Genomic DNA, 288358 nt, shown 5'->3' with positions numbered 1-288358 from the left:
GAACACCATTCAGAGCAGCGGCATTTTAGGCTGCTGTTAAGGAATACAGACTATATCCCCCCCTACGCAGATGCTACATAAGCTGAGATGTTGTAATGAAGTCAGGAAGATCAGGGATCAAGTCTTAACATGTACTGTCTGTGGGTCACTAGAAAGGCTGCTTAGCATCTCAGTGCCTCAAGTGACTAAGACTAAGCTGCAAGGAGGTTCCTAAAGATTCTCTTGTTTTTGTTCAATCATCTTTTAGTCAAGTCGAACTCTTCGTGATTCCATTTGGGGTTTTCTTGGCAAAGACACTGGAGTGGTTTGCCATTTCCTTCTCCACATCATTGTATAGATGAGGAAATGGAGGCAAAGAGAATCAAGTGACTTAACCAGGGCCACCCAGCTAGACAGTGTCTGAGGTCATGTTAGAACTCAGGTTTTCCTGACTTCTGGCCTGATGCCCTATCCAGTGCACCACGTAACTGTTCAACCAATATTCTTGGACAAAATTTACTCATAAGTAGTTCCCAATGATACACAGAAGTTTCACTTGACTAGCCAACTTTCTCTCTCTCTCTCTCTCTCTCTCTCTCTCTCTCTCTCTCTCTCTCTCTCTCTCTCTCTCTCTCTCTCTCTCTCTCTCTTTCTCCCTCACACACACAAACACACACACACATTTAAAAAAAAGAAAATATGAGGTGGCTGATCTTGTTTGAGATGAGGAGTAGGGAGGAATAGTCTCTCCCCAATGAGAAAAGGAAGCAACAAATGGGAAGAAAACTCACTGGCAATGCTTGTGAAATCCAAAACCGGATTGGTAAGAAAAACATCATAAATTATGGATCCCCTGGAGCCGCCTCCAGCCTGTCATGTGCATGATCTGTCTCCATTGTACTTTTCTGTGTGGGAGAAACTGTTGTAAACTAAGCCAAGGATGAGCTTGTGCCTAGGATCTCTCACTGCCTGCTGCTGCTCCCATAGACCCTTGCCTTCCAGCACAAACCACCCCCTCCATTGGAAACCAAATGTTTCATGTAATTGATAGCGGGCCCAGTGGGCAGGCCCAGGCTCTGCAAGGCAGATGAAGGGAGAGGAGGTCTGAGCTGAGCCTGGGCCACTGGAGCTTAGCACTGGTGGAAGCACCAGCTGCAAGGACAGGGACGCGCAGTCTCCCCCGAGCACAAGGCTCTCTATTGTTCCCGAGTACACTAGTTTAAAAGACAAACAGATTAGCCCAGAGAGGCTGGGAGGAGAAGGGGGAGAGGAACTCGGAGGTTGCCACAGTCCGTGTCAGCAGGAGCGCTGTACTTTGTGACATGAGGAGAATCAGGGCTCAGAAACTGCCTGAAGGATCCTATCCCTGGGTGTGGAGGAGGTGGGAGGGAGGAAGAAAGAATGAGAAATTCAGAAAGAATAAAAGAGAGAAAAAAGGGGAGAGTTGGGAGGGCGTAAAGGGTTGTTTGGATTTGGGTTTGATTGGACCAGCTTCATCTCAGACCGGAACATCCTTGATTTCATCAGTGTGGGTACACACTTTGCCTGACCCAGATGGCAACCCTTCTGCTTCTCAGACATTCTTAATCATTAGTCACCACAGCCAAAACATGCCTCATGCTGGGAGACAGTGTAGAATGGCAAACAGTGTTCTGGATTAGAGTCAGGAGAGCTAGGTTTGAATTCTCCTTGGGGATACAATGGAAAGAATGCCGCCTCTGAAATCATGAATCTATTCTCTGACACTTAAGACCTATGGGACTTTGGACAAGTCACTTAACCTTGAGGTCTCAGTTTCCCCTTCACTGGTAAAAATGAAGGCATTGGACTGGAGGTATCTGTTGGTTCTGTGGTTTATGATAATATTCCTCCTAGTTGTCAGATCTTGGACAGGTCACTAAAGCTCTGACAATTTCAGTTTTCCCAACTAGAAAATCATAATGGTGATATTTGTACTACCTGACTCTCAGAGTTGCCGTGAAGAAAGTACTGTGCGAACCATAATGGGCTAGTTAACCATGTGAGTTATTATTATTAATACTTGATGGCCTTTAATTAGTCATAAGATTATAGATTTCTAGCTGAAAGGGACCATAGAGGTCTAGTCCAGTACTCTAGCTACATTTATCTGGTCTGGTCTTTGTTGTGAGGATCACATGAGATATAATTGTAAAGTGCTTAATCCAGTGCCTGACACATAGTAAGTGCTATACAGATGTTAGTTATGATGAGGAGGAAGAGGAGGAGGAGGATAAATGTTCTGTTGCTGAGTTCTGACTCAACGGAGATTTGTTGATTGATGATATAGTCCTGCGGAACTTGGACTAATCTCTAGAATGTGGTGATGAGGCATCCGGAGGGAGACAACTGGAGGAATCTTATTTCCTATTTCCTTAATGGTACAGAACAAAATCTCTCCTGGGATCAGAGAATTGGAATTAGAAGGGATCCCAGAGCCCATCTGGTCTAATCTCTTCATTCTTCAAGTAAGACCCTGGGAGGATGAGAGATTTGTCTAAAGTCATACAAGCAATTTCAGAGGTTGAATTTGAACTCAGGTCCTCTGACTTAAGTCAGATATCTTTACATTGTACCATGTTGCCTCAGTTGAAAGAGAACTCAAACCATCTAATACAGGCTATACATAAACAGGCATTGCCACTATGGCATTCCCAACCAAATAGTCATCTAGTCTTTGCTTGAAGATTGCTAGTGATAGGGGATCCACTTCCTCCCAAGGCAATGCACTTCATTTTTGGAATGCTCTAATTGTTAGAAAACTTTTCTTTACATGGAGTCTAAAGGTAAAACTTCTATTCATTGTTTCTAGTTCTACCCTTACTGGTCTACAGGCCAGTGAGAATTGGAGGAGCACAGTACTGCAGAAGTTCAGCCCAAATAAAAATAATTACTTCTGTTTATATGGTGCTCTTTCCATTTATAAATCACCTTCCAGAAAGAAGTTATTAATATTTCCATTTTGTAGGTAAGGAAACTGAGTCTGAGAAATAAGTGATTTGCTAGTTGCACAGTTATTAAATATGGATCCTGGACTCAAAGCCAAGAAAAAAACCATACAAATCACATGGGTCTTCTGACCCCAGTGACAGTGCTCTCCCTATGACATCACCTTGCCTTTTTAAAATTGGTTCAACATATTAGTATACACCATCAATGCGTTAGAACGAAGTGCAAGATGGAGGGAGAAAATCTGAGCACTTAGGACTTCCATTTCAGCCTTCTTCAGCAAAGAAGAGTGCGTTTAAATTGAAGTTAGGTCTTCCCTCTATGTCAGCTTTCCTCCCCTAGCATGACAGATGCAGAAAGGGAGAATTCTAGGCTAAATGCTCTAGGGAGAAGTCAGAGGAGGCAGAGCTCTAGGAGATAGGGAATTGACCCAAGGGATTTAAAGAAGATGGAGCTGTTTTCCTTCTGTTAATTCTACAGACTGAGACAACTGGAGCCTTATCAGTCCATGAAAAGTAGGGCTACAGAAAAACCTAGTTTGCCCTTTCCTTTTCCTTTGGAGTGGATAGATATGCTCTGACCTCTATCCTTATTCTTACTGTTGAAATGTCCAATCTGAACTCTTATTTAAAGGACAAAAATAAAAGGCAGAAGAAACACCACTCTTCCTGATGCTTCCTGCCCATGTTCATCCCCTCCCCCTTCCAGTTTCCTTGGCAATAAGTCAACCTCTCCTCCTAAGGTGGACAGACCCCTTGCAGCAGATTCAGATTTGCTTGGTGCCAAATTGACCTGCTGTTGTCTCTCTTTTAGCTACTGTAACCAATACCACATCAACAATGAGTTATGAGATTAAAGTTACAGAAAAAAATGTACTCATTCTGCAGATGTCGTCTGGAACAGGCTGCTTCTGTAAAGCTCGTGTGGGGCAGATCTATTATTTATTTATTTATTTTTGGGCAAGCAGACAGCCTCTCATTTGTTCTTGGTAATCTTCTATTTTTTTCTTCTTTTTAATGAAGGGTCAATTATCAGACTGAAAAAAAAAATGGGGAACTTTATCTGGCAAGAACATGATTACTGAAATGAATGAGAAAGTTGCACTTTCTCACAGGAGCAGGGAAAAGGAAAAAAACCAAATCAAGTTTGACTTGTGAGTTAGACCAAAGCACTAGAGAAAAAATGAGGGGTTGGGGGAGGAGGAATGGGTAATATCTTCATAAATTTCTGTTCCAGGAAGTCACTCCCAGTAGGGGGTGGAGATAGGAAGGGGATGTGAGAGACAGATGAGCAGAAACAGAGAGGCACACAGAGGCAGAGGCATCCCTTAAGGAGGAAAAGGGGAAGGGGGTCACCTTACTTTCATTGCTTTGAGATTTATTTTTGTGTGTTTGGAAGGGGTTATGGGGAGGGGAGAAGGGAGTAGGGAGTGAATGTGTGCATGTGTGGGTACCGTACTGTCAGCTGTTCAATGCTGTAACAGCTGGTACCTGTAGACCAAAGTACAGTGTACATTAGCAACATCATTATTTAGCATTACAACATTAAAAAGATAATTACTAGTTAGTGAAACAGAGGATAGATAGAACCGATGCTGCAGATCCCTTGGCTTCTACTCTTTGGCTACCAGGGTAATTTAAAAGTGTTTATAGAGCTGCCACACCTGTTAGAGAACTCCTTAGTTTAGAACTTTCTAGGTAGTTCATTCTCTACAGGACTCACAAGAGAAGCCAAGAAGTCAGTGTACAAGGGATCTATGCACAGATGACCCTGGTTGAAGAAAATATAGTTACAAGTAAAGCCTCTAGGGCCAACATGTTCTCTCTTATTCTGTCATGCTGGGGAGGCAGGGTGGAGCAATGGATTTGGTGTCACAGAATTTGGCTCACATACTTACTACCTATGTGACCTTGGGCAAATCACAACCTCCCTGGACCTCAGTTTCCTTATCTAGGGTATGGGACTAGATGACCTCAAAGGCCTCCTCTAAATCCATTATCTTTTTTTTTCCTATTAGTATCCTTTCTCTTGTCCCTCTAGGGTCTTGGAAGCTATTAAACTAATTCTTAGCTTCTTTCAAGGTTCATCTGGGTAATACCTCCTAGGGAAAGATTTTCCTTATCTCCCTACTTAAGAGTGGATGTTCTTTTAGAATAGCATTGTACTTACTTATCTGCTTATGTGTTGTATTTTTCCACCCCACCACAAATTAGAATGTAAGTTCCTTGAGGGCAAGAAATATTTTTGTACTGTTTTTGTATCTCTAGAGCCTGGCACATATCTCTCATAGAACCAGTGTTTAATAAATACTTGATAAATTGGGCTGAATAGCATGATGCTTTCTCTTTCATCCCTACTAGCTAGAGCAAATATACAAGGGATATCATTCACATCATGTGTTTTAAATAAAATTAGTGGGGCTCAGTGGGGCTCTGCCTCTTGAACTTCATGACCTCTTATTTGGTTCTGAGTACCAGTAAGGCCAGAATCATCTTCAGCCTCTGATGTCTCACCTGTGAGTCTGATAATTATACACTGACCTACCTCATATCAAGAAAAATATATTGTTATCAGTTACATTTGTGTTAAGGGGTTTGATGCACAAAGAGAGAAGGCAAGAGAGCTAGTGCTAATTTTTTATAATCAAGTAAATGCTACAATAAATGTATTTTCTGAATAATAATAAATTGTATTTCATAGACATACAAATTTAAGGATAGGAGGAAGCTTAGAGATCATCTAACTCAACAGTTTCATTTTACAGGTTAGTGGGGATCAAAACCCAGAAAAGCTATGACTTGCTCAAGGTCACATAGCTAGTAAGAGGTAGGATTGGGAGTAGAAACTTTATTTCCTAATTCCCTAATCTAGGGCTTTTCCCACTGAACCTTGACTAGTATGCAGATGGGCAACTGTGTTTCGCAACTGTGTCCATGTTAAACAGACCATACTCTCACATATGGTTATCTAAAGATGCTATCTAGATAAAGCAGGAGATTTAGGACTCTAAAGCAGTTTTAAGATCAACAATTCAATTCAATAACCCATTTAATAATGCAAGGCACTAAGGATACAAAGACAAATTGTAAAACAGTCCAAGCCTTAAAGGAGATTATGGGTCTTGAAGTTACTTGTTTTGTTCTATAACCTAGAAAGTGAAAGAGTCTTCCCATCAATCAGTATAAATATCTCCAACGAGTATCATCAGATTGTATTAGTCAGTTTTGCCAAAATGAATTCTTTAATAACATTTGAGAAGGAAGGAAACAATTATTAAGTGCCTACTATGGGCCAATTCTATGAAGACCTACAATATCTTCTAGAAATAGCACCAAAAAGGATGTCCCATTCATCATATGGGGCTGGAATGCTAAAGTGGGAAATAAATCAAAAGATAATTGGAATAACAGGCAAGTTTGACCTTGGAGGACAAAACGAAGCAGGGCAGAGACTAATAGAGTTTTATCAAGATAACTCCCTGGTCATAACAAACACTCTTTTTCAACAACTCCAAAAAAGACTCAACACATAGACAGCACCAGATGGTTAATACTGAAATCAGATCAATCATATACTTCTAGCCAAAGGTGGAGAAACTCTATACAGTCAGTTAGAATGAGATCTGGAGCTGACTGTGGCTCAGATTATGAGCTTCTTGTGGCAAAATTCGGGCTTAAACTGAAGAAAATAGAGGAAACCATCAGACCATATAGGTATGACTTCAATAATAAGCTTTATGGATATGAAGTAGGAGTAAAGAATAGATTTAAAGGATTAGATCTGATAGATGAAGTACCTAAAGTACAATGGACAGAGGTTGGAAATATTGTACAGAAGGCAACAACAAGAGAGAAGAGTAAGAAAGCAAAATGGTGGTCTGATGAGGTTTTACAAATAGCTGAGGAAAGAAGCAAAGCAAAAAGGAAAGGGAAAGACATATCCAACTGAATAAAAAGTTCCAGAGAAGAGCAAGGAGAGACAGGAAGGTTTTCTTAAATGAGCAATGCAAAGAAATGGAAAAAAATAATAAAATGGGAAAGATTAGAAGTTCCTTTAAGAAAATTAGAGATATTAAGGGAAAGTTTCATGCAAAAATGGGCATAATTAAAGACAAAAATGATAGTGATTTAACTATTTAACTTGAAGCAGAAGAGATTAAGAAAAGGTGGCAAAAATACACAAAAGAACTGTACCAGAAAGATTTTAACATCATTGATAACCAGACAGCGGTAGGGTTACTATTCTAGAGCCATACAACCAGCAGAGTGATGTTAAATGGGCCTTAGAAAACATTGCTAATGATAAGGCTAGTGGAGATGATAGAATTCTAGCTGAGCTATTAAAGCCCTAACAGATGATTCTGTTAAAGTGGTGCAATCAATATGCTGGCAAATTTGGAAAACACAACCATGGCCACTAGAATGAAAAAGATCAGTCTACATCTCAATTTAAAGAAGGGCAATGCCAAGGAACATTCCAATTACTGACCAATTGTACTCACTTCAGATGCCAGCAATGTTATGTTTAAGATTGGGCAAGCTAGGCTTCAGCAACATGTGAACTGAGAATTAGCAGAAGAGCAGGCTAGTTTTCAATGAGGCAGAGGAACTGGAGACCAAATTGCCAACATTCACTGGATTATGGAGAAAGCAAGAGAGTTACAAAAAAAATTTTGCTTCTGCTTCATTGACTACACTAAAGCCTTTGACTGTGTGGATCACAACAAAATGTGGCAAGTCCTCAAAGAGATGGGAGTACCAGATCATCTTATTTGTTTCCTGAGTAACCTGTATATGGACCAAGAAATAACAGAACTGAACATGGAATTGATTGGTTTAAGATCAGAAAAGAAGTACAACAAAGCTGTACATTGTCACCTTATTGATTTAACTTATATACAAAGAATATCGTGAGAAATACTAGGCTAAATGAATCAAAAGCTGAAATTAAGGTCACCAGGAGAAATGTCAACAATCTCAGATGTACAGATGATACAGCTTTGATGGCAGAAAGCAAAAAGGAATTAAGAAGCCTCTTGATGAGGGTGAAAGAAGAAAGTGTAAAAGCTAAGTTGAAAGCTTAACATAAAAATAAATATGATCTTGGCAACTGGTCCTGTCACTTCCTGGTGAATAGAGAGAGAAGAAATGGAAGCAGTGTCAGATTTTACATTCTTGGGCTCAAAGATCATTTCAGACAATGAGGGCAACCATGAAATTCAACCACTGAAATTGCTCCTTGGAAGGAAAGCTATGGGAAATCTGGACAACATACTAAAAAGCAGCAATAACACCTTGTCAACAAAGACTGAAACAGTCAAAGCTATGGTTTTTCAAGAAAAGCTGCATGCTACAGAATCAACACTTTCAAATTGTGGTTCTGGAGAAGACTTTTGAGAGTCCTTCGGACATCAAGGAGATCAAATCAGTCAATACTTACAGAAATAAATTCAGACTATTCACTGGAAGGTTAAATACTGAAGCTGAAGTTTAAATATGTTGGCCACATAATGAGGTGGGACTCATGGGAAAAGATCCTGAGGTTGGGAAAGACTGAAGGCAAAAGGACAAGGAAAATGGGCAGAGGATGAGATGGACAGACAGACAGACAGACAGATAGACAGACAGACAGATAGATAGATAGGTAGATAGATACATAGATACATAGATACATAGATAGATAGATAGATAGAGTCATGGAAATAAATGGAAATAATGAACATACATTTGGACAGACTGAGAGATAGTGGAGGACAGAAGGAGCTGGGGTGCTATGGTCCATAGGGTCACAAAGAGTCAGACATGATTGAACAACAAACAACAACAAGTACTAGGCATTGTGATAAGTGTTTTATAAATATTATCTCATTTGATCAGCAATTTCACAGATGAAGAAACTGAGGCAGATAAAAGTTAAGTGCCTTGCCCAGGATCAATTAGATCTGCTTGACTCTAGTCTCAGTGCTCTATCTACTGTGCTAGTTATCAGCCACCTAGGGAAAAAAGAAAAAAGAGAAAAAAACCTTCCCTTCCCCTAACTCCCCTCCCCCCCAAAAAAACCCCAGAATAAGCCCACTGAAGAGTTGTTAAGCTTCTCTGAGTTGTTTGAGGAGTGTGACAAATGACTTCTGAGAAGTTTGAATTTATACAAAGGATTCACCCAAAATACATTCTTGGGTCTTAAGAGAATACATTTTCTACCTATCTGGCTAATATAACCTGATCAGGAATTTGACAATGTGCTTAAATACCACGTTTTCCTTCCCTTTCCTTCCCAAAGTCATTTGAATATTTAATTTGCCTTCTTTAAACATAAAGAATGGAACATTCTACCCAAACATTTTTATTCTTTTCTAAAAACTATTTTTCTTAAGGGAGACCTCAAAAAGAAATAGCAAAACATTGCTTCTTTGCACATCAGTAGGGGCCAAATGTAGCTACAAATCCAGTGACCCGTTCTTCCTTCTGTTTTCTAAATCCTGGATCAATCCAGAACTAGCAACCACCCAAGGGAAATGAGAATTTCAAAGGATGGAGCAGTAACCATTTTCTTCTTTATATTACTTAGTCTCTTGGAAGAAAAAAAAGTGGGAACAGGGAGGAGAGAGAAAACATGAGTCCAAGATCTCTCCAGACAATAAGTAGACTGCTTTTTGTTAAAAGGAAAATGTCGTTCTTATCCTTTCTGCCCTCAGACAAAGCTGGATGTATTAAAAAGGAAATGCAACAAGGTTTCCATGAGAGCTAACTTTCTATTCAGGAGTAGGAGGCTTCCCTTCAGTCTTTAAGTTTCTCCTGGTTTCCTTCCACCAGAGACCATGGATGGTCTGTAGGAAAATTCAGGAATGTTATTCATATAGAACAAAAACAAGAACCTTGACAAAATTGTCCTGAATTGTATGAGTTTCACATGATGTTATAATTCACGCCCTAAAGGAGGGTGAAAATTGTCATTTCCTGGCCCTTGTGACTGTGGTTTTTCCAGTGAGGAGAGAGTGTTCTGACTAATCAATTTTGCTTTTTCTACTTTGAGTCTCCTGTGCTGCTAAAGAAGGGAGAACTGAGTCTGGAGGGGGAGGGGAAGGGGAAGAAGGTGGTTCGGAGAGGAAACAACAGCCTTGCAGGGATCACAGAGTCACTCTTGGTATCAATCATGTCTCCTTATTGTGAGATTTAAAAACAACAACCAGAACCACCTACATAAACCGGCACTGATACACATGGCTGCTTGGGACTTAAAGCATCAATAAGGCATAGGCTGCCTTGCCATCTGATAGACGTTTCGTATTAAAGAGCAAACCGTGATTCCAGACAGAGGCCTTTAGAAGCCCACAATTCTACTCTGAAAATATTCATCTGACAATGATGACGAATATTCTTGGATTTTTCTCCTGCGTAAACTGATTCCATTTGGTGCCTCCCTGTCCCTCACATTCAGAGGCCATAGCCAAATCTCGCTTGATATTTGGGGGATCCATAACATAGCTTATGGATGCCAGTCTGGAGACAGAATGCACCTCCCAATGTTGTTCACTTTGCATTTACTTTATATGCCTGGAAGTCTTCTCATTTCTACCTCCTAGCTTTCCTGGTCTCCTTAAAGTCTCAGCTAAAGTCTTCCCCTCTGCAAGAAGCCTTTCCTAATGTCCCAAATGCTAAAGCCTTCCCTCTGTTGATTATTTCCAGTTATTCCTGGATGTATCTTGTTTGTACCTGGTTGTTTACATGTTGGCTCCAAGATTAAATTGTGAAGTCTTAGAGAGTGGAGACTGTTGTTTTTTTTGCTTTGGGGGATTTTGGCCTTTTGTTGTATCCCTAATACTTAGCGCAGTGCTTGGCACATAGTAGGTACTTAATAAATTCTGGCTGAGTGACTTTTTCCTGTACATTTACATGTGTACATGTTGTTTCCCCTGATAGAATGCAAGGACTGTTTGATTTTTGTCTTTGTACCCCCATCGTTCAACACAGTGCATGGCACAAAAGAGCTTAATAAATGCTTACTGATAAATTGCTAAAAAAATAATGATCACTTTTTATTTATTTATTTATTTTTGGTCAATGATGAAGTTACTTCTAGGGCTAGCCTTGAAATAAGATTGCTCAAAACATGGAGGAGTTGTTGATGAAGAACAATATGGAGGGTTGGTCTAGTAAGGCGGACTGACCTCTGGAGTAGAATCAGAAGACCAACGTTTGAATCTGGGTATCTCCTCTTACTCGATGTGAAGGCTTGGACAAGTCAAGTAACTTCTCATAGCCAGTTTTCCTATCTGTAAAATGGGGATACTGATATGCCAACAACTTCATAAGATTGATATGAGATAATGTATCTAAACTAACTGCAAAGCTTTGTAGAAGTGTAAGTTGTTTAAACAATATTTTCCTTTCTTTCAGACTCACATCCCCAAATTGCAGCATCAACCTTCCATTGTCTTTAAACCAGAAGGAGAATCATATAACAGGTACTAACAAGCATCAGGTTATAACAGTAAACAAAAAGGAGGAAAAATCCATTTCACCATGGGATCTTGAACTGATACCCCCAGAGCCAAGGTTCTAAGACTCTTTCTCCAGGGAATGATTCTTTTGGGAATTAATTTGAGGAACAAACTTCCTGAATGGGCATCACTAATTCCAGCAGGAAATGAACTCCAGAGATTTTAGGAAGAATTTTAAGGAGGTTCATGATTTCTCTCCTTCCTCTATGACTATTGTAGTTATACATGCCTAGTTTGTGGACCTATGGCACCTACAACGGCACTTAGACAAAATGAAAAAAGATAAATGGAATCAAGTTCCACTGTTTTCTAGGGAAGATACTTACAAGTAAAACTTTTACCCACCCTGAGTGAAAGGCAATGCCTGACACAAATGTGTCAAGTAGCAGGACAATTAATGGGACATTTTCAAATCCTAACCAAGACTAACTGGGTTGTTTGCTTCAGAGCCTTCCTCATCAATTTTGAGTTATTCAGGTGATCCTTTAATTTACCTGAAAGCATTAGAGGAATCGTGTCACAAATTTTGTAGAAGAATTAAGCTCACAAAGTGATAAGTTACAAAGCTCAGCAAGCTTATTAGAGGGGAAAATTGAAAAGGTTGCTGCCAATTATTAATAAGGCAGATGAGCTTGAGATGAGGATAGATGCAGGTAGAGTAAAAGAAACAGATCCAAAAAATTCCAAATGTAAGATGCTAGAGCAGATGGACCATGCATACGTTACTTTTAAGAGTTCTTGAGTACCAAAAGCTCCTAACAGGTTGGAGTAATGAAGAAGAACTCCACTTAGGAGTCAGAGAATATGGCATCTTAGATTTGGAAGGGATCTTAGAGGTTAGCTAATCGAATCCCTATCTGAACGATGAGCCCCTCCATCTACAGTATCCCCACAACGTCCCTGACCTGGGCCCTTACAATCTTTCGTTTGTTGCTGTGGTAGGAGAAGCATCTGTTTTACGTAGGTGGGCTGGTTTCCCTTTCTGGGGACTGAGAGGCCATTCTCAGGATTGTCATTAGTTTGACTTCCTTGTCACCTAAAGCCTAAAAAAGGCAGCTGGTATTAGAGGTTTTAGTGGAATTCCCCCTGCCCTGTGCAAAATGGTTGAGCATGTGTCTCGGAATGCCCTGTGGGTTGGAAATGCCTTTCTGATCTAAATCTGCCTCTTGCTGTGCTGAAAGTAACCCCGAATTTTTGCTTCATAATTCCCACTCCAACCTGTTCTTCATCCTCATCATGACCTCTATTTATTTCACCATTCAGTTCTTTTCCCAGGCCATCAGACATATATTGGCTATACTTTCTTCCCTTTTCTATCTCAAGCCTTGGTGAAACAATTTGGTTGTTGTTCAGTCATACCTGACTCTTTGTCAGCCCATTTAGGGTTTTCTTGGCAAAGGAATGGAGTTTTGCCACTTCCTTCTACAGCTCACTTTATAGAAGAGGAAACTGGGGCAAAAGGGTTAAGCAACTTGCCCAGAGTCACACAAGTAGTACATGTCTGAGGCTAGATTTGAACTCAGGTCTTACTGACTCTAGGCCCAAAGTTCTATCCACTGCACCACCTAGCTGCCCTATAGAGGCACTGTACACTATCCTTTACCTTTACCTTCAATTCCACGGTACCCTTGGTCTAATCATGTCTTGCCAAGCCCTTATCCTGGATTTTTTTCCACCATCCATCTCCTTTGCTCCTGTCCACATGTTCCTAAATGAAGTTGGAGGGATTTTTTTTAAACTGTGGTGACTAAGACCACTACAAATTTATATTCTAATTCCAACTGTTCCCTCATCAAAGCTAGACAAATATTTTTTCCTTCCTAATTGGTTTGTTATCCCACTTTCCATAGTGACCATTAGCAAACTTCTCATCTTTCCTCAAGCTTTTCATGATAACCCTCACCAAACTTTCAACCTCTTTAATAAGGATACTTCACCAAAAAAAGTGAGATTATCCATGTGAAATCTCCATTGTCATTTCACAATATTCAGACAGCTTCTTCCTCTTCCCTCCTTCACTCTAGTCTCAGATGAAACACAGTCCTTCTCCTTGTCAAGGCACACCCTTCTCCACTCATCCTGAGCCCATCTCCTCCTAACTTCTCCAGCAAATTATCCTTAGTAACATCTCCACCCTCTTTTTTATCATCAACCTCTTCCAATCCACTAGCTCCTTCTCTACCTCCTACAGATATATTCTTCTCCATCATCCTTAAAAACTTCACTTGATGTAACTATCCCTGCTAATTATCATCCTATATCTCTTCTGCCCTTTATGGCTAAACCCCTTGAGAAAGCCTTTTACAATAAGTTCATCTACTTCCTCCTCTCACTCTCTCCCAAACCCTTTTCAGTCTGGCTTCTGACCTCACTATTCAACTGAAATTGCCCTCTCCAAAGTTACCAGTGATCTATTGGTTGTCGAATTTAATGGCTTATTCTCAACCCCTCTCCTTCTTGACCTCTCTGAAGCATTTGACCTTGTCAATCACATCCTCTGCGCACTCTCTTCTCTAGGCTTTGATGGCATTTCTCTCCTCTGTTTCTCCTATCTGCCCAACTGTTCCCTCTTCTCAATCTCTTTTGCTGGTTTTCCATCCAAGTCATACCCCATTAACTGTGGGTGTCCCCCAGGACGGTGTCACAAGTCCTCTTCTCTCGTTGCACTCTACTATCTTAATGGGGAACTCATGAGCATTCATGGCAGTGATTGCCAGACCTATGTATCAGTCCTGGTCTCTCTACTGAGCTACAGTCATGCATCTCCAACTACCTTCTGGACTTCACAAACTGGTGGTTCTGTAGGCATCTCAAACTCAACGTGTCCATAAGACAATTCATCATCTTTCCTTCTTCAGAGCTTGTCCTCTTCCTACTTTTCTAGACATTTTCTACTTTAATCCATTCCATGAACTCTATAATTCAGCTCCTCAAGCACTGTCTATATCTCCCATCTCCATACTTTTGCACTGTGTCCTCTATGCCTGGGACATACCTCCATCTCTCGTTTTCTCTGATTTCCTTCAAGACTCAGTTCAAATCTTGCCTTCAATAAGAGACTTTTTATAGCCCTTTATTAACACCTTTCTCTTTCGTATTGCTTTCATTCTCTCAATAAATATCTTCTATATACTTAGTTATTATATGGTATCTTGCCTTTTAGTACATGTGCTCCTTGAGACAAGAACTATTGTGGTTCTTTTGTTTTTGCTTTGTTTGCCTTTCTTTGTATTATTAAGGCTTAGCAATTAATAAATATTTGTTGACTGACTAACAATTCTTCCTCAATTCCTTCTGGTGATACCATTTGTTCTTGCATGAATCACTAGAAATGAGTATTGGGCATCAGGCTGAACAAGTCCCAAAGTTTTTGATGCATCCCAGATACTTGCTCCAAGATGTCACTGGATCTCTCTGTTTTTCAAATGAGGCCAACCAATAGTTGCCTCTTTAATTGGAAATTAGAGATGTTTCTTCCATTTCTTTCACTCTTGCCTATAATAAGGAGACCAACCCTAATTTTGTGCATGCATAGTTTTTACTTGACCCTGGCAGAAACATAATCATAAGACAATATTTGCAACACCCTTCATACTTGAAATTGAAAGCCTCTATTCTCAGTCACTTTTGCTGCTGCTTTTTGCTTTAAACTTTCATAAATAACTACTATGGCGTACTGCTGTTTGACTTGCCCGTTTGCTGCGCTGGCCTCTGTGCAGACTACTGAGTGAACCTCTATTTATAGCTGGCTTTACTAACTTTTCCTAGGACTTAAAAAAACTTATCTGGTATTTTCCCTGAATTCCGCTTCCCCCCCCTAAAGTTTGATCTACTTTCTCAAAGTTTTTGGTCTGAAATTTGCAAATTTCTGCCATTACGCTCATGAAAATAATAGCACTCCTCAGTCCATTGTCTGTAAAAATATTTCATATGGGCGCATACTTTCCAGCTATTCACTTTCTCTTTTCTCCCTCTCTAGGTCAGACACTATATACTCACATCTTGTTCTGCTTTTGGTACCTTCTGCCAGGAAACTTGATTTATGGTTCTGATTCTGTGTACTCACTCGATCCAAAGAGAAAGTACATTGGAAAGTTAGAGCCTTGTACAATGATGCTTTTTGGTTATCATCAAGGTTACTTTTTGATGATCATTAACAAAGTCATACTCCTGATGATGCCTGATGATGGTGATGATGATATAATAGCTTCTGGAAGACTATGGCAACAGACATAATATAAACTCCAGCAAGATATACTATGCTGGAAAAGTTCAAAGTAGCCTACTTTCTGACAACTTAGCTCAGAACCTCACTATGAACTCCAATGATGACAAGAAGAAAAAGACAACAGTAGGCCAGCCAAGAAGACCAAAGACCCTGTGACCGCATCTAGGGGTAATGGGCCAAGGGAAGTGTTCAAGACAAAGTCAACAATTTGGTTTTGTTCCACAAAACAACCTATCACAGATTCTACAAGGAGATTCCCAAATGCAAATTCATCACCTCTGTAGTTACCTCCGAGAGAATTTCCTCCAGAAATTGCTTGCTAAAGGTCTAATTAAGCGTAGTTGCTGGCCATAGAGCACAAGGGATCTATACCAGAAATGCTTAGGATGGAGATGCTCCAGCTGATGGTAAATATGCATAAAATGGTTCAGCAAATTTTGTGCACATAAAATTATTGAATCAAAAATAAATTTTAGAGTACTAGCCAGCTGGCTAATCTATCATCAAGGGATGAGCCAATGAGGCTCAGCATTAGGATGACCACCAGATGAGGAATATTTTTAGCCATGGCAACTCATTCCGTCTCATACTAAGGCTATGACTGGTGCCAGTAAAAGATTATTCATGCTGATGTAATAATGTATCTGTTGAACTACTGGAAAGGTATAAGCATGGTGACTAAAATAGACATGTCCTGTGCTGTAAAATAGGTGACTCTCAAATCATTCTCCTTGCATATCTTATAATATATAGCACAGAAGGGCAAGAGATCGGGCTTTATACTGCTCCAGCTGAGAGGGAGATAAAATCTCAAGAGCAGTGAAAAGCCAGGGAATGTGCTAATAATTGGTTGTAAAGGGATGTGCCATGAAAGAGTGAAGAGGCCTTTTGACTGCAAATGTATATCTGAGTATCTTAGCCTGGGATGGGCCAATTCTAGGCTACTTTGAGTATCTTCAAGGTTTCCTCAAACCTAAACTTTTCTCAAAATGTGGTTCACTACTTGTAGATACTCATGGACCCTGGATTGACTGGCTCTCACCTCAGGATAGGAGTCTAGAGAGCTGAGGAATATCAAAATAGCTACAACTTCTTCCCAAAACTAGAAGCTTAGGGGGCAGTACATCTACTCCTAAATTTTGGTACCATCAGATATTATTTTGTCATTGCTCCCCTAGCCTGTAGTACTATGCCAGGCATTTAATAAATGAATTGCTGAATTCATTTGCATGCTGTATGTACATGGCCTGACCTAACCACCAGGACAAACGTTTTATGGTAACATAATTTGGACATCTCTTTCTTCTCTACCCCACACTAAACAATTATGGGACCTGGATGACAAGGGTTTCTAAAATTACAACAATCACAAAGGCTACTTTAAAAACCAGAAATAAAGTGCTCTCTTTCTCTCTCCCCCCCTCTCTCTCTCTCTCCCCTCTCTCTCTTTTTCTCTCTTTTCTCTCCCTTTCTCTCTCTCTTCTCTCTGTCTCTTTCTCTATCTCTTCTCTCTCTTCTTTCTCTGTTTTTCTCTCTCTTCTCTCTCTTTTTCTCTCTTTTTTCTCTCTCTTTCTTCTCTCTCTCTCTCTCTCTCTCTCTATCCCTGTCCCTCTGTCTCTGTCTCTCCGTGTCTCTCCCCCCTCCCACCTGGCTCCCTCCCTCCTCTCCCAAAGCAATGGTGACAAGAGGGGTGGAGGAGGAAGATAAGCTAGAAGGAAGTGAAACATGTCTGGGATTGGAGGTATCTTAATCCACCCAGCTTTGGAGCCATCACCTTGGTGCCCTATAGTGGTTGTGAGTCAGCCAGTACAAACACATAATCCACTGTGCCTAGCCAGTCCCAGGCCCCAGACCATGTTTCACACTCCATCTGCCAATTTAACTTGATCATTCAGTGAGAGAGTATTTGTAAAGTGCTAAGCACAGCACACACTAGGCTTCATCTACCCTGCCTCCTCTCCCCCCCTCCTCCCCTGTCCATCAGCCAGAACTGTAACCAAGTCAATACTGCTATTGCTTCTGGACAGGAAGCTTTGTGCTTCCTTAGTGCAGAAGCTTCCCTGACTTTCTCTGTGATTTTCTAAACCAAAAAACTGGCCAGTGCTTTCTTGGAAGCTTCATCTCCTCCTGTTACAATGTCAGCTTCTTGAAGGCAGGAACTGTCTTGGTTTTGTATCTGTAACCCCAGAATTTAGCACAGACACTGGAATATAGTAAATACTTTCATTGGTTCATTATTCATTCATTCGTTCATGCTCATATATTCATTCACATGTATTCACACATGCATAAAATATTCTTTATTTCTGATGTTAATCTACCATGCTAGGTCAGAGTGGGTAAAGGAATGACTGACTCTTAATCAAAACCACAAAATGGATGAGAGAGATGAAACTACTAAACTTCCAGTTAGGAGGATGATGCAAAATGATGATTCTGAAAGTCAGAGACTAATTCTGAAAGTCAGGGCAATTGGTGCAGAGGAAAGTACATTGGATCTGGAGTTCAGAGAGCCAGGTTTGAGCCTCAACTCTGACATTTACTAGATATAATACTGAGGGAGTCACTTATTAACATATTATATATATCACTCTTAAATGCTATATAAATATAATTGAGATTACCATTACCTGGAGCAGGTAAGTGCTCCAGACATTTTTATTATCTCCATTTTACAGATGAGGAAACTGAGGCTTAGAATGGTTAAGAGACTTGCCCGGTATCACACAGCTATTGCGTCAGAAACAGGATTTGAACTCAGTTTTTTCTCACTTCAAGTTCAGCACTCTATACGAGTTACTAACTTGATTAATCCTTATCCTGAAATGTAGATAATAACATGGAGACAACCTATCTTGCAGGGTTGTTGTGAGGAAAGCACAAAGCAGAAAATACTAGGTATAAATGTGAGTTGTTATCAAGAGTCATTCCCATGGGATGGGAAGATGGAATGTCCAGTGTAAGAAAAAGCTTCTAGCTAAAATGGAATTAAAGTCATAGTGAGAGAGACAGAATGGCCTTCAAGTCAGGATAACCTAGGTTTAAGTCTCCTCCAGCACATTCTGGCTGTGTGACCCTAGGCCAGTCAGGTAACTTCTCTGTGCCTCAGACATCTCTCTAAGACTAAAAGAAAAGCAGGATAGTTGTTGATCTGCACAGGGAGTAAGCCTTTCCTCACCAGGGAGTTTCTTATACAGATATGGTCTCCATATATGATCCATGAGATCTGAACCATATGTGAGAGATATGTGGGACTGGACTTGTGGTATGAGGGGGCTTCCCATGAGGAAACTCCCTTTTCCACCACAGATCAGAAACTCCTCTTCAATTTGCAGTCCTAGGGCTGCCTGAGAGTACTGAGAGATGAAGAGCGCTCCTCAGGGTCACGTAGCATGTGTCCGAGGCAGGTCCTTCTGACTCCGGGACTGGCTCTCTATTCACTACCCATGATACTTCTCATCGACAGATAATGAGGGCACATGGACACATACATATAAAAATATTGGATTCTGTATTTTCCCTGTATTTATATAACTGCACAGTACAGGTTACAATGTAGAACTGGAGGAATACTGAACTGAAGCCTGATAGATCTCTTACCTGCACAAGGCAGGTGGGAAGATCTCTTATTTCTCAGGAAGATGGCTGTCCATGATGCTTCTGAAAATCTCTAAGAGCTTCTACCCCATGGTTTCTTTTAGCAACCTGTTCCAAGGTTTGACTAAGTTTCACCTTACTTCTGTTTAACTCATACTACAAAATGCAGCTCATTTCTTCTTGTTCTATGGTCTGTGAAGACAGAACAGCTGAGCAACGTTCTCCTTAACCTCTCGTATGAGTAGAACTGTCGTCATCCTTTTCTCACTGAAACCACTTTTCCACTCCCTTAGTCATTTAGGTTGTTAGTTTCTAGCGTTTCCAGGCAGATGTTCGCCCACTCAGATGGCCTCCTCTACTGACCAGAATGAGCCTCTTTCTTACCCCACCAAAGAGCTTTATTTCAGGACTTGTTGCTTTAGGGATATTATTAACGTCATCTTTTAGTAATGAGTAAAGAGTAATCCATGGGGATGAATATAAGGTTAAAGCTTTCCCCTCCAGATTTCTGGGACTGGCTATCTTCTCTGAAGCTAAATTCTCCTAATTAGAATTCAATCTTCTTGAGAGTAGGGACTGTCTTGCCTTTCTATTTGTAGCTTCAGTGCTTAGCACAGTACTAGGCATACAATAAGTAATATGAGTGTCTTTTCATTTCTTTTTATTCCCATTAAAAATACTTATCTGTATATGTTAATATATAAGAGCCAGATTTTTAGATTGGTCATTCCTACACTAGAAATGTGAAGCAGCTAGATGGTCCAGTGGATAGAGCACCAGGCCAGGAGGAAGATTCATCCTAATCTGACTTTAGATATCAGTTGTGTGACCTTGGGCAAGTCACTTAACCCTGGTTGCCTCAGTTTCTTCATCTGTAAATGAGACAGAGAAGGAAATGGCAAATCATTCTCTGCCAAGAAAATCTCAAATAGAGTCACAAAGAGTCAGACCTGAGTGAAATGACCAAAAAACAATGAACACTAGAAATTTTACACTTTCTACCTGGTAGAAATTACTGAGAGTAAATTGGTATCTTTCCTCATCAGTTGATTTATTTAGAGTTTGAGGAAAGGCAGCCTGCCACAGTGCTAGCTTTAGGTTTAGTTTCTGATCTCACTTCTGGCAGGTACCGCTTGGTGTGAAGTTGGACAAGTGACTTAAACTCCCTGCACCTCAGTTTTCTTATCTCTAAAATTAGGGGATTGGACTAAGTGACCTCAAAGACTCTTGCAGTTTCAGACCGATGATTTCCAAAGCTATCCCCTCATCTACTTCTTTTTGTGTGTTGTCTTCCTCCATTAGAATCTAAGATCCTTGAGGGTAGGGACTGCCTTTCTGCTTATATTTGCATTCCCAGTATTTATCTCAGAGCCTGGTACACAGTAAGTACTTAACAAATGCTTATTGACTGAATGTCAACTTTTTACTTCTGACAATCACTGAATTTGTTAGCTTTAAGCCCTATGAGGCCCTAGTGAATTTTGCTTTCTTTACTGTACTGACTTCAAATTTGACTAAATTATCACTATTTACTCAACACTACTATATTAATCAAAGGCAGCTAGTTAGTTGAGTGGAAGTCAGGAAGTGAGGTAGATCTGAGTTCAAATCCAACCTCATACACTTTCTGGGAGTGTGACCCTGGGCAGGTCATGTAACCTCTGTTTGCCTTAAGCCACTGGAGAAGAAAATGGCAAACCACTCCAGTATCTTTGCCAAGAAAACATCCATGGATGTTGGTGTGCTATAGTCCACAAGTTCATGAAGACTTGGACACAACTTAACAACTATATGAAAACTAGAAAAGCTAACCAGAAAAATTGTTTGGTCTTTTGATTCACTTTTTCCTTCTCTTGCCATTAGGAGAATTAAAGGAAAGTATAAAGTGCTTCTGAAATTTAGGCACTTCAGCCCAACTTCAAGATTTTCCCAGGCCAACCAGACTGATCAGTAACCACCTCTTGGCCACATGCACAGAGGGTAGACTTCAGGGCATTAAATTATGGGCATCAGATCTTCCTGTCCCACAAAGATCTCTTTTGATAGTTTGTCATAGTGCTTCCAATTCCCAACTTGTGATCAATTCCTTTGATTTAAGGTCTTGTAACTAAAGAAGGTCCAGGTAAACTACAAATATGTTACCTGGAAGAATTCCACCTTAACCTTTTGACACTTATTTTCACATTCAGCACAGATGAGTTTTACTTCTTCACTACTTCAAAAGATCTATTATTTCATCACTGTCAGTACTCTTTCCACCCAGATAGACCCTTTCCTAACTTAATAGACAACTTCATGGGTTACTATACCTGGGAACAAAAGCCCTCTTTTCTTTATACTCTTCTTTGATGATTTCATCAGCTTCCATAGGTTCAATGATCATATTATGCAAATAACTTTAAAATCTTTATATCCCTCTCCCAAACTCCAGTCTTACCTTACAAAATGCATGTTGGACATCTTTATCTACGTACCCTTTAATCACATCATCTCAGTATGTCCAAAATGGAGTTCATTAAATTGTTCCTCAAACCCATTTCTCCTCCAAGTTTCTCGACTTCTGTTTGTGGTACCACTAATCCTTCCAGGCACTCAGGTTGGACTCATCCTTGACTCTTTCCTTTTTCCTTACGCAATCAGATTCCAAGTGCTATTGCTCCGACAGCCTCTCCTACTGTATACTCCCACAGCATCTATCCCAGTTCAGGCCCTTGAACTAGTACAATAGCCCTCCTAACATGGAATTCATGAACTTGTTTGTTTTTTTTTAAGTTATTTTGATAAACGCATTTCAATATAAACAGTTTCCTTTCAAATCCTATATATTTTATGTCATGTATTCAGAAACTTTATTCTTAAAAAAGCGTTCATGGGTTTTTATCAGACTACCAACAGGATCCATGATGCAAAAAAAACTTAAGAATGCCCACTCTGCTGTATCCCAAAGAGACTGAACAAAAGGGAAAAGGACTTATCTGTACAAAAATATTTCGAGCATCTCTTTTTGGGGTGGCAAAGACCTGGAAACTGAAGAGCTGCTCATCAGTTGGAGAATGATTAAACCAGTTGTGGCATATGAATGGAATTTAAAACTATCATGCTGTAAGAAATTTCAGAAAAACCTGGACTTACTTGAACTGATACAAAGTGAAGTGAGCAGAACCAGAGCACTGTAGACAGTAACAGCAGTATTGTACAATGATCAACTATGAATGGCTTCGTTCTGCTCAACAATTCAATGATCCAATGCAATTACAAATTGATAGAAAATGCTGCGCTCCTTCAGAGAAAGAACGGATGGAATCTGAATGCAGAGGGAAGCACACAATTTTTTTCACTTTATTTTTTTCATTTTTTCCCTTTTGGTCTGTGTCTTCTTTCAAAATATGACTAATATGGAAATATGTTTTATGTGATTGCTTACACATAACCTATGTCAAATTACTTAGCATCTCAGGGAGGGGGACAGTGAAGGAGGGATGAAGAACATTTGCAACTCAAAGTTTTAAAAAAATGAACATTAAAATTGTCTTTACATGTAATTGGGGAAAAAAATAAAACATATATAAAAAGAATCTTCACTCTGGTCTCTCTCCTTGGCAGTTCATCCTCCACACAACAAATTAACATTCCTCAACAGATCTGACAAGGTCACCCTCTTTTCCTAAAGTCTTAAGTGGTTTCCCCTATTGTATCTAAGATGAAACGCAAACTCCCCAGGTTGGCATTTAATGCCTTCTAGAATGTGGTGTTGCCTCGCTTTCTAGGCCCCTTAATTCTTCCTCTTTGTGTTCCCTCCAGTTCAGTCAGACCGGCCAGCTAACTCTTCCCTTAAGTATCATTCCAATACCTGTCTTCGCACACGTGATCATCCATGTCTGGCATGTGCTTCTTTCTTCAAAGCATAGTCCAAGGATCACCTCCTTTTTCTGATTTTCTCAGTTATTATCACTTTGGTTCTCTTGAAATTACTTTGTGTTTCTTTGAATGTTCTTTGAAAGTACTCTAATGGACCAATAATCATCTGATCAATAGAGGAATTCCTCTAACAATGCACACTGCAACAATCTATGCCTGCCCATCCAGTGGGAATCTTGCCCATGTTCCTACTTGAGGTCACCCTAGGGGATTCTCACAATGTTGTTGGAGAGTTCTCCTTGGTTTCTCTTAACATCATGATGATGCCAGTGAGTCTCATTTCCGTCAATATCCCTTGCTTTTGTAACGTGACTAGCTCACCTTCTTTCTCTCTCGTTGTTGCTCAGTTATTCAGTTGTGTCCGACTTTTTGTGGCCTGTTTTGGGGTTTCCTTGGCAAAGAACTTGGAGAGGTTTTCCACTTCCTTCTTTGGTGGATTAAGGCAATTGGAGGACTCTGGAGGAGAAGTGAGGCTGGTGACCTTGCACAGCCCTCCGTCACTCAAAACAAAGTCACGTGCAAATCATGTCATCATTTCTCTGATGGCATGGTCTTCTTTGGCAACGAAGGATGAACACAAGGCAATCAGAGGTTATTACTTGCTCAGGGTCACATAGCTAGTGAATATCTGAGGCCATATTTGAACTCAGGTCCTCCTGATTTCAGGCCCAGTGGTCTATCCACTGAACCACCTAGCTGCCTCCATTTCTCTTGTACATATTTTTAATTATGTTCTTTAGTCTATTTCTCTTTCACAAGTTTTTGTCAAGTTTTGTAACCTGCTTTCATCCATCATGCACCTCTCCATTACCCTTTAGGTGATTGTCAAGGTGATTCCTTAGAAGTTGCAGTATTCTATGATTTTGTAATTATATGATGATTCCAGAACAATTCCAGAAAAAGAATGATATTTAAAAGATGGGCTTTTGTTTCAGGAAGAAGTCATCAAAAGAACTTTGTAATTTTTAAAGATAAATCACCAGTTCCTTCTGTTAGGTTTCTGGCCCAGTTGACTTTCCATGAACAGTATCTCTCCAAAATACGTACGCTATATATATGTATGCAGTTGAATGGCTATCTGGTCAGATGCACAATCCATGGAATTTAGAATTTGTCTTCTCAATTTACTAATGAGGAAACTGAGACCCAGAGAAATTAAGTGACTCAAATAAGCTCAGCTAGTTAGTGGCAGTCAGAAGTAGAACTTGGGTCTCCTGCTTCATAATTCAGTGCCCACATTGAAGACAATCTACTAAGATCCCCATCCCTACCCTCATTCCTGAATGAAAAGACTTAAGAAAGTAGGGTACGATGATGTTCAGTACTGGTTTAAGCAGCTTTCTTTTCATCTGTCACATCCATAATTAATTTATCAGCAGAGGCACTGAACAAGATGAGATTTAAAGTGATGTTTATAAAATGAATTAGCTTCTTCCCTATCTTCTTTAGAATTCTCTGTTGTGAATGTACTCCAATTGTAAGAGAGAGGCAATTTATGCAAAAGAAAGCTCTAGTGGCCTAGATTCTGTGGTAAATTTTATCATTCTATGTCTTCTCTTCCCTCGGGCTAGAAGACCATTGGCTAAAGGACTGAATCTTGTTATTTTACGTATATTTGATACATTACATGGTAGGCTTTGTTGTTCACTGGAAAGTGTATCTACTTTTTCCTTTTTAAGGATAATTGTTTATATTTCAGATCTGAGTTATTGAGGCTAGAATCAAAGACAGAGGCCATATGTAGCAAAATGGTACAACTCATACTTTCCATGCAAGACATATATGTGAATTCAATCCCTCAATCTCTTGTTACCTCACTCAAGAGGTGGCATGGTACAGTGGAGAAGAACAGTGGAGTTGAGTTCAAGGAACTGGGTCTTTCATTCAGTTAAACATTTATTACATGCCAGACATTGTGCTAAATGCTGGGATTACCCCTCCCCACTCCCAAAAAAGCAAACAATCCCTTTCCTCAAGAAGCTTACTTTCTATTGGCTAATACAATATACACATGATTAATATAAAAGAGACAGAAGGTAACTGGAAGAGCACTAGAAGTGGCTCTCAAACTGAGCCTAAAGGAGAGAAATCAGGAATTTTGAGTATAAGGTGAAAAAGAAGACATTGGAGCCTCAGAGGACTCCTGGCACAAATGTAAGGATATGGGAGATGAGATATAGGTGAGGAATAGAAATTAGGTCAGTATAACTGGAGAAGAAAATGGAAAACCACTCCAGTATCTTTGCCAAGAAACCTCAAATGGGGTCACAAAACTGACTGTCATGAGAGAATTTATTGAATTGGCCAGGAGTGTGCTGGTAAATGTTTATCAATTGACTCTCTGGGGGGGAAGGCATATATAAGATACTTTAAAATTTATTCCGTATTATTAATACTTTCTCCATCTCTTTCTGAAGCCCAGAGACTATCAAAAAACAACAAATCAATCTCTGGTTTGTAGCATTTGTAAACTTCTGAGGTGTAAAAGTTTATGCTGGAAATTTAACAATCAACTCTCTTGATTCTATTTTGAACTGGCTTCAGCATACCTCTGGGGTGTGACATGGACAGACCTGTTCTTTCAAGTCTTTTTAGCTGCTATGGGGAAGCAGAAAGCCTCAGTAAAAAGTTACTACAATAGGCCAGGAGAGTTGATGAGGACCTAAAATAGGATGGTTGTTTTGAATGGAGAGAGGGTGAATAAGATACAAGAGCTATTGCAGAGAAAGAAATTACCTTAGTAGTTTACTACCTGTGTGGTCTTAGGTTAGTCTTCTGGGCCTCAGTTTCCTGATCTGGAACACGAGGAAGTTGTGCTAGATGACCTCTAAGATGCTATACTTATAGCTTCAAATGTATGATCAATAGCCTGCCTATAATGTGTGCCCAATCACACCCAAATAGGCTCCATTTCTCTGGCAATGGAAAGGTTTCTGGGGAATCCAAGCCCACCAAATGGAGAGGTGGATTTTCCTGGTCTCTGGGGCTCTGCAGTTCCTGCAGCCACCAATCTTGCTTCCTGCCTTTGCTTCCCCTCTCCTGCTTTCTTGCCACTGTGGTGCAGAAGGAAAAGGGAAGTATTATTGGTGACTTGGTCAGCCTATAATCTAGGTTCTTTCTTCCAGCACTTCTCTCAGGTTCTCTCTGCCTTCCACACTCTGGTGGCATGTCTGCTTGGTGGACTTCAGTTCCTGTGGAGTCAGGAAGGCTAATAGCAGTAGTATGTTAACAAGCCGTGGTTAATGTTTAACAACTGGCTCTCTGGAGGGAGGGGGAGGGAAGGGCACATATAAGACACTTTTCAGTTTAATTTTCATTATTAACATTTCCTCCATCACTTTCTTAAATCAAGAAATCAACAAAACAATAAATCAAGCCCTGATTTGTAACATGTGCTGATTTCTGACATGTAAATGCTTTCACTGCAAATTTTAACAGCAAGCTTATGAAAACTGCCTCTTGAAGACCCATAGCTGTTGATCCCCCTTCTTTCGGTTCCCTCTTTCCAGACCTGAAGAGACATAACTAACTGGTTGCCATCTTGTCAGGGATTAAGCAACTAGGCATTTTTTAAACCCTCTTGACACTCTGGCATTCTGTTTGTGTTCACGTCTTGACTTTTGTCTTGCTGCTGGACTTGGCTGGCCCTGGAGGAGAGAGTGAGGCTGACAGCTTTGTCAGCTCTGCCCCACTTAAATCCAACTGACATGCAAGTCAAGACAGCATCCTCAAGATGTCATTGGTTTTGTTGGAGAGTGAAGGAACAATGACAACCTATAGAATGTGACCCTGAGGCTCTGGTTGTTTAGGCAAGAAAGACAAAAAAGTTAAAAGTTTTAAAACCTAAAAAGAGGTAGCCATGGTCATCAGACCTTAAACTGAATTGTTGGCCCTTCATAGCAAAGTGCAGGGCTAGGGGAATAGGATCCAGAGGGAAAGATGTTTTCTTTGCCCTTTGCGAAGTTTATGTTTCTAAAGAAAAGTTCAGTTGTTAATTTTTAAAATCAAGTTTAATTGATTTTAGTTTCTTTGGTATAAAGAATGAAAATGCCCTTTATGATATAATATTCAATAAATACTTTCTTTGTTAAAATAAAGTAAATTCTCTGGGTGTTTGTCCTCATGAAATAAGCTGCATATATCTCTCTCATCCTATGGAAGGTCTTCAAATTGAGAATCAGGAAATCTAAACTCTATTTCTGGCTATGCCACTAATTAATTGTGCGAGCTTCTTGAATTACCCAATTTCTCTGGACCTCAGTTTCTTTATTAGTAAAATGAGAGGACTGAATAAGATCTCTAAAGTCTATTCTAGCCACACAATTCTAGGAATAGTCATAGTAAACCAATTCTTTCTTCCGGGGTGGGGAACCTGAGACCTGGAAGCCATATGTGGCCTTCTAGGTCCTTGAGTGCAGCCTTTTGACTGAGTCTAAATTTTATAGAACAAATCCTTTTATTGAGTGGATTTGTTCTATAAAGTTTGGATTCAGTCAAAAGTGCACCTGAGGACCTAGATGGTCCATGTGGTCTTGAGGCAGCAGGTTTCCCACCTTGTATCCTTTGTGGGGCACCTTTAAATCTGGAGAAACTGGGGAGGGGAGAGTGTGGGGTTGGAGAAGAGATGCTAGAACAAGATCTGGTTTAGTAGCCAAGAGATTGCATTTCACTTAAGTAACTACAGGGTTAACTGAACTCCACCACCACCCCCTGCATCTGGCGGCTACATAGTTTATTAGACCACTGCCCCCAAAGAGGTCAAAAAAAGAAGAAAAAAAGACTTATACATACAAAATTACTTATAGTGATTATTTACAGAGGTAGTGAAGAGCTCAAAATTGTGAGGATGTTCATTAGTTGGGAATGGCTGAACAAACTGTAGAATATAAATAATAGGACAATATTGTACCTTAAGAAACAAGAAAAGGGAGAGTTTCAGAGAAACTCAGGAAGACTTGCATGAACTGAAGCAGCGTGAAGTGAGCAGAACCAGACAAACCATTAATGCTATAACAACACAAAATGTACAACTTTGAAAGGAACTCTGATCAATGCAATAAGGAATCATTTATCTACATAGATATATAATATTTGTATATATAATATGTGCATATATATGTATGTAATTTTGTTAAATATTTCCCAAATACATGTAAACAAATTTTTACCATTCTTTTTTTGACATTTTGAGTTCCAAATTCTCTCCCTCCTGCCTCTCTCCACCCTTTGAGAAGGCAAACAATTTTATATCAATTATCCCTGTGACATCAAGCAAAAATTCCATAATAAATCATGATTGCAGAGGCCCAATAATGAAGAATGCTGTCTGCTTCTCAAAAGAGAGATGATGGGCTAAGTATGTGAAATGAGACATGGTTTTGGACATAGTCAGTATGGGAATTTGTTTTGCTTGACTATGCACATTTGTTACAAAGATTTTTTTTTCTTCTTTTCCCAGTAGTGGGGGAGCAGGGTTGGAAAGGAAAGAAAAATAAATGATTGTTAATTTAAAAAATCAATTAAAATGTATTAAATTCTTTGTGGCAACAACGCCCTAAAGGGCTGACTACATCTTCCCCCTTAGAGATCTAGGGGTAACCCTGAGGAGTTGAGGTAACTCTTTTCTAATGCTTTTGGTTTAAGTCCCTACAGTGGGTATTTGTCCCCTGTTAGCCACAGTGACCGACCCTCAGTTCCATTTAACACCAATTAGCTCTTACAATGGGATATTACTTTTTAGATACAAAAACAACAAAAGTAGAAATATTTCTCACTAACACTTCACCAGGACACCTTGTAAGAGATCAGGCTCTGGAAAGAGTAGGCTCAGGCTTAGCATAGGTCCAAAAAAGCATTGGTCTTAACAAGTTTCTATCCAGATGCAGCATGACTGAAAAATGAGTCCACAATTCAGGTATTGCTGGTTTGGCATGGACTCACTTCCCACACTCTTAGACCTCCTAGATTACTGATGACTCACTCTCTTGACTTTTTGATACTTACAAGGACTTGGCCTCCAACTTCTTTCACCTAAAAATGAAAGAACAAAAATTAAGACAGGAAAAAATAAAGTTTGTATTCACAGGGCCTCATGTTGGTCTTGAAGGAAGAGAGCCCAAGGCTGAAGTTTCTCTCTTTACATCGCTGTCAGTCACCAGATGTTTCCAGTAAACGGGAAGACAGGGAGACAAAGACTGAGACCAAGGTCTACTAACAGCTTTTTAAAGATACCTCCCCATTCTGGCTCCAAACTACAGCCAATCAAAAAGAGAGGAACCAGTTACAGAACATTTATACGTGTTTTAAAACCTCTCTTCTTCCATGAAACCTCATCATGACTCCAGAAAACAAGTTTCTCAGCTTCTTCCACTTGGAAAGAAAGAAAGAAAGGAAGGAAGGAAGGAAGGAAGGAAGGAAGGAAGGAAGAAAGAAAGAGAGAGAGAGACAGAAAGAAAGAAAGAAAGAAAGAAAGAAAGAAAGAAAGAAAGAAAGAAAGAAAGAAAGAAAGAAAGAAAGAAAGAAAGAAAGAAAGAAAGAAAGAAAGAAAGAAAAGAAGGAAGGAAGAAAGAAAGAAAGAAAGAAAGAAAGAAAGAAAGGAAGAAAGGAAGGAAGGAAGGAAGGAAGGAAGGAAGAAAGAAAGAAAGAAAGAAAGAAAGAAAGAAAGAAAGAAAGAAAGAAAGAAAGAAAGAAAGAAAGAAAGAAAAAGAAAGAAAGAAAGAAAGAGAAATGGAGGAAGGAAGGAAGGAAGAAGGGGAAGGAAGGAAGGAAGAAGGGAAGGGAAGGAAAGGAAAGGAGGAAGGAAGGAGCCCTGACTCGGAAGTCAAAATACCTGAGTTCAGCGACTGCCTACGATGTATATTACCACCATGACCTTGGGCAAGGTCTCCCTGGGCCTAGGTTTCCCCATCTGTAAAATAAGATAGTTGAGCTAGAAGGCCTGTCAGCATTATCACACATAAATATAAATGCATGTGTGTATATGTATGTACGTATGTATACGTAGGGATGTATATAACAGTATCATTATTTATATATATACTCATATGTAATATGTGTATATGATGTGATACATGTAATGTCTACATAGACATAAATATATGCACACATACATGTGTACATATGTACGTGTGTGTATATAAATGTTGCAGCATTTCTGTACATCCATCTCCATCTCCCTTTCTATGTGTCCAGAGACAATCTTACAAACGGCCACCTGGGTGGGATGATCTAAGAAGTTCTGAAAGACTGACCTCCAAATCCCTTTCCTGCCACCCTCCCGCAAATGTCTCCGCTGGGGTTTTTTGTTTGTTTTTTAGGTTAAAGGACTCTTTCCAGAAAAGCAGTTAAAATGTTGCCTGGGAGGAATGCCATTTGGGCCCTCTTTATCACCCTTTATCCCAGGGACAGAGATCTGGTTTTTCAGGAATAGGAATTGTCTTCTGTCAATTTTCACAAGGGGCAGGAAGGCCCATTAGGGAAGGCAGAAGAGAAAGGTGTGCAGCCCCAAAGCCCATTGCAGAAGAGCAGGCCTGCTGTGAAGGCCCACAGGGGCGGTCAGGAAGTAGCACCAAAGCGTTAGGGACTACTAAATGACTGTGCTCCCAGATCGAACGTTTAATACGTGTAGAGAGGCTTTGCTCCGCCTCCAGAACCTGATGTGAGACAGGCTTCTGCTAGACTCAGGGGGGAAGGGCGGCAGGGAGAAGAGAGGGAGAGGAAGGAGGGAGGAGGGAGGAGGGAGGAGGGGGGAAGAGGGGCAGAGGGAAACGCGAGGGGGTTGTGGCTCAGCTAGTACTTTTAGCAACCTAAAGTTCTTGAAGAGAGTAGCCAGAGAGCCATCTCAGGTCAAGGAGACTTGACTTCAAGTCCCACCTTCCCACGACTCTGGGCAAATGAGACAATCTCTCAGTGTCCCTGGGCAATAATTTAAGAAAACAAATTATAAAGCAGGTATAGATCGACATTCCCAGAGGGAATTTCCTCCCCAGGAGTTCACCATACCAATAAAATTCCAGGTCCATATGTATTTTTTTTAAAGCCAAAGGACTAATTATGCTTCCTCCTTTCCACACATCGTTTCCAAACTGCCTCCCCTTGATACTCATTTTAGCCTGATTTCATTTCTGTACTTGTGTCCAAATGTTGGTGTGTTTGGGCAGAGAAGGTGTATAAATGAGCCCATAAATGCCTCCTCCCCTCTCGTCCCTAGCTGTGCTAAAGATTGTCCTGTAAAAAAAGAACTTGGGAGAAGTCGTGTTGGAAACAAATTCTTCCTCCTGTCCCAAATTACATTTTTTTGGTAGTGAAAGGTCCTGGGTAGAATGTTCTTTTCGTTAGTAACTTGGGGATTGAAGAAATGGTCTAAGTCTCCATAAAATTACAACGAAAAAGGTTAAATTTGAAGAGAATTAGGTACTAGCTATATTCAATAAGCTAGTGACTATATTGAATTGAGAAAAATGCAGTCAGAGGATTTTCTAAGACTACAGGTGTGGAAAGACATTATTACTTGAAATACAAAGTCATTCCTGTAATTATTATATCTGTTCTCAAACTTTTCTATATCTTGTTCCTGCTATTAAATTTCTTTACTGCATTTCAGCAGTGAAAAAATGCCAAATTTTAAAAGACCCAGTCGGAAAGAAAGTGGATTAAATAATTGTAAATAATGATAATACTGTAGGCAATAATAATCCTTGTTTCAATGTTCAGGTATTTCACATAATTAAAAATGATTGTTAATTGCTTACTATGCCCCCCAAAAATTAGTGTGTGAGGAAGAGAAAGCAAGAGAGACAGGATCTGCCCTTTAGCAGCTTACAGTAGGAATGATGAGATAGATATAGAAGTATGACACAAGATAGAATGTGATAAGTGCAAAGGAGATGTCTACACAAAGGGCTGAAGTGTTATAAGAAATTCAGGAGAGACTACTCTTTGAGAAACAGGACTTTTCATGGAGGAGATGGGAACCAAGCCTTGAGGAGAAAATTATGTCAACAATGAATTCAGGGTAGCAAGAAAGAACAGGGCAAAGTCAGGGAATAGCTAGTTTAATCTGGATTAAATGTGGAGTGAAGCAACAAATATGAAACATGGCCCATTGAAACAAGACTGTGAACAACTTTGAATGCTAGACCAATAAAGATATTGGATATTGATAAAGCACTCTAAGGTTTACAAAGTTATTCCCATACATCATCTCATTTGATCTTCATAACAACTCACTCCATTAGGCTGGTACTATCAGCATCATTATTCCCATTTTACAGATAAAGAAAATGAAGCTCAGGCAGGTGAAATGATTTCCTCATAATTATTTAGATAGTTTAGTGTTGGAAGAAAGAGTTGAACTCAAGTCTCTATAGTTTTTTTCTAATATAAACTGTCACCCAAGGCTATTTATATCTTATCCTATAGGAAATGGTGATTCATTGAAGTTTGGTTTTTGTTTTTTTTTTATTATTAAATTTATTTATTTAACTTTTAACATTCATTTTCACAAAATTTTGGGTTACAAATTTTCTCCCCTTTTATCCCCTCCCCCCCAAACACCAAGCATTCTAATTGCCCCTATGACCAATCTGCTCTCTCTTCTATCTGCCCTTGTCTCCATCTTCTCTTTTGTCCTGTAGGGGCAGATAGCTTTCTATACCCCTTTACCTGTTTTTCTTATTTCCTAGTGGCAAGAACATTACTCGACAGTTGATCCTAACACTTTGAGTTCCAACTTCTCTTCCTCCCTCCCTCCCCACCCCTTCCCTTTGGAAGGCAAGCAATTCAATATAGGCCATATCTGTGTAGTTTTGCAAATGACTTCCATAATAGTTGTGTTGTATAGGACTAACTGTATTTCCCTCCATCCTATCCTGTCCCCCATTACTTCTATTCTCTTTTGATCCTATCCCTCCCCATGAGTGTCGACCTCGAATTGCACTCTCCTCCTCATGCCCTCCCTTCTATCATCCCCCCCACCCTGCTTGTCCCCTTATCCCCCACTTTCCTGTATTGTGAGATAGGTTTTCCTACCAAAATGAGTGTGCACTTTATTCTTTTCTTTAGTGGAATGTGATGAGAGTAGACTTCATGTTTTTCTCTCACCTCCCCTCTTTATCCCTCCACTAATGAGTCTTTTGATTGCCTCTTTTATGAGAGATAATTTGCCCCATTCAATTTCTCCCTTTCTCTTCCCAATATATTTCTCTCTCACTGCTTGATTTCATTTTGTTTTAAAGATATGATCCCATCCTATTCAATTCACTCTGTGCACTCTGTCTCTATGTATGTGAGCGTGTGTGCATGTGTAATCCCACCCAGTACCCAGATACTGAAATGTTTCAAGAGTTACAAATATTGTCTTTCCATGTAGGAATGTAAACAGTTCAGCTTTAGTAAGTCCCTTATGACTTCACTTTGCTGTTCACCTTTTCATGGTTCTCTTCATTCTTGTGTTTGAAAGTCAAATTTTCTTTTCAGCTCTGGTCTTTTCATCAAGAATACTTGAAAATCCTCTATTTCATTGAAAGACCATTTTTTCCCCTGAAGTATTATAGTCAGTTTTGCTGGGTAGGTGATTCTTGGTTTTAGTCCTAGTTCCTTTGACTTCTGGAATATACTGTTCCATGCCCTTCGATCCCTTAATGTAGAGGCTGCTAGATCTTGTGTTATCCTGATTGTATTTCCACAATACTTGAATTGTTTCTTTCTAGCTGCCTGCAGTATTTTCTCCTTGACCTGGGAACTCTGGAATTTGGCCACAATGTTCCTAGGAGTTTCTCTTTTTGGATCTCTTTCAGGCGGTGTTCTGTGGATTCCTTGAATATTTATTTTGCCCTCTGGTTCTAGAATCTCAGGGCAGTTTTCCTTGATAATTTCATGAAAGATGATGTCTAGGCTCTTCTTTTGATCATGGCTTTCAGGTAGTCCCATAATTTTTAAATTGTCTCTCCTGGATCTATTTTCCAGGTCTGTTGTTTTTCCAATGAGATATTTCACATTATCTTCCATTTTTCCATTCTTCTCTCTTTGTTCTGTGATTTCTTGGTTTTGCATAAAGTCATTAGCCTCCATCTGTGCCATTCTAATTTTGAAAGAACTATTTTCTTCAGTGAGCTTTTGAATCTCCTTTTCCATTTGGCTAATTCTGCTTTTGAAAGCATTCTTCTCCTCATTGGCTTTTTGAACCTCTTTTGCCAATTGAGTTAGGCTAGTTTTCAAGGTGTTAATTTCTTCAACATTTTTTTGGGTCTCCCTTAGCAGGGAGCTGATCTGCTGTTCATGCTTTGACTTCATGTCTCTCATTTCTCTTCCCAGCTTTTCCTCCACCTCTCTAACTTGATTTTCAAAATTCTTTTTGAGCTCTTCCATGGCCTGAGCCCATTGGGTGGGCTGGGACACAGAAGCCTTGATTTCTGTGTCTTTGCCTGATGGTAAGCATTGTTCTTCCTCATCAGAAAGGAAGGGAGGAAATGCCTGTTCGCCAAGAAAGTAACCTTCTATAGTCTTATTTCTTTTCCCTTTTCTGGGCATTTTCCCAGCCAGTGACTTGACCTCTGAATATTTTCCTCACACCCACCTCACCTCCTGATCCTCCCAGCCCGTGTTTGTGGTCTGAGATTCAAATGCTGCTTCCAGCCTCAGGGTTTTTGGCGGGGGCAGGGCTGCTATTCAGTATGAGATTATGTTCTGGTGCTGAGGTCGGGGCAGGGCCACCTCTCAGGCTCAGTTCCCTCAGGGGGTCTATGCACAGACCTTCCGCAATGGATTCAGGCTCCCGCCCGCTTGGGGAGCCCCTGTCTGCAGCCGCCTCTCAGCTTCTACCTCCCGGGGGGGCCTGAATTATGGGGGCACCCCACTCCCCTCTCGACCCGCCAAAGAGACTCTCTTACCCACCCCTGTCACCTGTGGGTGGAGGGACTTGTGCGGCCGCTGGAGATCCCGTCCCTGAAGCCTGCTCGGATCTGTTTCTCTCGGTGCCGCAGCCGTGGCCGCAGCAGGTCTGGGCTGGGCTTTGTGTCTGCAGCGCGACGGACCTTTTGCGAGAGGTTTGCAGATCCCTCTGTGGGTGGAGGGACCCGCGTGGCCGCTGGAGATCCTGTCTGTGAAGCCTGCTCGGATCTTTTCCTCTCGGTGCCGCGGCCGCGGCAGGGCTGCACTCAGCTCCCAGTCCCGGCGCCCAGTCCGCGGCGCGAAGGACCCCCCGCGAGAGGTTTGCAGGTCTCTCTGGAACAGAAATCTCCCTCGCTCCAATGTTCCGTGGCCTCTGGGTGCGGAATTCGCCGTGAGTTACTTCCCTGTAGCCATTCTATGGGTTGTGGGTTCAGAGCTATGTGTATGTGCGTCTTTCTACTCTGCCATCTTGGCTCCGCCCCCCCGAAGTTTGGTTTTTTTTTAAGGTAAGTGGCATGGTCAGATCTTTTTCTTAGAATTATCATTTTGAAATTGTGTGGATGACAGACTGGAGAAAGGAGTTGGGAAAAGAGACCAGTTAGAAGGCTATCACAATATTGTTGCCATGTTATTGTGGAACATAACATTTTTCTCTAGGTGAGAATAATAATAGGCTAGCCTTGTCTGATGGGAGCAGGAGAGAACAAGAAAGGATAGATTATGGAAGGAGAATTGGTAGCATTTGATTAAATAGATGTGAGAAATAAAGGATAAGGAAGGGTCAAAGATCATTCAATGGGCTTAAGCTTAGCTGACTAGAATAATGGTGGTTATACCAATAAGGAGATTGGTGGAGGAGCCAGTTTGGGGAGAAAGAAGAATTTGAAGAGGTAACAGTGGGTCACCTAGTATATCTAACTGTATATCCAGTATACAGTTAGAAATACAGGAAACTCAGGAGTGAGAAAGGACTGGTTATGTTTTGGAAATGATCTGCACAGTGGGAATACTTTTAGCCATGGAAATAGGTGAAATTACCCAAAACAAAGCTTTGGGGATGGGAGGAAAAAAGATGAACTGAGACTTCCTTAGGATAACAGTTGTCCCAAAGTGGACTGAGCTACTTAGGGAGGCAGATGGTTCTCTACCCTTGGAGGTTTTCAAACAGTCTGGCTGACCGCTTGACGGATATGATACAGTAGAAAGTCCTCTTTGCGTATGAGTTAGACTGGAATGCAGAGGGACCTTGCAAACTCTGAAGTTGGTAATTCTGTAAAATACGTCACGGTATATGCCACTCCTCTAAAATTCCACTTTGAAAAGTTCTGGTTAGGGGAAGTGTGTACTACAAATTTAAAAAGATAATAATTACTTCAGTGTTTACGCATCTCCATCATACCCCACCCATAGGCCCATTACACAGATGTTTAAGTACCTTCAAGCTGTGTTTTCAGATGTGCAGCTCACACTTTCTAGCTGTAGCTTCCCTTTAAACAAAGCTAAGCATTGCTGATAGCTCTACTTGGCAGAGGCTCCCTATATAAAACATCATTTATTTTTAGTTTATTGCATAGAAATGCAGGGGGAAAAGAAAATAATTAAAATGATGTGCTGCCTTATAACATGGTATCTACGCTACTGAACTTCTAACCTGACATAAATACATTGCATACTGTAACCTGTTCCTCCTGATTATTAACCTTGAGTATGGCAACCTATAAATCATCCCTGAAACAGCTGGCGCTCAGCATTGCCCCAAAGGTATATGATTACGATCGTTTTATATATATCTTGGTATGCAGACATGAAAAATTCATTGAAGAGGTTGGTGTTGTAAGACTTATTATAATGAATTTTCTCAAAAACATAGATCATGCTTAAAATAGGTGTCTGCTTATTATAATGCAGCCACTTATATCTTCTCGAATTACCTTGCCCATAGCTCAGCCATTTTCCTAAAGTCAAACACGATGATACCTAAACAGATTTACTGCGGTCAGTTTGCCTATGGTCTCAAAGTAGAAGCTGGGTTTTTCTGATGTTCTCACTTTCTCTAAAGCTGGCGATTTGGATATTTGGAGAAGTGGGGGAGGGATTATAGCTAACAAGACAAAGAACATCTCTGTACATGTGGGCTAGTGAAGTGACTCCATGTATTTGGGTATCTCTCCAATCTATGGCTATGGTACCATCTATGACACGGAAGCCCCAGGGAGAGATGGCCCTTCTCCCCCAGCTGACAAATTTCCCCCGCCCTTCCCTGTTGCTTAGAAAAGAATCAGAATCTGACAGTTGAAAGGGGGGCCTTAGACATTATATCTTCATCATTTCATAGATGAGGGAATTGGGGTCCAGAGGGGTTGTTCTATACAAGGTTATACATATATGTCTAGTCAGAGCCAGACCCCAAGATGCCTATCCCCCAACCATGTGTGTCCTCTCCCGTCACACTACGCTGCTTCTCCCCATGATCTTGCCTCTCTTCTGGCAGCCTTATGCTTCTTCAACTTAGGAAAACCTACCTGACTCCTAACCACAGTGGAAAGACAATGAACACAATACCAAGACATTCAAAGTAATTTCCTTTTCCAAGGACCGAGCTTAAGAAGCTCACTCTAAATTGAGTTCCCATGGTTTTTTGGTTTGGTTGGTTTCTAGTCATTCTTTATCAAGTGGAAGTGGTTAGCTCCCGGGAATCCTTTTGTCCAGGAGCTCTTTAAAACAAAGCCTTGGTAACAGATGCCAGTTCTGATCAAGGGTATGTTTTTCCACACCTTACTCTCCCTCTTCCTTGTAGACAAAAATTAAATCCAAAATTTCATCCTTATCTTATAGAGTTTGAGTCAAATTGAACCCTAGAAAACACCTCCTTTTCCCTCTTTCCTGGTCTCCCCGCAAGATACCAGTAGCTCTCACGTTGCACAGAAGTAACCCCATTCAGGACTGAATAATGAGTAACAGCACCTTGTTCACCACTCAGGCTTGCTAGCATGGGCTAGAGATGGAGGACAGGTTCTTAGGAGTACTAGGCTTGTGAAAGGAGAGTGTCAAATGTAAAAGTTAATTCAAAATCAAAGCCACAAATAAACCACCTCCTCCTTGGAGGGCATAAGGTATTGATCCCAAGGGGATTTGTTTTTTTTTAAATTACAGGACAAGTAGAGACAAGTGTCCCAGATCCTGAGGGCATTTGGTTTGTGGAAAGAAGGGGGAGGGGAAAAGAGGGACAGTTAAGTGCTGTAGTCTCCAAGGGAGGCATTTGAGAGTCCTTTATCCTCACATCCCTCCTTTGGCAGCACTGCTCAGAGCAAAACAACACAAAGGAACTCCCTCTTGCATATTAGTCTGGTCCAAATGTACTAGGAGAAAAAAATAACAGATTCCTAGGGTTATTCATTAGTGCCATGCACTAGCAATTATTTAATAATATGGTGTGAAAATTCAGTCCAACCTGTCTATACGTTAGCCTTAGAGAGCTCTGAGATGGGAAATGACTTTGGCAGGGTCACACAAGTCAGCATATGGCAGAGGCAGGATGTGAAGCCAGGTTTTTTGCCAAGGCCAGTTCTCTATCCCCTATGTCATGCTGCTGCTTCTACTACAAAATGGAACAGACAGCATGATTATTCTAAGTAATCATAATGAATGTGCTTTATACAAACATGAGAAAAAAGATTTTCTCTCTATTACTGCTGGGATGGCATTGCTTGAGGCCTAGCTGTGGAGATCTACTGTCTGAGAAGGGACATGCTTTATCAAAAGGACAAGTCCCATTCAGCGTGCTCAGTTCAATTGTGAACTCTGACCCGTCTTTCCTATTCATATCTTGGTCTTTGATCAAGTATTAATTCATTCTTAAGTGAAAGTATGCTTTCATGCTTCAAGCAGATGAATCTTCTGAAGCACTAACTCAGTCCTCTACCCCTTCCTCAAAATTCTTCAATGGCTCCCCTTTGCCTACAAGTTCAAACTCCAGTCCTACCTGGCCTGGCAAGTGCTAAATTGGAGAGGGAGGCAATGTTGTGTGCACTGGATTTGGAGCTGAAAATCTAGGTCACAATCTTAGCTCTCTTTCTTAATGTATGTGATCCTGGATGAGTCGCTTTCCCTTTCTAGGCCTCAGTTTCCTTATCTGTAAAATGTGACTAGATGACCATTTAGGTCTCTTCTAGCTCTGTGGTTCAAGCTGAGGAAAGGTTAACATGTACTAGGTTCTTTTCTTGGGGAGAAAAAAGAGGGTAAAAATCTTTGCATTTAAACCCTTCACTCGACCATTCTACTTTTCTTCTACTACTCCCCACATAAGAATCGGGCAAATGGGATCTATTAGAAAGTGCTGGGAAACAAGGCACTTAGTAGTTTGGTTACAATAGGAAAATCAGCTAACTTCTCCATTTCCCCATCTGTAAAACAAAGATAACACTTGCAACATCGTTATGGTTTCGAACTGTATGGGAATAGACTACATGGTCACCTAGTCCAGTCTCCTTATTTTACAAATTAGAAACTAAGACTCTGAGACCATCTTGCCTAGGTTCACACGAATGGATTCAGAGCCACATTCATTACACTTCTTTCTACCACATCGACTCAGCCCCTTGCTGTCTCACAGGGTTGTGAGGAAAATGCTTACTTTTCAAAGCTTAAAGCACTATCAAAAGATAAATTTGATCAGCTCCTAGCCCCTGAACGTGTCATGCCCATTCTCACCACGTCACCTTTGTGCATTCTGTCCTCCCTCCCATCTTTTCCCTCAACCTAAGTAAGCACAAGCATTTCCATGAGTTCTTCCCTTACCACCCCAACACATTATAATTACTCCCTCCTCATAACCAGTATGCCACTCACCACCTGGACCTTCAGCACTTATGTGCTGCTTCAAATTGTTAGTTAGCTTATAGACTAATAACAGACACGTTTGCAAGACAGGCAGCTAGATGACAAGGTAGAGAGAGAATTGGACGTGTGTCAAAGACTTGAGTACAAATTCAGTTTCAGATACTTACTATAAGTGAAACTTTCTGACAGATGCTTACCTTCTCTGCCTCCTATTCCTCATCTCCAAAATGGGGATAACATTAGCACCTACTACTCAGAGTTGTTATGAGGATCAAAGGAGATAGTTGGAAAATGTATTTCCAGATGTTGGAGTGTTATAGAAACATTGGCTATTGTTATTAAAACACATTGGTTCTTTGGATCCTTACAACAGTCCTTGAAGTAAGCATTACAGGTATCATCCCCACTTTCAGAAATAAGAAAACAAGTTCCTAGAGGTGAAGCAACTTGCCCTACCTAGGTCACAAAGTTAATGAGTGTATAGTACTAGGCTGTTTGGGGCAGCCAGGTGGTGCAGTGGATAGAGCACCAGTGCAGGAGTCAGGAGAACCTGAGTTCAAATCTCACCTCAGACACTTGACACTCACTAGCTGTGTGACCTTGGGCAAGTCACTTAACCCCAACTGCCTCATCCTGGGTCATCTCCAGTCATCCTGATGAATATCTGGTCACTGGATTCAGATGGCTCTGGAGGAGAAGTGAGGCTGGTGACCTGCACAGCCCTCCCTCACTCAAAACAAAGTCAAGTGCAAGTCATGTCATTATTTCTCCTTCGGCAACGAAGGACGAACACACACACACACACACACACACACACACACACACGCTAGGCTAAATCAAAGCATCTGAGTTCTAGTTCCACCTTCAACAAATTAGTACAGCTAACCCACATCTTGGGGGATGGGGCGCTGCACAGCCAATCTAGAAAATTCAAGTTCAATTTTTTTACTCTTCCCTTCATAGCAGAGGTCTAATTTTTTTTTCCCTTTTTCTTTTATGGAGTGTTTATCATATCTTATAAAATTTGGGTGAAATACTTGTTCACAGCCTCTGTGTCACCTGCTGGCCTTCTTGTTTCACCTGCAGCTTCAGCAAAATTCCCCCCAAATTCTCATTTCTTTTCTTTCTTTTTTTTGCAAGGCAATCAATCAGTTAAGCGATTTACTCAGGATTACATAGCTAGTGTCAAGTGTCTGAGCGTGAATTTCAGCTCCAGTCCTGACTCCAGGGCTGCTGCCACCTCCATCCTTTGCCCCCTTCCCCCTCCTCCCCGTATTTAATTTCTTATGCCAACCCTCAAAACACCAAAAACTCGATGGGAAAAGTTGACATATGGAAGGGATAACTGTACATGAATCCTTTCGACATTCAAGTTTCCTTACAAAATGAATATCATACTGACTGATCAGCCCACATCACAGATTGTTATAAAGATAAAATAAATGAGAAGATGCTTTGAAGATTATAAATTGTCCTACAAATTAAAAACAGTATCATTATTCTCCATGTTTTTTGCAGACTCCTAACTGGGCTAGAATTCTGTCATAGGCATCTTTGCATTATTCCCCACAACATGGTGCTTGACACATTGCAGGTGCTCAATAAATATTTACTGATTTAGATTTATGGATTTGACGTGCATGTTATTTTTTTTAAAGACTACAAATTTAAACTTCTCCTTTACCCATAGGCACTTGGGATATCAGGATAGGATATAGTCTTATCTAGAAAGTCAGAATTAAGATCTGAGAAGAAGCTGTTGAGTCGTTCTAAGGTGTCCAAACTTAGGTCCAGGGCTGAGAGTCTAAAAGAAATCAGGTTATTAGGCACATAAGAATGTAAATTAAAAATGAGTACAACACTCGTATTTCATAAGCTGGTCATTTTGTATCCACTTTTTTTGTCCAGTACTACAAAGATCATTGTATTCATCCTTGAATTAGAACTCACTCTCTCATTAGTAGAAAACTAGATTCAGCTGGGTTTTTCTTTTTCAATAACAAAAATGAGTCCCAAATGGTTCTGTTTTGAATAGAGTTGTCCAACATTCTGTCTCCCTCCTACTACCATTTCTATAAAGCCTGTCACTGAAGATAAGTCTTTCCCTTAGTCCCTATGCTTAGTACATTTTTTCTTTGATTATCCAATAAATTTTACCACAATTGACAGTTGGTTAGGATAAGCTATACTCAATAACTGCCATCAAACCACATAGACTTCCAAGACCTGGAAGCATTCCAGTAGCTCCTCTAAGGGAAGGAGAAGTTCCCTACTTTCCAGGATCTTCTGAGATTCCAAGGTGCTGAATAAATCTGTTATACTATGCACATTAGCTGTACATGTGGATTTCCTATGTGTATATGAATAGCCTAGCATTACAATTAGCCACATCATTGATCCACACATTTTAACTGTTGCTGCACTGCCCCATCACCTTTTGGGTTACTGGACAAATAGAAATGGCACATTTAAGGGCTAGATTTTGTCAAATTCATGCAAAAGCATACCTTCTTTTGTATGGAAACAAATATAAACCAGTTGGAATTGTGCTAAGATAAATGATCATTTAAGCTCACAAAGCAGAGGAATCTGTCTCTTGCACCCCCCATTTATGGACCCGCTGTTGCTTCTTGACAAAACATGATTCCACCTGGAATCTAGTTTCCTACTGCCATTTCCACGACATCCTTAAAAGTCACATGACAATTATCTCGGTTTATTCATTGGACCTATGCAGAAACCACGCCAAAGGAAGACATAAAAGCAAAAACCTTCAAGGCTATCTTTACCTCAGGTATCAATAGACAGGATTCTGGCTTCTGCCAGGACCACAGTGGGAAGGTTTTAATGATGAGATTACAACCTGGACACACTGATGACACCTGGACATCATTTAGAGGAACTCACAAAAATTAATTTGAACTCCACACCTACCATTTTAGGTTGAGGGAATAATAGAAAAATCTTCCATTTTAATTGCTTTTGATAATTCTGATGGAAATCAGTCCCTTCCAACTAATCTGTCACTAATCTGCTGGTACTTCCATTAAAAGGGAATAAGGGAAAGAGGGGTGGAATTAGGTACTTTAGGTACCTTATGTTGCACACTATTAATTACTGCCTTACTTCATAAAAATCCTATCTAAAATACACATCCTAAATAAAATGCTGAATTATAAAAGAATTGTTTGTTCACATTTTTGGAGTAAGGGAGAGTTTGGGGGTTTAGAGTGGGGTTTTTTTTTTAATTGATTTTAAGAAAGACTTCAGGCTATTCAGGGTCTGCCCAGCTGCTTCTCAGTAGCCAGCTATGGCTGAAGGAGCAGAAACTGTGGATCTGAGAAACATGCCAGCTTTGTCTGGTGAAGAACAATGCCTCTGCAGTCACACACAATGGCCGTCTCTTATTTTCGGCTAACCCTTAGAAATAGAGGGAAAAGGATCATGGAGTTGCCTTGCAGGGCCTCTGAGGCGAGTGAGAGAACATTAGCTCTGCAGCCACAGATATGCAAATCCTTTATGAATCCTACAATAGCCCAGAAAACCCTGTGGGTGGAGACTGATAGCAAAACCATACAGCTAGAGCAAACTCCTCAATGAACTAGGGGTTCCAGACTTACATAGATCTGCTTCTGCTCGCTCATCAGCATCTAGAGGAGTCACTTAAAGTGAAGTCAGTCACTACTTGCTGAGCAGAGTGCCCAATTTCCAGAGTCCTGGGGAACAAATTCTAAAAGATGTGGTGAAATATTTGAAAATGCATTGCTAATTGTTCTGATTCTATCACAGAGTTGTCCCTTTAGAGATTACAGGAATGTTAAAGGTTGGGTTTTTTTCCTCAGATTGCTAAATTTTCTTTTGGTCACCAGTCAGTGATCAGGAACGTAATCAATCGTTCCCTCAGACCATTCAACAATTCACTCATATATTAAGTACTTACTGTGTACAAAGGACATAAGCAATCCTTCTTTGTAAAATGCCTTCTTCTCCCACAGCCCAATTTCTAGAAGCTTCACCCTTATCCTATACTAACACCATCATGCATGCTTGGTTTACATTCAAGAAAGATGGTCAAGTATCCCTTTAAGCCAAGGTTTAAATGGAATAATTCTGGGCCTTAATATCTTCTTTTCTAGCTTATCATGTGGCCCGTGACTTCATCTCAATGGTGAAAGAGGCAGTTGCCATAATATTTCCCTAACTCACAGGGGTGTGGTATGGATGAACTCATCAGTGCAAACTAAAAACCAAAAATGATTAATATTAAAATGTTAACAGCTTCCTGACTCCTACAAAAACAGGGTTGAACATGTCAAGCAGGATGAGTTTTCTATTCTGAAATGTCTTGTGTACTCCTCACACTATTAAATTTACAGCCTCCTTAAGTTTCAGTGAATCAGCCTACTTCTACATTTAAAGGTCCTTGAGTAAAAGAGACTGACAATTACAGGACAGTTTTGGACTGCAAATAATTTTAAGCCAGTGCAGTACTTCTCCCTTAGAAGAAAGAGAAGAATAGTGGGAGAGGGAAGAGAAAGTGTGTGTGTGTGGGGAGGGGGATCAGTGGGGGAGAGAGAAGGAGAGACAGAGACAGACAGACCGAAACAGAGGGGAAAAGGGGAGAGAGAGACAGAGAGAGAAGAAAGCTATCATGTTTCTCCTATTTATAATGTTGAAATCAAGCTTTTAAGATAAAAATACCATGGGATAGGAGAGCAAGGAAGACATCCTACACCACAAAACAAAACGATTTCCTCTTAATGTTTTGACTTACCTGTTTTTATTTACTATATATTAGAATTCTTTTTATTGCTCTACTGACTAGTGTGGAATTCACGGACCATCTATGTACACCTATCCACAAATACCTTACAAAAGGCTAGAACTCCATGACAGCATTAAAGGAAACTCCAGGTTACTTTTATAAGTTCTAAGGTATTAGAATGGGGCTGGTGAGTGTACAGTGTTACTTCAAAGAAGAATCGAGTTATTTTTTGTGTCTAAAGGGAGAAAGAATGTGCAAAAGCAATGGAAGAGGTTAAGCAATGTAAAAGCATTTAAAGAACTTGTAATACTTCAAAAACCAATATACTACCATTAAATTTGGCTAAGAATCTACAAAAAGTTTGGCCATGAAATATTTTTGCCAAAAAATGTTGCATTAAGTGCAATCTCCTAACCTTTAACTTATTCATCTCATGTCAAATGCAAATTTGACCATAAAATGCCTACAAAATGATAATCCAGGTTGAGGAAACATCAAATTGCCCATTATGGAAGAGATCAAGCTAAGGAATTTATAAAGAGGCTACATGTTACTTTTTAGAGTTTATTTAGTACCTTAGTAATTTAAATTGTTTTGCTACAGAATTTATAGTAATTGGCAGTTCATTTCCATCTTCATTCATAAAAAGTAATTTGTAGAGCTTCTTATCTGCAATAAAAAAACCCTTCATCACTTCAAAAAGCTTGCTTATGTAATAGGGACATATAAAAAAAAACATTAGCATCAATGGCAATAGGTTTTTGTTTTGCTTTTAATTACTGAGAGTATCTTTCACTGGCACTACCACAGATATTTGAATAGAAGTATAGTAAAATACTTTTTGAATGTTGGGTGGGGAGGGGAAACTACTAATTCACTTGATGTACCAAATTAAATACCAAGATTTCAATGTTTTCTTTTTCTAGAAGGTGAGGCAGTACAGTGATTAGAGAGCTGTGCTTAGCATGAGGAAGATCTAATTTCAAACCTTGTCTCTGGTCCTTAATGGCTATATGACCCAGGGCAAATCATATAAATTCTTTCATCCTCAGTTTCTTCATCTGTAAAATGAGGGAAGGACTGGAGGATGTTTAAGGTCCCTTCCTCCTCTATGATCTCCTCTCAAATATTCTTTTTCTTACTTGTAAGCTTTTTCTGGTCGTCTCACTCTCACTAAAACAAACCAAAAGATACAAAGGGTCTTTTCTTTTTCTTTACTAAAAACATATTAGTAAGTGCACAATCTTAACATGTCCATGGATAAAATAATACAGATGCTAAAGAAGGATTAAAACATATCTATAGTACATGTAGCATAAAAAAAAAATCTTTAGCATAAATCTATGATCCTATGACTCTGAACTGAAAGGGACCTTAAACAACATCCACACCAACATTCTATTTGATAGATGAGGAAAGAGATCCTAAAGAGTTCAAGCAACTTGCCAAGGGTCAGACAGTAAGATGGCAGAATTTGGATTTGAAACCAGGTATTCTTAACTCCAAATCTAACATACTTTCCACTTCACCAGTGAGTGAAGATACTATGTAGAAATATAAGCATCCATGTCTGTCCTACAGGATCATCTTTCAGTACTTCTTTTCTTGTTGAGAACTGTCTCATTCTTAGTGCAGTGAAAGGGTGCTTAACTTGGAGTCATGAGACCCGAGTTCAAATCTCAGATCTGTCATGTGTCACCTGTGTGACCGTGGGAAATGCACTTGGCCTCCCCAGGCCTGTTTCCTTATCTATAAAATGAGGGGGTTGAATTAAATGTTTCTAAAATCCCTTCTTGTATAGACATGGCTCTAATTGAACTAAAAATCTCCTAAATAGGCAGACACCTAGATCTTTAACCCTGAAGCTCTCTTAGAGAGCAAATATGCAGTTACACTTTTCAATATAGAATTTTAAGTAACTTCAAAGTTTAAACAAATGTGTCCTGTAGGCTATGCTGTGATGGTCAATAGTTGGCCTATCACTTACACTACTCTACCTGGACTGTAGCTAACAATTGATGCTGAAGGTCATAACTATTCATGACATTTATCTTCCAATATGGATGGATACATATACATTGTATATTCTACTTATTAAAAAAAAAAAAAAAACCTTGTCCATAATAAAAAGATAGAAAAAAAATTTCCCTTTCTAGCTTATTTCATTTCAAATTCTCGCTTGACTTACTCAAAACCTGAAAAGTTCTCTAATTATTGTACTATAGACTTAACAATTCATTTTTCTGCTATTCTGCTCCTTACACATTTTATTCACTTCTAATTTTTTATTTTTTATATTTAAAGAATTCCCTTTCAGAAGATATGCCCTTTTCAGGCACTTCTGTTAATACACACTATGTATTATTTAAGTTACTTTCAAGGGGAAAAAGCAACAGCATAGCATCATTTTTATGTGAAGATTCAAAACTGTCCCCCTTTCTGGCACTTTGGGTACAATACGAGTGAGTGAGTGAGTGTGTGTATGTGTATATGTGTGTGTGTGTGTGAGTGTGTTGTGTGTGTGAGATGTTCAACTTGGCGTCACTAAAGTTGCACATCTAGATGTAAATTTAATTCCTCTGGTACCATAAAGAAAACACATAAACAAAAACAACTGCCTAGTCCACTTCTCTCTGCCTGCTCTATTGCCTTTAGTTGGGTTTGTCCAGGTGACACAGAAGATTGAAAACAGTAGTTCTCAGATGATACATTATCTCAAATATCAAAGGTCACCAAAGGGTACAAATCGGTAACTCTCTGGAAAAGGCTTTAGTTTTTTTTAAGTGGGTCAGATTTAGTTTCATGTAGGTTGTTTGACACACTGGTTTCTGGCATCACAAGCACTGGTCTACAGGATACCACAGAGCCTTTGTGTCCCTTGCTGACACTACAGCATTGTGTTTTTCTACCCATTAACCAAGGATAAATGACCTAGATATTGTGCCTATTAAAGCTTCATTTTTCTTTTGCCCTTTTGTTCTTTAGTGTACCATATTATCACATGCTGAACACATTTTTAAGTATTCTCAGTCTCTGATGCCCTTTTGAGGGGGTAATGCAGGGGGTTTTGTGTGCATCTCTGTAGAGTTAGCTAGAGTGAATAATGTGAAGGTAATTCAAGATTTTTCTTCCTGTCTAGTCTCAAAGGCAATCAGTTCAAAGGATTACTAACAGCTAATCTAGTATAAGAGGATATACCAAGAAACCGTACAAAAGCCAGAATGCTGTATTGGCATCTATTGCGAATACAAAAAAGTAGAGTGAACACCAGTTGTGATTTCCCTAAACACTACATTCTGTACTTACATCTCTGCGTATCATGGGTCACTTTTATTAAAAGTATCATTACTACAGTTGGCAGCAATTTACATCTTATCTTACATGATAGCAGTTTTCAAAGAAAAAATAAAAGGACATCACAACAAAGAAAAACAATACATTTACAAAGTCATGTCTGTAAACTTCAAGGCTAGTTTAGAGTTGAGGTAATGCTGTTTAGCTTTGTGGCTAAAGTAACAAAGTCCTTTAATTTAAAAAAAGGTACCTGATTCTCTCTTTTTCTTTTTTTTTTTTTTGTTTATACCAGTGCATTACGAGATCACGAGACAATTGAACTGTAGTTTTTATCCTGTAAGAACCTTCTCAGTGGGTTAATTTCCAAAAGGTACTCTTCACATTCAACAGCTGCCTTTTTATTGCTGTGTCTCAAGACAGAGACATTCACACTATCTTGGAGATTGTCAGAGTGTGTGTGTGTGTGTGTGTGTGTGTGTGTGTGTGTGTGTGTGTGTATTTGTGTGTGTGTGTGTGTGTGTGTGTGAGCAAGTGTGGGAACTCCCATACAGTCAAAAATAATGAGCAAATACGATATGTATGGTAAATTTCATCTTGACCTTCACAGCAAAAAAAAAATTAAAATTAAAAAATTAAATATATAACTTCATACTTCCTTTAAGCAGCACTTCCTTCTATTAGTGCCACTCCATTACAAATTGCTGCTTTTATAATACCAATGGTACCAAAAGAAAAAAAAAAGCAGAGCATTATGTAAGTTTCCTTAAAAAGACATGATCACCTCTCAAATTTCATCTCTCCTAGGGATAATAAATAATGCACTGCACAATACTTAATGACCAAGATACCTTTTGACACATCTGTATAACATGACTTAGACTTCTTTTTTTTTTTGCTACACTATGTTACAGAACAGCTTATAAAAACTAGGTATGAACATTAACTGTGAGTGTAAACAGTAGGACTACCACTTGTCACAAGTTTTAAACACTTTAACTGTAACTGGTACTGGTTATTCATCATTTTCATTGTTTTCTATTTCATCCCCCCCGTCAAGTGAGTCTAGTTCTTCACCCTGTGCTATTTCATCTTCTAAAATGGAGGAATCTGCAGTCTTTTCTAGGCTCTCCTCAGCATCACTGCCTTCCAGGTGTTCTTCATCTTTAAAGGAAACTCCCTCAGCTTTGTCCACAGCCTTGTCATCACTGGAACCCACGGCATTCTGAAGTCCTGCTAATGCTGGGAAACCAGGCAGTGTCAATCCTCCCAGTCCTGGAGGTAGAAACATGGATGGGTAGAAGAGGCCTGGAGCCATGGTGGACAGTAGGAAAGGATTGAAGGCTAGAGGGTTTGAGGGCAGTCCAGCGGTGGCAGTAGCAGCACTGACAGATCCATTTGCAGAGTCAGTAGCAGAAACAGTATCTGTGCTTTTCTCTGAGTCTTTGTTCTCCTCTCCATTCTCATTTCCCTTCTCTTCCACTTTTGAAGTGCCATCTTCAGGCTCTCCTTGACTGGAAGCAGTAGTGGTGTTTCCAGTAGCAGCCGAGAGCGGGTTATTTAAGAGCCCACCAAGTCCAAACATGTTGGGCAATCCTGCCATCCCTGGCAACACCAGAGGGAGCATGGTGGTGGCATTCTTAGAATCGCCTCCAGCAGCAGCAGCAGCAGCAGCAGCTGTTGCAAGTCCTGGAGGGAAGCCCATGAGACCTGCCAGTTGTAGAGACTGTAGATTCTGTAGACTCTGAAGGCTTGTGAGATCCACCCCAGCAAACAGGCTGTTCATCAGCAGCGGGTTGATGCCCGAAGTGGAGGCAGCCGCAGCAGCAGCCGCTGCTGCTTTGGCAATTTCACTTTTTGGCCTTCTCCCTCTTCTACTTGCCCCTTCTTCCCTCACCACAGGCCCTGTGAGGAGACGGTCAAACATTGACTCTGGAACAAAACCCTACAAAGGAGAGACGAAATGTGATCAGAGCTATCAGCAACTTTTATAGATGAGAAAGTCATGGTTTATTTCGTTGTAGCACTTAACATCCTGAATACAAGAATTTAAAGCAGACAAAATATTAAAAATCTTCCTTTATTTTTGTTGGGCTCACCTGTTGAGCTCATTTTCCAAGCAGACACTGGATTTCTAATGCTAAAATTCAATTCCATTCAACCAATATTTATTACACACGCACCACCACAAGATACTGTGTTGGGCTCTAAGAATATGAAGGCAGAACAAAAGAGTCCTTGGTCTCAGGGAGAGGATTCTATTCTACATTTTACAGAGAGGACAACAATGTGAATGGCCTACTGGGAGGGAGGGGATCAGATGGAGACTCACATGGACCCTCATGTATCAAGATCTAGTGTTCTGAATGGGGATGAACCAGCCAACACTACCAGCTAAGTTCAATCTACTCTATGATGGCAACTATTTTATCTTCTGTTCTAGATCCTTTTATTAAACTATACTAACTCGATGCATATGTTATGAAGCAGTGTAGATGAGCCCCCCAATTCAGATTAATGAGCTAAAAAAGAGAACAAAAATGGTTTCCAGTTAAACAGGATAAATACATCCCTGTCCAGCTGGAAGAGGGTTTTTAACAGCCTTCCTCTAAATGACTTCCACATGGAGCTGACTGTGTATTACCTGACTATTTCTTCGTTTTGAAATCCAATGCAAAGATTTTAATGTTCCTTGCAACTAAAGATGAAAAAAATAATCCACTACTGTTGAATCTGTGGTTAAATCTGATTCACTGTGTCAGTTCCTTTAGTTAAAAAAATCCGTTTGAAAAGGCAACATCGTAAAAGATTTCTAAAAACCACATGCACACACACACGCACGCACACACTTTTTGGAGTCAGGTTTTGAGAATATACATATAGAGGCATACATATACACTTGAGTTCATACTTACAGACTGCTTTACTATATCAGTCCAGTCAGGAGCCACAGCAAACTCAGGATTTTCCTCTAACCACCTGGGCAAGTCCTTCATTGGAGGAGCCATAGCCCCACCCATCTGATTAAAGACATTAAAAAAAACTATTTTAAACTATAGACATACTTTTATATATAGTCTTTTTTAAATGGCCCACTTCCTACATAGAAATAAATTACCATTTTTTGAAATAAGAACTGCTAATAGAGATTTTTTTCATAAAAAGTTTTACCTTCTTTCCATTTCGTTTATTTACAACAGGTACCCTTTCTTCTCCTGTCAAGGTGTTGATATCCAATTTGTTAGGGTTTCGACATCTATGTCGTTTCTGTTTCGGTTTTTGAAATGGGGAAAATAGCACATCCGCACTCTTCTTCGAGGAAAAAGGAAACAACAGTTGTTATTTAGCTTTTCTATTGAGTATTCAATAAAATAACCAATTAGCCATTTTCAATTTTCAGTAAAGCATTAGGAACATTTAATATATAGTCTGCCTGGTTGTGTGTGTGAGTGTGGGTGTGAGTATATGCTATTTCTCATGTACATTAATGTAGCAAATTAGGAGTATAAGGTAAGAATCTATAACTATGTAAATATACACAAGTACACACATATGTGTGTATATGAAAACAGTATGGCTAAGTCTCCTGGATTCTTATTATTGCATATCAATGATATGATTTTCAATGAATTAAATCTTGAACCTTTAATCAAGTCTTGCTATTATGGGCTATAGTTGTTAAACAATACCATACTACCTTTTGCTCCTGACTCAGTTATGCAGATTGGCCTTGTGGAAAATAAAAAGTGTGAGAACACCAAATGCTACAGTTAGGCTAAAGGTTCAACACTATCTGGAATGTGGCTGAAATGAAAAAAGAGGATATTTAATTGGAACAAATGGTCAAGTTAAAAAAAGTCGCATGTGTCTAGGATGGGACAGACCTGTTTTAATAGTAACTCATTTAAAAAAAAAAAAAGTTCTAAGATTTTTCAGTCAAGCCCAAGTGTAATTACTCAGACAACCATGCAAAAGAACTGCCAACAAAGCTCACACAATATTGGACTACATTTTTCAGATTGAAGTATTTCAGTCAAAAAGGCTGGATGAACATCTGTTAAGGAGGCTGCAGAAGGAATTCGGCATTGTGGCAGTGGTTGGACTAGCCAGCTTCTGAAGAAGGGGTTCTTAATCTGGGAATCTATTAATGTCTGGAAGTCTGCGAACTTGAATGGGAAAAGAATTACATTTTTGTTTTCACTGATCTCTGACATTTAGCATTTCCTCTGATTGTTTAAAAATATTTTGAGAAGGGAACCAGAGGCTTCACTCAATTGTCAAAGGGGGTCCATGACAAACAAAAAGGGTGAAGAAACCTTTCTCTAAGGTCTCTTCCAACTCAGTGATTCTATGATACTTACTGGTACATAACTTGGCATATCAACAGTGTAGGTAGGATGCAGTTTAAGCCATTCAACTAAATCCTTATTTTTAGGGGCATCTTCCCCAACCAATCTGGTCCCATCTTCTAGGTTTATGACTGGGATGCGAGTATCTGGGTCCAGCTGTCCAGGCGAGGGAATGTTCCTTGTTGGTGGGGTCTCTATGTCTTCTTCAAAAGCTTTGGTCACCTCAGCATCCTCCTGTAGAAAGATAACAATTCTTTTAATTCTTACTTTTAACAAAAATATTCCAATATTGCACTGTATCCCAGGAGAATGTCACCCCTAGCTAGCATCATGAGACTTCACACTTAGATGAGATAAAACATTTTCCAGAAATTTTAACCTTCAAATACGTTGGATAATTGGTTTTTTTTAATTCTACATATGAAACAGCAATTAACAACAGTGCTCCTCATTAATAATTTAGTTAGAATTTTCATATTTTTTCATCTTAGTATCTCCTTGCACTCCAACCTTTGAAACCTTAACCAAGTCACTCATTGTTTAAGAACTATATAAACCAAATGAGGAAATAGTTCCAAACTATGTATCTCCCTTGCGAGAACTGTGGAGATTACCTGGCCCTTTTTGGGGTTATGGACAAAATCATTAAAAGGAATTATGAGGTTTGCTAAAAAAAACTTGAGTTTGTAAGGTTAACTGGTACGCTGCACAAAGTACTACTTTGCTGGCATAATATTCATTGGATACACAGAGCAACACTGTAAAGTGGACAAGCTCTAATACTCTGCAACTTGGTATATCCTTAATTTAAAATGGTTGCTCTTTTAGACACAAGTTCCCTGGCAAAGTATGTAGCATGATTCAAATTTTTAAATGAAAAGTTAATAGTTTCTACAACATAAACTTGTCTTTATGAACTTATCAAAATTTATGAAGGTTGCTTTAAGCAACAAGATATGCCAAAATGGCAGACAGTTTCAAGAAGGAAGATAGAACATTAGTGATACTGTGACATCTGAGGATGACATGTCTAATACAATGACCATTTTATGTCGGACATACCAAACTGTAGTTAAATTGCTATTTTTCAACATTCTGTTAAGTAAACCCTTACTACCGTTTATAGTGTAGTGGGACTATGGAAATGGATGGAATGCTGAGTTTGGAAGCAGAAAGACCTGGGTTGAAATGCCACCTGATATTTACTAGCTGTGTTACCCTAGACAACTCCCTTAATTTCTACGTGCCTCAGACAACTCCTAAGGACTCATTTACTAACAGGCAAGTTGCTCCATCTACTTTGGTGGAGGGCATTCACACATTGGTAGTTACTTCACTATTTTCAGAGCACTATGCATACCTAACAAAACGTTGTTACTGTATGGCTGGAGAGGTAGTGGGATGCATTGGAAAGAGTGCTGGGCTCAGAGGGGGAGACTTTGAAACTTTTGACACCTAGTCAAAACTTTTGACTTTTGACTGTTTAAAGGGACTTTGGCATTCATCTAGGCCAACACCCTCACTCTACAGAAGAAAGCTGATTCAAATTCTACCTCTGATATTTATTACCTAGGCAAGTTACTTCACCCCTCCAGGTCTCGGTTTCCTCATCATTAGAATGAGGGGTCTGTACTTGATGATCTAAGGTTCATTCCAATTCTAAACATATGGTGCTAAGAAATCAGTCTTGTTTTTCTCATCCCATCTGCATAAATTTTTTTTCTAAGTTATAGGATAGGCAAAAAAAAAAAAAAAAGGTGGCATGAAGAAGAATGCAAATGGGGTGGGGTAGAGAATTGTTTTCCATGAGTTTTATCATTTAAAAGGCACTTCAATTCTGGCTGTCTCAAAGACACAGATCCATCAACAGTCTAAGAACTGATTCTAGTACCAGCTTATAGATTTGGGTTTCAATTAGAATATTCTATACTATACAATAAATTCAATCCCCACTTTTGAGGCTAGAAATGGCAGAGTCCTCTGAAGGAGTATATCTGAAATCTTTCAATGATAAGAAATGGCCAATCTTTTTGATGAATTATGGTGGTAAATAAGAGGAAAGGATAAATGTATTGCACTGATGTATTTATAAGTTCTTTTAAAATTATTTCATAAGTGATAAGCAGACTCCACAGGGAAATATGTCATTCTCAACTAAAATAAGTGATTTTCAATCAGTTCAAGTTAAAAATCAATTAGAAGCTGTGAATTCACCACCAAATTCACCTGCCCCCCCAACAAAAAAACAGCACATTTATGTAATAAAAACCTGACCCCAAACCAATTTTTCCATAAATCCAAGCTTACCATAGCTTGACAAATCTGGGGTAACATTGTTTTATTTGGCTAATAAAACCAAGCTTTTTCATCAGTAATCAACAGATCATAACCAAAGGGGGTGTAACATCTAAACCAGGTAGGAGTGATTAAACACATAAAGAAAAGGACACAGATCCTTGTACAAACTGGGAAACCTATAGGTCATCTATGTCAGATAATACCTACTACTCTGTTAACTCCAAATCTCACCTATTTCTCGTATGGGAGAAGCTAGATTTGATATCCTTAACTGAGATGAATTTAACCAGATACAGAAACAGGAGTGCACACTGAATGAAAACTAGCTACTGGACTTACTACACTCAATGATGTCCGTTTGTTGCTCATGAAAAGCAGATCAAGCCCTTCTACATTTTTCCTCCTTCCTCGCCTCCTCTTCATGGGAGGTTCTCCGTCCATTAAGGAGCCATTAAGCAGATGCCTTGTGGGTGTGCGTGAGAGACCTGCCTGGAGCAGTTCCATTTGAGTTTTAAAGGCATCAGACACGGGTGTGGAGACATTAGGCAAGATAAACTTTGAAGTAACAGATGAAAAATTTGAGGTAGAACTTGTTGCCTCTCGTGAGGCCTTTGATAAATCTACAACTTTTTCTTGTCCATTTTCTGGGACCACCTGAGACTCCCGCAGCTGAGCCACCATCTCCATGAGATTCCGCCGCTTGGCAGCTCTTTCAGCCTCAATCTCTATCTTTCTCCTCCTTCTCCTCCTCTGACGAGGGACTGATAGGTTGAGTGCATCTTCCTAGTGAAAAATGAAGAAGTGGAGTTGTAAAGAAGCAAGGCTATATCTGATTTACTGATTGGCTTAAAGAAAATAAAAATAAAACAAAGGAAGTAAATTAACCTATTACGAATAAAAAACCACAGAATCTGGAAGGATGTATGACTTATATGACAGCCCCTTTTATTCTAAAAGGGATTAAATACACATAAACGTTTTCAGCTTTTAAAAAGACAGAGTTAATTTTATAATAAATAAAATCACTCTAACTTGCCTTTGACAATTGGGGAGAAGCAGCGATATCCTCACTACCACTGATGCTAGCTTGACCAATCATTGAAAGCTCTGTAAAGGTCCTTTTCTGTAGGGGGCTGTCCACAGCTGTTGATGCATAACTAGGCATAAGTCCCTGGAAATCAAACATCTGGCGTCTGTTTACTGGCCACTTCCCTTTCAACACTGCTTCACAGATGTTATCTAATCGGTTTATCATTACACGATCCTATACAAAGGAGAAAAGATATAATGAAATGTTAGCACAGAGAAAACTTTGAGTCTTAGGCTAGTTAAGAACAATGACATGGAAGTATTTTGTAATCATTCAAAGAATAAAGAATCATATTTAAAGTAGATTAGTGAATTTAGAAAGACTGCCTTGTTATGGATTAAGTCTTCGGGTAGCCCTTGGACAGAGAATTTTGTTTTTCACATATAAACACTGTACTATTCAAAACAACAGAAGCCACATATAACCACCTCCTCAAAAAAAAAAAATTATTACTAAAATTTTTTTTTTAACTTTTCAGAAATAGATTCCCATTCACATCTGCAACGCTGACAACTTCATATGTAGATAGAAATACAGTTCTTTAAGTGATCAAGACAAACATTGAACATCTGTGTTTAGCATCTTGAAGCTCTGGCACCTTCACATCCAACAGGCTGGATCTAAAAATCCATACCAGGAAGTTGTTCCTCATTAGCGTCACTATTAATAAAGTTCAGTATTATGAAATGGGCATCAACCTAGAGACACCTAATGAATGTCAATTTGCATTCCACACCCATTATCACTTCAAATTTCATTGAAGCGTGTACATTTAAAATTTCTAATTACAGCTTTTAGTCTACTTAGACTGAGTTTTCACAGATTAAAAATGCTTGTTACTATGAACCCTTCAAATCATCTCCAAAGCGCCTTTCTGTATCCAGCAAAGCAGATGAAATTTCTGCAGAAACTAAGGAGATAGGAAAGTAAAAGAACTCCTTTGAGAGCACAATCTGGAAGTAAAAAATTTGTTTTTTTTTAGCATCCCTGTGTTCCCTCAACTCAAGCAATGACTTGATGATGAGGATATAAGGTCATCCTTTAACTTCCTGATTGGCAGGAATAATCTACCAGTGATCTTGGTCGCTGCAACAAATGACCTGCTGTCTCCTTGAAATAAGTCTATTAAAGCAAGTTTTTGTTTTATTTTGCTTTAGACCAGATGGCCCTATTTATGATGATTAGAAATATTCCTACTTTATTTCTTCACTCTTTAAAACAGAACCAAATTGAAAATGGATTTACGACAAAATTACTATATTCATCAAGAAAACTAATTTTCCAAAGTTTTCATAACATCTCCTTTTAAACAGTTCATAGGCATAGAGATCACAGACTCAGAGCCAGAAAGAACCTCAGGTCATCATACATACAGTCCAACCTTCTATACTAGAGATTAAGAAACTGAGGCCCACAGAGATTAGGTGATTTGTCTAAGGTAACACAGATAATAAGAGGTAGAAGGAGGAACTGAACCAGGTTCTCTAACCCCGAATCTGTCATTCCTTCCACTACTGTCATTGCACTGTGATTAGCTTTCTATACAGTAAAATTTTACCTATTTTTTCTTTGAAGAAAATTATATTTTAACATTATATGTTTGAGATTGAAATGATTAATGATACTCTATCCCTCTCCCTACACAGAATTTAATCTTCTAAAATTCTAAAATTTTGTTTTAATACTGAAACTCTTTTGCAGATAAAATCTGTAGTTCAGGTTCATAAATTTCTTCCTGCCAGGAGAGTGTGATTCTGTTGACACAATAATTTATAGACTACAAGGAAATAATGCATGTTAGTAAACCATGCTATCTAATCAAAGAAGAATCTCACTACACTGAAAATCACATTCCATAGCTTATTACTTCCCAACCACCCCTGGGTGTGTCACCATTCCTATTGGGTACCCTCTAAAACTTTTTCCTGTGGGATGTTCAAGAGTCTTTGACAAAAAGGTATCACCTTTTTGTATATGAAAATATAAGTCCTATAATTATTTTGGGGAAAAACAAAAGGGAACAATTTGGGAAGGTGTCCGTCACTCCATACATTTCGATCAGAACGAAAACGATGAAGCACCAACCTTAGGCCAAAAAGAAAAAGTGAAAGTTCTTTCATGAAGGAGCTGGGCTACAGAAGGATCTCCATCCTCCATGTAAAATCCATCCCGAGTCTCATCCCGGGCCGTGCTCATGGACGCATTGCTTTCTTCATCAAAATTCTTCCCTTGAGAAGCAGTTCCTGCTGAGAAGGAACAGTTGATATGCATTAACTACAAACTGGACAGTCCTTGTAACTGAAATTCAGGTAGAAGCAGAATTAGGTTAGAGAAGAAAGGGTAATTTTCTAGCAGTTGTTCACTCGAAGGGATAGTTACAGCTGACACTTAGGATTTTGTACTTTATTTCTACTTTGAGTAATCCACAGAAATCAGACACCAAAAAGTTACTTTCCAGAGGAAAGTCCTCATGTTTCCTGATTCTATCTCTTTACCTATAGAAACAAATAGTGAAGAAATTGAGTAATGATGGTATATTGGGTAAGATGTCTACTACTAATTAAAAATTCTTCCTCAACGACCTCTCTCCATCTTCTAATTCAAGAAGAATAGTTCATTTAGTGGTATGTATTATTCCTGATACACTATAACTATAAATGCAACCTCTTGCCATTAAGTCATAAAATATCACACATTTGTCTAAACCCATTCCTTTAGGGTTGAGAATGTATGAAATGTGTCATGATTATGCACCAGGATAATGTATGAAAACTAATGAATAATTTTTAGTATCCAAGAGAAATCTGGGAATATTATCCCTTCTTAGAAGAAATTCTGCATTGCATGCTGTAGAGAAGTTCATAGGCCAAAGTTTAGCATGACTTTGTTATACAGTACATTTTAGGGAAAACTGATGATAACTGGAACACAGAACTGAGTGTGTAGGCTTTACCTTCAGGTTGGGAGGACTCTTCTGATTTATCATCATCATCTAACTTTTCTTCTTCATCTTCTTCAGAACCTTTTTCTGAAATAGACTTTGGGTCTACATCTGCACTAATTTCGATATCCTTTGTTTCACTTTTAACAGAAGATGTCTCAGCCTCACATTCCGGCTTAATGTCTTTTTCTCCAGCATCAGCTTCCTCTTCTTCAATCCCAGGTTTTTCTTTGGCCACTGAATGCTCGGACTCCTCTACTTTCATTTCAGCTGGTTCTGTAGCCTTTTCATCTTGAATGTGGGTTGATGAGATGACTGGAGGAATCTGACTGAATCCAGGAGCCAGTGGGTTTAAAGAAGATACACTACCTGTCCCTCTATTCTGAGCAAAGTTTTTATGGGCTTCTAAGAAGGACAACTCGGGATCATTCAAGATATGATAATCTGTCCTACTGACTCCATGTTTAGCAGCACCAACCAATAGGTCTTTGTCATGTTTACCACACTCCCACCACTCTGGCAAATCCAAGCTTGGCTGGCAGAGTTTTAGCCTCTCTCCCAGCTGAGGGTGATGGAGAACTTGTTCTCGTATTTTCCTTAACAATTCTATGCGGTATAAAGTTCTAGAGGCACGCTCTTCAGTGATGGGCTCAATCATGGAAGAGAGGTCAGGTGGTTCTACAACACAAAAGCAACTCTATTTATCTTGGTAAAACAAAAGGACTAGCTTCTAAACTGCAACTAATTAACATGTCTGAATTTTTTATTTGTTTGCTTTCAGTTCCTTATTTATCATTGTATAATCACTTTTATTTATCAATATACCTACCATCATCTGGCTTTGCTGGCATTCGGCATACTCGTCTACACATGGCTACAAAACAGTTGAAATATTTCTCCAAACTCTCATCAGACTTTTTGTCAAGTCTGGCAAAGGCTCGGAATTGGTTCCAGTCAAATTGCTGTTTCATAGGATCAAAAATAATTCCAAAAGTAGAAACTACACGGTAAAAATCTGCCTCTTCTCTTCTTGTCCATCTATTGGAAAAGGAAAGAAAATATCTTGAATAGCACCTGAATAAAAGAGATTAAAGTTGACTGTTAGTCTCCCCCGCATCCCCTGCCCTTCATAAACTTAGTAATGAAGTATTCAAAGGAAAAACAAAATCTAAAATGCTTTTGATTTTTTAAAATTTTCCCCAAAATATTATCCTTGATGGTGATTTCTATGGACTACAAGTTGCCAAAAAAGAAATATAGTGTAAGACTATGTGGGGGGAATTGAATAAAACTGAGAAAAAAAACTCACTTTTGACGTTTTTCAGATATAATAGCTTCTCTTTCTGCTTCCAGGGCTCTCACTTCCTCCCTAGGACGACGCCTTCGTCGGTCAGTCTTCATTAGTGCCTCTTGCCTCATTTGTTGCCTTTTATAGCTGCGCTGATAGGCAGTAATGAGGCGGCGCAGACGGGTAGTCAGGGTTGAGGTGTTAGGCCAGTAAAGTTGGCCTAACTCGGCATTACTTTCACTGTGCTTGCCTAGGAGAGTGGAAAAAAATATTTTTGAAATGCCTACTTGCTTCTTTGCAATACCTAACAAAATAAGATGACTTATTAGCATTCAGACCACACTGCAGAAAGGATGGCTCAGTGCCCTAAAAATGTAAAAATATAAATTTGGAATAATTACTAGTGAAGAGTTAATTAGTCAAGTGTAAAAATGAAATTACCACTTCATAAAAATGTATGGTTATTTGTCAAACATGTGTGTGCGTATCTATATACAGATACACACACATATATGTCTATACATAAATTTACTTTATACCCTATATTCTATATCACCAGTGCTTCCTTAAGCAATACTTCTCAAAGGAAGTTTATGGATCAAAAAGACTATAAATTTACACAATAATTTAATGATTTTATACATTGTGCAAAAGGTCATATTTACTACATACAATAGTAAAATTTAATCTCTATATCTGGCAATAGTCCTTGCATTTCTAATGATGCTTGATAATTATTACCAACAGCAGAAAAGTCCAAATGACTCTTTTAATCCAAATTACCCTGAAACATTGTGTTACAGATAAATCCCACTGTGTCATCATAAAACAAACAAAAAGAATTATTTACAGGTAACTGGAAAATGCTAAATTACAGAGGGGAAAAAGATCAAGTACCTTGAGAAAAAAAACTATTTTTAATAACATTTAAAATATAACAAAATATCCCAAAAGGACAAACTGTCTAAAATCTTTGGCATTAACATGAACTGCAAATATGCAGATGAACTTACTCCCCTTCTTCAGCTCTCTTATAGCATTACCTGTAGTGTGTATTTCCATGGATTCTTCCTTCTCCTCTGGAGGTGAGTTTGCAAATTCCTTGAGAAGAAAGGTAAATTGTTTAGATTTTTATTTTTCCTTAGCTTTCAGGAGAAAGGTCTTACCCCCTCAACGCCCCCCACCCCAAGCTAGTGATTTATGGGTATAAAATAATCTAAATATGTAATAAATACTGAATTAAGCATCAATATACTCGAGTTCTTACATCTATTTCATCTTTGAATGGTGTTCTAGTTGGTTTATATTCAGGGTCTTCATCTTCTCGGTCAAATTCTCCCCTATGCAAAATTTAATTTAAAAATAAAATCAAACTGGTAAACAAGTGAACTTTACTTTCCCACCTAACAATCAATTTATTATATATTACTTTGAACCTGAGGTCTGATATAAAAGGAAAAATAAATAGCACTAAAACATGAAATAGTGAAAAAATAAATATTTGGTAGGGACCAGATTTATTTTCAAAAGATAATAAATATTTAAGTCTGCTTCTCACTAGTATTTTAACATTAAGCACCACGTAGACCAAGTCAATGGCAGTCATTTAAACACCCAAGTCAGATTCTGTGTAGAAAACAAAAAGTATAAAAATTGAACCTTGCCAATATATGTGATACTGACATAAAGTTTATTAAAATATTAAAACATCCTTCTTACCCATCACCACCATCTGCTAGCATGTCTGTTCCTCTTTGCTCAGCAGCTATGGCCTTGGCATCAGGCATGCCAACCCGTTCCAGAAAACACAGTGCTGGGTCAGCTCTCATAGAATTGTACTTCTCATAGCCTGTTTCCAACACCACCACCCCGCAGATGAAGCAAACAAAAACAGAAACAAAAAAAGGCCTTGTCACAGAAAGATTCATGGCACAGATACATGACGCACATTTTGTTTCTGAATCAAGGTTATTATCAATATTGAGTTAAAGGAAACAAAAATCTGTTTTTAAGCAAAGTATCCTAGGGATGAGCATCTGAAATGAGGTTTTTTTGGGTTCAAGTTACTTTCAAGAATATTACAAAAAATATGACCAATGCTAATACGAAAACACTTTTTAAAATATAGAATAATGGAATGTTGCCTAGGAAGATTTTTGTGCCCCCCCAACACTTTTTTTTTTTTTTTTACCAGATCTAATTTTGTCTGACATTTGAAAGGCTTCTTAATGGGTTCTTTATGGCCTCTACAGTGGTAGTCCTTTTTCACTCCTGTCACCCCTTTGTGAACAATTTCAGTACTGCTGGAACCTGTACTGTGGGCCGACCCCCCCCTCCCTCTGCCCCCCACCCCCTGTACATAAGGCCTGAGGACCTGTCTTCTTAGGTTTGGGATGATGCGTGTCAGGGAGATGATGCTGTTCCCTCTATGGTTTACACACTGCAATTTGCTTTTTTACTGCCCAAGTTGACTAGATGGAAAATGGCAGAGCCCAACAGTGCACGGCAGGGAAATGATTTTTAGGCTAGACTTGCCTCAGCTGAGCTCACAAAACGTGGCTGCTGTACATAGGCAGAACAGCACAATTCAATTAGGATTTGTACTACAACACACTGCTCCTAACTGCTGTAGAGCCCCAAGCCAAACTGTAATCATGAAAGGTTTTATAAGCCATCATTCTCCCCTTTAGTCAGTCTGGGCTGCTGAGAATACCTCTGCGACCTCCAGAGAATTGGGATTATAATCAGGAATCGCTCACTGTATATATCCTGCCAGCTCCACATCCCCAGCCTTTCAAAGTTAACAAGGCTGCATCCCACTCAAGGGAGCCGGGAGTTCTCAGCACTGACATTTGTGAAATATTGCTTGGAACAAAGCCCAGGAGGCACTTGTACAGATTAATAGCAGAGGTTAAGCCCACCGTCCACTTTGACACTGGTTGGCAGAATTAGCAAGAGAAGCAGTCCTGGAAGCAAAGTTTATGGAGATCTATAGTGCTACTTGGCTATTATTAAAACAAATATGGTTTTGTTTTATTTACAGCCAAGAAAGAAATATTTTCTTCTCAAATATTCTACAAACATTTAAAAACAGCATCTGATATTTACAGCTCAAATTAGACTTTTAATACAGAAAAATGGTAGAAGCCAAGAGTCCTTTGGAACTATGCTCATTAATATTGTGACGGGAAGAAGGCGTGTGAAGAGTTCTAAAATACAGATAAAGCCATGCAGTCAAGCTGTATTCAAATATACAAAGAGAAACCTCACTTACCATGTTTGTACACTCCAATTAAGAGGGATTTATCTGCTTCTTTATCCCACCAATCTGTAGGAACTTCAGCATGGAAAGGTTCAGGTATCCACACATCTGTTTCACTGCAAAGAAAATAGCTTAAATTACATTTAAATTGAGTACTAGTACTATAATAAAAATGTTATGTATTGTGTACAATATATGCACACCCACACAGCCTTTATTATGGAATCTACATGGAGAGATCTGGGCAGTGTGGTGAAGAGAAAAGGAAGCCAGCAGTGATCAAGGTGAATCATTTTTCTTTCTACCTCTACTAAGAAACAAACTTAATGTGGCAACATGTTTAAAAGGCTACCTTCAAATCATCATCAGCTACTTAAAAGAATGACTAAAAGTAACTCACATAGGAACATTATTCAAACGCACACATAATAAAAAAAGGAGGCTCACCCAGATTCCTGCCATGCCCCTAAGCTCAAAACTAAGACAATCACATTTAAGCTGCACAAAGAGAGGAGTCACTGATAGCAGTTTATGAAGGTTCTTAAACATAATGTTTAAAATGTTTTCAGATTACACCGGTCTCTACAATAATGCATAGAAAAAATGTGCACTTGCACTAACCTTGAGTCAGCACCCTCTAAGATCTTATCTGCCTGGTCCCCTATCACTTCTTGTCTTAGATAGTACAGCATGCGGACACGCAGCAGGACCCTGGAGAGGAAGACAGAGGGGGGGAAAAGTTCTTAACTTCAGGACTGTTTGCCAACAGTGGCTTTTGGCAGCTGCTGCTGTTCATCCATCATCCTGCCAAGGCTGATTAGCCATGCTGTATGGTAGGCTTGAAGCGTGACAGATGGTGGCACATAATCACCTCTGTGTGGTGCTTTCTGCTGGCTTCCAACAGGCCTGCCTGGCAACCGCTTACACTGCACAGAGAGGGACCAAGCTCAGCCCAACCCAGGCGCATTTCATTTAGTTCTACCTCGTGCAGCTTGTGAAGTTTGGACACGTACTCCACCATCGCCTCTGAAGTATTGAAGCAAGTTTGTAAACAACTGAGCAGATGGCTTTCAGTCACTGTTCTGCTTCATTATCTCATAAAATTTCCTCAGCTGCTGCCTTAATACCATTTTTGGAAGCACATCAGAAGTTGTAGGAATAAACGAGATATAAAATCTGGTTTTACTACCTTACAATAAACCTTCAATACGGAATGTCAGGTTTTTCAGATTATACAACTTTTGTTTCCAAGAAAGATGGTAGGTGTGTGTGTGTGTGTGTGTGTGTGTGTGTGTGTGTGTGTGTGTGTGTGTGTGAAATCCCTCTCCCTTTGGGCAAACCACTTTTTTTCTCCCTCTTCTTTGTGCTATTTTTTTTCTTTTTACCTGTATATAAGTTGTAACAAAAAACCAGAAACTTTACTCAGGATTTGAAATGTGTCCTATTTACTGAAGTTCTTGGAGAGATTTCCAAGGGATCAGTCAAAATCATTTGGAATGCCAGGAACCAGATTTTCCAAGGTAATCAAATCCCATTTGGATTTTCACAATGGCTAAGACATTATTCTTTGCAACAAAATCCACCTGGCAAATCCCACAGGCTTATACTGTGTTTACCCAAGTACAGCATCCCCTGCTGGCCAGCTCGTGGTGTTACACTTTATTGAAGCCCACCCTCGTAGACACAAGCAGGTTACTACTGTAAGAAGTAGTCTACACTCCTTCTCAAGGAAGAAGCAAATGGGCATTTCTAAAATTCTAAAATCACAACTACTTTGTACCAGAGTTCCAGTGATGAAAGTCAACCCTTGATTTTATTAAAATGGGCTAGCTAACCAATCCAGAACTACCTTCTCTTACCTCTTCTCATCAGTCAGGACCTAGGCTATTGATACATGGCTGTCAAGTATGACTGCCTATACTCTAAAGCCCCAAATAATTTTTTTTTCGGTTTATCCATTTTGTGTTCTCTATATCGCAATTCTTCCTACAACAGATAGGCTCAACAGTTGACAGTAGATGAAGAACAGTCCAGTTCAAACCAAAGTGAGAATTGAGCATAACTGTGTATCTGATGTTTCCTTTCTTTACCTGGCAGGAACGTAACATCTGAATTCTACTTCTGGTACAAAAGCTATCAGAAAGAGAATCTACAAAGAGCAGTCCAAATTTTTGACATAATTTTTTTAATTAAGCAAAACTCAACACTAGTAGATGTTTTTGATGGTTTTTGCCTCCTGAAGCAGGAGGTCTTCCTGTTTCAAGAGGAAGTAAAGTCTGTATGGAATTCTGGATCCTTTCCCTCTTTTTGGAGGAGACAGAAAGGATGGAGGTTACAGTTAAGGTCTAACCTACCCTCTAACATCCAAAATTTTTGGCAAATTGAATACTTCAATAAATTATGGTAGGACCAATAGAAAGTCCTATTTTCTATCCATGGACATCATCTCTTTTTAATTACGAACAAAGCTTAGAGGAATTACACAGAAAGATGAGGTAGCTTACACTTACATGCTTTCAAACTACTAAAGATTAGAAGCATTAACAATTCCCCCAACAACAATGACTAAGAGGAAAGACAATAAGAACATTAGTTACTGCTTACAAATATGGAATGCAACTGCAGGGAATGTACTAAGGTAGGAAGTCTGTTAGAAGCATTAGAGAGGGAAATGAAACTGCAGTGCCTGCTAACACAAGGCATTGTTCCCACATTAAACTAAGGGAAATGTCTCTACTTTGGATGAGCCTCATTTCCTGGTTTGTTTGCATTCAGAACTCAAAAGGATATGAATAGAGAACAGAAGGTTTACAAAAATCCCAAGCAAATGGAAGTTTACTAACAGTAGTACTTGAAATGCCCTTTTAGAGGGGACGACTACTTTAAAAACATGGCGTGCTAGGAGTAAGAAAATAGCCTAGGATTGTAAATGTAGAAGATTTAAGGAAAATCATTATGTACAAAATAAGGAAAGTACCATCATCCAAAGAAGTCTCTAAAAAGTGCCAGAACTGCAAGCAAACAACTTCTCATGTTTCACATTTTGAAATTTTCCTCTCAATAACAGCACAGAGGAATTAATGTACGTGGTCTGTGGTTATGTTAACATATTTTTAATGGCTGATATTAGAATTCAATTATACAAATATTTGCTGAATGCCCAATAGGCACTACAAAGTACTGAAATAGCATCAGACTCAATATATTCAATTAACTTTGTATTGTCAAATTCCCATATTCTAGTTGGGAAATGTTAAATTTGGGAGTGGAGTGGGAAAATATGAGAGAGAGAGAGAGGGAGGGAGGGAGGAAGGGAGGGAGGGAGGGAGGAGGGAAGGGGAGAGTAAAAATGTCCTCCACCAAATTTTTTTTTCCTGAAGTTAGCTAAATGTTCAATCATATTATATAAACTGGCCATAACTCTTTACCAAATGTTTACTGGAAATTAATCATCTCTAAAGACTTGATAACCACCCAACCAGGCATCACCTGAGTTGTTCTGATGCTTCAAGAGAGACAGCACAGCTGTGCAAAGACAATAATCACACATTCCAGGAGCCTTTAAGAAAACAAAAAACAAAAAACACCACACATTTCAAAAAGAAACAATGCTCACAGATACTTTAAAAGCTTACTTGTTACAGTGATGTTTCAAATGTTTCTTATAACTATCCTCCTGAAACAAGGCATCTGGGTTGCAGCTTGCCAGCCAATCAGCATCTTGTAGCACTGGCTGTGCACTCTGGGCTTTCACTTTCTTTCCCTTCCTTCCCCTTGGCACTGGTGCCGATAAGCCTATAATAATAATAAAAGCTTTTCACCATCCAAATTGCAGTGTCAGAGTCAGATATTTATACTTAAGAGACAGGAAAATGTAAGGTTTATGTTACATCTTTTTAACAGCAGTATGTCACAAAGGTCTCAGCTAGCTCTTTGCCACCAACGAACCCCAAATAGTACAGTGACACCAACATACCAGAATGATTAACCAAGGCTCGAGTCTGGCCATCAGCTGTTGGAGTGATCAGATCCCAAATGAAGCTTTTGATATTTTCATCTCCTTTGTAATGATGGAGACAGTAGACAAGGATGGTCCGGCAGATGGTTTCCACATCTTGTTCAGTTAGCTGACGCTTGTAACGTCCATGAGAAAGGATGTCAGTCCACCGACCCCAACTGTAGGGAAAATATTCAGTGTGTTGGCGTTACACTGGCATTTACCTATGAAGCTTTCATTTTAATCTTCACAGACCAGTTGTGCTGTGAAATTCTTGGTCAGCACTAATGATATCTTATATAAGGTCAAGTCAGGGAAACGCAACACCCAAGAGTTGAGTATTTATTTTACAGAGTAGGCAATAAGTTCACTGCTTGTAAATGCAGCAGCTGAACTACCCTAAAAATAATCAAGCACATATGTCCAACATGGACCTTACAAATCAGCTGCAGAGTGGGCTGTCCTAGAACACTAATGGAATCCAGGGATTTGGGAATATACTGTATACTTTGCTTCCCTCAAATTAATATTTGTATGATTTGAAGCTGGTATAATTCTTTTAAACTAGAAGAATAGTTCAAGGTTAGGAGTGAAAAGAACAGTGCAATAATAATCTCCCCTCAATATATTTCAAAGGGATGTCATGAAAATTAATGAGAAAAACTATAAAGTGCTTTGAGTTTCTTTCTGAAAAAGGAGCAAATCATAAAAACACCCAATAGTGCCATCCATTCAAAAGAAAAACTGAAATCATCAACTCTTGAATATTCATACTAGGTGAAAGGAAAAAGAAACATGGCTATCCCATAGATACTTGTAGAAGTATCTTTTCCAGTACTGGCTGTACCTTCAATCATTCTCCTCAGCTCACTGGTTAAAGCAGGAGTTGGAATACTCCTTGCTTCCAACCAGGTTCTCCTCATACCTCTCTCTGTCACTGAGCAACCTCTCTCTCTCTCTCTCTCTCTCTCTCTCTCTCTCTCTCTCTCTCTCTCTCTTTCTCTCTCTCTCTCTCTATATATATATATACATATATATATATGTATATATATATATATGTATATATATATATATATATATATATATACATATATATACATGTATGTATATGTATATCACCCAATCAAAATCTTGGTAGCTCTGGTCGACAGATCCCCAGGTCATTCCTTCTTTCCACAATGAGTTCAGTACATAGTTCACAATTTTTCTCTCCTCCCCAATTCTTGCCCTCATATTATGAGATGAACACACACGTGTGCATGCACACACACACCCACATATAAATAAAGACACACATATATACATACATACACACAAAGACAGAGACACTTCTTCAAATTTCCTAACCAAGTTCCTCAATCTACTCACTTCCCATGAACTACTCCTCCACCTCATCCTAGCCACACACAAAGATGTCAGACACACCCTTGATCTTGTTGAACTTGCTATTATCCACAAATGTAGCACCTCCATGTTCAAGAATTCTGAAATCTCATCTAATCATAACCATACTAGCTTTGCACTTCTCCTTGTTTTTTCCTTACAAAATCCTGCTCTTCATCCACACTGTGACCTAACCCATTCATTCTCTCCTGGTCATCTCCCTTGCACTAGCCACTCTCTCCTCACTCTTTCATTGTTAAGCCATCTTGACCCTTAGGGGACCAATTCAGCTCTGTGTTTTTCTAGTCTCTTTAATCCCTAGTTCCCTTATATCACTGATTATGCCCTGTCAAGCTTCAGCCTTGAATCATTCCCACTACTTAGCACCTTGGTTCCTATATATATATAATGTAGATTGAAGGTGGAGAAAATCTTGCAACTGTTCTGAGTGGGTGCACTAAAAACGTCAAATAACCTCAAATGGGCCCTCACTGTTGCTAGGCAATCCTACTATACCTCCCTTATCAACTCACTATCCCAGTCTCCACAGTGGAAGTTTTTCATCCCTCATCAAATCTTCTATGGTTCCCCACCCCCTTCTACCACCTTGGTCATTCCCACTTTACCACTTATTTTTAATCTCTCCCCGTTTACTGACTTGTTCTCGCTGACTTCAAATATATGGATATCTACCCCTTCTCATTCTCCTTGACCACCCTGTAGCTTCTGAAACTGTTGATCTCCTTCTCCTTGATACTTTTTTCTCTCTAGGTTTTTGCGATACCACTCTTTCCTGGTTCTTATCCTTCTTATCTGACCATTCTTCTCAGTCTCCTTTGCTGAATCCTCATTCAGATCATGCCCTCTAACCATAGGTATTCCTCAAGGTTCTGTCCTTGGTCCTAATCTCTTCTCCCTCTATTCTACTGCACAAGTCACCTCATAAGTTCTCATGTACTTAATTACCATCTCTGTACTGAGGATTCTCAGATATACCTATTCTGCCTTAGCCTCTCTGCTGACCTCCAATATTGCATCTTCAACCATCTTTCAGATATCTCAATCTGATGATGCTCAATAGGTATCTTAAACTCAATATGCCCAAAACAGGACCCATTATCCCTCCCTACCTCCTATTATTACTGCAGAGGACAACACCATCCTCCCAGTCTCTCAGACTCAGTTAAGATTTCACTATCTCTCACTGCACTGCTTCCCCCCACTCCCATCTTCATATCCAAGCTGTTGCCAAGGCCTATTGATTTCACCTTTGCAACATTTCTCAAAATATGTCCCATTCTCTCTGATACTGCCACCACTCGAGAGTGCAAGCCTTCATCTCCTCACACCTAGACTATTGCAATAGCCTGCTGGTGGGTCTACCTGCCTCAGGTCTCTCCCAAATCCATCCTCCATTCAGCCACCAAAGTGATTTTTCCTAGAACGTAGATCCAACCAAGTCATCCTACTTAAAAAACAAAAACAAAAACACCTCAGTGGCTCCTTATTGCCTCCTGGATCAACTGCAAAATGATTTGTTTGGCATTCAAAGTCCATCCTAACCTAGTCCCCTCCTATCTTTTCAGTCTTCTTATACCTTACTCCCTGCAACACTCCTTGATCTGGTGACACTGACCTCTTGGCTATTCCATGAACAAGATCCTCCATCTCTTGTCTCTGGGAATTTTCTCTGGCTGTCCCTATGCCTTGAATTGCTCCCCTCCTCCATTCCACAGACGAATTTCCCTTAAGTCCCAACTAAATTCCCATCTTTTACAGGAAGTCTTCCCCAACTTCTTTTAATTCTAATGCCTTCCTTCTATTAATTATTCCCTATTTGTACTGTATATAGCTTGTTTTGCACATATTTGTTTACATACTGTCTTCTCCATTACAGTGTAAGCTCCTTGGGAACAAAGACTATCTTTTTGTATCCCCAGCACTTAGCACTTAGGGACTTGACTAGACACAAGTAAGATAGCAAGGGGGTTAAATAAAGGTAGCCCTTCATATGAATAGGAAGCAGGTTTGGTTTGCATAGATCTGCATGGTGGATAATTATAGGTAATTAGAAAATAAAAATGTTTGATATAGCTTCTCTGGGATAAGTCACGACTGCTGTTGAAGAATAGAGAAAAGGTGAAAACAGCAATATAAGGGACTCACTGGAACTTTAGTAGGATAGAATTTCAAATGATCCAAAATCATCATCCCATGATCTTATGTTCCTAGGATCAGAACTGGAAGGTAGGTCATAATAAGTCCAACTACTTATTTTGGGAAACTGAGACCCAGGGACTGAAAGGACTGACTCAAGGTCATATAAAAATAATACCATTTTATATATTTGCAACTTTCCTTTTCAATTGTAATGGATTTTTAACAAATTAATTCATTGCTAGGAATCTCATTGCAAATCGATGTGACAGAGATAAAGCATGGCTGACACCTACCTTTTCTATATTAAGTTAGCAAGTAAAAAGAAATGTTTTGAACAGTATAAGTTAAAAAGGGAAATGTTATACATATATCCTCCCCAATTATCTGAGAGTTTAGGTGGCTGGGTTCTAAAGAGGACAGAATTAATATAATAATGAGGAGAGAATGAAGAGTAACTGTTACTAGGTGGCAGGACAAAAACAAAAAACAAATGCGGAACCTAAAAAAAGCCAAGGTCTTCTAATACAAAACATCTCAGTTTTCCCCTTGTATTCAATGAACACAACCTAGTTCCTGGCTACAGTTGCTATTGTAGAGGAAAAGATAATACACCTGTTACATAAGAGGTCTTGAAAATCATATAAATGAACCTATGGGGACCATCAGTTAGAAAATGGAAAGAGAAGTCATATTGAAAAGCTTTTAAAAAACAAAAGTAGGATTTCCCCTAATATCCACTGATCTTCTAAAGAATTTACCCTATCCTCCATCACATTATCTCTGTGCTTTTGTTTTAGGCAACTTGGAAGACATTTCAAGGGAACTTGTTTTTATTGTCTTTGATATATCTTTTGCAAAGAATAATATGTATTATTACTATGATAATCAACACAATCATACTATTTAACATAATATATTAATGACACAATATAATTAATAACATAACATAGGCATTGTTATTGTTATTAAGACTGTAAAAGGATTTTGTGTTTCTTACAGTTATACACAAATACAAAGTAGTAAAAGATTTAAGAACCAAAGAACACAGAGCAAGAATGTGTTAATTAGCTACCAAGGATCAATGAGACTCCTGCTATACTTCCTCCTGATACCAACCAATATATTTGATTAGAAATGGTCAAGCACACTTTCCCCTCATTATGAACAATTCCATTACTATTAATTAGCGCAACAGATCATACTCAAGACAATCCTTGGAGATAGGCAGGACAACTACTCTCATTTTATATATTTTATATAATAATGACAATCTAAGAGTTACCTAGTGCTTTACAGATGCTGAGCACTTTATGTACATTATCTTATTTGAACCTCAATCAGAGAGACAGATATTATGGGGATCATCCCTTTTATACAAAGCCTGAGCTGTTAAAAGATGTACTTATGGCCACACAATTAACTAGTAAGTTCAAAACGAATTCTAACTTTTAATTTGAGATCTTGTGACTCAATGCTGCCTTTCATGTTTTATGACCTTGATCACCAAAATATATTGTGCATGTGTCAAAATCCAATGACTTAGCCAGTAACTAAAAACTATAATAAAGAAAAACTTAAAACATTTTATACATGAAGTCAGTTTGCTTACCCATAAACTAGAAGATTCTTTTCAACTCTAAAACATTCACTCCTTGCGTAACCCTGTGACTTGTCCTGAGGTCTTCGGGGCTTTGTGCTAGGCTTTTCTTCTGAATCACTTTCCAAATCTGAAAATTCCATCAGCTCATCTTCTTTTACAGCACTATAAAGTCTAGTTTGCTTCCTCACTCTTGGAGTATCAATAACCAGGTTGTTCTGAAACAAAAACAGAAAGAAATGTGAAACTTGTGAAAAACAATTCTACAGATAAGTATTTGAATGGAACTTTTACTCACCCGTCCATTTAAAGCATCAATATCCAACTCAGCTTTCTTAGCCCACTTCTGCCAAAAATTTGGATCATCCAAGGATATGTCTGTCCTATTTCCAGATGCAACAAAACTAGCCTGAAGGTTGAAGATATATGCATCAATATCATAGCTCTGTTTACAAGTCTCTTACTCATACACATACACACACTTCCTGAATTTAATCATTCATTCAACAAATAGGTAACAGGTACTGATCAAGGTCTTGACTTTAACATTACAACAGCAAGTTATCAAGGAAAAGTAGAGATTTTTCCTTTACTCTGCTGCTACCTAATATAATCAGATCTCACTATAATAGATTAATTCACACCTTAGCAAATGTAGAGCCCTTCCCTTCGGACTCAATAGTAATGGTGTGTGTCCGCCTCAGAAGGATCTGATCAATATCTTCTTCACAGAATTTAGACCCTTCATCCTCTTCATCCATAAGTGCACCATAAGCACCTTTGCGTAAAAGATCTTCTATTTCTTTCTTGGAAAGCTGCTGTACCTAAAACCAAGAAACAGAATGCATTAACACTTTATTTCACAAAGAGAGAAGGTAAAGCATAACACATGAAGAATGATACAAATATACGCTTAATATATTCTGAGAGTAAAATTATTTTGCCCCTTCAATTAGTAAAAGCTTAATAATAAGCAAGGAATTAGTACAGAATTTGGAGAAATTTTCTTTCTTTTTTTTTTTACCCCATTTGTAGCATTTTCTCTTCCACTCATGGATTGTAAAACAGCTTTATCCAGGCCAAGCTTCAAGCTCGCCTTGTCAAACATTTCTCTTTCATACGAGTTTCTTGTGATTAACCTGTAGATTTTCACAGATTTGCTTTGTCCTATTCTGTGACATCTAGCCTGGGCCTGGAAGAAAAAGAAATTAGTGAGGGCTGGCAGAGGAGAAGAATATTCAGTTACAAGTTACACAAATATAACTGATCCAACGAGTTTAGATTGGCTTAGAATATTAATAACACACTAAGATATTACTCACAATATTTAATGCACTTAAAGTAATATAAGCTGGCTTTTTTCCATAAAGCATAAGGCATTATCAGAGTTAAATAACAAAATTTTAAGTAACCGATTTTGTATTTATCTGTTTGACATATTATTTTCTTTATATTTATTTGGCATATAAGTGTATGTTATCCGCACACACACACACATACACACCCAACATCTTCCCTGTTAGAACGTAAACTTCTTACAAGTAAGAATTGTTTTATTTGCTACACTAGCATCACCAGATATTAGTACAGTTTCTGGCACACAGAAAGAACAAATGCTTGTTAACATATTTTTTTCTTTTACTAAGGATCTTAATAGTTATATGCTGTTTTGTAAAAGTTAGCAGCAAGAACTGCCTCCTGGGTTTACCTGAAGATCATTTTGGGGATTCCAGTCTGAATCAAAGATGATACAGGTATCAGCAGCAGTCAGATTAATGCCCAAACCTCCTGCTCTTGTACACAGGAGGAAAACGAACCTATCAGAGTCAGGCCTAGAGAACCTGTCAATAGCTGCCTGACGAAGGTTGCCTCTTACTCGGCCATCAATTCTTTCATATGGGTACCTGAAAAAGATTAATATGACAAAAAGCTCTGGCAGGTCATTTTGTGTGTCTCTAAAATCCTCATTCTCCTCAACCCAATACAAATTAGATATTCACACTATTCAGTATGATGGACATGTTTATTTACTAGCGGAATAAGAATATATAAATTCATAATATGTTTGAACTATAAAGATCATTTAGTCAAAATCTTTCATTTTACAGACAATGAAATCGTATGTGTTTCATAGCAAAGAGGGATTATCTTTTTTCTTTGTTTAAAAAAAATATCTCTTCCATTTACTCTCTTCCTGAAAATAATTTTCCCCTTCCAATGTAGTATTTGGGTAATAGAAATCATTCTCATACACAATACTAAAATAATTATCTAAATTAACTCAAATGCAATTTGTATTCTTGGTGAAAAATGCCTCTTACCTTCCCCATCCAAAAAAAAAAAAAAGAGATGGAAATGATGAACTAAAGGATAGCCCAGCAAGATCTACAAAGGTACCATACTGAAGTCATTATGCAAAATACAATTAAAGAGAATGTCATATAATTCTATAGCTACGTGTTTCCCATCCGCCACCCCCACCCTAATTTCAGTCAGATCTCTGATATAAAACAAACTTTAGTGGTTCAATTTTCACTCCATTTATCATAAGCATCACTTACATTGTCAAAAAGTTAATATATTGTAAGTTAATTTTTATTTCATTTTTATTATTATCATACTGTTGCCCTTACCGTCTTTGAATGAGGTAGTCTTCCAGTATGTCCAAGCAGCGCACCATCTGGGAAAAGATAAGCACCCTGTGGCCACCAGCCTTCAGTTTTGGCAGCAGCTTGTCAATCAGCACTAGCTTGCCAGCAGCCTGGATCATTGCCTGGAGCTGAAAATCTGGAGAGTCTGCATTGTGTGTTTCTTTAAACTCTTCCAAAATTTTCTCTTCAGCACCTGCAGAGATTGGACAGCATTACGTGAATATTGTAAAAGGTTTTTATTACTAAAAACAATGAACTTGCTTTTCAAGACCTGATGCAAGCTGTAGGAATGGTGTAAGCTCTATCCTTGTATTTATGAACAAGAATGTACCCACTTATTCCTAGCTAAGCCTATGCAAAAACCCAAATGCACAGAAGGGATCAAAGTTTTAAGTATAACACATTTGAAGGAAAAAGATATTTTCCCAACAAACAAGTGTTTGCTGTCTGTAAAAACTGAATTTCAACAACAGACTGTCAAGCCAGAAGTGGCAGAAACAAGCCAATGGGCCAGATACCTACTGAAATTTTGGAAGCTAAATTGTTAAAGAAATGAAGAAATGTTTACTAGCTGAACACAAAAACAAACAACAAAAATATGTGCTAGGATTAAGAAAATGTCATTTTAAAAACTGGAGTACAAGTGTGGTAATTTTAATCCATCAACACATATTAACATAGACATTGCTCAAAATCAATACAAGCAAGGCTCATATTTCTAGGTTATTCAATCATTTTTTTATTTTAGAAAATTTACCTCAAAGCATTTTCTTTTTTATGCTTTTTCCTGGTAGTTAGCCAAGAAAAAAAATGCTACCTATAATTATCCAAAGCTCTTCCATTTACATTGTGGTAAATATTTCATATTAAAAACCTCTAAGCTTGAAGTCTTCCTCCCCATCTAAATCATACTTGGTACTTGTTCTGAAGTACTACAAATGTATAAAAGAATGAAGTATATTCTTTTTTCCAAAATAGACTTTTCTTCCTGATGGATTATTTAGACAGCAGCAAACAAAACTTTCTAAACTGCTAAGGAATTTCAACTTAAAAGCCTTGCTCTGGTCTCTAATGACGTCTGTGAAATAAATATAGCATGGCTTTTGATTCATGCTAGATTCAATAAAATCTGGCCAGAATGAAAGTTAGGATGAAATAAAATTTTTTATGGGGTAGATTTCGGTCCATTACAAAGTGATTATAAATATAAAAACACCATAAGACTTTTCCTCCCTAGTCCCAGGAACTAACTTGTCAGTCAATAAACACTTATTAAATACCAACTATACACTCAAGGTATGTGCTGAGCACAAACATTCAAAATTTCTTCCTCCCATTACTAATTTTTAACATTTGCACTGATTGTGTGTGTATATACACATCTACACACACATATATATACATATACATACACACATGTGTGTATGTATGATGTGCAAAGCATCTGGCCAGTTTTTAAAAGTTGAAGTATGGAAAGTAGAACATTTAATCAAACAACTGCCTTCACAAGCTGATGGCATAACTAACTACAAATGTATGCCCACTGAAAGGTAACTAGTAAAAATCAACTCATATTATGGTCATATGTATAAATACGATTACATTAATTGTATCTGTGTGTATGTCACACACACACACACACACACACACAGATATTACTGAGAACCAGTTTAAAGGCACTCAATTCCTTCACCAAGCATTAAAACTTCCTAGAAAACACTAACTTTTCTTCTGAATAGCATTTTAAAATGAGCATACAGGATTATTTCAAAAATTTTAGTGTGGTTGTAAGCTTTAATAGTTTAAATAAGAGATGGATAGACAAAAGAAAGGGTCTCTGGCAAGAGAAATATCACTGTTTCCAAATGGGACATGTTCCCCCCTTTTCTGCCCCACTCCAACAACTCATAAATTGGTAGCATTTTGGGGTCTACAAGGTATCTTCTCATAAAACCCTCTCATTAAAGTGGTATCATTATTTTCTTTTTATAGATGACAAAACTGAAATTTTACCAAGTTTACCGTTATCCCATAGCTACGATTATTTGTATGGTCTGAATTCAGGCCCCAACTCTTTGAATAAAACATTTACTTCACATCAACAAGAACAACAATAATACTCTAATAGCTAACATTTATCTAGCACTGATGTTCCAGGAACTGTGGTAAGCACTTTACAATTATTATTTCATTTGATCCTCACAATCCTGGTAGGTGCCATTATTATCCCTATTTTAAAGATGAAGAAACTGAGGCAAACAGAGGTTAAGTGACTTGCCCAGGGTCACACAGTCAGGAAATGTCTGAGTCTGGATTTGAACTCAAGTCTCCCTGACTGCAGACCCACTAGGAAAGGTTTTGGAAAGCAAACTTTTCTGAATACAAAAGACTACCCCTTTGATATCGGAGAGATGCTTTTGTGATATTTTAATTAATAATAAATTATCCTGAGTACAAAATATTTTCTCATTCACAGCATATTATAGTCACAGCTCACTATCGAAGCCCATTCTGAATTCAAGTTTTCTGAACTCCAAGTCCAGGGGTTTCCCCACTCCAAGAAAAAGAAAAGTATTTAAATAAATAAACTAAATATTCTGGCTATTTTTATTCATCAACAATGATATATAGTTATTTTGACAAAACAAGCTTTAATTTAAAAAATTAATTTCGTGATAATGTTGAAAATGCAATTAGACAAAAGTTAGAACTTTTGGATTAAAAAGAAGCAGCTTAGTCTTCATGCCCTTCCTTTTGTTTATTCAGACTAGAGAATAAAAAGGGCATCCCTGCTCTTTAAATTTCCCAAATATTTTTCAAATTAAAATTAAGTGGTAAATGAACTATTTTAAGAGTAAGCTAACATATCTTCTAGTAAGATGTAAGACATCATTTCAGTTAAAAAAATAAATCCAGGTTCTTGAGTTACTTTAACTGGTATAATGAGAGTTCTCTAAAACATCACCAGACAAATCAGTATCTATTAAGTTATCCATCTTGAGCCCTGAAAGTTATAATAGTAGGCAATATTAAGAGAGAGTCGCTAGATGTTACATCATAGTTCACATTTATTAAATTTATAGTACAGTAGGAGAAAAGCTATGGCCACAGATTCAGAAGAACTGGATTTTAATTCTGCTTCCACCTCTTAAGACATCTGACCTTGAGAAAGTTACCTCTCTGAGCCTTAGTTTCCTTATCTATAAAATGAAGATTAAAATACTTATGTAACTGACCAAACAGAGTTATTATAATCAGTGAGATAATGACCACAAAGTATTTTATAAAACTCTAGATAAATATCAGTTATTACTTCCTTGCAATGAAGGACTGGCCTTCATATAGAACATGGAGAATACTACCCAAAAACATGAAATGGATTACAACTGGCCATATAGGTGCAGGTAGGTAGCACAGTGCATAGAGTCCTAGGCCTGGAATCAAGCAGACCCAGGTTCAAATGTGACCTCATACATGTACTGGTTGGGTGACCCTGGGCAAGTCACTTAACCCTGCTTGCCTCCATTTCCTCATCTGTAAAATGAACTGGAGAAAGAAATGGTAAACCATTCCTGTATCTTTGCCAAGAAAACCCCAAATTGGGCTATAACATCAGGCATGACTAAACACATACACGCATATAAAACTTTTTTGAAAAGGTTATACAAATATATTATCTTATATATTGACTTATGAAATAAAACGATCATTAGGCACCAAGCTAGAAGACCGGGAGGTTTTACTTCCTAGTTGGTTTTTTATACTTCCTAGCTGCAAGAATTCAGACCAATCACAAAATTCTCTAAGCATTAATTTCTTTATCTCTAAAAACAGGATAATTATTATAAGATAGCACTTTGTAAACCTTAAAATAAACTATATATGCATGTATATATAGGTAAATATATACACACATATAATGCTATTTAGACACATATGGAATGCTACTTAACATATGGAATACTTACTGGTATTCCTGAATCTCTGAGGTTTAATTTAGCTTTAATTAAAACTCTCTTCATGTACTGGAATTCTGCATGTCAAATTTTATCTGAAGTTAGTAAATCATCATCTGTTGGTTAGAACTGGGTAGTGAGATTGAGTTTTTTTGGTCATGCAGAGAGGGTTTATTATAGATATTTAACCAGCATACAGAAGCCATCAACAGAGATGATTTTTTTAAATGATGTATATATTGGATATATTCAGCCTGTGGTCTATCTCTGCTAGATCCTTTTCTGCTATATTACATTTTTTTTTAAACAAATGTACATCAAATTCATTTCCCCTTATTAAATGAAATATACCACCATCATTTAGAATTTTAATCTTATCTCCCAAGCTTACAGACTTCCTTTCCAGTTCCATATCATGCACTAACTTGGTATGTTTTCTTGTTCATCCTTCAGGTTATTCAACTATTTAAGAATTTATTAAGTGCCTATGTGGAAGACACTATGCTACAGGCTAAGGGTGCAAAGACAGAAACATTACAAGTCCAGAAATCTAAAGGAATTTACATTGATGAAGGATGGGAGAGACAAGCGTATAACTAAGAAAGAAGAGCAACAGAAATGAAAGAGATGGGGGATCTCTTTAAGGAGAGATCAGGGCAACTTTGGAGGAAGAAATGATCCTACGGCAGGGCCCTTGAGGGAAGGGAGGGGGACACAGATAGGAATTGAGCCTAAACAAGATGATGGGCAGCATAAACAAGGCAGAAGAACCTTTGAAAAACAAGGAAAGGAGAGTAGTAGGAGATAAGGTGAGATAGTTAGGGAGCAGCCAGGTTTTGGATGACCTTGAATATGGGAGACAGAGATTTAAGTAATAAAGTTGTGGCTAAAAAGTACTGGAAAAATAAACTTTTAGAAAATACTAGTAATACACTGTCTATAATACCATCTATAAAACAACTCTTCTGGCCAGGTATGTGCCTAACAGCTGCATTCTTCTGACCAGGGTTTTTCCCTTAGAAACTGTTAAGGCTCTTGAATCTCTATCTACAGCAAGTTTTGTCATTCTGAGGCATATTTAGTTTTGACAAAATATGCAATATGGTTCAATATAATAAAGAAGTAAATATTCTATAAACTGAATAAACATATTTAGCATATCACTTCTTTTCAAATATAGATGCATTTGTGACTAATAAAATACAAATTACTTAATTCACAGTATCTGTTGTATATTTTCTTAACAATTTAATAATACTATTATTATCACATAGAAGGCCTAAGACATTTCTTAATGCTAAAAGAGAATCTTTGTGTTAAAAAAAAAAAAAAGAGTTGGGGACCACTGCTTTTGACCACAATTTCCTAGTATACAGATATATTTAAGTACATATTTAATAAGTATTTAACTTGGCTGTAAAGAAAGATAAGCCAACCCCCTCCGTTCTCCCCACTTTGGGCAGCCATTAGCTATTGCAGCTCCTCCATGAGCTACGCACTGACAAAGTAAGGTTATTAAATAACTACCATACGCAGAGAACTCTGCTAAATGCCAGGGACACAAAGAAAGGGGGAGAAAACTTCCCTGAACTCATAGAGTTCGTAGTTTAATAGAAACACCAACATGCCAACAAGATACAATCAGGGTAAATTTGGGATAATCTCAGAAAGAAGGCACAATGAAGGAGGCCTGGGAAAGGCTTCGTGAAAGTGGGACTTCAGCTGAAGATGTGAAAGAAGTTAGGAAAGTTAGAAGAAAAAAAGGAAGAAGAGAACTCCAGATATGGGAAATCATGACAATTTTAGGAATGAGGAGATGGAGTGGTGTGTGTGAAGGAGAACAAGGAGGCTTGTATCACTGAATCAGAGGAAGGAAAGGGACACATTATGCAGGGTTTTAAAAGCCAAATTGAGGACTTATATTTGGTCCTAGAGACAGTAGGTAGTCCTGGGAGTTTACTGTGAATGGGGGATTATATGGTCAGGTCTGAGTTTTAGGAAGATGTCTGACATCTGGGTGGTAGATGGGTTGGAGTATGGAGAGAGTTGAGGCAAGAATACCAACCAGAAGGCTACTGCAGACATAAGATGATGAGGGACTGCACTATGGTATTGGCAGTGCCAAAGGAGAAAAGGAGGAATATACAAGGTAGGCTACGAAGGTAGAAATTTTTCTGGTAAAGGTTGGCAACAGACTGGATACTGGGAAGGAGGGTGGTGAGAGTGTGAAGTTGAGGATGACATATAGGTTGTGATCCTGGATGACTGGGATAATGTGGTGCTAGTCACCATAACAGGGAAGTTTGGAGGGTGGGAGGGAAGTTGGGAGGGTTTGGTAGAGAAAGACAAGTTCAGTTCAGTTTTTGACATGTTGAGTTTAAGATTTCTATTGAACGACCATTTTGAAATGTTCAATAGACAGCTGGGAAAGTGCAAATGGAAATGAAGAGGGAGGTTAGAGCTGGATAAGTAGATCTGGGAATCATCAGCCTAGAGATATCTCAATCCTGGTAAGCTGATGAGAATATCAAGTGAAGTGAGAAGAGGAAAGGATCCATTACAGAACCTTGGGGAGGGGGTGATTTAGATGAAGATCCAGCAAAAGGAGACAAAATGAGTGGTAAGACTTGCAGGAGGAAAACCAGAAGACAGCAGTGTCACAAAAAACTTAGAGAAGAGAGTATCAGGAAGATGGTGTTGAAGGGGTGGGGGGAGAGAAGAGGGTGTTGGAACAGTGTCAAAGGCTGTCAAAAGGACAAGGATGAGGATTGAGATCAATTGCCATAGATGATTAATTACCTTTAGATGTGGCAATTAAGAGATCATTAATGACTTTGGAGAGAGCAGTTCTAATGCAATGACTAAGTCAAAAGAAAAACAACAAAGAGCTAAAAAGACAGGGTGAGAAAAGGAAATGGAGACAGATAGAAGTGGGGGGAGGTGTTGCTACCATCTGTGGCTAACTTAAGTCAACAAGATAGCCAGAAAAGCTCATGCATTAAGAGATGTACAGCATAGAGAGTGGGAAGCTGCAGTTCAGCTGCACTCTAATCTGGTCAGACCACATCTGCAGTGATGTGTACAGTTTGAGGTGCCACATTTTAGGCAGGATATTGACAAGTAGGAGAATAGCCAAAGGAGAGTGACCATAATGGTGAAGTGACTTAATGTCATGAAATAAGAAGATTGGCTGAAGGAAATGGGGATGGAGAAGAAGAAAGAGAAAATGTAGGAGAGACAGAATAACTGTCTTCGGCTTTATGAAGGGTTGTGATATGGAAAAAGAACCAAACACGTTTTATCTGTCTCTAGAAGACAGAGCTAGAAGCAATGGATGGAAGTAACAGAAAAGCTGGTTTTTTGCTCAACCTAAATAAAAACTCAGTTCTCAACTTTTGCAGGGATAACATTCTTACAACCACTAAAAACTGTAATCTTTCTCCAGATACACTTTTATGCATAGGTCTTTATAACAAACCATTAATTCTGATAATATGCATTTTTTTCCTAGAAGTAACCACAAAATAACTCACAAAATTGGAAGAGAGAGGCAACAATGGATGGGAAGGGGAATGGTGATGTCAGAAGAACCCTAAGGTAAAAGAGGGAAAGGGGCAACCTGCCACTTCTAATCTTCCTTTCAGCTCAGTGGCTGAACTGCTCCCTGATGAGAAGCACATGCCCTGGTGGTAGGGGCAGCAGGGAAAGTGGGATGCTGGCTGAAGAGAGAGCAGGGGTGACCACAATCTTACTTACCAATAAACATTGATTTTCTAGTTTTTCAATTCCTTTATTACACACATGACAAGTCATTTTAGTACTTTCTGGAGTGAATTCACAAACCCTTTTATGAATATTCTCCTCCTTTTTGCAGATATAATGAATTGTTGATTTGTTAACACCAAACTCGAAGTCAACAGTTACTGTAGACATTCGAGCATGAAGTTTATCTAACACCTTTTTTCTTACTGAGCTGCATCACTGACTTTGCACACCTGGATTTAGAGCCCAAAGGACTTGAACTATGCTTTGGAGGGATAATTGCAACACAGAACTTGAGTTTTCAGTAGGGCGAACAAGATCAGTAAAGTGCCTAGTAGGATACCAGGTGCTCCACAAACTTGCATGTATCATGCCTCTCATTATTTTCTCTACTGAACATAGTGGTGAATGTGCATGGTTGCCAATGGGAAAGTGAAAATGAGATTACTAATAAAATTATAGGACTGCTTCAAGTCAAGAAAGTTAAAAGTCAAAATGTTGAGGACTGACTATACTTCTTACTCATCAGAGTAGTTCAAAAGTTGAAGAGAGTTTAGACTTGAAGGGATCCCCATTCAAGGACAGGCTGGACCAGAAAACCTCTAAGAGACAATGATTCTATGAGAATACACTTCAGTCTTAATATAATAATGCTATAAGGGCTATCTTATGGGGTTGCTATAAATGTGAATTTCTTGTAGATGGGATGAGGACAGGGACTCACTCAACTGTTTGAATTTCTTGAAATGGCTGACTCAATCCCATTAAACCACTACAGCAGAAGAGCTCCATTTTTGCCTCTTGACTAGAAAGTTCACAGGCATGTATTTATTCATATAAATAAGCATTTATTTCACCCCTAATATGAGCCAGGAAGTTTGATAGCCACAGGAGATCTGAGATAAAGAAAATCCCTGTCCTCAAGCAGCATACATCCTATTTGGAGAAACAGCATGTAAATCTATAAGAAAGTACAAAATAAATAGAAAGTAACTGCGAGGGAGGGTGAGATATGGGCCTCATGTGGGAGAGGACATCTGAAATGAGCTTGGAAGGGAGCTAGGGATCCGAAGTGGCACAGGTAAAAAGGATCGCATTCCAGTAAGAAAGGAAAGCCCTTACAAAAGCAGGGAGATGGAAGGAATGTCACATATGGTGAATAGCAAATAAGGTGTTGTCACTGGAACATAGGGTACATGAGGAGGAATGAAACCTAAAAAGATGAACTGGAGCCACACTGTGAAAGGTTTTAAATACCAAATAGAGGTGACTATATTTAAATTCAAAGCAACAGGGAATCACTAGGGATTTCTGAGTAATGAATGACGTGGTTAGATGTGCTATTTTTGCAGTTGAATGAATGGATGGATGGATCAGAGAGAGAAGACACTGAAAGCAGTAAAGATTAGTTAACATAGTGCTGCAGTAGTCCAAGTAAGAGTACTCAATCCAATGCTTAGCAGAATGCCTGGCACATGAAAGTACTTAATAAATATTTGTTGACTTAACTAAACTTGGATAGTGAACGTGTGAGTGTAGAGAATGGATTGGATACAAGAGATGTGGTAAAGATAGAATGGACAAGATTTAATAATTGACTGGATATGCCTGGAAAAAGAAGGTATGAAGTATTTTAGGAGAATTCCACAGATCTGGATGACCAAAAAGATGGTGATGTCCTTGACCTCCTTGATAGAGAGGTTAGGGAGGATTAAGCATTTTGGTGGAATTATAAAATTTGAATATATTGAGTTTGTGATGTCTACAGGACATCCAGTTCAAAGTATCTCATAGATTACTGGTGCTGTGGAATTGGAGTTCAGGAAAGAGAAACTAATGGTGGATATACATATCTGAGAATCATCTGTGTAATCATATATGAAAGCTGATGAGCACACCAAGAGGGAAGAGTTCCCAGATAAGAGCTTTGGAGAACACCCACAATACAGTGTGCCTTCTATATGAGGCCTTTCCTGTTCACCCCAGATGTTACTTCTCAATGTCTCTCTGTCTCTCTCTCATACTCAGGGACCATTTCACATTTGTCTTGATATCTCCAGAATCTAGCACAATGTCTATCTAGCACATACTAAGTGCTTAATAAATGCTTGTCAATTAAGTGATTAACGAAGATCCAGGAAAGGAGATTGAACAGAAAAGTACCACAAAAGCTCAGAGAGTATCCAGAAAGAAAGGGTAGTCAATCATGTTAAATGTTACAGAAAAATTTAAAAAAAATATGATTATTAGATTCAGCTATTAAGAGATACTGGTAACTCTAGAGAGAGCAGTTTCAGTAGAATGATGTTAAAAGTCAGACTAAAATAGCAGCAATGGATGTAAACAGTTTTCTCTAGGAATTTAAATGTGAAATATGAAGGTCAATTTCAGGGGCATAGAAGGGTCAAATGAAGAAGTTTTGCTGGTTTTTTCTTTTAAGGAAAAAGGAGGGCTGGACTTATTTAAAGGCAACAGGGAAAAAATCAGTGGGAGGATGACTGCAGCAACAAGTCGGCAAAAGAAACAGAAGGGTATGGAATCAAGAGCCTAAGCAGAGAAGAAGGGTTGCATCATCACCAGGGATTGGAATAAAGGGGCAAAAACTGAGGGATCATCTCTAAGAGTTTTGAGATAAAGAATAGGAAAGGAGGACAATGTGTGCTATACACAAAAATTATGCCAAAATATGTTGACAATTTCTCCTAACTGGGTTTTCTCATTCATCCTCCTCTTTCCCAGTCCTACTATGTGAGTTCAAGAGCTCATTTTATCTTTTTTTCAGACTATTGCAGGTAGAGCTGTATCTAGACCTGGTTCCAGATTAATCCAGTTCCTAACTGATTAGCCTATATTTATATTCTTATCCTAATCTACTCTGCACCCTACCATCCAAGATGAATCTGCCTAAAAGATAACTCATTCACAAGTTTAATAAAAACAGCCTTTTAAAAAAATGTTTACAAAACAGTTTCCTCACAAAGATCTGGTATTGTAAATAGTGCAAGTTCTATTATCCCCAATTTACAGCTGAGAAAAATGAAGTTCTGAATGTTCAAGAGACTGATGAAAGCTCACATACTGTTAAAGGCAGAACTCAAATCCAACTTTCTTCATTCCCAAACCAATGGCTGCCCTTTCTTAAAAATTTCAATAACATTCCATTGCCAAATGGATAAGGTCCAAACTCTTGGGCCTGCCATTTGAGGTACTTCATTTTTAAGCCTGAATCAATCTTTTCTAATCTCCTCCCACTATGTTCCTATTATGTTCCTTGTATTTTCTAGCTCCCAAAGAAGTCTCATGCCTTTTCCACTCCACTGTCTGGATCTAGATTGTCTCCCCACCGCCCTCCTTCCAGACTTCCTGGGCTCAGTCTATATAGTGGAATCACTCTTATCATTCAAGAACCAGCTCAAATGCTACCTCCTCAACTCACTTGTGTCTTCATTTGTGGCACTTAGCATATTACCTTTTAATAGAGTTATTTCAATACACTGTTGGTAGAAACAGGATGATACAGGGGAAAGGTGGTAGATATGAAGTCAGATGACCTGAGATTGAGTCCTGGTTCTTCCTTTTACTGCCTGTGTGAAATTGGCAAAGTCCTTTAACCTCTCTAGGCCTCAATTTCTTCAGCTTTAACATAAGAGGGTTGAGTTAGATAACTTCTAAAGTCTTTTCCAGCTCTAAATCCATGGTCCTATAATTCCCTATTTTGTCAACTCCCTGAGGGTGAGGACTACATCCTTTTTGTCTTTTATCTCTCAGTACACAGCACATATCAAGGCAGCTAGGTGGTACAGTGGATAGAGGAATGGGCCTGGTCAAGAACACTCCTCTTTGCAAGCTCAAATCTGGCCTTAGACACTAGCTATGTGACCCTGGGCAAGTCACTTAATCCTGTTTGCCTCAGTTTCATCATCTATAAAATAAGCTGGAGAAGGAAAAGTCAAATCATTTCATTATCTTTGCCAAGAAAATCCCAAATGGGGTCAAGAAGAGTCACCAAGAAGGAAAAATGACTGAACACATTGCACAGAGTAGGTAGTCAATATGGTACATAAAAAAATTTTATATAACAATCACCCATATAGCTAAAAAATCTGGGTGAGGAAAATTACCATTAAGTCATTAATAGGTGATATAAAATAGTTTCATATCAAAGTTACAAGATATTCTTTTCATTCACAGGGCAGATATGTTCTAGAGGTCCTTCTCTTCTCAGCGTCCCCCTCACCAACAGGAAAGCCTCAAGTATGCATTGCAAACACAAAATGCTTGGGGACAGAGAGCTGCCCATTCTCTCCAATGCTTTCTTTGCAATGTTTTTCCAATTCTTTTTACTTAATCAGGACAAATACCTCAATTAAGTGCTGATCTCCCTTTAGCATCTTTGAGTTTCCTATTATACTCAGCCTAGAAGAGTGGCTAATCTCCTTTTGAATAGTCTCAGCTAAGTCTGCAGCAATCATGAGCAGCTAGCCATGGGCAGGGCAAGGTTGGGACTGGTGGTGCCAGTCACCATTCAAAGGTAGTTTAAAATTAGCATGTACTACATAATGCAATGACTATTCAACAGGTATAATATACTTTCGCTAGAAATTAAATAATCTCAAAATAGGTAGGCTTACCATTAATAAGGTATGGATGATTGCAGCATTTTCTCAATTCCATCATAGTGTTTAAAAGATTAGGGACATTAGCCTGACCACCTCCTTTGGAGAGAAATGTGAAATTCTTCTCCAGGATGGCGCGATAATATTTCTTTTGAATGTTGGTTAATTCAACTTCAATAATAGTTTCTTCTTTGGGGGCCAAATTCTTCTCTACATCCTCCTTGAGGCGTCTCAACATCATTGGTTTCAGAATAGCTTGAAGCTTTTGCACCTAAAAGAACCCCCAAAACACAACATACTTTTGGTAAATAAATGCATAATGACTTAACTCACATATTAAAACCACCAATTCCAACAAGAAACACCAAGGAGCACATGATGTGTCTTCCAATAATTAGAAATCAATTTTTCTTTCCCAACCCTTTCTAATTGTTCTGCTGAGGGAACAGTTTCTATTGTCCCTTTCATAATTGAAACCCATAAAAATTGAATGGTTCTATTCACCCCCCCCACACACACATTTCATCTTCCATTTATTCTGTATATATCTTGTATGCACAGTTATTTGCATACTGCCTCCCCCATTAGAATGTAAGTTCTTTGAAGGGAAGGACCATGTTTTAACCTTTTTTTGGGGGGGGGGGTAATTCCCAGCAATTAACACAGTGGCTATATAGTTAGTGCTAACAAAATACTTGTAGACTCTATAAGGCCCCCACACCAGGTACTCTTTGATAGGTACCTCCTCCCTTCTCAGCTTCTTTTTGTGTGTTTGTTGTCTTCTCCCATTACATTGGGAATTCCTCAAGGGCAGAGACTGTTTCTTTTTCTTATTTATATCCCCCGTGTTTAGCACACTGCCTGGCATACAATAAATGATTAATAAGTATTTACTGAATTGAACTGAAACCGAATCCTAAATAATATCAAAAACTTAAGAAAAAGTAACCTAACATCAATCAGAGCCTTCTGTTTGCCTTTAACTACAGTGTCATTAGGAACTAAGGCCAAAGATCACAACTGGGGAACTGAGCACCTACACAGGAAAAAAAATGACACGTCATAACTCTCTTCTGTTTCTGAGTAAATGCTAAAGTACAAGGCACCTAGGAGGGGGATCATGTGATCTCCAAACTCCTACTTTCTTCCTTCCACTTGATTGATGATGAAAAATATTCTATATACTGAGCCACATGAATTTAACTATTATCCAAAAACTTTGGTATCCAGAAAAAGACAAAAAGTTGGAAACGGCACTAGGAAAAAACCTAAAGACCAACACAATATTTCAGCTCAAACAGAACTTGAGCTTGCAGTATAGCTTATACAGTAACTTTGCAAAGAGTGGGTAGTCTAATACATTTTAAAGAATTGACCTGTCAAGCAGTCAGACTTAAAAATCCCTAACTTCTGGAGTAACTGCAAATCTTGAAAGAAGCATAGAAGTCCATGCATTTTATTCAGCCCCCTTCCCTACACATAATTTGTTACATTGTTTCCTTTGCAAAACCTTCAGTTCTACCTTGGACTATATAATGAATAGGCAGCTGAACAGTATAAACTGAAAAGGAGGAGAAAAGAAAGGAGATGGAGTGAAAGGAGACCAAAGAAATGAGAAGATGAGGCAGAGAGAGTTAGAAGAGTTGGCAAAAACCTAGTCCAGGTATAAACATCTCACTTTATAAAGAAACACGTTTTATATGCCATGCATATACAATAAATAGCAAGGAGTAGTCTGGGACTATTTAGCATAGGAGCAAATAGTTCTCAAAAACTTCAGTAACCCTTGAGATCATCACTGAAGAAGAGAGAAAAGAGATCTACGAATTAATGCAAACTCAGGAAGTTCAGGAGCCTTTTTTTCTTTTTTCAAAGTACTCCAGAGGTGTTTAATACAAAAAAATGAAACATCCACTTAGAGCTTTTAAGAGAGGTCAAAGTCACCCTATTAGTGTGTACCCAAATACAGAAAAAGATCCCTATAGTTAGCAGTATTTTTACTAACAAGTGGTAGAAATAAAATTCAGGGCCCTAAGAGCTTTCTGGTAAACTGAGGGGTAAATGCAGATGTGTACTTCCTCACGGTCAGCCAGAAGTAAAATATAAGTAAGTCTTTTATCTTGCAGAAAATTGTTAGTTTGCCTCTTCCTCACCCTGGAACTAGATAAGAAAGAGATGTCATCAATAGACCTTATTCATGATTGGGTGTGGTTTGTAGCACAGAAAAGAGCTAGGAGATAGGCTTTCAAGGAGATAACTTGCCACACCTCAGGATATCACCGTCTAACAGCAAAGTGCACTAAGTAATATTTATGATGATAACCTTTATCAATCAACATAAGAATGAAATACCTGGGAGTGTGAAAGAAAAAATTTTCCATTTTACATGGTAAAAATTATTATTTTCTGGCATTTAAAAAACTTCAATTATTTAAGAAATTTATTGGCATAAGCAGTACCCTTTTCATCCCATATTACTATTCCTGGCATAGACTTTCTAATTATTTTTTAAATTGTTGATATCTTTTATTTTTAAATTATAATTCATGAATATAAACCTACCCAAAAAGCTGTCCATGGAAAAAAAAGATTAAAAAAGAAAAGTAGGGGGGAAAAAGTTCAGGTAAGCTAACCCAATATAAACAATGTACCAAACTCAGAGTGCCTTTTCTCTGCCCCACCCCCAAAAGAAAGTGAGATCCAGCATACACTTTTATTCATCCATTTACTTATGAGATTTCTTTCTTCAATTTCTTATTTTTAGTCCCAAATTCTCTCCCTCCATACACCCCTTCCCACATTCATTGAGAAGAAAGCAATCAATAACCCATTACACAAGTGTAGTCAGAGCACAGCCTTTCTTTCTTTCATTCCCTTTTTAAAAATCATTATCTATTTTTAACATTTATTTCAAAAAAATTTTGAATTCTGAATTCTCTCCTCTCCATCTATTGAGAATGCAAGCAATATGACATTAATTATACATGTGAAATCATGAAAAACATATTTCCACATTAGTATGGCATAATCTTTCAATACATAATATGTACATATATGATAAATACCTGCTCTTCTGTTTTGAGATCACCAAATTCTTGCATGAAAGTGGTTTCTGATGGAAAGCGAGTTGGTTCTAAGAAATGAAGCAAGCTAAAGAGCTCTTCCACTGTATTCTGTAACGGAGTACCAGTCAGCAGCACCTTGTGTTCCTATTAGAAAGCAAAAGAGATAGTTGATCAAAGTGACCATAATCTTATTTCTTAAGATCGGAACCTCTTTAGAGCTAAATTTCTCCACCTTAACTCTTTACAGTCAGTCAGTCAATATCTGAGTACCTACCATTAGTAGAGAAAAATGCTGTGGGAAGCATAAAAAGGAAGAAAAGACACAGGAAAACATAATTCTCACCTTCAATAAAAAAATAGACTGGAAACAAGTACACATAAAGCTTATCCAGAATTTCGTAAATTCCAATATAAATGCCTTAAGGAGAATTATTGGGTCAATATCTTAGTTCCATGACACTTTAGGTCTAATAAGGCTCAGTGATCTCTCTCAAATTCAAATTTCTCACTAACATCCCTAGCTTCAGACAGTGTTTGCCTCTCTGGTCATTTCTCCATCTCTTTCCTACATAACTTGTACAGACAAAAGATGTTCTTCTACATGCTACGGCATGTGAAGGATTGGGCTCAAAAATTTACTTAGCCAGCAAAGAGATCAACCTTGTCCCAAATTCTCTGGCTTCTATTTATTATACAAGCATTAGCTTATAACTTTATGTATGAGGGAAAGTTATATTTTTATTAAAACTGAGTCTCCTTTATTTTTTTTTTAACTCTTTGACAATTGTTCCTTTCACTCAACAATTTCCTAGCTTAATCTAGCATGAGGATCCCTTTTTAATGTCAAAAAATTTATACTTGTAGTAAACATTCATGTATTGAGAAAATACATGAAGAAAAAATGGGAATAAAAAATGCATAAGGATAAAAAGATAGCACAAATTCTGTAAAATGTAAGAGAATTTGTAATTCATCAATTGTTTCTATACATTTGAAAAAAAGCAGTACATGTTTATGGGACATGCTGATTTGGTCTCTGGCAGATATTTTTTCATAAGTTTAGTAAAAAGTCATATTGTATCAAAGCTAAATAAAAATCAAAACAATGTTTGATGTTCATGCAGATCATCAAGTCTGAAGTGTCTATGGCTTACAGCTGGGATGAGCTTCACCGATGGCTTGGTATTCTTTCAACTTTCTTTTTTGTAGGGGTTTCTTAAGCTTACTTCGTAGAAACCCTTTATCTTCCTATTATCAACCATTCACTCCCTGACCCACCCAGGATGAAAAAGTTGTGCTGCAATTATCAGAATTGTAATTACGCTGGTACAATCATACTTAGGAGCCTCATTAGTCTTAACTTTAGTTATTTCACCATTTCATACTAGTGTTGCTCTTAGATAATGCTAATAAAAAAATTGGTGCAGAATATTCACAGTGATCATTTTGCAGCCTAAAACCCAACAATGTTTGGATACTAAGTAACTCTAGCTGCTCAATAAACACAGACTGAATTGGATTGTATACCAAGTGGCATGCTAGCTTACCTAGAATCTAGTTTATTCTTTATCTCTTAATGAATCCATCTGATAATGTGGTACCAGACTTACAGACTGATTATGTGCCTATGATTGTATTCTCCACAGTGTGTAGGGCTCCCATGACTAAAAATATGTTATTTTCTCATCTTCAGACTTACTGAATCAATTGCTTATGGATTGCATCTGCAAACAGATCCAATTTCTTTTTGCAGAACTTTGGATACAGACTTGGTGGGGCAAAATCACTGCTGTACTCAGTTCCTGAATAATTTTTCAAAGGACTGTCAAATTTTAGAGCTGGAAAAGACCTGAGTGGCCATCTAGTCCAATTTCTATTTTCAAAAGAATCCTCAAGACAATGCAGTTGACAAGTGTTCAACTAGCTTTTCCTCAAAGACCATCTATAAGATCCTCAGGATTTTTTGAGTAAGATCACAGACTGCTGAGAGATAAAAACTTTAGGGTTGCTTCTAAGTTCATTACTGTAACTTTTTTAGTGGCATGATATAAAATTTTGAGGTGACAATTCATAATTTCAGAAAAGAACCTAATCTTTTTTTTTTTTTTGCTACAAAATAAATATGTTTAGGGAGAAGAGCTCCTTTTCATCCCTTCCTTTCCTCCCTCCCTCCCCTTACCCTCCCTCTCCACCAGGGTTCTTTGAGCCTAAGAGCTACATATAAGAAAGTGAATAAGCAGGGGCATTAAATTGATGATGGGAAAGATCAAATAACTTACTATTAACACAGAATCATATAAATGTCATGGAATAGATATAGGTTGTATATATGGCTTATCACTTCTAAGCTCCACTATGCCAGCAGGTATGGCAGCAGGCTCATGAACTTTATCATTCTTTACAGGTCTGACTCGAATGATGTCCATATAATTGCATTTCAGCAGTCTTTTATTTGTGTAGGGCCTCCTGACAATGAAAGGTGAGATAATAGGATCAATGAACTACTACCATCTCTGCCACATTCCCTTCTTGTCAGTGACAAGGAGAAATCATTGCTTTTCAAAGTCTATGTGATTTTTTTTCTTCTTTCTAAAAAATAGGACACTAGTGGATAATATTCCTTGGGTGGTGACATGGTGTTTATATCTATGCCAGTGGAGGGGCTTTGGATGGGAGGGGAGAAGAGGTGAAGGATACCAGTGGTCTGTGTTTTGTTTGAGCAACTGCTTCATTTTGTTATCATTCTAGTCAAACCAGTCTTGGTGACAACAGTTCACTATCCCTACTATAAATACAAACAGCAGTCAGGAAGATCTCCTCTCAAAACCACCACACACTGTTTATACTGCGACCTATTGTGGGAAGAATAGTCAGAGAGCATAGATTTAAAGTTGTTTTAAGCTGCTTTTAAGTGAGGGTTTTGTGCCATTTGTCAATGATCACTTCAGAACCTCAGGTGTGTTCTTCTGCAGTCACTGAAATTTTCATAGTCTAGCTTCACACAACGAGATTACTTAAGATGTCATTTCCTCCCTAATCTCAAATACATCTTTCTTAAGGGAAAGACATGATGACTGTTTACCATTACGGGATGATATTCAGTATATTAATTAATATTAAAATCATTTCAGCTACAGTTTCTAACCCAATGACTTCTATGAATTTGAGTCTCACTGCGTGTAAACTTCTTCATGTACCTTGTGGCAATAGATCAGTTTCTAGAAATGAGTAAACACAACCTGTATATAATTAAACAGGGATAAAGGAAAATTTAGCAGCAAAATTAATCATGTTGAACATGAATAAACTAATTTTAGAATGAAACACCTTACTAAACATAGCTGAATGGATATATATATTTGAGAAGTACCAGTCTGACAACAAATTTAACATCAATAGACATACTTATGAAAACCAATACCTTTGAAAAAGATATAGGTATCTATTCTAATATATCGGTCTGTATAGTTTCACCATAATACAAAAGACCATAGGACTCCACAGATAGAGTTGGAAGAGGGCCTCTAGTTTAATCCCCTTATTTTATAGAAGAGTAAAATGTGGCCCAGAGGTTAAATTACTTCCCCAAGGTCACATAAGTAGTAAGTGGTAGAATACAGAGATTTCAAACCAGGGCTTCTGATGCTAAATTCATTCTAAATCTGTTTCCTCATATACCCAATTCATATTTGGCCAGAAATGTTCTTCCTTCAGTAGGTACAACTACTTTCCTTTTTCAAAGCAACAAAAACATTGAATTAGCCACCAACCTAATTTAACAAACAATAGCAACATCCTGCAAAAGATATATTTTTTCATGTTTTTTCAAGACAGAATAAACAGGGTCATATGGAACAGGGCTGCCCAATCTAGCAGGCTATAACTGAGCTGAGCTAACTAAAAGGGATGAAAAATACATACATACTTGAGTTATTAATAACACTAGATACTAAGAAAAGGCTAGCATGTATACACTTATTTGTCTTTTAGGCATAATTGGATTTTCTGTAAAAAGGAATGAGGCTAAGCAACAACCTTGTTTGTGTCTACCTGGGCTTGTGTATACAGTCATGGAAGGTGAGGAAAGAGATGAAGTTGCGAAGGAACAGATGTTATAACAGAAAAAACTGGTTAGTTAAAAGTGAGCAACAGTTTGAGAGTGATATCACTGCACAGAAATCAAGGAATTCAAGTTAGAGCTATTAACTTGGAAAAGGAAAAGACCATCTGAGTTTTAACGGGTGGAAGGATAAAGTAAAGGAAGGGAAATAAAACAGAAAAAAGGGTAAACTTAAACACAAATATTTCCCCCTCCTCTCCTCCCTGTACCTCACTCCAATATGTACAGAAAGTAGGATAGATTTTCTATCCCCCTCCATTTAGGTCTTAAGAGAGTCAGTTTCCAGGAGGGAATTCAGGAGATTTGTAGAATATTCCCCTTTATCAACATTTATCTACAGTGAAGAATGTAAAACTAAGAAAATGCAGACAACTGCTCTTCAAAGTCTTTTAAAAGCATTTTTTAAAAAGTTAATTTAGGGAAATGAATACTAAATATTAGTTTCTGTGCAACATAAGTTCACATAATCATACAGCCAGAGCTGGACAAAACCTCATAAGCAAACTAGTCCAACTGCTTCCTTCTACAGGTTCAGAAACCGAAGCCTTGAGGGATTAAATGTTCACCGAAAGTCTCATGGGCAACAGGTCCTCTAGCTACAGAGCCATCACCCCCCCTTCTATGTTGCCACACCGCCTGGCTTCTTGGGAAATCATAGCTGCCAATGTCAAATCATACAACCAGGGAGAAAAAGGAATCTTGATCGAATTCACTGCAACGGTAAGTGGTTTAATTGCAACCATCAGTGGATTCTGTAAATGGAGTAACCATAAACCAAAGTCACAGCCTTCACCTGAGTCTCTGTCAGTAGTTTTTAGAGTCACACACATGTGCAGTAATCACCAATAAAAGCAGTATTTTTTCATATATAAAAAGATGGTGACACCATAGGAACACTCACCAGGTCCATCATCTTGAGTCCCTCCAACAGTTTACAATTCCTATTCTTCAGCCTATGAGCTTCATCAATGACTACACAGCGCCATGGAATGCTCCGCAGCTCAGGACAATCAGTCAAGATCATCTCAAATGTAGTGATGATGGCATGAAACTTGTATGACCCCTTTATAACTCGACCCTGTTAATAAGAGAGTACTGATTTAATAATTAACATGCAGTTTAATGAAACAGATTAAATACAGTGTTTTAAGAATAAGCAGTCCCCATTTATGAATGGGCTCTGTTCTAAAAATTCATTTTCTGAGACTTGTAACTCATTTCCTTGATGGAACGATGCTATGTGTGGTGATAAGGTTTCCCAAACTCAATCACAGAAGCTTATATGTCTCAATGTATTTGAAACAAAAGACTATATTGACATTGCGCGTAACAATATTTCTAGAAGAAAAATCCATTGAGAGAACATATTTCAGATGCTACTAGTACATCTATGAGTACAGCTATCGTATAGTAAGACTGGAGTCTCTTCTAGTTCCAAGTCATCAGAGATGATTCCCATGGTGAAGGTCAAGAACAAAGGTTCCAAAGGACATAGGCAGGAATCAGGACTTGAGGAGGTTAGGGGCAAGAAACTATATGCTCTGGGTCTTTCTGCTAGAACAAACCCCAGAGATACCTCTTTGTCCCAACAAATTCCCAGTCAATTCTTTTTTTTTTTTACTTCTTCATATCCAGGGATTAGCATATCTGCTTCCCTTTTCACTGTGAACCAGAGATCTTTTCCAATTTCAAGACTCTATATTGGAAGGGAACTAAGATGGCAGAGTACAGGCAGCAACCAAATGAATTCTCTCCCAACATTACCTCCCAAACAATGTTAAAATAATTTCTTTAGTCAAATTTTGGAGTGGCAGAACCAACAAAAAGTCAAGGTAGACTAACACAACTTAGGAGATCAGCAAGACAAACTGGTGGCACTGGGGCTGGTTCAGAGTGCAAACCTGGGAGGTGCTGCCACAGAGGCAAGTAGCAGCAGCAGCAGCTTTGAGAGTTCTTAACCCTGAGACAGTAAGGTGGTTGGCCAACTGGTCAGAAAAAAGATTATTAGGGACCATCTGCTGGCACTGGCAGCAGCTGGTGCTGACTGGCAACTCTATTGCCATACATAGTTCTGAACTGCACTTCCAAGGCAGAGAGCAGGGGCCTCAGTTTCCGTTCCAAGGCAGAGAGGAATACTAGAACTTGTGGCTGCAGAAGAGCAGGGGATTTGGTCCCAGTTCCAAAGCCAAGAGGAGTGCTACTGTTTATGGCTACAGGGGAGCATACTTTCCTGGGAAGACCAGAGTGTAGACCATGAGAAAACTGAATACACCTCTCCCTGGATCATGATTCCTTGGACAAACTAAAAACTTGCATATGCTGAGAACTAAGTCTGAAGACAGTAGCACAAGAAAGCCTGAAGCTTGAGACAATGCCTTCCCCACCTTTAGATGAGCAGTGCCATACTTTAACTTAAAATTTGAAATCATGAAATAGGCTGAAAAATGAGCAAATAACAACAAAGAATTCTACCATAAAAAGCTATTAGGGTGGCAGGAAAACTAAGCACGATCCCAGAAGACAACACCGTGAAAAAAAACTATAATCAAAGCTTCAAAGAAAAATGGTAATTAGACCTAAGCCCAATAACAATTCCTAGAAGAGTTAAAGAAGGTGTGATAGAGTGCTAGAGGGAAAATTGGGAAAAGAAATCAGAGCAATGCAACAAAATAATGAAAAGAGAATTAAGAGGTTGGTAAAAGGGGCACAAAATATACTGATGAAAACAAGGTAAGAAGCAGAATGCACCAAATGGAAAAATTCACTGAAGAAAAGAATTCCTTAAAAATTTGAATTGGGCAAGTGGAAGCTAATGACTCCATGAAAACCAAGAAACAATAAAACAAAAAGAATGAAAAAAAAGAAGAAAATGTGAACAATTTCATCAGAAAAACAATTGACCTGGAAAATAAATTGAAGAAAGAGAATTTAAGAATTATTAGACTACCTGAAAGCCATGATCAAAAGGAGCCTAGATATCATATTTAAAGAAAGTATAAAGGTAAACTGCCCCAATATTTTAGATCAGAAGGTAAAATAGACATTGAAAGAAGCCACTGAATCCATGATCACCTCCTGAAAGAGAACCCCAAATGAAAATCCCCACAAATAGTACAGCCAAATTTCAGAGCTCCCATGTTAAGAGGCAGATATTTCAAGCAGCCAGAAAGAAACAATTTAAATATTGTAGAGTCACAATCATGATCACACAAGATAACAGCTTCCAGCTTCCATGTTAGAGGAGCAGAGGGCTTGGAATATGGTATTCTAGAAGGCAAAGGAGCTGGGATTACAATCAAGAATAATTTACTCAGCAAAGCTGAGTTTAATCCTTCCGAGGAAAAAATGGATATTTAATGAAATAGAGGATTTTCAAACATTCCTGATGAAAAGACCAGAGCTAAATAGAAAATCTGACATTCAAACATAAGACTCAAGAGAAACATAAAAAGAAAAACATGAAAGAGTTATCATGAGAGACATAATAAAGTTAAACTGTTTACATTCCTACATGGAAAGATGATACATATGATTCCTAAGAATGGTGTCATTATTAGGGCAGTTAGAAGTCTACATATACAGTGGGCATGATGGTGAGTTGATTATGTTGGAATGATCTCAAAAAAATGAAGTAATGAGAAAGAGGGATGAACTGAGAAAAAGAGGGAAGAAAGAGGTAGAATGGGAAAACTTCACTGACATAAAAGATGTGCAAGAAAGAGTTATTATAGTGGAGGGCAAAAGGGAGGGTGACAGGCAATGCTTAATATGACTCTCATCAGAATTGGTTGAAAGAGGGAATACACACACACACACACACACACACACACACACACACACACACATTCTTTCTCTCTCTGTCTCTGCCTGTCTCTCTGTCTCTATCTCTGTCTCTGTCTCCCTCTCCCTCTCTCTCAAATGAGTATAAAAATCTACTTCACCCAATAGGGAAGTGGAAGGGGGAGGGTACAGGAGATATGGGGGAAGAAAATGATAAAAATAAGGGTGGATTAAAATGCAGTAGACAAAAACAAAACAGACTATTGAGGAGGAACAAGATAAAAAGAAGAAGAGAAGGATAAACAGAAGAAAATACAATGAAGGGAAATATACAATTAGTTACAATAAATATGAATGGGACAAGCTTACCCATAAAATGGAAGCAGATAGCAAAATGGATTAGAAATGAGAATGGGACAAAATGCTGATTACAAGAGACACACTTGAAACAGAAGACACACACAGAGTTAAAATAAGGGCTGAAGCAGAGTTTCATGCTTCAGCTGAAGTAAGAAAGGCAAGAGTAGCAATAATGATCTCAGACAGAGGAAAAGCAAAAATAGACTTAATTAAAAGATGATATCAGGGAAACTACATTTTGCTAAAAGATACCATCGACAAAATGAAGCAACATTTAAAAATTTCACAGTAATTTTCTCTGGCAAAGGCTCCACTTCTCAAACACATAGGGAATTGCATCAAATTTTTAATAGAGTCATTCCCCAATTGATAAATTGCCAAAGGATATTAATAGGCAATTTTCAAAGGAAGAAACCAAAGTTATCTATAGTCATATAAAAAAAATGCTCTAAGTCACTATTGATAAGAGAAATGCAAATCAAAACAACTCTGAGGTAACAATCCACATCTATCAGAAACAGCAAATGTTGGAGGAGATGAGGGAAAATAGATGCACCAATAAATTGTTGGTGGAGTTGTAAACTGGTTCAGGCATTCTGGAGAACAACTTGGAACTATGCTCAAAGGGCTATGAAAATGTGTAAACCTTTTGATCCAGCAATACTACTACTACATCTGTACTTCAACAGGAAAAAAAGACCTATGTGTCCAAAAGCATTCATAGCAACTTTTTGTGATGGCAAGGAATTGGAAATTGAAGGGATGTTCATCAGTTGGTGAATGGCTGAACAAGACATGGTATATGATTATGATAGAGAACTCTTGTGCTATGAGAAATAATGAGGGGGGTGGTTTCAAGAAAACACAACAAACAAAAACCCATGGCATGACCTGTATGAACTAATGCAAAAGGAAGTGAGAAGAACCAGGAGATCCTTGTGCACAGTGACAGCAATATTGCAATGATGATCAATTGTGAAAGAACTGGCTGCTCCGATCAATACAATGATCCAAGAAAAATGCTATCCAACTGCAGAGAACTGATGAACTCTGACTGCAAACTGAGGCATAATTTTCTCCCTTTCTTTTTTTTGTGATATGACTAATATGGAAATATGTTTTGAATGATTTCACGTGTATAAATGATATTTTGTTTGCCTTTTTGATGGGTGAAAAAGGGAAGAGGAAAGAGAGAATTTGGAATTCAAAATGTATAAAGAAAAGAATGTTTAAAATAAGTGACAATTTTAAAAAGACTATCATTTTACTGCTGAACAGAAAAATCTTGGTCATACACAGACCTTGTTGGCAACTGGGACTCAAAACCATATCCCCTGACTCCAAATTCAGGTCTCTTGCCACTATACCACGTGTTAAATGTTAAGTTTAAGAGAAAAACCAATATTCCATAGAAAAGATAGTAGAATATGGGGTGGTATGAGAATAATAAGGATTTACCTCTCCTCACTCCTCACTCTCAGCAGACAACTATAACATTCCCCAAAAACTTAGGTCAACATACTGAGAAATGGGAGAAGTTGGTAAGATTTAGACAGTAGCTTGTAGAGCAGATAGAAGATGAAAAAGAAAACAGGCACATCCTTCTTTCATTGCTTCTCCATATTCAGGGATTAGCCCAACTGCTTCCTTTTTTGCTGTCTATCCATGAGATCCTTTCTAATTCTAAGTCACTTTATTGTTTTACTGCTGAATAGAAAAGTCTTGGTTTCACACAGACCTTTTCTAAGAATAGAAGGTTCTTGTCTTTGGACTATCCAGCTCCCCCCCCCCCCCCCATATAATTGTTTCCCATTTAGCTCAAGTATAGAAAGACAAAGTCATGTGAAGGTTAATAGGGTCATAGATTTAGTTCTGTAAGGGATACCAGAGATCACCTAGTACAACTCCTGTCTATCACAGAAGAGGAAACTGTGACCCAATGAAGTTATATCACCTGCTCAAGAACACACAGTGCTTATCAAATTCAAGTAGCTATGGTCTTGTCTATGCTGCATTTTTTTATAATTTGCATTGTTATTTCATTAATGTAAAGATCTCCAACTGTGGAAATTTCATAGAGTGAAAGAGATCAGAAATTCATCTTTAACAGTCTTAGAAAGTTGCTCAGGGCATTGAAAGACTAAGTGACTCTCTATGGTCCCAAAACCAGCATACACAGAGGTGCAGTATGAACCCAGACTACTACTTATTCCAATGCTGGCCACCTAGCTACTATACAAACACCCCACCATATCCGTCTAGGAAGATGGTATAAGACACTTCTTGTCACTTATCAGTATATCCTAACGTTTATTTTGAAACACTCTCATGATGATTTGCCTTTTAACAGATTTTAAGCTTTTGTAGAAAACTATAGTTTTTCTATAAGTGCTATAACACTATAGCATTTTCATTTCAAAATAAAGTGGCAGTGTAGTTTTGGGTCCTATTTTCTTACAGGTTACATAAAGTGAGGAAAGCAGCATGTAAGTAGATTCACACCAAACTACAGAGCTGAAAAGAATGCCTATTGAGTCGCCTAACTTTGGGCTGTTTCTGATAAAAACCAAAATCAAACAGTTAAATTTTCCTCTTAAGACTGAATTTTTAAATAAGAAAATTTATACAGTAATAGAAACAAGTTACTTTTTATTTAACTCTTTCATTTCTAGGTTCTTTTAAAACAAATCTGAGATTCTCTGCCTGTTAATATAAAAAACTTACTGGCAAATAACTTCAAATCTAAAACTATTACTATAATACACTATTTTCCTTCCTTTTTACATACAATGCCTTGCCATCAACACCCCACCCATTCATACTGTTATGTACACACCCTTTTGGGAAGAGATTCAATACTACATATAATTTTGTGGAATTTGCACATCTTAATCTTTTTCACTTCGAGTAATAAACTATCATCTTTCTATTCCCAATTAAGTTTTTTTTCATTTAGTGATCCCTTAGGCATACAAAACAAAAGTAATCACTATAATAAAATATATTTACTATTTTAGCAGTCAGACTCACTAAGAACAATTATCTGATAATCAGGGTGACAAATGCACTAAAATGGGGGAAGGGATGGGAAGAAAGAGTACAGAGAGAGACAGAAAAGATGGTGAGAAGAACAGAGGAAGAGAAGAGGGGATAGAGGGAAGAAAAAAGAGAGGGAAGAAAGGAGGTCTCTGAGTTGGAAGGGACTGTCTAATCCAATCTATCCTAAATAGGAATCTCTTCTACAACAAACCAGATGAATGATAAATCATTAAGACTTTAATGAAAAACCTTCAGTGAGAAGAAACTCACTACCTCCTAGGGCAACCCATTTTACTTTGATACAGTTATGATAGTGATAAAGTTTTTCCTAATATTGAGCTTAATTTCCTTTTTAAACCAATACCCATAGTTCCTAATCTTTGCCCTCCAGGGATGAAAACAACAGACTTAATCCCTTTTCTTCCACAAGTGAAGTTTTTCAAATACTTAAAGACAACTAACCATGTTATTTACCTAATCCTAGAAATTCTTCTCTTCTCCAAACTAACTGTTCCCACCTTCCTTCAAGTGGTTCTCATATGACATTTACTTGAGGCTGTTCACCATCCTAGTTATCTCCCTCTGAATGATTTCCAGCTTATGAACTTCTTTCCTAAAATTATCCTATGCTCCACATGTGGTACAAGGTGCAGATAAATTATTCTATTCCTAGTCCGGTACACTATGCCATCTAAGATCATATTAGCTTTTCTGCTTCCCATGCCACACTACTGGACTCACACTGATCTTGCAGTCCGTTAAAATCCCATTTCTTTTTCAGAGGAATTGCATTTTAGCTATACCTCCAACACCTTGTACTTCTGAAGTTGATTTTTTAACCCAAATTCAACTCTGGATGTATTCCTCCCCTTATTTTTCATCTAACATAATCACTGATTAAGAACTGGAAGGGACCTTCTTATTGTTGCTCAGTTGTGTTCAACTCTTTGTGACACTATGGATCATAGCCTACCAGGCCCTTTTATCCTCCACTATCTCTCAAAGTCTGTCCAAGTTCATGTTCATTGTTTTCATGATACTATCTATCCATCCATCTCATACTCTGCCATTACCTTTCCCTTTTACCTTCAATCTTTCCCAATAACAGGGTCTCTTCCAATGTGTCTCATCTTCTCATTATGTGGCCAAAATATTTAAGCTTCAGCTTCAACATTTGACCTTCCAGTGAATAGCTTGAATTAATTTCTTTAAGTATTGACTGATTTGATCTCCTTGCTGTCCAAAAGACTCTCTAAAGTCTTCTCCAGAACCACAATTTGATTCTGTGGAGCTCAGTTTTCCTTATACTCCAACTCTCACAGACATACATTGCTGCCGGAAAAAACATAGCTTTCACTATATGGCAAGGTGATGTCTCTGTTTTTTAGCATAATGTTCAGATTTGCAATTGCTTTCTTTCCAATGAGCAAGCATCTTTTAATTTCATGGCTACAGGTGCCACCTACAATGATCTTTGAACTCAAGGTATAAAAATCTGACACTGCTTCCATTTCTTCTCCCTCTATTTGCCAGGAAATGATAGAACCAGTTGCCAAGATCTTAGTTTTTGGGTTGTTGTTCGTTTTCTTTTTTATGTTAAACTTCAAGCCAGCTTTTTTTAAACTCTCCTCTTTCACCCTCATCAAGAGGCTTCTTTATTCCTTTTCACATTCTGCCATCAGAGCGAAGGCATCTTAGAAGCCATTTAGCCTAATTCCTTCACTTTACAGATGAAGAAAATGAGGACCATTTAGGGTCATGGTCACACATAGGTCCACTTCTAAGTATAAGAAGTGGAATTTGAACTCAGGACCTCTGAATCCAGAGCTATGGCTCTTTCCACTGTACCACACTGTCTCCCCAGTCCAATATTCTAGCTTGTCCATATATGTCTGGATAGCTATTACATTAACAGTGTTTTCCAACTTGATGTTATCTACAAATTTGATAACTGTGCCATGTAGGCTATAATCTAAGTCACAAATAAAAATGTTAAATAGTACAAAGTTGAGAATGAATCCCTCAGCCCCTCCACTAGAGAACTCCTTCCAAACTGACCAGGAAGGAAGAATGGGAAAGGAGTGGAGGAAATATTACAGGATTATAAGTCAAAATCTGGAAAGGGCCTCAGAGGTCATCTAGTTGAACAGATGGGGAAACTGAGGCCCAGAGAGGTGAAGCGATTTTCTCAAGTTTACACAAGTAATAATCATCAGTAGTAGGATCTGGACTCAGACTTCTGAAGCTGAACTTTCTAAAAGAGGTAAAGAGATAGAAGGAAGGGAAGAAGAAAGAGGAAAGGAGAAAGAAAGGCAAAGGCAAGAGGAATAAACAGCAGCATGGAAGAGAAATGGAAACTTTTCTTTTGTCCATAATTTACTGGTTATTAAATTCAATTCTACTCTAAGAAGGAAGGAGAGAAATAGAGCTATGTTTCTATGATAGGGAAATACAATAAAATAACTTAACTGTGGCAAAGAATTTAAAGCAAATTTCTCAGCCCAACAGGATCTACACCAACACAAATGAGTAAGCCCAAAGCTTAATTCTTGAAACTGTATGCATGTGTATGAGGAAAAAAGACATACAACTTTACCTGTGGATCTTTGAAGTACATTTCATACAACTGAATGGTCCGGCGACTAGCTTGACTCCCATGGTACACAACCACATTCAACTCCGTCCAGGTACGGAATTCCCTTTCCCAGTTGGGGATTGTGGACAATGGGGCAATTACTAGAAAAGGGCCATGTATTCCTTTCAAATATATCTCATAGAGAAATGTAATGGACTGGATAGTTTTTCCCAAACCCATCTCATCTGCTAAAATGCAGTTTCGCCTGGGGGAACAACAAAAAAAAAATTAATAGGTATACACTGTTGCCATCCTTTCAAAACACACGAATGACTACAATATTAAATGCATGAGTACATGGACACTGGCTTACATGCCCTCTTTGATTTTTAATAAAATTAAGTTTCACCAGAAAAATCTCCAAGAAATAAGAAAAATTCTAATAAATAAAACATCAGTATATGCATCTCTGAATATCAGGCATTGATTTTCTATTTCACTTCTAACAATAATTTTGTTTTTAAAGATTTTTTAAAAATAGAAATTATTTTAAATAAAATATAAGACTAACTTTAAATTTTAAAAAAAGAGAAAGAAGCCTCTACTTACGTGTTGTACCAATTGAAAAGTAGCCAGTTTACTCCCTCCAACTGGTATTCCCTGAGTTTGTTATTGTTTCTATACTCCCTGGAACTCTCTGATTTCTTCCAATCATCAGCAGGAGGTCGTTCCTATTTTAAACACATCAAATCCCATTAGTGGTTTCTCAAAAGACCACGCTACTTTGCTACAAAATCCTCTGTTTTGAGTCAATTCTTACCACACGTTCCGTTTCTGGCTCCCGGGACATCAGTTTCTCAAATTCTTCAATTTTAGCTTGGTCTATGTCCTGCTTTAGCTCCCAAGTGCTGTCTTCATATGGAAGTGAACACCACTTCACCAGATAATGAGTCACAGGCTTTGTGATTAGTAGTATAAATAAATCAGAATTAGATTATTTTTTTAAAAAATTGGAAGATAATCTGCTGCTTTACAATTTCTATATGCTACTCATTCTAGAAATACTATGATAACCAAGTTTGAAAAAGTAGTTGAAATATTTCACAATGCTCTCTTACATCAAAAAGAACCAAGCATCATCCTCTAAGACAATAATGACTTGAAACCAAATGCCATACTAAGTATTTTTTATGCTGTTCATTTCAGTCCTTATGTAGATCACAGCTATTTTCAGAGGAAATTATGTTATAATATAGCGCTAGAGAAAAAAAAGCATTCCTGCTAACAAGTCTAATAATTATTATGTTCTCTTCCTAAATAGAAAATGTTTGATTGCAGCAAGATTGTAAATTTAGTTTTTATTCTGACACCTTGACAAAATCCTGTCCATCCAGATACTGCACAATTTCACAAATATTCTTTCCCCATTTAGAAAAGTCACAAGTGGAAACTCAAATCTGATCTTAATGCTAAACATATGTATATATTTTATTATGCACCTATGGAAAAGACCTGCAATTTCTTGGTTTGGGAAGGAAGATGTAGAAGTAGTGGGTACTGGTGCTGATGCAGTGGAAACAGTGATAGATCAGAAGTTAGATGACTTGGGTTCAAATCCAGGCTCTGCTACTTAATTACTACTTGTATGATCCTGGGCTTATCTGTAAAGTGAGGAAGCTGGACTAGATGAATTCTAAGGCCCCTGTGAGTTCTAAATCTATGTTTCTATGAGTCTGTGAATCTTCTCCTAAAGAAAACCATTCTTAATTTAGCAGATTAGGCTACAGCTTTACTTGAAGTACATTGAGAGATGAAGTAATTTTCTCAGGGTCACAGACCTAATATCATAGGCAGGGTAGGTCTCCCTAATGCCAACCCCAACACCATCTGCCACATCACACTGTCTGTCCATGTGTTTTATTGATATTTAATCACACTTTAAAAAAAATGAAACAGACGTAGGTCTTAGTTTATCAAGACAGCTGACACTACTCCCCCCATACACACACACAGAGATACATATACAAAGACAGTGAGAGTAGAGGAAGAGAAAAGGAAGGGAAGAAAAGGAGAGTGGGAGTAGGGAGGGAGAGAAGAGGGAAAGAAAGGAGAGGTATGCTAGGGAATGAGAGGAAAAAGAAGGGAAAGGAAAGGATACTAGAGGAAGGAAGAAATACAAGGGGAATGGAGGAGGCAGGAAGGGAAAAAAGGAAAAGATGGAGGAGAAGGAAGGGAAAAGGAAGGATGCTAAGAAGAAATACAAGGGGAGGAGGAAACAGGGAAAAGGGGAATGGAGCAGGTGAGAAGGCAAGGGGAAGGGAGGGAATGAAAAGACAGAGGGGGAAGAGAGGAGAGAAGGTAAGGTTTGAGAAGAAAGGAAGGGGAAGAATGTGAAGAAAGAGGAATAAAGAAGGGAAGGAATGAGAGGGAAGGTAAAAGGGAAAGAGATGGGGGAAAAAGAAGAGAAGAGAAAAGAAGAGTGAGAATTATAGCCTTAGACCTTAGAAGTCATCCTCACTTTACAGACAAAGAAACCGAAGCTTAGTAATGCTAAGTAACTTGGATACAGTCATAGACAGTGACTGCTAAAGCTAAGATTTGAATTTGGCCTCTGACTCCAAGTTCAGGGCACTTTTCAACTGTATCACACTGCCTTTCTAGGAGGAAAGTGTATTTGCATGCTTTCTGTCTGTTTTTGTTTCTTTCTCTGTTTCTCCTTCTTCCTTGTCCCCTGCTTTCAAAAATTATCTATATCTCTATACATCTATAGTGATAATAATAAAATCAAATACCTTGGATTTAAATCCAAGCTCTGCCACTTAATTGCTATTTGTATAATCTTGGGTAAGAGACTGAGTTTTAAAATAATTGCACATTTCTAACTCTGAGCTCTGCAGGAATTGAAGCAAATCATTAAGTGTAAGTCATTCATCTATGGAATTTCCTTCCTCTTTCCCCTCAAGAAAAAACTATGGTTTGTTGACCTTCATGTCCTGCTACAGATTCTCAGACATTCTGGCTATTTGGTAATACAGCCTATGAGACCTCTAAATTGATATCTTGCTAGTTTGCATCTCCATCTTTGCACCAGTGCTCAGAAACCATGTTAGTACACACTTAAGAAAAACTGGAAAAGATATTACCACAATAACTTTCAAACACTGCCTAAGGATCATGATGATAGCTGCCATCTGACCCAAAGCTTTGATGTGAAATCTAAGCAAAATAAAGCAAAAAAGGGATGACTGCTGGCACATTCCAGAGCCCCAAACAGCAAAAGACCAGCTTGCACATAGCAAGGTTGCAGGGCTCTAACTGATGCTTCATGCAAATCAGTATCCCACATTATCCACTGCAGACCAGGCTTGCATTTGGGTGATGAATTAAGGGTCTCTAATACCAAATGTCATTAAACCTGGTGAAGCTAAACAGAAGTACTAGAGCTATTGTTAGAAAAGTACTTTGTAAACCTTAAATCGCTACTGAAATGTGAATTATTATTGTCATTATCATTAAGGACGAACAGATAACCAAAATGAAGTAAATAGGGACCCTACTATGTATTTAAATGAATTTCACCAATTCTTCTTCACGGAACATATTTGACAGTTTGGTTTCATATAGAAGAATTATTTTATAAACAACTTTTAAAACTAAATGGATTATAAAGTAACAAGTTCATCATACCATAAATGACGAAATAAACTTTAAACTTGGGTTAAATGTATTAAACAACAGGGTATATATATATATATGTATATAAAAATATACACATATATATGTATATATCATACTAAGTTTTATAAAGCACTTACCTCACAACAATACTGTGAAGTAGGCAGTACAAATATAATTATCTCCGCTTTAAAGATGAAGAAACTAAAGCTCTGAGATATGAAGTGACTTGCTTGTGATCATATAACTAGTGTTAGAGACAGCATTCAAACCCAAATATACTGAAGTCCAATTCTCTTTCCACTACATTACATTGCTTATTATAGTCTAGATCTCTGCCTTTCCTTCTCTCTTTGTTAACAATTTATTTAATTAGTGTACTGCAAATAGAACAATAATTTATTACTCTCGGGGAAGTGTGAAATTCCTTTTTATGCTTACATACTATATTTTGTATACAAGCATACGTGCTATCAAAATTGTATTTTAAACAATCAACATACAAACTCCACTAAGAATCAGCCCCAGCTACTTTTTCATTTCAGTTCACTCTGTCATCTTTTACCTCTCCACTATCATCTGTGCTTCGTGCAAAATCCAGTATCCGATCAACTTCCACATAATCTGGATTAAAAAGTTCATCTTCAATCTATAAAAACAACAACAAAATTTACTTTATTTTCAATATTATACCCTTCACCTGGCAATAATATTTTGGGTCATGGCAAAACAAAATTTATATTTGGCAAACTTCAATATGTTAATTGAAAAGCTACAATTCAGCAAGATCATTCCCCGTGAGGAAATCAGACTTCTCAGACTTTGTTAACTGGGTCTCTTAATTACTGTGTGAAACCTTTTACTGTGAGAGAATGTTTAAGAATATTTTAAATGAAGTGTGAAATTACAATTCACTAATGAGCAATCCAAAAGGCTTATAGCATGCAATGCATTTAACATTCTTGAAACTACAGCTTGCAATAAAGAAATTAGAGCCATGTACACTAAGTGATATCAGATTATCATAACTACTGCACTTGTCTATCTGCTTTAAAAGTACCATTTACAGAATATTATTTAAAAACTGAAAGCACTAAAATACTATTTGCTGTTTCATAATTTTTCCATACAAAGAGCTCATCATTTGTTGCTTCTCCTTTACTGATCAATATTGATATACCACTTACAAAAAAATTTCTTCTTCATTGCTCTAAATTCTTTTGTGATCTGTCTATGTTGATAGTGTATAGGAGCAAGACATTGAGAAAAAGAACAATGAAATGGATTTTGAACTTTGGCTAACATCGTAAAATTTTCATTTCAAAAAATAACTACTAAGAAGTATAGTTGATTCGCTAAGTTATGAAACAAAGAAAGATTAACTTTAAGAAGAAGAGTACTTATGTTACTCTTTTGAGACAAAACAACTTAGTTACTAAAGTTTTGGCCAGAAAACAAATAATACAGTTTAACTAAAATGGTCATTTTTAGGCATGCTTAGAGATAATCAGGCACATGCTGCCACGATTTATTATGGTTTCTTCAAGAATTTTGAAACATGTTACAAACCATTGATCTCTGATCCTTAGACTTTGGTGTGTCAGCTGAAAAGACAGTGTCATGGTTAACAAAAATGGAATTCTATTACATAAGGCCAAGGTTAAGAGGTCTGAGGAGTGTGTGTGTGTGTGTGTGTGTGTGTGTGTGTGTGTGTGTGTGTGTACGTGCCTGTGTGCATGTGTATGTGCCTGTGTGTGTGTGCATGTGTATGTGTGTGTGTGCCTGTGTGTGTGTATATCCCTGTTTTGGTACTTTTCACTACAAATCAGGTATTAAATAAGCAAAACTGTAAGCTATTTTAAGGTTTTAGAAGGAGAGTTTTACATCAAAGACAAGGCTTTGGTAAAATGTTTAACTTATTTAAAATGCAAATGTTTTATTTGACTTATTAAAAAGGGAGGGGTGATGTGGTGAAGCTGATAGAAACCTGACCTCAGATCCAGAAAGACCTAGATTCAAGTTCCACCTCCAACACAAACCACTTAACTTTTTAGTACCCAAGGATGCTCTCAAAGGGCATAAGTGGCAGAGAAACTGTTGACCATAGTGGAGTGTCCTCACTTTGGAGTGCCCTACAACATTGAAATTACATTTCTTTATTCCAAATGTATGTATTACTATATACCTTCTGGATTTGCATGCAAAATATAAATGCAATATTTATACTCATCACTGAAACTGAAATATTTTAAGAGCAAATACTACAATGAAACACTTTCTTAGACCCAATTTCATCAAGCGGACAAATCTGATAGACAAAAATATCCTATTATAAAAAATTAAAATTAAAAAATAAGAAAGGTCCTCTACTCAGGGGTTCTTAACCTGGGGAGTGCAAATTTGTTTTTTAAAATATTTTGACAACTGTATCTTCATATAAATACATACTTCTTTTTTTTGTAACCCTGTATATTTTATCTCATGCATTTTAGAAGATCTTGAAAAGAGGTGCAGAGGTTTCACCAGATATCCAAAGGGGGTCTATGATGCAAAAAAGTTTAAGAACCTCTGCTCTATGTGGTCTTTACAGTTATAAACTGCAACACCTGCAACTTATTCAGTTTAACAAGATGTAGACTAAAGAAGGACTTTGTATAAACAAAGGGAATCAACTGCTACAAAGTTATAAATGAAAATTAAAGTCTAGTGGTAGTACCATGTAGAATGAAGGATGATGGCCAGTAATCAGGTTCTTTTTTAAAAAATTTAACAAAAATATGACTTTCTCTGACTATTAAATATTTTTCATCAGGACAGAGTTAAAAATTTCCATTTGCTAAGTGAAGGCAATTCATGTGCTACTGATGACATGTAAAAAACATTCCGTGATGTGCCTTCACCCAATTAAACGTTACAAAATTAGAACTTTAGACACTTAAGGGACCCTATAGATCAAATATGACTCCTCGACTTTACAGATCAGGAAAATGAGGCTTAATGAAGGTTTGCTCAGTCAATTGATAGTAAAAATTCCCTAGGATACTATAATTCAATTTCCCTACTGTAAGACTAGATAGACAGAAGAGTGAAGTATAGCTTGGCTGCACTTATAACTATGGTCAGGACCAGATGTAGGACTATGTACGCACCATTATTGCTATTTCCTGTCTTTCTCATCTCTACTGCCAAAGTTGCCATTTTTGCTGTCTGACATTCTGTCTACTATAATTTTTAGCCTCTGATGTAGGCTCTAAAATGAAGCCTAATTTTTCCACTCTCCCGTTGCCATATTTAAATATCATATATTGTTTGGACCCCATGAAAAACAACAGCAAAAATTAAGCTTTATAGGATTCTAGAAATAGCTCTTATTGAGAATGAGATGGCTGGTAAAAGGTAAACCCACTCACTTTAATAAGTCAAAAGCTAATCTATCAACATATTTCTCAGTGAAGATTAAAATATATCAACTTGATCTCCTTTCCAAAATAAGATCTGAAATTTGTCAGACAGGACTTCTAGAAAAATAAAAGGATTCTAGATGAACCTAAAATGTCCTCTAGGATGTTAATCTTTTAAAAAAAATTTCTACATAAAATACTGAGAATGTTTATGAACTGAATTGACTGAGTATTTCTATCTCTCAAAATAAAATTATTTGTTAAAGTAATGATAATTTTACATACAATTTCACAACCCTCTAGATCTTTTTCTAACTTGCTACATAGAGAGAATCTGTGTAAATCAGCAAGTCTAATTTTTCGTAGGATCTCTTCTCTTATGTTATTTGTGGCTCTAAGTGAAATTAAATTGGTGATCAAAAGCCTTGAGTCCCAAGTGGGCACTAAGCCAAATCACAGAAAATGCCAGGCATTTTTCTAGCATAATTGGCTACTGTGGAGGGGGACCCAGTATTGCTTTCAAATGCAGACTCCCTTCTCTGTCCTAGGTACTGCGGTCTTTCTCATGTCATAAGTAACTCAGAATGAGGAGGCATATAACATCTCCATGACAGGACATAATTTCTAAAAATGTCACTACCTTTTTGGAAAAAATATAGCTATTTAAAATACAATGTGGGAAAAACTCAGTTCACATCCTCCAAATCAGAATTTTGGACTATAAAACTCTAAAATTCACATTTTTATCTATGTAGATCCTCTCACTCACTTTATTTTAGTGTTTTGAGTTTTGCCTGATGATGTGATTTTAAATAGAATATCACCATTGTTACCCCAGAAGATGATAAGAAAAGACTGGTATCTTTTGGAACAAGCAATTTTCTGTTTACAAATTTTTTAGGTATAACCAATTAGTGTTATGCAAGAAACAGCAAATGAGGCAAACCAACGTTTCCTGATAATTTAATTGAATCTAAATTCTAAATTCAGCCCATTAACACAATAATAAAGCCTTTGCAAAATTAACCTCATGTTTCCTACCTCTGAAAGGAATTTGTTCTGGCCCTGTTTCGCCTTAAATCGTTTAATCTTTTGTTGAATTCTCTTGTCTTTGTCCAGGTCTTCTATGGATGCCCACTGGCAGTGAAGGTAAGAGCTAAAAAATAAAATAATAATCTTTGAAAAACAAACAGAATCCCTATTCTCCAATTTACCCCCTTGCTCTTTTAACTAAATAAATAATTAACAGACTAAATAAATAATTAACAGTTATAATAATGAACAGTTATAGCACTATTACCCTCCCCCTTACTACTCCAAAAATGGCATGGGTTAATGTTCATGAAATAACAACAAATAAAAGAAAAGCTAAGATGAAAGGTAGTCACTAATGGACAAAACTTGATGAGTAAGGCTAATTTTCACTTCTCTGACACATGGAAGAGAGAAATGGAATCTCTTTTATAGGGGCTAAATTATTCTGAAGTTATATTTTTGGAATATAACTAAGGAATACAACGTTGCCTTGGGAGCTTAAAGGTACATATATAATGATATCTCCCTCCGAAAGACACCCCTTTACATAAATTCAGTTTTGCTTTTAAAAAAACAATAAACTCTATGAAACAGAATTGTCCGGGCTTAGACAAAAATGACTTAGTGCACCACCTTCTCTTTGACCAGCCCAGTTGAAGGCAAGAATGGCTTGCCCTAGGCAAAGCTGGGAAGTCTGAAATTTTATCTTCTGCCTCCTCTTCTCTTTACCCCATCCCCCTCTATCAAAATGGAAAGATCTGATAACCATTCATATCTGTTGACTGAATTACTGATTACATTTGAACTGAAACTCATTTGCACTAAAGTGCTACTTCATCGAGGCGTTTGCTTTTATTTTGAATTGTGGAATGAAAGACTCTTCTCTTTAAAGTACTTTTATGTGTGACAAAAAGATGGGGAGATCAGAAGGGGCCTTATCATCATACTAGGTCTCCTCAATTTTAAGGGTAACCTTTGATCATTTCATGATTATGTGTCCCCCCCACACACACCATTTTAAAGGGTGAGGCAAGATTACAGTGATGATCACAGAAAGCCCTTGATTTTCCTACAAAGATTAAAAATAGCCTCTGGAAACTGCTAGAAGAACCCACAGAGAGGTCTTTGGAGGTAAGGATGGGTGGAAGAAAATGATCCACGTTCCCTTTGTCACCTGCTTTTCCAACCAACCATTCTGTAAGCATAGGTCTGCCTGCTGAAAGGCTCCCTCCTTCAGTCTCAACCCATACTCTACCTAAGCAGAAATGGTTGAGTCCTCTCTTCTCCCTTCCCTAATCTCAACTCATAACCTGCCCTCCCCTCTCTGCCCACATCTTACATTTCCTAGAACATATCCCTACGGCTCCTAGGACATTTCTACTTCTGGTGATAAAGTCTCTGACAAGGAAGCTCTGTCACTGAGACATACACTCTTGGTCAACAGAACACTACCGAAAAGTCAATTATATTACAGTACAGCTACACCACTGGAAACAGGCGCGTGTGCAAACAACTCCCAGTTCCAGTTTGGAGGCTGTGCCTAGAATGTTGCGATGAAACAGAGACAGACATTTAGCAAAATGTGTCTGGCCTCGGTTCACTTCCTATAAACCAGAATGAATTCCTAGTCAGTTGATGACTTATATTTTAAGTCCTGATAATAACCAACTTTGGAAAGAGAGAACTGGAAAGCCGAATCAGAGCTGATGATTAAAGCTGCGCTGCTTCACCATAACAGATAATTAAAGGGAGGGAAAGAGGCATGCATGAATTCAAGATTAGTATTAGGCATAAAGAGAATGAGATAAACAAAATGGCTGAAATAGCACCTACAGTTTGCATAGCCTAAAGATTATATATTCAGATCACATGGAAATCCCATCAAAGGGGGGCAGGGGGGGAATCATGATCTCTTTCTGGTAATGAAGTTTTCTTTACCATTGTGCCATATGAATTTTGTCCCTTTATTGCATAAATTGCATAAAATACACCACAATGAAATTATTTTTCGAAGCTTCACTACTTCTATAGCTATATGAAATTTATTTGGTTATCTGATGATAATATTAATGAAGAAAACCCCACAATGATGAGTTACCATCATTCCATTCAGTCTATAAGTGAATTAGTAGGACTGTTTAAAGATCTGTCTTTGTCTTCTTCATAGGCTAGATAAGCCTCTTATTCAAACTAAGCCATTCCATGTCAGTATACTCAACCTATCCTGCAGTGCCCCTTTCCAGCAATCAATATCTAGGCCCTGTGTTTGAGTTTGCTATGCCCAAGCTTTACTTTGGCTTATTTTGTTGCCTTCAAGATCAATAAACTGATTATACTCTTAATACCCACTATAATATTTCTTGGTGTTTTTATTTGGGAATATGAGATTTTGCTGATGAACCTGGCATAAGTGTTAATTACTCTTTTTGTTCATAAAATATTTGGGAAGTTCTACTATGTGTAGATTGCGTTACTAAGGAGAGTAATCTATACATCACACTAGGGGAATGATGATTCCTAGTGCATAGGCTGGACAGAAGTATGACTAAAGAAAACTTCAGGTTTATTTGCAATATCATGGCTACATAAGTCTCCCCTGGATTCAAGCTCCTGACCATTAAAGATGTACTGAAATAGAAATGCTTCTAAAGGTTAGGAATCCTGTCTTAATATCAGTTTCCATGGTTCTTGTTGCATGTTTCCTTGAATATACAACCCAAATCTTTTAACTGCTAATCTGTAGCACTAATATGACTTTACAAAATAATCCCAATTTGTTTGTGTTTTATTGTTTATAGTCATCAATTTCTAAAGAATTTTTAATTAAATTAAAATAGTTTCTCCTGAACATTAAAGATGTGCTGAAACAGAAATGCTTCTAAAGGTTAGGAATCCTATCTTAATACCAGTTTCCATAGTTCTTGTTACATGCTCTTGAAAGATTTTACAGAATAAATTGAATAAGATGAAATATATATATTTTCCCATTTATTCTGTTAAAATCAAGGAAGCTTAGAACTGAAAAATATTAGAGAATATCTTAGCTAACCTCATTATTTTAAAGATGAGGACACTGAGACCCAGCCAAGTTAAGTGACTTGCCTAAAAAGATGGTGGCAAGTCTAGGACCAGAACTCAAGTTGTTCTTTTTTTTTAAACTGTGTTTCATCATTCATGCCTTCCTTGTTGATATAAAATAATCTGAGAAACCATGACGGCTAATCAAATAATCTCACAGTTGGAAGACTTCAGAGATCATCTAGTACAACCTGTACCTGGGCAGAAATTGCTTTTACAACATCATAAGTGGTCAATGAGCAAAAAGGAACTTAGTTTCTCTTAAGTCATGCCCTTCGTAATTCCAGACAACTGTGTGATAGGCAGGTTTTTATTTTCCCCCTACATTGATACCAAAATTACCTCTCTGTAACTTCTACACATTGCTTCTACCAAGGGCAAGGAAGAACAAACCTAATTCTTTTTCTACGTATTTGCCCTTCACACACCTGAAGATAGCTACTATGTCTCCTTTTAAGGCTTATGTTATAAAAACCTCCAGTTTGGGTTTTTGGGTTTTTTTTTTTGCATGATACGGTCTCCAGTCCCATTACCATTCTGCTAGTCCTTCCCCCTACCTTAATGTCAATTATAAAACGTGGGCACAGAACTGAATACAATATTCTAGATGTGCTCTGACAAGGTAGAGCACAGCAAAATGATCACTTCTCTTGTTCTGGGCACAGTGATGACTTCAAAAATTGCATGAGCTTTTTGAGTTGCCATATCACATTATTGATTCATATTAAGTTTTCTGTATATGAAAATAGCCATCTCCTTCATAGAAATTGGTGTTTAGTCATATCTCTTCAATATCACATTTGAGAAGCTGTTTCTTAAAAATGCAAATTAATGTCCTTACATTTATTAAATTTTATCTTATTAAGTTTGTCATAATTCTAGCCTGGTGAGATTATTTTAGATCCTGACTCTAACATTTAATTTGATAATACCAAGTTATAACATTATGGAAAAATCTTCAGTGCTTAAAAGACTAATGTAGTTATTAGAAGTCATAATCTCATACATTTATTAAGATATTTACACTGTCTTCCTCACTAACTTTATCAGATCATGATAAAATTTTCTGATGTTTTCCCAAACTTATTGCAATGTTCTACCTAAAACTGCCAAAAACTGCACTGAAATTACTTCTGGCTATCCAGATCAAGATAAATTAATCTTGACCAAAGTGATCTCTTTGTAGAATTTAGCCAGTAGAAAGAATAACCAGTTCTTTCAGCTGCTGCCTTGAATGAGCATTTCTCTTAGAGATCAAAAATAAGAGTATTTTTTAAATCAGATTAACTTAACATTATCTTTGTTTCCTACTCATCCCCTATAGATTTTTGCCCAAATTAGTAGCTATAAAATTTGGTCCATTGTATTCAACACCTCCAATGCTACAATTCCTTTCATATATCCTCCATTAATATTGAAGTTCATTTGGAAAGTCTATCTTTCAACATGCTTATTATTAGTGAGGCTGGGGAGAAATTGCAGAACAGAGCTTCTTTCATTCATTTTTATTAAAGCTGACTTTTTTTTCCTATAAATTCTTCTTGTTTATTAGGCAAGGAAATTAACATTCACTATACACCAATTAGAGACTTTTCAAAGAAAACAATTCATAAGAGATGTTTAAAAAATCTCATGTGTTTTGCTTCATACAGAAGTTTATGTCATCAAAAAATTAGTCAAATAAAAATAAATGTATGTGATCAATAGTCAAAACATTATTTTTATAAAATGACTGAAATTTTCAAGTATGCTTTCCAAAAATGACTGCCCCCACCCCCAGAATCACAATTTACTTACAAGTTTTTGTATTTCACATAGAATTCCTCTACTTCCACCTCCTCTCCAGACTCCTTCTGCAACAAAAGAAATTTTCAGCAATATGCTTAAAATCATCTACCGGGACATTCAGCAGCATAATTATTCCCTCCCACCAAAGCATAGAATGTGTGCACCTTTCAGGGATAAAAGTATGTTGTAGCTCAGTGGAGGGCTAGTAAGATGGAATGCCTGTACGTGTAAAGCATTTCCTACAACAGCTTACCCTCTGCTTACTCTAACTTCTAACACATGAATCATTTTAACTCCTCCCTAACCACATGCAGTTTCATTCACAACAACCTGACCCCAAATCTGGCTTTCTGCCAAACCCACAGCGTTAAGTAGACGCCAAGTGTACCATTTTCTCAGGCAGTAGCCAATTAGCAACTGCACTCCTGAATGCCACATGTATTATTTTTGGCTGGCTCATGGCAACTTTACATTTTGGGTTTTGTAATGTTTTAAAATAGTTTAAAACAAGTTTAGTCCTCCATATAGTTAATAACTTTAAACACAAAACCATATAAAACTAAAGCCTGTTCTTGTGCTTTAATTTTAGTGCATCACTATGCATGGCTTTAGTTTTACTCAACAGTACAATTAAATTTTCTCTAGCAAGATGTCACACATACATAGCAGCCAAATTAAATTAACACCCAAAATACTACATTCAAGTAAGGCTGGCATTATGATATATGCCATTAAAAATGAGGGCATTTAAACTTAAGACTATCTGTAACATCTCTTATTCCAAAGTTCTGCAGTATATTTATGGAAGATAACAATATTTTGTTATTTTAGGTTTGTGTCTCAGGCTCTGAGGTTCTCCCCTACCCCTGCAATATGGTTTCAACGTTGAAGAGATTGAGATGTACTCACTTTCCTTTAGAAAAGTTGGTGAGATAGGAATTGTCTTTATATTATCCTTTAAGAGGAACATGTGACTTCTGGGTAACTTTAGAGTAACTTATAAAGAAAATAAATGCAAGTATAAACAGTGTGGAGACCACAAAGTCAGAAAGTTCAAATCAATTAGAGAATAAGTTACAGAATCTGTTCAGAAAAACTGATCTCTCCTCAAACTCTGTGAACTTCTAATCATCAGTTACTATGATCAAACAATCCAATTGCTACAGACATACAGCTGGCTTCTACAAAGTTTAATAGTTTGGAATTGCTCACCTGCATGGAACATCTGACCAGGAAGGGAATGGAGTGAAGGTCCACAGTATAGTCAACAACTATTAGTGACCCCAAGGGAGGGTGAATGACTACCAGAATGGACAGTCTAGAAAATGTCACAGTGTTATGACTGTGTCCTACACCCATGATGGAGACTGTATTCTACAATGGATATCAAAGGAGGCAGGTCATCTTTGTTCCAGACTGCTAGTCTTTGCTGAAATAAACAAAAAGAAATCTGTTCCCTGCATGCTTGGTGACCTAGCAGAAGGAACTTAGAATCTTAGAAATAAAAGCAAAAGTCTTCTCCACTGGGATAAGATTTCTCCCAAACACATTTCACTTTTCATCTCCCCTACTTTTCTTCGGCTATGCCCTGTGCTTTAACATTTGTTCATTTATCTAGTTCCAATCTGAAACTGGAAAAGCCAGTTGGAAGTCATCTTACTGGAAGAAAGGAAAGAGCATTTATTAAACATCCACCATGCTCTGTGCTAAGTGCTTTACAAATATTACCTCATTTGAGCTTCAGAATAATCCTGTGTGAGAAGTGCTGTTATTATCCCCATTAGAGGATTAAGTGACTTGCCCAGGGTCACACAGCTAGTAGGTGCCTAAGGCCAATTTTGAACTCAGGTCTTCCTGACACCAGGGCCAACATTCTATCCACTCTGCCACCTGGCTGCCTTTTGGACCCCTCAAAGTATGTCACAAAGTTCAATTAAGTTAGGTGAAGTTAGATTTCCTTCCTCTGAATTTCTTTTTTAATGTTCTCTCCTACTATCTTCTCCAATCAATTAGCATTTGTTAGAAACTACTACATGCTAGGTACTCTACAGTCTGTTGGGCGTTCTTACCTTTCCAGAAGTGTTGAATGGAGCTCAGAGAAAACTTCCCATAAAGTCCCTAGATCTATGACTTGATAAACACAAGACCACCATTTCCTAACTCTGTCATGAGTATTTATTTTCCTGCCCCCATGGTTACTATATTTTGGATCTTGCTGTTGAATGATCTATGTGAAGCACCAAGGTCCTAAAATGCTTAAAAAGCATGGGTACATCTCACACAGATAGACTTTAGCTCTATTTTAAGCAGCATCTGCAGCTGACACAATTATCTCAATGGCCAGGATACCTGATCTCCTTTGGTCTTCATAAATAACCTATAGTTAAACACCACATAAGATCCTTTAGGACAGGGATTGCTTTTGCCTTTGTATCTAACGTAGCATAGTGCACAATATAGGTGCTCAGTAAATGTTAGTTGAATTAAATTGTGAAAGAGGGAATGGTGGGCATTACTCTCATTTTATAGAGAAGGAAATGAGCTCAGAGAAATGACATGATTTACCCAGTCACATTGCTCCAAGTGGCAGAGCTAGATATAAACCAATGTCATTCCAAGTCCAATGCTCTTTCAACCAAAGCTACCTACACAGCTCAAAGAAAGCATTTTATGTTATAAGTGTTTCCAATTAATACTTAGGAATAGGCCAGGATATCTACTGTGCAAGTGACTAAAATTTCAAAACACAAGAACTACTACAAATTATGTTACTGAATAGCTACTGTGTATGTTTGAGGCAATCCCTATTAACAAAAAAATTAAGTGTTATAAGGTAGTTTCTGACAAAAAGTCTACTCACTTTCATTAGCAACTGATACTTGTATTCTTAGTGTAAAAATGGATACTCTATACTGATGCTCTGCTCAGTTTATTAGCGGCACTTTGAGAGCCACATGTTTTACAAATTGAAAAGTTCCAAACATAGTAAAGCAAATTGTCATTATTTTTGAAGTTACCCAAGTAAACAAATCAACCCCTTGATACTAAAATCCTAAAACACAGCCAAAAACCGATCAGCCTTTCTTAAGCACTTATTACCAAGTTAGAGGATCACACTAGTATTAGAATGAATTAAATAAAAAAACTATCTCCCCAGACTGATTTTATATTACTCCCTTCATACAGTCTACATTCCTGCCAAACAGGACTACTTGCTACTTCTCACAGGGTACATTCCACTCCCAATTTTCACACCTCTGAAAAGTACCCCCATACTTGCAATGCTCCCTCTCATCACCTTCACTTCTTGGAAGCCAAAGCCTTTCCTGCTCCCCTTTTCCCTCTCCCCCAAACCCCAGAAACTCTTATGTATTTTGCATTGACTTATCTGTATAGATCTTATTTTTTATTCAGTAGAACCCAAGCCACCTGCTTGAGTGCAGGGACTGCTTTCATTTTTTTCTTTATCAGAGCCTAGCACATGTGACACATGGTACAGAGTAGGCGGTTAATAAATGCCAATGAAGTGAATTGCTAAATAACACAAATGTATTATTAAAGAGGCATGAAAGCTTTAACTCTTCAGAAAAATCACTTCCAAAGAAATGGAAACATTTTTAACTGTGTAAGGAAATAAGAATACTAGTAGGGATGTTAATGTAAAAAGAACTAAGTTTTTCCCCTCATGACAGATTATCTGAATATCATAATTAATATTACTGGATTCAGTTTAAGAATCTTAAAAATGATAAAAGAATGAGATCCTGTTTAAAAAACATCTCTATTAAGCTTACAAATATTAATAGGAAGTATAGACAGTTAACACTAAAAAGGAAGACAATTCTATTCTGACATAAAGTGAATTTAAGTCATTATTTCCATCCCTTAATCCCAAAGAACAGGGCTTAGCAAAATGCATATGATGACCTGAACTTGGAAAAACTGACAATTAATTCATCAAAAGCTCTTCATGCTCATATAAAGGAGTCCACTTCAGTCACAAGAACCAAACATATCCCTTGTGCTGAAGTTTATGTGAACTGATTTGGTTTCAGAAGTATCAACACTACTTCAGTCATCCCTGATTAGCATGTTGTATAATCCTTTATATTTAACTTTTGCCCATGGTTTGAAGTTCTGGCTAAGGCCTTGCATAAAAGAAAGATACAACATAGCCCCTCACCTCTGTGATCTTTTATCATTGTATTAATAAAGATATAGTACTATTCTCCTTACTACAATTGTAGTATTGCCTGCTATAGTTATAGGAGTGTGACCAGCAGAAAATGAAACTTCTGAAAGGTTTTAATTGACTTTTTAAAAAGCAATTATCCACAGTAAGAGAAAAGACAATAGTACTGATAATTAAAATATAAACAGAGGCTTCAAATGATACTCTAATATGAAGTTGCAATCCTCTCTTCCAGCAAACCTAACTAAAAGTGCTAATAAAAACTGTTCATTCATTCAATAGAGGGACGGGTCCATCAGATAGAGTCCTAGACCAAAGTCAGGAAGACTCATTTTCTTGAGTTCAAATCTGGCCTCAAACACTTATTGGCTGTGTGACTGTGGGCAAGTCATTTCACCCTGTTTCCCTCAGTTTCCTCATCTGTAAAATGAGCTGGAGAAGGAAATGACAACCACTGCAGTACCTCTGCCAAGAAAACCTCAAAATAGAGTCATGAAAAGTTGGACACAACTGAAATGAACAACAACAACGACAACACTCCACAGAGCCCAGGTCTACCATGTCCAGAATACTATGTTAGACACCAGGGAGAGGCAATGTTTTAATAAAAGACAATTTGTCCCCATAAAGTTTAAATTCCAGTAGGAAGTCATGACAGCTCACTATATTGTACAATATTACATTTTAAGTGCATCAAAGAGCTGCTAAGAATAAATGGAGTGGGGGATCTGAGGCAAGGCTCTTTTTTAATTGACTTCTTCACAAAAATCAAGAAAAAACTTACGGAGGAGATTGCAGTCTAGTTAAGTTCTAAAGGACAGATGTCCTAGCCAAGCCAGATTTCTCTCTCTTCCACATGTCACTTCATTTCCTTTCTTCCTCTACCTTTGCACTGGCCTTCCTGTCGTCCCTCCCTGCCCCTCCCCTCACCCCCAATTCTATGTCTGGAATGCAGGTTCTCATCATATTTACCTCATAGGATCTCTCCAGGACAGAAATCAAGTACCACTTTCCACATGAAGTCCTTCTGGATTACCCAAATAACAGTACCCTCCCTGTCAAACTAACATTTATTTAGCTATCTTACATTTATTAGTATTTATTTTTTATGTGTATTCTCTACATGTACATACACATACACATGTTTTTCTCCCCCAATAGAATGTAAACACCTGGAGAGTAAGGGTTGTCTCAACTATTATATTTCTTATCCCCAGCATCTAGCACAGTGCCTGGCATATAGTAGGCATCTGACAAATGCTTGCTAATTGATTTGGCCTTGATAGATGAAGAGGGGGAGGGATGGCATTACTAGCATAGTGTGATAAAAGGCACTGAGACAGGAGATCACAGTTAAGTGTTCATGAGATAGGGAGGATATCAGTTTGGCTGGGATATAAAGTACACTGAGGGAATAAGATGAGATCATGCTGGTAAAGTAGAGTGATGCCAGGTTATAGAGAGCTTCACAAGCCAGGCAGCAGAATCTGAATATTACCTAGTAGGTACTATGGAGCTACAAAGATTTGAGCATAAGAGTTTATGCTGCCCCTCTCCCCAAATAAGTTATTCTGGAGGTCTTATGAGGGACAAATTGGAAAGGAGAATAGGGACAAGAAGAATCTTTAGGAGGCTGTTGCAATCATCAAAATGAGTGGAAATGATGCCCTGGATTAGGGCGGTGACAGAAGGAAAGGAAAAGATAAGAGAGCTGTTGCAGAGGTGTAACTGACAGGATCTGATCATTAATTATGTGAGTTGAAGGAAAAGCCAAAGAGAAGTCCAGGGTTACAATCATGAAGGACTCATTGCATAGGGGTACCTCAGAGAGAAATACTGAAGTCAGAAGGAAGACTAGGTTTGAGGGAAAGATAACCTAAGTGCTAGACTACTGAGTAGTACTAGTAATGAGTGTGAATGCCTGCTGAGCAAATGGAGATGTGGATCCCGAGTGCAGAAGACCTACGAGTACACAGGAATGGTTAGTTAGAGCCATGAGAATGAAGTTAACCAAAAGAGAGAGAAAGAAGAGAAAGAAGACTTTTGAGCAACATCCATATACTAAGAGGTAAAACAGATGAAAAGAAGTCAGGATGGAAGCCAGGAGTAGTTAAAGGACTTAGAAGAAGAAGCAATAGAGTATTGGAAGCTAGGTGATATAGTGGATGGAGTGCTCGACTCAGAAGTCAGTAAGAACAGAATTCCAATCCAGCCTCAGACATTGATTAGCAGTGTGACCTTGGTAAGTCACATAACCACTCTGTCTTAGTTGTTTCATCTATAAATTAAAAGGGTTGAATCTGATGGCTTCTAAAGTCCTTTTTGGCTGTCAATCTATGTATGATTCTGTGGTGTCTCTGAAGTCAGAGTAGTAGTTAACAGGAAGCAGTGGTCAACAGAGTTAAAATTACTCTTACAACAATGAATCAATATCACTATTTGGGAAAGCAATTTGGAACTGTGTAAATAAAGTGACTAAAATATCCATACTCTTTGATCCAGAGATTCCACTTCTAAGATTATACCCCCAAGCAGATCACTGATAAGAAGAAAGTCCCCACATACACCAAATTATCTTTTAGCAATACTTTTGTGATAGCAAAGAATAAGAAACAAAGTACATGCCATCTACTGGAAAATGGCTAAACAAAATAAGATACATGTATGTAATAGAATGTTACAATTCTATTAGAAATGACAAACATGGTGGAAATAGAATACCATGGAAAAATTTATGATGTGAGACACAGTGAAACTAAGCAGAGTCAATAAAACAATACTGACAACAATGACAACATAAATGGGAAAAATGCTACCACAAAAAATAAAGTCAATATTGCAAAATTACAAAGAACAAGCATGGCTTTAAAGAAGAAATGCAAGATATCTCCAACACCATTCCTTTGCAGAGTGGTAGTATGGCACATGGTATTCATTTTCAGGCTTTTTTGATATATTGATATGGTTTGTTAATTTTTTTTCTTTTTTACTTCTTTAAAAATATTATTACACAAAATGGCTCTCGGGGGGAATGGCAAGGAATAATGGAAAAAATTTGGTGATATAAAAAGAAAACATGAATAAAAATTCACAAAAATAAAGAATTAATAACAATAGTAATTTTCAATATCTTCTCATTGCCCTTCCAATATATCATAAAGGATGAAGAATGAAAAGAAAAAAGAAGAAAAAAAACACTAGATTTGATAGTTAGGACTTAAATTATTGATGACTTTTAGGAGAGCAGTTTCATTCAAATGGCAGGGGCACACCAGATTATAAGCTGAGAATGGGTAGTCTAGAAGTGAAGGCATTAGGTGTAGACTGTAAGATTTTCAACACTAAAAGAAAGGTCATTGGATACACTAAATATTTCAGTAGGGACACTTTTTGTTTTAAGGATTTGAGACAGCTGAGTATATCTGTAAGGCAAAATGGTGAGAGACTGAAGACGCATGATAAAGAAGCAGTATTTATTGGAGATGGGTCCTTGTGGAGGCATGAGTAAATGGGATCAAAGCCACAAATAGGGATGTATTTTTGTAAGAAGTAAAAGTATCTTTTCTAATAAAGAAAAAGTATTTCATGATTTGAAGATCTGAAGAAGGACGGTGACCCCCTGTCAAATCACCTCAAGGAAGGAAAAGGAAAGGAAATTTGGAATAGTCACCGTGGAGAATGAAATAGGGAATCAATAGGCAACGAGTAAAAAGGACGACCAAGCTTTGGCAAGAGCCCAACTGAGGTTATAAAGTACAGAAAGTCAGTTTGATTTTGTTCATTAGACAGATTTCTTCAGCGATGCCCAGGAGCCCTGAAGCAGAAGAGAAATCAAATGCTGGACATTCCATAGGGATGAGGATTTGCAGGTAAGGAAACACAGAAGTCAGGAAAGCAAAAGATTCTAGGGTTAGTGAGCAGACAGAATTGTCCTCTAGTAACAGAATTTATAACCTAATAGTAATTTCTAGTCTTCTCCAAATATGATTGGACGACAAGTCATTTTACTAAGGGTGTGCTATCAGTCTCAGCACAGTGACAGACTCTATCAGGTACAGAAGTTGTATGAAATAGTCCTGTCAACAAGAAGCTTACACACTGGTTACAATGTAGCGATCTCAATCCCTCAAAAAGCATCTAGTGACAGCCTATATGGAAGAGGCTGCGTTAAGAGCAGTGGAAGATAGAAGAATAAATAACACCTTATCCTTGCCTAAAGCAGCTCCCATTTTAGAAAGGATTACTTACAATTCTCAGCACTTCACTCTTCCGCTCTCGTTTCTCACTGTGGAATCAGAAGACCTGAGCTCAAGTCCCATCTGTGAATCTACCACTTGTGTGGCTTGGGGCCTAACCTCTTGGGGTTCTAAGAAATTCTCTGCATTGTGGACAAAGGGCTGACCTGCACTAGTAAATGGATTTTGCTTAGCTGGAAGTTCTCCCATACCAATAAAATCATAGGTCCAGAGTCTTTCTGAATCTCTATTTGGTTTGTACTCTCTGGACTTCTCTGTGTTACAGGCCTTAAATAATATCTCTATCCTATATCCCTTTAGGTTATAGCCCATTGGGGGGAAACTAGGCAAAAAGAAAAATTCTGAATTTGGAGTCAGAATACCAGATATGAATTCTAGTTTTGTCATTTAGTATGTGGCAAATCACTTAATCTCTTTGGTCCTCAGCTTACTCCTTTATAAATGGAGAGGATGACTTACAACGTCCTTTCCTTCCAGCTCTATGTCATTGATCCATCTGCTACCATCTTAGTTCAGGCCCTAATAACCCTCATCCAGATTACAGCAAAGCCTCCTAACTGATTTCTTTGCCTCAAGTCTCTTGTCTCTCCAGTCCATCCTACACATTGCTTCTAAAAGTCATTTTTTTCTTAAGGGTAGGTCTGACTATGCAATTCCTCTACTCAATCAACTGCAGGTGCTCTCCACTGCCTCTAACATAAATGCCTTTGTTTAGCTTTTAAAATCCTTCACAACCCGCCTCTAACCTACCTTGCAAGTCTCAATGGGTATTACTCTCCTTCTCACATGCTGTCATCCATCCAAGCTGGCCTTCTTTGTTTCACATAAATAACATTCCCTTTCTGATCTATGTGCCTCTGGACTATGTACTGGACATCTCTCATGTCTGACCATGCCTTACAGGGTATCTCTCTTCCTTTAAGATGTAGCTCAAGCACCATCTTCTGAATGATACCTTTCCTGATCACCCCAAATGCTAGCTAGTTCCTTCTCTCCCAAACTACCTTATATTTAACTCCTTTGTTTATATATGAATTTATTAACTTTCTATTTATGGAGTACATACTTATATTTTTACTTCTTGTCTCCACAATTCAAATCTCAGATCCTTATAAATAGGAACTGCTTCATTCTTTGTATTTGTAAGTATTTTGTAATCCCTGGGTTCTTTGTAAGCACAGAGTAGGCACTTGATAAATGTTTACTAACTGAAGTCCTTTAGACAGATTTTTCAAGCCCACCTATTCTCCAGCTTGCTGCTACAACACTACACCTCCAGTTTCTTCTACACGCATACATATTGATGCTGATTTTATTATCTCTATTAAATTGTAAGCTTTGTGAAAAAAGGATATTCCTATTCTTCAACTCTACCACCACCACTACCTCTAAAGCCCACTTATCCTTTACTGGGGCTGCTAATGAACAATTAAATGACCAAACTATAGGCAAAATAGAAGGAAAGAGGAACAATGTCCTGCATAATCTGAGTATGAATAATTAGCTGCTGAATAATTGTGGCCTAATTATAATCTGAAACACCAAACCTGCTGAGTATGTCTACTGAAGCACTATCAACTAAATCAAAATTGATTTGTTCTATCCAAACAAGATGTCATTTAGGCAAATAAGTCACTTGACTCATTCAAGGAGATTATTCTTTAAAGCTATGTCAAGCATGCAATATTTTCCCAAACCTCTACAATTCTTAAGTGAATTGCCCCTAAAGTCCTCAATGTAACAGAAATTTTGGCTTTGTAAGTTAAATAATGCTAATTTTTCATTACAATTTTTTTTACTCAGATTTAACACTTATAGGAGGAGATCAAAATTCAGATATTCATGTTTGGAGGTTTTTTTTAACCAATTTCAAAGTTGATATATATATATGTATATGTGTGTGTGTATATATATATATATACACATATATATATATTTCTCTCCAGAGATCTTTTATTATTGCTTTCTGTGACAGTTTTACATTTAATTCATACCCTGAAATGTTATAACTTTAAAGAATAGCAAGTAACAGGTACAACAAATGAGAAAAAGGAGAAGGGAAAAATCTTAATTATACAATACAGTATTCATGGACTTTCATATTCCCTTCTACAGCAGAGGTTCTTAAACTGGGCTCTGAGGATGTTTTTTAATATTTTGTTAACTGTATCACAATATAATTAGTTTCCTTTGTAATCCTACGTGTTTTATTTTGTATATTAAAAAAACATTCTTCTGGGAAGAGATCCATAGGTTTCATCAGAATGCCAAAGGGTCTATGACACCAAAGAAGTTTAAGAACTGTTATTCTAGAGCACAGCCCATGGAAGAAACAAGTGTCTCCTTGAATCTCTCATCTCTCTCATTAGGAAGTTACTACATTGTATTAATTTTGCTAGCAAATTAAAATATGCTTCCTTAACATGTAGAATAGTAGGAGCCATACTTACACTAAAAAAAGATGAAAATCAAAATTGAGTGACTCTGTCTGAAAGCCACACCCACAGACAAATATGGATATGGACAGGTATGTGTGCACATGTGCTTTCCAGAAAAACAGAAAACTGCATGATGGAATATCTAAAAGCAATTCAATTAAGTAAGTACCTATTACATATAAGACACTGAACTAGATTTGAGCAAAGAGGATTAAAAACCAAAACTGATCCTGCATGCAAGGAGCTTACTAGGCAGAGATGCAATTTGGAAATTATTAAGGATGAAACAAGATAATTTGAGGAGGTAATATTAACAACTGTAGGGATCAGGAAAGGGAGACAAAGATTCTGAGATGTAGAAATTACAAGATCTATACAGTCCATCCAGGCAGGAGGGGCAATCTGTGCAAATGCATATAAACAGGAGATTGAGTTCTGAATTCAGAAAAGAGTGAATAGTTTTGTGTGGTCCCAGTGCTCAGAACAGTGTCTGGCACATAGTAGGTCATTAATAAATGTTCATGGATTGATTGACATGCAGAGTTGATAACAAGGAAAAAGATGAAACAAAGTTGGTAAACAGGAGTCAGGTTGTGGAAGATTTTACATGCCAGGCTACAGAGCTTTTACCTTATCTTAAAGACAATGGAGAGAGAATGAATGCTTTAGGGCAGGAAAGAGACAATCAAAACTGTAGCTTATGAAGGTTACTTTGACAGCTGTTATGTAAGATGGTTTGGAGAAGGGAAAAACTAGAAGCAGGGAAGCCAAAGAGGAGAATCTTACAATGGTAGAGGAGAGGTGAGGAAGGGCTGACCAAAGATAGTAGCCATGTGAGTAGAATCAAAGGGACAGATTAACGAAATATAGAATTGACAAACTTGGCAAATGATTGGTTATGGAAGATGAGAAAGAAGGGAAAGTTAAGCACAATTTCAAGGTTATCAACCTTAGTAATGGGGAAGATGGAAACGACCTCAAAAGAAACAAAAGAGTTAGACAATGAGTAGGTCTGAGGGAATTCTCAAATGTGTGTGACAATTTAAGATGAGTAGAGCATTTATTCAAACTGTTTTCTCTTGTTTGAACAAAAAGTCATCAGAAATGAGGTGCTTGGCACTAAAAGTATAAAAATTCTTTTCCAACACTGTTATCAGGGGTAGTTTTACAAAAACTATCATATGGACGTGAACTTTGTGCAACTCTAAATGCTTCAGAATGAGTCATACTGTCATCTGAAATTATTTTAGAAATAATCCCATATTCCACCTCCACAGTAACAGTAGAGAAAGTAATGAAAATTACATTGTTATAAAAAAAAAGACTCACAAAAAATGGGGAAGGGAAGATCGTCAGAGGAAAAAATCTTGTTGATTGAAAGTATAATAGACAGAACTTCCCACCTCATTCCCTCCCCCATCAAAATCCAAAACAACGTGGGAAGATAATCACCTCATATCAACTTAGATAGCCTGAAATATACAAATTGAAAAGCAAGATAACATTTGAATGAAAGCAATCTAATTCTAGATCTTCCTATAGAGGTTTGTAATCTATCAAAAATATACATGTGCAATACAAATATACAAAAAACACACCTATTTCCCAAAGAGATAATGTCCTCATCCTTAGTCATACCCCACCTTCATTGTTCAGGGGATGGGGTATGGGGAAAGGTGAATGAATAAGAAATTATTGAACTAGATCTTACAAAGGACTATTTTAGCAATTAAATTGGACATTTCCTCAATTTAAGTGGATTATAACCCCTCTAGTTATTAGTATAGAGTCTTCTTAAATTGATATGGTCAATATAAGTCATCCCTTGGTAGTAAATCTTCTCATAATGAGCCTCTCCAGTTTTGATTAGATTGGTCCTTGACAGCTGAGTTAACATCTCAGATAACAGACATACAGTCTATACTTGAGATTTTCCAGCTTAGTAGGACCTAAAAGAACTTGTGCTCCAGTGGAATAGCCTTTGAGAATCCAAGGTCATCCTCCATAATACAAGGAGGCATCAAAATAAGAGAAAAGTGTAATCAACAAAAGAAGTTCTTTTGGGAGGAAGGAGTAATAGGTTCAATTGGCTGGCAACCAAGATTTCTTTCAACTCTAAAATGGATTTGAATAAAAGGGGGAGAATGAGTATCAACAAGAGTTTATCTTAGGAATATGACTTTGGTCATTAAAAATTGACTTTACCTGCTTTTTGACTGATCGACTACTCATGATTTTCTCTACTACAGGACCCTCTGCATCAACAGATTCCTGTAAAATAAAGTATATGAGTCAATTGGAATGGTTTTTTTTACAAGAAGATTTTATGCCATTTGCAATATAGGTGATCATTCCATGCCGCTTTCTAATTCACCCCTTCAAATTCAGTACTTGCTAGACACTGAAGTATGATGAGTCCAGCTATTAGTCAAGCAAGAATCAATGCAGATATGAAGAAAATTAACTCTACAGGGAAGGTGAGACATACTTGTTTATCATTTCATAGGTATGTGGTTTAATTATGTAGATTCTCACAAGTCCCTAAAGCTAGCAAGTATTCAGAAACTCCAATTGCCAATACAGAATACTCTCCACATGGCAGCAATGAAAAATATAACTTTTCTTCATCTATACCCATGGGATAAATATAGTCATCACTCTACTATTGTAAGCATCTTTTATCTATATGGATCATACAAAACATTATATAACAGCTTAACATTGGCCAAATTGCCAAATAAAGCACTGACATGAATTTAACACATTTTTCAATGGGTTACTAGTTTGTTAACTAAAGTACAGCAGTGCTAAGAAAAGAGCACTATAAAAAGAAAAAAAAACCCAAACCCAACTTTACAATAATCATTCTTATATTACTACCCCTCATTTTATACAAACTATTTTATCCATCATTTACATTGCACAGAGAATAAAGTAGACCCTGCTGGGTACTACAAGGCTGTAATTTCATAAAGGAGTTCTTATGGTGCCTAACAGCAGGAGACAAGCTTGAGTGGTTTATTAAAGTCATAGAAGCTATAGCACTGAATTCTCAGAGGTAAATTCAGTCTCCTTGTAGCCTAGTTCTGATTTTTTTCCTCAGCAGAGACCATTAATTCTCCAGAATTGTGTCAAATTACATATCACAGGCTTGTAGAAAAATAAATTTGAGCGAATATAGCTTTTTAAAGGAAAGAGCAAAACAACTTGCTTCTCTTAACACATTGTACTAACACTGGATGAAAACCCTGAAGCTATAAGTCCAATCACTCTACTGAACTATTCAGCTTCCAGGTAAAGAATTCACAGTTCATCTTCATTTATTTATTCAAAACAGCAAGCTGACCTGCTGCTCGGACTGTGAAGTATTTGAAGGGGAGTCTCTCCCAGCAGCATCTGCATCATCTGCCTCCTCATCAGAAATCTTGAACTCCAGGTCTTCTGTATAACGCTTTCTCTTAACCTGCCTGCTAGAACGTCTCTTCTAAAAGAAAAAAAATAATAAAAAACTAAAAATTACTGACATTCTTCATATGTGTTGAAAGCAAGGAGAGGGATGGCACATGCTGCGAGTGATTTTGACCAATCATGATTTAAAAATTCAAAGTTCTTGTTCTTGGTGTGAATTTAAATAGTTGGAAACTTTATTAAAAATATAGGTTGAACACCCAGGAAAATAGTATTACTTTTGTGATAACAGCTGAAATTTACACAGGACTTTAAGGTTTCAAAGCACACATACACACATATATATGTATATATTTATACTTATATATAAAATCTAATTTGAGTTTCACAGCAGCCCACAGGGTAAATAATTCATGTATTCTCCCCATTTTAAAGACAAGAAAACAGCTTGAGAGTTGTTCAGTGTATTGCTCAGCATCAAACACCTCATAAGTACCTATAGCAGGGATTTAAACCCAGGTTTTTTTGACTTTAAGTCTAACACTTCTTTTCAAACTCCAATCTAGCATACGTGAGAGAAAATGAGAGTTTGCAAGGCATGTGATGAAGAAAATCATCTGAGAAAACTTGAACTACAAATAATTGCACAGAGTTTTGAATTGCTGCCATATTCTTCTATAACAATATACTTCTAAGAATTTGTAAAGAATACAGAAAGTGGAAAGAACATAATAAGAAAACTGTCATTAATAACTTAGTACATTCTATACAAGAGTAAAAGGGAGTTTAAATGTGTTACATATTCACACCTCTTAAAATAGCCCTGAAAATTGGTAGGGAAAAATATTGGCTAGCTCATATTTAAAAAGGAATGATACTGAAACAGATACTAAATCTCATCCATATTCATATAGTAAATAACTATATCTCTGACTTCATATCCATTAAATTCACAGACTGTTTTTCCATTGGAATGACAATTCTTCAACATAGCACTTTCAGAGTGGAACAAAGTCTAGATCTGGATATAATGGAGCAGACCCTCTAGATCTAATTTATTGTATTATAATTTACATACATCCAAACAAGATTAAGCTGCATTTTTATAGTCAGAGATAGGTTGATTATAAGAATCAGATGTAGAGAGTTGGATGCTAATAACATACTGCAGCCTTGCTGGGGTTCCATACTATGTGACCTGTATCAACTGTATATTTTTACTATAGTATCTAAATCTCCTGTAATGGGGTTCCAGAATTGGTTTATACTGAATTAAATTTCATAATAATATTGTAACTCCTCAGGGAAATTAAGAAATCTTTTTTTTCTAACAAGTTTGTAGTTCAGGATCACTTGTTAAGTAAAAATTACTCCTTATAAAAACTTTGTGAAGTAAATTATATTTACCCCCACAAATTCTCAAATGAACATATAATAACTTATCCAAAGCCAATCAGAAGATCAATCACGAAGAGAGAAGTGGAACTCAAGTCCCAGGGCCCACATATTGTAGCATGGTATAATGCTTCTGTAATTTTTAGTTATGTATGTAAGGCATTTATCTGAGGTACCAAGTTTACTTTTATCAGATTCCCAATATGAATTGATTCTTTATCAATTAAAATTTGTGACATGTCTGCACTCAACTAATTTTTTGTTCTGTCCCTATCACAAACTGATTTTGTAGGTTAGAATGAAATATAAGAATCTGTTTGTTTTTTGACAACCACACCACAGTGAAATGCTTCAGTTTCATTAGCAACAGAAGGCTCACTCTGTAGAACTGTATTTTAAATGCTTTTAAAAGGTTAGCAGGTACAATGGTCCTGCTGAAGGAAATAACTAATTGGTTTCCATTATCTCACTACTGTACCTTTCTGTGGTACCTTCTTCTGAACTAGATAGCACTATCTGCAATTTACAAACATTTAAAAATCACAGTCACAGAATTCAAGAAGTTTAACTTCTACCCTGCATGCATATGTTACAGGAAGAACCATGGTAAACAACTTTGTAGCATCACTTCCTGAACAGCATATATGAAGAAAAAGTACTTCCTTGAAAATAGAGCTGTCTTTGTATAGTTATTTTTTTTACTGTTACATATTCTATAACTGATTAAAATACCAACTCAAAGGTATGCTTTAAAAAGCATTTAGGGTATTACCTTCAAAAAAAAAAAACTTGGTCATCTGTAACCTATAAACAACAGTTCTATAAAATTTAATGATAATTCTTCTTAGTAAACTGATATTTGTGAGAAAATTCAGAGAGTTAGCTATGAATTTTAAAGAAATCTTCTTACTGTTTTATAAAATGTTGTACAAGTCCTAATTAAAGTGAGCATGATTTGGAAAACAGCCAAATACATAAAATTGGAATCATCCTTTCACCACAATTTCTCTAGTAAATTTCATTAATCTACTAACTTTGTCAACATCTTTACTGTTGTTGTACATAACAATAAAAAGAAAGCATATAATTATCCTAAATGAATAATACCATCACTAGGCCAGCTATATTTAATTTAGCTTTTTCAGATCACTTTAAAGAATATAATTTTGTAAGGTCACAGATAACGGGTAGCTTTGCTAAAGGAAAAAAAAAGTATCTACAACTCTGGAATGCATTTGTATCTTTCAAGTATTTTATTTCAAACCTCCAAGAGAAAAAAACAAAACCAAAAATGAAAGCGAATATTCATTGAGAATCTACTATGTGATAATGAAAAGTCACTCAAGCCTCTGGGGGTAGGTTTCCTATTGCAGTAATGCTCCCTGATAACTACTCCTTGATAACCATGATGTCACACAAGATACATTCCAGGGCATCCCGGTAGAGCATATTGGCATGATTCCAAGGAACCTAAAAAGGAAATGATTTCTAGCTGTTATGTACTGAACTGAGTATCACGCTTAGCCTCATCAGTGAAGGTGATGTACCCTGTTTGAGAGAACTAAAGTTTCTCATATTTACTTCAAGGACAGTTTTGCAAGTGATATGTACATTATTTCCCAAGAAATAAATGAATATAACTTGGGAAAAAGTATGCTGAATCAACTGTCTAGAAAACAGAAGTCTACTAGTTCATGGAAGGCCTGCCATCACACAAAGATGCTTCACTCTGATCCAGGGAAGTGAACAGAAGCTCCTAAGCCAAGCACAAATGGCTCTATACTTAAAATTTTCATACTGTGAAAAGAATATTTCACAAAACTTTAGGAAAGTTAACTAATATGGTACATTGTAGTTTTTAAAAGAACTTTTGCCAAAAAACACAAGCAACTTTTCTAAACCTTTAGATCAAATTTTAATGTTAAGAATAAGCAGGGAAAGCACTCAGAAACTCTCAAAAGGAACTTTTAAATTTATTCCAGTGTTTTTTAAAAAAACTTTTTTACAATTGTCTAGGTCATGAAAGAATTAGGGCTGAGATTCTATACATGATCCCTGAGGTCTTTTTTCTAGGCTTAAGTCCTATGATTCTATGGCAAAAGCTACAAAATTCTAGTCAGGAGTGAGTGTATCACTCATATACACTCCATTCATCCTTGGTCTCTCTGACTTTCACCTCTCTGGAAATAATGTCCCAGCTAAAAATAGAGACATCTTAAAAGCATCTCTTTAACGAAGATGGAAGGAGAGTTTCTGTTGTGCCTTATAGCTATCTGAAGTTACCGAAAATTAATCAACACTTAGGCATCAGAATAATAGTCTTACCTGGACACCTGGATCATCATCTTCTTCAGGAGGAGGTGATGGTGGTGGAGTTCTTTCTAAGTCTGAGTTTTCAGAACCTTCCGTTTTTCCCTTGTTAACCTTTTTCTTCAAAGCACTTGCTTCAGAATCTGGTTTCTTATTACTAGAATTCAAAGTACAGTTGCCTAGTCAGTGTTGGGTTTTGTTTTTTGGGTTTTTTTTTTAAGTTTCTCCCATGGATACATGCCTCATCTTTCCCAGATTAATATCTCCCAAACTATCAACCATAATAAAATAATGCATTATTTTTATTTTTTGTAAGGAGGTATCATACGATTAAGTTCTTGTGGCAAAACTCTATTTTTTGATGAACATTGTAAATATTTGCCCTAATTTAAAAAAAAAAGAGTCATACACACAAAAAAAGAAAGAACAAACCTCTACACAATGCATATCCTTTATATTTGCTCACCAAGACAAAGCAAAATACAAGCCAAAACTCTAACTCATTCTGAGAAATCATATAAAACACCTCCGTGTTATCCTGGCTATATATGCTCGATATACTGTGGCATGGAGCCATTCATTAAGAAATAATTTTACTATCAAGTTTTTAAGGTGTTAGAACACCTTTTTTTTAATGGTGAGGAAGGAAAATGGAATGTGATTATCTTCTTCCCTCGCCTTTTGCAGTTGGCTTTAAATACTGCTATTATTTAGATACTCCATTTGATCAATGCTTTGAAATACATTTATAGTATATTATTTGATTTGTCAAATGGCATAACATTAAAATGTAAGAACTACTACCGGTTTTATTACTTTTTTTTACCAGATATTTCACCTCTTGAAATAATTTTATCAATTATTTTTGTTTGTATCAACGTTTTTTTTGTTTTATTTTTTCTTGATGCTGAAACAGTATGCTAGTTCATTGGCTTATATTATCTTTAAGGTAGCATATTATTTTTAAAAGCCAGGTTATTGACAAGATATGCAGCAAAACAAACATAACTTAAAGTAGAGGTCCCACTGTATGTTTAGATTAAAGACTAACAGGATTTAAATATTATATAGATCATCAAACATAAGAATGGATTTTAAGAAAAAATAATGAGATAAAATTTGTTTATCAGCCACTAGAGCAACAATTCTGTCTGCTCTACTTGTTAACTCTTTTTTAAGGTAAATTTGGTTCTATCATTCAACTTCAGTTTCTAGTCTGGCACCAAGACTTCCTAACGTCAGCTATCATTTATGAGAAAATATTTACAAGAATCTATACTGAGTAGCAATTACTTTACATCATTACTATACTGCCCAGGAATCAGAATGGTTTTGAAAATGAAAAATTCTCCTTTCAGTCACCCTCGAAAAGTTTCTATTCACTGAAATTTGTAGTTTCACAGAAAAGGATGCTGACTAAATGCACTAAACTGCAATTTTCAACCTCATGGCCCTTAAAAGAAGGCAGAGAGTTCTCTGAATTTTTTTGAAGTTAAGCTCTTATCAAATAAAACTTGATTTCTCAAATTATTGCTAATATAACCACACATACCATCATACATAGTAATATATATGGTTTGCTATCTTTTGGATGACTACAGTAAATGCTGTAAACTCAAAAGTAATTATTTGAAAAATAATGGTTCCAAGTTTTTTTCTCCCCTAAAAAAACACTAATAAACCTTCAAGCAAAAGGAAATAATGGCACTCTAACTTAAAACTCAGGGGCACAGCAAAAGACAGTTTAGCTCCAAAAAGATCTTTCAAATTATGACAATTCTTTAAAAAGTTTAATTCCCTGAAAGATCCACATAAAGCATAACATTTTTTTTTTAAAAATAAGAAAATCCATACAACAGTTCCTCTTCCAACTGTCCTAGTGTTTACGCTACACATGGACAGAAGTCTCCCCTACTATGAGGCTCCATTTCCAGCATTTATTTCCGCTCTAACTGCCACAAATTATACAATACTACAGCTGAACACTGGGCCCCTTTCCTTTCATCTGCACGCCAAGAGCAATCAGATTACCCTGGTAACCAGTGGTCACATGATCAGCACCTGCTCTTTTGGCTGGATGCCACTGACTAAAGCCATCTGCTTCCCTCAATCAGCTTTCAAACATTCTCAACACCTGCGCTGCAGTGTTTTGTGGTTTCTTTTATCAAATCAGTGCAAAACTGCTTCCAAAACTTTACATATTTCTCAAATTTGTTTAAATCAAAGGTAAGCCTGTCAAAGAGTTGAACCACTGCCAGGTAAAGTAAGTTGACAGCCTAGTGCTTTTCACTGGTGACCTCTATAAAGCAGAGCAAAGCACACAATTTAATTTAGTAGTAGTTACTGCGCCCTGGTGCACTATCACATATGAGTAACAGGCTTAATGTCTTGAAGAATAGCACAGACCAAGTTTGATAAAATATCAATTTGCTGAAGGCAGAAAAGTGCTAATGATTCTTCACCTTCCTGAGAATGCTCCATGGAACCTCCATGACTGTTCAAGTCATGTAACATCTCTCCAAGTGCTTATCACATATGAAAATTCAGACAAAGAGCACGCAGCCAAGTGGGGTACTGATGCTGGATCTGACTACCGAAAAATTTCTAAACTCATTAGCCCTTGCCTTATTGACGTTGTACAGAGACTGAGCTCAACATGTTCATCCTTGCATCTTCTCATAACATTAGTCAGAATACAGTCATCCTGCAGATGCTAGAGCTTTTCACTAGAAGTATATGTGATATATATATGCTCACGCGTGGGCGCGTGTATGTATATACACACACACACACACACACACACACACACACACAGTTCAGTTATAGTGAGCAAACCAGGGTTTCAAGCTCAATCCTTGATATGATATAAAGCAGATCACCTTATGTCTCTGGGTCTTGATTTCCTTATTTGTAAAATGAAGGAATTAGACTAAATCATGACTGAGGTCTCTTTCTAGCTCCAAAAGTATGACGAACCAACTAAAACCACACATTCCAGAAAATATGCTTCACATTCAGGATCATGAGCATCCAAATTCTTGGCAGAATGTAGGGAAAAATGTTTTACACTCACATATAATAATTAGCAATTCTATATAGTTTAGGTTTCACATTTGTTAGTTCAAGTTTTTACTTTTTACAAGTATTTACACAAATAAAATTCCTAACAGTAACAAGACTGCATCTGATGGTTTGGGGAATGAATTTCATAGATAATAATTAGCAATTCTATATAGTTTAGGTTTCACATTTGTTAGTTCAAGTTTTTACTTTTTACAAGTATTTACACAAATAAAATTCCTAACAGTAACAAGACTGCATCTGATGGTTTGGGGAATGAATTTCATAGCTTTGTCATCAGCAATTGTACTCAGTTCACTTGTTCTACTCAACTCCTCAAATTTAAGCATTAGAACTAGAAAGCAAATTCTGTATAAACTTATATAACCAACCAAAACCACACACTAGAAAATGTACACATTTCCAAATCCACATTCAAGACTGAAACAGTCCAAATTTTTTTAACCAAAATTTTACACATTTGGATGACAACTTGTTAGGTTCAGTGTTTGTAGTTTTAAGGTTATAACATTCAGGCTATTCCATTATCTTTATTATGTAAAGATTAAAATAAGCATGACTACAAAGAAGAAAACTTTTCCAAATATGTTTGCAATGAGTTCAGAGAAGTTATAGCATATACTCTAAAAAAACTATACTGAGATGTTCAGTGTTATACACACAGGGGTTGATACTCTCACTTCCAACTACATCAGTGTTCACCACTAATTCTTTGACAACTGTCTATCTACCTGGATGAGAGTCTGCAAGCATGACTGAACAAGAGTTTCCACTTCAAGAAAAGTTAGTTTGTTTTAGTCCTTCTCAATGGTGTTAAAATTGCTATGGAATAGTAAGAAAGCACCACATAAAAGTATATGGATTTATAATGACATATATGTAATTGAGATCTAGAAAGAATGGTACAATTCTAAAATAGAATAAATCATGGCCATTTTCCAAGATTTCACAAAAATTCTCACCTAAAAATCTCTCTCTCTCTCCCTCTCTTTCTCCCCCCCACCCCACCCCCATGCTTCATCCATCCCTTTATCTCCTGTTACTCTTGGTTCTGGAAGAGGTGAGCTTATTTTACCTCTGAAAAAAAATATTTTCAAAGTACCCCATTATAGGTTTTGAGTCCCACTGCTTTTTCATGTATAAAGTGAAAAACAACATGATTTACTTGAACACCAAAAGAAAGTATCTTTTACACACTAGTATAAACTTTTTAAATACTTGTGGATAAATTGGATGGGAGAGAATATAAAGCCAATATAGGTGATAATTCAGGTCCATAATAAGAGAGTAACCTTCAAATTTTTATAGTTCACATCCTCAAAAAGTGAGCAAAGCATATATATTTTAATTATTATCCTTTTGGAATCACTTTACTTCCTTTAGTCTGAACTCCATCTTCAAAACCAATTTTTTATTACCCAACTCACATAGTCCATTTCAAACATATATATATATATACATACACCTACACATATACACACATATATATATACACACACATATGTGTATATGTATGTATAGAGATATGTGAACACAACAATAATTCAAATGAAACCATAAATTTTATCTTAGGATTAATTTCCTAGTCTACCAACAAATTAGTAATCTACTTTCAAGTTATTTGTCTGGGAGACAGCAATGCTTAGCTGTGAACAAGTGGTAGGTGTTACTACATCTCTTACAAAAGTATCTAAGATGCTAACCTACATTGCTCCTGTAGACTCCTTAGTGAACAACCAATACTCAGTTTTAAGGAAGACACATGGGAAATCCATTTTGTTAAAATATCTGTATTTTATAAGAAACATGGAGATAGTGCATTTCATAATTCTATATCTCTGTTCATAATTGTATATTTCTATTTAAAGATTCATTCATACTTAGGGTCATTTTAGTCCTCCTCTTCAAGAAATGAAATGTACACTTGCACATTGGTTGGAATTAACCTATGTTACCATATTAGCTTCTATATGGTTTTGCTTCTTACCATGAAACCTCCTGTAACTTCATTATGATTTATATCTATTGAAAAATATAATTAGAATGAAATTAGAGTTTTCATTTAGTTGGTCTCTAACATTATTTTAGATAATTTTTAAAATGTGCCACATGACTCCTTACCACCACACACAATTTCATTTTGTAAGCCAGAGAAGTATCATGAGTAGAATTGTGAAATTTGCTTAAAACATAGAACAAATAATTTCAACAACCACTGCTTAATTTAATTGTTCCTCTTTGTTTTGACATTGACAGTCTGCTGTTTTAGCCCCATTTTCCCACACACTTATTAGGATACAATGAAACAATCTATCTCAGAACAAAATATCTTGAAGCATACTGTTCACAGCCAATATAGGCATTTTAGGAACCTATATGGAAGGAAGGAAGGAAGGAAGGAAGGAAGGAAGGAAGGAAGGAAGGAAGGAAGGAAGGAAGGAAGGAAGGAAGGAAGGAAGGAAGGAAGGAAGGAAGGAAGGAAGGAAGGAAGGAAATCACAGGGCTGGGCAGGGCAGAGGTGTTAAGAGATTATCAGCAATGTTCAGGTTGAGAGCTGTGACAGCCTTCACCTTAGCCTCTAGGTTGAAAGGATAGTTTGTGGATATGAAGAAAGAGTGGGAGGGCCTGAGTGCTAGAATATAGTAGATCAGGAATATCTATATGATATTTTGGTACTTTTTTAATATAACCCTACACATACCCCAACCTACTGAAATTTGTTTTAATGTCCAAGTAAAGAAATCCACCTCTGTATTTAGCTTTTAATTTATTATCCACAGATTTGAGTTTAAACTTTTGTGTGATTCTGAGATCCTGTCCTAAGGACTGCTGGGGGGGCTGGCCAGTTCTTTAAAGGGAATACTGGCAAATCATAGAAAAAGAAGTTATAGTAGGAAGCTGATAGAAAAGTCTAATCATTCTCTTGTTTAACACTAAATTCTCTGCACCAGAAATTGTCCCTCTTGTCATGGTCAAAAATTGAAATTGAAAATCCAAATTCAATAAATTTAATGGATCATATTAAGAGTTGCCACAAGTAATAAGGTGGCAAAATATCTAACAAAATGATACAATCAGATCAATTCAACACAAAACTCTCATTAACATATCAGCATATCTGTCCATATAGCAGTGACTAACACTAAAAGGATCATAGATTGTTCAAACTGTACCTTTTAGCAACACCTTTCAATAACACTTTCATAGTGCACTTCAACAAGTGCTACACTGTGAGATAACTATTTGGCTAATCATATTCACATTCCTGCTGGGTACACAACCAAAACAATACTAACTTAACATGTTCCCATCTATGCACACCACAGGTCTTGACCCATCAAATGAAACAACCAAAGCTAACTCTGGCAATTCCAAACCCTGCAATCTATATCCCAGTTAAACTGAATACTTATCTTAGAAATAAGCTGTTCTTCCTAGTCGGCTAGGTAGAACTACAAATTAGTCAAACCATACTACAAACTTTGGCTGGGTGCTTTTAAGCAGAGGGAGTAGAATACTGAGCATATGGTTAAACCTAAGAAAGACCACCACCTACTCCAACAGGAGGGGCTGAACTCCCATGAAATTAGATTAGTTCCCACAGAAGACAGGACCACACACAGAAACAGTGTTCTGATGGAAAGTCCACTCTCCCTTTTTCCCTTCCTTTTTCTCTGACAAGGGTGCATGCTTTGTTAGTTCACATTGCTAGTCTTAGGGAAGGGAAAGGATCCAAACTATATGGGCTTTGACATAAGAATAAAAATAATGGCTGACATGCTTGCATACTAGCAGGGTCCATTTAAATACCTTCCAATAACATTTCAAGAATTAAAAAAAAGCTTTACACAATAAATGTTAAAAACAAAAACAAAAAGACCTTTGCATCTATGCAGAGCTTTATACCTTTCAAAAGACCTTCATTCATATTTCTATATAGATATGTAAAAAAAATCTTCATTTTGCTTTTTTCTAATCCTACATTCCAACTCATTATAACGATTCACATACCCTGTCCCATAATCCCACTTGAGTAAAACTTCAAAAACAATGTTTCTCCCACAGCCATTCTTTTGTAATTCATTGTAAAGTTACTGTCAGACTCATCTCTCAAGTCTTACTGTAGGTGGTAGAAGAACTTGAAATTAAGATCCATTTGTACCTTTTCCTTTTAAATAACCCAAGGGGCCATAGGCCACAATTCTGAAATTCTACTATAGCTCAATGGATTGGCACAAACTGAACACAAAAATAGGCCCACTGCCCCCAATCACCTGAGGCTGGCGGAATGAGAGGCAGTAAGGCTTGCTGTTAAGTTGCAGAATTGCTTCCTCTGACCACTACAAATTGAACCATGCGGTATAGGAGATGCTATGATTTAGACTTAAAACAACAACAACGATGACAACAAAACAACCTGCTTTTTTCTCTTCTTTGCTTGGCTGATCTTAAATGTATCAGGTAGGAAAGGGGTAAAATTTAAAAAGTTCAAAGTATATTCATATGTGTGTGTATGTGTATAAATATGCATGTATTATATATATATCTGCTCATATATACATATATATACACATACATCTATACATATGCATGTATATACATATATGCATGTAGATACATACACATAATACACGCACCCAAAATAATTAAGTAGATACTTACCTCAAGCATCTCATTGGCTATGGAAAGGACCCATGATTATCCTGTTGGAAAAGACAAGTTGGGATGGAGAGCTTCCATGTGGACATGGTCACAAGATCCTTCCTGTTGAGAGCTTGCCAAGGTCAACAGGCAAAGGCAAACTGCTCCCAAACCCAATTTTCAGTTTGGATCTCATGACAAATAAGAGACCAAGCAACATAAGGCCAACATAAAAGAATGTGGAGAGTCAAGGGATGCTTTCCTTCACTGGTTTTTTTCTTTCCTATTACTTGGCATACAGGGCTGCTTAAATCTAAAGTTTTCTTTCTCAGCCACACTTTCTATAGAACTTACTCCTTGATGGATGCACCTAGAACACTTACTTATATAATGCAGCCTGGCAAACTGCCTGCGGCCCTAGGTGAATAACAATTTCTAGCATGCGAGTAGTTTTCTAAAAAAAAAAAAACAAAAAAAAACTGGCTTAATTAATTTATGACTTATTTAGCTTACAGTTAAGAGGGGCTGAAAAGCTGGATTTTCTATATTTATTTGTAAAGCTTACAAATAAATTTACAAACAGGTTTGATTTTATATCTCATCTCTACTAAGTGACATCAAAATATAGTAGCACACTCTGGAGAATGTATTAATGTGCCATTACAGATCATCTTTGAGCTTACTGGCAGAATATAATACACTCAGGTGAATATATGGACAGATTACAAATTAGCAAATATTTACAGAGAACTCGGACATCCTTAGAAGAAAAATGCTGTATAAATCCTTTAGTTTTTCAAAGATCCATTGGTTTGCCAGTCAAGGTAATTCCTCCACCAACACAGATCACAATCTCCCTATGACTTTAGGGATGACCTTCAAAAGTTGCTGTAATTTTTAAAAAATGGAAATCAACACACTATCACTACCAACCTGATAATATAATGACACTCTCAGAATATAACAAGCTTGGCCCTTAAACAGTGAATAGAACCACTTCTGGTCACTTAGCTGCCTTTCCAGCTTGGTGGAAACTTTCAGAACACATATTCCACCAGTACAGCCTTTGGGAATTCAAGATTACTTCCACATCAAGAAGAGACACTAGAGAAGGACTACATAAAAACTAAGTACTTCATTTAATAGTGCTAAGAGTAGTATAAATTGGGCAAAGTGTTATTTACAGGCTTTTTTTCCCAGAATCATAAAGTTTTTTTATATTATATCTTTCTCATCTAAACCACAAATGATATTTTGAGTTTGGTTTTTGGTAGGAAAGACCAGGATGGAGGGAGGCATTGGCAACTATTTGAAGTGTAAACATTTTCCAAAGTTTCAGTAGGCAAAAAAAAAAATCTTTCATCAGTTTCCCATTTCCAATCCATTAGAAAACTATATATAAAATACTTATTAAATCTATCTAGCTATAAAATGCACAAATTCCTTCAAGAATTGAGGAAAATACTTTGAATTTTTTCTTATAATTTAAAGGAATACTCACATTTATTTAAAAGTATGTGCACTAAAAATAAAGAATACACCAGCAGTTCTCATTACACAGGTTTGCAAATCTTGGGGTCATCTTTCACTCTCCTTCGCCCAAATATGTATTAAATTAGCTGCCAAATCTTGTTCTTTCTACCTTCATGATTCTTAAATCCATCCCCTTTTCTCCACTTAAAAGGCCTTCACCCTAGCTCAGGCACTCCTAACTTCTTTCTTAGACTACTGAAATAGCCTCTTAGTATACTTACTAGGTCTCTCTGCTTTGAGACTCTCCCCTCTCCAATCCATTTTCCACACATCTGTCAAAAGTGACATTCTTAAAGTACAAGTCTGATCATGTCACTCCCTTCTTCAACAAATTCCAATGACTCCCTATTACTCTAAGATCAAATGTGAATTCTTCTGACTGTCATTTAAATCCCTTCACAATCTAACTCTAACTTAACTTTCCAGGATACTTCCCTTTCTACATTCACTCTTTGGTCCAGCCAAAGGAACCTTCTTGCTGTTCCTTACATGGCATTCTATCTTCAGTCTCTATACTATAGACATAGGCAGTCCTCCATAACACCACACCACCATTGCTACCATCTCCCAACTTGGAATTCATTCCCTTCCTCAATTCTTTCTTTTCAAATTCCTCAACTCCTTTAAAACTCAGGTCAACAGGTGGACTTCTGAAAAACCTGAAGAAAAGACTTCTGTGAACTGATGCCGAGTGAAGTGAGTTAGAGAACGTTGTCACAAGAACAGTAACATGATGACTAACTTGGAAAGACTTAGCTCTTCTTAGCAATACAATGATCTAAGACATTAGACTAAATCTAAGACAAAAGACTCAGAATTGAAAATGCTATCCATATTCAGTGAAAAAAATATGGAGTCTGAATGCAGATCAAAGCATATTATTTTCTCTCTTTCTCATGGTTTTTTCCCTTTTGTTCTGATTCTTCTTTCACAATATGACTGATGTGGAAATACATTTAATATGATTGTAAGTGTATAGCTGATATCAGACTGCTTGCCTTCTTGGGGAGGGGGCAGGGGAAGGTGGGGAAAAAATGTGGAACTCAAAATCTTACAAAAGTGAATGTTGAATACTATCTTTACATGTATTTGGAAAAAAATTAAATTCTATTATGTGGAAAAAAAGAAAACAAACAAAAAACTCAGCTCACCCACCTTGATGGAGCCTATTCTGATCTCTACAATTTAAAAATGTGACTCCATAAAAATCTTACTCCACTGCCTCATAAGAGCATGGTGGTGATTCTGACTTCTCAAAGATCATATTAACAGAGAAAAGGCTCTGACAAGTTCTAGCAGGTGGGAAAGGAACTGAAGAGAATATATGCTGACTAATGATCATTCTAACTAAGTTCAGAGAGGCTCATAATCAGGGATCCTACAGGTTGATGACTTTTTTTTCTTTTTTTGGCCATAGCACCTCTCTAAGACTATCTACTAAATCACAGAGAGGATTTCATCTGTCAATGGAAGGTGTATTCAAACTGATGACATGATTACAGAATCTTAAGGTAATGAAGTACAATTCCAATCAAATATGGAACTTTTCACATTCTTCTCACCTTAAAGAGGTAAAAAAAAAATTCAAAGACCTTGCTTGCTTTCTGCAGCCTTTCCTACAGAATCTGGGCAGCTTAGCTTAAAATAAAAAATGCAAGATGAAACTGAGAACATGGGCTTAGATATAATTACTGAGAAAAAAATGCACCCTCCTAACTCTAAATAGGTATTTCTCCACATAAACTACACATAATCAGGCTCAATCTAGTCACATCATAGCCATTCCTTTGATAATGACAGAGACTAGATGAGTGTGTATAGATATCACCATTCTTATAAAGCCACTATCTATCTCACGTCCTACTAATTGAAGACCACTAATTTAGGAAATCTCAAAAATGACACTTTGAAATAAAGAATTTCTTAAGAGAAAGATTTAAGTATTCATAAAGCATTTATCATTTTATGTCTTTATAGTCCCTTTATTCTAGGCATCTGCAGGAAAATTATTTTCTGTACAAACAAATTCATTAAGTTAACTTATTCACGAATGGAAATAGCTGGTATCGCATAGCATTTTGAAAAACAAAATTGCCACTGCTCTAATTCAATGCTTAAAAGCAAACTACAATGACAATTCAACATGAGTACTAACATAACCCAAACCCCCTATTACCTTCATCACCGCATATTCAATTTACATAATTATTCTGCTATGCTATTCAGAATTCACATTTGGTTGTACACATTCTGGTTATCCCTTCTTCGGGGATGTTATTTCCTTCCTAGATATAATAACACAGTAGCAAGAATATACTGCAACAGATTCAATTTATCTGACCAGTAGAAACACCACTCAACAGATGAATGGTTTAGTTTGTTGATTTGCTTAAAATCTTCATTTAGTTACCATGTTACTGGATAGTCCTTCCCATCTTCAGCATTACTAAGGACAAGCAAGTCTCCCAGGAATTATTCTCTACCAACATACTTTCCTCATTAAGTGAGTAGGTGTTTCTAAAAGTTTATGACCACCAGAGCCAACTCAGGTAAGTGTGTACTGAAAAAAGCAAACAAACAAAAGAACAAAAAAACCTGACTCTGTGCCCACACTGGATTTACAAAGGTAAATCCTATTGGGCCAACAGTAGATCATTTCACTTAACAATGAAAAAGCCTGGAGATCTCCGGACTGGTATTTCATTCAGTTACTCATTCACTTTTTAGGGCAAAAGAATATCTACCACTTATTACAATCACTGACTATAAGACAAGGAAAGCCATTATAATCCATCAGAAAAGTATCAATACTACCTAGAATGAACCAAACATGTCCTCTTCTTCCTGACATAAAACTCCAGAACTACACATAAATTAGATTTCCAATGATTACTAGCCATCAACATTTAATTTTCACATTGGTAGTAACTTTTCTTAGAATTTACAGTGGATTTCATGCCTTTTGAATGGGAAAAGAACAAGTTATATACTTGGCAAAAATCCCTAAATATTAGGTCTATTATATACTGGATCAAGGGATTGAGGAGTATCTCCTCAGTGACTGAAACTTGATTCCAAAACCCCCAAAACAATCCTAGCAAACCAAGATTATTTTCTATGGTAACCATTAATATCTGCCACCAGACTGTTCTTCAGATCATATAACACAGATGAGCACAGTAAGTTAGTATAACCTCACTTCTTAAAACAAAGGACATGAAATAGGCAGAAAGTAGGAGTGTTGAATAGTTTCAGAGGAAATGATGAAATATGCACGGATTTATTGCCCTGACTAGTTGAACACTTGTAAGGTATCTTGACAGAAGTCTCAGCTATTTGGTAATGCATTTTCTAAATATCAGGTGGAAAGGCCAAAGATTAGACCTGTGATTATAGGGAGCTTCCAGGTGAGGAAACTCTCTTACCAAGACAGGCTACAATCTTCCTAGAAATGTAGCCCTAGAAAGTTACCTATAGCAGGGGTCAAACTCTCATTCCAGAAACCAGATTAAAATGTAATTGAGAAATGTTTAATAAAATAAATAGAAATACAATGCAACACAGAAAATGCTAACATGTGGTTTTCTAAGTCACTATGTAGCCAGCAGGGACCAATTTCTATTTGAATTTGACACCATAGGCCTAAGACAACTGCAAAGCTAAGTGAGTTGCCCAGGGCCACACAGTCAGTACGTGTCTGAAATGGGTCTTGAATCCAGGTCTTTCTGTCTCTGAAGTCAGTTCTTTCTCTACTATGCAGTGTTGCTTCTCAAATGAGGTATGGCTATTCTAAAATATAGACTGAACATTTAATGTCACAGGATATAGAAACAAAGACAAATATTACCTACTTGAATGAACAATTTCTTAAATGCAATTCATTCGTACTGGCAAAACAAATTTGCCATTAAAAAGTGGTTTAGTTTTAAGTTTATTTCAAACTGTAACAGTGGAGGGGTTACCCTTACTGATGAGATGCATTCAAGTGTCAAAGCCCTTTCCATAATCGTACATTTGAGGCTTGCTTTTTAGCTGAGAAACATTTCAGATATTTCACACAATTATTTAGTCATGCTTTATAAATAGTCAATTTATCCCATTTACCAAGAATTGTTAGCCAGGAGACTCATTTTGTCTATCTGTACCTAAACTCCCAGACAATCCAGAAATGAAAGCCTTTTTTGGGGGGGGGTTGGGGGTGGGGAAGGAAACAGCAGGGGAAGCATGCAAAGCTGATTTGTTAATATCAACTTTTTAAAGTGGAGTTTGCAAACAGATCCAGATTAACAAAGACTGGCCATATTTCCATCTGGAAGCTATATTTTCTAACACTAGCCACATCCTGAAAAATAGATTCAGATGTTTGGAACAGGTTCAGAACAGTTGTAAGAAATGTTCAGTACAAATGAAAAAATTAGTCGTCAATGTCTTTTCCTCTCAGCTTTCCTTATTGAGTGAGTATTTATACCCAAAAAATTTAAGGCAGGACCTGGGATGGTGGTCTTTAGAACCTTCAATGTACGCTATTCTTGAGCACATACAGTATAGATAACTGCTATTTGATTTCTCCCACATCGCCCACTAGGATTTCAACTTTGCCCCCGAAAGGCTTACTCTGCCAAGTGGAGATAATTAATTCTCCTGTTCCAACTACTAGGAAACAGAGCTGAAAGGCTTAGTGAAATGTAGTGACCTTTCTTCTTCAATTCTCCTCTTTCCCACTACAAACTTGCATGATTGCCAAAAATAAGGTTTCTAGTCTCTGACTGCAAAAAAAAAAATAATGCTACTAACCTGGTTGCATTTTTTTATAGCATACATATTCCCTGCTATAACTACTCAGGAGGTAAATAAAAAGCTTAACCTTGAAATACAAAGGGGTTTCTAGTCCTTAAAATGTTCCAAATCAGCATTTCTGACTCATGGGGTTCTCCTAAGCACCAACAAGCCCTACAAATTATTATTACTGACAATAAAACCAAGGACAACTCTCACTTAAGGTTTTCAAGGTGCTTTCCTTCCCAACAAGCCTGTGAAGTAAATAGTGTTAAACTTCCATCATCCATGTAAGTATTCTCATTTTAATAATGAGGCAGAATAAAAACATATTAAAATATTGGTCTTCCATTTAACATACTCTGATTTTTAAAGTGACATTGTTTTTGTTTATTCCAGAAATGTATTTGATTCACAGTGATGTTCCCCCCTTCAACTTACCTTGTCTTTTTGTTAGACTTGGGTTTTGGTGTGGTATTTTTTGCTTTCTTTTCCTTTGGCTCTTTGGGGATCTTAGGGGTTTTCGGGGTCTTGGGTTCCTTAGGCTCCTTTTTCTCCTTGGGCTCCTTAGACTCCTTCGGATCTCTTCTTGCCTTCGGTTTTTTCTTTTTCTTTTTCTCTTCCTGGGACCCATCTACCGAGTTCCTGGCTATTTCCTGGCTGTCATTACCACCAGGGAAGTCATCTTGACCAAAACTTTTACTGGGATCCTCTGCAACAATGTGATTGTTTTTCTTTTTCTTCTTCTTTTGTTGCGGCTGTTGCTCCACAGATGGCAGATAATCATCACTCTTCACTAGTTGGGCCTTCGGTCCACTAACCTGAGTCATCTCCGGCACCGGTTTCTCTAGAAAGGGTTCCGATGGAGAATGCTGGAAGAGACAAACAAGAATAGAAATTAGTTTATGATAACCTTGAAAGGTGATAAGGAGTAGAAGGCACTAAAACAAATCGGCAAAGCTTCTCAATCAATTATCTATTCAAGCTAACCTCTACTATAATGATAGTCCATCAAAAATAATTTTGGATTTAAATATTTCTCCCATTCAAAAATTGTCTTCCATGATGATAACATGGTAGTACTTTGTTTAACTGAGAAAACAGAGAGGAAATTTACAACCATATAGTAAAATTAAGTAATTAATATAAGAAAGTTCATTTGATTAACGATAATTTTATGCACCTAAAAACAAAATTACTATGCAGTCATTAAAAACAGATGTCAAAAAATAAAGGTGCTATTTTATATTGACATTTAATCATATTTACTTACAAATGGCTTTTATAAGAAATGATGAAACCTTTGCTTATCCTTAAGTTTGACCAAAAATTATAAATTCACAGTAGGGTCCATTGATTTTATAAAGTCAAGGATCTCAGAGCAAGGATTTATCATCTACTTACCCCTACCCCACCCCATTCAAGAGTTTGTAATACAATAATGCAATATTCTGATCACTTTCAAACACTGGATCCCAACAACAAACCATTCTTACCATAATACAGATCATTTTTCTGACAACTCTTAATTAATCATCACTAAAGTAATATACCTACACAACAACAATGGGCTAAAGTTCAAGTATTTGTTGGGGTTTGGTTTTTTTTTTTTTAGTCACACTGAATTCTTTCTTCTTTCTTACCACTTACCCTGTGAAAACTTATCCAAGAAAGAATCAAATCCAACAGAGGATTCCTATGAGACACAGAAATCATTTTCTGTCTTTTTCATAATATCATAGGACCTTAGATTTAGAGTTAGAGAAATCACCTAGTCCAACCCTCTCATTTTACAGATGAAGCCAGTGAGATTGGTTGACTTGGTCTGTTCCTCAATATGAATCCAGCTCTTCCAACTTTTAATCCCAATTTTAACACTTTCCCTACACACTTAAAAATAAAGGAAAAGTTGTTGGTAGATACCCAGGTTTACTGGCTTATTTACAGAAAGGTTAGTGATTTTAATTAGGCAGGCCAAATCTGAAAACAGAGAATCACTAAAATTAGATCTGCAAAAGGTGATGCCTCAAAAAGTTTGCTTTTGTTAAGATTCCACCATTACAAATACAGTTGATGTAGTAGAAAGAGCAATAATAACCTGGGTGGGAGTGAGGAAAATCAGTTTCTAATTGCCAGAAAAACTACCTGTGTCACCATAACCTCTTGGTTTCTCTGTTTCCAAACCTATAAAATATGTTTATTCAGATTCCCCAAATCCTAAGATTAAGGTTTTCAATTCATAAATTTCCCTTCTTCATGTTTAGTTGTAACTGAAAGACATTGCATTGAATAATAGGAAACAAGAAAGAAACCCCAAAATGACAGAGAATAGAAAAATATGAGATTTGACTCATACTATGTGAGTTGATTTCTTCTTTGGAGGTATTCAGTTGAGGAGAGCCAAAACATACCTCCTCATGTTTCTCCTCCAAAGTTCTCTATTTCTGTGCACCATCAATACCCCAGCTAACCAGGTTTATAACACTGGAACCATCCTTTATTCATCCCTCTCCTTAATTCATCCCTCATACCTAATTAATCACCCAGTGCGTTGAGTCTGCCATTCTCTCCTCCTCTCCAATTCATTCTTCACAATTTCTAAAAACAATCTTATAAAGGTTGAGATTTGACCAGGACACTCGTCTAATCAAAAGCCTTCAATGGCTATCTGTTGTTGCTTTTAGGCTGAAATACAAATTCCTCAGCCTTCAACTTAAGACTCTCTAGATTCTGGCTTCTGACTACGTTTTTAGGTTCATTCTCTTCTACACAATATACATTCTTGCCCAGCTAGATACCTCCCAGAATTATCTATGCCTACCAAGTACTTTCTTTTTATTCCAGATTTTTAAAATTCTGTGTTGCTTCAAGAATCAGATCAGGTACCATCTACTTTATGAAGCCTTCTTTGATTCCCTCAGTTATTTAGGCACTTATCTGTGTACTGGTCATATCCCTCAGCAAATAAAAGCTCCTTGAGAGCAGAGATTTTTTTTTTGTATTTCCAACCCAGTGACTTACATGCTGCAGGTAATTCTTTACTATTACTTTAATTATATAATTTTCTTTCTTAAAAAATCTGTAATCTTACTATTCCTAATTGTTGAAAAGATAAGTACCAGCTGCTGAAAAATCAGAATTTCATTTTAAATATATTTAAAGAAATGCAATGTATTAATTTAACCCATCTAAAATAATTTATTTAATGACACAATTTTTAAAGCTCTGTTCTAATGAATAGATAAGATTATTTTGTTATTAACACACCTCCTGGAGCCTGTTACTGAAGTGCTTTAAAATAGTGCTATCTCTTAAGCAGATTGAACATTCTTATTCATGCTATTAATAGTGTGAAGATAAACTTCCACACTGCTACCAATGAAATGGTCAAGAATTCAGAACAGTGGAGGGAGCGGAGAGAGCAGAGTACAACAATATGTCTGAATTAGCATGAAATCAGATATTGGGAAGGGTCCTCAAAGATCATTTAATCCAACCTCCTCATTTTACTTATGAAGAAATGGAGGCACACACACAAAGGTTAGGCGATTTACCCTAGGTGACAAAGGTAAAGAGAAGTGTTATCAAGGTTTGACTCCAAATCTAGGGCCCTGTCCCCTAACTTATGCTGGTCTTACTATACTGTGTTTTTAGATTGTCTCTGCTATGTGATATTGCTCCCTAATATCAAAGCAAGGAACAATTCATGACTTACTGTAAAACACAGAACTATATAAAATATACTCTGTGTGTGTGTGTGTGCGCGCGCACTCGTACACAGAGACACACACAGACACTAAGGTTACTGTGGATACACCTCTTTTTAGGAAAATTAAGAAAAGTTACATGACTGAAAAGAGCAAAGAAGGAAGCCTATCAACATATACTAATGAAAATCTAGGATAGTGACTTATTTCCAGGTATTTGTACCTTTCTTTAAGCTGTGGAGCATCACCTCAGGTTACAGGATCTTAGTTCTTAAATGAGATATTTGGGTTTCCATTTATAAATAAGAAAAGGGGAGCATGCTATGGATTAAAACAAAAAAATCTAAAAATTATCTGTTTATTTAAACATACAAGGCATTTTATTTGCTTTCAAATAAATGAGACTATAACATAATGTCTTGTTACTCAATTTAATCTTCCACAAAATAAAGATTAAATACAAAATGTATATTAATCCTATTTGAGATGTAACACAATTATGTTTTGGTAGTATTTGAAATAAGGTGAAAAAGGTGCTCAGAAATATTACAGTGTTTACTAAACCTACATCTCCTTAAATCTTTTAGAGAAAAGCTGTTTTTGTAAACATTTAACAAAGAACAGATGGCCTGCTTTAATCATGTGAAAAAAAAAAAACCTGGAGCTCACATTAATACCCCTACAACAGCTTACAAGGACTAGGCACACCTCCCTGACCGAAGGCATGGTAGAGCCTTCCCCAATGCTATTTAGTTTTACAGTAGACATTTTCTCATCATTTCCCACTGCTTGACAGTTAATCAATGCCATTAGCATTTGGTATTATCACACAAGACATTCCTAAAATCTCTCATTTATTAAAAGAAGCATGCATGATGCTTAGCACTAGCAGTATTTAAAAATAAGCTTCACAAGGGGCTTATAGCTCAATACTTTAAAAACCAATTCTAGCTTTTCAAAATATTTTCAAGAATTTCAAAATTAGAGAGTGTCTAAATTTTTAGGATTAAAAACATCATGCCCAATATTCAAATTGCAAGTTAAAACAAGTCAATGCACTTTAAAAGATTTTAAGAGGAAAATATGCCAGAAAATACTAAATATCTGCATTCAAAATTTCAAGCTCATGTCTTATTAAAATGGACAGAATAAACAATTAAGGTCTGTTATGTGAAGTAGCAGAATGCTGAATTAATCTATCAAGAATGAATGTCAGAGGAAGAAGTACAGAAAAGGAAGAAGGCAATCTTTCTGTTGCTTTACCAGTGACTGAACTAACAACCCCAAACTTAAGTCCTAATAACAGATGAAAATCACACCGCTGGGAAAGAAGCATCCTGAGACAACATTCAGCTCTTCAGTTCATCGTACTTAAAAAGAGAAAAGTATGTGAAATGACTCAGATAACTTTTTATCTGATCTGAACTCTTATCCTAGATCTAGCACTAGTATTTATAACATCTTAGGCAAGTCACAGCCTCTCTGGGCCTGAGTTCCTATTCCGGAAAATTAAGGCACTAAACTAGATTATCCCTAAACTCCCCCTTCCAGCACTAAAATTTTATCATTCTATCTAAAAGCCAGCATCAAGAGAAATGCCATATATTTTTGCAGCTGCAGACATCAATTTTTAAGAAATTAAGTCAGGTGTGCTGTTCTTCCAGGTTTCAACAGCACTTTCAGACTTGGTTAAACAGAAATCTTCTTTAATCATGTTTTAACCTAATTATACTTCTGGAACCTCAATCTGTTAACTGCTGGATAACATGACAGGTAATGTCAAATTATCAGTTTCTAATGGCTCATATGTTCCCAATCTTTGCAAACTAATGTAATTCTGTTGAATATATATTCTTCCATCTAGAAACAAAATTTTTAAACCAACTTTTATTTTATTGCATAATACTAGGACGTAAGCCATATGCACAAACCTGGCCAGCACATGACTTTCAAAAAGAAGGAAAGAGGAAAAGGGAGCTACAAATGATAAAAGCATGTTATTCACAATATACAAATGGATTGTGTCACAAAATATCCCAACTATATCTTTCTGTAAAACAACAATGTTATATATGATGGTTAAGTCCTGAGGCCAATCCACCAAAACCTATTTAATCCATAATGTATCCAAAAGGTATAGCATTGTCCTAAGAGTACTACAGAACCTGAGCACAGTACATAAAAATATTGCTATGGTACATTATGTTCAGAGATGGATTCCAGAAAACAAACTTTTACTCATTAGCAGGGAATTTAACCTGTGACTGGAGGCTAAAGGGTTAAGCAGTAGATGGGGAGCATAATCAGAGGGGGTTAGTTGAAAGGTGGGTTATTGATGGGGGAGGTAAGTATTAAGGCATCACAGAAATAGGGTTTCTTTCTCAGAACCTACAAGGATATAGATAACCTAAATTTGCCCCCAAATCTTGTCTTTACTTATCTTCATCAGGCCCTGGAGATGGTCATCAACTTTCCTTTCCGCTGCCTATTACCAGGTTATTTTAAAACAGGAGTTTTTCTTGTTCCTGCCTGGCTAACTTCAGAACAGACCTTACATATCCCTGATGTAATTTTAAATTTTAGAAACTTCTAAGCTCTTTCTAAAGTGTTTTCTTTTAATTTTTCATACATTATAACTGCAGGAAGCATGAGCCCATTAATCCAAGACTCACACACTCAACACTTTACATGTTCACAACATTCCCATTCCTTGTCTCCTTGACTTTGCACAAGTTATCCTCCTACCTTCCCACCCCCAATCTGGGATGTATTCTCTCCTCACCTACACCTTCGACAATCCCTTAGCTCCCCTCCCATGCTCAGCTAAAGTGCTATCTTCTTCAAGAGGTTAATCCTGACACCCCCAGTTTGTGCCCCCATCACTCTACACTATTTTGTATATATCCTGTGCTACTTATCATCTTGTATCCTTTCATAGACTACAAGCTCCTTGAAAACAAGGACTTACTTTTGCATTAATATTCTCCACACACACCCAACTAAGATTTTACTTGAACATGAATCTCTTCTATAATATGCCAGACAAATGGTCATCTATCTAGCTTCTGTATGAAGACCTTCAATGAAAGAGGACTCACTACTTCACAGCAGTCAATTCCACTTATAAAAACCTCTAATTCAAGAATTCTTGATCTTTTTTTGTGTCATGTCTATTGAAGCCAGACCCATTTCTCAGAATATTTTAAAATGCATAAAATAAAAACATGTAAAATTGCAAAGCAAACCAATTATATTAAAAATCCAGTTATAATTATTTTTAAGTTTATGGACCCCAGGTTAAGAACTTCAGCTGTACTTTTAGAAAGTTTGTCTTTGAGCTTAAATCTCCTTTCTGCAGCTTTCATTTGTTGCCCCATTGGACTTACCAAAAGAATGGGGAAAAGATCACATACTCACTCATACTCATACACACACACACACACACACAGAGTCTACTAGTAGGTGCACAAAGGGCTAAAAGTATGATTCACCTCTGTTTCAAAATAAAAGCATACTACATTATCCTTAAGACACTTAAAGTCAGAAGAGTTTGGAGGCTGGGGATACTAACATGCTAAAGGTCACTTCAGGTTCCTATCCAAAATCTACCTCTCTTCCTAACCTCCGTAAAAAAAAAAAAAAAAACCCACCTTCCTTCCAAACACCCCAATTCTCAACTATAGAATCATCTCCAACTCCCCACAATCTCTCACCACCATATCCAATCCATTGCCAAGTCTCATCAATTCCACCTCTGCAACATCTCTCATACTTATCTCCTTCTCTCCCTCCACGCTTATGGCCGCCTTCCTAGCTCAAGTCTTCATCACTTCTCATCTAGACTACAGCAATAGCCTTGTAATTGGTCTCACTGCTGCCAGTCCATACCCTCTACAACCCCAAATCTCCAGAGCTGCCAAATTGACAAATCCTATAGCACTGGTTGAACCATGCCATTTCCCTGCTTAAGAAGCTTCCATGGCTCCTTATACTGTCTAAGATAAAATGAAGACTTCTCTGGCATTTAAATCTCTTCACAAGAAAGTATGAAAAGAAAAAAATCTAAAAGCAATATAACTTAAATACCAAGACTGGCCTCAAAGAAAAGATGAGCAATACACTTTCCCCTTCTTTCACTGGAGAGGTGAGAAGAAGGGGAATCTCCCAATGACCATGGCACATAGTAGTTAATGAGTAGACTAGATTTGCAGAATTGCTTTTTTTTCTCTTTCATTTTTTATAGGAAATGGATTTCTGAGTAGGAGAGTTTAGGAGAGAATATTTTAAGATATAGGAGGAATAAAACCAGAAGATATAAATTGATTTTTTAAAAAAATCAGAATCTAGCTCTAACCTGTTTCTCCAGAATAATTTCAAGTGGTTTCTGCTCATACATTCTATATTTGAATCAAACTGTCCTACTAACTGTTCCCTGTATACAATATTATATCTGCTGTCTCTGTGCTTTGACATCAGCTACCTCAGTTCTCCATTTTCCCTCATACTCCCACCCCAGGGTTGGAATGCCATGGTTTAACTAGAATGCTACCTACCAACACGAGGCCATTTCTGATTTTCTCCAGTAGTTAGTGCTGAAACACTCCTCAAAATTACTTTTGTATTAACCTTGTATATAATTTGTATTCACTTATGATATTTTCCCCAATGACACAAAAAGTTTCCTAAGGAAAGGCACTGTTTAATGTTTGTCTCTCAATTTTGATTGCCTAGCACAGTGACTTGGACATGATAGACAATTAGTAAAAGCTAAATTAATTGCTTAGATGTTAGCAGAACTTTTGATAAAACCTCCTAAGTACTCGTATTAAAATATATATATATATATATATAGGCTTAAAAAATAAGTCAATTGAACTCTAAACTGATTGAATGACCAGATCCAAAGAATAGTCATTAATAGTATGATGTCAACTTGGAAGGAAATCCCTAAATTAAGTACTCCAGGGCTCTGCACTTGGCTCCATCCATTTTAAAGGCAGAGGTGGGGAGCACATCAAATTTGTAAATTACACAAAGCTGGGAGTGACAGCAAACAGGTTAAGATCTTGACAGGTGAGACCACCAAACAGAATCTAAGAAGCACAAACTTTAAAAAGAATAAATGTGAAATCTTAACTAGGGTTTAAAAAAAAAATCAACCTCACAAAAAGAAGCTAGAATAAGCATGCCTTAGGGAGTTCCTCAAAAAATATCTGGGAGTTTTGTAAACTATAAATTCAATGAAGTTACAGTAAAATATGACAATCAAAAAAAAAAATAACCTAATGCTATCTAAGGCTTCATTAAAGCAGATGTAATGCCCACTACAAGGGAGGCAATAGTTTCACTATACTCTTTCTTGATAAGTTCAAATCTGGAGCAAATAGTCCTGGGTGTCACATTTTAGAAAGGTATTAATAAGGGGGGAAATCAGAGGAAGGCAGCTATGATGGTAAAACAGCTTAGAAGAGAAGACAGAGAGAGAGAGAAGAGCTCTTTGATTGTTTGAAGGCCTGTCCTTTGGAAGAGGGATCAAACCTGGTCTCACTGGGCAGAACCAAGAGGCAGATATAGACAAGGTAAGGGAAAACTGACCAAAAGAGTGATCCATAAGTGCAATAGACTGCTTCCCTTTGCTAGAGGTCTTCAAGCAAAGACCAGATCCTTGTACATGTTATAGAGGGGGGTACTCACTCAGGTGAAGTTGAGACTAAATGGTATTTAAGGTCCTTTCAAATCTGACATTCTTTGCTTCTATGATTCCTGATGATTTCACTTCGAGAATGAAAAAGCTTCATTCCTTAGGCATAAATTAATCTACTAATAACAACCTTAAATTCAGTCCAATAGCTGAAGACAATACTGCTTAATGAACTTGATAGTTTCCAGGAGTGGAAAACCTGCAGCCAAGAGGCCACATATTGCTCTCTAGGTCCTAAATAGCAGGCCTTTGGCTGAATCCAGTCGTCACAGAACAAATCTCCTTAAAAACAAGGATTTATTCTGTAAAATTTGGACTCTGTCAAAAGACTACACCTAAGGACCTAGAAGGACATGTGTGACATCACAGCCACAGATTCCCTACCTCTGGTTTATCCTATCCTACTGAAGTACAGATTCTACTACCCTGGAAAGACTTTGAGTGGGGTCCCTGTACCAATAGGCTCTGTCTCTGAGGACTATCTCACCTAATGACCGAGAAGCTTCTTACCATAACATTCTTAGAGTGGGAAAAGACCTTAAAAGTAATTAAATCTAGGGGAATGAGGTGGCAGAGTGGAGCACCAGTCTTGGAATCAGGATGAAATGAGTTCAAATCCTGCTTTAAACACTTGACACTTACTAGTTGCAGAGACAGGACTAGAACTCAGGTCTATAGATTTCCACTTCCTCAGATCTACAGACTTTCACTTCAATCTGTCACACTGAGTCACAAAAGTACAGTTTTGACTCCTTAGCTGGTTAGTACATAATGTTATAGTAACTAGCTTCAAAAAAAGAAAATTTAATAACTATGATTAAATTATATCTGGCTTTCTTGTAGAAATCTTTTATCAAAATAGGGGCTCAAATGAGAAAATGGTGCTAGGTTAGCATAACATCCCCATTTATGAAAAATTTAAAAACCATTCAAAATATGTTCTACTATTAGTAAGATTGATAATCTTATGAGATGATTTGCAAAAACATGCCTATCTGAAGAAATGCATGATTATCTCAAGTGTTTCCCTAATAAAGAGGCATTCAGAACCAATAAAAATTAATAAAATGTCAACATTGGGTGGAGGGGATCCTTATTTTAAAACAATGCAAATGGCAAGCTGTCTCTAACCTGTGATAAGTAGAACAACATGGAGTCTGTCAGGCATTTCTTATGAGAAATTCTGGCTCTGATAACATTGTTCTGAACATTTTTAAATTTAGTAGAAAAACAGATTTAGGTCCCACATTTCAAGACAAATTTAATAGTCTTAATGGTTTTCAAGAGATCTCTAGATTTAGGAGTAAGGCTTTTTTTTCTTTGAAAAGTCTTTGAAGGCAGACTACTAACTACTAACTAACAGATTACTAACCTTTCAGTGAGAAGATGTCAGTATATGAGTGCATATTCATTGATTCCTGATTGTTAAGTATTAGACAATTGTTTTCTTATTTCAAGAGGATCATAAAATTGAGAAAAATTTTAAAGATTATTGAATCCATCTCCTTCATTTCACTTCATTTTGATTTTTAAGCAGAGGAGGAACATAGGATGTTGTTATTCAGTTGTTTCACTTATGTCTGATGCTTTATGACCCCATTTGGGATTCTCTTGGCAGAGATACTGGAGTAGTTTGCCATTTTCTTCTCCAGCTCATTTTACAGATGAGGAAACTGAGACTGACAAGATTAAGTGACTTGCCCAGGGTCACACAGCTAGTAAATGTCTGAGGCTGGATTTGAACTCATAAAAATGTCTTTCTGATCCCAAGCGCAGTGCTCCATTCCTTGTACCACCTAAGTGCCTTAAGTAAGATAATGTATTTAGAGAACGTTTCACAGTGGCTGGCACATAATAGGCACTCAATAAATGTTTGTCCCATTCATCCCTTCCCTATGAATCACACAATATTCATAAGAAAACAGAGTTAGAAAGCACAGAATTCAAAACTAAGACCCAGAAGGATAATGTGACTTGGCAAAGGCCACACAGCTAGGTAGTTTTTGAGGCAGGATCTGACTCCAAGGCTTTCTGACTCTAGCTCCAGGACTCTGTGAAACAGGAATTGACACCTTTATATAAGTTTTGCATCAAAGAAAATGCAAAAGATCTTGAGGGAAACTAGCTTATCATAAATAAAAGATTATGGGTCATTTTCATATCAAAAGTATTTAAGGATTCGATTCAATGCAAAATTTTTTTTAACTAAATTACAGTGTACAATGCACAAAGCACTAGATTCAAACCCATACCCTAGAGTTGGGTGCTTTTTTTTAAAGTATAAGAAAAAAGAAAATAATTTTTTTCAAAATACAAAAATATAACCAAAAGTAAAGTGGCATGGATTCACTTGGGGCAGGGTTGAATTTACTGTACATCAGAAGCAGTCATTTTAAGATTTAAAGAGGATTGTGTCCCTATGACTCCCTCCAGCTGGAACTGCGCATGAAACAGAAGATCCTAAAGCAATTAAGTATTTTATAAACACTGTTAAGGGGTCAAAAAGAGGGAGGTTCATTCACTGACTAATAACGCAGTAATAAACAAACAGCAATGTTATGCAACTGAGAAAATTATTATAATTGAATCTACACAGCTGGGCAAGAATAGAAGCCTACTTATGTATATTAGATCACAAATGCTTTGTGTGGGTAGATTTTAATAGAGTTTGAGAACTGTTGGATTATAACAAGTTGTATTTAAAATGCCTTTAAAATCATATTTTTGTTTCTATCTGAATATCATCCAACAATCATATAGGTATTAGTAGAGAAAATAGGAAATGAAACAGCCCTAGCAATTACGTTCTAATCTATTTTTACCATAGAGAAAGATGTGCACAGAATGGTTAAGCAGTTACACTTTCTTGAGATATCCTCATTATACATCTCTTCTAGAGACATTTTACCTTGTTTGTTCACAGCAATATGAATAATTAATGAGTGTGACACACTAGTGTATTGAGAGGGGGAAAAACAGGAGAACAAAGTAGCTTTCAACATTTGAACATTTAACCTTCACTCTGCTCTTGGAGCTTTTTTAGACTTTGATATGTTTCCCCTTTGCAATTGTTGCAATTGTTTTCCTTTCTTTCCTATGTGCCATCCAGACCAGATGATAGGGATGGGATCCATCAATTACCCTAATTTACACTTATAGAACTATGTGCTAAGAAGAGATAAATGAATGGTTCTTCAAGTTTTCTGAGACTTTTTATAATCACAATATTAGAATCAAAGGACTACTTCCCTAGAGTTCAAGGAAGATCTTAAAAAAAGATTAAATCTAATAAAAACCACTACTAATACCACCACCATCATCACCACCCATCACCACTACCACCACTCTTTTCAATTAACCAAAGTAAAAGTGCTAACCAAAAGAAATCATCTTTCTCAGAAGATACTTATTCTGGAAAATGGTCCTTATAATGATCATGGAGCATAAGTTTTTTTCCCCTAAATGATTAAAAGTGAATACAATGTATTCTATGTTATGCCTTGATCTATATAAAGCCTAACTTCAAGCAAAAATTGGTGGATTTGCTCCTCTAAACATAATGACAGAAATACACATGTATCTTCAATAAGTACACATTTTACATCAATGATATCAATTTTATGAGATAAAAGTACTAAAGCTTTAATGGTCACAATTAAAAAAGCCAAGAGTTTGAGTGGCTCAATAGTTCAGCCATAGACCTTTTACCTGTAATGGAATCCATTATATAGCCCTGATCTCAGTTTGAGGGGGTGGAAGAGGAAAAGACTTTTAAATATGGTTATAAAATGGTATTATTCTATGAACTGTGTAATGGTGCCATTTCAACACAAACTGCTGTATGATTTATTTTCCATCTCAACTTCAACATCCACTCAATAGACTTTTTTTTAAAGTGGCTACAATTAGACAATTAGAGAATATGAAGATACTACCTGTATTTTGCTAGTGATTTTTATAGAAATAGTATATTATCCCTTGAGTGGCTAGTTTAAGGAAAGTGTTTTTGTCTGTTTTAAAGATATATTGCTTCAGTGATCCTCCTAAAGGATGATTTTAAAGCTGCCTTTGGATTTGGGAATGCTGAATAACACAGAGAGCATATCTCACCATAAGACATGCTAAAATATTGACAGTGAAAATATATAAAAGGAAATATGTTGACACAATCCCTATAAGACAAGTGTGTCAAGAGATTGTGTTTTTTTTAAGAGGGAAAGAATATCATGAATTACCAAAAAAATACTTATTGTAGAGACCAGGCCATATAAACAAAAATTAAAAGAAACTGGAGAGGAAAGCTGACGTTGAAGTATTTGAAGAGACCTCATGTAGAAAAAGGAATAGACATGTTTTGCTTTGCCCCAGAAGCAATGGGCAGACATTACAGAGAGGCAGAATTTGATTAGGAAAGTCTTCCTAACAATTACAGCAATCCAAAAGCAAAATGGGCTGCACAGGGAAGATAGTGACTTCTCTATCACAATAAGGTATCACTTGAGTAGGTGAACCACTTGAGATACTGGAGTGGAAATTCTGGTTGAAGAATAAGTTGGATTAGATAAAAGTCAATGTCCCTATCAACTCTAAGATCCTATGAAATATATTATCATTTCTAGTTTGCTTTCAATTATATTAGAGAACTAGAAACAAAGGAGATCCACAATTTCTGGAGAATGGAGAAACAAATTGTCATACACAACCTTCATAATATCTCTCATATATGCACCCTTTCTCTGCCACCCAAGTGTGGGACTTGTCAACTCAAACCCTCCTGTGCAAACTATTACAATAGCCTACTAGTTGGTCTGTATGCCTCAGGTCTCACTCCACTCTCATTTGTCCTCTACTCAGCCATCAAACTGATCTTTCTACAACACAGGTTCTGACCACTTTATCCCTCTATTCAATATAGTCTCTGTGGCTCTCTATTACTTCCAGAGTCAAATAGAAAATCCTCTATGTGATTTTTAAAGCCTTTCATAACCTAGCCCTTTCCTGCCTTTCTAGTCCTCTTATGGTTTGCTACCCCACCCCTCCCAAATGTATTCTGCAATCCAGTGACAACGGCCTTCGTGCAGTTCCTCTCGCAAGATAGTCTGTCTCCCAACTCTGAGCGTTTTCTCTGGCTGTTTTCCATGCCTGAAATTTTTCTCCCACTTCTCAAGTCCCTGCTTTTTTTTAAGTCTCAGCTAAAAGTCTCATCTTCCCAGTTCTCCTAATATTAGTGCTTTCCCTCAATTTATCTACCCAATTCATCCTGTATGTATTTTGTTTACACATTGTTGCTTGCATGTTGTTTTCCCCAATTAGACCCTTAGTTCTTTGAGAACAGGGACTGTTTCTTGCCTTTCTTTGAATCCCCAGAGTAGAGCACAGTTCCTGGCACACAATAAGTGGTACTTGACTGACTACACAAACAGAATATTACTATGCTGTGAAAAACAATGAATATGATCAATAACGAGATTACGGAAAGACACATGAATTGATACAAAAGGAAATAAAAAGAACCAGAAAAATAATAAACATAATGATTACTATAATGCAAATGGAAAAAAATCCAACAAAACAATTGCAAGTATGAAGAAGTATGAGAAGTCATCTCCCTCCCCACTTTGAAGAGGCAGAGGATGGTGAGTGTGGAATATTACAAATGTTAGATTCTTTTGTTATTGGTCAGTTTTACATCACTGATTTTCCCTTTTTTCATTTTTTGTTTTAAGAGATAGCTCTCTAGGAGGGGAAAAGGAAAAGATACATAGAGAGATGTGGTTATATAACCTTACAAGTTTTTGTTTTAAAAGTTTAAATTTATATTGAAATTGACATTCTAAAGTTTGTTGGGCTTTAATTCAAATAATTAAATATTCTCTTAGTTTTTACTACAGCTCAATTATATTCCTTTCTTTCCATTAAGTGCCTACTGTGTACAAGGGACTACACATTGGTTATTTCAGAAATAGAAGTTAATGGGGGACAATCTCACAGCTACATAATTTTAAAACTAGGAGGGACATTAGAAATAATCTAGTACATTTTTTAAAATTTTAGATTAAAAAAAAAACTGAGGGTCAATGACTGAAGTATATCGCGGTAGTCATACAGATGTTCTGTCAGAGATATTTCAAGTGAAGCCTGAAAAACGATTTACACTGAAAAGAATTTCCCTTAGAGATAATGCATGGTGGGTCAGGTTGCTTGACTATTAGCCCCTCAGGATGACTAAGGTCTGGGTGCCACAGCAGAACAAAAGTAAATTTCATTAGGACTAGGCCAGAAGTAGCCCAATCTACATGAGAAAGGCAGTGAAGTTTACTGTGGTACACCTTCTTCAGGCTGAAGACTTTGTCTATGCTGGTTTGTATAGGACTAATCCATAAAGCTATAAGTATGACACACGTGACAAGTGATCATTCAGTATCTACAACTCCGTAAGACCTGCCAGAGTTTGCTGTCAACTGGCAGAGTCTTCAGCAGTTCAACGTAACCTCCTGTCTGGTCCAGTAGACTGCCCCAGAAAAAAACATCCTTTATCTCCCTAATCTGCCATCACTTTCTTTCTATGGACTCCCTCTCTGCTGCTGCCTACAAAAAATGTACAGTTCTTCCCATCCTTAAAAAATTTTAACTGGAACTAGTCATTGCCTCAAGGTATATCCCTCCTCCTTTTCATAGCCAAATTCCTAGAAAAAAGGTATCTGCATTCTTTTGGTTCCACTTCCTCGGCTCTCATTCACTTATTAACCCTTCAAAATCAGACTTTCAAACTCACTGCCCCCTGAAACTGCTCCCTTTTAAACCTCATATTTTTATTGCTCTTATTTTTATATCACATTCATTTTCAAATGTCTTTTTCCTTTCTCTTATCTAGAGAACTATTCCAGAAACCAATGAACTTGAAAATTCCAAATCCTCTTGTCAGATCTCATTCTTAACTTTACCTTCTCCCTCCTTGACATTCTCTCAAAATTGAGTTTTCATAACATCTTTCTACCCTCCTACCTAATACTGCTCAGTTATCTTTCTTTCATGCTCTACCTCTTAACTGTGCATGTACTACTGTAGCTCTGTCCAGAACCCTCCCTGTTAGACATGATTGTTTTTGTGATCTCCTCATTAATCATGGTTTCCATTTACTCTATGCAGATATATCCTAGATTTATATATTTATCCCTACATCTGTCTGTTGGACAATTTCAAATAGATGCATGCAAGACATCTCAAACTCAATAGGTCTAATCCAGAACTCATCTTTTCCCAAAACTCACTCCTATCTTCCTAACTTCCCTATTTCCACCATCTTCCCAAATCACCCAGGCTTCCTCAATTCTTAAGCCCTCTAGGCTTATGCAACTCAGTTTGTCAGCAATCCCCACTCTTCATTCTTCCTCATCTCCCAAAAATCAAACTGTCATATTTTGTTGATTCTACATCCAAAACAAGTTCGCTCACTCACATGGCCACCTTGCTAGTTTTAGTTTCTTATCATCACTTCTCACCTGGACTATTGTCATAACTTCTTAATTGTATTCCTTGCCTCTAGATCCCCCCTTTTCAAATAAATTCTCCACATAGCCAGCTATCAAAGTAATATTTCTAAAGCACAGGACAACATAACTTCCCTGCTAAATAAGTTTCTGTGGCTCTCTATTGTTAAAAACAAACAAATAAACAAAAAACACCACCTCTATTTTTTTTTTTTACACATAAAGACCTTCAAAATACAGGTCTAGCCTACTTGTCTGGCCATACTATATACATTACTCCAAACTATTACCCTGTATTTGAGATAAACTATCTCCCTGCCTTTGCATAAGATGACCCTAAGAGATGGAACACTTTTTCTTTACTTGCTCCTCCTTGAAGAAGCTCTATCAGTTCTTTCACAGCTCAATGCAAATGCTAGCTCCTCCAAGAGGCTTTTTCCTAATTCCCACAGTTACTAATGACTCTCTTCCAATCCTCTTAAAAATATGTAGTATATATTTTGTATGTAACTACATGTGTACATGTTATTTTAAGCAATATAAGTTCATTCAGGGCAGAGTCTATTTTGTTTTTTGTCTTTGTATCCCCCAGTGCCTAATCCATAATAGACACTTTGCTTATTGACTGACAAAGTCACCTTCATCCCACAATAAATCTCACTTAGAAGGATTTTAGGGGAGCTTTTTAATTACTTATGTTTATTGGAATTAAATATCCTATGAAGAATGGGTAGGGGTAATTTCATCATCACCACCATCATCATCATCATCATCATCATCATCATCATCATCATGACTGGCTCTCCTGTCTCACTCAGCAGAAAGTGTAGTGGTATTCAGAGGGTCCTTCCCATTGCTAACTAGCATGGGAGTTTTGACATGCTCCTAGGGGACTCTGCATATTGATGACAGACAATGCAAACCCCTGGCTGGCTTAGTCCACAGTAGCACTGAACTTCTAAGCTCAAGAGCGACACGAGGCTCAGCTTCTCTGGTAGCAGGGATTTTGAATTTCTGTTGTCAAGCCCAACTTCAGAAGATAATATTTAGGAAGTTTCCCTAATCAACACAGAAAAAAGTTCAGGAAGCTGATGACGGTATACAGACAACTTAGGTTGTTTTGCTTTTCATTTGGAATAAAAATTAACCACACTAGGGTTCCTAAAGCCCAAGGGTCAAGAGTTTCATTCTATATACTTAAATGAATTTTCTTAAGAGAAAAAAAATGACACTTGCATCCCACAATTTTTAGTACTAGAAATTTTGGTTGATACTCAATATCATGCCGTCAATATTTATTAAGTAACATAATGTAAATGGCATAACACTATTAGTTGTACAAAGTTCATTCAGGCTTGTGACTCAATGGTTCTAGCTATACTAGATTAATCAAGGAAAGGGGGGAGAAAAAAAGAATAAAGAGGAAAAAGGAGAAAGGAGAGGAAGTGAATGGGGAAAGGGAAATGAGAAAAATGGGAGAGGAAAGGGAAATGGGAGAGAAAAAGAAAGGGTACACTTCAAGAGATAAAGGAGGAAATGGAAGGAAAAGACAAAAGGGGAGATGAAGAAGGTAAAATGGGGGAAAGGAAAGAAAAAAAGGAGGAATGGTAGGGAGAAAGATTAGCCAGTAGCTCCTCTGAGGGACACTGGCTTTCCCTAGAGCGGAATGTCTGCCTTGGGTGTCTACTGGTACAGTTTGAAACTGCTGATCTATGAGAAATCATATATTAATACTATACACAGGCAGCCATGTCACTGATGCCACCTGATTTGGGACGAAGAAGGAAGTGTTTTGGAAAAGTCTGAAACATCCAAGGGACAGAAAGGAGGTAAGACAAAGCATTGTCTTCTTGGGTGAAATAACAAAGCAAAAGATCTAAGAAATAGGCTTATTCTCACAACAGAGCCATTCCCCTGGACTGCAGCCATGGGAGTAGACAGGCTACCATGGTACTCAGTTTAGAAATTATGAGCACCAAGGAAAATTTGGTTTCATGGGCCCTTGTTACGCTATGAAAATACCTCAGTTGCTACCTTGAAAATTCTGCTTACAGGTAACTTGAACAGAGAATCTGCGACATATTTACACACTCTATCGTTCTGACAGACTGGTCTGTCTGCCCTCCCATAAAACACATCTTCTGCCTTCTCACTTCCACACCTTTGCTCGTACCACGGTCTCTCTCATCTCCAACCACCATCACCCCACACACACTTCCAGTGGTCAAAAAGCTTACCCATCCTTCAAAAGCCAGTTCAAACATGCCTCCTCCATTAAACTTTTTTGGTCACTCCAGTAAGAAGGGACAGCTCCCTCCTCTAAATTCCTGCACAACTTTGTGTAAGCCACCCATGTACACTGACCCTGCCTCATGTGGTAGCTATATGTAATTATACGTCTGCCTTTCTAATCCATCATTAAACCTTAAAGGCAAGGGCAGTGGTATATATACCTTCGGATGCTTTACAATGTCTATCCAAATAGATATTCACAGTCTTTCACACAGTAGGCAATCAAATATTTGTTGAATAAACATAGCTTACATTCACTAAACTAAAATATTGCTTGATCTGAGACAAGCGTTGGTGGCATAATTATGCCCAGATACATCACTTTCTGTTTTTGATCTTTCTCTCCTACTCTCAGCTTTTTCCTTCTGTCTTTTCTTGGACTTGAGTCTGACAGTGATACCAGGGATGCCTTCAGATAACAGTTAAGACACTCATGAAATAATTCATTCATTTTTTTAAGTGATGAAAAAGTGACAAAAGAATCCATGAAAAGAAAATTTAGAGAACCAGATTTTAAACATAGGTACTTAAAAGTACTTACATTATCTTAAAGTAAGGTAAATAGCAGCCAAATGCTGATAAGGAAGTTTTGGTCACTTATTTCATTCCCAGTGAGACCTTCACAAACAAAACTTCCCATAAGAGAAGACACCTATAATGTTGATAGCAATTCATAATACAACTTTCAAAAGTAAAAAGCTTACATACAAATATTTTTTGTGTCTGGTCCAAGGTATTGTTCACACATTTTCAATCAAATATAACCAACAAACTGTGGAATATTTTTTATCTCAGAAGAAAAGATTTCTAAGGCAGGAGTACACATTTTTTAACCTATATAAAAAATAAAATACTTCACCTTTCAAAGATTTTTCTGACCCCTCCTACCACCCACACCTCCACTCACCAATAGAAAACAGATAACCCCATTAGGGACCCATATATGGAAACGTAAATCAGATAGAAGAAAAACCAGAGGGTCTTAGTGCACTGATAACTAATAATAAAACGAGAGGAAAACATGGAGCGCTCTATTCCACACAGCACTGGGCTACTTAAACTTAAAAGAAAGTTTGAAGGATCTCAGTTCATTTTCAAGGGACGTAAAAGTTTAGAAAATCTCATCACCTGAACTGGGTAACTCTTTTGTGCACTATAGGAACCAATTTAGAAATCTTAATACTCCAAGTAAATGCCAAGAAATGTCAGCAATGTTTAAGGGAAGTGGACATAGCCACTGCAATGGCAACCCAATCCCACCTTTACATGCTCAAGACTTCTCCCTCTGTTCATCACTCACTTGGCCTATTGATGTGGCCACAAGTATACATTCTGGTGACAGCATCACCAAACCACAACCATCAACAATGAGTCATCTGCACCAAGGCATGGAAATTGACATGGGTTCCAAGACAGAAGCTAAGTCTAAAGGAGAATTTAACCTGGGCCTTAAAGAATTCTAATGTTTAGGGGAAATGTTTAAGAAAAACTAAAATCACCACATTAGCACCAGGCAGCTAGGTGGTGCAGTGGATAGGTCTGGAGTCAGAAAGACCCATTTTCCTGAGTTCAAATCTGACCTCAGACACTATGTGACCCTAGGCAAGTCACTTAACCCCATTGCCTAAGTTTCCTCCTCTGTAAAATGAGCTAGAGAAGAAAATGGCAAACCACTCCAAGAAAACCCCAGATGGGGTCATGAAGAATCAGACAAAACCGAAACTGAACAATGAACAAAATCACTATTATCATATGTTATTTTCCAGAGATCATATACGTAAATGTGAGAGATGAGTAAAATTTCTGGTAAGTTGATAACTTTAGTGAAAAACCACATGCAAGATGAATTCCAATTTTATATGAATTAAAGGTTCCGCCTAAATAATACAGAGAAATACAATTCACAATCATTTATATAAAGCTTGTCCATCCTTTGGGTTATCTGCACCAGATTTTTCATATCAGATTGGTTTTCTCCTACTGCCCAGAATTCTTCATAGCTGTTGATAGCTACTCTTTAAGTTGCTATCTGACTGGAAAATGTAAACTAATGTCGACATCAGGCTTAGCAAAATATAAGAAGATAAATTCATTTTAAGGAAGCATATGGATATTCTAAAGATTAATAGAAATGACAGCATAACAGAGTGGAGAGAGTGCCGTACTCTACATCAGCAGGCTTGGGTTCAAATCCCAACTCTCTAATACCTTGGGCAAGTTGCTTCATTTCCCGGGGCATTAGTTTCCTCATCCATAAAGTGAAGGAGTTGGACTAATGATCTATATGATCTCTTTCAACTTTAAATCCTTTGATCCCACGACTTTACAAATGTATACTATTTTAAATTACAAGGGCCATGTCTGGTCCTTGACCCAGATTGATTATTATCCTGGTCTCCCCATCCAACTTTCTGGTCTGAAGATGTGATCTTTGCTTCAGTTACAGTGATTTTCTGCCTTGGCTCCTTCCCATGAGACTTGGTGATTGACCAGTGCAAGCTTCCACACTCAGCATCCTTATCAAGATGTCAGAGTCTGGTCTGGCTTTCCTGTCAGTCGACATGATCCCTTTCTGAAGAAACTGATGGACAAAGAAGGAACTGTTATATAAGCTTCTTGAGGGAGGGAGCCTATCTTGCTCTTCTTATTTTGTAATGATTATAGCCTAGTGATAATACAAATGCTAGTACCCTGCACATAGTAGGCATCTGATGATTGATTTGACTTCTAATTCAGAACACAATCCATTAAAGTTTCATAGCAGGATTTAGAAACTTTAGTCCAAGTCACGGTCAGGAGCCAAGCTGACTGCTGTTATCCTTTCTGGACTCTTGGACTCCCTCTAATGATACCTTAGGTTTTTTAATAGTGCTTTTTAACTCTTTAAAATACTTTTAATATATATTATTCTAGTGACTAATCACCAGATCTCAGAAGCCAGGTAACCACTCTGGACTAAAGAAATTGGCTACAGCGAGCCTAGGGAACATGGAATAAAGGCCACTGCAGATAACTGAGTCTACCTGGACCAGATGCAAATAAAAACAAATTTCCAGTTCCAGGCCTACTCCAACCATGGCAAAATATCTTTGCTACTGCTGCCATTCATCAGGGCTGTCACAAGGAAAAGAAAATAGTGGGCTGCAGAGGCTAGAAAGCCCAGGTGTAACATTGCAGAGAAAGGAAGGAAGAATACCGGCATTTACTAAGCACGTAATACAAGCTAAGCAATGGAAATACAAATGTGGGCAAAAAGACAGTCCAGTACTTCAAAGAGCTTATACTCTAATAGGAGAACACAAAACACAAAGAGGAGGTGAAAATGGAGCAAGATAGGAAAGGTAGCTAAAACATGGACATGATTTTGCAGTACAGAAAGTCAGAACAGAATGAAGGCTGGCTAGCCTGGGCAGGAGGAAAGACTGGACCTCCCACAAGGAGGTTTCGTGGTAAGCAATACAAAAAAAGTGGTTGAATATTCCAGCATCAGCTCCAGGGGCTGAAGAAAGTTCCAGACTGAGAAAGCAGTAGAGTCGTGCTTTTGAAAGTAAGAAAATCTCTCAAAAATTACAATGTGACTTCTCTGGGACACAGTTTTCTTATTTGTAAAATGGCATTTAAATTTTCTCACAAACTGGCACCATTCTACCTTGAGTTTTTAATGTAGCAATGCCTTCAACACACTACATAACTCAGTTACATAGGCCTGCTTCCATCTCAGGGCCTTTGCATTGACTTGCTTGAAATGCCCTTCCTCCTCAATCTCTTACTTCCCTCAAGATTCAGCTCAAAAACCACCTTCAGGAAATAAAGCCTTTCCAGATTCCCTCCACAGTTAGCACACTCCCTCCCAAAACTACTTGGTTTTTATTTCGTGCAGATTTGATGTATTTGTACATTTACACCTTGTATTCCCCATTTGAATGTAAACTCCTTAAAGGAAAGAACTATTTCACCTTTTTCTCTGTATACCCAGCTTAGTATAGTGCCTGGCAAACAGCAGATGCTTAACAGGAGCTTGTTGATTTGCTGATTGATGAGGGGCTTGGACTAGATGAACTCTAAGGTCACAAGGTCTCAGAATCAGCCCTCAAAGATCTGAATTAAGTAACATTTAAAAATTTTTTGTTGATACCTTGTTTTTACATTACCTTTATTTCAGAATATATGCCTCATGGCTCTCCTTTCCCACAAAGCTCTCTTATAAGAATAAAGACAGAAAAGGCAGTTTGGCAAAACTGAGCAACATATCACTTCACATCAGTGAAATCTGAAAGCATATGGCATATACTATATGCAATGTCAACAAACATTTATTAGGCACCTACTAAGTGGAAGGACAAGAAACTCTTCTATATTACCCTTAGCAAACGAGAATCTAGGCTCTGTTTGAAGAACTCCAGGGAGGCTGAACCTCTTTACCTCCTGAGGTCATTCATTCTATTTCTATAATTCTCTAAATGTTAAGTTCTTCATTAGTTATAGGGTTAATATCTCTCTCTCTACCACTTCCATCCCATTATTTCTAGCTCTGCTCTTTTCTACCATATGACAGCCCATCAAATATCTGAAGCAAGTTATCATGTCTCTCTCAAATCTTTTCTTCTCCAAGGTAAACACCATCAGTTCTTTCATTCAACTGATGCTCATATGGTATAGTCTGGAGTCTTCATATTATCCTGGCAAGCCACCTCTGACTATAAACATTCTTCCTCCCTTCCAGTTCTAAATCCTATGGATGACAGAGAGAAATTGCTGATTCTAGAGGTATGTCAAGCAAAAAAAATTAAGTCCAGTAACCACTGGTCTATATATAAAATCTTGCACAAAGTTGTACTGGGGCAAATACAAGTGTTCACAGATGCTCTTGTCTTTTTTTTCTGCATCAGCATGTGTTGCTAGCTGGTTGTCCTCTGAGAAAGGCAAGCACAAGCAAAAGGGAATGTGCTTGTCCATAGGGTTAGCTCCATATTAATGCTGTGCTGCTTCAGAGTACTGATAAGCTTTTGGAAGGTACCTCTGAATCCATCAAGGCCTCAGTTAGAATCCCTTCTACAACACAACTGACAAATTGTCATCCAGCCTTGTTTGAAAATGTTAGTGAAGAGAAGCCCACTAAGTACATCCTTGAAGCACTCCATTCCATTTCTGGATAGCTCTAATTGTTAGGAAGAAGTAAATCTAAATTGGAATTTCTGTAACTTCCACATATTTCTAATTCTGCTCTCTGGGGCAAGCAGAACAAGTCTAACCAATTTTCCATGCTATAGTTTCAAATGCTCAAAAAAAGCTAACACGTCCCCGAACTCCTATATCTTCTCTTCTAAAGTTAAATGTCCCAACCCAATGAAAGAGATGAGGACAGGATGAGTTGTGTTCTCAGACTCCTTCATCATCCTATTTTCACACACTAAGTGTGGGTATCCCCACCAAGGCACTGTCTTCCCATCTCAATAATACTTTGTTCCATTACCTCTTGGTTTGATTAATCAAATAATTCCTAAATCTATCTATCTTACCAGATATCTCACCTTAGATTGCTACACCAATACCTCAAACGTGACATGTCCAAAACTGAACTCAAAACTGGGAAGCAGTGTTAACTTTTCTGTCTCGTGCTCCCACATATAATTATTTGCCATGTCCTATTGATCCTACCTCTACAACCTCTTCCTACTTACACTGACACACACAGACATGCATAGAACATGGGCTGGGTGTGCTGATCCACAGTTGATATACCCATAAGCTGCCACTATCCTAGCTCAGGCCCTCCTCACATCTCAGCAGATGTAGTATTCTAACACACAAACTGGTCTCCCATCTTGATTCTGCCCTCTTAATCCATCCTTTATACCACTGCCACAGGGCTGTCACTGTTACGCTCTCATTCAAAAACCATCAGTTGTTTCATACTGTCATGAATAAAATAAGTTTAGACTAGAATTTAAAGCCTTTCAAAATATGGCTCCAGTCTTCCTTTCCAGACATTTCACCTTCATACATACAACATTCTAATTCAAGAGGACTCTGAAACCTCCCACAAATTTATCACCATATAGTCTCCATACAGTCTCACTGGCAGCCTCTTATGCCTAGAATGGACTCCTTCCTCACATCTGGCCAGTTAAAGTTCTTTCTCCAAGACTCACTTTAAGTACTATCTCCTCAAGGAAGCCTTTCCTATCTCCCTACTAAATGTCTTCTCTTCTTCCTCAAATTTTCCTAGCATACTTTTGTCTTTGTTCCAACTCACATTCTACCTCATATATACCTTTTTTAAAATGCTTTTGTTTATTTTTGCTATGAACTTAACAAATTAGTATTTCTACATGCAAAACACAGAAAATGAGAACTGTTTATAAACCAAGAATCTCTGTCTTCTAAGTATATAATAAACTTAACATGCAATTTTCAAAGCAGTCCCACTCATCTGTGATTCCTTTGGGACTTCCTTGATCATTTTTTAAAAATGCTTCAAGACCCTCTGTTTTTTTTTCATTTTTGACAACTCAATTACTTGCCTTATTCTGCATTTTAAGTCCATTTCCTCCCTGTCAAGAAGTGAAAAGCATGCTTCTTAACTGGTTCTCAAATCATGGTTGACTATTGCATTGATCAGAGTTGTCTTTCAAAGATTTTCTTTCTAATGTTGTTTTTTGTGTAAATTATTCTCTAACTTCTACTCACTTCACTCTGCATCAGCTCACATAAGTCATTCTAGGATTCTCAAACTGCCCCTTTCATCATTTCTTACATGCCATAATTTGTTCAGTCATTCTCCAACTGATGGACATCCCCTTAATTTCCAGGTATTTGATTTTTATTGCTTTTCTATGTTTATGCTTTCCCCACACAACTAGAATGCAAGTTTCTTAAGGACTGAGTCTGTCCTTTTCAGTTTTGCCCCTTTTGCAATAAGTACACAGTAGGCTTTTGTTAAATCCAGCAAAGAAAATATAATACATTGGCATGCATTTAGATGGGCAGTCCATAGAACTAGCGCATTACACTGTGGTGTGGTATGTTTGTGTGTATTAAACAGGCATTAGGATAAAAAAATGAGATAGTCTGAGAATTGAATATGAGAATGAGATAGATCTAATTTGGGGGAATTAGGTAACCCTTTAAATGATGTAAAGCTGCTTATTGCTACAAGAGCGCATTTTTAAAAAGCACAATCATATTACTCCAGTGATACTACATGGGAGTACTTCCAGAACACTAGTAATTTAGAAAGATCAAAATTTCAGGTGAGCCAAAGGGAAGGATACATGTGGTGGAGTCCATGTAACCAGTGATGACTTGAATGAAAAGTGGCTCCTGAAAGACACATATGACTAGAGAAGGGGTGCTACTAAAGTAGTAGGAGCAACAGATGTAATAGCTAACCAATTGAATGTCACACACAAACATTTAAATAACCAGAAGAAAGTTTCAAAGTAGATAGACCTCCTATGGAAGGTCTATGGAAAAACAGATAAGAATGGCAGAGGATGAGAAGCCATGTATAGACTACAATCTGCACCAATGAAGGTAATATCCACATTGATGAAGTCATGAATCCATTAGAATGTAAATAAACCCACATTTATACAGCACTTGCCATTTACAAAGAACTTTTTCTCACAACAATCCTGTGAGGTATATAGTGTGAATATCTTCATCCCTGTTTCACAGATAACGGGGAGTGGGGTAGGCAGGAAGGGAAGTGAAGACACTTGTCCACAGACAAGAGTTATTCTAAATTTCAGAACTAGGCTTTAAACCCAGATCTTCTGACTCCTCCAAGTTCAGGACTATTTCTACCATCTCATGCTGCCTCAACTTATAAATATGTATCTGACTGAGTCACCTAAGCTCATGTATACACCTCCTCCCTTCCCCACCCACCCCCACTCCCATCCCATTCCTGAGAGGGTGAATGCATCACTGAATGCTGATAGTATTTATTTAAAACATCAATCAAGAAATGCAAAAAAATATTTACAATCTTTCATTTGTCGGCTTTAGTATGGGGGAGTAACAAAGGTCAAGGAATCATAGTTTTGGGGTTGAAAGGGACCTACCAATCATCCTAGCTCATGTATATCATTTGAAAGGGGAAAGGAAACAGATCAAGAATGATTTGTTCAAAGTTACAAAGCTACTTGTAAGTAAAAAGCTCAAATTTGAACCAAAGTCATAAAATTAAAGGTGTGTATTGCTGGCAACTAATCTATGACTTAAGTTAATTCTTCCTAACCTCAATGAGTATAGCTCACTATCCACTTTATCATACTGCCCGTATATCTAGGTAATAAGTAGAAACCTCTACATCTTGTCAGCCTGCTTTGCTGTGACAGAAGGAAGAAGTCATCCTTATCAGTGGCACAAATAGCTGTTTCTTTACCTCTGTCCCACCTCCAAGCTCAGGACAGACCCCCAAGGAATCTCACTGTCCAGGATGCACTTCTAAACCCTTCTCTCCCATTTTTTCCTCCTAAAGAAACTGACCTTCAATTTTAGAATAGAGTTAAATGTTGAAAATAAGGTCGTAAGTATAAATATATTACATATATTTATATACATATGCAAATATACATAATACATACATGAATATGTGTAAATTCACTTTAGACAACTTTTAAATAACCTCAGACAAAATGTAAGAGTTTATAGAATAATTCAAGAGTAGCCTCTAACTGTGCTGAGAAAATAACCAAACCTAAAAGAGCAATAATGATAAAAATGAATAAAATGTATTTATTTAAGCTGAAATGAACATAAAATGGTGAAATTATTTATAGTGTATTGTTACAAATATTTAATCCTCTCAAAAACATCTTGTTCATTTTTCAACAGGCCATTCTACCTCTTCCAAACTTCCAGCCGTTCAGTACGGGCTTTTAATTTATAGGCTTCACAGAAGCACAGAGTGAGCCAAACAGGGACATGCCAGGACGAGCCGGGCCAAGATGAGATGGATGGCTAGGCTGAAGATGGAAACATGAAACTGCCTGTAGATACGATGTTCCCAAAGGGGAAGACCCTATTCGGACAAGGCAGGAGGCAGCCAGGAACCCGGGATAGATTTGGCTGCCAATGAAAAAACAGTTGATGTAGATTTCTTAAATGATATTGAAGATCTTTTTGATGACAATGATAAGCAGTGAAATGGTTTCCAGTTTTGCAAACCCAAGATGTTAAGTTTTTGCTTTGTATCAATAGCATGAATACTCTTTTATTTAGGCAAAAAATTATCTAAAGAGCTGGAAGTCACTCAAAAGCTGGGACCCTGTTATCCTAAAAAAGAAGAGTGGGAGATTGTGAGAGAGAAAAAATTTAATCACTAAGAAGCTACTGACAGTTTTTTTTTAATATCAGCTGTTATCCTTGTTTGAATAAATATGAAAACTAATATTAAAAAAACTACTTAGTAATGACTATTTTCCCTTTAGATTTTTTCCCCGTAATACAGATTATAACTCTACCCTGTAACATGAACTTAAGTAGCTGGAGAGACTGATATAAATATTAATTTGAGGGTGACTATTTAAATCTGTTTTTATTGCTTTTATTCTTAATCACTGATCCTGTGAAATTCCAGGGCAACAAAGTCAATTTTAACATAAGTCCTCATCACATGCCTTCTGCAAGCCAACTCTTTACATACAGCGATCCTCTCTTTGAACTGAACTAAATAGTTGCCAAAAGCGTCTGTTGGTGCCTACTGCTCAAAGCAGACCAAGACAGGTGGCAGACTTACTGACCGGGAACATAGAAAGTATAGTCCGTGAGGCCAAAAACATGGAGTGCATCTGCCACCCATAAGCACTTGGGGAAAATACTGAGCATAGTTTTGGAAAGTAGGGAGGCTAAAAGAGAGGTTAAGCAGAAAAGCCATTTTTTTCCCAGAAATTTAAAAGAAATTCTTTTACTTTTAGGGAATGCAATGTTATACTCAATTTGAAAACTGACTACAAAAAAGTTTGTCTTATTTTTGTGAAGCATTTGTAATTTAGCCACTTTTGGAAAAAATAAACACAGCTATTTTCCTACTAGTATCTATTTGAACATAGAACCTGAAATTCTACTAATATTTATGAACTATAGACAGCAACAATTGGCTGATTACATCCAAACAATTTCTTCAAAAAAAAAAAAGTGTGACATATCAGCTTGCCATACTATATATGTAACATTACAGTATTATCTCAATCTAGCAGGACCAAAAAACATTGAATACCCCTGTTGGAAGTAGACTCAGGGCCATCTGGTGAGAAGTAGAAGAAAGTAGAAATGTTGGCAGCAAACCATAATTCCCTTTTAAAATTTCATTTGTACTTTTACTTGTTAGTCAAAAATCACGTCTCCAAAAGACATGCATAGAAACTAGACACTTCTTTTAACTGATCTGAAAAATTTAGTGGCACACTTCTTCAAATCCAGAAAGCAGAAAATGCTAAAAACTTAAACTATTTGTTTTGGTGTTTGTTTTTTAAATAATTCTGTATTTATAAGCCAGAATCTTACATTAGAGATATGGCAAGAAATAACATACATTTATCCCTGAAACTTATCTGTACTACCATAAATTACCCTTGCCCTAACCTATGTACTTCCTCCATATATACCTCTCCATTATCAATCCCTACATTCATAAATGCCATCACTAGAATCCATGGTATATTTTCCAAACAAATGTAAATGAGAAAAACAACAGGTATTTGCTTTATTTGGGGAGGGAGTGCCCCGGGGGTCTGGGGGGGGGGGGGCAATCAGGAGTTAAGTGACTTGCCCAAGGTCACACAACTAGTAAGTGTCAAGTGTCTGAGGCCACATTAGAACTCAGATCCTTCTGACTCTGGGGTCACTGTTCTATTCACTGAGCCACTTAGCTGCCCCTATTTGCTTTATTTTCTGAGAAGAAAACAAAAATAATGAAATCTTACTTTGCTTCTGCTTTCTTTGACAAAAAGAATAGTCTCCAGAATAAGAAGAGAAAGAAAAATGGTTATCTGGAACTTGAAATCCAAGATAAATTAGATTATAAGAACATATCTAATTGCCTTCAATGAACTCAAGTCACTAGGCCTGTAAAAAATTGCATATTAAGTTGTAAAAATCACTACCAAATACAAATTACTGAACTGTTATTAATGATTATTGAAAACTCCTGGAAGATGGAAGACACCACAGCACTAAAGAAAAACAAATATACCAATTTTTTAAATAAAAAAGAAGATGGAGTCTACAAACTATAGACTGGTGATATATTGAGTCCAATTATTTGAAAATTGCTAAGACACATTAATAGGATGGTTTGTAAGAATTAAGAAAGGGAAGAAGCAATCACTAAAGCATTATTATGGAACAAATCATGCCGGACTCACCTAATTTCCCTTTTTTTAATAAGGTTACTAAACTGGTATATCAGGATGATACCACAGACATACTACATATTTTTGAACAATGAATTTTTCAAAGTTTTGCATGCTGTCCTTATGGAGAATATGAATGAAATGTGGATTAAATAACAGTACAATTTTTTTAAAAAAATCTTCAGACTTGCAGATGATAACTAAAGAGCTGGTAGCCTTGAGATCTCTCCTTGGTCATTTGCCGTTCAGTATCTTCCAACATCTACAACTTGGATAAAGACGCAGATGTCATGCTTACCAAATTTATAAATGACACAAAGCTAACAGAGATATCTTGTGAGAGATGACAGAGTAAGAATCCAAAGAAATCATGATAGCCTTGAAAATCTTATTTTAAGAACTGTTTATATCACTAAACCACTTAAACAAAAAGTCCTTTTGTAAATTACACAATTATCAAAATATATCAGAGAATTGACTGAATTTATCTAATCCTCAAATCCAAAATTGGATAAAGTATTGTCCACATTGTTGGAAAAAATACTACCATGACTGATGGGTATTAGACTGAAAAAGTTCCTATAGTTAGTCCCACTGACTTTTCAAACATGTACTTCCTCCTTTCACCAATATTTTCACTAAATGACTCCCCACCCCTACAAAACTAGGACTTAGTGTATTGTTTATAACTGTTTTCTACAAGCAAAGGAGTTGAGGACATTGAACTCAGTGACCTCTATGGTTCCTTGAAGATCAAAATCCTCAGTGATAATTTTTAATACCTTAGCTATAAATCATTAAATTCTGGTGACTAAACTTTGGAATTTTTTATTTCATTTTCAGAAGCCAGGTTGGATTTCTACTGTTTTTCTACATATCCCAAGAGAAAAAAAAATATGCAACAGAAATTCAATCCCATGAATTAAAAATACAGTAAACTGTTTGCCTTATACTTAGTCTGACAACTAGGGTTAGGTTGAAGAAATAGAATGTACTTTTTAACACTCTATGTGAAATAGTCATTCTACTTCGTAGGTGCTTAAAGGGTAAGAAGAAACATCCTGCAGCTGGGTCCTACATTAAAAAACAGAGAGAGAGAGCTGAAGTGCTTACAAAACCAATTATTATCTAAATTCAGTAATTACACCACAGGTGAAATAAAAGAAAAAAGCTAAGTAGCATGCCTAGTGGATAAGAGCACTGAGCTCAGTGTCAGGAACACCACAAGACAAATCCTGTCTCAGAAACTTACTAGCTGTGTGACCCTGAGAGAAACACTCAACCTTTGTTTATATGTGTGCATGTATATTTGTGTATTTGTGTGTGTGTGTGTGTGTGTGTGTGTGTGTTTAATGAACTACCTCAGGTATACAGTGAGTCAAAGTAAATGCATGAATAGTTGGTTCATGTAACTCAGAATGATGTTAATTTCGGGAAGGGAAGAGGAGGGGAGGGGAGGGGAAGGGAGGGGAGGGGAGGGAAGAAGAAATTTATCAGAAAACTTAAAGTAAAATGTTGTAGTACAAAATTCTTTGCTCTAAGAGTCAAATGACAACTATTGTGAAACAAGCACTTAGATTCCAGGAAACAAACACTGTATAGGCACTTGAATAAAGATTATGCTGGGCCATACTAGCAGACATTTATCCAATTATAATCTCTGGAGCTATTATTCTGAAACTGCACAGTAGGGAAAAAACCAGTATAGTTTTTCAGACTACCCACACTGAACCCATTAACCTCTAGGAACAGGTCAGATAACTCTACAGCCTAACTCTATAGCCTACCAAAACCTCTTGGTAGTGGATTGTACTTTTATGCTAATTTGAAAATTGGCTTTAGCCAGCTCCAAGAATAACAAATGCCACAAACTGCTTTCTTCTAGTCAATTTATAGCACCTGAAGGGGACAGATAATTCTTGGCCAGAATTTCCTATCCATATTACGTATACTTTCCCCAAATCCACTTTTTCTAAATGTCCTTTTTTCTCTCAAACATACACTTGCAACACACCTGCATACGAGCCAGTACCCCTATTCTCTTATTTATAAAAAACGTATGGACCCTCTGTTCTCCAGGAATGAAAAAAGGAAAGCATAAGAACAAAATGAAGTTAATCAGTTCCTTTTTTAAAAAAAAACTCAATTTTTAGAACTGAATTAAAACCCTAAATAATTTGGGGTTGTAAATGTGTTCAGCCATTTCAGTCATATCCAACTCTCCATGACCCCATCTAGGTTTTCTTGGCAGAGACATTGGAGTGGTTTGCCATTTTCTTCTCCAGTTCATTTTACAGATGAGGAATTGAGGTGAATAGGGTTAAGTGACTTGCCCAGGGTCACACAGATAATAAGTGTCTGAGGCTGAATTTGAACTCAGGTCCTCCTGACTCCAGGGTCTGTCTTGTTGTTAATAAAATATTTAAATTTTCACAGCACAGCAGTTTCTTTGTGTATTTGTAGAAAGGATATTAAAAGGGAGTTATTTTTATGGTATTAGAATTAAACCCAGAATTAAGAAAAAAAGCCAAATCTATTTTAAAAAAAAAAGACTTTGGAGCAGTAGAAGCAATATCCTAATCCCTTGTTCTATGCAAGTTAGGCTAATTTATTCTTAAAAGACACTGAAACCATCCTTGAGATTTGATTGACTCAGGGAACTAAAGGCTCAGGCTCTCAATATGACTTCCTGGTTTCCTGAGTACAACAGTTATAAGGGCTCTCTTCCCTGGATATCTACAGAAATGAGTAAGTTGTTTAGAAAATAAAACAAGCTGGAAGGGGCTTTGGGAAAACAAGCACATTTATGCACTGTGATTGAAATGTGAATTGGTTTTGGAACTACATCCAAGTCATTAAAGTGTTGTTCTGGAATTGGGTTGGGCTGGGTTGTTCGTCCTTCATGACTCAGCTACACAACTATTAGGTCTCTATCCCACTCCCCAAAGAGGTGAAAGAAAGAGGAAAAGAATTCTGACATACAAAAAAATATTTATGGCTGCTCTTTTCTTAGTAGTGAAAAGATGGAAAAGAAATACCCAAATGTTAAAGAATGGTTAAATAAATTGTGGTAGGAATATAATTGAATATTATTATGCTACAAGAAATGATGAAATGGACAGTGTCTCAGAGGAACTGAGAAGAACTAAAAGAACTGATTCAGGGCAAAGTAAGCAGAACTAGGAGGATAATCTATACAATGTGAATACTACAGAGAACAACAACTTTGGAATACCTTAGAATTATGATTAATGCAATGATAAATCATAAACCTAGCATGCTGAAGATGAATCACACTACTTACCTTCTGCCAATGAGGTGATAAATAAACTTAAAATGGAGACTGAGATACACATTTCTGGAAAAAGCCAGTGTGAGAATTTGTTTTGTTGAATTATGTATATTTTTATAAGTTATTTTATTTTATTGTTCAATTAAGGGGAAAGATAACAAATGCAAAAAGAGAAAAGAAAAACCAAAAGTAACTGCAACAAAAAGACTAAAAAAGGAGATTAAAGAAGGTGCTTTAAACATTCTCCAGAACAGGAACATTATAAATGCTACCAATTTTATCATCTTTCTCTCACTTCCTTTAACTTATTTTAATAAGGTTTCCTAAACTCACACCTTAAGGGGGGAAAAAATTCTTATAAGGATGAAACGTCATCCATGCAGCAAGGGTTCCTACTGAAGCTTAATCTCCCTCTTATAAAAAAAATTTTTTCCATAAAAAATTATGGAAGAGGGAAAGGGCCATTTCTTGGCAGTTTATTTACAACTAGCCTGGATGTAGAAACTATGAATGATCTTGGAGATGTCAATGTTTTAATCAATTCCCTAGGAGTCAATTACTTTTTCTCTACTGCCTCTACTCTAAACTGTCTTTTCCCCCATCTGAGCCTTTAACATGTACAGAAATTTTTCTCCCTAATTGCCCATTTTCCCACTGTATCAAACTGTCCTCTTTTCAGAACTGGCCAACTTCTGAGCCAAAATAAAAGGAAGGTAGAAGCTGAGAAAGAAAAAGAAAAGAAAAGACTCAAAGAGGCTAACAAGAAAGGCCCCATACCTTCACTACAAGAGAATCACAAAATTGACTTGTGAGAGAAGTCATCTAGTCAACTCATACTTGAACAGGAATCTCCTTCATGACTTTCCCAAGAAGTGATTTCCTCATCCAGCCTCAGATAACTTACTAGCTGTGTGCCCCAGGACAAACGACTTCATTTTTCCTGGCCTCAGTTCCTTTAAAAGTAAAATGAGAAGGTTACACTTCATGTCCTTTAAGACTCCTTCTAGCCCTTAATCTGTGACCCTATGATCCTCCTCTTAAAGTCTACTCCAGCAGAGAATCTAATACTTCTACAGACAGCTCAGATTTTTTTTGATAAGCCTATTGATGATAGGAATATTTTTCCTTACACCAAGTTTAAATGTGAGTCTCACTCCAAATTCTAGCTCACCAAGCTACAAGGGGTTCTTATCAATGACGTGGTATGAACTAAGTTTCAGTCTGACTCAGAAAAAAAACAATAAACTACAAAATATTTGAAATAGGAATATGTAAACTGATAGAAGCTACTTTTTGGAGAAATATATACACACATATAATGCTGCTGTTCAGTCCTTTTCCAGTTGTGTCTAACTCTTCTCAACCCCCTCCTGGGAGTGTCTTAGCAGACATACTGGGCTGTCATTTGCCATTTCTTTCTCCAGCTCATTTTACAACTGGGGAAACTGAGGCAGACAGGATTGAGTACTTGCCCAGGGTCATATAGTAACTGGATTTGAACTCACAAAGATGAGTCTTCAGGACTCGAGGCCCAGTGCACTATCTACTATGCTACCTAGCTGACCCACATGCATAAAGGAGATTGGTATTAATTCAATAAGATCTTAATATCAAAACAAATGGTAAAGACCTCACTTCAAAGATCAAGTCTTCTCACATATTACCTAAAATACACACACACACACACACACACCTGCTAAATACTACAGTTCTATACAATAGACTATTATCATAAAAATAGATATCTACTGTTCCATCCTCTCCCTTCCCTATTCAAAAAAGAAAAAAAAAAAACCACCATCCCAAGATGTGTGATCATGCTGTTTAAATTATAAACATTTTCTAACACCTGTTTACAGAACACTTTGCTAGGCACCAGGAGATATAATCCTGCCTCTCATTACGTTTACAATGAAGTAGAGGAAAGTGAATAAAGGGCAATGAACCTATCTAAACTTTAGATCTGTTCCACCACCCGGCACAAAGCTTTGTGCACAACAGGTACAAGAAATGATCCTCGAGACAGATGTAAACAAGTAGCTATAACACAAAATAATACATGGTAAAAGCAGCATTAAGTACTGTTTTTGACTCAAAGGGAAACCTTGAAGGTTACTTTAGGGGTGCAAGGAAGGTTCCATGGAAGAAGCAGCAGCCGAATAGGTCTTTAAATGAATATAAGTTTTAAAAGTCTATTTGGATATTTTAGTAATGCCCTGGACTTCCTGGGGGCATATGAAACTCTATTCTCACAAATATTTCTTAGGCAAATATGGTGCTAAGGTACCCATCAGAAATAAAAGCCTGTTGCAAAAAAAAAAAAAGACTGTCATATAATGTGTCTGTGTCATTCTCAACTTAGCTAATGTCAGTGAAAACCAGATATTGCAAAATTTCTCCTTTGCTAGCAACACCATACTTAGTAATAATGCCCACTGGGGGCAATATTAAATGGAACTCTACTCTCCAGCATTCTGTTCTGGTGGTAGAATAATAATGTATATTCTGAAGATTACAGGAGACAGGTTAACAGGAGGCAGAAAAAAAAGTTGATAAAAATAGCCTGAAGAATCAAGACTGAGAAGCAAAAGCCAAAAGAAGGGCCCTGAAAGACAACAACAATTACGGTTCATTGTAAGTAAGAGATGTGGTGAAACCTATTAGAAAGAGAAACATGACCACAAACTAGCTACAGATCCTCAAAGAGTAAAGTGTTGTCAACTAGCAAACTTTAAGTATTCTGTGAAACTCTGGTCACCCACTACAACAAATGAACCTATACAATCATCCGAAGCCTCCTTAAACAAATGAAAATGTGAGCTCTGCTATCTTAATTTGGAAACACTCCAAAGGGGCACTGGAAAATAGAGGTGGTAAAGGCATTAGGAGCGTTTTGTTTCTTTATATGTTGTGCCCGGCACGTAACGTTTATTTGACTGACATTGACTTTTCACACTTCGTATCTTTAAGAAGATCTTTAAGAAGGTTAGAAATGAAAATTCACATTGTCCATAATCTTCATTAGGGATCAAGGGACATATCCAGATTTACATTATTACATTACAATCTGGCAATACTCAACATCATGTGCCAGTAGATCTGCCTATTGGTAATTACTCTATGTGTCTAGACTTTAATACATTATTGAATAAACAAATAGAGAATTTCAGGAAGGTAAGGAATAGTTAACGGGACTCAAATTTGTAAATAAATAAACTCATAATATTCACAGAATGTCAGTGGTAGGATATGGATAATAAGGGTTACTCTCCTAATGAAAAATAACAGTCTTAATGATTACCAAAAACATGAAGAAGCAGACAACAATCTCTATCTCAACAATCTCTCCATTTTTAAAAATAAATTCTGCAGTTGCTATGATTAATAAAATTGCTACTTAGCAGCAGGAAATATTCCAAGACAAAACATAAATGCAGGTATAAGAAATGAGTCTAGATATGGTTATTTAATATTACTACTATATCCAAAAAGTACCAATATACATACCACTGAAATTTCAGCTATGTGATAGGGACTTAATTCATCATTCCATCATATATGGGAATTTTATCTTTGTATCCTTATGACCCAGAAATATGCCCTACACACGCAGAACATGATTTTGTCTTTCCTTCACGATTCTTTACACATGAAGTATAACTTGAACTCTGAAATCTTTGTAACATGCCATTTAAATATGTTCACCAAATTGACACACACTCACAAAACTGCCATGATGACCTATATATGGTTTTCCAACTAAGCACAAATCTTGATAATTTTGTAACGGATGGAAACAAGGAAATGATTTTTTTCTAGTCACAAGAAATCATCATGAAGTCTGTCTGCTAAAGTACAGAGGGCCTGTAAACATTATCAGTAAGAGGAAAGATCTACACAGATTAAATCACAAGTACTTATGTATAAAAATATTTTTTCACATTGTCTTATATGGCAATATGTCATTTTGAATATCAAAGTATCCATACACAATGTATTGGCATAAATTAACTTATCATTAAAAAACAGTGATAGGGAGAGCCTGCTTCCACTCACAATTCTCCCAAATTCCAGTGTCTTAAAAAATTTGAAGGATAAATTTTCCAACACAACAGAAACAGTCATTACTCTGCTGTGACTGTGAGCAAGTTAAAGTCTCTTAAGACCTGTTTACCCACCTGTAAAACTAGAATCACGGCGTGTTAGAGCTGAAAATAATCTCACATAGTATCCCATTCCAAACTATCTGAAACTTTAAGCCTCCTCACAATATTCCTAATCAAGACTCTTCTTAAAGACTGAAATGCATGGGGAAATTCCTACTGAAATAGTCTCTTTCATTTTTCAACAGCTCTAATTAATGGGAAAATTTTCCCCTTAGTGAGCTAACATCTGTACCCTCTAACTTTTGTCCATTGCTGGAAGCTCTAGCAGTTCAAATTTATAGAGCCTTTTCCTGGTTATCAAGTGCCTTCTTTGCACAGGTAGATCCAGTATTATTATTCCCATTTTAGAGCTGAGGAAACTGGGGCGCAAAGAAATTAAGTGTATTGCTCATACTCACATAACTAATTTGTGGAAAAATCAGGAATCAAAACCAAACATTCTGACTCTTAGTCCAGTACTCCACTATACCACATTATACCACGCTGATTCCAAATCAAGTCTAGTACCTCCGGCCATAAGACAAAATTTCAAGTACTCGGAGAAAGCAATCATTTAGCCCATATCTCTATCTTCTCTAGGTCCTTCAAGTGATCCTTAAATGGTATAGTTTAATCTTCTCACCATTCCAACTCTTACCCTCACATATGCTGCATTTAGTCAACGTCCCTATTAAAATATGGCACCCAGAATCAGACATGGTGTTAGATGTTGTCTGACTAAGGCAACAAGGCAACCTGAAAATCCCTCCAGGTTCTTAATTCCTATTGATGTATTTTGAACATGGCTTTAATGTAAATTTTGAACAACGAAAACTAAAATTCCACTTAAATTTCTTAAAAAGACTGAAATATACCATTTATGTGATTGGGTTTGTTTGGGGGTTTTTTTGCCTATTTAGAAGGGGCATGAATTGGAGATACTTTATAGTATGCCATCAAGGAATGACAATTTTAATAACATTAAAGTAAAAAGGTGAGCATAATTGCTGAAAACATAATGAATTCATTTCAAAGAAAAATAAAAATTCTTAGTTTATTTCATTTGAATTATCTTTATTCCCCTTCATTAGTACAGAAAGTAGAAAGTTGAGTGCATTGTGAAATTGCAAAAAAAAAAAAAAATCAAGAAAATAATTTCACACATCTCATTAATTTATTTTCTACCAAACATTTAAATTTACATTTCTTTTATTTTCCTTCTCTAAAAATTAAGTTAACATTTCACATTAGACATATGCATTAGCTTGGTTTAGGAACCAACATGCCTATTATAGAAAAATCAGTTTGAGCAAACTTGTAAAATACATTCTAAAATGAGGTAAAAATATGGACTTACAAATCAGAAGAGCATTTTAGAATAAGGGCACACTAGGAATAGAAGAGAAAGATAGGACTCAGAAGATAAAGTAAATGTCTAAAATACAGCTACTTCTCTCTAAAAGTTCTGATTTAATCCATGGCGAAAACATTAATTTAGCCTTAGGTGGTTCTTCAACACCAAAATCAACTAGCTATTCAACGTTGTTAACAATCTGCCTTCACTTTACCAGTTCAATTTTCTGTCCCAAGGATCTACTGCTTTTACATTGCACTATACCATTATCTGAACACTAAAAAATTTGGTATCAAGTCTAAACATTTGCTCCACACCTACTTCCCCATCTGGAATGCTGTTCCTCTTTCTACCTATGAGGCTAAATCCTACTCATCATTCTGAGACTAGCTCAGATTTAGTCTCTCCCAGGACTAAGAGATTCCTCCACAATTCCAGCCTTGATTTATCCCCTTCCCTGAACTTTCAAAACCTTCATCTGCCCCTCTCATTTTAGCACTCAATCACACTTCCTCTTCTCTCACTCTCTTCTTAACTAACTCTCTTCAGTCTGACTTGAAGCTTCATCATTCAACCAACATTGCTCTCTTTTTTGCCAAATCTTTGCCTTTTCTCAATCCTCATCCTTCTTGACCTTTATGTGGCCATGGACATTGTGATCAACCTTTTCTCCTTTATCAACCCTGGGATCAATCTCTTCTCTTTAGGTTTTTGTGACACCACCACTCAGTTTCCTTTCTTGGACCTTCAGCCAGTTTCCACTAACCATGGGTGTCCCACAAGACTCTCTGTCCTAGAAAATCCTCTCTTCTCCTTCTATTACCCTCTTGTTTCAAAAGCCCTCATTACTTCTCACCTAGATAATTGCAATGATGTCTGTATTAGTGTTCATGCCATAGGTCTCTCCCCACTACTACACTGCCAAAGATATTTCCCTTAAGTGCAGATCTGATTATGACAATCCCCCAATCAAAAAACTTGTGTTTTCCTACTGCTACTAGAAAATAAAAATTCCTATTAAGCTTTAAGATCCCTTCACAACCTCCCAACTTATCTTTCCAACCTTCACATTACTCTCCCTCTTAATTATGTGACTCAGCCAAACTGGCCTCCTCTCTGTTCCTCACGTGACTCATCATTTTCTATCTTCTGTGGCTTGGCACTGGCTCATTCCCCATGCCTAGAATGGATCTTCTCTTTACTTCCATCTCAGAGAATCTCTTTTTTCTTTCAAAGCTAACTTAGCTCAAGTACCACCTTCTACATCTAGGTCTCTTACATCTCAGCTTAAAGTACACACACACATGTATGCATGTGTGTATATGTGTGTGTGTGTATATAAATATATCTATATTAGATATAGATATATATGACAATCTCAATACAATTTGCTTACCTTGTAATCCTGTGTTTTATTTTATGCATTTAAAAACATTATTCTGAGAAGGTATCCATAGGTTTCCCCAGACTGCTAAAGGGGTCCATGACCACAAAAAAAGTGCTTAAGAGTACCTTTTCTATAGCAATATAATAAGGATGATCAACCGTGAAAGACTTGGTTACTCTGATCAACACACAGATCCAAGATAATTACAGAGGATCTGTGATGAATAATGCTATATCCTTCCAGAAAGGGAACTGATGAACTCTGAATGCTGACTGAATCATACTTGAAAAAAAAAAAAGAAAAAACCCACAAACTTATTCTACATAAAGCCTCTTCTAATTCCTTCCACTGTTTGTGTTCTCCCTCTCAAACTACCTTATATTCAACTATGTTGCATTTATCTTCTTTATATCTACTCTACACAGAATTTTCTTTACATTTATTCTATATATTCTATATGTCCTTATTATCTCTCTTGTTAGAATATAAGCTCCTTAGAAATAGGAAACTGTCTCAGCCAAAGTATTTGCACGCCCAGTGCCTACTACAGCACAAAGCAATAATCAACAAATCATAAAATGAGAAATAAACCTAGTCAACGATATTAAGGTATGTTTCTCATTTAGTTTGTAGGCACCTTCATAGCAAGCACTTAAACTGTTTCCAGATTTAATGCATGGCTGATTTAGCCCTAGATTTACTTTCCTCCCCTTTCATTTGTTTTGAGTGAAAACTTGAGGAGGTAAAGTGTGTTCTCACTGATACATTCATTCATTTTTTTCAGTCAGTATTTAGCAAATGGGTAAAATGTGTATGGTACTTTGAGTGTTTTGTTAGGTTTTTAAAAGAGCTTTTTTGTTGCTAAATGAAAATTGGTGTTTTATAGAGTTCTGAAACCTCAGAATTTGTAATTCCCTTGAATACAAAATTATTTTCCTAGTATCTATCTTTGAACATGAAATGCTCAACTGTGAACTTCTAAACTCAATAATCAAAACTAAAAGTTCTTTTTATTAGAATAAATTGTAACAGATGACAAATATGAAATGCATTTAATATTAAATACAGACTCATAGGTTCTTGATAGTTGGAAAAGAATTGTAAACACATTTTTTCATGTTTTTTTTTCCTTTGCAACACAATGAAAATATTAGTAAATGTACTGTAAGACAGTGATATTAATTTGAACTAAATAATTTATGTGCCTGTGGGATGACCCCACAAAATCGTGCTAAAGGTGAAAATAACTGCTCCCGAAGGGCCTCCAATGCCAACAGTGGACAGAAAATACTTCTATTAGACCATCAGATAATCCACCGCTTTACAATGCAAAATCATGTAAAGGATACTAGGTACTCCATGAAGTGTGCATGATTTAACTCTTTTCCAATTAAACTATAAAGTATTTTTCCTAGAGGTAGCTTTTAAAAGCAATAGTAAAAACAATAAAATTCAATAGTAAAAAAAATTTCACCTTTGCATTTTTTACATGTTTCGGCCACTCCATTTCAATATACTGTATTTCTATTATGCATATGCAATATCTTCTTATTTCTATCTCAAGGATACCTCCGTTGTCCATCTCTGTAAAGGGAATAGACTGTCCTGCAACAATCACAGGGGGGGTCTCTCTCTTAGTCATTGCTGGCAAGATTCTTGCTAGAGTCCTCCTTAATAGGTTGATCCTTCACCTGGCAGATGGTCATATACCTGAGAGCCAGTGTGGCTTCAGAAAGGGCAGAAGAACAGTCAATATGATGTTTGCTGCCTGACAACACCAGGAGAAATGCCAGGAGCAGAACAGAGGTCTGTACACCACATTTGTGGATCTGACCAAGGCCTCTGAACACTGTTAGTCGTGACGGCTTATGGAAAATTATATCAAAATTTGATTGCCCACAGAAGTTCATCAGCATTGTACGTCAATTTCATGATGGCATGTTTGCCCAGGTTCTGGATAATGGACAAAGCTCTTGTGCCCTCCCAGTCACCAATGGAGTGAAACAGGGCTGTGGGTTTGTGCCCATGTTTTTTAGCATGATGTTTTCAGCCATGCTGTCAAATGCTGTCAGTGAGAATGAACACGGCATCAAAGTCAACTACCATACTGATGGTAAGTTCTTCAGTTTGAAAAGGCTACAAGCCAAGGCCAAAGTGGAAGGAGTGTTGGTGCATGATTTTCTGTTTGCAGATGATTGTGCACTCAATGCAGCCTCTGAAGCTGAGATGCAACAAAGTATGGATCAATTCTCTGCTGCCTGTGCTAATTTTGGCCTAAAAATTAACATCAAGAAAACACAGATGCTCCATCAGCCACCACCACACTATCCATACGTGGAAACATTAGTTACAACAAATGGAGAAGTTTTGAATGCTGTGAATAAGTTCAATTGCCTTGGTAGTGTACTTTCCAGGGATGTACACATTGACAATGAGGTTGACACACCGCATTGCCTATTGCCACGCATAGGTCAATGTTTGGGAGGCTCAAAAGAAAAGTTTGGGAGAGAAGAGGTATTAGACTGACTACCAAACTGAAAGTCTACAGAACCATTGTGCTGACCTCATTGTTGCATGCTTGTGAAACATGGACAGTCTACCAATGCTATGCCAAGAAACTGAATCACTTCCATTTGAGCTGTCTTAGGAATATTCTGAAGATTACCTGGCAGGATAAGGTAACAGACACTGAAATCCTTCCTTGAACTAAACTGCCAAGCATTCATAGAGCTTCAGAGAGCACAACTCTAATGGGCTGGCCACGTTGTTCAAATGCAAAATGTATGCTTGCCAAAAAGACTATTTTATGGAGAACTTGCATGGGGGAGGCGATCACATGGTGGTCAGAAGAATCAATACAAGGACACTCTCAAGATCTCTTTCAAGATCTTTGGATTTGATTCTGGGACACCAAAGACATTGGCACAGTGTCTCTATGAGCAAAGCAGAATTGAGATAACACAAAGGAAACGTAGGATGTGCAGATTTGGAGTAACCATCCCAAATGTTCACACAGACTATCTGTGCCCAATCTGTGATACAGCATTCCCAGGTTGTATTGGTCTGATCAGCCACAGTCATACACACTGAAACTTCGCATTATCATGGTAATATCATTTTGGTCCTCTTGAGAATGAAGGACAACAATCATTTCTATCTCTTATAGTTACAATCATGCGTTGACTCTGAATCACAAATCATAGTGAATTTGAAATGTCTCATGGTATAGTAAGAAAAGTCAGGAAGTCAGTTCAAGTAAATACAGTCAGTCTATCACCTATCTAACCACAGGACCATGGAAAAGTAGTTTTTTTAATTTCCCTGAGCTTCTATTTTATCATCTACAAGAAAAGGGGATTGGACTAAATGATCTCTAAAGTCCCTTCCAACTTTTAACACTTTTATGATTCCCCATAAATCTGCACCCAGATTGTGAGATACTTGAGGGTAAGAGTTATCTTTTCTCTCGTTTTGTATCCTTAGAGTTTATCACAGTGCCTGACACGTTTTGGTGCTTAGTCATTTCAGTAGTGTCTGATGCTTTGTGATGCCATTCAGGATTTTATTGGCAAAGATACTGGAGTGGTTTGCCATTTCCTTCTCCAGATCATTTTAAAGATGAGAAAACTGAGGCAAACAAAGTTAAATGATTTGCCCAGGGTTGCACAGCTATTAAGTATCTAAGACCATTTGAACTCAGGAAGATGAGTCTTCCTGACTCCAGGTCCAACACTCTTATCCACTGGACCACCTAGCTGCCTGCCTGGCATAAGCAGGGGCTTAATAAATGTTTACTGACTGACTGACTTACCTATACCACTAAAAAAGGCAGGTTCACTTGATACTTTTCACTATAAATGGCAGAATTTCTAGAGAGTTAGATAGGAAAGATGTCTGGAAATAAAGTCTTCTTAAAAAACCTAAGATCTCCCCTATATGACATGAAAACAAATTTGTTGGCTTTTAGTGGAGTTTGAATATTTTCTGTCAGGAAAGAAAATCAGACCTAAAATCTAAATTCAAGGTAAAACCAATAAAAGTAGCTACATTTGCTTTGCATCCTATGATCTAATTTAATGACATTTACTTGGTACTCCTCCTTTAGAATCATAGCCACTAGTAGGGAAATTTGGAAGAAATGAAAAAAGTCATCCAACACCCACCAACTTAACAATATCTGTAAATCTGTATGGAAACCTCTAGTGACAAGAAAATCACTACTTCCACAAGGGAAATCAATGACTTTTTGGAAAGCTCTAATGATTGACTACCTATTCATTTTTAATATCTTTGCACTTAGTCTCTGTGGCAATATAAAAATATTCTTTTACCTAACTACTGTCTCCACCAATTCTTTATCCTCTTACCCTCTAATTGTGAGTCAGCTGCAAGGTTCAGGCTTGCAGGGCTGGGGAGAGCCCTCTAATCTTTGACCATACTTTGTCCTTTAGAAAATTCATCCCTTTATCCCCTCTATGCAAATAACTCCAAAATCTATTCCTAGATCCCCCATTCCTCTAATTTCAGATAGCAACATGACATTTTCACTAAAATGTAACCTGAAAAGCAACAAGTTCATGTCTAAAAAGGAATTTTTCAGCCCCAAATTAATTTTCCCCTACTTCTATCAACCACACATTGATTGTCCAAGAAATTCAGAAGCTTTGGAGGTGTTTCCTCCAATATCTTGCACCTCCATTTATCCCTTGCACTCTCCATTTATGTCTCTCCATTTATTACTTTGCCTAGTCTGCCTTCAATTCAGTTAATAAGATAGCATTTATTAATCACTTACTATGTGCTAGGTACTGGAGATACAAACAGCACAGCCTCTGCCATCTTCTCAGTCAGTATGGCAGAATAAGACTTTCTAGTGGAAGTAGGTTCCTCAATACCCTTCTCATAAAGCTACAAGAAAAATACTAAAGTAAAGAAACACTGCAAAAAAAGCCACAAGATAACCAGTATACTCACCTTCCTCTTCTCCCCAACCCTCCCCCAAAAAAGCAGAATGAAAACTAGGGCCAAGAAACATAGATAGTTAGAGGGATAGATAGATACGCACATACACATATATTTTTAAAATATACATAGTAAATGCAATACCTATAGTAAAAGTAGTAATGCAAATGGGAAAAAGAAGCAATGAAAGAGAGTCCAAAGTGAAATGGATAACTGACATTTAAAGAATTTAAGAATTAACACAGGTACACATATCATGAGAGCAATTAAAAGAGTCTATCCAGGAACTAAAGCTAGAATTATTAAATGATTTTTAAAATGAAATTAAAAAGGCCTACTGGGAGAATATAATAGGAAACCTGAAGAAAATTTATAGTTGCTATCAATGACAATCTTGCTACAACAAAAATTAAAATATCAGAGAATACAGAAGTAGAAAAACAAACTTAAAAATAATTTCTGAATTTGAAAAAGTGTAGTAGAAATAATACATCGAATAGAATAATAATAATAGCTGATATTTTATGAACTTTAAGGTGTGTATACACACGCACGCACGCACACACACACACACACACACACATGATTTCAACCTTCTAACAACCCAGTGAAAGACAGATGGTACAGATATTGTTATCCCCATTGTAAGGAAGAGGAAGCTGAGACTCAGAAAAGTTAAAGGACTTTCTTCCATAGCTAACGAGTCACAACTCAAGTTTCACTTGTCTCCAAGTCAAGTGGTCCTTCCACTACACCATCCACTGACTTTACAAGTCAAGATACTGCAACTTCTGGATCATGGACATCCCTGAAAATTAAGAAAAACCAAAGAACCTAAATACTTTATTACATCCACGGAGGTAGGAAGATCCATCATTCCCTAAATACCCAGAACAAGGTGAAGGTCACAACTCCATTCCTTCTGGTGAAAGAGAGACCCATTAGGCATCATCATCTATCCTAACACTGAATCCCATCCTCCAGGCCCTATCATCCAACCTGCCTCTACACAGATCAATTTATGATTAAGTGCCAAATGAGTGGTATAGGTAGCAAGTATGGATATTTCTAAAAACCATTACTCAACAATACTGCGAGAGAACTCTGTTCACTTAGATGTTTTGACATTTGTTAAAATATAGGTGCACAATTTAGATTGGGAAGAAGTTTTTGTTTATTTACAAAACTTGAGATCTAGATCTATTCTTTTACTGAATGCATTATTTGGTTAGCAACTTTCATAAAATACAATGCATGAAAAAAAATCCATAGTTGAAAGACAATTTTACCAAGAAAGACTTTTTTTCAAAGCTTAGGAACCAAATCTGCATGAATTAAAACACACTGCAGCATAGTTTATTTTGGCCTTCTGATATCTGCAATTTAAGTGCACACAAACGCAAAAGAGATGGTGTAATCACCTATAAAAAGCAAGGACGAGTATTTGGCAATTTCTGAAAAAATGCATCATCATAAAGAAAAAGGATAACTAAGTAAAATTAAAGCTAGCAAAACTTTGTTTAAATGAACCACAATCAATCAACAAGTATGTTTTAAATACGAACTGTAATTCTTTTTATTTTGTTTCTTTCTTCTCTTTAATTCACACCTCTCCATACTTCTCCTTCTCCCTTGTTGCCTCCCAGTTGGAGAAGAGGAGCTAACAGATTAAAATTCCAGTTGAGTGGCAATAGGTTAATCACTTAACTGCTCTGAGCCTCAGTTTCCTCAACTATGTAATAAATAAAATAATACCTCTTATCAGCAACATCATAGAGTTAGTTATTGTGAGGAAACTATCTTACAAAACTTACTACTTAAACCTGAGAAACTGTTTTGATTTATTGAGCAAACAGCTTGCAAACATAAACCAAGGAAGCTACAACTGAAATCCATAAACACTTATTAAGTGCCTACTGTGTGCCATGAACTGTGCAAAGCACTGGAAAGGCAAAGCTCTCTTCTCATTTAAGGGAGAGTTACATTAGACAAGAAGACAGGTTACATGAGACAAGATGGAAGGTGTGCTTAATTTCCTATTTCAATAAATACAGGTTGAGAAGTCACTTACTTGATGGACAGGCACTTTCTGAGGGGTGTTCTGGGGTGACTGGTGAAGCTGTGCCCAAGGCTGGTGATGTGGATGTGGTGGTGGTGAAGACTGATGATGCATCCCTGGGTGGGGCTGCATTGGAGGACAGGTTGGCAACTGTTGAAAAGATGGGGGCTGACCAGGATGTTGTTGGCCAGGTAGCAATCGATCTTGTATTGCTTGGGGATCTGCGAGGCCAACACCAGGACAACCATTTGGTCTCATGTGCCCGCTAATTTCCCGTGGTGTTGAGGACATGCTCATAAATGGACGAGACTGTTGCATGTTTCTGGGGCCCATATTCCTCTGTCCAATTCCCATGGTACCAGGGGGCTGGTGTGATGGCTGAGGGTGGGGAATATTTGGATAATTGCCAACTTCCATGGGTATTCCAGCACTACCAGGCCTTACTTGTGGAGGAGGGGTACCTGCTGGATTACTCATTGCTTTCATGGGTGACATGGGAGGTGGAGAGGCATAAGTTCCCTGAGGCTGTGAAGGATGCATAGTTTGTGTGTTCATTTGGTTAAGTGAGCCACTGGGGTGAATGGGCTGCTGGTGCATTAGTCCTTGACCACTGTTTGATGGAAATCCTACAGCATTTGGGTATCTTGGTACAGACGGATTCATTGGAGTGTTATTTGTAAGGCCTAAATTTTGATTCATCCCTGTATTGTTAACTAATCCCTGATTTAGGTTACTGTAAGGATATCGAGAATACTGCCCTGAGTTGTTTATAGTAGGTGAGGGTACTGTCTGGCTCCGAGAACTAAAATTAAGGGTTTGTGGCCTAACAGCCCCTTGTTGAGGAGGATTAGGGGAGAATCTGGGACTGTGAGCAACTGATTCTCCATGGAGAGCAGTGGGGGGATGGTGATGAAACTGTTGGACTGAGTGACGTAAAGAAGGTGCCATGCTGGGATTCTGTTGGGGCACATGAGACAAGTGGCCAGGTCCTGAGGTGGCAATAAAGGGATTTCCCTGATTAAGGCCTTCTTGACCTTGAGAAAATTGGTTCATTCTCTGTTGTGGCTGACCATGCTGTTGCATTGAAAAATCACCACGAGCCATATAGTTTCCCATCTGTTGCATGTGTGGAGGATGGCCCTGTCCAGGGGGTCCAGATGGATTCTGTGGTGGCTGGGGCGGTTGCTGCTGTTGCTGGTAAGGGGCTCTTATCTGGTCTGGCACTTGAACAGCCCGTGGTCCCCACATAGAGCCACTGTCCACAAAAGGCTGTCCATGTCTTTCATTCTGCATGCCAGGATAAACTCCCATCTGACCACCACTACTGCCACCATGAGGAACCTGAGGAACTGGAGGGTTGTGATACTGTGAGTGAGGAGAAGCTATACCATTCCCAGGGGCATTACTCATCATTCTGTTAGGCTGATCCATCAGATGCATCTTTTGCTGTTCATACTGATTATAGTGATCAAAATGGGTCAACTTTGCTTGATTTTGATTAGTAGGGGGATGATGAAGAGAGGACTGCAAAGAGGCAAAACCTTGGTCTAGAGGCATTTGCTGACCCATAGGATTGACTGGATTTTCAGGGTAACCACATTCTCCAAGGCCTTCCAGCCCTTCACTGAAAATATTTCCATCCTCTCCAAAAAGACTCATCATTCCTGGATCCGCCATCTTCTTCCAACACACGCACGGCTCCTCAGAGCTACAACTGGAAAGAGCTAGTCTGAGCTTCACCACTTCACTGAGGTGTTTGTCAACAAGGCCTTTAATCCTTAACTAATCTTCTTCATGTCATTCCATATTTCCTTAATTCTCTTGAACCATGCAGTGTCAAGCAAAGTCTGATTATAAGTCCTGGAAAAATAAGAGAAGGGAGACAAAACAGACACAAAATTAGAAATGAACATTGAAAACTGTCAAGACTTAACACATTTGAATTTGGTTTAATTCAAACAATACTAATTTATCCCACTGACTGAACTACAGAAACTCATTAGCTTCCATCAGAAGCAAAACACTAACCTTAAGCTTAAATTAATCCATTCACTACACTTCCTAGTGTTCCATTCTTGGATGAAACAGAACAAAAGAACATACAACATGCAGCAGCAGCAGCAGCAGCAGCTGCCACAGCAGGCAGGCAGATGCATGAATCTAGCCCAGCAGCCCATCTGCTGAACTAAAACCCTGAAAATGCTCTAGTTACCAACAGCCATGTCCTTAACCTTATTCCCCTGAGTAGTGTCATCAGATGAGCAAGCATCATCATCTGGGGCTGTGATAAGCCAAAGTTCGTTAAATTTATGAAAGTCTCTTATAAACATCAAAGGAAGTCATTACATCTGAAATTAGAACACTCCAGTCAACCTACAAATGTGCAGGTAACACACTATGTCACAGGCATCCACCTGCCATTGTCTAAAGCTGAGATGAAAAACAAGCTTGGAAGACAGTAAATGACACTCATAATTGTATTAGGGTTAACAATATAAATATACAAGCTTCAGAACAAAACTTAAAAGGACAGTTTTCATTTGTCAAGAAAATAAATTTCTAAATACCACATTCAGGCTAACAAATATGGCTCAATGTCCACTGAACGGAAGAAGATCTGTGTCAAAATTCTGTGTTGATAACAAAGAAAGTTCAATCACTGGATGCATTATTCACCCAAAGGCACAGCGGTTACTAATGATGTAATAGGATCCCATTGATGACTAGGTACAAAAAACAAAACAAAACAAAAAATAACCCCAGCTACAGATTTTATACAAGATTATTCTCATTTGTACGAACATAAAACTTTTATTAGATAAAATTAGGCAATACTGAAAATAACTTCCATGGAACAAAGTCTCAACTATGTCATGTAGTCAGCACCACCTTGTCTGTAGCACATAGTTTGCAGGTAGTCTCTTGATAGGTAACATTTTATTCAAATTACTTCAAAGGAACATTTGGCTTCAAATAATACTTTTGCAGTGTGCCAGCAAACTCCTTATCATGTTTAAATAGCCCTTTAAAATTCACAAATTTCTTTTCTTACAACGGGTAGTAAGATTGTTATCGTCTCCATTTTGCAGATGAGAATTTGGAGAAACTAAGTAATTTCATCTTAATTACGTGGTTACTGTCAAAGTCAAAAATCAAACCAGGTATTCCAATACCAAGACTAACATTCTTTCTACTATACAATGGCTCTTCAAATAAGATGGATCAGTAAAGTGGTTAGTTAGTATTTTTTTTTCTGAGTTTTCATTAATGGAATCTGTATGGAGGTTCTAATTAACTTTTGAAAAGTGACTAATATGCATCTTTCAAGTTTATACTTTTTCTCCTTTATAAGGACATAAAAAATTGTATGATATTGACTCTCTTGAAAACAATTAATTCTCAAGGAATTTAAAAGATGATTTAGTAGGCAAGTCTAAATTATGGATGGTAATTATCATACGGAAACTTAAATGACCAGAAGTCCACAGCAAGAAACTCTAGTCAGACCAAAACTTGTAGACTCATATTGCCCTGTTCTAACATTCCTAACAAGACAATGATTTACTTTATATAAAATGTAAACAGCATCCCAATACAATGCCAGAATTACAGACTTATAACCTAAAAGGGTCTTGAGGTCTGTGGTTTTCAGATGACAGCTGTCAAATGAAGTCAGCGTTCTCCCCACTAAGTTACTGACTACCATAACCTTTCTGATCTAGGCTTTTCCCCCCAGAAACATAAGTCAAACAGAGGAAAATAAGGTGAGCACTTAAGCAAATTTACTGGTAAATGTGCTACATATATAAGTGTATTATGTAGCATTTGAAACAAAGTAAAACAGAAACCAATATCACAAAAAAGCATGAGAAATCTTTTAAACTGAGTTTACCTAAAAAGATCAGTGAAATTAATTTATTCAAAATTAATTTTCCCTTTCAGGATCATAACCACTGGATTTGAAATATTAGAAATTAGAATTGATAATGACTTAAAAACCATCAAGAAGAGTAGTGATTCACCAGAAAATGCACTGATTTGGCATAGGAAATATATAGCTAATTATATGCCTTTACAAACCAAAATTCTTTAAACTTTGATTCTTGAAGTTCTTGGTTACCTAGGGGTGGAAGACTGGTCCAGAATACAAAAGGTGAAGTTCTCTTCATATAAAATGTACTTATTTTACCCTATACTTTTGAGAAAATACTTTGTTATTTTTTTAAAAGCAACAACCAAGAAATACCTTTTGCCAATAAGTCAAAGATAAAAATAATAACAAAAAGATATACAAGACCTATATATTATAAAAATAGTCATGGAAATTTTTTGTAGTGCAAAGAACTAGAAGCAAAGTGCATATCTACTGTAGAATGACTGAACAAATTATGGACTGGGAATGTAATGGAATATTATTATCCCATAAAAAATGACAAAAGGGCCAGTTTTAGAGAAACCTGAGAAGACTCATATGAACTAATACAGAGTAAAGTTAGGAGAACAATTTCTATAACAACAACAACAATGCAAAGAAAAACAACTTTGAAAGACTTAAGAACTCTAACCACATAACAATCATCCATGAGTCCAGAGGACGAATCATGAAGTATGCTATCCACCTCCTAAAAGAAAGGCAACGTATTCAAGGTGCAGAATGAGGAATACACTTTTGGACCAAGCCGATGTGAAAATTGGCTACTTTTGATTATGCATATTTGTTACAAATATTTCCCTTATCTTTTTCTTTTTCCAAGGATGGGAGAGTAGGATAAGGAAGGGGATTCAGGATAGAATTACTCCTCAATAAAAATGAAAAGAGGACTAAAGGCCAAAGAGAATCATTGACAAGCAGGCAACTTTGAAAGTTAACATGTTGTTTATTGTATGCTTGAAAATAAATTTGATTCTAGAATGTATAGGCTGCTTATTTTATTTGGTGGCTGCCAAGTTCAAAATTTTGTAAAAACCTACCTTACTAATAACCATGAAAGTTTGAAAGATCCTCCCCCCACCCTAAAAATTATATCAGGTATGAGGAAACACAGCCAGCATATTAGAATAAACTGCAATGTTTGACTAAAGAGGAAACAAATAAAAGAAGATTAAAATGCCAGTTAATAATGGTGTCTTGAAATGATTTCCCTTAAAAGTTGCACTTTGGAAAGGATACAAATACTTAAAGTGATATTTATGCTTAATTAGAGTTTTAAATAAAAATATGGTTAAGTCTTAAATCATCCTAATTTGTAAAACTTCTGAAATCACTTTTAGACAAGAAGTAAAAGGATAAGGAAAAAATGATAAATACTAAGGATACCATATCATAAAATGCTCCTTGGTTATCTATTTGACAACTGCTTTAGCTATGTATTCCAGGGAAAACAAGTTAAGTGCCCTACTATATACCTAGTGAATATAATAAGTCTCAGTAACATGAATTTCCACTATAGTACTCTGCTTAACATTATGTGAAAAGTGAATTGTAGAACCTTTCTCTATGTGTCTCTCATAGGATGAGTGAGGTTGGGAAAAGAATTATCAGATTTCTCAACTAACAAAGGTGAGAATTAACAGAATCATAAAGCCTTGCTGTGAAACCAATTCTAAGAGCCACAGAAATGTAGAACTACAAAGAACTTTGGAGATCACTTTGTCGAATATCTCCTCGTTTTGCAGAAGAAGAAACTCTTTTATAGATTTCACTTAGCAAACATCTCCTTAAGGTTTTTACAGCTTTAAACATGTCTCCCGACCAAGAAAAAACAAAATGAAAAACAGAATCAAAAACAAGGGGAAAATAAAAGTATAAATATATTTCCATTTATTCAGAAATACAAAGTCAGATAAGGAGAATATAAAATAAAGGATTTCTTATCTTTTGGTGAACAATTGCATAGTACTTCTTGGATCATGCAAGGATCATGGAAAATTCCTTCAATGCTTAAAAATGATTATGTAGTTGACATGAGTTACACATCTTTTAATGAGCCAAACATCTATGCCAGCAGGGTTTGGCTACTAAAAACACACACCAGGAATTTCAACTGCTTCTTTAGGAAGTGGGAAAATAAAATGCCAAGTTAAAGCCACAGAATAACATTTGCTTGGGCAAAATGAATCTTCAGAAGGAGAAAATGCTACCTGGGAAATCAGGAGGAGAAAATATAGCACTATAACATATTTTCAAATAAGGCTATTTTTAAAATAGTACTCAATTATTTTCCACTCATTTCTGATTTCCTATATCTAAATAATTAGTTCTTAACAAACATACTTTTCTTCAGGTAAGATAACTTTCCATATTCTTGCTTTTATCATTAAAACTAGTTTGCTAGAAGAATCTGACACTACTAGTAGCACAGATTGGACATTTTCTCAGGAAGGAGTTACTAAAATATGTTTTTTTGTCATGTGATCATATATTTCACATGAAAACTACTTCCTTTTAGTTTTTCTACCTTTCTCATCTACCTACTTAAGTAAGAGATCATCCATCCAGAAAGGACAAGAACTCTGAACATAAATTTCCAACATACTTAGATAAATTTATACATGAACAAAATATGAGCAACATGAGTTCCTCCCTAGTGGATGCTGTAGGATACTTCTGTGTCATGAGCTGATCAAATTGTTTTCCGTTAAAAAAAAAAAAAGGAGCAAACCCCTCCCAGGTTAAAGAAATCATAACTAAATAAGTGAATAATCTTACATGAAAGTACACTAAGTCAGTGTTTCCATTTACAATAAGATACTTTTAATAGAATACTTTAAAGGCTGTATCAGAGATGTCCAATGAGATTTTGTGTGATCACCATACTTGCCACTTTCTAGAAGTGGAAATTCAAGTCAACTGAACTGGCAGATTGTTGGCAATCAAAAACAGTATGTTTAACTGAAAATGACCTACAGAAAGAAGCAGGAACTTATAGTTTATCAGTTGTAGATTTACTGTGTGCAGCAAGCAAACAGTGTCCAAAATATTTTTTTTCCCTTCTAATTACATTCTTTGGCAAGGCAGATAAGATGTAACACTCTTTCTTAGATGAAATAAAAATTTAATACTTTTTGGCAAAGATAATTAATTCTATTCTGCACACCTCACTCCAGAAAAATAGCATCTGATTAAACACCACCACTTTGAAGGTGTTTTTTTTTTTTCAATTCTAAACTCACTGACATGATGAAACAACTCTATTATTTCTGAATGTCATGTTAAGGTTCAAGTTTTAAATCCTAATCACCTATAAAAGTTCTTACTAAATATTTTCCTCATATTTTCACTTCTTGAAAAACTTAATTTTTACTATGAAGGGAATGATTTCTTTGAAGTCATGCTAAACTAATGAAATTTTAAGTATGTTATTTTAGAAAAGCAATAATTTTCTCTTTTCCCATCAATGCTAAGAAAGTATCTGCAAGCTTAAGTTGTCAAATATACCACAAGTTGCTACTTATGTGATGTATAAATGTTTATATATACGCATATATATTCATATCAGTCATTAGTGTATAAGAAGAATAAACCAAATTGGTCAAGTCCTGTAGAAAGGATAGTGTTTTTTAGGTCTGTGAAATTCCAAAATTTTAGAAAAATTAACAGGTCAAAGTCAATAAATATTATGAATCCATTATGGTGCCACCAATTTTGTAAACAGTAATCAAATTACCATTTCTGTTAAAAAATGAATTATTCTAAATTTATGCATTGTAAATTTATATCATGCTTCATTTACCCATTTAACATAGTAAAAAATAATACATGTGAATTTTAGGACTGATACTGTCTTTTTTTAAATGTTCCATAATAAAAAGATTTTTTAAAAGTACATTTGCATTTGAAAAAAGACACTTAACTGACAAATACAACAAATAATTATTCAACTTTAAAATTATCACTAAGAAACATTTAAACTGCAATATTCAAAAGGCAACTTCCAAAAATGATTACAATTTTAAGACAATTCCATTTGTTTTACCCCATATTTTTACAAGACACAAAGCACAGTTATACCTAACATCTTATTTTATTTTTTGCAATGGTGAACTAGTACCACATTACATAAGAGTATTTCATAGGTTTATTGCAGAAAAATTTCAGTTATTTCCACATAAATGAGTCTGATTATGGTGGTTTCTTTATAAGATAAAATGTGTTCAATGTAACACTTAAGCTTCAAGAATTTTCAGAACATTCAAATGCTTTCTTTTTAAACCATAAGCTATAAAAAAACAATCATTTAATAATACATGGTTAATACAAGTATGTGACAATAAAGGAAAATCAATGGAAATATTAATGATATCCTACAATGCACAGATGTCGCTTCATAAAAGCATGAGAGCCAGAGAAAACTCTAAATGTTCCTTGACAGAAGGAAAAACACCCTGCACTTCAACTTTAAAAATACTATTTCCTTGAAATCAACCCTTCTAAATTTCAAGTCCTCGGAGAAAAGAAAAGACCACCCTGCTCCTGACTACGAACATGGCTAAATATGACCATCACAGAAAATGTAAACTACAGACAGCACTCAGGACTATCTTCACAGTTTCTAAAGAGAACAATGTCAACAAAGAGGGAAGTCTCTAATAGGGTACCCCCACGGTCTGTCTCCAGCCCTACCTTTTATTCAATATTTTTCACAATCTTGGCTGAAAATACAGATGACATGTTTATCATGTGGTTGACATGAAGCAGAGCTAATACACTGGATAACAGAATCAGAAACTAAAAAAGATCCTAAAATTGGATAAAAATGGAATATAAAATGATATTTAAAAGGGAAAAGATAAAGTCCCTACAGCTGAAATGTAAAAAAGGATCAAATACACAAATGTCTAAGCAAGTTTACATGGAAAATCACAGAACAGAAAAACTGTCAGGGTCTGTGATAATGGGGTAATTCCATCTAGCATTTCTTGTGCACATGCCTGCACACATACATACATTTTTTTTTTCAAATTCCTAATAACTTGGGATTCAAAGATGAGCCTGTTTATACTTCTCAGCATTGGAAACATAAGAAGGTTGTTTGTTTCTTTTGTTTCTAAGATAGATCACAAACTCAGTATGACTCAAAAGCATGATGTGGCAACTAAAAAGGTTAATGTAAAACTTCAGACAAAAAAAGGGAGGTGACATAGCCTTACTGTATCAGACCACATCTGGATTGTTCTGCTTCGATAGAAAAGGCAATGACAAGCTGGAGCATGTCCAAAGAAAAGCAACCACGTTAAAAGGATTTGAAACTATGTCATATAGGCTCAGGTAAAGGAAATAGGGATATTTAGCCTAGAGAAGATAAGATTTAGGAAGGACAAGATAGTTGTTTTTTAAGCACCTGAAGGGCTGTCATGTAAATGACGGATTAGGCTTGTTTTGCTTGGCCCCAGAGGGCAGAGTCAGGAGTAACAGGTGGAAGTGACAGGCAGCAGAGAGATTTTGACTCAATAAGGAAAAAAATATCCTCATTATCTTGGTTGTGCAAAAGTGAAATAAGTTGTCTCAAGAGGTGGGGATCATCCCCCACTGGAAGGCTTCAAGTGGAGACTAGATGAACACTTGTCAGTAATGTTGTCAAGGGGATTCCCATTCAGGTAGGTGATCCAGATTACTTCTAAGGTTCCTTGCAAGGTTGTAATTTAAAAATAGCTAAATTTATATAGAACATATGAAGCAGAAAGAAGAGAAAAGGGAAATGAAAGGCTTCACATTCACTATGGCAGAAAACACATTTTTAAAAAAATTTCACATCTCTATATAGATTAATTTCCTAAATTAATTTAAATCTATTGGAGAAAAATACTAACCAAAAAGACAAACAGAAAAGCTACATGTTACTGAAATTGGAGAAATCAATTTCCAATACTCTTGGAAAGAAAGTTAGGCTGTAGAACTTTATTGGAATAGTGCAAATTTTAGAAAATGTGGTGGCTAATATCATATAGTGACCCTTTAAAATATCCTAGGCCTAACAAAAATATTCATTAAGTCTATAAAGGTTATTGACACCACATATTTATTAACCTAATAAAAAAATCACCACTAGAAAGCATCATTCTCCCATTCATTTCAGACTTGCTCAAGCTACTGGTTTGGTATACACAAGACAGCTATATCATGAAAACCCAAAAAGGAAGAAAGAGTAGGACTGGAGGAGGAAAGAGAATGGTATTGTTGCCATCAATTGTCAATTGATCTTCTAGCAATTAGTCTCTTATAAAGCTGACACTAAACCACTGGAGGATTCAGGAGGTGGACCAAGGGGCAACATACTCAAGTTTGGGGGGGAAAGGGGAAGAGACATCAAGCATAATTGATAACTTGTTAAGGACCATGTTTCTATATACATATTGCAATTGTCACTGATTAATTGACCTAGCAATTTCCTACTTTTTTAGAATTTAAGAAGCATTTAGAAAGCTGCAATTTTTTTCCAGTTATGGGAGAAGCTGGAGTAGGCATCACATAGGCTTCCTTTACGCATACTACCAACATTTTCCTTGAAAAGTCTGGCAGGACTACAGATGGAAATAATTTATCTACTTTCTTTGCTAGAGCAGAGCATATGTGATTGGTAGAGAATCTTATCCATCATGAAAAAAACTTGAGCACAAAGACAGACTAAGTGTCAAAAGATACAAAGGGCAGAGGTCATACCAATAAGCTGGAAGGTTTTTGAAGGACTGCAGCTGTTAATGTACGGCTATTTTATGCAAAAGAGAAATGATAGGGAATAATAGTTCAAATTTCAATCATGCTCAGTGAAGCAAGAAGACTAATGTACAATAAAAATGGAAAACTAAAAGTGAAGGGAGTTGGAACAAAAAGCTTTCTTCAAAATACAGCACATATACTATATAAGAATTACAATAAAAATTAAACATTTTTGCAAAAATATTTCCTTATCACTATTATGCAATAAACAAAATATTTTCTTAATAATTAAAATATACTCATTAATATATACTCACCAGTTAAAAGAGCATTGTACTTATATTCAGAGGAAAATATATCAAATCAGTTAACCTCTCTGGGCCTCAGTTTTCCTAAGTTGCAAAACGTAAAGTAGATAATATCTATTTTTGTCTTCCAGCCCTAAATCTATGATCCAATGATCCTACAATTTATTAATGACATAAGAGTATTGATTCTGAAAGTCATCCTGATTAGCAGAAGTTTAAAATAAGCAGAGTGCAATGGAAATTACCCCCCAGTAATTCATTTGCTATACAAACTTAGGCAAATCAGTTAACTTCCCTGAGTCACATTTTCTCTCCTGTAAAGTATAAAAATTGTACTTGATGAACTCTAAGATTTTTGAGCTCAAAAATTATATAGTTTGGATATTTCAGTATAAATTAAACAAATTACTTAATTTTTAGTAGATATTTTAAAGCTCAGTCCCCAAAACATATCATTTCAATTACAGAGAGATAACACTCGTTCCATCGATAGCCTGTGGTATAACAAGTTCAGTCATCTGTTTCCCTCTACTGATGCAAATCACAATTCCTCTACAACTTATTAGATGGCATTTAAGAATTGCTATGGTAGAAAATTCATCACCCTGTGACCAATCTGGTGATAAGAGGCTTTAATAAATTAAAACTTGTCCCTTTTTGCCAAGCAAAATGTACATTTTAGCTCAGAGAAACTTTTTACCAGATTGAGAAGGGAAGGAAATGAGCATTTCTTAGGCATCTGTTTACAGTAGGGTCACTGTGAGGATCAAATGAGATATTTGCAGGGGGGAAAAGCACTTACTTAGCACAGTGTGACACAGAATAAGTGCTACATAAAGGTCTTACAAATATGATTATCACCCTGGGAGATAGGTGCTACTATTATCCCTATCTTATAATTGAAGAAACTGAGGCACTCAGAATGTAAGTGACTTGAAGACCCAGTACACTCTTCACTGCTCCACCTAGTTGCCACAAATGCTCACAAAATGAGTATAATTTGGGAAATCCAGTCAATCAATAAACATTCATCTACTACGTACAGTGTACGCCAGTAGGGGGGAACCTGTGGCCTTGAGGTCACATGTGGCCCTCTAGCTCCTCAAGTGCAGCCCTTTGAATCCAAACTTCATGAAACAAATCCCCTTAATAAAAAGATCTGTTCCGTAAAACTTGGACTTGATCAAAAGACTGCATCCAAGAACCCAGAAGGCTACATGTGGCTTCGAGGCCACAATTACCCCATCCCCTCCCTATGGAGCTTACAGTCTAGTAGGGAGATGTTATTAATATAGATTTAATACACAGTATTATACAACAAATCTGGCAAAGAGTATAAAAAAAAAAACAAAAACAGGGTTTCATGATCCCTACAAAGGAAGCTCATAAGCAACTCAGGAGGATCAAACTTCTTAGAAGAAAAGACATCAGAATTTCACTTTTAAAGGAAAGTGAGATTTCAAGAAGTGGGAAGAAGAAAGGATAGTCTAGGATTAGGGAGCAAAGAGAACAAAGTGGGGGGAAACTAGGGTTTAAAAGGGAGAAGTCTAGTTTGCCTGGCACATAGAACATATAGAAGGGAGTAACATAAGCTATGGCTGGAAAGAGAGGCTTATGTACCATGTTGTGAGGGTTCACTGACCAGATGGGGAATGTGAATTTTGCTCAACCACTGAAAATTTCTGAGCAAAGCAGTGGCATGAGATCTATGCATAAGAAAGTCTTTTTTTTTTTTCTGACAGTGACATAAAGGAAGAATTTGTGTAGGGAGAGAACTGAAGATGGGAACATCTATAAGGAGGTTATTATATTAGTTCAAGTTCACAATAATGAGAACATTACTAGAGTGATGGCAGTGGGAATACAAGGAGCTTCACAATGTGGCACCATTCTCCTTTTCCAGCCTCATCTCACATTAGTTATTCCTATACATTCTGGATTTCCCAAAGAGTATCCATTTTGAGGATTTTACCAATTAAAAACTAGCCAATAGCACATTATTCAAGTAACAGAGACTACTATAAATATAAGTGAAAACATTAAAAAGCATGAAAAGATAAGAAACCATTGGATATCCCCTCTAATTTTCTTGTTATGAAACTGATCAGCCTAATTTAAGGATATTTATGAGGATTTATAATTGGAGTTAGTGTATTTGGCTTAATTAAATTCAAAAAATTCAACAAATACTTACAAAGCACCAACTAAATATAGAACTAGAGTTAGTAAATAGTCAGCCTTGGAGTTCAGACTGACATACACTGGCTATGATTCTGAGCAAGTCACTTTACCCCTCAGGGATGTCAAACACCTCACCCCTCTCCCCAAGTAAAAATGCAAAAGAACATAAATAATGTTATTATGTGGTTTTCTAAGTCAATATGTTCCTGCCAGGAATTCTTATACATGGATTAGTGGTCGCACTTCTATTAAGAGTTTGACATCACTGATATACTATGACAACAAATGAAAGAGAATGGGCCAATCTGAATTGTTAGAGGTTCTCTTCTAGATGATGTTCCATAGACCACTGAAATTACAGATTCAATCCTGATCTCTGAAGTCCTGGGAATGCAAATATGCAGTAGTGATCTTGTCCTCAAGGAACTTACAATCTCATGGGGGAAGGGGGGGAGGGGGAGTAGGGAGACAGTATTCAAATCCCCAATGAGATCTGTGATCTTGGTGATCTGCATATTGCTTCCAAAATTGAATATAACAATCCATCCATGCTGGCCACTTAGTGTGATTCTTGTCCATGTTCTCCCACAAATTCAAAATGGGGAGTTCACTCAAATTCCTGGGGGAAAAGAGGACCTTCCTTGAGTTATCCTGACAATCCAAGGATAACAATTAAATGAACCCATAGACTGCCCACTTGGTTATCCTTCACTGTCACCATGTGACCAGCTGATTTTTTTTTCATTTTACCTTTCTTCGGAAAGGATAAATAAACAAATAACGATGACACAAAGGAGAGAAAGGTAAATCTGGGAAGGGGAAAAGGAGGGGGAGAAGAATTTATATAGTACCTACTATGTGCCAGACACTGAACTAGGAGCTTTTTGTATATTATCTCATTTGATCCTCACAACAATCCTGAGAGATAGGCACTGTTATTATCATTCCTATTTTACAACTGAGGAAACCGAAGCAAGTGGAGGTTTAGTGACTTGCTTAGTCACATAACTAGTAAATGTCTGAGGTCAGATCTGAATTCAGGTCTTCCAGATTCCAAACCCAGGGTTATTACTATTCACTGCACCAGCAGCAGCCTATGAAAAGAAAAGCATCAGGAAAAGAGAAATTTATATTTCTATAGGACATTCAAACAAAGATCACTTTCATCTGGGGAGATCAAGATAAACTTCACAGATAAGACTGCTAGGTTGTGGGGCAGAAGAAAGTCTATTCCAATCTGAAGGATGGACAGATGGGGGGAAAAAAGCATGACAAGCATAGAATAATCAATTTTCATTGAATGCAGAAAATATGAGAGTACTAAAAGATGAGACTAGAACCAGATTGTAAACTTTTCCAGCAAAAGTCACTATCATAGTCAAATTCACCTCAGATAATTAAATTATAAAAGACTCAGAAGTCATTTTAATAAGTAGGTTCCTCTAGTTTTGTGTCCAATGCTAGACATTTTCTAAGGAGAACTGGAGAACATCCAAGAAAAGACTAAGATGGTGAAAAGTCTCAAAATTATGTCATAAATTAATGAAATAGGGGATATTTAGTCTAGAGAAGAAAGAATTAAGAATGAAAAGTGTAGATGTTTTCAAATATTTTCAATATTCTATGACCTATATGTACAAAAATATAGCAACTCTTTTTGTGGTGGCAAAGAACTGAAAACTGAGGGAATGCCCATCAACTGAGGAATAGATGAACAAGTTACAATATATGACTCTGATGGAATACTATTGTGCTAAAAGAAATGACAAACAGGATGCTCTCAGAAAAAGCTGGGAAGATTTATATGAACTGATGCAAAATGAAGTGAGCAGAACCAAGAGAACATTGTACACAGTAACAACAATATTGTATGATGATCAACTATGAATGCTATTTATTGTCTGCAATACAATGATTTAAGTTTCAAACCACTCATGATGAAAAATGCTATCTACCTTCAGACAGAGAACTGATGGGAGTCTGAATGCAGATTGAAACATACTTTCTTTTTTACTTTATTATTTTGGGGAGTTTTGAGTCTGCATTTTCTTTTGCAACATGGTTAATATGGAAATATTTTGCATGACTGCATATGTATCATCAATATTAAATTGCTTGCCTTCTCTTGAAGGGTGGAGGGGAGGTAGAGATAGAATCTGGAACTCAAAATTTTTAAAAACAAATGTTTAAAATGTTTGTTTACATGGAATTGAGAAAAATAAAATAAAAATTAAAGGTAAACAAAATAGGTTTCAGTGCAATAAGCTTCCTGTTGTGAATCAATATTTTACACTTCTCAAAATGTGCCTTAAATCACAAGTGAATATGTATCTTCTAAAATACCAACTGAATTCAAAGGCAAATGGGATGAAACCAAACTTCAACTTTTTAATTCACAATAAATGAAGCCCCCCCCCCCATTACCATCACCCTGTAATTGTGTTTTTAAAAATTCTGGTAAATGTGAAGGAATATAATTATTGTTGTTGTTCATGTCCATGGACATGCAATATGGACTAAGAAGTACTACAGGTTTTGTCTTTTGTATCCATAATACCTTCTGCTGTGCCTGGCACATAGTAGGTACTTGATAAATGCTTGTTTAATTTGAATTGTGGATTAATTTGTGGTAAACAAAGTTTAACAAGAATATCACAAAGCCAGGAAAGAATGCCTTCTTATCTACTCTACTACATTCTCTAACACATTCCTTCTATATTAAATCTGAAAACATCTTAAAGAGATCCATTTTCTCAAACTGCCTATCAGAAATCTTGCCTGCACCAGCTGAAGGAAAATGTAACCTTTCTTGAAACACTTTAATCAAACAGTAACAGTCAGAAGAGTTTGGGTGATAGTGATTACCACAGGTGGTAGTATATCTAGATCCCTTTTATAAAGGAATAACCTGCTATAATACAGCATGACATAGTGAATAGAGGCTCTCTATCTGGTCTTGGAGTCAGGAAGACCTGGGTTCAAGTCCTATCTCTAATACAACCTAGCTATGTGAAACCTGAGCAAAGAATTAACTTCCTAGTATTCTACATAATTCTCTATAAATAGCAGAGAAAATTGTTGATGTGCCCTGCTTGACAAAGTGTTTTCTCACCAAAGAATTCCCTATACTAATGAAACAATAAGTCATCTTATCCTCTAGCCTCTTTCCAGGTATAAGAAGGGACCACAGCCTCACATGGAAGTTTTTCAACTCTTATCTTCTCATGTTGTACCTGTAAGGTAGATGATTAACAAAGAATTCTTCTTTCAAGTTATCTCTTTTAAGTAATCATTTTTAAGTGCCGGCTAAGTGCTAGAGATACAAAGACAAAAATGAAACTGTCCCTGCCCTCAAGAAGCTTACATTATACTGGGGGAAATAACACATAAAAAAGCACAAAATAGACAATAAGTGAATCAAAATAGGAGATGGCACTTGAGCTAAGCTTGTGTAGGAATCTGAGGAGGTGGAAATGATAAAGTACATTCCCACGCCCTTTTTAGGAAATCCCACTCAAAAAAAAATCCTGTCATGCTTAGGGACAAACTAAAACACTACAGGACTGAAATGGAACAACACACTGATCATATACAAAATTCCCCACCTATGAAACTAGTCATCTAGCAATTCTACTTGTTTCTCTCTAGAACAGGAAAACTGTGTTCTGTGATGCATTTTATACCTCTGGAGCCAGAGAATAATGGTGAGAGTAATAATACCTCATTTATTTGGAATCACTGGTGAATGACTACAATAATTTTGTGAGATTTTTTTTTTTTTTAAAGAAAAGTGATGCTTAGGGAGAAAAGCTTTGGATATTTGATTATTTCTATTTCTATGGAAATCTAAATTGTATCTTAACTTACCTGACTTTCTCTAAAATCTACATCCAAAGCTCTAGATTATACCACCCTGGACTACAATCTCACATTTCCAAATATCTATGGGACATATGGACATCCCACTGACAACTCAAACTAAATTGATCTTCTTACCCAAAAAGCCTGTCCACCTTTCTCAACTTCTCCATTTCTCTTAATGGTTCGAACTTTACCCAGGCTTGAAATCTCAGAAATAACTTAGACTTTTTCCACCCTTTCACACTCACATCCAATTAAATTCCCAAATTATGTCATGCTATTTCAAAACTACTTCTCACATCAGTCCTACTTCTTTCTAATCCTACTACTACAACAGTAATTCAGATCCACTATTATTTATAGCTTAAACTACTATAATATAACTCCTAACTGGTCTCCCTGCCTCCATCCTGCATATACCCAAAATAATATTCACATCTGACCTAATAATTTCTGTGGAAGTTTCTTAGTCAAGTTCCTTCATAGTCTGGTTCCACCTTTTCAAAGTACTCTCCTATAAATGCTGAGCTAGGAAGACCTAAATTCAAATCTGGTCTCAGACACTTACTAGCTATGTGACCCTAGGCAAGTCACTTAACCCCATTTGCCTCAGTTTCCTCATCTGTAAAAGGGGATCTGTAAAAATAATGGCACCTACCTCCCAGGGCTGTTGTAAGAACAAAATGAGATAATAATTGTAAAGCACTGTGCCTAACACATAGCAAGCATCCTGTAAATGTTAGGCATTATTATTATTAATCCCACTCTTCCCTGATTCTGGCCTGTAGTACCTGAATTTCCCCAACCATCACACACTCACACTGAAATCTTTCTCTTCCCAAGTCCAGTTCAGAAGTCACTGCTAAAGATAATCAAAGAATCTGAATAGTTGGAAGGGATCTCAGTCAAATGGATACCAACTAGTCTAAGGACTTTACAAAATACAAATTATCTATTCTTTATAAAATCCTTTTTGTTGTTCAGTCATTTTTCATTGCATCCAACTCTTCATGACCCCACGTGGAATTTTCTTGGCAAAGATACTGGAATGGTTTGCCATTTCCTCCTCCAGCCCATTTTACAGATGAGGAAAACAGGGTTAAGGAACTTGGCCAGGATCACACAGTTAAATAAGTACTCGTCTGAGGCCAGATTTGAACTCAAGAAGGTGAGTTTTTCTGATTCTAAGCTCAGTACTCTAGAGAAAGGTTATTCACCCTCTACTCAAGGACTTCACTGACTAGGAATTTACTATTCTCCTTTACCCTAGGAATCTTATTATATTTTAGGGAGCTTTGTCATTAAGAAGTTTCAAATATCAGTTTATTTTCCTTTCCTTAGATCCACTGACAAGTGCTTTCCTCTGCATTTTTCCCTTAAATTTATCATTTCCCCTCAAGTGAATATACTGTTGATATACTACTACTCATCTACCTAATCTGTTCCTCTTAAGTCAAATATGTCTTTATACTTCCATACTCTTATAAAACATTCTATGAGACTCAATACTATCTGTAATATCATTTTCTTTAATGTAATAAGTGTGCTCATTCTTTCATGTGCTGGTTTGTAAATAGTCATATCCCTTGACTGATACAGATCGTGCCAAACTCATGGCCCTCCTGGGGAAAGCCGTGCCTGAAACTCTCTAGAACAAGGTGAGCATGTAACAGGGGAATATTTAACAAAATAAATAAAAATACAATATGGACAATGCTAATCTGTGCTTTTCTAAGTCAATATGTGATCAGTCTATGATCATCATTTCTATTCTGGTGATAGTCTCCTATGAAATAATAACCACGGTGGTTGCTGTTCTTAACTATTTTTATCTCTGCTCCCTACAATAAACCCTTTGCCAATTTGATCACTAGATTTTCCTAAAAGACTTCTTAATCAGACCAGTCAGCCTACAAGAGTAGCCTTATTAAATGTAGACCTTCCTTGGTCAAGAGCCTATCATGCTATCATTAAGAAAACCAAGTCTCATTCTGACACCATCTTTTTGGCAAGATATTCACTTTTTATATCCTACTTCTTCTTCCATGGCCTTTACATTGGCAACAATGTAAAGTGATGAAAATACTACCTGTGTCCTTAAGTCCTTCAGTTTGCTGCTTGGAACTTCATTATTCCAGGTTCCTTTTGGCAATATCATTTGCTCCCATATGGATCACCAGTGGTGGGTAGAGCTACTTTACTTTGACAAGCCTCAGGACAGTCTGTGTCACATCCCAAATGAATATCCCAGGAATACAACACACCTCCCAACTGTACATGCCAGGTCGACATATGGCCACTTCCGTACCTATCGCCAGGGAGTCACCTAACACCACGACACAACTCTTATTCCTGGGGCCAATAACAGATGCCCTCACTCTTGGTGGCATCTGTGAATCCCCCTTTTCTTTCAGTGGAGTGTGAGAAGCTGTTTCCTCATCAGGCATTCCAGACCCTTCCTCTGTGGGAAGCACTTCATACCTGTTATATATTGCCAAATACTCAGAGGTCCTTCTTCCCCTCTTCATTCTGGACATTTTCCCACATTCCCACCTCCTGATCTACATGTTTTTTGATAATATCATCTCTGATTAACCACAGACACCCCCTAAAATCTCAGGTCACCATTTTATTCATTCCTTAAACATTTATTAAACCTCTACTGTGTGTAGAGCAGTATTTGAGGAAGAAAAGAAAAAATTTAGATAAGCTATGATCCCTGCCCTCACATAGCTTATAGTCTAGTAAAGGGAAATATAACAAAGAAAATGGCCATACACAATATTAATGGCATGGAAGACACAGAAGTGCTCTATATGTGGGCTAAAGAAAGAAAGGTCATTATCAACTCAGAGTAAAATGACAGGAATAATGAAAAGGTTTCCTAGAGGAGGTGGCATTTAAATTGAACTTTCAAGGTTGAAAAAGAATTTAACAAAGGAAGATGGGGAGGGAAGACATTCTACATGGGGCGAACAACCTGAACAAAGAGAGAGAGGTAGGAAAATATCGAATATGTTCAGAGGAGGTGGGAGGCACTATTTGGCTTCAGCACAGAATACACAGAATAGAATAATATAAAATAAAGCAGGAAAAAGTAGGTTTCATCAGATTATAAAAAACACTCGAATTCCAAGTAAGAGTTTGAATTTGATAAGAGCTTGATAAATGCTTACCAGGCGACTGACTAGTTAGTGGGGAGTCATGGTTAAATCTATACATAAAGATAATTCAGGCAGCTTTTGAAGGATGGATGACAAGTGGCAGAGAATGTTGAAAAAGCCCTAGTAAGAAGTATCTAAAAAGTACTGGAGGATGGTATTAAGGAGGGTAGTGGTATGAGGAAAAGAAAAAAGGGGTTAGAGGTGAGAGACGTTGAGGTGGGAGGAGTCATAGGACTTAGTAAACAAATGGATCTGAAAAGTAAGAAAGATGGAACAGTAAAAAAACAAACAAAAAAACAACTCAAGGTTTTTTGAACAAGGTCTACTAGATACTGACCAATTCTTATACAAAGGATTCTTTTCTAATTCCTCTACAAATAGGATTCTTGAAAGCAAACACTGTGCCATTTTTCATCTTTGTATCTTGAGCACTTCCCACAGTGCCTTATACACTATAGGTATTTTAAAATGTTTTGATTAATTGAACTGAGTGTGCTGAACATATTTTAACCTTGTCTTGGTAACTTGGGATCATGATAAACATTGCTTCTGTAATACAGTAGGACTCTAAGGCTTTTGAGGAAATACAGGGCTATGTGTCCTTACATAATATGGCTCCAATGTAATATGGCCCCAGGCCAAGGTTTGGGGTTTTTTTTACATTATTATTCTAGCCTTTAATTGTCTTTTTGCCTTTATTTCTCCCCTCACTATCAGGCTCAGATGACAGTTGTATAAAGGAATCTACTGACTGGGTAACCAAATAACTAAGGTTATTAAAATCATGTATTTAAAAAAAATAGTAAACAGACTCTGAATGAGATTCTAGACAATGTGCTTAAGTGCTTAAATTTTAGTGCATAGATTTCCTGACATTTATTTTAACTGTTCAAAGACCTTTTACTTTCTTCATGATTCTCAGCCAGGAGGTTGCCAAATAAGTGAACTTCAAATATGAGAGGTCCTACATGATAAATACATATTTATTACTAATTTGGTCACCATTACTTAACTGTTCCAATTAAATTGATGAGTGGGAAAAATTGAGTAACTGTGTTTTCAAGCCATCTTCTCCTTTAAAATAGAGATGAAAGCATGCCAATTGCACAATTATAGATATGACAAAAGTTCTTTTTCAGAAACTCCCTAATTCTACTGATGTCTAAAAAATAACAAATATTTGTAGCAATAGCAACCTGTCTTAAAAGCTAGCAATTATAAATGAATACAATAATGTAAACAACCAAATTTTTAAAATCCACTAACGGGCCACAGAACTCAGACTAATTGCAGCCAATCTTGGTCCCAGATGAAGAGATGATGAAAACATAGTTCCCTCATCTCAGTACTGGGATAAGATTCTTTAGGTATAGAACATTACCACCAGCTGTGTCATGTTGTGGGTCAATTTTGCTTTACTAATTTTTATTTTAAATAAGAGAAGGGTTATTATAGTGGAGGAATAGATCGGGAAATGACAGTGGCATACAAAACAAAAAAACTTTAACTTAAAAAATCAACACTTTAAAAAAACATTAGTTAAGAAAAGCATCGATGAGGATTCACTCAGTGTAAATTATTAAGTAATTATCAGTATGCTAAGAAGTGAACATTTACCCTATAGATTATTTGTATTAAGCCAACGGTTTTAGAAACTGTTAGAAATGGTACATTCAGTAGACTTTTAAAACTCCCCTAAATACCTCCGATCATCTCCTGAAAGAAAATGGCCAGAATGTGACCACAGTCTGGAAGAAAGGACCTCCTGCCTGAAGCCTGGCTTCACAATGCTAAAGGAAAGAAAGGGGTAAACTCAAAGGGAGGGTATTAAAACACCTCATCTGATTCTTAAAGGGAAGAGACTGAGAAGGTTTGGGGACTTTTGTTGTTTTTTGTCAAAAGAAGACAAGAAGAAGCATTCCTTCAGTCCAGGACAGTGTCATACTAACACTTTTAACTAGTCATGGAAGAGATTTCTGCAAGCTGTGTTCTCTATTTTTACTGAGGAAAGAGTTCTAGGAGTCCTATCCAATTTTAGGAATTCAAGACATTTACAAAGTACTTACTATGTATAAGTCATTGTAGTAAGTGGTGGGGGAAAAGTATGAAATGGTCCTTGCTCTGAAGGAATTACATACTACATACTAAATGTTACCTTAGATCAAAGCCAAATAAGACAATTAAAACAATTTTTGAAACTATCCTTAGCATATATGTATATGCCCACACACACACAGCACTACCATTTTGGTTAGTCGAAAGACAAATGGAGAAACAAAACTCACTTGGATGGAATTTCTCCATCCAAGTGAGTTTTGTCTGCTACCCCTAACTAAAATTAATCACTGAGAAATATTCTACTGAATATTCTCCATAGTTGCAAATTTTAAGTGAGAGCGGACCTGATTGTTAGAAAAGCCAAAAGCAATTTGAAGTCAGATATGTTGAAATTGAGTCAGTGATCAATCTAGGCAAAACAAGAGATTCTGACTCCAAATCAATGAGGCCAGTTTTCTGTATGGCCCGTAAACTGACTCTATAGATAGTTCCAAGATGTGTTTACAAAACTGTTTTAAGCAATAACACTATTTTCAGAATACCAGCATTGCCTCTCAAAAGAACTACTGCAAAGGGCATAATATGTATCTGGATCTGGATTTATTGACTTAGATTCAAGTCAAAAAACATTTATTAAGCACCTACTATCTACCGTGAATGGTATTTAGTGTTGTGGATACATAAGAAAAAAAAAACAAGGAAAAGACAGTCCTTGCTTTCAAGGTACTTAGAATCTAATGTGGGAGACAACAAGCCAAAAAAAAAAACAACACACAAAACCATAAACAAGCAAGATAAATACAGAGTAAACTGAATATAACCTCAGAAGGAAGCATTAGAGGGACTGAAAAAGGCCCCCTGCCAGAAAGTGGGATTTTAGCTGAGACCTGAAAGAAGCAAAGGAATTCAGGAGTTGGAGAAAACAGAGATTTTTCAGGCATAGAGAACAACCAATGAAAAGGCACAGAGTTAGGAGATGAAGACTTGTGTGAACTACAAAAAGGTCAATAACACCAAATCATAAAGTATGTGAAGGGGAATGCAGCATAAGAAAACTGGGAAGGTAGAAAGGGGCCAAATTACAAGTGGAGGATTTCACATTTAAGGTTGGAGGCAATAAGGAGACACTGGATTTTACTGAATAAAGGGGTGACAAGGTCAGATCTGAACAAGGAAGATCACTCTGACATTTGAGTGGAGAAGGGGCTGGAGTGTGGAAATCCTTGTGGCAGGAATACCAACCAGAATACTACTGTGATGGTCTGAGTGTGAGGCAATAAAAGCCTGAACCAGGGTGGCAGCAGCATCAAAGGGGAGAAGGTAGAAATCACAGGACTTGACAACTAACTGGATATCAGGGAGTGATAGAGAGTAAAGAGTTAAAGCCAACACCTGGGTTGCCAGCCTGAGTGACTGGAAGGTTGGTGGCATCCTCAATAGAAATAGGGAAGTTAGGAAAGAGGTAGATTGGAGGGGAAAGACAATGGGGTTATACAAGATGACTTTAAGGCATCTACAAGATATCTAATTTAAAATGTCCAATAAACATTTGGAGACATGAGACTAGATGTCAGTACAGAAGGAGCAAAGGAAAGCCATGACACTGCCTTGGGTGACACTCAAGGTTGGCAAGAGAAACCTCTTCAAGTTTCATCTAGTAAAGGAGACTGAGATGAGAGGTGAGACAAATGGGAGGAAAGCCAGGAAAGAAACAGTCCTGGGAAAATCAGAAGAGGGTGATCAACTGCAAAAAGGTCAAGAAGGACTGAGGAAAAAAAGTCATTAAATCTGGCAATTAATAGATTACTGATAACTTTGAATCTTGGAATTAGAAAACATCTTCTTGAGTTCAAATCTGGCCTCAGACATTTACTATGTGACCCTGGGCAAATCATTTAACTCTGCTTGCCTCAGTTTCTCACCTGTAAAATGAGCTGTAGAAGGAAATGACAAAGAAAACCTTTTCACTAAGTCTTTTCACTAAGAAAACCCCAAATGAGGTCATGAAGAGTCACACACTACCGAAAAGTGACTAAACAACAATAATCTGCTGAAGAAAATAGGATGGAACGAGACGGTTTGGGTATGTTGAAGGGTTTGCCTCACCCAGGAGAAGGACTACCTCCTCTTCCTGTGACACAGGGGTGAAGAGATCAGGGAGAAAGCATCTGAATGATGTAAGATGAAGATGGAGGGAGAAGAGATTTTTTTTTTTTTGGTGAAATATGAGTGAGGAGAAGGTGGATCATGGGAGGTCTGAGAAGGATGAAAAGGTTTAGAAAAGATGCTATGGTGAGTGGAATAGTAGAATGACTACACAGGTATAAAAGGACTACATTTCACAAAATTTAAGCTTTTATTTCACATTAGCACCACAAAACAACTAAGAATTTAGTTCTCAAGGATAAGTATCAATTGTTAACAGTGACTTGAACATGTAATATGTGCTTAATAAATGTTTGCTGCACAAATACATTCACTCTTTCTGTAAACCTTTTCTGTCCAGGGGCAGTAGCTAGCCCCTGAATACAATGCTTGAACTTCCTCCACCACCCCACCCCCCTTCCCATAATCCTGCATTCCCAATTGCAGTCAAGGGCCAGAAGTCTTATTTGGTTTACCCTTTTTGGGTTGTCTCTGGGCCTGAGGAAGTAGAGGAGAAAGCTAAACTTACTTCATCTTCCTTCTGTGGGACGTCTTTAAACCATCGTCTAAGAAAACACTTTTCTTGCTACAACAACTGTGACCTAGTCTAGTGGCAAGAACACCGGACTTGAGTATGAATCCTGATTATCATTATTAGCAATGTAACCCTTAAGAGTCTAGTGCCTTAACCTTTTTGACACCTCAGTTGTTTTGATGATCAAATGAGAATATGTAATAACTTGGTAACTATAAAATGCTACATAAATGTGAGTTACAGGTGTTTTGGGGTGGGGGGAGGGGACAAAAGGGGAGAAAATTTGGAACCCAAAATTTTGTTAAAATGAATGTTAAAAGTTAAATAAATAAATCAATTTTAAAAAAATTTATGAAATAAAACAAGTATTTCTGTGACGGAGTAGAATGAAAAGAATTGATTTCACATGAGATAGCAATCTATTATGTAAATTTCTTTTTTTCCTTTTTTCTTCCCTCTTCACTTCCCTTCCCCAGAGATAGTTACCATTAGACACAAGTGTGTATCAATAAATAAATACATATAAGCACCATTCTAAAAAAATAAAAATAAATGTGAGTTACTAAGTAACCAGAAGAGACTAACGCATTTGTTTGGAAAGTGATTATTTCCGATGATAAGATACAAAACAGGTAAACAAAAATGAAAGTGGAATATAAGAGGTTAAAAATAAAATTTTAATGAGGATTCTGACTCTTATAAGTCCTTTTATTTCTATGTATTCCATAAAAAATGTAAAGGCATAAAAATCTTCCCTTCTCAATGTTTTGAAACATGAAAGTAAATAAATTTTAGTCTCCCAAAATATTTTTCTTAATCTTGGAACTTTAAGGAAGTGAACACAAAGTTATCATCTGATGGTATGATGCTACGAAGCAGGAAGGAAAAGTTGTCACCTTTGTAGTTTTTCTAGCTCATAATGAAATTCTTTCCTATATGCAAACAATCTAAAAGAAATGTTGATGTGCATTACTCAAATCTATAATGCAGAATTTGAATTACATATAAAGAATATTACATCAAATACCTATTTTCAAATCCTGCCTCTGCCCTTTACTACCTATGAGCTTTAGTAAGTCATGTTCGTTATGGATCTCAATTTCCACCTCCGTAAAATGAGGGAGTTAAACTGGATAATTTCTAAGGTTTCTTTCAGCTTTAAATTCTGTGATTCCAGGAATATATCAATTTAGTCAGATTATTTTATAACCCAAGTGAATCCCTCCCAAACCTCAAAAAGCACAATTAAATGAACCTTTGGCAACGCAACTCAGAGAAGAACACACAGAATCCAAAAGACTTGGTCTATGCTTTTGTGACCTCGGTCAAATTTCAATCCCATTGTACCCCAAGTACTCTTTCTATAAAGTAGATGTAAGAGTACCTGCCCTCCCTAACTAGGATATTGTAATCCAGTAAATTCAGCTGACACATGGAGAATTATTTCTAATTCCATGAAGGAAGTAATACTTTGTATTTGTATAGAACTTACGAATAAAGAATATGTTTCTCAAGTTGAAGAACACACCAGTATTTCTGTGGTGAGAATAAAAGCTCAAAGTACCCTCAGAGATAATCTATCCCAGCCCTGACCTATTACCACCAACACCATTTCATAGCATAAGTAGTTCATGCCCAAAGAGACTTGTATAAGCTCACATAGAAAATTAGTGGCTAAGTCAGGTCTAGAACCAATGCTGATTCCTAATCCAGTGCTCTTTCCCATATGCCATGCTAGTTAATATATCCGCCCAGAAAATGTTATTCTACAATGAAATTATGAAGCTGAATCTCCAATCACATTCCATGACAACAAGCTGATGCTACAAACAGGAGTATGGCAATATTTTTACAAGATCAAAAGAGAAACAAATATTATTTTACTTCTTTAAGTATTTGCCTATAATTATTATCGCAAAACAAAACAAAAACAAAAACTGTGTCCCATGTATCTTTCTTATTAACATTTAATATTTTCGCACAACATCCATTACAAAATTGAACACATTTTTTAACGATGAAAAATCATTTCTATCACAAAGTTTCAATATTCAAGACACTGGGATATAGTGTATCCTATAGGACATAATAATTTAGTAAAGGGGGAAAATACAAACAAATATTTAGAGTGAAAACATAATGAGAAGTACAAAGAAAGTGTTTAGGGAACACAAAAGAGGGAGGGAGGGATTGTGTCCTTGGATAGAGGAAAGGCTACTAAGAAGGCTTCATAGAGAATGTGGCATTTGAGCTACATCTGTGAAAGGAATTAACAGATGCTGGGGAAGAAAGGCATTTCAGGTGGAAAGGATAAGCAAAAACATTTAATCACGAAAATGTATGGAGGTAATTTTATTCAAATACCTTTTCTTAGAAACAGTCTCCCATCTTCTGTAACAGAAAGAACTGTGAGCAAAGTAGATGTTCCTCAACTGGAGAATGACTAAACAAACCATGGTATATTAATTTAATAAAACACTGTTAAGTCATAACAATGAGTATGAAGAATACCGAAAAGCATCAAAGCATTTATATGAACTGATGCAGCATGGAACAGTGGAGGGAATGCTGGACTTAGAACTAGAAGGACCTGGGTTCAAATTCCACCTCAGATAATACTAGCTGTGTAACCCTGGGCAAATCACTTAACCTCTCTAATCCTTAGTTTCCTCATCTCTAAAATGAAGAAGTTAGACTTGATGGCTTCTAAGCTCCTGCCAGCTCTAAATCTAAATACTATGATCCAAAGTGAATTAAGCAGAATTAGGAAAATAACATACAGAATACTATATGGAAATAATAACAACAAAATAAAAATTCTGCATAATTATAATGATGAAGTTTGGTCCTGAAGAAGAGAAATAAGAATGGGATATCAGTTTTTCTTCTTTATAAAGACTGAGGATGACAGGCATGCAGTGTTGCCTGTATGTACTTGGCTGATGTGCTATTCAGCTCTGATAACTGCGTTGGGAGTTTTTTGTTTTTGTTCTTTGTTCTTTCTTTTTTATTCTTTGTTATAAGAAATGTCTCAGGGTGGCTGGGAAATAACAGTGACATATGAGCAAAAAAAAATATTTTTTATAAATATGTATGTTATATATACATATATACACACACACTCACACAGACATATAGTTCACTCACTAAATAAAAAAGGTAGCTGCCAATTGTTTTCCTCTCAAAAGTGGCACTCCATCTCAAAATAGATTTAAAGAGAAGATGGACTATTCAGTCCTGTGATTGTGTTACATATGTCTTGTCTTTCCCATAACACTGAGTATCAGACGTTTTCACATAATGTTATAATCATCCTACTTATGGACTATGAAGTGAATCGGCTGAGCTCTATCTACAGGTGTTATCTATAATACAGGTGAGATCTATCATCCAGAGACAAGTTATTGAATACACAAGTACACTATACCAAGTTCACATACTCTTATATTTGGTTTTAACTTTGTAACTCATCATTGTTACAGAAATGTCACATTGAAGGAAGTTTTTAAGAGTAAATTTTGGAAAATTTCCAGCTTCTAGAATTTAATTCTTACATTACTAGTTTATTAACGAAAGCAAAGTAAAAAAAAAAAATGAGTCAATGTGATACAAGTGGCTATTGATGGTGGTAACAAAAGATTTTATGGGGAGAGGTAAATTTCAGCTATACCATCCCTTACCTTAAAAACAATGAAAAAAGAGAATGATTTCTGTAAATATAATGATTCTTCCACAGGGTAGTTTAAAATAGTTAATTATAATAGTTATAATAGTTAAGTTATACAATTCATGTGATTAGTAATATGTCCACTTTAGCATATTAGTAATATGAATACTTTGCAAAAATTGAAAGATCTTCAGAGATACTATTTCTAAGATTTCTAATTCCTTTTTGAAGTTTATGTTTATGCCTAAATTAAACAATGATCATTGATGGAATCCTGTACACCAAATGTAATGAACCAGAATATTACTTTTCAATGGCACACTTCAGAGAAATAAAACATAGATAACATTTATTGAGACTAATGATATCTATGCAATCTATTCCTCTCTTTAGAAATAAATCTACTGATTGCACAAGTACATTGCACATAGTTTTCCTAACCTGACAGCTGCTTCTTCAGTTAACCCTGGCAAAGAAATTTAGTACTTTCCAAGGTATCTATCCAACTGCTGAGTGTTCAAGCAGTCACAGGCAAGATTATCAGTATCAGCATCTTTCAGTATCCCCACCTACATAATTATCCATTTAAGAAAACAAAACGTCACTAAGAACTCCTATATACTCAAAAATCATGACCTGCATACTTCTAAGCTGCATCAGAAACTTTAAACAAATCATCTAACAACTATATGATTTTACCAAATTGTTCAGTTGATGGTTTTTCCACATAATCAGTATAAGGAATAATAGTATTTCCCTTCTTTTCTCAATACTTAGAGTTAAAGTCATCAAATAAGGAAAGATTTCATTAGCACCTTATACTGACAGAGACCAATATTAATTATTATTTGAATTAACCTCTGAGCCATGGTTTTCATCAGTACTCAGAAAAGACAGGAACAATTTCTAATTACATTCCACCCTCATTATAAGTCACTAGGCTGCAAAGCTGTATCTGATGAGACTGCTACATTTTGCCTTGAAACTACTTTGTACTCCATTATAAATCTTCTCGTTATCACCCACCTAGTAACAGAGAATACACCAGTTTGCACAAAGAGTATTTCCCTGGGATTTATGTTTTTATTGTAAACAAACTGATGGAAGTCTTCTAATCTTAGCAATGACCATAAAGTTGTAGTTAAAGGGCTGATAGTAATGTTTTACTATTTTATGGTTAAGCTGGATTGTTAAAATCATTTAATTTGCTTCATTCATCAACTTGACCACAGTGACAATGGTAATATTAGAAATAATTTTAAAGGACTACTATATTTTTCTGCTTTAAAAAATCCTACTTTAGGCAGTTTATGCTATAATTCAATATATAGTTGAGCCATGGGCTTGGAATGTTTTTCATCCATCATTCAATATTTACTTTGAAGCTATTTTAACTTCTTCCTAGTCTTAGAACACACAGGTCATCTTTAAATCTAAAAGGCTACAGACTAATCATCCATGACACAAATCTTCCTAGCTACAGCACCATAGGATTACTGATCTAATTATGGCATTATATAAATTGTAACACAATGTTTCAGTGGGGTATGAGTGGGGAAAAAAAAGATCTGTGAAATTCAGAAACATATATAAAATGATCTTGAATTCATACATACAATGCTATTCTGATAAATTCAAGATCATCTTGTTCAAATTCATAAGCGCGCACACACACACACATGGTGGGGGGAGGGGGGTACATGGACATTCTAACAGTACCCTACCCTGAAGCCTAGGGTTGGCTCTATGTTCTTAAAAGCTATGCCAAAAGAGTATATATGCTAGTAAAGGCTAAATGGTCCAACTTAATTCTGAGAGGTTCATTTTCAGAAGGATAGCAAGTAAGTAGTGATTTCTGGTGGGGTTACAACAGCAAACTGAAGATTGTCAGATAAGTCCAAGAGAGATTGAGATCTACATCAATGGAGGAAAGACTCAAACCAATGAAATCTATGATTTTTAGAATACTAAGTTACTAAACTCTAGACCAAGAGCCCCACTTGGATTATTGAACTGAATATCACTTGCATGCCTTCAGCATGTGTGCTGCATGATCTTAATCTTTAGCAAAAAATTAAATATTTTACCTAATTAGTTAGCATATATGAGCTATCAAGCCAATAGGGCCTGACCATTCCACTTAAGCTATGGCTGTGTAACTGACTGTAACCAGGTATCATGCTAATAGCCTTGGATCAATTAGTAACTATAATTGAAGCTAAATATATTTAATTGTATAATTAAATGCTTACTTCCATACACATATGGATTTTTGCTCATGTGGCCCACAACTGGAAAACCAAGATGCCCTTGAACTAAAACATACAAAATGTGCAATTGTTATGGTGAACACATGGCCTAAACTCATTCTCCATGAAGTTAGACAAACCACTAGTTATATATTTAATTTCTCTCAGTCCATAAGGTTATATCTCTGAATAGAACATACAAAACTCTTGGCATCTGTTTTATAACATTTTAAGGAACTGTGCCCTGTCCTTTAACTGAAAGATATGACCATTAGAATAATATAATCAGAAAAACCAAAGTATAATGAAGATTGAAATATCATACCTTACATTAGTAAAATGGACTATACACTAGTAAATATACTAGTGAAAAGCACGTTAAAATGTATTTTTTTGTTTAAATCTTATGTAGTACCCACTCCACTGGGATTATCCTTACCACACAAAACTCAAACCCACGCTGGCAAGTTGGGTTCCTGGGAGGTAGATCTCCAGTGGGATGACTACATTCACACTGTCCAAATATGGAGGGTACTTTGTGGGTCCACACTCAAAGTTCATGAGTGCCACAAATGCACTTATTCTTAATAATCAGCAAAAAAACACAATTAGTTTGAAGCAAAGGTATTTGCTAAGATAGCATAGTAAAAATAATAAACATTTCCCCTATAACCTTAGTGTATATTCTCCCACAAATATACTCAGTATCATTGGGGAGAGTAGACCCAAACAAGTAGTAACATACATTGTAAAAGACAAGCAGCCAAGGCAACACATACCTCTCACACTGTAAGGTTCCAATGTCCTTTCTCTTCCTAGGGTATCTTCAGGCTGTGCTCCTCTGGACATTAGCATCTCTACTAGGTAGACTGCTCATTTGGGCTCTCTGGGCCTCCTCCTCTCAACTCTCCCTTCAATCTAAGTTGGCTCTCTCCTCTGCTGCCAGGGGTCATACTCCTTGAAGCTGATTGCTGATTCCTCTGAATTCTCTCTCTCTACTGGATATGGTGTCTCCTACTTGGGTGAGAAGCTCTGCTACAAGACACCATGGACAGTAGAAAGGAGGGAAGAGGAGAGCAAGAGGAGAGGGGAGAAAGAGAGGAGGGAGGGAAGAAGTAGAAGAGGAAAAATAAAAGAGGAGAGGAGAGGAAAGAAGCAAAGAAAAGAGAAGAGGAGAGAAGTGAAGAGAAGCAAAGAAAAGTGAGCTCCCCTGTAGTCCTCTAGTAAAGCCCATACTCCACAAAGCTGTTACTTGCCTAGACTCTCTGCTGTCTCCAGAGATATCATATTTAGAATTTTGAACACTGCTAACTAAGGGTGTAGACAATATTCAGTCAGCCATTATAAGCTGCCTTGTAACTTTTCAGGGCAGCTAGTGGTGCAGTGGATACAGATTCCAGGTGTGGAATCAGGAAGACCCAAGTTCAAACCTGGTCTCAGACACTTACCTAGATGTATGACCTTGGGCAAGTAATTAAACCTGTTTGCCTCAGTTTCCTCATCTGTGAAATAAGCTACAGAAGGAGGCAGGCAAACCACTCTAGTATCTCTACCAAGAAAAGCTCAAAAAGGGATCACAAAGAGTCAGACGTGACTGAAATGACTAAACAATAAAGAACTTTTCAAACCAAAATATCCCTCTCTGGACACCATTCTTCTACATGTGTTTTCTCCTCCCTAAGAATACAAGTACCTTACAGTCAGAAACTCTTTTAGCTTTTGAATCAGCACCACCATTTCTTAGCAGAATCAAAGCCAATAAACATTTATTAAGTATCTAGGCACTATGCTAAGCATTAGGGATACAAAGAAAGGCATAAGACAGTTATCTGCCCTCAAGGAGCTCGTAATCTAATAGGGAAAGACCACACACAAAAAAGTATTAAGGAGGAAGGGGTCTGATGAAGTCCTGCAGCCAGGATAGGAATCATCTAGAGAGGGATGATCTGAGGTGTCAGCTAGCCCTCTAAAGGACAGAGAATTTGGGAGGAGCTCTCCAATGTCCAAACTCTACTCAGAAAGAGGGAGAGGTCCCAGGGGCTGGGCTTTGAGCTTCAGGGTTGATTTCACCTTGCAGGATAACAAGTTTCTGGAGATCATGAAATCCAGAAGGACCAGTGGGTGGGAAATAATGCAAGTGACAAGATGAATGCTTTATCATTCATTCATTTACTTATTCCATAAGACTGAATAGTTTACCCTTTTTGTTTGTTTTTATAGTGAACTCTCCTTCCAAACTTGCCTGCTACTATGGATACCACCATCTCTCCTATCAACCAGGTTTGCAATCTGTCATCCTAAACTCATTATTCTCATGTATCCCACATATCTAATCATTGGAAAAACTTGTTATTTCTCTTTTCATCATATCTCTCAAATATGTTCCCCTCCTCTCCACATACACAGCCATTACCAACCTAGTAAAAGTTCCCATTACTACTAATCTGGACTATTATAAAGAGTCTCCCTACCTCATATCTCTCTCCATTACAATCCATCAGCTACATGGAAAGTGAAGTGATTTTCTAAAAATAAAAACTGCAATCAGTTCACTATTGAACTTAGAATCATAGCTAAGTTCCTCTGTTTAACATTTAAGTATTTCTCACAACCTGGCCTCATCCTATATTTATAGTCTACATACATATTATTCCTCTTTTTGCATTCCATGACATAGCCACATTGACCAACTTGCTTTTCCAGCACATACAACACTCAGTTCCAATCCTAGCTTTCACCACCCTTCCTCACCTCCACCTCTTGGAATCCCTCAGTGGCTTCAAATTTTGACTGAAGTGCCATTTTCTATATTAAATTATTCCTGATCATTTATTTTGTATATATCTATATATATTCATACCACCCTCAACATAAAAATTTAAACCACTTGAGGGCAGAGATTACTTCACTTTTATCTTTGAATACCTAGAATTTGGTATATAATATATACATATATATAATAATTTGGTAAAACATAATAAACAATAAATGCTTGCTGATTGATCGATTGTTCATTAGAATTATGACTAGAAAAATCATATCTCAAAGGAAATAAATCAACTATTTCTAAGGAAAGATATTTTTCTTAGACCAAGTGATCCTGTCATTCTTATCCATACCTGGATCAAAAACCTTCACTGCCTCTCTGGAAAGCTGCAGACAAAGTCCAAGCTCTTTAACCCTGATATTCAAGGTTCCTTCTGTTACTTGATTGAACATACCTTTCAACATTATATCCTACTACTATGCTTCACAACCCTGTGGTATATGGCAACACTGGACTACTCAATATCCCAAAAATATACCCTAAATTTTCAGGAAAAAAAATTTTCAGGACCTATAATGTCCTTCTTCCTCAGTTCCACTGATCTCTTCACAGTGCAGTGCCGCACATCCTCTGTAAAGCCTTCCCTCCTTTACTCCAAGTAAGAAATCATCTCTCCCTCTTTGGTATTCTCATACCACATTTTTTTTTATACTTTGATTAACCACAATACAAGAATGTGACAGTCTACTATCTATATTTATTTGTCTTCTTTCCTCTACTAAATTATTAGCTTTGTGTAGGCACAGGTGATATACATAATAACTACCACAGGGGTCTAACAGTGTCTTACACATAAGAGATTCCCTGATTTTGAAGGATGAATTAATAATTCAACGAAGTAAAACACCTGAATTTATTGGCTTCAAGATCTACATCTAAATTCAAATATTTCAACTAAAATTGGAATCTGTAAATCTAGCTTTTCAAATAATCACTTTTAGACAAGTTTTCAACCCATACTGACATGATTTTTTAAAAAGTAAGAGTTTAACAACTATCAAGAACATCACTAGATTTAACCAAGAAAGTCATCTTTGGGGGGTTTTTCTTAGCAACTTCTACTGAATTTTTTTTAAAAAATCATTATAGATGTCATTGTAGTGTCATCTGCCAGCTCATAGGCAGAACACATCTAGACAATAGAAGATTAAATGATCTGTTAAACATCTTCCACATACCATTAAATAACTAAGAGAATACTCTTTTTCTCCATAAATGAAAATTGTGATAGTTAAGAAACTCCGTTAAGTATTGGCTTTGAATAGTGCAAAATACTTTTTCTTACCGAAGAGCTTCTAAACAACATACAAACCAGGAAGCTAAAGCTAAATGACTATAGTTTAGACTTCATGTTTAAGTAAACATATCTAACACGTGCTTTTCTTAGTTTACTCCTGTAATTCTTGTTCATGCTGATTATAATTATCCCGCAACTATGGCAATATTCTCTATTAACAAGATGTTTGGAAACATACAATTACCTAACAAATAGTATACTCTCAGCCCTTATTCTTTCATCAACTAAACATCTCAAGACATTGTTTTCTGTTTTTACCATATTCTCTAGATAAACTGATCTTTCTATGCACAAAATTCCAGGCAAACAAAATACTCTACTAGAATAAATCTAACTATTTTTATCAACTTTCAAAAAAAATTACCTGATATAAAAGGCATTATATTAACTCATTGCTAAATACTTTTAAAGCATTTGCTGAATGTTATCAAATATAAAAAGCAAGTAATGTGTAATTCATAGTAATGTAACTGCATATCTCAAAAGCCAAGATCTAAGGCTATTGAAATATCTCATACAAACTTAATTGTAAAAAAAACCCTCTATGACTGTTTAAATGTTTAGTACAACACTTCAGGCAAGTAAATTTTTATCAGTAGAGAATGCTGGCATTTAAATTAGATATTCCAAATAATTTGATATTGTCTCTAAGTTCTTGTAAACTGTGGCAGCCAACTAAGATCTGGAAGTCTCTATCAAAAACACTCAACTGTTTTCCTCTTTTGTTGGGAGAGGTCTATGAAAAATTATTTCCTTTGATTATTGCAGAGGAGCAAAAAAAGAATAAAGGAAGCAAAATACTCTCCTTCTTTTACTCTTATATTGTGTTTCCTGTCCCACTTGGATTTTCATTCTGCCTCTTTTTAACTATATATGTCAACCAGCCTGGGGGTTTGGGGGAGAATTATTTCTTTCTACACCTTCCTCACGGGTTTATCAGCATGAATAATTTTCTTCTAAAAATCTCTTGCTCCTAACGCTCCATTATTTTTCTTAATGGTACTGCCATTTATCTGGTTACTTTGCACCTTGCTACCATCTCCTTCCTATCCAATCATTTGCCAAGTCCCCTTGATTTTTACCTCCAAAGCTTTTCCAATATCCTAGACAACTTTAAGAGTCTCCTGACCTTCATCATCCTAGTCAGAGATTATTTTTCTCCTCATACCTTGCATAGCAGGTTATCCCCAATTCTTCTACATTTATCATTTTCTTTTTCAATCTATAGTTTTTATTAAGATAACAGAATCACAGACTTCAATCTAGGAGTATTAGAGATTTTCTCGTTCACTGGTTCCCATTTCAATCAATCAATCAATAAACATTTATTAAGCACCTATGAAGGTACTGTGCTAAGTGCTTGGGATACAAAAACTGGCAAAAGACAGTGCCTTCCCTCATGGAGCTTACAATCTAAATGAGGGAGACAATATGCAAACAAAGGCATACAAAGCAAACTACATATAGGATAAATAGGAAATCATTAAGAGTGAAAGCACTACTTGGTGCTGGCTAAGAAACAGAGGGGTAGATCAGTGGAGTAGACTAGACACACAAGACACAGTAGTCAATGACTATAGCAGTCTACTGTTTGATAAACCCAAGGACCCCAGCTTCTGGGATAAAAATTCACTATTTAATAAAAACTGCTGGGCAAACTGGATAATACTATGCTGAAAACTGGGCATACACAAATGCCTGATATCATATATGAGAATAAAGTTCAAATGGGTACAAGATCTAGGTATAATGGCTGATATTCTATACAAACTATGGGAGAAAGAAATAGTTTATTTGTCAGATATATGGAGAATGGAGAGATTTTTGACCAAACAAGATAAAGACATTATGAAATGCAAAATGGATAACTTTGATTACATTAAATTCAAAAGTTTTTGCACAAAACCAATGCCACCAAGATTAAGAGGGAAGCAGAAAACTGGGAAAGAATTTTTGCAAGTAGTGTCTGTGATAAAGGTCTCATTTCTAAAATATAAAGAGAACTGAGTCAAATTTACAAGAATACAAACCATTTCTCAATTGATAAATGGCCAAAGAATATGAACAGGTAATTTTCAAAGGAAGAAATTATAGCTATCTATAGTCATATAAAAAATGCTCTAAATCACTATTAATCAGAGATACAAATCAAAACAACTCTGAGGTACCACATCACACCTATCAGATTGGCTAACATGACAAAACAGGAAAATGATAAATGTTAGAGAACTTGTGGGAGCGTTGGAACACTAATTCATTGTTGGTGGAGCTGTGAGCTGATCCAACCATTCTGGAGAGCAATTTAGAACTATGCCTAAAGGGCTATAAAAATGGGCATACCCTTTGACCCAGCAATAATGCTTCTAGGGCTATATCCCAAAGAGATCACACAAATGGGAAAAGGATTCACATGTACAAAAATATTTATAGCAGCTTTTTGTGGTAACCAAAAACTGGAAATCAAGGGGATGCCCATCAATTAGGGAGTGGCTGAACAAGTTGTGGTATATGAATGTAATGGAATACTATTGTGCTATAAGAAATGATGAACCCATGGACTTCAAAAAAACCTGGAAAGACTTATATGAACTGATGCTGGGTGAAGTAGGCAGAGCCAGGAGAACATTATACACCATAACAGCCACAGTGTACAAGGACTATTTTTAATAGACTTAGCCTTCCACAGCAATGCAAGGACCTAATACATTTCCAAAGGACTCATGATGCAAAATGCCATCCACATCCAGAGAAAGAACTATGGAGTCAGAAAGCAGAATGAAGTAAACTATTTCTCCTTTGTTATGTTTTGTTTTGTTTTTCTCACGGTTTCTCCCATTCTTTTTAGTTCTTCTCTGCCACATGACTAATATGAAAATGTGTTTAATAGGAATGTATATGTAGAACCCATATAAGATTGCATGTCATCTTGGGGAAGGAAGGGGAAGGGAGGGGGAGAAAATTTGGAACTTATGGAAGTGATGGTTGAAAACTGAAAACAAATAAATTAATAAATTTGGGTTGGAAATTTAAAAAAAATAAAAAAGAGCAAAAGCACTGAAATTAAGAGGGGTTGGGGACAGCTTCCTATAGAAGGTAGAATTGTAGTTGGAACTTAAAGAGAGCCAAGGAGGTCAGAAAAGTGGACAAGGGAGAGCATTCCAAGCCAGGAAGACAGCCAAAGAATATGCTAGTATGGGAGAGATAGAGTGTTTTGTTCACAGAACAGCCAAGAGACTAGAACCACTGGATCAAAGAGTATGTGTCCAGGAATAAAGTATAAGAAAACTGGAAAGGGAGGAGGCTAGGTTATGAAGGGCTTTGAATAACAGAGTATTCTGTATTTGCTCCTGGAGGCAACAGGAAGTCACTGGAGTTTATCTAAATTGGGTAAGGGGGGGTTGACATGATCAGACCTCTGCTTTAGGAAAATTACTTTCATGGATGAATGGTGGATGAAATGAAGTGAGCAGAGACTTGAGGCAGGCAGACCCACCAACAGGCTATTGTAATTGCACAGGTGTGAAGTGATAAGGGCCTACACAAGAGTGGTGGCAGTGTCAGAGGAGAGAAGGGGGCATAACAGAGATGTTAAAAAGGTGAAGTCAATGGGCCTTTGCAAAAGATTGGATATGGGAGGTAAGGGATAGTGAAGAATCCAGGATGACTCCTTGATTGTGAACCTGAGGAACTGGGAAAATGGTGTTGCCATCTACAGTAATAGGGAAGGTAGGAGGCAGGGAGCATTGAACAGGAAAGAGAAGTTCCATTTTAGACATGAGTTAAAGATGTCTGTTGGACACACAGTTCAAGATGTGTGAAAGTCAGTTAGAGGTGCAAAACTGGAGGTCAGAAGAGAGATTGGGTCAGGAAAGATAGATTTGAAAATCATGAGCATAGAGATGATAATTAAATCTATGGAACTGATGAAATCACCAAGTAAAATAGTATGGAGGGAAAAGAGAAAAAGATCCCAGGATAGAACTTCAAGGAAAACCTATAGTTAGAAAGGGAGATCTGGAGGAGGATGTAGCAAAGGAGACAGAGAAGGAGCAGTAGATAGGGAGGAGAATGATTTTCCAAAAACCTAGAGAAGAATGTATCAGGAAAGAGACTGACTAATAGGTTCAAAGACTGAAAATAGTTAAGGGAGAATAAGTGCTGAGAAAAAGTCACTGGATTTAATAACTTGAAGAGAGCAGTTTCAGTGGAATGATAATGTCAGACGTCAGATCATAGGGGTTAAGATGAGAGTGAGAGGAGAGAAAGCAGAGGCATTCGTTGTAGACAGCCTTTTCAAGGAGTTTAGCTACAAAGGGGAGAAGAAACATAGGATGATATTTAGTGGGGACAGAAACAAAAAATAAAGGGTTTTTTTTTTTCAGGAAAAGGAGACAACACGTTTGTAGGCAGTAGGAAATGATCCAACACACAGAGAAAGATTGAAAATAAGTGAAAGAGTGGGGATGACAGAAGGGATAATCAGTTGGAGGAGACAGGATGGAACAGGATCTCTTGAACAAGTAGAGAAATTTAGCCTTGGTAAGGAGTAAAGGCACTTCATCATGTGAGACAGGGGTGAAGAAGGAGCAAGTTGCAGAAAGCACCCTAAGTGATAGGAGATGAGGAACAGGGGAAGTATGAGGTAAAGGTCTCAGCTGAGAGTGGTAGGAGGGGAGTATTGGGAGACTTTAAGGAGGGATGAAAAATTTTAGAAGAGTCACTGTGGTGAGTGGGATAGTAAGTTAATAAGGGAGGTATACTAGGATTGTCTAGTAGCAGTGAGGGTTCAGGTAAGTTTATATAACACAAATTTTTGTGGACCCAGTCAGAATGGTTGCATGATTTTCTTTCCTTTCATTCAGTAGTACATGTGTAGGAATGAAGGCAATGAATGGTTGGAGTGATCTAAAGTTAAGGCAATATGACAAGGTGGGTAGGGATTCAAAAACCACTAAAGGATTCGCAACAAGATTCCAAGGGGTCTTAATATTAAAAATACGTTTTTCCTCTGCAACAAGTATGTGCACACTTGAAACATAATGTTTGTTTCTGCATTAATTTGAAACCATCAAGACCATGGGCACAATTTTAGTGTGTGGACAGCAATTAAATCAAATGCTGACCACCTCAATAAGAACGATGTGTTCTTATAGTTTCTCAACCTGTTGTCAAATTGTTTCCAAACTGCCACAAGGGTTCAATATTCAAATACAAACCAATTCCCAACAGATGGTCAGGTGCATGTCCTTACTTTCATTTGTGTTTTGTATGCTGCACCAGAGCAATTCCTCCGTTTTTCCCTGTTATCCTATAATCATACCTCATCAGTTATCTAATCACATGATCAAGATGTTACAAAAATTTCTGTTCTTACAACACAAATGTCAAGCTGTTTAAAAAACATGATCAGTGGGCATGCATGTTATAAACCATCATGTGCTTATCATGGACCCTTCCAAATGTTCTTCAAAAATAAATTGCCTCTCTTTACAATATAAAGACTGTTTTCTGATTTAATCTTCACCTCTGTTTATGCTACTATTCTTCGTCTGGTGGACTTTCAAATAAACTAGCTGGCAACACTGGTCAGAATTTCTATGAGAGTGTAGCCAGTGTAGTCATTGTATAAACAGTAGAAAAGACAGTCATGTAAGAGATTTATTTATTTGTAAGCATTATTTTATATACAAATATTGATATAAAAAAACCTTATTACTTATTTACTTGTCATTAGCCAACAGAAAAGAAAATATTTTATAATGTAAGTAGCTATGCATTTTCATCAGTTGGTTAGGTAGCTAAAATTTAAAAACTGAATTTCCATTTCTCATTTGGTTTGTAAAATTCTCATACCATATTTCACCACATATTTATGTGAATGAGTAGTTTCACTTGATTCTTGTTTTAAATCAATATAAATACAATTTAATGTTGAGCCAAAAACTACAAACTTTTGTTCAAATAAAAAGTCCATCACCAAAATACATGATTAGTATATTATGTTAAACACCTTCTTAGCTGTAACTTATTTCATTTAAAATGTTATAGAAACTAAATATAAAATTTACATAAATATAAATTTATAAATTCCTATAAAATTCATAGGAATTGTTGAAGAAAATTGTAAGTATGAGGTCTTATAGGACTATTGTTTTTAATTCTTACAGAGTATCTCACTTAAAAATTAATAATTATTTTATAATTTCACAGGATTTTATAATTATAAGTAGGCTAAAAGTTTATGTTTTCTAAGTGCGTAATATAAATTTTAATTTGGAGTTTTTCTCAGCAAGTTACCAGCAGGGTTATTGTAAACACTTGAAGGACATATCTAAAAGAATATTATGAGCAGTATACAAAGTTACCCATGGAACTCACAACACATTTTTGTAGCTGCTCAAAATTCATGAATCAAAAAATGTTGAGAATCACTACTGTAGTTTACCTACCTCATTTTACAGTTAAGGAAATTGCGACACAGAGGAGCTAATCTTGGACTTAAGTTCCATGAGGTCTTAATCTAATTAATTTTTGTCCACATCAGTCAATATTAACCTATATATATTTCTACCAAAATCTTATGAGAATGATCCATACATACATTGAAGTTATTCTTTATGAAAATACAAGAAGGAAAAAGGCAAGCTACTCCAGATATTCTCTAAGTAGATTACATCTATCTAGATCATAAAACTGAAATATCATGATAATATAAAATTATACCATATTTATTGATTTGAAGAAAGCATTTGACTTAGTGGGACAAAATGAAGATTTCACAGCTTTCAATGTGTCTCCCAAATACATAAGAATTTTATATAACTATGTAATTGTGCCTATCAAGATAAGTTTGTTACCAATCTAAACCAATCTAAACAACCAACCAAACTAAAACAATACCAGACTAAAAAACTAACAAGCTAGCTATTTGACTATGCAAAGTATTACAAATTCACAGATAACAACGTTATCCAAATTCATAGATGCAATTTATGAAGTATCACCTAGCCCTGGAATACTACAAAGTCTATTCAATGAACTAAGCATTATGAGATTGCTTTTGCAGTTCAGGATAATTAGAATAAAGTGAATGAGATATACACCATACAGGCTATAAAATACAATTTGGATGAATTGTCATCAGTAGGATGGGTTCTATTTAAGGCCCTCTCCACTTCTCTCTACATTCGCTCATCGTGATATCTTTAGTTCTCATAGATTCAAATGTTATCTGTACTCTTGATACATAGCCCTTATCTCTCCTGAACTTCAGTACCTTATTTCCAGCTGCATGTTGTACAACTTCAGCTAAATGTCCTACAGTCAACCTAAAACTCAACATGTCTAAAATAGAAATCTTTTGTTATTTTTAGTTTTCAACATTCATTTCCACAAGATTTTGAGTTCCTAATTTTCTCCCCATCTCTTCTTTCCCTCCACCTCTTAACACCTCACATTCTGATTACCCTTTCCCTCAATATGCCCTCCTTTCTATCATACCCCACCCTTCCCTTATCCCAATCTTCTCTCTTTTCTTGTAAGGCAAGATAGATACCCCATTACCTGTCTTTCTTATTTCCCAGTTGCATGCAAAAACAATTCTCAACATTCGTTCCTAAAACTTTGAGTTCCAACTTCTCTCCCTTCCTCCCTCCCCACCCATCCCCACTGAGAAGGCAAACAATTCAATATAGGCTATATATGTGTAGTTTTGCAAAAGACTTCCATAGTAATCATCAAAACAGAATTCTTTATCCTTCCCATTTAACCTACCTGTCCCCCTTCCTAACTTCCTTATTTCTCTCATGAGAAAAGGTCATTCTTCCAGTCACAAGCTAGGAGTCAAATCAATTCTTTGCGACTCTTACCACCCACAACTAATTAATTGCCAAGGGTTTTAGATTCCACATTCTTAATATAGCTCACATCCATCCCCTTCTATCTACTCTAACTAGAAAATTACCCTAGTCCAGGCACTTACCATCTTTACAATGACTGAACTGGCCTCCTTGTACCCAGTTTGTCCTCTGTCCAATACTTACTCCATTTGGAGCACCACTCCAATCACATCACTCTCCTGCTCAAGGAGGTGCAATGTCCTTCGTACAAACTTCTCCAACATTTAAAACCCTTCATAAAGGGTCTATCATGCCATTGCAGACTGACTGCACATTCCTAGAGAGCCAAAATTTTCTCTCTGACCAAATTTCCTAGCTGTTCTTTCCTGTACACAACATTCCAACTCTGGCCTCCATGCATTTCCAAGGTTCATCCCCAAAGCTACCTCCTTTAGGAGGACTTTACTGACGTGCCTACTTATTACTGTCTTCTCCCTCACACAACTGCATATATCCTATACACATTTATTTCTGTGAATATATTGGATCCTCCCAGTAGGAGGTAAGCTCCCTGATGAAACCAGTTGACTTGCCAGTCCAAGTAAACTGAATCTAGTCAGTTTTACTTCAGTATAACTTACATGTATCTCCTCTCCACTCATGCTACTCTAGTTAGGCCCTCATCAACTCTCACCCAAACTATTGCAATTATACTCTAATGGGTCTCCTGACTTTTACCACCCTCTATATGCCATTCCCCTCCACCACCTTTCTATTCATTCCTCTCACCCTCAAAATTACCTAGTATTAATTTGATATATACTTATATGTGTACATAATATTTCTCCCTAATACAACTTAAATTCCTCAACAGCAAGTAGTGACTTGAAATATGGCTGTAGTCCTTGCCCAAATGGTGGTCTCATGAAGGGAGGGCTTCAAGAAAGAGGTTTTTTCCAGGGTAGCAAGGTGGTAGATGAGAAAGTCAGACAAAGAGTCCAAGTATAAGGCAAAGCTTGGCTGAGGTACTGCCTAAAATGATAAAAGTCATTGGAAATGTCAGCAATGACGAATAATGGCTCCACCAGAGAATACCAAAGAACTTTTCAAAAGGACACTGCATGCATACAGCTAAGTGGTACAGTGTATAAAGTACTGGTTCTGGAGTCAGAATGACCTAAGTTCAAATCTAGCCTCAGACAGTTACCAGATGTGTGGCCCTAGGCAAGTCATTTAACCCGAACTGCCTCCAAAATAAAATAAAATAAAGGACATTGCACTAAACATAAAGGAAAGTTAGCAAAGAAATAGGATCATATTTAGAGGGGGAAGAATTATGGATATCAAGCCCAATCCCCCTATTTTACAATGAGAAAACTGAGGCACAGTTAAATGACGTGTAGAATCACACATCTAAGGCAGAATTTGAACCTATATCCCCTTGACTTTAAGTCTAGTATCTTATTCACTATACCACACTAACTCAATGAATCATCACATTAAGGATTTGATCTCAATTGCTTAGAGAAATTTTTAGGGAGTAAGGCAGAGGGTCCAGGAAAGCAGCATTCAAGAAATAAAATCCCCTAGGAAGATACATATCACATTCTGATCAATCTTTCCTGTCGGTTTAGTTGAAATCTGTTGCCTAATCTAATCTAATCTAATGACATTTCAAACCAAATGAATTTTTTTCTCATCCACATTGACCTCACCAAACAAAATTAACACTTAAAACAGTAATCTTTACTGGTGATTAAACAGATTCAAGAAATGCATATGACATTGAGTATATCACATGACAAAAACAGGCACATTCAAGAAAAAATTAAGTCAGTGTTTCAATTCAAAGTTACACCTATTATGGAGATAAAATGTAGAAATAAAAAAACTAGCAAATTATTTTTCATTTTCATAAGAAGGTCCTTATCTATACATGATGTCCTAAAAGTCTCAGTGCAATTTTAAGCTTTAATAATACCTTTCTGTATTTTCTGTATATTAAGCTATTAAAGTTTTAAACTGCACTAAGACTTTTGAGACACCTTGTAAAAGTTGCATTTTTGAAAGGTCACAGAAAATTTTATGTAAACAAAATTCTGAATAAAATTATTTGACAATTTTTGAGGGAGGGATTCATTTACCTTCAAGGGATTTAAACTTAATTAGGAAAGCAAAATGAACCTGTTCTACTCACAAATGCCATGTGAATAAAAAGTTTGAATGTATAACTTGTATTGTCTTCCGTATTCACACTGATGGTAATTATTAACAGAAAAATATGGTTGCTTCTTACAGAACTGTCCTATAACTTAGACTTCACAAGCCTTATACAATCCAACTTTCAATTCAACAAATAAATTACGTACCTACTATGTACAAGGAACTATGCCAGGTATTCAGGATACAAAATGAATGAATATGGCACAGGCCCTGCTTTCAAAGAGCTTTCTCTATAATGATGGTAAAGACAAAAGCAAATTATTGATACAAGAAAGAATAAGATGAGCACAAAAGAGTAGGGCTAGGTAACAAGGAAGAGAAATTTGAGAAGGAAGATTACTTTCAATAACAGAAGGAAAAGAAAGCTTCAAAGAGGAAACAGCTTCTGAGTTGGCTCTGAAGAAAGGGACTTCCTCAAACTGCGATGAAATGGCATGAACCAAAGCACAGAAACATAAGGACAGGATGGGAATGGGGGTGCAGTTTGCCTGGTAGGCAGAGAATCTGAAAAAACAGAGTATGAGATGGGCTATTCAGGTAGAAAAGGAAAATGGTAGACTTGAAGTAAATGATAAGAATGATACATATGAAATAAGTAGGTAAGGTGAGGTTCAAATTCCACCTCCAACATTTACCACCTATATAACAATCATTTACCTTCTCCAAGGCACAAGATTCTTATATGCAAAATGCAAATAATGATGCTTATAAGATTTAACTCTTAAAGCATTGTGGAATCAAATGAGATTAAGTGTCAAAGGTTTTGCAAACCTTAAAGCTCTGTATGTTATTGACGATGATGATGATGATGATGATAATGATGACGATGGCAATGATAATGAAGGTGCATGCTTTGAATGCTAAAGTGAGGGATTTGTGTTGTGCTTGGCAGGCTATTCAAGGTTTTTAAGTAGAAGAGGAACATAATCAGAATGGTACATTAGGAAGATTACTCAGGTATAGCTGGGGAAGATCAATTAAAGGGAAAATGACTGAAGGCAGAAAGACCAATAAAGAGGCTATTTAAATGGTCTAGAGAAGAAACAACAAGAACCTAAACTAAAGTTATCACAGGTGGAGTAGAGAAGTCCAGTGTGAGAAATATTGTGAAGGGTCTAAGTTCCCTTCCATTCTAAATTGTGATCATATCAAAAGTTTGAAGTTTGGCCACTGATCAGATGTTTGAGGTGATGGTATAAAGACAATGAAAGGTTCAAACACCACTGAAAGTAAAGAGTCAAGAAATGTGCTGAGGGACAGGTAAGAGAAAGGTGTTTAATTCAGACTATTCCTGGCTACAAAATAAAATGATCTGTAATTTATTTACATCTACATTTGCATTGCATCGAAATAGATTATGCCCACTCCTACTTTTCTCCATCTTTACAATTTCACTTGATCTCATCAGTATCCATGACTTAAACTAATGACTCTAGGATCTATTTGTCCAACCCTAACCTCTCTTTCAGCCTTCAGTCCTCTATCTCCAGCTGCCAACTAGGCATTCCACAGACATTTTAAACTCAACATGTTCAAAACTGAACTCATTATCTTCCTTCCCACCCATCCACATCCCAATTTTTGTAAAAGATACCATCATGCTCCCAGTCACCCTCTGACTCACAAACTAGGTGTCATTTTTCCTAGTGTTTAGCACAGTGCCTGGCACATAGTAGAAGCTTAACAAATGCTAACTGACTGACTGATTACTTTTTAGTAAATTCTTTCTTAAGTTCCTTCATCTCACTGTGCTACTCATTATATAGCATTTGTTTCAGCATTCTTGTGCCAGCCCAATGCAAATTATAATAAAGATGACACATAAGGAATTTAGGTACTCTGTATCCCAATTAGACTGTTCTATCATTTTATATAAACTGCATGGGAGTGACAATGATGAAACTGGCCTGTAAATTACATCAAGAACAGATTTAGATTATAAATTGTTCACATGATCTCTAGAATGGTTTGAAATTCAATAAATCATTAACACCAAATCTTACTTTCTTGATACATTTTCAAAGTTATCTATTTCACTTATAATTTGATATATCATCAATTTATATCAAAAGTACTTACCTCTTAATATAGCACTGATAATAAATTTGGGTTGCATATAGATTTTACATGGTACAAGTTAATGTATAGCCTCTGAATTCTTCAGGCATATTTGCAATGACAGCCCAATGTAAGACTGACAAAAGATCCATAATCTATAACATAATTTGTTCACAGTATGGACAAAAACCAAGCTACTATAACTGATGAATCAATATAAATTCTCAAAGTGTCCTAAAGATGATGTACAGGTAAAGTGACTTGTCCAAGGTCACAAAGATAATAATAGAACAGACATGCAAATTCAGGTTTTCTAACTCCCTAACTCAGGGTTTTTTCCATTATACCATGCTGCTAACTACCCAAAGGATCATAATCCTGGACTGTCTATTTCAATACATGAACTCTCATTCAAATATGTATCAAATATGTATCTATAATATGCAAGATTCTGCCACAGGTTCTAAAAAGGCAGATAAAGATGAGAAAGTCTCTACCCTCAATGCATACTATTATTGGTGTTTTAATTAAAAATAGAATGCAGCAAATACCCCCCCCCCCCCAAAATGAACAAAGTACTAGGAAAACAGAAAGAGAGAAAAATCACTTCCATTTGGTGGTTAGCATGGAGGATGGTTGGGGTATGGTTTGAAAGAATTTAAATTCAGTAAACATGTTTTAAGCATCTACAACATGCAAGGGGGATACAATGATTATAGTCTCTGACCAAACGGAATTTGTTCTCATGAAGGGGAGGATACTTCATACAGAATACAACATTTGAAAGAGAACTTAAAGATTTCATCATGGCATAGAAAGAGCTGGCTTCAAGCTGGAATCAAGAAGGGTCCTGATTCTGTGAAATTGCAAAAAAGTAAATTTAGAATTGATAGAAAGAAAGGCACACAAAGGTTGAATGAGTTAATTAGGGAGGCAATGGGTTGTCCTCATGAAAGATCTTCAAGCAAATCCTAGAAAAACTATTAGGCATGTTGTAAAGTAGGTTCTTGCTCAGGACTGAATTAAACTACATGGCCTCCAAGGTCTCTTGATTCTGTGATTCTGAGTCAGCAGGACTAGGTTGGCATCCCCAGCTCTAGTACTTAGTAATAATAGCTGTGTGACACTGAGCAAGTTACATTATTTCTCTATTTCTCATTTGTAAAATAAGGATACAAATGAACAGACAATTAAAAGAAAAGCAAGCTATCAACAACCATATGTTTAAAAAGTCCCAGATCACTAATAAGACAAATTTAAATTAAAACACAATTCTGAAGTTCTATGTCACATCCATCAGTTTGGCAAAGATGACAGAAAAGGAAAATGATGGTCTGCTGGAGAGGCTGTGAAAAAGTCTATCCATTCTGGAAAGCAATTTGGAACTATAACAAAAATGTACACAACTATACACAATACCTTTTGCCTTTTTTTTCCTACAAGGAAAACAGATAGACAGACAGACAGACAGACAGACAGACATAGATAGACTAATATAGAATATTTACTGAGCATTTACTATGTGTCAGACATTGTACTTCTACATACAAATACAAGGAAGGCAAACAGACCCTACTCTTCAGATGCTAACAACATTCTAATGGGAGAAGCAAATGTATAAAACAGATCTAGAATGAGAGACACATACAGGGATGGCATGAAAATGGCCCAGAAGAGTTGAGGAAGCTGGATCCTAGAAAACTGCAAGGCAAATTTTCTGGTAGGAAAAAGATGGAAATGATGACCCAAGTAGACACGGCACAGTGTTGGAGACTACACTACAAAAAAGACCCATCTGTATAAAAGTATTCAAGATAGCATTTTTTGTTGAAAGATACAGAAACTAAGGGAGGAGGGGAGAGGTTGTGCCTATCAAAAGGAGAATGGCTGAACAAATTATGGTATATGAATGTAATGGAATATTTATTACGGTGCCATAAGAAGTGATCAAATGAACAGTTTCGAAAAGAAGTGGGAGGACCTCAATGAACTGACACAAAGTAAAGAGAGCTTCCCCTTATACACCAACTGCAACATTGTAAAGAAAAACAACTTTGAAAGATTTTAAAACTTCAATTGATGCAATGACCACACGAGTCCAGAGGACAGGTGATAAATCAGTCACATAACCCATCCCAGACATTTCTTAACAAATAGGCTATGGATTAGAAGTATGTATAACGAGACATACATTTTCAGATACATACAACATACGGATTTGTTTTGATTTGACTTACGCTAACTCGTTACAAGGGAGGAGTTTTTTGGGCTTTGTTTTTGTTTTTTGAGGGGAGAGGCATTTGGGAGGGAGAGCTAGAGAAAGCAATTCCAGAAAAAAAAGGAGACTGCATCAATGAAGTAGTTTTTAAACATGGGACAGAAGAACAGAAAGCATGTCAGAGAGAAGCCGATAAGCAACACAGCATTAGAACTTTAATAACAAAATCAAGTTATATATAAAGAAGATTTGTGGTTCTGTACACAATTCTTTTTCTGATCTTCCTATTTAGAAATGCTCATGGTTAGAGTACTTGCCAAAAATCAAAAATAAAATTAAATGAGGAAGCTAATACATATACTATCAATTTCACAGGATTATTGTAAGGAAAATGCTTAGCATTTATAGCCCCTTAGCAAACCTTAAGGGGCTATAAAAATGTAAAGGATTATTTTGATGACAAAGCACTAACCAACAAAGTTGGTTAGTGGTGGTGGTTTTTGGTTTTTTGAATTTTTTTTTTTTTAGTTTTTGTTTTCTTTAGAAGAGAGACAATCAAGTTCTGCACTGGCAAGATGCAGTCTGATTTAGTGTAAAGAGTATTAGACTGGTGGATTCAAGCTTCAGCTACACTTGCTGTCTCAGTTATCATGTACCAATCATCTCACCTACCTCAGCCTTAGTTTCCTTATCTGTAAAATAGGATTAGACTAGATATCAAGATGAGCCCAATCAATTCTGACGTCCCATAATACTATGAATTTCTAAGATTAAGCTGGCAGCTAAATATGACTGCTGTCCTTTGTTCTCAAAGAGAACCAGTATTATGCTAGAACACAGGACAGAATGGGAGGAGGAAGAAACTATAGGCAGAGAAACCAGTTACAACTATTAACAATAATATAGGCAAAAGGTAAAAAAGGTCTGAGATAAGATGCTAGTAATGGGAATGCAAAGGAGATAGCAAATAGGATAAAGACTATGTAAGTAGAAGTAGATTTTGACTAACGGAATGGAATACGTAGGAAAGAGGCATAAAGAATCAAAGATGATTCCAAAGTTCCCAGAATGGGTGACTGGAAAATAGTGATATAATTAAAAACAAGTCAAGAGGAAGAGAAGTTTTCATGGACATGTAGGGTTCTCCTAATTTAAGGCATGGTGAGAACGGACTAGAAGCAGCCCAATGCTATGAAAACCATACCAGTCATACTTCCACTGTAGTTTGTAGATCTCAAAGTCTGTAGTTTGAGATCTGTTAATGTATCCTGATATTCAGAAACAGGAATAGCAGAAGACTTTGAAAATTTTGAGATCATTATCTGCTTAAAGCAGTCTATTTAAATTTGGAATTCTAATTGTCACAATATGTTTTACTTATATCAAATTTATGTCTTCTACTTTGTAACTTTTTCCCTTCCAACTCTTCCTAGGGACCAAGGGACCCTTGTTCCCAGGGAATTCTAAGACCAATCAGAACAAGTCAGTTCCCTCTTCCACCTGAAACCTCTTCAGATGCTTGAAAGATAGCTTTTATGTTCACTGTAAATTTTCAGTTCTCCATGGTGTAAATATCCATCTTTCCTTCAGTATCCTTTCATGAGAGGATCTTGAGGCTCTTCACCATCCTGATCACCTTCGTTTGCAGTGTTCTCCAGTTTTATCAATTTCCTTCCTAAAATGTGACATCTTGAAATGATAAATACTGCAGATATGGTCTAACTAGGACCAGTACAATGCTACTATCACCTTCTTAGTTCCAGATTTCTTACCTTACCATTCTTTTCACCTGACTTTCTCAAAAGTTTCAAATAATTTCTTTTCAAAATCCAGTGGCTTTTTCTTCAACCTTCTTGACCTCTCTGCAGTTTTTGATTTCTAAAAAGAACTTAATACTGCTCTCTTGATTCTTTTTACTGTTTCACTACTGCTTAGCTTCCCTTGATGGGTTTTCCTCTAGCTCCTGACCCATAAGGCCTTATTCTTCTTTCTACTTTCCTGGTGACTTTACTCAATGTCATGAATTTATTTATTATCTCTAATGTCCTTTGAAAATTTGAACAATAATCCTCTTTCCAACATATCTCCTATTCTAGTCTTAATTTCTTTCCTGTTCTTCAATGCCATGTTTCCAGTTGCTAGCTGAAAATCTAAGATTTTGTGATTCTGTGAATATATCCCTTTCTCTATGCTCATGACTTCTCCCCTATTTTAGATTCTTATAACCTATTCCTTGGAATTCTATAACAGCTTCCTCTTGGTTTTTTTGCCTTCTAGCCTATTTCTTCTTTTTTTTTTTACTTTCCTATTGAGTATATTTTCACTATAGTCATGCTATGTAGTCAGACTAAAATAAATGAAAGAAATCGTATAACAAATCAGAACATACACATACATAAACATGATCTGCTACATTTTGTGAGTGACTTCCATATTTCTTTCTCTGAGTGTGGAAGGCATTTTGCCTTGAGAACCACCTTTGGGATTTTTTTTTTTATAAGAAGTTTTTGCGTTATTACAAAAATCCAAGTCTACCAGAAAAAACTCTCACACACTGTGGTCGTTGCTGTGCACAAAGTTCTCCTGGTTCTGCTCCTTTCACTCAGCATCAGGTCATATAAGTCCTTCCAGGCCTCTCTGAAGTCTTCTTGTTCATCATTTCTTATGGCACAATAGTACTCCATTACATTCATATACCATAATTTATTCAGCCATTCCCCAATTGATGGACATCCCCTTGACTTCCAGTTTTTGGCAACTACATAGAGTGCTAGCCTATTTCTTCTTTAATTTTCCTCCCAATTAAGGTTTCTAAGACACTAGTCTAACTATCTTATTCCTCTGATTAAAAATCCTCAGGGGCTCTCTATTGTCTCTAAGATAAAATACAGACCTATCATAGCATTCAAAGCCTTTTGCAATCTGACCTGCCTTTCTTGCCTCATTTCATTATTTGTGGACACATACTCTGTGTTCTACCCAAGGTGGACCAACCTTCCACCTCCCACCTCCATGTATTCACATTACTCATTTCCCCATGCCTGGAATTAATTCTCTTTGTTCTGAATTTCAAGAATTTTTTTTCCTTCAACTCAGGTGCCCTTTCTTTGTCAAATTTTAGCTTCTTCCTAAATTTGCAAATGTTCCCAGGATTACAATCTTGGATTATATTGACTTGTTTCAAATTGCCACTAATAATACATACAGACCTTTATATGCAAATTTATAGAGCAAGTAAATCAATATGATGTTCCTGAAGGATAGCAGCATTCATATACTGTGAATAGCCTTATTTGTTTCTCCCCTGCTTAGCATGGCCATAAAGCATCACAATCTCTGGAGTCGTTTGTCCTCATTGTATTCTCTGTGCAGGTACAAGAAAGGGATTCTTCAGAAGTGGTGTCAGCACTTTAATTATTCTTAAATAATATTTAAAATGTATCATTAAAGATTAGATATCCTATAAAAATGCCTCCCCCTCCCCAAATCTTTCAAGTACATATAGTTCCAGAATCTGAGACTTGGAGAGTCCTCCAGAGCCCTCTTGGCCAAACCATAGCTGAAAAAAAACCCTGTATATAATAACAGAGATGATGAATAGTTAATCCAACATTTGCTTGGATAGCTATAGGAAGGAGTAACCCTCATCTTCCAATACAGTTCCTTTTGCTTAGGGACAGCTTTGATTGTTAAGAGTTCTCTTTATGACATCTAATTTGCCTCTTAGCAACTTCCATACCATGTTCATAATCTTGCTCTCTGGATCTGAACAGAAGCACTATTTTCTGTCTAGTACTTTACTTTCTGTCTAGTGTTCTTTATTTCTTGATAAAAGTTTAAAGTCATGTCCTGCTCCATAATCTTCTAGTCAGAGTTGTTCAGATCATAAGTACAGATAGAAGATGAAGTTCAGATTTATATAACTTTATATATAAATATAAGAATATACATTATATATAATATGATATTTGTATATAATATGGTGTATTATATACAAATATATTTATAAAAATATAAAAATTTTGTATAACTTCAATTCCCCTCTTCTTTCTCCCCCTTAAACAGAATGCTGAGGGAAATACTGTGAAATTTCAGAGAATATCTGTAAGATGAAAGGTGAAAAATATGACTGATGTAGAATCACAGAATCTGAGTTGGGAGGGTTCTCAGGAGCCATATAGCTGAATACATACTGAACAGGAATCGTATCTGCAATATTTCAAGCAGTAATCCAGATTTTATTTGAATACCTTGAATGATGGGGAAACCACCAACTCCTGTACTCTGTTCTGATCAGACCAGATCTGAAGAATTGTGTTCAGTTCTGTACATCTCATTTTGTAAAAACATTAATAAAATGGAGAACAATAAATTGCATAAATAAATTGAAGGACCTTGAATTAATGACATATGAGTATCAGTTGAAGGAACTTAAGTTATTTAACCTAGAGAAACAAGTTTTTGGTGGGGAGTGACATGATTGCTCTCTTCAAGTATTTGAAAGACTACCAAATCAAAAAAATTTAAGTTTTGGCACTAAAGCAAAGAATTAGGAGCAGTATATAGAAATTACAAAGAGGTAGACTTCGTCTTGATAGTTGGAAAAACTTCCTTTTAGAGCTGCCCCAAAATGAAATGGGTTTTTTTCCTAGAGGGAAATAGTTGGTTGATCTTCTTTGGAATTATTTAAACAGAGGCTGGATGAGCACTTCTCAGGAATGTTATATGTGGTAAGGATTCCTTTTGGGTATTAGTTGAAGGAACTTTGAGGTCCCTTCCAACTCTAAATTCTGTGATTCTTGAGGTGGCAGTTGGGATAGCTTAGCAATTGTTTCTGATTTGCCCAGAAACCCTGAGGGTCTTGCCCTCCCAAATTGATTTTCTTTTTTTGACTAGGTAAAAGAGGCCATTCTTTTTCTCATTTCTTACCTAGGTTTGATCACTGAGTGGGTGTTGTTTCAGTCAAACTGAGACCTGGCAAAGACCTCGGCTTTAAAAAGGCCAAGGTCTCCCACTGCATCCAGGACCATCTCCTGTCCTGATTTATATCTTGTCATTGGACCCAAATGACTCTGGAAGAGAGAGTGAGTCTGGTGACTTTGCACAGCCCTCCCTCACTTAAATCCATTTTACTTCCAAGGTCATGGCATCACCTTCCTGATGCCATGGTCTTCTCTGAGAACAAAGGAGAAACGACTGTTAGCAAGTTTGTTCCTTCTATCCATTCTAAGTCCTAAGGTGCTCTCCATCTTCCAACACTATTTTGACTTTCAGGAAGAAGCAGCAAATCTCTCTTAGATGTAATAGCTCTTTGGATACTTGAAGACTGTAATCATGTCTCATCCAAGACTTTCCTTTTTTAGGATAAACATCTCCAACTCTTTAACCAATTGTGATATCATGTGATCTTGGGAAATTTGTACTTTCCTATTGCTAGGAATACCTTGCCCAGAATTTAAAAAAATATTGCACCTTTGCCCAATATAGTTAACTGTGTGCTTTTGAAATTATGATGAAGATTCAAACTACTACTGTTGAGATCAATAGACCTCAAAGTCTAGGGGAACTCAGAGGTTCTTTAATCCAAGCCACTCATTTTACAGATGAGGAAGTAGAGGCCTAAGAACATAAAGTGTTCAGCCCAAAGTCACATAAATAGTACATAACAGAGGTGGTGTTTCAACTTAGGTTCCCTCATTCCAGAACCAGAGTGGTTTGCTCTAGATCATGCCAGAAAAAGGTCATATGCCTTTTTTACCTATTTAGAACCTATGAAATAATTTATCTTAACTGTGATACTGTCACTTAAACGATATGACTCTCAGGTTAAGCACCCCTGAGACAAGAGAACAGCCCCAAAGCAGTTGCTCTCAAATAAGCTATCTTTCTATAGGAAAAGATTATTCCAGAGTGAATGAGTTCCAGGTATTAAAATCTTTCTGCTTACCTACATCAACTTACACCTTTATCCTGTAAGCCTTTTAACCCAGGCAAAAAAATCTCCCTCACCTCCCAAATGGAAATATCATGCTAACATATTTAAGCAATTAGACAAGATTACAGAACAATACATTGGACATGCTGAAATCTGAGTATTAAATGTGCAATTAATACTAAGCAAATTCAGAATTTACCTGTGAAGATCTTTTTTAAAGTAGTCTTCCTTGACATGATTCAGAAAAGCTACAAACTGGGCCTTTGTATTCAAACTTATTTGTACAACAAAATGAATTACATAAAAATGAACTAGGAATAAAATGACAGATTTACAACTAGAAGAGACCTCTGAAGTCATCCAGTCCAGCCTCTTCATTTTCCATATAAGGAAACTGAAGCATTAAGTACAGAATGACTTGTCTAAGGTGACAGAGACAATAAGTAGCAAATTCATGGTTTAAACCAGGGTCTTTCTGATTCCAAATACAGTGTTCTTTCCAAACTCTCCAGGTTGAAAATAATAAATCCTTATAAATATTTAAGAATATGTACCAACTGTAAAAAGAAAGAATATCCCAAAGTTAAAAGTATGCCAATAGCTAATAATAATTCATTTCAGAAAGAATTCAAAATAGAGCATTGCCATTAGGGTTTTAAGATATAACACTAATCTTTTCTTAACCTTGATTTCCTCATAGAACTTTCTTCTATCCACAGTACCTAGTAGCTTTTTTTTTTCACATAGGACACAATAATGTTAAGATAGTACTAGGTTAATTTCAAAATATAGCACTACAATTATCCCTTCCACATCATGACTCTCCCCATCACAGTTTCAACATATTGTGGGTTGGAATAAGATATTAAATAAGAATTTCTTGGGAGTTTTGCAAAACTGCAGTTGACACACAGATTATATAGAAAAAATTTAGAAACTGAAAAATTCACATATGTATAGTATTATATAATATCCACATATATTGTCTTTCAATACCATAATAATTCAGACTTCTTTTCCAGTAGATGTCCAAAAAAATTTGATGTAGATTTCCCAGATCATGGGGGCATCACACTGTTAACCCCCACAATGTGGAAGGGATAGCTGTGTGTGTACATACATATCTATATCTATCTGTATATGTGTGTATTTATATATATATATATATATATGTATCATTGTACTTTATATTCTAAGACATGAAAGCAAACTTCATAGTGACAATACTTTATATGGGTCACAATGACAGGGAAAATTAACCCAGACTAAACTTATATCATGGAATATTTTTCTAAGATATTTTAAATGTTAAATCAAATTATAAGTCTGCCACCCTGGTTCTGAAAATCTAATTCCAATGCCATGTTAGTCCTGAATTTAACAGTAAACTAGTAGTTTTTTTATTAATACTAAACTAGGCACATGAGTAGCTATTGTTAGGCAGTTGGCAGCAGAGGATTGGGGGTCCCCAAGGAGGAACAGACCTGTCACATAAACAAATTTACTATTTGGACAAATACAAAGGTAAGGAGTTCTAGTACCAACACATCATGTTGCCCAAGGACACTGCCAAACTGGTTCTTAAGATGCACTTGTTGTCTGAGTCTGAGTGGAGGAACCTTGGTAGTCAGAAGAGTCAGGCAGGAGTCCATTACATGATTTATGAACCAGAGCTTCACATCTTTCTATCCTAATTGCCACTGCCAAAAAGCCTAAGAAATGAAAGAGCATGCCACTTCTACTCCAAGCTGTACATAGCTACTCTTAACTGCTAACATGTTTCGGCTAATAGGTTACCTTCCTACTCCTCACTTAGGAAATTTAAGAGATGTTTAATAACGCTGTTTGAAAGTTCTGGTTAACTTCTGTTTCTTGAGCAAAGCTGCCACCACCACCATCACCCCACTGGATGCAGCCATGGCAAGCTCTGTATCAAACTGAATACATTAAGTAGATGGACAAAACACCAAGCATGACTGAAAACTCATCACAGCTTAGTTGTAGGGTTTGTATAATAGCTGCCATTCATTTAGTTTTTTTCTCCCCTGCCAGGCTATGTGTGAGGAAACTTAACAGATTTATATTTTCATTTGTTGGAAACTTTCCATTTTATTCAAGAAATATCTGTTCTGTTTAAATCCCTTGAATAACGAGGAAGTTTTGGTAATTCAAAGGAAAATACTATACTGGATAGATGATATAATCTAAACACATTTGAAGATGGAAGGCCAAAAGAATTAATTTTTAAGATTCTGACTTCAGTAAATTAATTCTGTTTACCATAATGTATTATTGTTTCAAAAGGATATAGTCCTCTTTTTCATGACCTAAATGTCACTCTCTTTCATAATGAATCTATGATTCAGGGTTTGACTTTTATATGTGGATCAAACATTTCTAAAACTGTATACATATTTGAAGTCTAAATTCAAAATAGATTTTTTTGCATCACCTTTCATGTTTTGCAAAGGTGGAAGGCTATAGGTGTGAAACACTGTAGATATCAGACTTTTCAATGTACTGGGTGGTTTTGTTGAATCATTATTTCTTACTTTTTTAATCTTTGTTATGAAAGAAGTCTGGCAAGGAAGAGGTGAGGGAGAGTTACACTGGAAAATGTTAGTGATGTAAGAACAAAAGGCATTAATAACTATATTTTCAAAGAAAGAAAATGAATACACACACACACACACACATACATGTTCCTTCTAAAGGGAAATTTTCTGATTAATTAAAATTGTTACGAGCTCCCTGGCTAACAAACTTTGGAGTCATCATTGATTCATCCATCTCCTGCATCTCTGCATCAATCACCAGATTCTGCCATTTATTCTTTTTAAATTTATTTATTTAAATTCATTTCATTAAATTCATTTCCACTACCAATGTCCAGAACATCATCACTTAAATTCAGGATTGTTACACTGGCCGCCTACCTCCAGTTTCCCCTACTTCTAATCTAATCTAATCTGATTCTGACCAATAAAAAAGAACTCGTTACTAAAGGAGAAATGACCATAACTTTGGGAGGAAGTGTTAGACTACTAAGCTATCTTAGTATTTGTAATAGATAAGAAAAGGAATGTCAGATAATCTGATATACATGTTAGAATTTGGAACTCTTTCTGAAGAGCTCAAAGTAAAATCTTAAGATCTAAATTTCTAAACTATTGAAGTCATATTATGAGAGACACAAACAAACAATTCCAATGACAAAGAACATGATGCTTCTCTAAAAGAGACTGATACCAAATAAGATTTGTAAAAGACAAGAACAGAAGACAGAAACAAAGATAAATATATGAAGAACAGAAGAGGCCATAGTGCTGTAAGAATTATGTCAGAAAGGCTGAAACAAATGATGAGTTCAGGCTTTCACTTAATACCAAGAAAAACAATCATGACTTTTTTAAAAATAGCATTGCAAGTAAGAGGAAAAGGAAATAAAATTGCTAGTAGGACTGAATGAGAACACAATAATGAATAAAGAGAAGACAGAATTATTTTATATCTTACTTCAGTTTTCTCTACTCTGAAGATAAAGCTTCTACAAGAAAACTAAGAAAAGTAAAACAAAAAAGGGTTAATATGAAACAAACTTGAGATAAGTGAAAATATGGCAAGAGAGTATCTATCTGCCCTCAATGAGCTTAAGTAAGCACAATGAAATGAACTACACACTAGGAGAGAGAAAGAAATGGCAGATGAAATTGTTAGACCCCTGCTGGAGAACTTCAAAAATTGGGGAGAGTTACAGAAGTTGTTCAGGACTGGAGATGGTCAAAACTTGAACTGATTTGTAATGAGTGAGTGAGCCTGAGGTAAACGACTGGCAGAGTTCTAATATGCCTTATACAGATGATGGCTTATTGCTCACTGGCTAAGTGGTCAAAGGATATGAACAAACAGGTCTAAAAACAACTAGTGACAACCACATGGTAGACTGCTCCAAATCACCAAAAAGATTTACCATAGCTAAGTAAGAGGAATACTGGCTCTAAAATCCCACTTCAGTCTCTTACTATCTATATCACCTTGGACAATTCATTTACTCTCCCAGGTGCTCTTTCCTCATATGTATAAAGTGAAAAGGTTGGGCTGGATGGCCTCTGGGATCCCTCCAAGTCCTAGATCTATGATCCTAATTTAAAAAAATGAAAACCAAGAGCCCTGCAGCAAATTGATGAAGATGATAAGGGAAAGAGGCAGGGATGGAGGGACTATTCCAAGGAAAATTAGCATGTAGACAGTTGGTGAAACTGTGAATTGGGCCAGTCATTCTGGAAAGCAACTTAAAATCATGATAATATGACTAAAATTTCCATACTTTTTGACACAGAGATACCACTGTCAGGCATATACTCCAAGGATCTCAAATATATATATATGTGTGTGTGTGTGTGTGTGTGTGTATGTACATATACGTATATATGTACATATATACATATATATGTGTGTGTATGTATATGTATATATACACATACACACCAAAATATCCCTAACAGCACTTTTTAAAGAAGCATAGAATTGGAAATTAAGTAGAATGCCACTGATTTGTGACTGACTAAACAAATTCTCCTTCTACCAGTTTGACCACTCTTTCAGTCTTCTTTGCTAGATCAGCAGTAGCAGCAAACTGTGAGTTTTCTGTCCTCGTCCCTCCTCTCTCTCTACTCAGTGATTTCATCAGCTCATATAATTTAATTATTACCTATCCAGTGTTGCCCTCTAAACACAGGTGTTCCTCAGGGTTCTGTCCTGGGCCCTTCTATCTTCTCCCTCTATATTACTTCATTTGGTGATCTCAAAACTCCCATGATTTAATTACTATCTCTATGCTGCCAATCTTCTGTTGACTTCCAATCTTGCATCTCCAACTTCCTCTCGGGCAACTCAGACTAATTATCTAATAGACAACAAACTCAACAAGTTCAAAACCAACCTGATTATTTTTCCCCTTACCCCTTCTTCCCTCCGTATTATTGTAGAAGGCAACACCATCCTCCTAGTCTTTTAGGCTCACAACCTACATATCTTCTTTGACTCCTTACTATCACTCACTCTCCAAATCCAATCTGTGGGTCCAAGACCTGTCAATTTTACCTTTGAAATATCTCTTGAATATGCCCCCTTCTCTCCTCTGACACTACTACCACTCTGGTGCAGACTCTCATCATCTTACAACTGGATTTTGTATTAACCTGCTCGTGGGTCTGCCTGCCTCAAGTCTTTCTCCACTCTAATCCATCTTCCATTCAAAGTGACTTTTCCTAAAGTACAGGTCTGAACATGTCAGCCTCCTAAACTCAAAAAATTCAGTGATTTCCTGATTTGCCTGACTTCTTTTAGCTCCCAACTAAAACTATCTTTTACAGGACTTTCCCAATCCCTCTTAATTCTAGTGCCTTCCCTCTGTTATTTCCTATTTATCCTATGTATTACTTGCTTTCTATATGTTTGTTTATCTATTATCTCCCCAATGAAACTGTGAGCTTTATGAGAGCAGAGACTGCCTTTTGCCTCTTTTTATATACCTAATACTGGGTACAGTGCCTGGCACATAATAGGTGCTTAATGAATGTTGATTGATTGATTAAAGCGTATTATAAATTCAACAAGTTTGTTTCAAGGAAGTCTTGATTATCTCCCTCTAAACTTCCTTTTGTTCTCTACATATTTTTAGAATTCTTTATCTTCTTATTTTTTATCTTTTTGTAACTAAAATTACTATTACTTTTTATTGCTATTACTGTTCCCCCTTATCCCACTCAAATTAAAAAATTAAATTAATTAAACTAATTAAAAACTCTCCCTTGTGATAAATAAGCATAATGAAGCACCATAAATTCCCACATTGGCCATAATATTTTGGTTGATATCTTTTAAAAGATCACCTTTTTGGAATGTGTTCTTTACCCCTTCCCTACCCAATGAACTTTCATTTGTAACAAAAAATTAAAAAGAGAGAGATGCAGTTCAAATGAAAAGCAAATTGTTTCCTGACAGTATATTCACTATTATTCTATGTCCATAATTGTACATCTCTGAAAAAAAACGGAAGATTATACATTTTTACAACTCTTTACTGGTGCTAAACTTGTTTCATTAGAGTCACACAGCATTCTCTTTGTTGTTGTTCTATTTACATTGTATTAGTTTGTATTTCTTTTGGTTCTGTTTACTTCCCTCTTCATCAGTATATATAATTGTCTCAATAATTTGAAACTTTCACATTCTTTTCTTTTGTTGCAACACTTGATCAAAAACATTCAAGCATTACCTCCCACGTACCAAACATTATTCTCGTGGCAGGATTACAAAGATAAAAGTGAAAATTATCCTTACCCTCAAGGAACTTAAAATCTAATCAAAAGGGAAAACATTTAAAAAAAAGTATGTGTGTGTGTGTGTGTGTGTGTACACGCACAATATCATTTTAAAAAGATGATATTTTAAGGGAAGCCACTAGCAGTGAGAGAGCGAAGGACAGGTTTTTGATCAGGAGAGCCCTCATGTAAAAGGTGGTGCTTGAGCTGATCCTTAAAAGAAACTAAGAATTCTGAGAGAGGGAAGTACAGAGTGGTTGCATTTCAGGCATGGGGAACAGCTAATAAAAAGGCAAGAAGGAGGAGACTGGAGATGAAGTGCTATTTATGAGGAAAATATTAAGAAGTCCAGTTTAGCTGGACTAGTTTGTGAGGGAAATAATTTGCAATAAGGTTAGAAAGTTAAAATAAGACTAGGTTGGAAAAACTTTTAATATCAAAAACAAGAGACTTTACATTTGATCTTGGAAGTCATAGGAAGACACTGAAGACTGAGTAGGGAAATGACATGGTCAGTTTTAGGCTTTAGGAAAGTCAATTTTTCAGCTCTTTGAAGAAAGGGTTAGAGAGAGAAAAGACTTGTGGCAGGGAGACCAATTAAAAGGTTATCAAAATAATAAACAGTCCAGGTGAGAGGTGATGAGGATCTGAAATAGAATGATGGTTATATGAGTAAACAAACAGACATAGATGTGAGAAATGTTATGAATGTAGAAATAATAAGAATTAGCAACTGACTGGATATGTGGGATGACTGACAGTGAGGACTCAAGGACAACAGCAAAATTGTGAATCTGAGTGACAAGATTCTGTTGCCCTTGACAGAAATAGGGAAACCCAACATAAGTTAGTTAAGAAAAAACCATAGCAAACCAAATGAACTCAATGTTTGTTTCTGACAAAGTCATTAATCTGGTATATGAAAAGAATGGTATACTTGCAACAACACCCAAATTTAAGCAACGCATATGATAAAATCTCTTATGATATCCTTTTTAGACAAGACAAAATACTATGGTCTAGACAACAATACAGTTAATCAATTTTAGAACTAGCTGAACCACCTTACTCCAAAAGTGTTGATCAATGGATCAACGTCAACCTCCATGGTTGCCTCTCCTGGCAGAGGGCCATTAATACATGCCCTTGGTTTTGCTCTGTTAAAATTTAAATCAGCAATTTGGATGAAGGCTTAGATGGAAGGTTTATTAAATTTGCAGATGAAATTAAGGTAGAAAAAATAACATGTATAATGACAGAACCAGGATCAAAAAGATCTCAACAAGCAGGAACAGAATGAATCTATAGGATTACCTGACACAAAAATTCATCTAAAATTCTGTACTTAGGTTTATAAAAACCACCTATAAAGAAAGTACAAGGCAGGAAGTTATGACCAGATAACAGTCTATATGAAAAAAGACCTAGGAGCTTTAGTGGACTACAAGTTCAATATAACTCAACAATGTGATGGGGCAGACCAAAAAAAGTTAATGTGATCTTAGATTGTATTAATAATTATTTCCTAAATTGAAATAAATTGATAGAAATATAATGGTCATAATGAAAGGGGGGGAGAAACCTGCTAAATCTTCCAAGGTCAGACTATATCTGAACCATTGTATTCAATTCTGAGTACCAAATTTTAGAAAGGACATAGTTAAGATGAAAGGTAATTTATTAAGCTTTATTAATCTTAAAATCATACCATATGAGTATTATTTAAAGAATTTAAATATCTTCAGCCTGATGAAGAAGAAACTTAGGAAGGACATGATACCTATTTTCAAATAGATGAAGGACAATATAAATAGAGCAAGAAGGAAACTTAGAAACTACCAAGTTCAACCTGTTCATTTTAAAGTGAAGAAAGTAAAGTATAGAGAAGTTAATGACTTGCCAGTAAGTGACTAACATAGGATTTGGACCCAGATCTTGATCCCAGGCTCATCACTCTTTACACTACAGCACACTGCTTTTTGCTTAACCCCAGGAGGCAGAACTATGCTCAATGGATAGAGAACAGAGAGATGTAGATTTCAGCTCCTTCCAAGAAAAAAAGCTTTGTAACAATTAAGGCTGTCAAAAGTAGAACAGGCTATTTCAAGATGTACTGAGTTGCCCATCTCTAGAAGACTGGAGGCAGAAGAGAAATGAAGGAATGTTTGTATATATAACTCCTGTTTGGGAGAGTCAGACCAAACTTATTCACAGAAAAGTCAATTTCAGGATTTGAAGTCATGAAAGTTTTTATCTTATTACTCATTCTTACATTTTATGACGCTTGTTAGGGTTGTCAATTGAAGAAATTATTATTCTACAGATAGGAAGTAGTAGATTATATGACCTCTAAAGTCCCTTCTAACTCATAATCTGTGATTCTGATTTCTCTGATTCTGTGAATCAAGGATAAAAAGTAAAATAATAAAATAATAACAATAATAGTCAGTGAATTCATCATTCAGAATATGTAAAGTCTTTGACAAAGTATATGCTCGACAAAATTTGTTGAACTGAACTGACCTGAAACGAAGAATAGGTTTTATGGGGGAAACTTCTACATAAGCAATATTAACAGAATAGAAATCACCAAATTTGCAGGCTGAAAGGGACCCCATGCACAGACTAATCTGTAACTGAATAAGAATCCATTGTCTAACATCACTGAGAAGTGGTCATGTAGCCTTTACATGAAAACCTCCAGTAAAGAAGAACTCACTACCATCCAGAATGGGTACCTTTCAGTTGAACGTTTTGGGTTGGTTTTTTTTTAATTTTCCCTCAAAACAACACTAAATCTGTTTCTCAGTTCCAACTACTGCTCCTAGTTCTGCCTTCTGGTTCCAAACAAAACAAGTCTGGCCTTCCCTTCTACACGAGAGTACTTTAACTATATGAAGGCTGCTATTATATGATCTCCTAATTCTTCTCTTCTCCAAGCTCAACATTTCCATTACTTCAACCAATCTTTATGACACAGTCCCTTGTCTTTTCACCATCCTGGGTGCTCTCTTTTGGATATGCCCTCAATAAGTCCACCACAAAAATGTGGTACCTAAACACAATACTCCAGATATGGTCTAAACAGGATAAAGAAAATCAGGATTAAACATATGCCTCATTCTAGAATATGGTTTTATTAATATAGTCCAAGATTATATTAGCTTTTTTTGTCTGACATATCATACTGATGTGTAGTTCATTAAAATCTCCACATCCAGTTATTCATCCCCTATCCTTATTTGTGCAGCTGATTTATTGAATCAAAGTGTAAGACTTTAAATTTATTTTTTAAAAACTGTGTACCTCCTTTCTATCACAGCATGCTAGAGTAGAAAGAGCCCCAGGCTTGAAATCAAGAAAACTACATTTAAATCCCCGCTTGGAAACTTACTAGCCAAGGATCATTTCCCCCTACAATGTGGAAACAACAAGAACTAGCATTTTTTAGTGCCTACTATGTGCCAGGCACTGTGATAAGTATTTTACAATATTATCTCATTTGATCCTTTAACAACCCTGGGAGGTGACTGTATATATACTCTCTGTACACCATTTCCCTGATTTACCAGACTTTTAACACCATTAAAAAGGATATGAGGTTAGTCTGCCACGACCTGTTCTTGATGACACCATGCTGGCTCTCAATGAAGTTTCCCTTTCTAGACGTTTGCAAACCATGCCTTCTACAATATATTCTAGTAGTTTGCCAGAAATCAAAGTTACAGAATGGCATACTAATCCCTTTTTTAAAGTAGGACATTTGTCCTTCTCTAGTCTTAGAGCACCTCTCCCATTCTCCATGATTTTTCAACTCAGCTTCTCAAAAACCTACAATTGCTCTCTAATACAATAAAGTACAATTTTTTTTGAAGTTCTTTCATATAGTAAGCCCACCTTACATAGTTGACCTTCCCCCTCCACCCCATTTCTCCATCAATCAATTGACTGACAAGCATTTAGTAGGCAACTCCTATGTCTAGGAGATGTGCTACACACTAGGAAGACAAAGACACAAATGAAACAGTCTGCCATCAAGCAGCTTACATTGTAATAAGAGAGACCACAAAACATGGGATTCATTGTTGTAAAACTATATAGTAAACTGTGAAATCCCATACAAACATGTAAGCACATGAGAGGCAGCATGATGTATGAAATGCTTGGGTTTAGATCCTACTTCTGACATGGACTCATATACTGCACTACCTGTGGAAAAGCATTACACTTATTAGTGCCCCAGACAATTCTCTAAAACTACATTATAGAAGATCTGTAATTCTGAATTGGTTGAGAAAATTGCCACATTAGGATTAACTTCCTCAAACCAATGAAATTACAGACCCTTCCCTCAAAAAAAAAAAAAAAAAAGATTTATAAGTACTCAATACAGTGCTTTACACATAGTAAGTATTCCTCTACAAATCTATGTTGAATTGGGTGGCATTTCACATACACTTTATAGAACAAATGTATTATGTTTACCTTCAGAGCTGAAAGATCTTATAAATTTTGCTGTCCAAATAAATGTTGTCCAACATTCTCATTTTAGAAATGAAAAAACTGAAGTCCAGAGAGATGGGAGTGACTTGCCCAAGATCATATAGGCAGTACCTGGCAGAGATAAGATTTTGTGCTTAGGTCTTCCTATATCAAATCCAACACTCTTTTCATAATAACATCCTGTACTTGCCACTCCTTGGACTGTTACCTCGTAGATTAGCTTGTGCTATGCAAACACTATGTGCATTTAACAATCTTTGATTGTGGCCACCTATTCTAATCTGATGGTAGGAATGACCAGTGTTCAGAACTGTCCTCAAATTCTATCTCCTCCAAGAAATACCATTGACGTTTTCTTTATTAACTGCTCACACTAATCTCTCACTTCTCTATTCCTACTAAACTGAGACTAATACTTAATAAACACATCTCATTCTTTATAGTTTCACAAAGTGTCAGTCTTTTCTCCCCAACCAAACTGGAAATTCCCCTAAGAGCAGAAAACGTGTTACGTCACAAAATATTGGTATCCTTCACAACAGTTAACAAAGTTCTAGGGTTATTCTATAAAGGACATTTAACAATCTAGAGATGTTTAAGAGTCTGACTCCATCCAATAGACCAAAAAAAAACTTGTAAATTCATAACTTTAATTTGTGAGAGAAAGAGGGAGAAAATATGAAGTTTAGTAGTAGGAAGTGAGGCTTAAAAAACTTATCCTTTCAATGCATCTCAAATACACATTTCCTTAGTTGCTTCCAACGTATATAAATAATTTACATAGTCTTGAATGAAAAATATTTCTTCTTCAGGAGTACTGCGAACATGTTCGTTCTTTGTTGCCAAAGACCGTGCCATCAGAGGAATAATGACATGACTTGCACTTGTCTTTGTTTTGAGTGAGGGAGGGCTATGCAGGTCACCAGCCTCACTTCTCCTCCACAGCCATCTGAATCCAGTGACCAGATATTCATCAGGATGACTGGAGATGACCCAGGATGAGGTAATTGGGGTTAAGTGACTTGCCCAAGGTCACACAACTAGTGAGTGTCAAGTGTCTGAGGTGAGATTTGAACTCAGGTTCTCCTGACTCCTGTACTGATGCTCTCTCCAATATCTATGTACTGATAACTAGCTTTTCCTCTTTAGGATCAATTGTAGTTGTTCATTTATATAACCTAGTTTCAAAATGGCTTTTCATCACAGGAATTTAAATTTCTTGAGGGTCACCCTAAACAAGTACATATAGCAGTTAGGTTATAAGACAGGTCTGTGCTGCCACCACCTCCTTCAATACCAGTAATAAAAAGGTTTGATCCTACTTCAGTCTTCACCCTTCACCCATCCTCTAAGGCACATGTCTTTACAAAGATTGTCCAATTAACCGGTAGATTGTATTCCAAAATTTTGTAGCTCAGTTTTCTCAAATGTTGAATAACTTTTTTTCCACAAAAGAAATATTATAAATGTTTGGGTTCCCAAGCCAGTCTAAAAAAAGTATAGTCTTAATGCATAAAGTACCTTAAAGTATATTGTTTCAATTATAACAAATCACCATTGATTAAAGTAGTTGGGGGGGTGGGGTAGGAAGGGGAAGGTGAGAACCTTACAAGTTCCTACTAGGGATGCTCACAATATTCCCCTTTTCCACTGCACCAAGGGAAAATGAGCTCAATGTGAGGAAAGAGAAAATAGGACAAATATTCTTGGGTACTACTAACTTAACTACACATATGTAACTGAGACAGCTCATTACTCCTCAGGTTCTCTGAATTGGGGAAAATGAAGCTGAGAGAACCGGCTTTTATAAGCTAAAAACATAGTCTTCACCCATTAACAAATGCAAGTCAACTACAAGTCAAGTATTCTTAAGTTATGGAATGCCTATATCTTATGCATTACATTCACTCATTTGAGTGCCTCATATTTGCAAGTACTACACTAGATACTTTGTACAATACAGTGAATAAAATTTAGCCCATCATCCAAGGTCAACATCTACAAACATTTTAGTGCCTACTGTATGCAGAAGATTCTAGGAGGCACTAGAGGAAATACAAAGTTTTGATAAGACAAACTCTCACCTCATGGTTGAGTCTAGAAGGGAGATATGCTTTACACACAAAAGACATAACTGCATAAGAGAGGTACAAATAGATTTATATGGGGGCCAAGAAGAGAAAGGTCATCACCAACTGGGGAAGGCTTCATGGAAATGGTAGCATTTGGACTGCTCCATAAAGAAACCAATAGGCACAGAAGGAGACAAAGAATAATCTAGGCAAACAGAAAGCATGAGGTCAAAGAGGTGGGAAAACACTACAAGACAAAATGTGACGAAGATTTTTAAAAGAATATACAAAGAAGGAAGAGGAATATACAACTTCTGGCTACAAGGATCAGAGAATGCTTCAAGGAAGAAGTAGCATTTGAGCTGGGTTATAAAGGGTGGATAGGATTTCATAGGTTGGTATAAAACTTGTGGAAAAAAAGAGGAGCTTTAGTTTCAAGATTTCAAGTGTCAATGACAGGAAAAAATGGTGGTGCCATTGACAGCAATAGGAAAGTCAAAAATGGGATCTATTTGGGGAAAAAACATGATGAATGTGCATTGGAATGTGGTGTTGACGGGCTTCTAAGTAGAGCTATCTAGTAATCTGACAGAAATAAGGAACTGGAATTTTAGGAATTAGCCAAATGTAATAGTTCAAATTAGGCAGTTAGGTGGATAGAGCACTGGGCATGGAGTCTGGAAGAATTGGAAGTTCAAATCCAGCCCCACTTACTGTGTGATGTTGGGGAGTCATTTAACCCTGTTTGCCTCAGTTTCTTCATCTGTAAAATGAAATGGAGAGGAAAATGGCAAACTATTCCAATATCTCTGCCAAGAAAATACTTAATGGGGTCACAGAAACAACTGAACAACAATTGTTAATATTATTGGAGTACATGAAATTGGCCCTTTGATCTTTCCTTTGGCAAATGGAACCTTACGAGACACCAACATTCTTCCAGCAAGGGGGAAGAAGTGAAAGTGAAAGACAAGAGGGAAGAAGGATGTGGATCCTAGAATAGAGGCACAGATCTCAACAATCATTTAAAAAACAAGACAATGTGGTGCCATAAAAGATAGAGGTTAGAATTTCAAGAGGGAAAACATTGCCAACAATATGAAATGCTATGAAAATCAATTCAATTAACTTCTCTTTAGCATGCGTGTGCAAGGCATCATGCTAGCTGCTGAGGACAGAAACAAAAATACAAATTCCTATTCTCAAGGAGTTTATATTTGACCAGAAGGGAAGAATTCTTTAAGGGAAAAGAATGCTTTCTTTTTTACCATTGTATCCTTAACCCTTAGTACAATGCCTAGAACATAGTAAGCACTTAACAAAAGATTGTTGATTGACTGAACTTACATTCAAGAAGTATGAAGAAAGAGTAAAGCCTTTGGTATGGTTTGGACTGGATGATCCTAAGGGTCATTCCAATTCTGACATTCAGATTCTCAGATTCTATACATCTTTCTTTTATAACTTACACACATATATACATATACCACTTTAGACATACCTATTAATGAAGCTAATAGATATTTAAGGGTGAAATTAAACCAAATGAGACCCTAGATAAATCTTTTGAGACATGTCACTAGTTTAAGTGATCTTGAAAATAAAGTTGACTATGTAAATTGAAAGTAAGTTGCCTCAACAAAGTAATTGCTTTCAAATATTAAGCACATTAATTACGGTAATAGTTACTGTGGAAATATGGAAATAGCAGCTATCATTCAATAAGATTTTAGCTGTTACAAGATGAAACTAGTACGACTTCACATATACCCCAAAGAAAATATTTTTACATTTACTCAAGCATGGCTGTATTAACACACAGAAAATCATCAAACCTATTCTATTCTTCTAATACCATATTAAAAGTAGACTATGCTTTCAGAGATTAAACTAATTATCCATTTTAACCTACTTGTCATAGTCAGAGACTACTATGGATATCAGTTAACATTTCAAAAGTATTTTATACATGCTTATTTAGAGCTTTGCTTTTTAATGCATTATAATAACACTCAACAAGAATTCTGAATAAAATTCATAGATGATATTAAGAATATTTACTATACAACTTCTTCAGAAATAGTTGATTGGTACTTTTTTCACTTAAGCAAATTACAATAATACCCAGTGTCTACCCACCTCCACTTAAATAACCAACTTCATGAGTTATTCACAATTTGATGTCCAGTCTTTTAATGATGAATCCCTCCATACTAATCTCTAAAAACCAGCTGTATAGTTGGTCACCAGATCTGAACTCCAAGTGTTACAGTTTTATAGCATCTGCTAGAACTTTCACTTTGCACTTTTCAGGGTAAACTTCATGCCACAATGAGCAAGATTGGAACTTTATTCAATATCAAATAGAAATGTTAGAATACCATAATTCTCATTAAAAAATATTATTAGACTTTCAGAATAAAGTCTCAAAAAAGAAAATAATCTGCCCCTATCTTTAACCACAACTGCTTGTTATATAAATTCCTAAAGTAATCTTCAAATTTTCATTTTAATACTGTGAAAACTTGTTCATTTTTAATGTTACACAAAGAATATTGTGTACCTTTGCCTCAGGAATAACACCTTCATAATACCTTTCCTGATAAAAGGTACAGTATCTGAAGATGAATGCTAAAATATAAAAAGATACTTAAATGAGAAATGAGAATTGTAAATCATCACAATTAAAGTATTTTAGATTTAAAATACAATGATTTTTTTTAAATTAAGAATTTCCAGCCAACGATAACTTTTTCATTTGTAATAACTTCTACATGCAAGATGCTAAGAGGACTAGAAGGAGAAATTCAAAGAATATGGTAGTCTTTGCTGTCAAGGAACTTAAGTCTAATATGGGAAATAAAATAAGAACATAAATTAATAATGCATAAAATATCACAGGTGCTATAAGAAGAGTTCAGAATAATGTAAAGATTCACTGAAAGGAGTTGGGCTTTGGGTTGTGTTTTGCCTTTTTTTTAGGACATGGAATATAGGTTTATGGGGGAAAAGGTGTTCCTGATCTGTAAGTTCCTAAAAAGGATAGGCAGGATTAGGTGAAGGGGGAGGGAGGAAAGGTTAATCACACATTTCTGAGTAGAGACAACAAAATTATGGAGATAGAAAAGTTCAGATGTTCAGTATTTCAGCTTGACTGTAATAAAAGATGCATGAAGGGAGATGGTGGGGTATAAAGGTAGGAAGGTAGAGTGCTACCAGAGAGCAAATACGTTTAACTCTAAGCCAAGAAATTTAGATTTTACTTACAAGGCAATATGGAGCTAGTGGAGGTTTTCAATGGTGGAGAGTGGGGAGAGGAGGAGATGGAGAAGGCAACATGATTAGTGCTGTAAGAAAATTAATCTATTAGCAGAGGGTAAGATGAAACAAAGAGGAAAGTGAAGACCAGTTGGGAGACTACTTCAGTTAACGAGATCCTAAATTCAGGTGGAACCAGTGGAAATGGAAAAGAGGGGATGGGAGAGGTGTTTTGGTGATAGAAGCAACCAAATTTAGCAGCTTAATGGATGTAAGGCAAAGGAGAAGGAGAATGTGAGGAAATGCTTTATAGATTGCAAGAATATTGATGGTATAAGTAATTTGTTCATCTTTGCATTTTCCTCAATATCCAATATTGCCTTCTATTTAATAGGCACTTGAATGTTTTTAACATGTGTATTCATATATGTATACATGCATTGCTAGGAATTGTTATTATTCAGTCTTTTGCTGTATCTATACTATTCTATTTTGCAGTATGTATGGGCGGGAGGAGGGGATTGGAGAGGTGTATGTGTATAGAGCACTGACCTTGAAGTCAAGGAAACCTGGTTTTAAATCTGACCCTTAACATTGATTAGTTTACCATATGATCCTGGACATGTCACTTAACCTCAGTATCCCAGGCAATTAAGATTAGAACTTAAAGACCAGGTGCTAAACTGCATTAAAAGAAACATTTTTCATGCAGGGAGTTCCCTAAATGGATGAGATCACAGGTCTAGATTTATTTTAAGCTATTTTTATGCCTTAATAATAACTATATTAGTTCCTTGAAAATCCCCAAACATCTGTTCTATTTTATAGATAGGTCCAGAAGAAAATTGACCAGAAAGTTGGTACAGGTCCAGTTCATTGCTTCTCTCTCCCCTATAGGGTTAGGAGTATATGCAATGATGATGCCTATCTTCAAAGCCTAGGAGAAACTGAGAAACAGAGATAAGGAAGAAGAGTGATGTCATGTGGCTGGGTAGAAAATGAAAACTGACTAGTTCTCTCCCACTCCTTCCAACCTAGTCCGAGGCAAACCGTGGCTTATTTGTTTACACACTGGCAAAAACAAATCATATGCTAAGCACTTGCTTTTTCAAAAGAAAATAGTGGGGGAAAGTCTTAAAAAAGGGATTAGGTGCTATGCAAGGAACCTAATGGGAATAGCTTGGCTGGACTGAGACACTGTAAGTATTTCAATACATATAGGAACAAACATGAGGTTAAATTCCTTCCAGTTACATCATGAAGAAATGATTTTCCATTTTAAAAACTATGAAATTTTGGTTAAGAGATGTTCCATTGCTATTTAGCTATATTCAACCTCTTTGATTTCTGTTTATAGAAGACACAATTTTATAGGGACAGATTTGGAAAGTCTAAGTGTAGGAGACTCTTCCATTGTCCTGAATCAGTCAAACAGAACTATCCAAGGTAATCTTTACTCTCTTAGAGCCACTCCTAAACCAAAAAAAAGGGAAGTAAGAATAGCCTGGCCTTCATCTCTTCAGCTCCTGAAATTCTGGATAGTCATAGAATCAGAGGGTAAGTATACCATACCGTTTCTTCTACAGTGAAAGGGAGGTTTGTTTCTATTTCTACTGACAACTCATCCATCACTCAAAAAAAAAAAATTGATAATCTATTGCTTATTTCCTAGAAGAACTGAAACTTTAACCCATTTAGCATCAGCAAAACTATAAGCCAACCTGTGAGATCTAAGGAAGTATAACCCAGACGTAGCAGAGAAGCATCCTATGGCTCTCTGGTCATTTTTGTTGTTGTTCAGTTGTTCAGTCATGTCTGACTTTTTGGGACCCCACAAACCATGCTGTCCCTGGGGTTTTCTTGGCAAAGATGTTCTTGGCAAAGAATGGTTTGCCATTTCCTTCTTCAGTGGGTTAAAGCAAACAGAGGTTAAGTGACTTGCTCAAGGTCACACAGCTATGTAAAGTGTCTGTGGCCAGATTTTAACTAAAATCTTCCTGACTTTAGGTCTAGCTCTCTATCCACTGAGCCACCTGGTCTCTGATCCACAATAGCTTAAAAACACTTTAATGCCATTCTTACAGGAACACAGATTTAGACCTAGAAAGGTCTAAATGCCTCAGATGTTAATTAGTCTACCCTAGAATTTTACAGATGAGGAAACTGAGGACCAGAGTAATTAAGGTCACACTTGTAATAAATGTCGAAGGTAGAATTTCACCCTCTATTCTCTGACTTCAAAGCCAGTGAGTGCTCTTTCCACTGTATGTGACGCCTTCCAGTCTTCTAGACCAGACCCAATTTAATCACTATAGCTGATCATTTGTGTTAACAGTGTTTCAGAAGAATTACAGGTTTGAAAAAAGGCAAGAAATAAATATAAAACAAATATAGGTATAAGCTTTAATTACAGAAATAGCAGAGCACAAGTTTGGTAACTAATGAATACCCTAATAGCCATATGCCATAAATGAATCACAGAATAGAAGAATTTTAGAATTTGAAGAGAACTCAACAGCCATCTAGCCCAATGCATACCCCCAAAATCAATTCCCACTAAAACATGGCATACCTGACACATCATAATCCCATCTTTGCTTGTAGTCTATTACATTTATGTATAGATAGCTCTATTTGTTAGAAAGTTTTTCCTTATATCAAATCTAAATATACCTCTCTGCAGTTTCCACACAGAACTATAGTCCAGTTCTGTCCTACAAGGCCAAACGTTACAATTAGCATGGTAAGCAGGACAGAGCTAGGAAAATCACTAGACTGAAGTTCTTGTTTAGATTTTGCCACAAACCAGGTAAGAAATCTTAGGTAAGTCTCTCTACTTCTCTAAGCATCAGTTTCACTGTTTATGAAATTAATAAGCTAGACTACATAACTTCTAAGAACTCTAAACATCTCAGGGCTGATAGTCTATGATTCTAAATGGTGACACCATTTTAAGCAGCTATGCTTCTGAATTGCCTTATGTAACATCATTATTTTGTAAAGCAACATAACTAGAAATGATTTATTAACATCAAAAGTACACATAAATATGAATTGCCAGGTCAGTACCTAGAGAAGAGTGAAAACAACATTAATTACCTAATCACTACTTCATGTCATTTGTTCATTTTAAGTCATTATGTTATCTTAGTAATATAGTATGCAATAATACCATATAACATTTTACCAGAAAACAGTATGTGCTGATATGGTACACTATGACAGACTTTTGCTAAAATATTTGACCAAGGATTTTCTTTCCTGGGTTACACACTTTAGGAACAGGTGATCTTCAAGGCGTCTTCCTGCTCCCTCTAAAATACTATGATTCCAATCTAATCCAACAAGCATTTATTCTACTCCTATACAGTTTTATTGTGTCCTACTGAAAATCTGATAGAGGAAAACAGAAAAAGAAAAACAAACCATTCAAGCCATTTAAAAATAGTTCATAACTCAAAAGATTTTGAAATGATTAAAATATTTCAGTGTATATTTTTTTATAAGATCCATAAATTTGAGATTGGTTAGAGTAAAAATACAATAACCAGCAGGTACATATATAATATACATAAGATAGTAAAGCCATCACAGTGAGGGATTTTTCAAAAGTTTAGTTACTTTAAGTTAAGGATCCCATTTCAAAGACAGGCAAGGTATTCACCTTAATGTTATAGTCACTCTTCCACTAAATAGGGTACAAGACAGTTTACCCTTAAAAGATATTTACTTTATCATATATGTATGGTTACCTGAAAGTATGTAGTTCTTAACTACAACAAAGTATGTTATGAATTAAAAAAATATCTTCTAACTTGAGCTATTTTCCTAGTTTAATGGCAAAATATTTGATTTCAACACGATGCTACCAAGGCCTTCTACCCATTACATGTATATATTCTGATATGTGGCAGTCTTTTGGAGTATTGAAAATATGAATATGAAATTTAATTGTTTTCAGTGTCAACTGATTAGCTTTTTTCACTCTAATTTTCATAGGTTTGGGTTTTTTTTTAAGGTAGTATGGGATGAGAGGTAGGAGGAAAGTACATGGGTTTTTTGATAAGCAAAATTATCCCTAAAGAGCTAAAACTCTTAATGAAAAAACTCATAAACTATCCAACTATCACACATATTATATTACACAAAGATAGTATATGTCACAGAAGTCTAGGAATACACTCATACATACATATAATGTACATATACATGCATGCACGCGCGCGCACACACACACACACACACACACACACACCGTCTTTACTCTTCCACTTAAAACCACATCATAGGAGTCATTTTCTACAGGGGGCTTTCCATTTGAGCACCTTTGCTCAGAGATGAAATCTGATAAATCACAATATCTATTATCGTGAGACTCAAATGAGATAACAGGTTCCAAAGAAATCGTATTTGTAAATGTACAGAATTCTATTTTTAAAGTACCTTAGATCCAAGAAATCAAATCAAGGATTTCAATCCTACTCCACAATAGTTTCACTACTCTTCAAGTCAGTTTTGACATAGCATTCAACTAATCCAAAAGCAAAAAAAGTAACCCTTTCATACAAACCTTCTTCCTCCTAGCAACCAAAAAGACCTAACCTGGTCCTGTAGAGGACTACAACCTTTCCTGCTTAGAAAGGGAAAAAGAATAAATAAAACCATTGAACGTGCAATTAAAACAGGTATCAGAAGTAATCTACAAGGAAAATGTAACAAATAACAAAAATATCCTTAGAATTGCTACTAGTGTAATCAATCCTACTTAAGAAAATAGTTTTTAACCTCTTTATTCATAATATTAACAAAAGTCTGGTTTTAAAAGCAAAAGTGAGTAAATCAAATGCACATTTATAAAATGGGGGTCTACTAAAAAATCATTACAGATAAGTACTGAGGTCTCCTATCACTTAGTATCTCATAGAACATTTAAAATCAGAAAATTTTAGGTTTTTTAAATTAGTTCAAGCTCATTTCTCTCATAATTTGATTATATCCAAAGACAACTAAGACTCAGTTTGCTATAATACTTAAATAATTAGTATCTTCAAGGATAACAATATATTCAAAAAAGAACTCACTTTCTCAATGATTAGGATTAGGTAAGATTCTGGACATGCACTGTTTTTTTCTAGATAATTATTCAATTTATTTCTATCACAAGAGTACTACTGCAACCCTCTCTTAAAATTGCATGTAACTCCCTCAAGGAGGAATATATAACACTGAAAACATAGGGGGCCACAATGGCAATCTACTAGGGGCCCATGGGCCTTATTGCATCATTTACATAACTGGTATCATAACGACAGCCTCTTGATTCCTTCACTATTATTTCACCAGTATAGAAGTACAAAAGAATGGAGTGTGGCCAAGTGTAGCAATGGTGTGGAGTTGCCACAATTATAAGCACATTCTATCAACTGCATATGTCTACTGGTGTCACCAAGTCGAAACATACCACTATGAAAGCAAAGAAAAGTTGGCTAAGAGAAAATCAATCTGATTATTGTTGTATGGACAACTGCCTCAGCTTCTTAGACCGGAGACCTTCCATAAACTGCCTGGGAGGAAGAAAACAATATGGTTGTAAACGATGGTATGAACTGGTTAGCAAGAACTAGTCCGGAACTGACTGCCACCAGGATCATGTCTGAATCCATGACAGGAGGCTACAAAACTAACTTATCACTAAAATCTAACATTTAAAGTACTTCATGAGCCATGAAAACATAGCATATTCCCCACTGTCTATCAACTCAAGCTTTGAAACAAATCTCAATTGTTAATCTTAGTAGTAATTATCATTATTTTAAATTTTATTTTTCACTTGACTTATAAACATTATATAAAATGTTCACAAGAAAACACTTCAGTTATCACAGAATGTCAGTTACAAGTGACCACAGAGGCTACCTAGTCCAATCCATGGCTGAACAAGAATATTCTTCTACAACCGACCCTACAAGTTGTCTTCTGCTCTCATTCTAATTTCATCTCTTCTAGTATTTTACAAAGAAATCATATTTGAAACTTCAAAGGAAAGCTCAAAGTTGTCTCTTTCTTTATCAAAGTATGCTAAGGAAAATCAATCACATTTGCATGTACCTTACATTATAATAAAAGAGAAGAATACAACTTAAAATACTTACTGTATGTCTCTCCATTTAAAAGTTATCAAACTTTGGAATAGTCACCAAACTTTTCTATGATTAATTATAGGGATTTTTTTAACGCCAACAATATTTCACAATGAATGTATCTATTCACAAGCACTTTTAAAAGATCTACTGTCATATTCTCCTAGGATTTTCTAAAAAGAAGATGCCTATTGAGAAGTAATTTTAGTGACAGTAGGCAGTGTGGCATAGTGAAAGTCATCTTGGCAAGCTCAAGAGGCCCGATTCCTAGAACTGGCTCTGTGACTAAGTAGTCTTATTACATAGGCAAGTAGACTTGGCTCCATGAATCTCAGTTTCCTCATCTGTAGAAAAAGGAGATTGGGCTAGCTCTCTAAGGCCCTTTCCAGTTCTAAAACTGTCAGTAATGCCCGTACCACCCTTCTATTGCCATTTGCTAAAATCCTGATACCTATTAAACCCCAGCTCAAATCTCACTTCCTCCCTAGAGCCTTCACTGGCCATTCCTACTTGAGATGATCTTTCCCACCACTGAACCTAATACAGTGCTTTCTTTACTTATATTCTATAGTTATTAGCAGATGTTTGTTGTATCTTTTCAAATATATATTGCTCCTCATATACTTTACAATTTCCAAGAAACAGGGATAATATCTTATTTAATCTTTGTTTCACCTCTACCACTTAGTATAGTGTTTTGCATATAACAGGTGCTTACTACATCTTTGTTGAATGTAATAATAATAACAATCCCCAACATTTATATAACACTTTAAAATGTGCAAAGCACTTGATTTGTTACTTCATTTGAGCTTAACCACAAGGTAGACAGAGGTTTTATAGTCACCATTTTACAGATGAGAAAATAGAGGCTCAGAGGTTAAATGATTTGTTGATGGTCATATGGTCAAGTATCAGAGATGTGATTTACTGATGGTCATATAGTCAAGTATCAGAGATGTGATTTGAACCCAGGTCGGCTTGACTCTAGGTCCAGCATTCTATCTACTCACTACTATGCACTGTAGAGTTTCTATTTGATAACATCATTATAGGTCTTTTTTCTATTTGAGTACACGTTTTGTACACATTTTGTATGATTTTAGTGAAAAAGCTGTGGCTTGATTTAATATATTTGGTATCCTATTAAAAATAAAAGAATATTCATAACTGATGATTACCTAAGATAATTTTCCCAGCTCATAATCATAATCCTGCCATTATAAGATTTCAAGTATTATTTGAATTAGAATAATGGAATTAAAGGCCAAGTGATCTTCAACATTTTCAGTTTAGCTATAGTATTAATCTCAGATGGCAGCACAGACATTTTATTTAGTGGTAATAGCAAATAGTGTGTTTAATGGAAGTACAAGAGAAGGTAATATCTGCTAAACTAATGGAGTGAAGGTAGTTTTAACAGATTGGTTTTATTTGGAAACTTTGTATCAAATCTTAGTTTACTTACATGTGCATGCATACAAACACAACACACACACATTGCTTTTGTCATACTTGTACTCTTATTCATCCTCAATCTACCTTATACATTTTTTAAGAATACTAAATCCTGTCTTACAGATTTTTATAGCTAACTGATAAACTGAAAAATCACCAAAAAAAGTGACTATATAAAAATTGAGACAAATGTACTCATTTGGAATTACCATGCCAATCCAAAGAGTTAAATTACGTTAGAACATTCCTAGAATGATCTCATACTTCAACAAAATATTCTTTCTCTTTCCTTTTAAACAGATAGACCAATGTAAGATATGTCTTTTTTCTTTATTGTTCTTACATAAAGCTCATTTGATCAGGAGGTTAAGTCATTTCCTGCCTGAACATATCTCAAGTTTGGGGTGGAGGGGGGTCATTTTTCTGGTAACACACTCGGTCATCTTGACTAAGCATGTTTTTTCTTGATTCACCTTATTCATTCCTATTAACATTTATAATTGAGTGTGGCATCCTCTATCAAACATGAAGACCTACAATGGACTCCTTCCTGAGTGACAGAACTACCACTATGAATTATTCTTTCGACATTTTAAATGAAAATATTTTAAAGTTAAGCTTTTGAAATAATTAGTTATTTTCTTACAAAATTCTCAGTAGAATACAGGAATTAAAAACTGCACGGTGCTTTTGTGGAAGAGCTACAATAAACTGACAAGTGTCACTACTCCTACACATTATATGTATATGCATCAAACACTTGAACAGAGTTCTCTTGTAACAAAAACTTTTTAAATGTATGTATTCTTTTCAACTAATAAAATATGGATTTTACGTATGTATAAAAGAAGAAAAGTGCAAATATTCTTAATTAGTATTTTACAGTGTCCCAATGTTACCAAATCAACATTTTTAAGTTGGATTTGACCTTAAAACTTTTTCACATAAATTTGAAAACATTTAGTTTCATCACAATTACTCTAAGGATATGAATATATTCCTCTTCACTTATTCTCTCCCTTTCCTATTAAAATGAAGATCTTTCAAACTGGAATTTCCCATAATTAAATAATATTAAGCCTAATATATAAGATTTTCAAGCACTTGTAGGAGATACTGATTATGGAACTGAATTTTACACTAACTACAAACAATCAATTATGGATAAACCCTTGGAAATGTTCTTTTTAAAGTTGAAAAGGAAAAGCTAAGTACATAAAAGTATTATTTTAAAACTTGTCCTTTACATTGTTTTTGTAGAATTGTTTTGAAAGCTACCATTTTTCCTCAGAAGAGGTTTATATAGCACCCCAAAACCATTCATGTTAACCTTCCTATATTATTTACTCCTACTTTTCTATAATAGAGTACAGAGAAGAAAGTTAAATGGATTTAAAATAAATGTATTTAAAATAAATTCTAACCTAGGATAATTCTACCTTAGATAGCAAACACAACTGTGAACTACTACTTTGCCCTAACTAAAAACTGTTTAAAAGTGGAAAATGTGGAACTATGATCGAATTCATCATACTCTCATTCTGTGTCATAAGAGGAAAAAAATATTTTAAATACTATAAAAATATAGCTAATTGTGCATATAAAGTACACCACAAAACCTAGACAGACTGCTGAATTCTATGATTAGAATAATCACCTGTTAGAAGCCTAATTCAAATAGGTTATCTCCACCACCACCACCCCTTTCAATAGGTCACCTAAAAGGGAACTATTGCAAATTCACTGTTTCTAATAAAACAAAATTATTTCCTGATATTTGTCTTATCAAGCTCTTCAATTCCTTTTCTAAAATGTTTTCTGCAGAGTGCCAGTTTTTAATGATTTTCAGGAAAACTTTTGGTGAACAAGATGGAACGCTCAGAATGTCTTTTCCTTATTATCACCTAGAGATGCAGAGGAGAGTTCTCTATGCCCCAAGCATCTAGCTTTCAGCCTTTTTATTATCATTGTCAATGAATGGGCCCCAGTCAAATTAAAGCTGCCATTTTAGGTTAAAGACTGGAGAGCCTCTGTTGTGCAACAGCAAGACAAAAACACTCCAAGCGACAGATGCACTCTTGTGATTGGGGGTTGGGAGGGAATTATGGATTTCAACTTTATAAAAATCACTGAGTTATTTTTAATAGAGATTATATATATGTATATATATATATATGTGTGTGTGTGTGTGTGTGTATGTATATACACACACCTACTTACACATTACTGCAAACTAACGGGAATTATAACTGGGATAAATCAGCTACTCATGCTGTTAAGACCACAGTCATTAAGATTTTTTTTTCATCCTTAGAATAGATCTGTGAGAAAATGAGCAGAAAGATTTTTTTTCAAATGGATTGTTAGGTATAATGTGTGTTTCCCCACTTCATGAAAAAGAAAACAGGGGGACGGGAGGAATATCCCTTTCGGAAAGGTATTGCCCTCTACAAAAATTGTTAAAAATCTGATTTTCTGAAAGTAAGATCTGAACATGTACATCTCCACTTAAAAAATAAGCTAATAAGAACGTTTGGTGTGATCCAGAAATCAAGCAAAGTGATGAATAATTTTTAACGAACTATTAAAAATGTTCTTGTTAAATAATATAAAAAAGAAAACTAAAAAGTATACTTAGTCTGTGGAGAGTTGGATAATGTACCTAATTCTAGTAATTCAAAAGGAAACTCCCCATGTGGATTGCTACTTTTCTTTTGTCCATTGTCTGTTCAGGGGGAAAAAAAACAACTACTTTAAACCGAGGCGTGAACAGTCTCTAAAAGTGACCTCTGGGAAAAAAAAACGTCCGATCTATAAGGCATGTGCACTATAAATACCGCTTTCCTATTAGGGAGCACTCACAAAGGCAACAGAGCAATTAGTTTTGGGGGGTATATTCCCACAGTAAGGGTGTCCTCCTCTTATGTAACGCTATCAGGATAAATGAATGCAACGTAATGATGGCTGCTCGTTGCCTGCAGCTCCTTCTCCCGGAGACTCACCAACAATCCCCCCACACACACAGACACAGCACCACACACATGTACACACACAGTGTCCGCTTCTCACTTCCACCCGCCCCGCATTTAGCAGCTTTCACTGCCTCCACCGCACCACCACAAAAACCCACCCCATTCATCCGGTTGTCCCAGTGGGGCAAACACACGCACACCGAACCTCCGGTAAAGCCCAGCTCCCTGTGTGAATCAAACAAACAACACCATCCCCCTCCCACCCTCGCTGCTTCCCCCTCCTCTTCCTCTCCCCACTGACCGCTTGGCCTCAAACCACCTTTTCCGTTCACCCTCAAAATCGCTGTTATTTTAAAAGAAAAACCCACCCCAACCACCTCTGGGAGTCACCTGGTGACCCCCACCCACTCTCTGCCCCAAACCTCCGGGCACTGTAAGGTGGGGGGAGGAAGGGAAGCGGAGTTGGGTTTCGAGGGTTAAGTCTATTATTCAGCAGCAGCCGCCACCGCCAACCCCAGTCCAGCTCGGCAAGGTAGTGTTATCTCTTTTCTCCTCCTCCCCCTCGAGTAACCCACCCCCCTCCTCCCCGCCCCGGTCTCCCTTCCCTCTTTCTTTCTTCTTCGGCTGTTCGGAGCAGCCGAGGAGCCCCGGGATCCCCCTGTCTCTAATGCGTGTAACTCTCCGTCGCTCCCATTCAGACCCTCCTCTCCTGCACTTTCCTGCTCTCAGGACAAACACCAGCACCTCGTGTTCTCTCCCTTCCTCTCCGCCCCCCCTTTTTCCCTCCCCCTCCCCGTACTTCCTCGCCTCACAGTGGCCACAAGATTATCCTGGCCACCCACCCCCCCACGCCCCCACCCACAAACCTCACAGGTTATTCCTCCGTGAGAAACCTCCGAGAGGAAAATGAAATGCGCGTGGCAATAGCAAGGACTCACTTTGTTTAGCGCTTGTGCTGCCGCGGCGGTGGCGGCGGCTGCTGCTGCTGGGAGCAGTCAGCGTGGTCAGGTCCGGGGAGGGGAGGGGAGAGGAGAGGGAGAGGGAGAAGAGGGAAGGGGGGGTGGATCTCCCCGTCGTGATTCCCGGAGTCCTGTCCTTCCTCTTCCTCTCTCTTCCTCTCTCTCTCTCTCTCTCTCTCTCTCTCTCTCTCTCTCTCTCTCTCTCTCTCTCTCTCTCTCTCTCTCTCTCTCTCTCTCTCTCTCTCTCCTCTCTCTCTCTCTCTTCCACCGCCACTTCTTTTATCTACCCCCTTCTCCTCTTTCCCATTTCTCTTTCTCACAGTTAGTTTTACTCTCAACTTTTTTCACCCTCTCTCTCTTTCTATTTAAAATAAAACCCTTAATAACTCGTGCTCTGAAAAGGAAAGAGACGAGCAGCGATGTGAGAGGAAACGCTCACACAAACACATACATACACACACACTCACTCACTCACTTCTGTCCCCCGTCCTCCTCCCTCCTCCCCCAGCAGCACAACAAAAAGCCATTTACATCCAAGGAAGTGACCCTACACACATACTGTGTGCAACACTCCGCCTCTCCCCCCCAACCCAGTACTCCCGTATCGGAACGGACCGTCGCTGCTCCCCCCAAACCGCGCTGTATAGACCCCCTTTATCCCAGAGGCAAAAGTTAGAGGGAGGGGTGGGCGCCTGGAGAACGTTATTCTCTCCGCAAGTTAGCCACCCCCCCTAACACCCGGGGACACACGGGGTGTGTGGGGATCGTCAACCCTGGCGGCTGCTGCTGCTGCTGCTGCTGCTGTGTCCAGGCGGCTCCTGCCGCCACCACCGGGTTATAACAGGGTAACCCGGGGGAAGGAGTCGCCGTGCGGTTCTTCATGAGCACGGCTCTCCCACCGCCGCCGCCGGCCCCTGCCCTGTCCCCCTGGGGTCCCCTCCCGGCTTCTGCGCCCCCCTCCTCTCTATCGCACAGTCTCAACTCCTCACTCAGACCCAACTCCGCTCCTCTCACTCCTCCATCTCCCCCAAGTAGCAATTTCCTGCCGCCGCTCCTCCTCCTCCCGGGAGGGAGCCCCGAGAAACTCACTCACCCAGTTGGCGGGGAGGGGGGGGTCTCTGACGGTGCCCTCGGCCAGAGGGGAAAACAACACCCAGAGCGGACCCCGGAGTTGAGCTGGGCTGCCACTGCCGGGGTGGGGGGGGTTTAATTCACAGGCAGAGAGTTGGCCGCGGGTGAACTGGGCTCTGGTGAGTTTCAGGGTCTCCGGGGTCCCCTCGTCCTCCTTTCTCCTCTTCTCTCCTTTGTGTAATTTCACTCGATTCAAGTTTAATCCGATAGTTCCCGAGCACGAGCGCGTCCGTCCGCAACACCAGAGCTCAACCCCCCGCGCCGCCGCTGCCGCCGCCGTCGCCGCCGCCGCCGCGGCTCCAGCACACCAGCGCCTGCGCGCCCCCGCGCCGCGCGCCCCCGCCACGCCGCCGCCGCTCAGCTGCCGCCTGTTCTCCCCGGAGGCGCGCCCGCGCCGCCGACACCTGACGTCAGTCATCGCCTGGTATAATTTATGCAAGAATTCGGCCCGGGTGGCTGTGGCTGAAGAGCTGGAGAGACAGAGAATGGGGGGAAAGGGAGGGAGGGGGAAAGAGAGAGAGAGAAGAGAAAGGAGAGAGAGAGAGAGAGAGAGAGAGAGAGAGAAGCGAAAGGAGAGAGAGAGAGAATAAGAGACAGAAATGAGAATAATAAAGAGATGAGGAGAGGAAGAGAGATTTAATTAAAGAGAGGAGAATGAGAATGAAACAAGAGAGGAAGAGAGAATGAGAAAGAATAAAAGAGGAAAACAGAATATAAAAGAAAGACTGAGAGAAGAAAGAAGGGAGAGATTAATGTGGGGGGGGGGGAATGGAAGAGATGGAGAGAAATGGAGAGAGATGGGGAAGGGGGGAGGGGTCAGTCATTCAGGAGTTCCACTTCCCGTCACAGAACGGGGACTGGAGGGAGATCTGGAGAATGTTTCCCAGTACTGTGGGCTGGCCTTACTGGCCTTTCTTCAAATAATAATAAATACTCTGGTGTTTGCTGAAGGTGGTGGTGTGGGGCGGTGGTCGGGTGAAAGTGCTACTGTTGCAGCCCTGGGTAGTGCCACAAAGTTGATGACCTCCTCCTGCAATTGATACAAAGTCACAAGTACTAGTTCCGTTCCGCTCCGTATGCTGCTGAAGGGGGTAGGGGAGAGGCGCGAGAGTGTTTTAAGGGAGGAGGGAGAAGAGTGAATATTTTAAATGAGGAGCTGCCACGTTTTCCACCTCGCATCACCTTTCCTTCTGTGTCAGGATGCAGCACTCCCCCGGGGTAGGAAGCTGTTTTTTTAGAACCCCTTCCACTCAGCCAAATGTACGAGGAGGTGTTGCCCAACGCAACGCAGACAGCCGCAACTCGAGGTGTTTGGAAATCTCTTCTGCAATTATCCTTCAACTTGAAATTAAGAGGCCCTTTTATTTCTTTTCGAATTAAACCCTTTGAAATAACACTTCATAGGTAAATTCAGCGCTGCCTCTCAGTGCTACACTTCTCCCACAGTTAATAGTGAAACAACTTTCTGATTCCAAATCTAAAAATTCAACTGCCTAGACGTCCTTAATTTCGTGGAATATGTTGCCTTACCAAAATAAGTAAATAAAGCACTTGTTAGGAAAGAAGTAGACTGTGTACCTCTTATTAAACGTGTCAGGGCTAGAATGCTTTGATCATCCCCCCCAAAAAAAATTATACTTAAAAATTAGAGGCACTTATTCTATTATGCTACTCTTTCCAACATATCTGAAACTTTAAGTTTCAAGTTTTCCATCACTAACAATTTCCCTGCCAAATTAATCAATTTTCTCAATCCGAATAATAAATCTAGAAATATCCAATGAGCTTCTTTCTATATGTAGGACACTTCCTTGATGAGTTTGGAAGTCCAAATGTCAGTGTTGTCATCCACAGAGGTAAAGATGAGTTCAATGAGGAACTAATATAAAGAAAAGAATAGATAACTATTTTTGTAGAAGTTTTCATTAAGGAAGGTAAATTATCTTCAGATATTAAGCACAATACTGGAAACTTTATCATGGGAGTCATTAAAAAGTTAGCAGAAATATTATCTAGGAACTAAATAATATTTCAAAATATGAAAACTATACTAATATTTAGATTTAGGTGTTAAGAAAATAGTTCATAGTTAAGTATTCTGCCTATCACAAGTACCAATCATAAAGCTTTTAAGTTTTAGTTACTGATAACTAGCATTTAGTTTCAATATTCACATTGTTTCAGTATTGACTAAGGGATGATCAAAATTAATGTTACTAGGTAACTAAACTTGCAGTTGTTTAGAAACTAAGTGACTAATATATTTCTCTTTCTACTATTAATACTGTAATCTTAATGGGGTACTTTTATAATTTTAATGTTTCTAAAAAGTATGCCAATGTTTACTTTATTGTACTCTCAATTTCTAAATATTCAATTACTGAATACAAGTAAAGAGAGTCCATTGATTAGATCCTTACTACAATCTCTACAAACCAATAACAAAGTACCAATTAGTATTACCACTAACCTCTTAATGAACTATGAATTCTATGAAAAGGACAATATGTAACAGGGTGAAGAAAAGACTGGTTACATAGACAAGAGAAATGTATACAATATTTTTTCATCTTTTATCAAAATCATTATTTAAATACTTAACAGGATAAAGTTTTTAAAAATTGGAGTTCATTTGTGATAATAACTTTGAATAAAACAATGTCATAGAGAAAATTTAGCTGTGATTTTTATTGAATTTATACATATATACACACATACATTTAAATATATCAGTATTTAGAAAGATAGACTTATAATTAAGACATAAAACCTCAAAGCTAAAAGGAAGAAGGAAACAAGCATTTATTAAGCACTGTATGATGTACCCAGGTCTTTCTGACTCCAGGCCTAGCTCCCTATTCATTGCATCAGCTAGATACCTCAGAGATCATCTAGTTAAGGCCATCTATACCTGAGAAGGAATCCCTTCTACATTATTGTTAACAATCTCCCTTTCTGAAATTTCTGCATATTGGTATTAGTTCTGGCCTCTGGAGTTAAGCAAAACCCCTCCCCCCTGTCTTTTATATGACTACTCCTTAAAGTTCTTGAAGACTATTATATTCCTTGAGGCAGCTAAGTAGCACCTTGCATGAATTGCCAGACCTAGAGTCAGAAAGACCTAAGTTCATAATCCAACCTCAAACCCTTACTGGTTGTATGACCTTAGGCAAGTCACTTAACCTCTCTGCCTCAGTTTCCTCATTTGTAAAATGGAGATAATAAGTACCTACTATATATGCCAGGCATGGCGCTAAGTGATGCAGAGATACAGAAAGAAGCAAAAAATTTTCCCTTCCCTCAAGTTGTTAGCTGTCCACTAAAAATCCCAGGTGAAATTTTCCCCTCACATTCCCCTATTATATTGTCCCAGCTAAAATCTCACCTTCTACAGGAAGGCTTTCCCAATCCCTTTTAATGATAGTGCCTTCCCTCTGTTGGTTTCTGATTTATCCTGTATATAGTTTGTTTCTATGTTGTCTACCCCATTTGACTATGAGCTACTTGAGAACTGAGGCTGTCCTTTGCATTTCTTGTATCCACAGCACTAACCACAATGCATGGCACATAGTAGATGCATTAATAAATGTTTATTAATTGACTAACTACGCAGCTGATTTTGCATCCCAATAGGACTTTACATTTATGCTTATTAAAATTCATCATAATCATCATAGCTAGTGTTAAAATAGTGCTTTGAGGTTTACAAAGCACTTTACTTGTGTTAACACAATTGACCATTGTAACAACTCTGAGGTGTTATCATTATCCCCATTTTAAAAATGAAGAAATCAAGGCTGAAAGAGATAAAAATTATTTATCCAGTTCATACAGCTAGTAGATGTCTGAAACGGGATTCAAACTCAGGTCTTCCCGATTCTAAATCCTGATTCTTCTTCTCCTTCTTCTTCTCCTTCTTCTCCTTCTTCTCCTTCTTCTTCTTCTTCTTCTTCTTCTTCTTCTTCTGCTGCTGCTGCTGCTGCTGCTGCTGCTGCTGCTGCTGCTGCTGCTGCTACTACAACATTCTATTACTTCAACATTCAGCACCTGTTGAGACCTTATTAGAAGATAACAGGATCATAGAACTTAGGTCTGTACAATACTGTAGATAATTGATACAACTCTGTCATTGATAGTTGAGAAAACAGCAGGTTCCAGCAGAGCTGATATTCTAACCTAAGTCCCCTAACTCCAGATCTAATGTTCTTTCCATTACACCATGATATCTTCCTTCCTTCATGAGAGAACTTTTATCCAGTAAGTTAGCTTTCCCTCCAAGCTTTGTGTCATCTGCAATGCAATAAGCATGCCATCTACATGCTGAAGGCAGGAACTGTTAGGTTTTTATCTTTGCACACCTACTACCTAGTACAGCACTTTGCCCATAATTTACTTTTCATTTTCTAGGTTTGCCTTATTTCTATCTGTCTATAGGGATGACACCTACTGTCATCAGTTCACTCTAACCCAAGAAATCAGGACATCAGTTACTTGCTGACCCATTTGTTTAGACTGAACTCCTTGCTACCTCCAACCACCTTTATGTTCTCTCACATTCTGTTTCCCCCATCTCTCCCTGCCCCTAGATGACCTGAATTTGGAATACATATCTAAGGAAGTAATTCCAGGACCCTACAGAAGGAGGTCCCAGTGAATAGGTCCTTCCCCTGTGCTATAGCAGACAGATTCCCCAGGTAGTAAAGTAGAAAGAATCCTGGATTTAGAATCAAAGGGCCTGTATTTAAATACCAACTATACTGCTTAATATCTGTAGGACTTTGGGAAAGGCACATAACCTGACTGGGCCTCAGTTTCCTTATCCAGAAATGATGAGAGAATGAGGATAACCCCCAAGGTCACATCTTACTATAAATCCATGACCCTATAAGCTTATGAGAACAAATCAAGACAAGGACAGTGAGAGAATGGCTTGGATTCCACATGGAATTCTATGGCTAGGGAGTGAAAGATGGATGATGATCCAGCAAAAAAAAACTGAGAAGGAGCAATACAACAGGTAGGAACAGAGCTAAAAGAGAGCTGTGTTGTTGAACCTGAAGAAAACAAAGTCTGAGTTGACTCTTCTCACCAAGGTCAACACTTCTAGTTGTGCTTTTAATCCTATCCCCTCCTCATTTGTAAAATGGGGATAATAATAGTACCTAGCTCGAGGATCAAGGAAGATAATAATTGTGAAGTACTTAGCACAGTGCCTAGCATGCAGTAAGAGCTAAATAAATATTAGTTTCATCATCTTCTTTTCTTCCTCCTCCTCCTTCTTCTCCAGGATTTTGCCCCTTGGGTCATTCTCTCTCCTTTCTTCATCTAGAATATTTCATATCCACTAACTCTTCCCCTGTCTCCTACAGATAATGTGAGGTTGCCACATCCTTTAAAAAAAATTGATTATGCCATCCCCTCAAGCTATCATCTTATATCTCCCCTCCCTTTCACAGCCAAACTCCTAGAAAGTATCAAATACACTTATTCCTCTTTGACCTCACCACCTATTCATTGTTCAATCCCTTACAATCTGATTCTAAAACGCCACTAGTTAACTGAAAATGCATATCCCAATGTTACCAGCAATCTCTGAATTATTCAATGACCAAAGATTCAATGACCTTATTCTTAGACCTCACTGTACTCTTACCTTTCTTCAGTTTCTGCCACTGTCAGTCATCCTCTCCTCATGAGCACTCTCTCCCCACCTGGTATCCATAATACTGGTCCCTTGGTTTTCCTACCAGACTACTATTTCTGAGTCTCTTTTACCATATCATCCATCATCCATCTCCTACCCCCTCTAAGATGTCCCCCAAGGCTTGGCATGGAGCCTATCACTTCTAACTTCTTCCCTTATCATTCTACATTCTTCTCTTGATTTCATCAGCTCCCAGGGGTTGCTATGGCTATTCAAATGACTCTAAAATCTATCTATCTAACCCTGATTTTTCTCCTTAATACTAAGACTAGATATAACTGAGTGATTGTGATGATGCTAACATTTAGAATTGTAAGGAGAATGATCAGGGGAGTCACCTATCCATTTGAAGAGTTCCTCAATTAATTTAGTGAATAAGTGAAAACTAACCCTAGCCTAGTCCATGCTTCATATCCCACCTAGTCATATAGTATAACACTAAGGCCTAACCATCAGGGCATTATACCAAATATTCAGCTATTATTTTCCTTCTCATCACTAGGAACAATAAATTTTTCACCCTCTGGACCTCTAGTATTGGCTCTGCAGGCACTATCAAGGAGAGCAGGGGAAGGAGAGAGATCAAAGGAAACATTTAACATGAAAGACCAAGAGATATATACTAGAGTTAAAGTGTAGAGGGAGAAAAAGGAATGGGTTTTTGCAGGGTAGAGAGGGGAAGAATGTTCCCTAGATTTTGACATAGGGATGGGAACTTGGGGACCAAGGTTCACAAAGTGAGTTTCCAGTGACACAGCTCCTTACAAGTCTGCTGACAAAGCTAAGGCATGTCTTGCACTAATGAAGCTGAATGGCTAAGACAGTCAGGTACTTTCAGTACTGCAATATGTAAACACTACAGTCACTGTCATTATTTTTGCTCTGCCCTGAAGCTAAACTATCTTGATTGGTGAGTGAGTGAATGAAAACTCTCTTCATATGCTAGAAGTAGTCTAATCCAGATCATGTTTGAAATATGGTATCTGCCGTTATACCAGAACCTACCCAGTATAGGCGACTTGTCAAGTGCCGGGCCACCTGGGAATCTCCATTCCCCTCCCCCTTTTGACCTCTTACCTTTGATTTGAGAGCAATAATCAAGTTGATGCTGGAAAGGGCATTTCAACTTACCACCCTCAGGCCCCACTCACAATTCCTGAGATGGTCGAGACCAAAAAAAAAAAATCCTTTTTTTTTCACTACTACCCTGCTTTGCATTGTATCAACCTAATAAATATAAACTTCCCCAAGACTTCCCTAAGCTTCCTTTCCAAAACAATCCTCCCTTCCTCCACATGCCACCTTTGGTCTTCCATAGGACCCTGCCCCAAGACTATCTCCAAACATCTGACAGCCTTCAAAGATAAGATTTCTTCTACGGCCTCCTGCTCCCCACCTCCCAAGAATTTCTCCAGAGTAGGCAAGATATTCCTCCCAAGTCCCAAACTGGCTCCCATACCTCTATCTATTCATCCTGTGAGGTGGACTTTCATGAGCCTCACAGGACACATGACCATCTGCTATGATGTTGCACCTTAAGGAAGGTCCTTGAACAGGGTAATAATATGACTCCCTCAATGGGCCTCTCTTTAT

General features: G+C 36.9%; 1 protein-coding gene and 1 pseudogene across 3 annotated transcripts; one reads left to right on the top strand and one right to left on the bottom strand.

The window, feature by feature from the left end:
• Positions 1–47991: 47991 nt before the first annotated feature.
• CHD7 (chromodomain helicase DNA binding protein 7) lies at positions 47992–281367 on the bottom strand. 3 transcript variants are annotated; one of them, XM_072604658.1, is made up of 38 exons: positions 281024–281367; positions 197034–198881; positions 149711–150141; positions 135254–135395; positions 131472–131609; positions 130331–130396; positions 117249–117304; positions 112380–112494; positions 108503–108586; positions 105083–105220; positions 104872–104993; positions 104284–104527; positions 95410–95586; positions 90389–90532; positions 87339–87594; positions 74972–75182; positions 74047–74242; positions 73363–73530; positions 72983–73162; positions 72637–72747; positions 72351–72556; positions 67178–67377; positions 66837–66996; positions 63823–63912; positions 63214–63317; positions 61659–61788; positions 61207–61279; positions 60983–61040; positions 59961–60189; positions 59481–59689; positions 58664–59329; positions 57796–57956; positions 55653–55884; positions 54960–55399; positions 52335–52556; positions 51145–51285; positions 50889–50993; positions 47992–49918 (listed from the first exon to the last, which is right to left on the bottom strand). In XM_072604658.1, exons 2-38 carry the CDS (start codon positions 198696–198698, stop codon positions 48989–48991), a joined length of 9000 nt encoding a protein of 2999 aa, XP_072460759.1. In that variant the 5' UTR covers positions 198699–198881; positions 281024–281367; the 3' UTR covers positions 47992–48988. The 3 variants fall into 3 exon arrangements, with proteins under 3 accessions (XP_072460759.1, XP_072460760.1, XP_072460761.1); XM_072604659.1 differs by having other exon boundaries at positions 54960–55403; positions 55657–55884; XM_072604660.1 differs by having other exon boundaries at positions 57796–57953.
• On the top strand, positions 177449–177614 carry LOC140501272 (COP9 signalosome complex subunit 9 pseudogene; annotated as a pseudogene).
• Positions 281368–288358: the final 6991 nt, after the last annotated feature.

The sequence above is a fragment of the Notamacropus eugenii genome, chromosome 4 (genome assembly GCF_028372415.1).
Source record: "Notamacropus eugenii isolate mMacEug1 chromosome 4, mMacEug1.pri_v2, whole genome shotgun sequence".
Classification (NCBI taxonomy): domain Eukaryota; kingdom Metazoa; phylum Chordata; class Mammalia; order Diprotodontia; family Macropodidae; genus Notamacropus; species Notamacropus eugenii.
Note: the sequence above shows the minus strand (reverse complement) of the source record. Positions and strands in the feature narration are given on the sequence as shown.

What these genes read in the sequence shown, in the direction of transcription:
- CHD7 (XM_072604658.1), bottom strand. Translation starts at nt 198,698, where the DNA reads ATGGCGGATCCAGGAATGATGAGTCTTTTTGGAGAGGATGGAAATATT. An exon ending in ATCCCCAAAATGATCTTCAG is followed by an intron (nt 73,531 to 74,046) that starts GTAAACCCAGGA and finishes TTTTTCTTCCAG; the next exon opens with GCCCAGGCTAGATGTCACAG. An exon ending in TTGAAACATCACTGTAACAA is followed by an intron (nt 63,913 to 66,836) that starts GTAAGCTTTTAA and finishes CTTCCTCTCCAG; the next exon opens with GGTCCTGCTGCGTGTCCGCA.